The sequence below is a fragment of the Malania oleifera genome, chromosome 9 (genome assembly GCF_029873635.1).
Source record: "Malania oleifera isolate guangnan ecotype guangnan chromosome 9, ASM2987363v1, whole genome shotgun sequence".
NCBI classification, from domain to species: domain Eukaryota; kingdom Viridiplantae; phylum Streptophyta; class Magnoliopsida; order Santalales; family Ximeniaceae; genus Malania; species Malania oleifera.
The window spans coordinates 62,540,075-62,828,432 of record NC_080425.1 but is presented as its reverse complement, the minus strand read 5'-3'; the positions used below and the strand labels follow the sequence as shown (position 1 = coordinate 62,828,432).

Below are 288,358 nucleotides of genomic sequence, written 5' to 3'. Positions count from 1 at the left end.
GAGTGCACGATTGTAGACACCCCATTTTTACCCAGGCCCGATATGATTATTATTATTATTATTATTATTATTATTATTATTATTATTAACATTGTTATTATTACTTCATTTTTATTTTTATTTTTATTTTTTTTTGCTATAATTATTATTATTATTATTTTATTATTGTCATTTTTACTATTACTATTAGTATTATTATTATTACTAGTCTTATTATTATTATTTTATTGATAGTATCTTTATTATTTTTACTTTTACTATAATTATTTATTATTATTATTATTATTACCTTATTGATTTTATTATTATTATTATAATAATTATTATTACTATTACTATTTTCATTATTACCATAATAGTAAAAGCAAAAAAAAGAAAAGAAAAAGAAAAATAAAATCAAAAAGGAAGTTTTTTTTAGGGTTTACAGAATTTTTTTTTATAAAAGGGGGGCATAGCCAAGCCAAAGGGAGGAGGCACAGACCAAAGAAAGAAAAATCTTACCTTGCAGTCTTGTGCGGCGGCAATGGAGTCGTTGGCGTTTGCGCAGTCAACTAGATGAAACCAATCGAGCAACGATTTCTTATCCGATTAATGCGACACTTTATGAGGTGTTTCCTAACCCTTTCATCTTAATTTTCACCGTTCAGATTCTTCTTTTGAGTTTTCTCCCTTTGTGTTAATGTCTTGCACAGCCGTATTACCGCCGCAGCAGTGGAGTCATTAGTGTCTGCGCATCGAACTGGATGAAGCCAATCAAGCAGCGATTTCTTATCCAATCAATGCGAAATTTTACGAGGTCATTTCTAACCCTTTCTTCTTAATTTTCACCGTTCATATTCGTCTTTTGAGTTTTCTCCCTTTGTGTTAATTTCTTGCAAAGTCGTATCACTGCCGCAGCAGTGGAGTCATCGGCGTCTGCGCATTCAACTAGACGAAGGCAATCGAGCGGGATTTCTTATCCGATCAATACGAAATTTTACCAGGTTGTTTCTGACCCTTTTATCTTAATTCTCACCATTCAGATTATTATTTTGAGTTTTACAATTTCATTTTAATTTATTACACAGATGTCTCACCGCCGCAGCAGTGGAATCGTCGGTGTATGCGCATTCAACTAGATGAAGCCAATCGAGCGGCGATTTCTTATCTGATCAATCTGAAACCTTACTCGGTTGTTTCTAACTCTCCCTTGTTAATATTTACTGATTTGATTAATTTCTTTGAGTTTCATCTCTTGGACAACTTGTCCACACACACACAAACACACACACGCACGTGTGATGTTTTTGTAATTTGTTTATATATATATTTTTTTCTTCTTAATGTTATTTTGTATATATATTGCTATTGCGTATATATTGATGTTCATTATTGTTTATTATTTATTTATTTCTTGTATACGATTGTATTATCATTTTGTCGTGTTCATAACATTGTTGTGGAATTTTTAATGCTATAATATTTATTTGAATAAATGATATTTATATTTAGCAACTTAGAATTGTAAGTAGCATTATACATTTAATTTAGTATTTTAGGTGACCGTGTACATTTAGTAATATAACATTTTAGGTAATATTATATATTATTATTATATTTTTAGTATGTTAATATACAAGGTATTAATTATTATGGTAAGTTTAATATTTTAGGTAATATTCTTTGTGTTTTGGTATCATGCTATTATATGGTATGTTTAGTATATATAGTATTATAGTAATCTATTACGTATTATATTATTTGTGGATATTTATTATTATTATTATCGTAATTATGTGTATTATGGTATGTTTAAGTATTTTTGTTTATAACGCACATGTAGTATTTTAATATTTGCTCATTATCTTAGTCTATATTATTGTTTATATTCTACTATTATTGGTATGCTAGATATTTTAGCTTCTATTATATATGTTGATTAGTATGTATTTTGGTATCCTAATATTCTAGTTTATTACTATTTTATTTACTTATTTATTATGTTTAAATTATTATATCTATAATTAAAACCTCCCATACTAATATTTTCCTATAAAACTTTTACTTACAATTTTAAAATGTGGGAGCGTATTTTCTTAAATAATTTTGATTTTAATCCCTATGATTTTATTGCGGGGGTATGAGCCTTCGGGCTTCACGTATCCTAAGCTCTGAGGGATTATATATGTATATGTTATCTTTATTTATTTATTTATTTTTCACATTTATTTATAAATTCATAAAATAGGAGTAATTTGAAGAATTATTAGATTAACTTAGGGATAATTTCAAATTAATTAGGTACCGTTCGTAAGAACGGGCGCGTAGGGGGTGCTAGTACCTTCCCCTCGCCTAACCGAACTCCCGACCCCAACTCTGGTAATGTAGACTGATTCTACCCCTAACGGGGTAGTAATCATGTGTTCTAACCGCACTAAAGGTTAGTGGCGACTCCGACATCCATGTTTTTCCACACCATATTAAAATTGATTTTTAATTTCGCCGCCCGGGGCACACGCTCCCGGGACGTCGCGACAGCTTGGCGACTCCGCTGGGGATACTTAGAGAGTCGAGCCATTAATTAATTAGAAATTATCCCAAGCTCAAATTTAATAAATCTTTTAATTATTCCTTATTTTGTGAATATTGTAATTTATAAATAACGTTAATTAATTGTAAATATCTTGCTTCCATAATTTACAAATAACCCTACTTAATTAAAAATATTTTGTTTCCTAATTGTGTGAATATTAATTGTAGATATTTTGTTTCTAAATATTCTAAATAGAGCCTATTAATTGTAAGATATTTTGAATAAGTAGATATTTTGTATACTAATCGTAAATATTTTGTTTCCTTATTTTTGTTTCCAAATTTTTTGTGAATAAACATATTAATTGCATATATTGTGTTTCCTTATCTTTTGAATATATATATTAATTGTAAATATCTTGTTTCCATATTGTTTATAGCATGTGAATAAATGTGGGGATAGTGGGATTAGATTAAAAATTAAAATCACACACTCTCACGCTCTATACCCGAGCTTTCCTTACTAGGATTAGATAGGAGTGTAATAGCGTTTGTCCCCACGTGGAATAGGGCTATGTGGGACCCGCGAACCACTCCACTCAGTTTAAAGTTTGTCCAAACCCCTTTTGGGTGAGGATGGAGGTTAGATTGGGAACCTATTTTATATAGGGATTAGAGCCTACCCACACTTACTTTTCTATAGTCTTCCTTAACTAGGGTAGAGCCATGAAGAACCCTATACATACGTACCTACCCTAGGTTGGGACAGGAGCCACATCCTTCTCCATGAATAGTGTGTTGCATATATGTGAAATACTTTGTATTATATCATGCATTTGACATACATTTAGACATACATACTACTTAGTTAGTATTCTGAAAAAGCCCAATAATGAGACCAAGACCCATCCTTTCAAAAAATGAAGCACTTGGCCCAAGCATTTAAAATATGGGTTGGCCCAACCCTTTTTCAAGTAACTCGGGCCCAATTTTTGAGAAATAACAAGTCTAGGCCCAACCTTTTCCTAAGTAAAAACTCGGTCCAGGCTTGATTTTCAAAATGGGTCAATCCAGATTTCCATAAATGGGCTTCGGCCTTATTACCCTAAAAATCCGGGCCCATATTTTCTAAACAATCCAAGCCCAAATCCCTTTAAAATTAGGGCCTAATCCCATCATGAAGTACATTGAAGCCCATATTTTAAAATACTTGAGGCCCAAGTGCACACTAAAGTCCACAAGTCCGCACAGAACAAATCCAACGGGTTGACTAGCCTGGGTCAACCCCAACCTCAGATCATAATTTGACCCATCATAAAATCTGAGATACATGAACCGATTGAGGGAAGAGTTGAATTTAAATTGTGGCCCATCAATGATTGTCTTGAAATCTCTCATTAGTGGGACTTTTCCTAGAATGCTGACAAAGTAGTTAGTTAGGTTACATTGCATCCATGTATTCATGCGTAATTTCACGCGTAATCATGCACGCTAGGTCACATGCATGTTCATATCTCTATTTGTATGTGTAATTGCACTAGTTACATCCATGCACAAACATACATTGCATCCATGCATTCATACCTATGCATTCACGATTCTAAAAGGAAGTTTGTTGGTTTTCAGCTCCTAATCAAAGAGGTGGTTTAAGTAATATAAAGCAGTAATTGAGACCACCACGCATCAGTACAATACCAGGCGAAGAGCGAGAGAAATGAGTGAACAATTGGAAAATAGAGTCCTGGGTCTAGAACAAGGACAAGAAGAGATAAATGACAAGATAAGTAAGGTTCTGGAGTTACTGATGAACAAGGGAAAGGCAGTGCATGTTGATCCCGAAGTAGATATGGACCCCGCTCATCCCCCAGGGTTCACCCCTGATCATGGACAAACATCAATTCCACCGTCTGGTGTCATGGGGGGTCCACCGCCAAATATGCCTCCTTTCATCCCTGCTATGCCAGCACAGGGGTTCCCAGTGGTAGGAACTCCTCCGTTAGTACCTTCTGATATGGGGATCAGTAAATCTGAGGCTGAGCGTCACTGTGACGTATTAGAAGAGCGCTTAAAAGCAATCGAAGGTTCTAATACTTTCGATTCAGTTAATCCAAATGACCTTTGTTTGGTGCCTAAAGTCACCCTACCGCCAAAGTTCAAAATGCCAGACTTTGAAAAGTTTGACGGGACCCGGTGCCCTCGAACACATTTAGTGATGTACTGCCAAGCAATGGCCGCGTACTCAGACAATGAAAAACTAATGATGCATTGCTTTCAAAGCAGTTTGACTGGGTCCGCTATCCGCTGGTACATTCAGCAAGATAAGGCTCGGGTCCGCACTTGGAAGGACTTGGCCAATGCCTTTGTTACTCACTACCGCCATGTGACAGAAATGGCGCCTGATCCGATGATGCTACAAGAAATGGAGAAGAAATCCACCGAAACATTTAGAGAATATGCTTACAGGTGGAGAGATATGTCAATCCAAGTGGACCCCCCGGTGAGTGACCGAGAGGCTATCTCCTTGTTCGTAAGTACATTAAAAGACCCCTACCGCACGCACCTTCGGGGAGCAACTCCCCACGATTTTATGGATATTGTGGCTGCAGGAGGAAGAATTGAAGGCGATATCAAGGCAGGCCTAGTCAAGGATAATGGCTCGGAAACTGGGTTAGGAAAAAGGTGGACTAATAGGAAGAAGGAGGAAGAAGCACAAATGATACAGGGGCAATTTAATTGGAAGAATCAGTATACCAGAGGTGGGAACCAATGGCCCAAGAGAAACTTTGATTTTGAGCCGATGGTAAATCAAACGGCGCATACAGGCACAAGGCCCTAGATTGTTCACTCTGGTCCACCGAATCAGCAAACACAAGACAGGTTTGTGACCAGAAACTTCCGAAGGGTGGACCCCATTCCCATGACATATGCCGAATTATTTCCTCAGCTGCGGGAAAAGGGGATGGTATCTGCAATCCCTGGGACGCCCGTTGCGAACCCTCCTCCACAGTGGTATGATCCTGGGGTTCGTTGTGAGTACCATGCTAACTCTCCCGGCCATACTATTGACAGATGTTGGGCCTTCAAGCATAAGGTGCAATCATTAAGAGATGCTGGATGGTTAGCATTCGACGACAAGCAACCGGGAGTCCAGGGGAATCCTTTGCCCAAACACGAGGAAGGAAGTGGTTAACATATCCAGGAGGTTCCCAAATCAATGGTTTCAGTCATTATCCGCCGAGGCTAAAGTGATGGAGTACCGAACTTTTGACTATCTAATCCTTTTCAGTTGATGTTCTTTTGTTTTCCATTGTTATTTGCTTTTCGTAATCCGTGAACGCCTGTGTCTCGGAATAGTTTCTATATTCAATAAAATGAATTATGCATTTCGTTATCTCACTTGCATCATGAGTCCCATTGCCAAATTATGTTTGCTTATGTTTCATGCCGGAATAGGGAAAGTAATATTGCCAGTGTTCATGAGCTAGAAAGAGATGTTAAAGGATGAACAATCATTGAATTCAGACGTTATGAAAAAGTATCTTACTTTCCAAAGAATTCAACGAGGTGACTGCACTATTTTGATAAATTAATCACTCATGTTTTGATCAAATGATGGATGGCCCTCTTTGGCTGACCATTTATCTCTAAAAAGAATCCAAACAATGATTTACCATTTGTTAACCAAATTGAGCCTGAATGTTAAGCCAACTTTTTCTTAAAAGTCAGATCACCAAAAATCCAACCTGGGTTTGGGTCCTTTAGCGTTTGGCAAATCATTTGAGACAATAATCATTACCAAAAGGATGGCAGGCCATTTTTCTGCTACCTAAAAGAGAATCAAAGAAGAAATCCCTTGCAAACCCTTTTTGAGCCTGAAAGATTCATTCCTTGATTAACCCGTCAAAGGATCACACCCTAAACTGGGGCAGTTTTTAAAAGATTGGTCCCAATTGAAGTTCAAATGAAAATGAAGACAAGATTCCATTATAAAAGGAAAAGTGAAAGTTGCAGTAAAAGAAAGAGAAAAACAAAAGGGAGCAATAAAAGAAAATGGAAAGAGAAAGAAGAAAAGAGAAAGAAAATAAGGGACATACTACGCATGTGATCCTTGACCAAATTACCCTTGATGAAAATGATGATTTTGAGCCCTATTTAACTCTTTCTTTCTTTAACCTATAACCCCCAGCCTACATTACGGTCCAAATGAAGTCCTGACCAGATTGGTATACATTGTTGTCTCTAATGATTTGTCAGACTCAATGACGAGTCTGAACTACGTAATGACCTGATCCTGAAAAGGTACGTAGGCAGCTTGTTTGAATAACAAGTTCGGTCAACATCTTGCAAAACGTCTCAACTTGAACTGGGGGCGTAAAACATTATTTGGGGTGGTATTTTTGAGCCTTAGTTTCCCTTTTATTGTGAAAACCTGTATCCCTTAGCCTACGTTTCGTCCCGAGTCTTAAAGACCATCTTGAGATCAAAACATGAGTTGAACTTTACTAAACTAAAGACAACGTTTAAATAGGTGAAATTTCTAATGGTTTCACAGCATGATGAAACAAAAGAAGAGAGGTGGCCATCGATAAAATTGGGACAGTCGAAGAAAAGATCAGCCATTCAGTTTGGTAAATTAAACATCAATATCATATGGCTTTTGAATACTGGTATAAATTTTTCTTGTAATAACATTGGAACATGGTAAAACATCTTTTTGGGTGGTTGACCTTTTGATTTCCCAAGTTGATGTCATAATTGCATAATCATTCCAATGGGATGGATAGTCAAAGAGTTTCAGAATCACCAGCAATTTCTATAAAGAAGATCCTTGTGGAGAAAGAGCAGTCAAACTGGGTCAACTGTTATGTCAAGGAATCCAACAATAGAGTCAAGATCGGTGGCAGATGAATTTAACTGGGGCAAATTCCGAGTTAAGTCTCAGTAGGTCCCATTCAAGCACTTTCTTATCGGATTGGAATAGGAAATCAGAGTCAAAATCAACTGTAGGTCCATTCAACTGGGGTAGATTTTGCGATTTTTGAGCTGAGTCAATCACTTTCATGACTGGATGAGTAAAGAAGATTAAGCCAAGATCAGTTATAGATCCATTCAAATATGACGAGTTTCATGTGGAGACCAAAGATGAGGTCATTGATCACGAGTGCATTGGGAGAAAAGATTCATGCATTGTCATGCATTACCCCAAATTTCATGCATTGTCATACATTTCATGCATTACCTAGATTTCATATATGGCCATGCATTCCATGCACTATCATTCATCTCATGTATTGTCATGCATTTCATGCATTATCTACATTTCATGCATTATCATCCATTGCATACAGTACCTATATTTCATGTATTACCATACATTTCATGCATTGTCATGCATTTCACGCATTACCATACATCTTATGCATCGTCATGCATTGCATGCATTACCTACATTTCATGTATTACCATACGTCTTATGCATTGCCATGCATTTCATGTATTACCATACATCTTATGCATTTCCATGCATTTCACACATTGCCATACATCTTATGCATTACCATACATCTTATGCATCGCCTTGCATGTCATGCACACATTACCACACATCTCATGCATTGCCATGCATTTCATGTATTACTATGCATCTCATGCATTGTCATGCATTTCACGCATTACCATACATCTTATGCATTTTATATTTTAGCATCACAAAAATAAAAAATAAAAATCACCAGTTAGCAACATGCATACATATAGCAGCATATCATTGCATTCTAGCATCACAAGCAGCAATAGAGCACCCTTCACACTTGTCTTGAGCTTTCAAATGATTATTTGACATCTTGGATGGAGAGATTTCAGTTGTATTGGGGTAACTGACCCCAAGCACACATTGATTTACTTGGAAAACTAGGGCAAGTTGACCCCAGACACACGTTGATTTATTTTGAACTAGGGCAACAAATCCCAAAGATAGGGGATTCATTCATTGACATTTAGACTTTACCCCAAGTGCATTTTCCAAATAGAGTAACAACTTTCCAAATTTTGCTTTCACATCTTGTTACTAGATTGAGGTGGCTGGATCATCATGTCCCTACGGCTCGGATTCTTACATTCGAAGTAAGCCATCATTGTGTCTCATGGCTGGATCATCGTGTCCCTACGGCTCGGATTCTTACATTCGAAGCAAGCCATCATTGTGTCCCATGGCTGGATCATCGTGTCCCTACGGCTCGGATTCTTACATTCGAAGCAAGCCATCATTGTGTCCCATGGCTGGATCATCGTGTCCCTACGGCTCGGATTCCTACATTCGAAGCAAGCCATCATTGTGTCCCATGGCTGGATCATCGTGTCCCTACGGCTCGGATTCTTACATTCGAAGCAAGCCATCATTGTGTCCCATGGCTGGATCATCCTGTCCCTACGGCTCGGATTCTTACATTCGAAGCAAGCCATCATTGTGCCCCATGGCTGGATCATTGTGTCCCTACGGCTCGGATTCTTACATTCGAAGCAAGCCATCATTGTGTCCCATGGCTGGATCATCGTGTCCCTACGGCTCGGATTCTTACATTCGAAGCAAGCCATCATTGTGTCCCATGGTTGGATCATCGTGTCCCTACGGCTCGGATTCTTACATTCGAAGCAAGCCATCATTGTGTCCTATGGCTGGATCATCATGTTCCCACCTTATTGACCCATCGCGGTCTCACTTTATTAACCCTTTGCGGTCCCACTCTTATTGACCCATCGCGGTCCCACCTTATTGACCCTTCGCGGTCCTACCTTATTGACCTATCACGGTCCCATTCTTATTGACCCATCGCAGTCCCACCTTATTGACCATTCGCGGTCCCACCTTATTGACCTATCACGGTCCTATTCTTATTGACCCATCGCGGTCCCACCTTATTGACCCTTCGCGGTCCCACCTTATTGACCTATCGCGGTCCCATTCTTATTGACCTATCACGGTCCCATTTTTATTGACCCATCGCGGTCCCACCTTATTGACCCCTTGTGGTCCCACCTTATTGACCCTTCGCGGTCCCACCTTATTGACCTATCACGGTCCCATTCTTATTGACCTATCACGGTCCCATTCTTATTGACCCATCGCGATCCCACCTTATTGACCCATCGCAATCCCACCTTATTGACCCATCGTGGTCCCACCTTATTGACCTATCATGATCCTATTCTTATTGACCCATTGCGGTCCCATCTTATTGACCCTTCGCGGTCCCACCTTATTGACCTATCACGGTCCCATTCTTATTGACCCATCGCGGTCCCACCTTATTGACCCTTCGCGGTCCCACCTTATTGACCTATCACGGTCTCATTCTTATTGACCCATCGCAGTCCCACCTTATTGACCCATCGCGGTCCCACCTTATTAACCCTTTGCGGTTCCACTCTTATTGACCCTTCGCGGTCCCATCTTATTGACCCTTTGCGGTCCCACCTTATTGACCTATCACGGTCCCATTCTTATTGACCTATCGCGGTCCCACCTTATTGACCCTTCGCGGTCCCACCTTATTGACCTATCGTGGTCCCATTCTTATCGACCCATAGCGGTTCCATCTTATTGACCCTTCACAGTCCCACTTTATTGACCCTTTGCAGTCCCATTCTTATTGACCCATCGCGGTTCCATCTTATTGACCCTTCACAGTCCCACTTTATTGACCCTTTGCAGTCCCACTCTTATTGACCATTCGCAGTCCCACCTTATTGACCATCCACGGTCCCACCTTATTGACCCTTCATGAACTATAGCTCGGGTTCCTACCCCCGGTGCAAGTCCCCATCCTTGAACTATAGCTCGGGTTCCTACACTCGACGCAAGTCATTCTCATGGACTCTCAAGCATACATGCAAATCGGTTTTCACAAATCATTTTGGTCTCTTTTGTTACATTGGGCCTAGTCCAAAATCAGTGTCTTTTATCTTTGCAGGCTTGTTGCTACAAATAACGTAGGAGAATTCCTACTTTTACTTTGAAGTGACGAAGCCTACAAAGAGGGGTAGCTGTAGACACCCCATTTTTACCCAGGCCCGATATGATTATTATTATTATTATTATTAACATTGTTATTATTACTTCATTTTTTTTTTATTTTTTTTATTTTTTTTTGCTATAATTATTATTATTATTATTTTATTATTGTCATTTTTACTATTACTATTAGTATTATTATTATTACTAGTCTTATTATTATTATTTTATTGATAGTATCTTTATTATTTTTACTTTTACTACAATTATTTATTATTATTATTATTATTACCTTATTGATTTTATTATTATTATTATAATAATTATTATTACTATTACTATTTTCATTATTACCATAATAGTAAAAGCAAAAAAAAGAAAAGAAAAAGAAAAATAAAATCAAAAAGGAAGTTTTTTTTAGGGTTTATAGAATTTTTTTTTATAAAAGGGGGGCATAGCCAAGCCAAAGGGAGGAGGCACAGACCAAAGAAAGAAAAATCTTACCTTGCAGTCTTGTGCGGCGGCAATGGAGTCGTTGGTGTTTGCGCAGTCAACTAGATGAAACCAATCGAGCAACGATTTCTTATCCGATTAATGCGAAACTTTATGAGGTGTTTCCTAACCCTTTCATCTTAATTTTCACCGTTCAGATTCTTCTTTTGAGTTTTCTCCCTTTGTGTTAATGTCTTGCACAGCCGTATTACCGCCGCAGCAGTGGGGTCATTAGTGTCTGCGCATCGAACTGGATGAAGCCAATCAAGCAGCGATTTCTTATCCGATCAATGCGAAATTTTACGAGGTCGTTTCTAACCCTTTCTTCTTAATTTTCACCGTTCAGATTCGTCTTTTGAGTTTTCTCCCTTTGTGTTAATTTCTTACAAAGTCGTATCACCGCAGCAGCAGTGGAGTCATCGGCGTCTGCGCATTCAAATAGACGAAGGCAATCGGGCGGCGATTTCTTATCCGATCAATACGAAATTTTACCAGGTTGTTTCTAACCCTTTTATCTTAATTCTCACCATTCAGATTATTATTTTGAGTTTTACAATTTCATTTTAATTTATTACACAGATGTCTCACCGTCGCAGCAGTGGAATCGTCGGTGTATGCGCATTCAACTAGATGAAGCCAATCGAGCGGCGATTTCTTATCTGATCAATCTGAAACCTTACTCGGTTGTTTCTAACTCTCCCTTGTTAATATTTACTGATTTGATTAATTTCTTTGAGTTTCATCTCTTGGACAACTTGTCCACACACACACAAACACACACACGCACGTGTGATGTTTTTGTAATTTGTTTATATATATATTTTTTTCTTCTTAATGTTATTTTGTATATATATTGCTATTGCGTATATATTGATGTTCATTATTGTTTATTATTTATTTATTTCTTGTATACGATTGTATTATCATTTTGTCGTGTTCATAACATTGTTGTGGAATTTTTAATGCTATAATATTTATTTGAATAAATGATATTTATATTTAGCAACTTAGAATTGTAAGTAGCATTATACATTTAATTTAGTATTTTAGGTGACCGTGTACATTTAGTAATATAACATTTTAGGTAATATTATATATTATTATTATATTTTTAGTATGTTAATATACAAGGTATTAATTATTATGGTAAGTTTAATATTTTAGGTAATATTCTTTGTGTTTTGGTATCATGCTATTATATGGTATGTTTAGTATATATAGTATTATAGTAATCTATTACGTATTATATTATTTGTGGATATTTATTATTATTATTATCGTAATTATGTGTATTATGGTATGTTTAAGTATTTTTGTTTATAACGCACATGTAGTATTTTAATATTTGCTCATTATCTTAGTCTATATTATTGTTTATATTCTACTATTATTGGTATGCTAGATATTTTAGCTTCTATTATATATGTTGATTAGTATGTATTTTGGTATCCTAATATTCTAGTTTATTACTATTTTATTTACTTATTTATTATGTTTAAATTATTATATCTATTATTAAAACCTCCCATACTAATATTTTCCTATAAAACTTTTACTTACAATTTTAAAATGTGGGAGCGTATTTTCTTAAATAATTTTGATTTTAATCCCTATGATTTTATTGCGGGGGTATGAGCCTTCGGGCTTCACGTATCCTAAGCTCTGAGGGATTATATATGTATATGTTATCTTTATTTATTTATTTATTTTTCACATTTATTTATAAATTCATAAAATAGGAGTAATTTGAAGAATTATTAGATTAACTTAGGGATAATTTCAAATTAATTAGGTACCGTTCGTAAGAACGGGCGCGTAGGGGGTGCTAGTACCTTCCCCTCGCCTAACCGAACTCCCGACCCCAACTCTGGTAATGTAGACTGATTCTACCCCTAACGGGGTAGTAATCATGTGTTCTAACCGCACTAAAGGTTAGTGGCGACTCCGACATCCATGTTTTTCCACACCATATTAAAATTGATTTTTAATTTCGCCGCCCGGGGCACACTCTCCCGGGACGTCGTGACAGAGTGCACGATGATAACATAGCCAAGATCAGTGGACAAGGATTGAAACTGGGGCAGTTTTTAAGTTTTATTGGAGCAAATTCAAGAGCTTTCAGGATAGAATAAAAGTCGAAAATAGAGCAGTGACCAGTAGCATGTAAACACTGGGGCATATTTTAAGCTCCTTTTGGAATTCGAAACATGGCTAGAATCGGCGGCAACTTGGAAGTTGAAAGCACACCCAAGATCAGAGATTGGGTTGTCGATTACAAACACGTTGGAAGGAGGAAAGATTCATGCATTACCATACATTTCATGCATTGCATAAGAAAGAAAATATAAAGGGCATCTCATTCAACATGCATACATCTTTGCATTCACACATCATTATGCACACATAGCAACATACCACTGCATTCTAGCATCTTAGGTAGCAACATGCATACATATAGCAATAGAGCACCATTCATTCATACTTGCCTGGTTGAATTAACTTCTGAATAATTCTTTTGCATCCTTGACTGAGCCATTCTTGTCTAGACATATTTTAAAACTGGGGCAGCTAGCCCCCATGCACAGATTGACATACTTTGAAATTGTGGCAGTTGACCTAAAGAAGCAATTGACGCATTAGTTGTTGAGTCTCAAAGAGGGTAATCTAAAGACAGCCAAAGAAACTCAAGATTTTGTTCCTCATCGATAATCCCCGGTGAAATATTTCTGAACCCTACACTTGAGGACATTTTCCAGAAAAATCTCATGGTCTCGCACTCGATTGATCACCCTCATCAGAGTAACCATTTTCCAAAATACTGACCTTCCAAAAGATCTCGGGATCCTGTACCCAAGTATTCATCATCAATTTGAAAATTCATCTTGCGAGCCGGGATTCTACACCCGAGTCATCATTAACCTTCGGTCCAAAATTCCCATCGAATAGTCATCAGACTCTTAGAATCCTACATCGAAGAAGTCCTCGGGATCCTACATTCGAGCAATCAGGAGACTCTCGAAATCCTACATCTGAGAGGTCCTCGAGATCCTATACTCAAGCAATCAACAGACTCTCAGAATCCTACATCTGAGAAGTCCTCGAGATCCTACACTCGAACAATCAACAGACTCTCAGAATCCTACATATGAGAAGTCCTCGAGATCCTACACTCAAGCAACCATCAAAGTCTCAGAATCCTACATCTGGGTAGCCCTTGAGATCCTACATTTGATGCACATCATCTTCATATTTCGGCGCTCGGGTTCCTACACCCGATGTACATCATCCTCATACTATAGCTCGGGTTCCTACACCCGATGCGAGTCTCTTTCCATGAACTATGGGTTGGGTTCCTACACCCGGTGCGAGTCATCATTCGTGAACTATAGCTCGGGTTCCAACACCCGATGCGAGTCTCTTTCCATGAACTATAGCTCGGGTTCCTACACCCGATGCGAGTCTCTTTCCATGAACTATAGCTCGGGTTCCTACACCTGGTGCGAGTCATCCTCCATGAACTATACCTCGGGTTCCTACACCCGATGCGAGTCTCTTTCCATGAACTATAGCTCGGGTTCCTACACCTGGTGCGAGTCATCCTCCATGAACTATAGCTCGGGTTCCTACACCCGATGCGAGTCTCTTTCCATGAACTATAGCTCGGGTTCCTACACCCGATGCGAGTCTCTTTCCATGAACTATAGCTCGGGTTCCTACACCCGGTGCGAGTCATCCTCCGTGAACTATAGCTCGAGTTCCTACACCCGGTGCGAGTCATCCTCTGCGAACTATAGCTCAGGTTCCTACACCCGATGCGAGTCTCTTTCCATGAACTATAGCTCGGGTTCCTACACCCGGTGCGAGTCATCCTCCGTGAACTATAGCTTGGGTTCCTACACCCGATGCGAGTCTCTTTCCATGAACTATAGCTCGGGTTCCTACACCCGATGCGAGTCATCCTCCGTGAACTATAGCTCGTGTTCCTACACCCGTTGCGAGTCTCTTTCCATGAACAATAGCTCGGGTTCCTACACCCGGTGCGAGTCGTCCTCCGTGAACTATAGCTCGGGTTCTTACACCCGATGCGAGTCTCTTTCCATGAACTATAGCTCGGGTTCCTACACCCGGTGCGAGTCATCCTCCGTGAGCTATAGCTCGGGTTCCTACACCCGGTGCGAGTCATCCTCCGTGAACTATTGCTCGGGTTCCTAGACCCGATGCGAGTCTCTTTCGAAGAACTATAGCTCGGGTTCCTACACCCGGTGTGAGTCATCCTCCGTGAACTATAGCTCGGGTTCCTACACCCGATGCGAGTCTCTTTCCATGAACTATAGCTCCGGTTCCTACACCCGGTGCGAGTCATCCTCCGTGAACTATAGCTCGGGTTCCTACACCCGACGTGAGTCTCTTTCCATGAACTATAGCTCGAGTTCCTACACCCGGTGCGAGTCATCCTCCGTGAACTATGGCTCGGGTTCCTACACCCAATGCGAGTCCCTTTCCATGAACTATAGCTCGGGTTCCTACACCTGGTGCGAGTCATCCTCCGTGAACTATAGCTCGGCTTCCTACACCCGATGTGAGTCTCTTTCCATTAACTATAGCTCGGGTTCCTACACCTGGTGCGAATCATCCTCTGTGAACTATAGCTCGGGTTCCTACACCCGATGCGAGTTTCTTTCCATGAACTACAGCTCGGGTTCCTACACCCGATGTGAGTCTCTTTCCATGAACTATAGCTCGGGTTCCTACACCCGATGCGAGTTTCTTTCCATGAACTACAGCTCGGGTTCCTACACCCGATGTGAGTCTCTTTCCATGAACTATAGCTCGGGTTCCTACACCCGGTGAGAGTCGTCCTCCGTGAACTATAGCTCGGGTTCCTACACCCGATGCGAGTCTCTTTCCATGAACTATAGCTCGGGTTCGTACACCCGGTGCGAGTTGTCCTCCGTGAACTATAGCTCGGGTTCCTACACCCGATGCAAGTCTATTTCCATGAACTATAGCTCGGGTTCCTACACCCGGTGCGAGTCATCCTCTGTGAACTATAGTTCGGATTCCTACACGCGATGCGAGTCTCTTTCCATGAACTATAGCTCGAGTTCCTACACCCGGTGCGAGTCATCCTCCATGAACTATAGCTCGGGTTCCTACACCCGATGCGAGTCTCTTTCCATGAACTATAGCTCGGGTTCCTACACCCGGTGCGAGTCGTCCTCCGTGAACTATAGCTCGGGTTCCAACACCCGATGCGAGTCTCTTTCCATGAACTATAGCTCGGGTTCCTACACCCGGTGTGAGTCATCCTCCGTGAACTATAGCTCGGGTTCCTACACCCGATGCGAGTCTCTTTCCATGAACTATAGCTCGGGTTCCTACACCCGGTGCAAGTCATCCTCCGTGAACTATATGCTCGGGTTCCTACACCCGATGCGAGTCTTTTTCCATGAACTATAACTCGGGTTCCTACACCCGGTGTGAGTCATCCTCCGTGAACTGTAGCTCGGGTTCCTACACCCGATGCGAGTCTCTTTCCATGAACTATAGCTCGGGTTCCTACACCCGGTGCGAGTCATCCTCCGTGAACTATAGCTCGGGTTCCTACACCCGATGCGAGTCTCTTTCCATGAACTATAGCTCGGGTTCCTACACCCGATGCGAGTCTCTTTCCATGAACTATAGCTCGGGTTCCTACACCTGGTGCGAGTTATCCTCCGTGAACTATAGCTCGGGTTCCTACACCCGATGTGAGTCTGTTTCCATGAACTGTAGCTCGGGTTCCTACACCCGATGCGAGTCTCTTTCCATGAACTATAGCTCGGGTTCCTACACCCGGTGCGAGTCATCCTCCGTAAACTATAGCTCGGGTTCCTACACCCGATGCGAGTCTCGTTCCATGAACTATAGCTCGGATTCCTACATCCGGTGCGAGTCACCCTCCTTGCACTATAGCTCAGGTTCCTACACCCGATGCGAGTCTCTTTCCATGAACTATAGCTCAGGTTCCTACACCCAGTGCAAGTTGGTTTTCACGAATTATTTTGGTCTCTTTTGTTACATTCGGCCCTGTCCAAAATCGGCGTCTTTTATCTTTGCAGGTTTGTTGCTACAAATAACGTAGGAGAGATCCTACTTTTACTTTGAAGCAACAAATCCTACAAAGAGGGGCAACTGTAGACACCCCATTTTTTCCCAGACCCAATATAATAAACTTTTCATTATTATTAATATTACCATTATTTTTATTATTATTATTATCACTATTTATTACTCTTTTATTATTATTATTATTATTTTTCTTATCTTTATTATTATTATTATGATTATTATTTTGCTATTATTATTATTATTATTTATTATTATCATTACTATTATTATTATTTTCATATATTATTGTAATTACTTTATTACTATTTTTATTAATTTTTTATTATTACAAATTATTTTCATATATTTTTATTATTACTTTGTTATTATTAATATTATTGTTATTTTCATATATTATTATTATTATTATTATTATTTTATTAGTGGGTCTAGGGTTTTGGGGAATGCCTATATAAAGGCTTTATTCACACAGCCAAAGGGGGGCGCTGCACAGCACGCGGAGACGCACAAAAAAAAAAGAGCCATCTTCTCTCTTTCACACAAGCCTCACAACCTCTCGCACAGCCTCCCTGTCTCTCTTTTCTCCATTCACAGCCGCCCCTCTGGAACTCCACACCAGCAGGCCACACAGCCACCCGAAGACCGGAGCACACTAGCAAGTAGTTCTAGCAGGTCCCGAGCGTCTCTCTGCAACTCCTAACTCCAGCCCAGCCTTCACTCGAGCAGAACACGGCCCCGCAACAATGAAGCCACCACCATCGGCAGCGCCAGACCCGACAGCACCAGCCACAGTCGAGACGCCCAATACCAACGACCAAAGCTCCGCCTCCAACCACCGTGAGCACTAGCAGCGGGCACCAGATCTCCGTAATGGCTCCCAGCACGTTGTTGCCGTCGCCGTCGTCTATGCCTCTCGCCGTCGCTGTCGCCTGAACCGTCCACACCAGCAACCACCATCGGCAGCGCCAACATCGACAAACCCGGCGACCATCTGGCAACCACGGCGTCATAGAAGACTCCGGCGATCCATACTCAGTCCCAATGGTGAGTCTTCTGCCCCTTTGCATGCAGACACGTGAACACACACACACGGACACGTGATTCCATTTTATTTTATTCCGTTTTATTTCTTTTTTGTGTTTCTGTGCTGGTTTTGGATTGTATCAATATATAATATTTGGGTTTTTTTTTTGTTTTTGTTTATGCAGGTATATTTTGAGTTTTCTCCTTGTAATGTTTTATTTAGTGTAATACATATTTAGTTTACATGTTTAGCTCTTATGTTACACATTAAAATGTCTATAATATATTTGTAGGATTTTTAAAAGTATAATAAAATTTGTTTTAATGTATAAGTTTATATTTTTGTTGTATTTAGTATTAAATTTCATATTAATCTTTGGGGTTTCCTTATTTGAATTTTTAGGGTTTCCATTTTGCCACATATTGGTTTCCCTAGTTCAACTATTTCTATATTATCACATATCTGTATTTATTGTTTCCATTTTGTTACACATTGATTTCTTTTTAAGGTTTGATTACTTCCTTATTATTGTTATTATTATTTATGATCAGATTAAAGTTGTATAGGGCTTGTATTGTTATTAATTATGATGTATACACATTATTATTCTAGCTGCATTTATTATTTGTAGTTATGTGCAATGATATATATATACATATTGGCAATGTTATTACTATAGTAGTATTATAAAATGTTATGGGTGTTGTATTATTTTCTTTATTTATTTTTATACTATTTTATTTATTATTTATTTTTTTCAAAAAAACTATGAAAAGAACAAAAAAAGAGGAAATTAGAAAAAATTTGAAAAATATTTTTGACTTGACTTTCATTATTTGTCCTTTCATTATTTAATTGTTCAAAATTTGGGATATATACAAAAATGTAAAATAAAATAGAAAAATCTGGAAAAATATTTTGAGACATGAAAATCATTTTTTTTTTTTTAATTTTTCATCCCAAATAGGATCCAAAACCTCCCAAGCTAGTGTTTTCATACTTAGAAAAACTCTAAGATTTCCAAATTTTGGGAGTGTATTTTGTACATTATTTTCGATTTTTTCCCTATGATTTTATTGCGGGGGTATGAGCCTTTGGGCATCATGTACCCTAAGCTCTGAGAGAATATATATATGTATATATTATATTTATCTAGTTATTTATTTTCCATGTATATTTATAAATTCATAAAAGGAGTAATTTAAAGACTTTTTAAATTAACTTAGGGATAATTCTAAATTAATTAGGTACCGTTCGTAAGAATGGGCGCGTAGGGGGTGCTCGTACCTTCCCCTTGCGTAACCGAACTCCCGACCCCAACTCTGGTAATGTAGACCCATTCTACCCCTAATGGGGTAGTAATCACGTGTTCTAACCGCACTAAAGGTTAGTGGCGACTCCAACATTTCATATTTTTTCTTGAAAATTAAAATTGATTTTTATTTCGCCCCCCGGGGCACACGCGCTCCCGGGACGTCACGACAGTATATAACAGTATGGTTGACATCCAAACCGTGTGGCATGGGATTAACTCTTTATAATAAATTGATTGTGAGTCACTGTGGTATTTAAGCTTGTGTGTTTGTGTGATTGTGTGGTTATTCATGTAATTCACAATATAACGTTGGCAGGCCATAAGGAGGTCGTTATATTGTCCATGATATAAATCGCAATATAACGTTGGCAGGACTTGAGGAGGTCGTTATATTGTCATTTATATAAATGGGGTAAAACGTGGTAAGGCAAGAGGTCGTTTTTTGTAAGAACTCGAACCGTGATAGGTGGGTTTAATTAAATAAGAGAGGGGAAAATTGGGAATTTAGCAGAATTCATCGACGAAGCTAGAGTTCATCAACGGAGTCTATGTAAGTCTTATCGACGAAGTTCAGAGGCTCGTCGATGGGGAGAAGCTGAGAGATTTTGGGAAACTGGTAATATCAGGTTTCGTCAACGAATCCATCGTCTCTTCGATGAGCTGACTATATGCCCTCGTCGACGAGGACACCATTTCTTCGACGAGGATGGCCAAGTTAAAGGGCTATAAATATCCTTTCTCTTTACTTCCAATCTAAGAAAACTAGATTCTCTCTCTCTCTCTCTCTTTCTCTCTAGAGCTCTTCTTACCCTCTCTCTCTCTCTAGATTTCTTCATCGTTGGTTGCTAGAATCAACGATCAGACGTTACCATGAGGATAGTGGAAGGATTCTCTACAAAACCTACGAATCGGAATCCTGTTTTGAAGATTTTTGGGTTTCGGCTTAAAATCGAGCCAAGGCTCAATTTTCTTATTTGATCCGATAGTTTGGCAGAGGACAGAGTTGTGAGTTTATTTTGTACTATGATTTGCAGGTTTTGAGAACTCAGTTCGCTGTTTAGGAGCCTTAGAGTTTGAGATCTGTTATCTAGGGGAAAGGTAAAGGAATGTAGTTTATATTAGTTATTTTTGAAATCGGACTCGATGGAACTGTGGTCCACATTCTTGTGTGTGTTTTGACTACTCGTTTGGGGGGATCTAATGGGTAAAACTATGGATTTTCATGATTACTATTTTGGGGAAAGGGGGCGACGGGCTACATCCTTGGTTTTGTTGAAAACCGTGTGTATATGATGATTTATACTATGATATAAGGATGGTCGTGCCATGACTTGTTTTAAATTGTATGTGTTCGAAAAACCATGATTTTAGATTACCAAATTGGTGTGGTTTGTTTGGTTATATGAGCATGCATGTTTGTGTTTTGGTTGAAATGGAGTACGAACTAGGTTCAAAATTGTTCCAGGTACGAAAGAGTGTTCGGCTCTATATTCGAGGGTGTGCGTTTATCGCCTGCAATGTAGGTAAGAGTTTTTGGCTTTATATCAGAGGGCGTGAGCTTATACCGGTTGATCACCGAAGGGTGTGGATCCACCAGTTAGCGCTGGTACGATGTCATGGTAGTCTGGGACTAGCCATGTGCCGGTGGCGCCGTGTATCGTGGGTTGGCTATTGGCTAATGCCGGATATCACGAACCAACTTCGGGCCTAGGGGTGTAACAACACCGGGTAGATCATGGGCGCGCGTATGCATGTGTGTGCATGCATGCACTGTATTGGAACTGCATTGTGAAACCACTGGAAATGCTTTTAACTATGTATATATTTACTGTCATGATAACACTCAAATGCCACACACTAGTGTAACCTGTATTTGTCTTACTAAGATGTGTCTCACCCCTACTGTATGTACATTTTTACAGGTCCTTCGAGTAACCGAAACTAGAATCCTTGGGTTAGGAGCGCAGTGGCCGGTATACCGCGGGTAGCGCTTGGGTAAGTGTTAGGACTTGTGTTTTGTGGGTTGCTGTTTTGAGATATGTTGGGGACGTAGTTGTACTTTGTATGATGGAGCCTTACTTCTGCTCTTTTGTAGACTCTAGTATGGTACCATGCTTGTATAGAAAGACCTTTTTTCCGCTGCGTATATGATTGTATTTGGATGTGCATAGGGTGTCTATGAACCCCACGGGGTCGGATCTTCATCCTTTGTACTGTATCTTTGGATGTTTTATTGGATACAGGGACAGGTTAGGTTACATTTTCACCCCTCGGTCCCATTTCCTAGTTCAGGGCGTAACATTTTGTTAGGTATTATAGACTTGGTTAGGCTTAGCAGTGAGTACATACCAGAGTATAGGATGTTAGATGTGGGTAGTGTTGGTTAAGGGTGGTTCTGTTGCTAAACTGAGATTTGTCAGTGGTATTCTGTGTTTTTCCTAGGATGACGATTCCAGTAAAAGCAGGGCAAATCATTGATAACTTTCGTGTCGGTGTGATAGGACGGACTTGAACCTAGCAGGGAGTTGTTAACACGATTAGTTATAGATCATTGTGTTAACTGTGTGTGTTGTAGAGATACTGATAGATTCTTATTGTGCTTCAGAATGGAGCCTAAGGATAATAACCTTGGAAGTGGCTTTGAGGAAACTGCGAATGATGAGTCTCCTTCTGTGCCTCGAGGTTTGATTTTGCGGGAGATCGGGTGGAGTGTGAGGAGACGCGAACGCTCTCCTATTGCTGCGGGGTGCACCATTGAGAGGATCACATGCATGCACCCTCCAACGTTCTCTGGGGGACATGACCCAACGATAGCAGAGGACTAGATGGAGAAGGCTGAGAGGATTTTGGAGGTCCTGTAATGCACGGATAGATAGTGAGTCCTCTATGCTACCTTCCAGCTATCTTGGGAGGCGGGTCGATGGTGGACTGTAGTGAATCTACTGGAGAAGCAGAGTGGTGGTCCTGAAGAGATGTTGTCGAGCAGTTTCAAGGAGGTGTTCTTTGACAGATACTTCCCAGCTTCAGTACGTGATGCAAAGGCAGATGAGTTTTCTGCTCTGACTCAGGGGAGTATGACGGTGCAGGGGTATGCGGCTCGGTACATAGAGTTGTCTCGGTTTGCGTCGTGTTTGATCTCGAACAAGTATGAGAAGACTCAGAGATTTAAGAAGAGCTTGAGGAATGATATCCGAAGACTAGTGGGTATGCTTCAGATCTGCGAGTTCTCGGTGTTGGTGGATAAAACCACGATGATTAAGACTGGTATCCGAGAAGACGAAGTGGACGAGGAGCTGAGGAAGAGGCCAGCACCTTCTGGTTCTCAGACAGGATTTCATCAGGGATTGTGGAAGAAAAGGAACAAGGGCTAGGGTTACCATCAGAATACCGAGCGCCAGAGTTCTCAGGGGAGCCAGACCAGCGATAGTTTTACTAGGTGCCTTAGATGGCACGAGGGTGAGTGCCGATTATTTGAGGGTAACTGCTATAACTGTGGTCGGCCAGGTCACATGGCTCGCGATTGTCATGCACCGAAGCGAGACGTGCTTGCATCTAGTGTGAATTGAGGGAGCAATCAGATACCTCGGGGGAGTCGTTCAGGCGAATATAGCTCTGGCCAGCGTATACTCTCTTACTCCAGTGAACGCTGAGCATGCGGGGAACATAGTGACAGGTACCTTATGATTGCTTTCAAATAAAGCTTATGTTTTGTTTGATTCGGGTGCAACCCATTCTTTTATATCTATGAGTTTTGTTGGATGGTGTGGGGTTGAGATCCAAGACATGAACGAGGTGTTATCTGTTACTACACCATCTAGGAGTGTATCATTCTGTTGGAAGATGTTGGAAGACTGCCCAGTGGTAATCCAGGGGAAACTGCTACCAACGAATCTTGTGATATACGACATCTCAAGGTTCGATGTTATTCTGGGGATGGATTAGTTGTTCTCTAGTTATGTTGTGATTGACTATCGTAGGAAGGTAGTAGTGTTCAAACCTCTTGGGGAGTAGGAGTATGAATTCATGGGATCGTTTGTGCATCCGACGCCACAGATTCTATCAGCACTATAGGCGAGGAGGCTACTATTGGACAGGTGTCAGGGGTACCTAGCTTGTGTGAAGGAACAACTATGAGATGAGTTAAGGCTTGAGGACATTCGGGTAGTCAGTGAGTTCCTGGACATTTTTTTTATAGGATTTACCCAATTTACCTCCGGATCGTGAGGCGGGGTTCGCTATAGAGTTTCTTCCTGGCAAGGCACCGATCTCTAAAGCTCCATATCGGATGGCTCGAAGCAAAACTTTGGGAATTGAAGGAGCAGTTTTAGGAATTACTGGATAGGGGTTTCATTCGACCTAGTGTTTCCCCCTAGGGAGCTCTAGTGTTGTTTGTGAAGAAAAAGGAAGGTCGAAGCGGATGTGCATTGATTACCATGAGATTAATAAGGTAACTGTGAAAAATCGCTATCCTTTACCTCATATAGATGATCTCTTTGACCAGTTGCAAGGGATGCGGGTCTTTTCAAAGATTGACTTGCGGTCAGGATATCATTAGGTGAGGGTCAGATCTGAGGATGTTGCGAAGACGGCTTTCCGAACCAGATATGGTCACTACGAGTTCTTAGTCATGCCTTTTGGGTTGACAAATGCTCCGAAAGTATTTATGGATCTTATGAACAGGGTTTTCCATGAGTACCTGGACCAGTTCATGGTGGTATTCATTGACGATATTCTAGTATACTCGAGGAGTACGGAAGAGCATGAGGACCATCTGAGGTTAGTATTATAGATTCTGCAGGAGAAGAAGTTGTGTGCTAAACTAAAGAAGTGTGAATTCAAGTTGGATCAGGTGGCATTCTTAGGCCATGTGGGGACTGGTTATGGTATTTCAGTTGATCCTAGCAAGATCAAAGTCGTGGTCGACTGGGTGAGGCCGAAGAATGTGCAGGAGGTTAAGAGTTTTCTAGGACTAGCAAGTTACTATCATCGGTTCGTGGAAGGTTTCTCTAAATTGTCTGGGCCTTTGACTTGATTGACTAGGAAGAGAGTGTAGCTTGAAAAGACCAGTGATTGCGAGCAATGTTTTTGGGAGTTGAAGCACCAACTGGTTATTGCTCCGGTTTTGACCATTCCTTCGGGGGATGGTGGGTTTGTGATTTATAGCAACGAGTCTCTGAAAGGTTTGGGATGTATGCTTATACAACAGGGTAAGGTTACTATGCTTCTCAGCAACTTAAGGAGTATGAGAAGAATTACCCTACGCATGATCTAGAACTAGCTGCTGTTGTATATGCACTGAAGATCAGGAAACACTATCTGTACGGTGTGCAATGTTAAATCTTCACCGACCATAAGAGGCTCAGGTACTTTTTCACGTAGAAAGAGCTGAATATAAGGCAGAGGAGGTGTATAGAGTTGATCAAGGACTACGATTGTATTATCAGTTATCACCCAGGGAAAGCTAATGCGGTAGCTGACACGTTGAGTCAGAAGTCAGAGCATACAACAGTATTTGCAATAGTAGATCAGCATCATGTCAGACGGGATCTGGAAAGCCTTGGCATGGATTTGGTTTTTGGTGATCATCAGGCTTTCATTACTGGCTTGGTGATCCAGCCGACCTTGTTTGAGCATATTAAAGTTGCACAAGCTAATGAAGCGGAGTTGGCAGAGGTTAGGGAAAAGTTACAGCAAGGACTGGCTGCAGAGTTTAACATCTCTGACAGAGGTGTGTTGAGGTTTGGGACTAGGATGTGCGTTCTAAATGACGATAAGATCAGAAGGACGATTCTATAGGAAGTGCATCGTTCATTGTATACGGTACATCCTGGTAGCACAAAGATGTATTGGGACTTACGCGAAACCTTTTGGAGGTCTGGTATGTGGAGGCAGATTGCTTAGTTCATGGAGCAGTGTCTGATGTGTCAGTAGGTGAAAGTTGAACATCAGAGGCCGGCAGGGCCGTTGCAGCCTTGACCTATTCCGGTGTGAAAATGGGAGCACATTTCCATGGACTTTGTTATCAGATTGCCACTAGCACTTCACGGGTAGAATGCTATTTGGGTAATCATGGACGTGTTGAAGAAATCTGCTCACTTTGTACCGATGAAAGTTGGCTACTCTTTAAGTAGGCTAGCTGATATGTATGTGCATGAGATTATGAGAATGCACGGACTACCGGTGTCCATTGTGTCAGATCGAGACTCAAGGTTTACTTCTCGATTCTAGACAAGCTTGCAAGAGGCATTGGGGATGAAGCTTACTTTCAGTACAGCGTTCCACCCCCAAACTGATGGACAGTTGGAGAGGACGATACAGATCTTGGAAGATATGTTGCAAGCTTGTGTGTTAGACTTTGGTGGCAGCTGGATACAATTTATGCCACTAGTAAAGTTCACTTATAATAAGAGCTTCCAGGCTAGTATAAGGACGGCACCGTTCGATGCTTTGTATGGTCGGAGGTGTCGATCTCCTTTGTATTGGGATGAGGTTGGTGAACATTAGGTGTTAGGACCTAAACTTGTGCAACAGGAATTTGAGAAGGTGGGTTTGATCCGGGAGAGGATTAAATCAACTCAGAGTCAGCAGAAGAGTTACGCAGATGTTCATTGCCGCGAGTTAGAGTTCGAGGTGGGGGGTAAGGTATTTCTGCGTATCAATCCGATGAAAGGGTAATGAGATTTAGGAGGAAGGGCAAGCTGAGCCCAAGGTAAATCGAACCATTCAAGTTTCTTGAGCGAGTGGGTCCGGTAACTTACAAGATTGCACTACCCCTAGCACTCTCGAGGGTCTACGATGTGTTTCACGTATCCATGTTGAGGAGGTATGTTTTGGATCCTTCACATGTTATCAATTATGATGAGTGGGAAATTTGGGATACTTTAGCGTATGAAGAGATACTTGTTCAGGTTCTGGACCGTAAAGTTTAGAAGTTTCGTACTAAAGAGATACCATTAGTGAAGGTATTGTGGCGAAATCACGAGGTTGAAGAAGTTTCTTGGGAACTAGAAAAGGAAATACGCCGGAAGTATCCACAGTTGTTTTGAGTACTTGTACGTTATCCTACGTTGGGTTGGGATAGGTGGTTAGTCATCGGAAGTGTGTATATTGTGAACTCTTGAGACGAGTGTATATGTAACCATAGTATTCCTTTGCCATAAGGGAGGGTATGTAAGTATGTGTATAATGGGAATGCGTCGTAGTAATTGCCAGTTTTCTTTGAGTTGCGTGTATGTATTCAGTTGTATGTTTTAGTTTGTGAATGAGAGATGGCAAATTTTGAGAATGAAATTTTTGTAAGGAGAGGATACTGTAAGAACCCAAACCATGATAGGTGGGTTTAATTAAATAAGAGAGGGGCAAATTAGGAATTTAGCATATTTTTTCAATGAAGCCAGAGTTCGTCGACGAAGTCCATGTAAGTCTTGTCGACAAAGTTCATAGGCTTATCGACTAGGAGAAGTTGAGAGATTTCGGGAAATCGGTAATATCAGGTTTTGTTGATGAATCCATCGTCTCGTCGATGAGCTGACTATATGCCCTCACCGATGAGGACACCATTTCGTCGACGAGGACGGCCAATTCAAAGGGCTATAAATATCCTTTCTCTTTACTTCCAAGCTAAGAAAACTAGATTCTCTCTCTCTCTCTCTCTCTCTCTCTCTCTCTCTAGAAATCTTCCTACTCTCTTTATCTCTAGATTTCTTCGCCGTTGGTCGCTGAAATCGACGATCTAACGTTACCATGAGGATCATGGAAGGATTCTCTACAAAACCTACGGATCGAAATCCCGTTTCAGAGATTTTCGGGTTTTGACTTAAAATCGAGGAAAGGCTCGATTTTCTTTTCTAATCCAGTTTTTTGGTAGAGGACGGAGTTGTGAGTATATTTTATACTATGATTTGCAGGTTTTGAGAACTCGGTTCGCTGTTTAGGAGCCTTAGAGTTCGGGATCTATCATTTGGGGGAAAAGTAAGGGAATACAGTTTATATTAGTTATTTTTGAAATCAGACTCAATGGAACTGTTGTCCACGGTCCTGTGTGTGTTTTGACTACTCATTTGGGGGGATCTAACGGGTAAAACTATGAATTTTTCATGATTACTGTTTTGGAAAAAGGGGGTGACGGGTTGCATCCTTGGTTTTGTTGAAAACCGTGTGTAAATGATGATTTATACTGTGATATAAGGATGGTCGTGCCTTGACTTGTTTTAAACTGTATGTATTCGAAAAACCATTATTTTAGATTACCAAATGGGTGTGGTTTGTTTGGTTATATGAGCATGCATGTTTGTGTTTTGGTTGAAATATAGTAGGAACTGGGTTCCAAATTGTTCCAGGTACGAAAGAATGTTCGGCTCTATATCTGAGGGCTTGTGTTTATCGCTTGCCTTAGGTGTAGGCCAAGAGGGTCGGTCTCTATCTGAGGGCATGCAGCTATTACGATTGATCACCGAGGGGTGTGTGTGGATACACTGAGTTAGCTCGAGGTACGATGCCTTTGGAAGTTATGGGACTAGCGAGTGTGTGCGTTTGGTGGCGCGTATAGTTCGCAGGTTGGCGAAGGAGCTATGCTGGATTTAGCGAGTGACAGCTTCGGGCCGAGGGGTGTCTCGTGTGATGACCATTTTGTTAGGGGTTTGGTATGACATTTAGGGTAGATCATGGGTGTGCATATGCGTGTTCGTGCATGTATACAATGTACTATGAACTGCATTTGAAACACTTAGAAATTGTCTTTTAACGGTATTATATTGCTCTCGTCATGATTGAGACACTCAAATGCCACAAACAGGTAAACCTTATATTTTCCGTCCTGAGATGTGTCTGACCCGCTACTTATACGTACATTTTTATAGTCCTACGAGCTGCGGTAACCGAAACTAGTATCCTTGGTTTAGGAGCGCAATGGCCGTGTTTGTTTTGGACGGCGGGGGAGGTCGTAGTAAGTGCTTAGAACTTGTGTTTTACGGGTGCCATTTTGAGATATGTTGGGCATCAGTTGTCCGTTGCAGATTAGATGCTCACTTCTGATTCTTGTATAGATGTTGGTAGATATAGGTACCATGCTTGTATAGAAAGACTTTTTTTCCGTTGCGTATATGATTGTGTTTGGATGTGTATAGGATGCTTGGGAACCCCACGGGATCAAACCCTCATCCTTTATACTGTATCTTTGGATGTTTTATTGGATACAGGATCACCCCTGGGTCCCATTTCTGGGTTCGGGGCATGACAGTTTTACTAATTTACCACGAATTGGTCAATGTGAAAGTATAGAATTTCTGAAGTGAGGTATGTTCTGAGAACGATCTGGAGGGATGCTCAGTACGTAGAGGTAACGATGGGGAGGTAGGCCTTGAGAACCATCGAAAGTGAAATGTAGAAGTGAAGTATTTGTGTATTGTTTACTGTGAGCATGAGTACGCGCGTGTGAATTGAATGTGTTGTGAATATTGATGTGTTCTGTTATGGTATATGACACAGGTATACGTGGATCTCTGGGGTATGATTGATGTCAAATGTGTGTGAGTACATATGTGTGAAGTTAAAATGCATAAATAAATAACGGGGAGAAAAAACTCTTCGCCTGAGGGCTTATTAAGTAAGGTGAGTGCCCTGATAGGTATCATTTGTACCACACCCAAACTAAATGGGCAAAGTTACAAATGGTATCAAAGAAAAGGTGTGTTACATGTATGGGCGTGTAATCTCTCCAATCCTGAGGAGCTATTGCTTATAAATAATGGTTGTGTATGTGTGAGAACAGTTTACATGTGTCTTTACTGTTGTTGTTAATTAATAAATGAGTATATTTTGTATACACTAAAACTCATCTACCACACACGATAATACTTTATTCCATCCTTACTGAGAAGTGTCTCACCCCAATATACAACTCTTTTTTTAGGACCTTCTTGCAATTGAGCTTAGCCAGCTCCAGGGCAGGGTTTAGAATTTTTGATAATTATGAGTGCTTGTAAGATATGAAGTATTTAAAAGTTAGGTTTAATTCTTGGTTATGTAATATAAAGTGAATGGGTACACTTTTTGGGATACATAGTATAGAAATCTAGTATTTTAATTGAGAATGTTTATTTATTTTCTGCTACATGAATGATATTTATGGTATTAGAGATATGTGAAGGGAAGGCATAACACCCTGGGCCCCACTTAGTGGGATCATGGTATTACAAAGTTGTATCAGAGCCTAGCGGTTCTGTAGACTTTAACAGACGATTTTACCAAATTATAGGTTCGAGTTAGGATAGGGATAAGAATGGGTAGATTAGGATACTGTTAGGAATTTTGAGCTTGGAGGCAAAAATCCCTTAACGGACTTTTATGATTTTCTGAATCAATCGATGGTTTCAGAAAATCATGGTAAATTCATCGACAGTGATGTTTCAGAGTAGAGAGACTGGAACTTGAAATTAGAACTCAAAGGTTACATTGGTTGATTTATGGGATAAGCCTCTAAAAGAGAATTTTGGTAATTTAGGTAATGTGATTTGATGATTGAGGTCAATTAGGTGTTTGATGTTTAAATTTTAGATTTGAATGTTAAATTTGTTTCTTTGCTTTATAACAGTACCAGTTATGTTAAGATATGGAAATTCTAAACTCGCCTCTATCCTATCTTCAAGATGGATCCTAGAGGTAAAGATGTGGATGCTAAAAGGGATAATGATTTAGGGGCTTCTAGTAGGGATGAGATTGAAACATTCAGACTGTTGTGAGGTTTAGCTCAATAGGCAGGGAAGAGATTAGGCTAGACCTCGAGGGACAGAACTGCCGACTTGTGAACCAGCGCTATTCGATCAAGCAATTTACTCACCTGAAACCCTCTAATTTTGTAGGAGGTACTAAACCAATCATGGCTAAAAGTTTGGTGCAGAAGATAAATAAAATAATGATTGTGTTGAGTTAGAATAAGGAACAAAAGATCCTCTTCACAACCTTCAAGCTGGCAGGAGAGGCCGAGTGGTGGTGGCTAGCGGTGAATCTATTGGAGGAGCAGCGGGCAGTACCAAGTTAAGACTAGGGGCCATTTCAAGGAGATCTTATACGACCGGTACTTTCTTGCCACCACTAGAGAGGCAAAGGCGGAGAAATTCCTAAATTTGACCTAGAGGCACCTCACTATGTAACAGTACGCTATCAGGTTTGTCGAGCTTTCTCGCTTCGCCCCTTACATGGTCCCGAATGAATACAAAAAAGCATGAAGTTTCGAGAGGGGCCTGAAACAAAAGATCTACGAATAGATGATAGTCTTGCGAATACAAAGTTTCTCAGAGCTGGTGGATAAAGTCATGATAGCAAAGATGATTTCGCAGAGGGGTGCAGAGATACCAGATCAGAGGAAGAGATCCATGCCTCACAGCTTCCATGTAGATGGCAAATAGGGTTCTTGGAGGGGAAATGGTGATACTGTGGGCCCCAGGCTAGATAGGGATGATCAAGGGTGTTGGGGCGATTCGTCGTGCCCCTATTGTGCTCGATTTAATTAGAGGCATTGGGGAGAATGCCGAGGCATGGATGCTATGTTCTGTAGATGCGGAAAGTATGGTCATATAGTCCAAGATTGTTGTGGCCCACTGAACAATGCACCCACTCCTGATTAGAACCAGAGGAACAATTAGGTGCTTTGCGGCCGTTCGGCGCATGTCTACATGCTTACCCAAACTAAGGCAGACATTGCTACAGGCGCAAGTAATGTGTTTATTTTTAGGATAAGAGATAGTTCCATTTGATTCGAGGTGATGCAATTGTTCACATGTTAGAGTAGATTGAAATATGTGAAATGTGGTTAGGTAATAAAATTCTAAGTTCGTGAAAAATGATTGGTTAGCAAATTTCGAAGATGAAATTTTTTTAAGGAGAGGATAATGTAATAACCTGAACCAAGAAAATAAAAGAAAAGGAAAATAAATAGAGAAAGGAGAAGAAAAAGAAAACGAAAGGAAAAAAAGGTTTGGAAAGGACCAAACCGTCGACGGTTTCGTCAAACACAGAAAAATCGTTGACGATTTCTTGCGGGGGTTGAACCTATAAATAGAAATTAGGTCAATTTTATTTAGAAAAAATCAGTTCTCTCTCTCTCTCTTTGCTCCAAACTTCTCTCTCTCTCTCTCATCCCTCGCGTTATTTTCTCTCACTTCTATGCTCACTCAAAGCTACTCTCACTTTCTGATCATCTTTCTCAGGTTGCCGGATCAATTTTGGCGGTGGTTCATCTTTCGTTTGTTTTAGTCAAAACTTTGAGGAACAAGTAAGGGAAAAAAATTATACCGGCTTTTTATTAAATTTGAACTGGTTAAATTCGAGTATAAAAGCTTCAGTATATATGTATGATTTTCTAAATGGGTTAGGTATTTGAAAACGATGGTTTTGATTATAATTCATATTTGGTGAAAAACTAGTGTGAGTAGGATATATTATTTATTAATAGTATATAACAGTATGGTTGACATCCAAACCATGTGGCATGGGATTAACTCTTTATAAAAAACTGGTTGTGAGTCACTGTGGTATCTAAGCTTGTGTGTTTGGGTGATTGTGTGGTTATTTGTGTAATTCACAATATAACGTTGGCAGACCATGAGGAAGTCGTTATATTGTCCATGATAACAAATCGCAATATAACATTGGCAAGACTTGAGGAGGTCGTTATATTGTCATTTATATAAATGGGGTAAAACGTGGCCATGGCAGGAGGTAGTTTTTCTGATTTAGCACGAATAGGTCAATGTGAAAGTATAGCATGTCTAAAGTGAAGTGCGTGCTGAGAATGATGGGGAGGTAAACCTTGAGAACCAACAAAAGTAAAATGCAGAAGCGAAGTATTTGTGCATTGTTTATTGTGAGCCAGAGTATGTGCATATGAATTAAATGTGTTGTGAATATTGATGTGTTTGGTTATGATGTATGACATGTGTATACGTGGATCTTTGGGGTATGATTGATGTTAAATGTGTGTGAGTACATGTGTGTGAAGTTAAAATGCATACACTAATTATGGCGAGGTAAAACTCTCCGCCCAAGAGCTTACTGAGTAAGGCGAGTGTCCTAATAGGTATCAGTTGTAGCCACACCCAAACTAAATGGACAAAGTTACAAACGATATCAGAGCAAAGGGGCGTTACATGTATGGCCGCGTAATCTCCCCAATCCTCAAGAGCTCTCGCTTATAAATAATGGTGTGTATGTGTGAGAACAGTCTTCATGTGTCTTTACTATTAATGTTAATTAATAAACGAGTATACTTTGTATACATTAAAACTCATCTGCCACATATTGTTATAATTTATTTCATCCTTACTAAGAAGTGTGTCACCCCAATATACAACTCATTTTTTAGGACCTTCTAATGATCGAGCCTAGCCAGCTCCAAGGCAGGTTTAGAATTTTTGGTAATTATAAGTGGTTGTAAGATATGAAGTAGTTAAAAGTTAGGTTTAATTTCTAATTATGTAATCTAAAGTGAATGGATACACTTTTTGGGATGTATAGTATAGAGTTTTTGTATTTTAATTGAGAATGTTTAATTATTTTTTTACTGTGTGAATGGTATTTATGGTATCATAGATAGGTGAAGGGAACATATAACACCCCGAGCTGCACTTGGCGGGTTCGGGGCATTACATAAAGCCTATGCATCCAAAGCCAAGTTCAAGTCATTGAAAATTTTAGGAGATTTGGCTAAGAATCTGAAGAATGGAAAATTAAAGTAAAAAGGCATAAGATGGTGTTGGGTAGAGTACATAACTGAGGGGGAGCATTTCTCTTTCATTATTATATAGATCAAATGTTGTTATGATCTTTGTTTATGCCTATAAGCCTATATAAGAATAGCACTGCAGCCTACTATCCGTAATGTATTAAATGATTAAATCTCTTTAATGGATAATTTTAGTCTATTGTTGATTAAACTACTGGAATGTATCCTTCTATTCAATGCCAACTGCATGGCTAGTGCAGTACCTTATGAATTGCATGCTGTTAGTGGATCTAGGTTGTAGCATGTTCAAAGTGAATTACTTGTTGAAAACAACCAAGTTTTAGTGCATGTCTTGATGGGAAAATATTCCATTTACAGATGACATGCTGCCAAAATTTTTTCCATGTACTAAAATCATTATAATACGGTGTATGTTAAATTATTTTTTTGAAAGAATGAGTGAATATAAAAAGAAGATTGATCTTCATCCTTGATTGAAAAAGCATGTATAAGAACATAATAAGGGGAGCTAAGCTCCATTCTTATAGAAAAAGCATCAAGGACTCATTTGCATCATTGTTTGCTTTTTGAATATTGAGGCTCTTCTAAAAACCCCTGAACATCATATCCATATGTTATGACATTATGATTAGATGTCGATTGTTCTTACATTTATGAGCATTATAGTATGCCTTAATATAAATTTCTTCTGATGCATTTGTGTTCTATAGTTGTTTTAAAATATTAAAAAAATGACTGCTTACACTGTTAGATCTCCAAATGAAATCAATATTTGATTAGTATAAATAGTTCATTTCATCCATGCATTGCAGTCAAATCTAAAAGGGGATATTTTATAAAATTCCAACTCATGTGCTCATCCTACCTTCAGCTTAGATTACTGTGGCATGTGATCAACTATGATGATTGTATTGAAAATTTTTTCGAACTATCTTGCATAGCCACAAAGTTTTCAAAATTTTCCCCATGATAGTGCATTTGAAAGGTCTATATTTAAGATCCATATGGTTGCTTTTTCTGGTCATATTATGTGTTGTTCTTAAAAGTTCACAAAGAAAAACATAGCTTACTTGAACCTTAGTATTAAAAGTTATTATCATATAGCAAGCGTTGTTCCTTTGTACTCATTGGTTATATCAAGAAGGGAATTTTTTTTTTCCTTTTTATGGCAAGATCCATTTTTACAAAAGATATATCTTATCTCTTACCTTGAGCATAAAAGCATTCACAACATATGTTCTGTAATTTCCTTAAATTCTTTTTGTCATGATATTTCTAAAAATCAAGGGCAAAGGGGGAGAAATATTAAATGCTCTTCTTTTCAAAGAAAAAAATTTTTCTAGCCCTTTTTCTGATGACAAAAAGGGGAGAAGATTAATGAGCAAAATTTTTACAATTACATAATTATGAATATTTTTTTTAATAAGCTTCAATCATATACTGCACATTGAACCACTGCACATAAATGTATAACTTGAAAATTTTGAAGTGTTCATGCTTGAAATTGAACTTTTAATTTATGCATATTGTAAGGGGGAGCCTTGTCAAGTGAACTCAATTTTGCTCCTGTGCTTGTCATCATAAAAAAGGGGGAGACTGTTGACTTTTTGAATCTGAACCCTATTTTGATTATGACAAAGAAACAGTATCTCATTTGTGCATTGAGTGTTTGAATAGGTTTACAGTTCCGAAAGCACAAATGATGATGCAAACAAGAAGCCGTAAATGCACTTAAAGATCACACCTCGGCATATTCCAACGAGTAGAAGAATGAAGATTTCATTTATTTTAAGTTCTAATAGCAATTAGGGTTCATATGTGCATGCATTCCTCATGATTTATATTGAAACTCAACCAAGACCTTAGACTGACCGTAGGCACTCTATATTTCATGGAAAATAATTTTACAAATGTGCAAAAATTATTTCAAGTGTGAAAATCCTTTTTGAAATGAAAAACTCCAAAACAAGCTTTTCAAAAATCCCTTCATGCTTCTTCCATCTCATTGATGGGCACATTTCTTGATCAATCACTGCATATCCTAAATAGTGTCCAACATAAATGTTGTGATATTTTTTCTTAACTTTCTGTTGATTTCCAAAACGCTTAATTTGCAGTTGTGTCAAAAATGTTATGTTCATTGATGAGCAATTTTATCAATCAATAATTCCTTATCTTAAATAGGATTCAACGTAAAAGTTGTGGAATTTTTTCTTAGCTTTCATTTGGTACTAAGAACGTCTAATTTGGAGTTGTATATAAAGAGTTATGTTTAAAAAACTAAAGGGTGTCTACAGAGAAAGCGCCCCAACGGCCAAAAAACGGCTCGTTTTCAAAATAAACTATTATTTTAAAGCCCCAACGGTCATAAAACGACTACTTTAGGTTTTTGCTTATAAATACAAGCGAAGACACTTGAAAAATGTTAGAAAAACATATTGGAGCATACTTGCATATATTTTGTTTCTTATTCACATTTCCAAACCCATTTTGAAGATCACACTCTATTTCTCCTACTTTCTTCTTTTGAAAATCTTTTTGGGGAAATTTTTTTTGGGGTTTATATGTAAGGCTTGATCTTAAGCATATATTTATACTTATATATATTGCTTGAAAGCCTTCTTGCAATTTGAATTATCAAAGGTCTATCTTGAAGATATACTTTTCTCCCACTTTTCATTTTAAAAAATATCTTCAAGAAGATGTTTTGAGCTTTACGAAGGAGCCTTAAGCATATATTTCACTCATATTTTCTTGCTTGGGAGACTTCTCATATTTTATATGGCCAATCATATTGAGAAAATCATTTTTCCATACTCTCACTCATTTGTTTGAAAAATATTTTTGAGAGTATTTCACATACCCTACAAAGCTTCAAATATAAAATCATTTGAGTGCATATAGTTTTTCAACTGTACACATCATCTTTTTAAGAAGCATCTCTTGTACTCAAATTTATATTATGATTTGTAATTACGGTTCGGGTTGTGAACCGGACCAGACGTGGGGTATCATCTGGATAGGCAGCAACACCTAGGAGTAGTGGATGTAAAGGGAAGCTTTGCCCTGGTAAGAAGCGGATGTAAAGGGAAGTTTCGCCCTGGTAAGAAGTGGATTGTATCGAGAAGCTCAGCCCGGGTTTTAAGGAGCGGATAGTAGAATCCTTGGGTGGTTTACCCAAAGCATGGATGCATGTGAGATTTTCCGAACCTCATTAAAAACCTTGTGTTTGTGCTCTTTCTCTCTCTATCTCTCTCCTTGCTCTCTTTACATTTCCACACTTATCTTTATATTTGATTTGTTGTGCATGATTTAAATATTTTCATATATTGATATTTGGATTGGTAATTGCTTAGAAAGGCTCTACGTTGTGTTATACTGATTGTGAAATTAAAATAGGGATAAAATGACCTAGGAGATTTTCAAATACTCATATCACCCCTTCTTGGGAATACACCATTCCTGTCAGTGTAATCATTCCTGACACGTCTTTCACATAAACTTGGATGTGTTGGATCTGACGGTGCCCAAAAACTCATCCTTGAGAGCTTTTTCCCCACATAGAAGCAAACTTAGAATACAAACAAATTTAGTAAACTTAGTTCATTTAAAGCACTCAAGTGTCCAAATCGGGTATACGAGATCCAAACCAAGTGTGGTTAGTCCCGACACGTCCGTGACATTGATCTGGACGTGACGGAACTAAACGGTGCATAAAAATTCCTCCCCGAGAGCTTTTTTCCCACTTGGAAGCAAATATAGAATACAAACAAATATAATAAACTTAGTTCATTTTAAGTACTTAACTTACAATTTGGGCATATGAGGTTTGAACTGAGTGAAGTGAATTCTGACTAATCAAATTTAGTTAGTTACAATTGTATAATTTTTTTACACTATGTCCGCATGTCCAATCATTTTGCTATCAAATCTTTTTTAATTATACTATATACATATATGTTCAAACATTGTATACTAGTTAATTTATTGTATATAATCATTATTTTGCTAGGTTTGCGGATGTTAGAACATTACAATGATGTCAGGCACTATAGTCAGGTCAGATGTGCTCATCTTTTGACTTTTCCTATATTTCTTGTTATCTGAACATAATTAATTTGTATCTTTACATTTGAGTTTGTATATTTGTATGTATTTGATTTTTGAACAATTTTTATTTTAATTTTTAATAATTTATGAATGTTTTAGTAATTCTAACTTAATATTATGTATGTTAAAATGTAATTACAGGTTTTTACAGTAATTTTGAAAAAAAAATAATTATTTAAAAGTATTAGTGACAGTTGAAAAAGCCGTCACTAATAGTAGCTCAATGAAGCATTAGTGACAGTTTCTAAACCGTCACTAAAAGTCAAACGTCGTCACTATAGAATTAACATTTTCTTGTCTCAAATTCGTCACTAAAGGCCATATATTAGTAACGGTTTTATATCTATTACCAATAGGACATTATTAGTGATGTTTTTGAATTTCATCAGTAAAATCGTAATATTCATGACTGTTTTGTTTACCGTCACTAATATCATCATATTAGTGATGTTTATTGAAGCATCACTAATACTTGTGCTTTTGTGACGATTTTGAACAGATAACATGTATCTTTTATAGTGACGGTCGTACGCTTTTAGTCACGGCATAAAACCGTCACTAATACTAGACTTTTAGTGATAGTTTAAAATTTTTCATTAATAAGTATTAGTAACTACAGATATGACAACTAATTTTAAACTATCACTAATACTTATAAAATCGTCACTAAAAGTATTAGTGACGATTTTTTGATTATTAGTGACGGTTTTGATTTGTCACTAATAACCTTATTTTTTGTAGTGATAGCTTTACTTGTCTCTGTAGATGATGTTCTTCTAGCTGGTAACAGTCTAACTGAAATTCAGCAACTCAAGTTATTTCTACATGATAAATTTACAATCAAAGACTTGGGACAGCTAAAGTATTTTTTGGTGTTGGAGGTTGCCAGATCAAAGTCTGGAATTTATCTTTGCCAAAGAAAGTATGCTTTAGACATACTTCAAGATACTGGTATCTTAGGTTGGAAGCTAGCTGCATTCCTAATGGGGTCAAATCTTAAACTTAGTGCAGCTGATCCAAATATCTTAATTTGAAGATATCTTAGGTTATAGGAGATTAATTGGGAGACTATTATATTTGACAATTACAAGACCTGATCTAGCCTACTTTGTTCAAGTTCTTAGTCAGTTTCTTATTAAATCAGCAGTATCTCATCATCAAGCTGCTATTCGCGTGCTTCGATACTTAAAAGCAACACCAAGCCAAGGGTTATTTTTCTCATCATCTTTAGATTGAAAGTTGAAAGCCTTTTCTGACAGTGATTGGGCAGGTTGCTTAGATACTCGAAAAAGTGTTATTGGTTATGCTATTTTTTTAGGAGACTCATTAATCTCTTGAAAATCAAAGAAGCATGCCACAGTTAGCAGATCATCTACAAAAGCAAAATATAGAGCTCTTGCAGCCACAACATGTGAGGTGTAGTGGTTACTCTTTGCCCTTCAAGTTCTCAATGTTGCTCATCCTTAACCATCATTGTTATACACTGTCAGCAAATTAGTTTTGTCTATTGCAACCAACCCAGTACAACATGAGAGAACTAAACACATTCAAATTGATTGTTATCTTGTCAGGGAAAAACTACGGCAGCAAGTTATAAAGATTTTTTATATTCCCTCAAGATTACAACTCGCAAATATTTTTACAAAACCTCCCAGTTCACTTTCTTTCCATCATAATTTGCACAAGATGAACATCATTAGTATACATGCTCATCTTGAGAAGGGGGGGGGGGGTGTTGAAGTATAGTATCTCACATTGACAACATGAAATTAAAATGCAAGGGAGAAAAGCTCAAGAAAGAAAAAAGGAGGCAAATAAGATTCAAATAAAGATTTAACTTATTAACTATTATAGTTTTTTTTTTCAGTTATGTTGTTATGGCCTTCAATGTAGCATATAAACTACAAGACTACTCTACATTTGATACTTTTCTTGGAGAGTTGCATTTTATTCATTTTTCAGCATATAATCTCTGTTTCAATTCTGATGAATAAGATTTGTTTGGGTTTCTTTTCTTTTTGATTCGTTAAGTTCTTAACAATAACCCTTGTATACTTTTATGAATTTATTTTTTATTTTTTTCAAAAAGAAAAAGTAAGAGAAACCTATCATTTGGTGGACTAGCAAATTGAGTATGAGGGTTCTGGACATCTATATTTTTATAAAAATTTCAAAGAAGGAAAGAAAAAAAAGATAGAGAAGGCTGTATGTATGACGTCGTGTTGGTGATTAAGCTTAATTACGCAGATTTTGGACATGGATGTCATATATGATGATCGGCAAATTTTCTGATGTGCCAGGGGGGCGGCGGGTGAAGAGGGATGCAGTCCTGGGGCGGTCGGAATCTGACGCAAGACCGTCGTCCTGACATTTCGGCCTCCATCTGCTCCTACCTGCGGCATGCATGCATGGTAGCACAAGGCTCGAGCTTTCTGTTCTGTGTACTCCTGCGCCCCAATTAATTTAAAAGGCTCAACCCAATAATAATTCCCCGCTTCTTTTCCCATGCAAGCTAGCTTCTTACATACATACATACATAAATATATATACATACATGCATACAAAAATTATTGATACGAAGAGAGAGAGAAGAAGGGGCGGGGGGGAAGGGGTTGGGGTTTTATCATGTAATTATCTAAGCTAGTTTTCTGACATCTGACGCAAGTGGCATGTCCCATCCCATCTAAATGTCATTCACGGTAAGTAGCTGGCAGCGTGGATGCATGGATGGAATGCATGCATGTGCGTACGAACTGGGTAGGAAAAAGTATCACTGTAGAAAGCCTGGCCCTGAGCTATTTGTTTGCTGCTAGTAGGGATATGGGGATCTCTCGTGGGATGGATTAGTTGGGTAGAAACCAATAAAGGAGATATATATGATACTGATTGTGCTGTTCATGTGCTTCACTTATTTCTTTCTCTCTTTTCTCATTTATAATTTTTTTCTTTTGGCATCTCCTGGTACTGTCCTTAGCTTTAATTGCCTCTTTTCCCCCACTTTTATGTTGAAATTGATCCCCCACTTGTATGTTGTAATTGAGTACGAACCAGCTTTTAGGTTTGAATTCGCTTGATATATAAAAGCCCCACATGTGCACGCTTATTGATGCTACAGGATCCATCTATTGCTATTGTTCATCGACAGCTCTCTCTCTCTCTCTCTCTCTCTCTCTCTCTCTCTCTCTCTCTCTCTCTCTCTCTGGGTTCAACTCAAATTTTTTCAAGTAAAAGAATAGAGATTGAGAGGCTTAAGAATAGGAAGATCATGTAATTTTTTTTTTAAAAAAAGGTAAAGATTTTATAAAATAATCTCTCTGGGTTCAACTCAAACTTTTTCAAGTAAAAGAATAGAGATTGAGAGGCTTAAGAATAGAAAGATCATGTAATTTTTTTTTTTAAAAAAAAGGTAAAGATTTTATAAAATAACCAAATCGAAACACAACTTAAAAGCTCAAACTAGAGGCTTGACATACTAAACTAAAAACCAACAATGTGATGGACAAACAACCGACAAAACACACCCAACGACACCATTTGAGCATAAATTATCCTGAAAAAATATTAGCGACGATTTTTACAGTATTAGTGACAAATTAAATCCGTCATTAAAGGATATTTATTAGTGACAATTAAATAACCGTCACTACTATTATTTTTTAAAAAAATTAAAAAAAAATTTCAAAGTATTAGTGACGAATTTGTAAATTCGTTACTATTGGCCCACTAGTAGTGACGAATTTGAGAACCATTATTAATACTCCCCCTATTTTAAAAAATAAATTTTTTTTGTTTCACAGTATTAGTGACGAATTTGTAAATTCATCATTATTGACCCACTATTAGTGACGGATTTGAGAACCGTCACTAATACTCCCCCTATTTTAAAAAAATAAAAATTTTTGTTTCAAACTACTAGTGGCGAATTTGTAAATTCGTCATTATTGGCCCACTATTAGTGATGGATTTGAGAACCATCACTAATACTCCCCCTATTTAAAAAAAATAAAAATTTTTGTTTCTGAGTATTAGTGACAAATTTACAATTTCATCACTATTGACCCATTATTACTGATTGATTTGAGAACCGTCAATAATACTATCTATATTTAAAAAAAATAAGAATTTTTATTTAAGATTATTAGTGATGAATTTATATATTTGTCACTATTGACTCACTATTGGTGACGGATTTAAAAATCGTTACTAATACTTCCCTTATTTAAAAATAAATAAAAATTTTTGTTTCTTAGTATTAGTGACAAATTTGTAAATTCGTCACTATTGGCCCATTATTAGTTACGGATTTGAGAACCATCACTAATACTTCCCTTATTTAAAACAAAACGAGAATTTTTGTTTAAGATTATTAGTGACAAATTGATATATTCATCACTATTGCCCGTTCCCCCCAAAACTATTGTTTCCTGGTTTTCCCCGCAATATTTCCCCCAATCTCTTGTTTCCAACGCGCAACGGTGCAGCCCCTCCCGATCTTCCTCTCTCCCAATCCTACTCTCTCCGTCACCCGTCGCCCATCGCCGTTGGATTGAAAACAAGAAGAGCAGAAGATGCTGCTACTGATGCAGCCGTGCGACTTCACAACCTCTTCCATAAATAGTCATTGCGACTCTAATTGGTTCTTTGCTCAATTCCTCCTGTTCCTGGTATGGCATCCGCTCATCACTCAACCTTTGGCTGCTCTCTTCCAACCATGCCTACTCCTATAGTTATCACTCTGCCGATGTCTTTCTTTCCTTTTTTAATATTGGTTGTCTTCCTTCGAACCTTCTCATGTATTCCTAATATGTATTTGGAAAATGATGCATTCTTTTTGTTCCTTTCCTAATGTACCATTGCTACATTCATTTAATTGATTTATTGAAGTTAGATCCTCTATTGCTTTCGGGTGTCTTCCAATTTGAAGAACAAATAATTTTTTTTAATGGCTAATGAGAAAGAAGGTCTTTTGTGGGTTTGTAGTTTCTCTTCATTATATATGCTGATGCATTGGTTCTGTACCCATCTTCTGCTGTTAGGAAACCAAGTGGCAGGAATCTTTTGTTTTGAGAGTGAGAATTGTTAGAAATCTCCTAAAAATTACTAGAATCTCTTAAAAATGTTGAAATATCATCTTAAATTTATTGGACTGTCCCCTTGAAATTGTTAGTGACATTGTGAAAATATGAAGCAAATGTAAAAATAATTTTTTTGTTTAGGAAAACAAAAGAAAATATAAATTTTAGTTAGAAAAAGAAACCAAAGACACTAATTGTTCTTTATCTTTGGTATTTAAATGCACTAAAAAGAAAATAATTAATACCTCTCAAAGACACTAATTGAGTTGCAATGCATCAAGTTGTGATTTCATTAGAAGTGCTTGCTAGGATTTTAATCATTTCCAAATAATGCAGTATTGATACTATATAACCTTGAAAGAATAGATAATCAGAGAACCACCATCAGCTTGGGTGTTTTGTACCGACATTGCGTTCATTTTCTGTCTTTAGTTGCTTCAAATTATGCATCTTCCCATGTTTAGTGAATAATGCTTATCTTCAAAAAAAAAAAAAAACTGCAGATTTATCCATTGCACATGAAACCTGTTGTAGTGCAATAAATTGTAGATATATGCACACTTATGATTAAAAATGGCTGCAGATATATGCATTGTAAATGAAACCTACTCCTCAAATTTTTTATTTTTATTTTATAGCTTTTGCATTCATCACATGTGTGTGGAAGTGAGCATACGTGAATTCTAGTGAATTTCAGTTGTCTTACGTAGAGCATCATTATTCTTTTCTATTTGCATGTGATGTGCTCTCATTTCTAAGAGAGAAGAAAAAAAAAAAAGCATGTTCTCTGATTTTCTTTTTTTATTCTGAGCAAATGATGTGCTAAAGATACAACCATGTGGTGAGCTTGATATGGACAAGAAGTGCCATTTGATTTCTCAAAACATGCTAAAGGTAAGCATAGGTGATCAATTTTATTTTTATTCTTTCTACACTCATAAGAAGCAACTGATGTGATTCTCTAACGTACTCGTCATATGTCGGTTTCATTTCTTGAGGAAGCATCACTCTGGCCTCATGGGGAAGGTATATGCAAACATAAAACAAACATACCAAGAATGATACAAGTGATAACTCTCTCTCTCTCTCTCTCTCTCTCTCTCTTCCAAAGTACTGTAATGCTACTTATTTAGGACAAAATACAGTAGGGATCCTTTATTTGAATTTCCTCTTGCTTGCCACATGTATTTCCAATATTTTTCACTGTATTCTTGGAGAGTAGTTTAAGATATTTTTTCTAAAGAATTCATGCATCTTTGAAGCATAATTTTTCTTTATTTTGAATTAAAATTGAAAAACAAAAGATAAAATGAAATGAGAATGTCTTAACATTATGCAACTATGACATTTAGCTACAAAATTCTTTGCTATTTACTGCAGCTGATTCAAATTTACCTACCATTCATTCTGTAGCATATGTTCCTTTTTGAATAGTGAATTTTTAAGAACTAAGATTTTCCATGTTGTTGGGTTGAATGATGTGAAAATGCATGAAAGATATCTGGTTCAAGTTTAAGTAATGAAGTATTACATATTTTTATATCAAAATAAAAAATGTACTTGTCATATAATTCATTTTTGTATATAATGCTAGTATTTTGCTGAGTTGAAGGTTTCCTATGGATTATTTAGCCAGCCAACCACAAGTTTTGTTACTATTTAGTCATCAGCTGCTTCAATATTGTCAAGTTTGGAACTTTTTTTGCTTAATTATTCATGCCACCAATTTGAATTTGGGTAAGATTTATTTCGAGGTCAACCTACTAGAATTCCACAATCCCCACCCCTGCCCCAATAATTAATGTTCAGTAGCTAACCCGTAGACCATAGTTTGGGCATTTTTACAAGCTCACTCTGGAAAGTGCATGCATGCAGTTAGGCTTGAGAGAGACCTTTTTGTGCAATGAGCCAAGAAGTTTATGATTGTGCTAGATCACCCTTCAAGAGCTCAACTCGGTGGGAAACCACTGGGAAATGGCCTTTTACTAATTTTAAATAATTGGTATTTGCAAGTGTGTGCAGATGTTCTATGGAATTGAATAGCCTTTTTATTTTTTATTTTTTATGTAAGATCTAGAAAAGTAGACTCTGTTTTTAATAGCATTGCATGGTACATCTCTTGCCGATACATTTTTAGTGCTGCCAATTGTGTAGAAAATATATTGTTTGTTCGTTAGCACATTAAATTGCACTATATTATTTTATTGATGAGCCTTATTAATTGCAGCATTCATTGCATTCCTCAACAGGAAGCTTGCAGTTAGGATGCCCTGTATCAATCATTGCTTCTTTTACATCAATTTTTTTTTCGCTTCCAACACAAGGTATATATGTGATGAATCTAGATGCACGCCTTGTTGCATAACTTTTTATGTATCTAACGAATTCATGAGGTGGTGTGATGATTGTATATATCCTTACAGTGCATATCTTATTTCATGTTTCGTGAAATGGATGTAAGCAAACCACAATCAATATTCAGATACCTACCTGTACTTTTGTTTACTGAAAGTTATATATATCAGGTAATAATGTAGGTAAGAATATTATTTAGGCTACAAGGAAAATCACTGAAAAAATTTTAGTTTCCTTTTTGAAGTGGCATTGTAGCTTTAAAAGTAGTGACACTGCAATTCTTGATGTTAGTACTATCTAAGCATCCATCTGTGCTTTCAAATGCGAACACGGAACATTTGTGCCAAGAAAATGACCTTGGCCCAACCTAAGCATCCCATTTCATGTCTTCCTAGAGAAAAAAGAAAGAGAACAAGGGCTATATCTAATTGAGTGAGAAAAATTTGTGTAATGGATAATTGATTATTCTATAAAAGTGAGCCATATCCCTCTTAAATATGTATTAGGCATTAATTGGACAAAACTTGGTCGATGGGAGGTCCCCCACTGGGCCTGGGCTACATAATGGGAGTTAGCCCATCCCATACTTCTTCCCTCCCCTTCCAAATATTGACCTGAGACTGCCAACGTGGGAATCCCAAGCTTTAACTAGTAGATATCTCCTAGGTAATGGGAAAAACTTTAAAAACACCAAATGTTGAGCTTCTCTTTCCATTGATTCCTCTTTCTCAGTAGCCTCAATGTTATGTGATGGTCAGTTTAGATGAATGAATTGCCTAGAATTACGAGTATGTTAATGCATATTGTTTTGAATGGATAGATTATATATTGTGATTTGTTGATTACTACATGATTGCATGCTAGTCTAGAATGCCTCCTGCATGGCAGATGCAGTTGATGTGTATTGCATGCTGGTAGTGGATGTAGGTTCTCGTGTACCTTGAACTGAATTATAAATGGCTTATTTGAACCTATCAGGTACATGTTTTATGGGAAAACGTCCAATTTACAAACAGCATGCTGTTGAAATTTCGTTAAAATTTTCCCAAAAAAAAAAACCATGTACAATGATAATTATGATAAAATGAATGTTAAAATATTTTTGAAAGGATGAGTGAAAGTTAGGAATCAGAAGAAAGGAAACAATGTAGGTTTAGTTCATTTAAAGAAGCATTCATTTTTATATTTTTGGTCTGGTAAGCCTAAAACATTCATTGCCGAGCCTAAATCATTGAAAATCTTAAAAACACTTGACTAAGGATTTGAAAATTAGAAAAAGGCATAAGTTAAATATATACATAACTCAGAGAAAGCATCATCTTCATAATTCTTTAAATTAAATGCTCTCGTCATCTTATAACATTCATGTCCATATGCCTAGATGAATAACAATAATACACTGAACTTAATACTATTCACTGTTCTTTACTATTTATATTCTTAATTTAATGGATAAATCATATATTGTGATTTGTGGATTGCTACCTGATTGCATGCTAGTCTAGAATGCCTCCTGCATGGTGGATGCAGTTGATGTGTATTGCATGCTGGTAGTGGATATAGGTTCTCGTGTGCCTTGAACGGAATTATAAATGACTTATTTGAACCTATCAGGTATATGTTTTTTGAGAAAATGTCCAATTTATAGACGACATGCTGCCGAAATTTCGTTAAAATTTTCTCAAAAAAAGACCATGTACAACGATAATTATGATAAAATGAATGTTAAAATATTGTTGAAAGGATGAGTGAAAGTTAGGAATCATAAGAAATGAGATAATGTAGGTTTTGTTCATTTAAAGAAGCATTCATGACTAAATATGCCTAAAAGACTTTAAACACTATCATAAAAAAAAAAATAAAAAATAGTGACATTTTATAATAATAATAATAATCTATAAACTAAGATTTCTATTTATCTTTTAATAAAAGCAATGGTGGATGGTGGATCATTACCAATTTATTTTTTATAATTATCTTTCATTGCCAAGAAAATTTATTGAAATCAAGCAACCAAGAATGATTCATTGAAAACTTATATCAAATTTCATAACTTCTAGAAGTGCTTTCAAGAATCAACATTATTAAGAACAACCATTCCATATAATTTTTTCAAGTTGTATACAAATTCAGAAGATGCAAAACACACTGCAAGTAACTTATCGCACTTGTACACCAAGCCAAATGAACATGTTTAAGCCAAGTGTTAGAAGCTGATTTATTGTTTAGTTCCTACAATTACTAGTCAAGAATCATAGAGGCTATACAAAATAATACTCACCGGAGATATAAAACTCCCATTGAAACTGAATGGCTATAATGCATTTTACAATAAGGACATTTATGGTTTGGAGAATGTGATTTCTCCCCTATACTATTTGTGTTTTTTGAAATTGAAGGCAATGAAAAATCTAAAGAACAGTCATTATGTGATTTCATTACATAGTCTTCTTTCTAAACATCTTTAGTCAAAGTATTCTCAGCAACTGCACTGAAACTTTGGATGGTATGAAAAATTAAAGGCAGTGCACTGATCAAGGGACAATGTGCAAACACCCATGGTTCACAATCTTTGAATTCCATATTTACAAGTGAAAAGCCAAGCAGCAGGTATAATGCAAAAAAAGGTAGGATGCAACCAAGTCAGTATTTTGAGCAAATAATAAAATGAAAAATAAAAAAATGAGAAACAACTGACAATAAATTGCAACTCACATTACTTCTCCCACAAAATCATCTTGAGTAGCACTATCATTGTCTATGATCTTCATCCTGAGTTCGGAGACCTCACCAGTTATGGTGAATACAAAATTCTCATTCCATTATGGCTGAGACCCTTGCACTGTATCAGCCATTTGTACATAACAGTGACCAAACATGTATAATATACATTACAATGATCACTTTTACCATTAAACATATAGCTTAAATGCCCTTTGTAAGTACACTAATCTAGCTATCAACAAAAATTGTTTTCACTTTCCTTATATAATTTCTTAGGCATAAATTCAAACTGATTGAAGACCCACCTAATGCAATGCTGCTTTTCTGCTCTTTAGTACAGCAAAGGAGGATGACATAAGGATCCATGCTACCTCCTTGTAAGCACCTAAGCTTATCAAAAGGGCAACAGAGGACTCAAATATTAGATATAAATTTATTTAATTGGAGATTAGGGTAGAAGGACAGACCAACCTTATGTCCTAAAAAATTAATCAATTAGTTGAAAGGTCTTAAACACCATCATAGAAAAAAATTATAAAATAATTTTCATGACTAAACATGCCTAAACATGCCTAAAAGACTTTAAACACTATCATAAAAAAAAAAAAAAAAAAGATAAGACAACCTCCATAACTAAAGGTGCCTCAATCTTAAGATAATAATTACACGTATGGTTAATGAACAGTATCAAATTCTCGGTGGTTGATTCAGCTGCTTTGACATTTTTTATTATTGGCATTCTCTTTAGTTTTTTTTGTTGATTTATTGGCTGCTCACTATTTTTATTGCCTTGTTGGTTTCCTATTTTGGGTCTTCCAGCACTTTTGTATCCTCAGGCCTCTAACTTGAGCTTTTTTTATTAATGAATTCACTCGGTTTTATCTTTCAAAAAATTAAAAGGTAATTACACATAATATATATAAGTAGTTGCAAGTATAGTTGTGTGTGTATCTTCTCATGGTCATTCAAAGACCCTCACGTGGCACACGCAGAAGCCACCATGTGGGCCTAATAATATTATCTGATGTCGTCTTTTGGCCATTAAGTCAAACTATATATATATATATATATATTTTTTTTTAAATTGGTTCAAAATTGTGTTGGTCGGTTCAGTGATTTTTAGATCAGTTCTTTGCAACTAAAAATCGGTTCCTAAGGTTTTTCGATATTCTGAACACAATGGTGGCTTCATATTTGCCAAAATATATCCCCATCACTCTGTTTTTGATATATTAAACCCGATGGCTAACGGTACTACACAAGCGTTCATTTCAAAGTTGACCCCGGAGAATTATGACAACTGGTCTATTCAAATGAGAGCCCTTCTAGGTGCTCAGGATGTCATGGACATCGTTGAATATGGTTACAAAGAAAACCCATTAAAAGAAGCCGAAGCAGCTATATCTGATGCTCAAAGAACGACCTTGTGAGCCAATCGAAAGAAGGATTGTAAGGTGAAGTCCATAATCTGCCAAGGCATTGATGAGGCCACATTCAAAATTATCGCATCTGCCAAGACATCCAAAGAAGTTTGGAACTCTCTCCATCGAACACACAAAGGTGCACACAAAGTGTTTAAAATGGTGTATTCTCAAGAGGGGGGGGGGGTGAATTGGAATTTTAAACTTTTCTCCTAGGTTGAACTAGATGTTGGCAAGATATTAAAACCTAGGGACTTTCTATGTAATTCCAAATACGCTGATAAATATAATATTCGAAAGTTTAAATCAAGCGCATCAACCACATAATAACATACGCGTGTGGTAAATATAAAGTGTGGAAATATAAAAAAACACACGAAATGTTATCGGGGTTCGAACAACTGTGCCTACGTCCCCGCCTCTACCTCGCAAGTTCGAGGATTCCACTAATAGCTCACTAAAACGGGTGGAGCGACACTGATTACAACAAGGTCAAATTAACACAGGGCTGATCTCAACCTTAACCAGGTCAATTAGTGGGGCTGACCTCAACCTACACGCCTTAACAGGACGACGCACCTAACTTTCCTAATCGGGTCTAAGCCAATCCGGGACTATTCCAGGGCTAGTCTCCCTCTTCAGGCCCGTGCCTGGAAATACAATAGATGTGTATTATAATCAAATGGTACAGTGATTGTGCTTTCGTGTAAAGCAGATATGTACCCAAATACGCGCAATTACATACACCACAAATGATATAGTATGTAAGCTCAGTGTGGTCTAGATAATTAAACTCTCAAGGCTATTTTCTATCAATGTAATGCGTACGTGAGAGTGTCAAACAAGCAATCTTTGTATCACAAGATATTCAATCTAAATGCTCAAGAAAAGATATTAGCCACACTCCATATATTTCAATCAACATGTTTTCTCAATACATATATGTATATGAAGCTCAAGTAGTATATGGATTTGGTTTGCAAAATGAGATTAATCTTTTGTATTCAACTAAAGATATAAATCAATGAATATAGCAACAAAGATTTTTCTCACACAAACAAATATCTCTTTAAAGGTTTATCAAGATAAAGCACACTAGATATTTGAAAGTATTTTGAAAATATTTTGCAACCAAAAACAAATATAATCTTCTCAAGATATTGCAATGAAGGTGCAAGCTTAGAAGATCTATCAAAGTCTTCTTAGGATAGACTTATCAACAAAGTTCCCTAAGAATCCTTAGGTTTAGCTCTCAAGAAAATCGTGTCAATGAAATAGAACAAAGAGAGCAAAAAACCTTTCCAAACAAACACTCAATCTACTTATAGAGGGTTTAGACAATAGTAGCAGGTAAGTATGAGTGAATGGGGATAAAAAATGAGTAGTATAGGCTTTTGGGTTTTGAGAGAATTCTCCCCTAATCAAAGTAGCTAATCATTGTCTAATTTTCACAAATGATCTCATATATATAGACATGGGAGGAAATATGACCGTTGGGGACCTATTGGGTATTATTAAGAAAGTTTAATGACATTTAAAACATTTTAACTATGTTTAAAAAATATTTAACCGTGATAAAAATCAAGGCAACCCGAGAGGTTTGGTCGACCAAATATGTTTCGATCGACCAAGTCTCATATGGTTCGGTCGACCAGGAAAATTTCGAACTAAGGGCTCGGTCGACCAGGAGAGGGCGATTTCTCAATTTTCTAAGGTTCGGTCGACCAGGCCATTTTGAACTAGCTGGTTCGGTCAACCAGACCGCTGGGATTTCTCCTGAGGACCCTCGATCGATCAGGTAGTTGGAGTTCATTTCTGTCTCGGTCGACTAGATGGTCAAACTTTTGACACCAAGTGGTTTCGGTCGACCAAGGCTTCTTGAACTACCTAGTTCGGTTAATCAGATGGTCAAAATGTTGACCAGAGAGGGTTTCGATAGACCGAGGCTTTTTGACCTATTCTGGTTCGGTCGACCAGGGCCTTGGTCAACTGTTGACCCAAGCCTAGTTCGGTCGACTAGGGCAAAATGAACTACCTGGTTCGGTCAACCAAAAGTGCACCAAGTGTGCATTTCGGTCTCGTTTTAACACACACAAATCATAATGAAGTGCCTAACATACATATGTGCAAGTGTGAGTGTCTTAGGGTCACTTGGGGTCCAACTTGAAGACACCAAAAAAATCCAGTGTCGGTCGACCGAAGGGAAAACCTTAAGGTCTTTCTAAGGTCATTTTTCATTCACGGTTTGTTTGAGCTTACGTATTATCATGCATGTGATGTGTGTGAGCTTATTAAAAACCAAAGTCCTAGTTACTATTACAGACCTTTCCTACTTAAATATTACAGACTTGAATATAAGTTACAACAAATAAATTATATCTAGGGTCTTCAGGGTCTTCGTTTTCCTCTAGGTCTCCGAGTGCCATCATAGGATACTACCAAGATAAACCTGCACATCAACTCGGCAATTATTAAATACTTGAGTATTTGTCATAATCAAAACAGGGTATAACCCATAGGGTCAACACAAAGTGAAGAAGATTCGTCTGCAAACATTGCGAGGTGATTTTGAATCTTTAAGAATGAAATTTATTGAATCCATTGCTGATTACTATATAGGAGTTATGGTAGTATCAAATCAATTGACAAGAAATGGAGAGACACTCAATAATGAGAGAATTTGTAAGAAAATTTTGCGATCTTTGGATCCAAAATTTGATTATATAGCTGTGACCGTGGAAGACACAAAAGATCTGGAAACCATATCCATAGAAGAACTTGTGGGCTCACTCCAAGGCCATGAGCAGAAAGTCAATAGAAGGAGTGATGATAAAGCACTGGAGCAAGCCCTCCAAATGACATTGTCCCTCACTACAGATAGATATGACAAATGGGGGATGTCACAGCATAAAAGAGGACGAGACCGGGGATCTCGTGGAAGAAATTCTGGAAATTTTGAATCTAGAGAAGGTGGTAGAGGCCGAAGAGGTCCCACTAGAGGAGGACTCAATCAACAAAACTATGTTCCACAAGATAGGGGACAAGGAAAAAGAGGGGGTTACAATAACTGGCCGAACATAGAAAAAAGAAACGTTCAGTGCTACAACTGTCATAAGTACGGACACTATAGCAATGAGTGTTGGGGGCGATAATAAGAAAAAGTTAGCGAGGAGGCTAACCTTGCTGAAACTGAACATGTAGATGGAGATTCATTGTTGCTAATAGTGCACAACCTGACCCAAGACAAGGCTGAATCTTCCAAAGATGCGTAATTGACACTTGAAGGAGAAGAATCCACACACACAAGAGAAGTGGCTATCGAGTCACAAGTTCCTGAGCTGCAGACACCTCCACACGGTTCACCACAAAGTAATGAATCTCCATCACCAATTGAGCGTTAAGTCTAAAATATGAGGCCTAGAGGAGCTTGTAATCTAGCTGATCTGTATGAAATTACAAAACCTATAAAAGAGTATGTTACTCTATACTGTCTATTGCTGACTAGCGACCCGGTTAAATTTGAGGAGGCTAATGAAGAAGATAGATGGAGAAAAGCGATGGATGAGGAGATTCAATCCATCGAGAAGAACAATACTTGGGAGTTAACAAATCTCCCAAAGGGTATTGGTGTGAAATGGGTCTACAAGACCAAAAAGAACGTTCAAGGAAAAGTTCAGAGATAAAAAACAAGACTTGTCGCCAAGGGCTACAAGCAAAAAGAAGGAATTGATTATGGAGAAATCTTTGCCCCAGTTGCTAGGCTTGAAACCATTATATTACTAATTTCACTATCAGTACTAAATGGATGGAAGATTTACTAGTTAGATGTGGAATCAGCATTTCTGAATGGCTTTCTAAAAGAAGAGATCTATATCGATCAACCACCTGGATATGTGAAGAAGGGCAAAGAAGATAAAGTGTACAAACTGAACAAAGCACTCTATGGCTTGAAGCAGGCACCTCGTGCGTGGAACATGAGGATTGATGATTATTTCCAGAAGAATGGATTTGAGAAGTGTCCTTACGAGCATGCGCTATACATGAAGATGGAGACAGATGGAAGCATGTTGATTGCCTGCCTATATGTTGACCTTTTAATTCTCACCGGCAACAATCCAAAGATGTTTGCCGCTTTCAAGAGGAGCATGGTCAAAGAATTCGAAATGACAGATTTTGGTCAAATGGTGCATTTCCTTAGCATAGAAGTCTTACAAAGCGAGAAGGGAATCTTCATCTCCTAGAGCCACTATGCAAAAGAAGTATTGAAGAAGTTTGGGATGGACAAATGCAACCCTGTGATAACTCCAATTGAAACAAAATTGGAGTTAAGAAAGAACGAGTAAGGAGATATTTGATGTTTGTTGACCTTATAAGTCACGCCTGGTTTTGATTATGAAGAATACTCATTGTATCTAATGAGTGTTTAAGACGTTGTGCAGAAACTTAAAATTGCCAAGATCAAGATGGGCACAAAGCAAGTAAAGATTGAACGCCAAATTGTATTGTAATATATATTCATTTGCAAAATTGGTTTGTAATAGTAAATTAGGGTGTTTTACTTGTAATAATCACACACCCCACATGCATGGTCAAATACATAAGCTCATAATACAAATGACCTTAGAATGACCTTAGGGTTTCCCCTTCGGTCGACCGACACCTAATTCTTTCGATGTCTTCAAATTGGACCTAAAGAGACCTTAGGACACTTACCTTTGCATTCATAAATGTTAGCCACTTGAATAGGGTGAAAGTGTATTGAATTAGGACCGAAATGCACACTTTGTGCACTTTCGGTCGACTGACCTTGGTAGTTCATTTTGTCCCGGTCGACTCAAACCGATCTAGGTCAATCGGTTGACCATAGTTCGGTCGACCAAGCCATGACAAGTCATTTGACCCTGGTCGACCGAACCTCCCAAGAGTCAACAATTTGACTACCTGGTCGACCAAGCACAAAATAAACTTCAACGCTCTGGTCGACCGAGGTTCCTCAGGAGAAATATCAACTGTCTGATTGACCGAATCACCTAGTTAAAAATAACCTAGTTGACCGAACCTTGGAAAAATGGAAAAATTGCCTTGGACATATATGTCCGGTCAACCGAGTCCCCAGTTCAAAGTATGCCTGGTCGACCGACCCATATGAACTTAGGTCGATTGAAATGGTTCTAGTCAACCGGGTCTCTCGGGTTGCCCTGCATTTTTACCGTGGTTAACTTATTTTTATCAGGGTTAAAATATTTAAAACATCATTAGTCTTTTCTAATAATCTCGGCTATGTCTCCAGCGGTTATATTTCATGGGGTGTCTATATATACCCCCTCATTTGGGATTATTAGCAGCAGATTAGCATATTTGATTAGGGAAAATTCTTTGAAAATCCAAAAACCTATAATACTCATTTTCATATTAAAACAACTCATACTTACCTTCTCCTATTGATCATACTCTCTGTAAGTTGATTGAGTGTTTATCTTCATAGGTTTGCTCTCCTATTTGTATTTGATTAATTCGATTTTAATGAGAGCTTAACCGAGTATTCTTAGGGGGCTTTGTTCATAAGCCTATCCTAAGAAGACTTATCTAAGCTTCTGAGTATTGCATTTGTGTTGCAATATCTTAGAAAGCTTGTATTTGTTTTTGGGTTGCAAAAATATTTTCAAAAACATTCTCAAATATCTTGGTTGATTTATTTGAATATATTTTCTTGAGAAGATATTTGTTTATGTGATATTGATCTTTGTTGCAATATTCATTAACTCACATATTATTTGCTGCATACAAAGATTATATATCTTTTGCAAACCAAGCATATACTAAATCTGATCTTCACGTGATTAAGATATCCTGTTGATTAATACACTTGAGACTTGCTTGACATCTTTGTGTGAACACGATTGATTGAATATCTTGAAAAACAAAGATTGTTTGTTGACACTCTCACACACTCATTACACTGATATCAAATATTTTTAAAGTTAAAATATTAGACCACGCTAATCTTACATATTAAATCATATTGTGGTGTATGTGACTGAGCATATCTGGGTACACATTTGCTTTACATGAAAGCACAATCACTAACCATTCTTTTGTTTGAGCAAACCTGTTGTATTCCAGGCACGGGTCTAAAGAGGGATACTAGCCCTTTGAAATAATCTCGAATTGGCTTAGACCCGGTTAGGAAAGCTAGGTGCACCATCCTGTTAAGGCGTGTAGGTTGAGGCCAGCCCCGCTAATTGACCTGGTTGTTAAGGTTAAGGTCAGCCCTGTGCTAATTAACCTGGTTGTAATCGGTGCCGCTCCACCCTTAAGTGAGCCTTTAGTGGAATCCTCGGGCTTGCGAGCTAGAGGCGAGGATGTAGGCACAGTTGGCTGAACCCCTACAACATATCGTGTGTTTTTTTATATTCTCGCACTTTTTTATCACCACACGTGTATGTTATGGTGAGGATGATGCGTATGATTTAAATATTAGTCCATGATATCTACTTGTGCATTTGGGATTGTATAGAAAGACCCTAGGTAGCTGAATCATATTAATTTCTAATTTAACCTAGGAGAAAAGTTTAAAATTCCAATTCACCCCCCCCTCTTTGGAATACACTAATTCTAACAATGTTGACCCCACATATTTCAAGAGTTTGGTTGGAGGTTTAAGGTATTTGACATGCACAAGACCAGACATACTTTATGGAGTTGCATTTGTCAACAAGTACGTGGAGACTCCTGACTAATTCCATTTGAATGTAGCGAAGAGGATACTTCGTTTTGTCAAGGGTACCCTCACCGATGGTATGTTCTATCCATCAAGAGGTGATTGCAAACTTATTAGCTATTCAAATAGCGATTAGGGAAGAGATCTTGATGAAAGAAAAAGTACGAATGGATTCACATTTTTTATGGGAGATAAAGCATTTACATGGTCATTAAAGAAGCAACCCATCGTAACGTTGTCATCATGTGAAGCTGAGTATGTTGCTGCCAGCTCAGCTATTTGTCATAGTTTATGGATCAATAATGTATTGAAGTATCTGAGATTTCTTCAAGATAACCCCACAGAAGTTTACATCGATAATCAATCTACGATTGTACTTGTGAAGAATCCAGTTTACCATGAAAGAAGCAAACATATTGATACTCAGTATCATTTTATCAGAGAGCATGTCAAGAAGAAAGAAATGGAGTTGATATCTTGTAGAACATATGATCAGAATGCTGACATTTTTACGAAGCCACTCAGGCATGATATTTTTGCAAGATTGAAGACAATGCTCAGAATGACAAAACTAGGAGAGTCAAGCTTAAGGGGGGATGATGGAAATTAAACTTTACTGGAGATGGCCGGCAGCCCACCGCTATTGATTTTTCTAGAGTCGGCAGGCAACCTACTCCACCTACTAGCCCACCTCCGTTGAAGATTAATTCCCACCATTGTTGATTATATTGTTTTATGATTTGCTATAAATAGATATGTGTGTGTGTGCAATGTATTATGTGGTGCAGAGAGGGTGAATAATCAGTGAGCGAGAGTGAATTTAATTCTCCTCTATAATTCAGTTTGAAATAAATTGAAAGTGTTTATTGTGCAATTAATTCTCACTTAGTTTCAGTCACAACCAGTGACTGAGTGTCCCCTCCACCCATCAATGTTGAGAAAGATATCTATAGAAAATTTCCACCAAAAAGATATTAGAGGAATTGAGACCCCAAGAGCACGAGTCTACACTATCTCTTCTAATCGGCACTTTATAAATCGTCATCAAACGCTCTAGCGTATAAGTAGCCTCCATTCCTCCGCTTTAACGATAAAATTCTAGGTCTCAAAAGGGCGAGTTGTTGCAAAAATGTAAGGTATCTGCAATTTTTATCTTTTGCTTGGATGACATAGGGAAAAGGTTAGGGTAAATTTTTTGAATAGTATTCCAAGAGGTCCATTTATCAGTCCAAGTTCTTTTCTTTTCTTTTTTTCTTTTTTACCCCGTTTCCAACCAAAATTGGATGGAGTTTAATAAGGATGTCCATCTAGTTTAAGGAGGGCGTATTTAAGTTAAGTTAGGATGACACTGTAGAAGATTCAAGCTTATGGTCATTTTAGAGTTGTATGTGGACTTTTTCATTAACCATTAGTGTACATATAAAGTAACATTTCTTTGCTTGCATGGCCAGCTCTCTATTTAGTATTAATAAAGATATTCTTACCTATTAAAAATAATATTCAAATTCGACTCTACTTGATTAAATTATCAATAAGTTTAAAACTCAATTTAATTATTATCAATCACAAAGTAGTTGCGCTTGAATTGGACTCAATTAACTACATGTTCTAGTTTAAGGAGGGCGTATTTAAGTTAAGTTAGGATGACACCGTAGAAGATTCAAACTTATGGTCATTTTAGAGTTGTATGTGGACTTTTTCATTAACCATTAGTGTACATATAAAGTAATGTTTCTTTGCTTGCATGACCAGCTCTCTATTTAGTATTAATAAAGATATTCTTACCTATTAAAAATAATATTTAAATTCGAATCTACTTGATTAAATTATCAATAAGTTTAAAACTCAATTTAATTATTATCAATCACAAAGTATTTGCACCCCCTTTAATACCCTTTTGATGTCAAAACTTATCAATTTTAAAGTTACAAACCATAAATTTAATCCATAAATCCTAATCATAAATTCAGAATATTTCTAAACATTAAAAATCTAAACACAAATTGACATTTATTTTTTTTCTAATGTTTATCTATCTTATCGCTCAATGATTAGGGGACATTTGTAATGACAAATACTTTTTGTATTTGATGGCTTTCAAGTTTGTGTGCAGGATCATACGAACTGGATTATATTGATGGCATACGACAACTTAAAGAAAAATGAAGTCCCCGACATATTTGTTTATTATAATTTATATTTATCATTTTGGGCTTGTAATAGTAACATAGGAGCATAGTCTGTAATAGTTAATGCCTTACCTGCGTGGTAGGATAGACAAGCTCAAGATTATAGACGGACCTTAGGGATCACCCTTCGGTTGACCAAATGCTGACCGACGCCAGATTTTTAGGATATATACTCAAAGGCCTTAGATCGACCATAGGACCGACACAATTGCAAGAAAATGACCCCTATAATCTTAGTGTTGATTATCATGTGAATAGGGAACTTCTACATGCAAAAATCTTCGGTCGACCAAACCTCCACCAAGTTAACATTTTGACCACCCTTCGGTGAATCGACCAAAAATTTTCTCAAACTTCTTGGTTGACCGAACATCCTTGGGGCCAAAAATTGACTCTTCAGTTGACCAATAAGAAAATAAACTCCAATGCTCTAGTTGACCGAACATACTCGGGAGAAGCCCCAACCGCCCGGTTGACCGAACCTCCTAGTTAAAAAATGATCTAGTAAATTGAACCACGCGGATTTGGAAAATCGCCTTGGAAACCTTAAGTACGATCGGTCATCTTTCTAATTTAAAATACTCCTGGCCGATCGAACCCAGACACTTGGTTAACCGAACCTTAAGTTCGGTCGACCAGTCCTCTCGGGTTGTTTGAAATTACCAAGGTTAAAACGTTGTTATTTTTTAATTAACCTCATTTAAACATTTCCAAAAATGACAAATAGGTCCCAAACAGTCAACAATTCTAGGGAGTCTATATATACCCCCTCATTTGCAAATATTAAAGAGAGATTAGCAAAATAATTAGCAAATTTTCTCTGATTTTAAAAAGCTTTATTTCTCATATGTTGACCTTATAGGTTACGCTCGGTTTTGATAATGACAAATACTCATGTATTTAATGAATATCTAGTTCATGTGCAGGTCTATATTAACAGATACATTGATGGCACATGAAAGCATAAAGTGGAAGACCCAATTCATATTGTACTTTATTTCATGTTGTATTTAATTCATATGCAAAGGGTCTGTAATAGTAATTAGGATATTTGGTTTGCAATAAGCACACACAACACATGCATGATTTATTATGTTAGCTTAAACCAAATACGAACTAAAAGTGACCGTAGAAAGACCTTCGGGTTCAGTCGACTAACACCGGATTCTTTCAATGTCTTGATTTTGGACATAAATGACCCTAGGAAACACACATTTGCACCTATGTTTGTTAGGCACTTGATTAGGGTTTGTGTGATTCATAACAGGATCGAAATGCACACTTCGTGAACTTTTGATTAACCGACCAAGGCAGTTCATTTTGCCTTGGTCGACCGAAACAAGCCTGGGTCAATAGTTGACCAAGGCCCTGGTCGACCAAACCAATGTAGTTCAAAACCCCCAGGTCAACTGAAACCCACAGAGGTCAACAATTTGACCATCTGGTCGACTGAGCCAATTTTGTACTCCAACTACTTGGTCGACGAGGGTCCTGGAGAAAAATCCCAATGGTCTGGTCGACCGACCCAGCTAGTTCAAAATGGCTCGATCAATCGAACCTTAGAGAAATGGGAAATCACCCACTTACGGTCGACCGAACCTAAGTCTATGCAAAAAGAATTTGAGATGAGCATGATGGGATAGTTAAATTACTTCATAGGGTTACAAATCAAACAAGCTAAAAATGGAACATTTATAAATCAAACTAAATATATTAAAGACATGTTGAAAAAGTTTGATATGGAAGAAAGAAAACCTATAGGAACTCCCATGAGCACCTCAATGAGTCTTGATAAGGATGAAAAAGGAAAATCAGTTGATACTAAGCATTACCGAGGGATGATAGGAAGCTTACTATATCTAACAGCAAGTAGACTAGATATCATGTTTAGTGTATGTATGTTTGCTAGGTTCCAATCGGCTACTAAGGAATCACATCAAATAGCAGTTAAACGAATCCTTAGATATCTACTAGGCACACTCAAACCTGGCTTATGGTATCCAAAGGGAACTAAGTTTGAAATGATAAACTATTCAGATGTAGACTTTTCTGGATGCAAAATAGATAGAAAGAGCACTAGTGGAACTTGTCACTTTCTAGGATACTCATTAGTCTCTTGGTTCTCAAAGAAACAAAATTTTGTGGCATTATCCACAGCAGAAGCAGAATACATAGCAGTTGGAAGTTGCTGTGTCCAAACGTTATATATGAAACAATAATTAAAAGATTTCAAAATTCAATATCAAATTATTCCAATAAAGTGTGACAACAAAAGTATCATAAATATTTCAAAAAATCCAGTATCACACTCAAGAACAAAACATATTGACATAAGACATCACTTCTTGAGAGATCATGTACAAAACGAGGACATAACACTAGAATTTGTCAATACAAACGATCAATTAGCATACATATTCACAAAATCACTCTCTGAGGAGTGGTTTATATTCATTAGATGAGAATTAGGAATGATGCATATATGAGAAGCTATTTAAACAAAAAATCTACTTGGCAGGCGACTGCCACCTGGGTGATAGGCGACTGCCATGCTACTAACTTGGTATTTTTCTTGGTTAACAAGCGCCTGCCTCCTCGTAGCAGGTGACTGACTCGCGACGGGTAAGGGTTTAAAACCCTATTATGTATCCTTTTGACTACTCTCAAGCACCTGCCCCTTCTCCTCTCACCCCACAATCTTTCATTCCTACTCTTTTTCAAACCAATTTCTCTTCCAAATCCGTTTAAAATCCTGATTCAAACCCAACCTCTGCATTATCTCGCATAAAGTTCTAGGTTTACCAGTTTCACTCTTCAAAACAAACATGCTTTGAATCAAAATCGGTTTCTAACAAAGGTGCCTCTTCCTCCACATGAATCAACAATAATGAAGTAGAAAAGTAGTTAGTAACTCCTCATGCCAAAACTCTCTATAGAAATCAAATTGCTTCAGAAAAACCAATTTGAGGTAAAGTACTTGATGTTACATTCTTCCATTCTGATTTTCCTGAAATCATTGAGCTTTTTAAGGAAATTGGATGTGAACGATTTATCACATATCAAGCAAAAGGGTACTATCCAAATGTAGTGTGGATTTTCTATGCTAACATGGAGAAACTTGACAATGGTTTCACAAGGGACATCGTCACACCACATCTGAACCACCTTCTCAGCTTTCCATGCCAGCCCCTTCAGTACAACTAGACCTAGAAACTCCCTCTTGGTTCATTCTATTTTACAATCACTATATGAATTTCAGCGATGGGATGAAAACTGGTCTTGGTACTATTCGGGAGAAGGTTTCCACTGTTGAAACTCATTGTTCAAATCTTGTTCAACGTGTTGATAAGATTGAGAAACACTTGGCTCCAAAGGCACAACTCCGATGGATATTAGCTCTGTTCCATCAAGTGATGATGAATTTGCTGAAAATTCTATTGAACAAGAAGAAGAAGAAGAAGAAGAAGAAGAAGAAGAAGAAGAAGAAGATGATGATGAAAGTGGGACTAAGGAAGCCTCAGATTGATATGCTTCATCCTTGTAATATTTTAAATATTTTGCTTATGTATTAGTATTTCTATGTATTTCATCGGACAACATTTCTTTTGTGTTTGTAAGACCTATAGGTACTTTTTACTTCAATTCTTCCCTATGTTTTTTGTTGTATCACCCTCTTTTCCTTTTTGATTGATGTCCAAAGGGGGAGAGTGTTTGAGAGAGAGAAGAGCAAAAATAAATATGAATGGCTTGTATATGAATGGCTTGTATGAATGCATTTTGTATATGCCTGTATGAATGTATTTGATATGCTTGAATGAATATATGCTTGTATGAATACATTTGGTACATGCTTGTATAAGTGTATTTGGTATGCTCGATCATTAATGATATTCATAACCTGATCTTTTTGTATGCTTTCTCATTAATGATACGTGTAACCTAATGATACCTAAATGATACTTGTATGAAAATCCCATGCTTGTTGAAAGGGGGAGCCATGAGTCGTAATTTTTTCAAAAGGAAAGTATGTTAAGTGGTATTTTACTATTTTTTGCTCTAGATTCTTATCATAAAAAATGGGGAGATTGTTGGCCTAACAAGGCTTACAATTCTTATTTTGATGAAAACAAATCACGATAAGTTTGATATGGTTTGTTTCAAGTGAAATTATTTCAGGAAGAAGGCAAAACTTAAAGAAACTCCATGCTTAAATGGATGATAAAGCTCATGATGAATGTCCTATACAAAAGGTTCAAGAAAGAAATATGATCAAAAGCTTAAAGATGATATATGATCATAGAAGAACAAGGACTTACTTGAAGATCAAAATAATAGAGTTTTAATGATGTCTGTAAGTAAGTACTTCGTGTAAACTTCAATATAAACTGAATTGAAGCTCTTAGAAATCAAAAGAAACATAGAAATGTATTTTTAGAAAAACCCTAATATATGTTTTTCAAAGTAAATAAGGTCTTAAAGGAAGAAAAGTTTTTTTTAAAGAATATAAAGTGAAGCTTAAGAGCTAGGTGACTACCTACATTTGGCAGGCGACTGCCCAATTTATAAAAGGAATTTTTAAGGAGGCAGTAGGGTGCCAGGCGACTGCTTGAGCATAGCCAAGCGCCTGGGTGGTCAAGCTAGGTGACTGTCTGGGTTATGGGAGGCAACTGCAAATCTTCTGGATTGTTCAGTTTCTTCTATGGCAGGCGACTGCCACTTGACAAGGGTTTTTAAATTCTCAACGGGAAGATTTTTTTAAATGCATTTCTTGGGCACTGATCTTTTGAAAAACTTGAGGATTGTTCCAAGTAAAATTGGAGGGGGGAGGGGGAGGGAATTACTTTTTAAACATCTATAAATAGCCCCAAACTTCAAATATTTCTACACCAAGAAATTTTCCAACAATCAAAGTTCTCTGAAAGCTCTCAATCTCTCTTGTGTTCTTTCTACTTCAACTATTGAATTGCTTCTGATACAAATTTCGAAGTAGAGCCTTCAAAGTCTGAATCTTTCAATACTTGGAAGATATATTTGGTGATCTAAATTCAATTTGTGCTTCAATATATTTATATTGATTTACTTTGAAGTATATTTGTGCTGAATCTTGTACTAATAAACTCTAATGTGAGAGTGTCTCTTGTACACAAATCTTTCTTTATCTTGTTTCTTGTTTATAGACGATCCAAGGCAGTAGAATTGTTGGACTGAACGAGGGAATATCGTTTGTAGAGGAGGGCTCTAGCCTAAATAAAGGAGTGGTTGTATTCACCATTGTTCCACCTGTCAACGAAACTGAACTACTGAATCCTTTGCTTGTTTGCCAAAGGCAAGGACGTAGGCTGAGTGTAAGCCAAACCTCGTAAAACCTTGTGTCTCTCTCTTTTTCCTTATTCTTTATTTTTCAGAAAAATTTAAAACTTGCATGGATCTTTTAAAATTGATAAATTCTGAGTGTATGGTTGTTAAATAGACCGGAAGATAATTCGTTTTAGTTTGATTAACATTGATTGTAGAAATCGAAAGGGATTACGTTAGTTGATCATCCTAAACTTATTAAACTGAAAGTTTATTTAAATACTGAACACTAGGAAGAAGTGTGATTGTGAAATAACACAGGCCTTATATAAATTCAGCGTGTTTTACACTTTGTTACAAGGCTATTGATACAATGATCAAGATATTGATTACTTTGTTTTTGGTTGTGGTTGACTTAATTTAATTTTTTGATTGTGTTGGAGGTGTGCTTGTTGTGCTTGTTGTTATAACACAAAAATATTAAAAAGGAAATAATTTTTTTAAAACCCAACTCACCCCCCTCTTGGGAAGCTATTCTAATTACTGTCATTTTAAAATTTGGCAGTACCTCCATGTGGCTCTCCAAGTACACGAGATGAGCGAAATGAACATGTTGCTAGTTTTCCATTACTAACAAATTTTCATGACATGCCACTATGTACCCAGAGAATACAAGTATAGACAAACTCGAAATATATAATGACAATGAATAAAGCGTGAACAATGACAACAATGTAAATACAATTTCATAAACTGTCCACATTGGAAAATTCAAGAATGGTTGAAATACAAATATCATTAATCATAAATGAAACAAATAATTAACATGTTCAATTGATTATTAGTCTACATAATATGACTAATAATCAATTGAATTTCAATAATTGATTTGTCTCACATGTACGATGAGGCATGAATGTATATTAACCATTCTTAAATGGGTCTAAGCTTCAATGAACACATGAAATGATAGTAATTAATTTGGTTAAATCTAATTCATATGGCATTGAACACTTGGCCTTAGTATGTGTGCATGGTTTTAGTTTATACGATGGAAGAATTCCATTTAAGGGCTCAATGTTTTGAATTCAACATAAGAATGCTTAATAAGCATGCAAGAATCTAGTGTCAACTAATTAGCACGCATTTCTCGATTTGTTCAATTGACCGACATGAAATATCATAGTCAACTAAGCAACATGCATTTCACAATTTCTTCATCAAGCATGCAAATGCTTTGAACTCAACCAGCAAGCAATATCCTAGTGATGTAGGAGATTTATAGAAAACATAAGGATGAAATTCAATTATTCATTTATTCACTCATCCTTTCAAAAAATATACAGGACATCATAATCATTTTAGCACACATTTTAAGGACTGTAGTCATGTATGGGATTTCTAACGAAATTTCGGCAGCTAGCTGTATGTAAATAGAATATTTCTGAAACCTGCAATCACAAAAACAATAAAAATATGATTCATTTGAATCCCAAAGATAGTTAAAGTCATGCTAGCTCACTAAGGATGGAGCTCAGCTCCCCTGTGTGCTCTCATGCATTCATTCCAAACATGCAACAACCTAAGCAATTATTGGCATGCAGTTCACAAGATTCTGTATTAGCCATGTAGATGGTGTTCAATTTAAGCATGCAATTCAGTATAGTTCAATAATAGTTTATATCAAAATATAAATCATCCATCAAATAAATTCAAGCATTCATTACATTATGGATAGTAAGTGTAGTGCTGATCTCACAAAAGCATATAAGCATAAATAAGATGAGATTATGAGTGCATTTAAGTTATAGAACTATGAAATTACAAAGGGAGTTACTCCTAGGCAAATAATAGTTGGCTTGAAGAATGACTTGATCTTGTCAAATCATGGAGGCAATGACAAGAATTTGGATATACTAAACTAATACAAATTCTTTAACTAAACGTTAGTTGATTGTGTTAGGGATCTGAGGGGGCAAATGTGATGTTGATTTATTTTAGATGAATCCATCATTTAGTAATTGTTTTCTTCCTTTTAAAAAACATATGAAACCAAAAAGGGTGGGGGGAGGGGGATCGTCTGTGTTAAAAGTGATGTTTTATTTTATATTAATAATAAGCTTTTCATAAAAATTCTCAATGCACAACTCATCATTTCATCGAATATTGCATCAGTAAGTATTATCCTACCTGTATTGTCTTAAGTTTCATCTGCAAGTTTGAGTAGGGGCGAACATTCAGTTACTACAGTTAATTAGGATAATTAACTGGATTAACCGAATATTTTTTGTTAAAGAATCTTGTTAGCTGAACTGAACCAAAATTCCATATTTACCAAACCCATAACCAAATGAATTGAGTTTTAGTTAAATTGATTAACCTATTTAATATTTTAATATATAAAATATATATAATTTTTTTTATTAGTAGAGGAAACTATATTGCAGAGGCAAGGTGGTTAAATGCAATCACAGAATCAAGCAACCTAGAGGGTGTCACACAAATAAAAGATTACATAAAAATCATAAATAATAATCCTACTATGCCTAATATTGACCACAGTAAACCATTGTCTTCTGCTGATTTGGATTGATGAGGATGAATTTTTTAACACTCCCCCACTCCTATCTTTCCAAACACACACTCACACACCCATGCAAAAACATCCTCACACACTTAGACCCCCACACACGCACTCACACACACCCACGCACACACACCCACACAAACTCATACCCACACACACACTCACATACCCACATAGACACAACCATACACACTGAGACCCAAACACACAGACACCCACACAGACACACCCACACACTCAGACCCACACACACACACTCACGCAAACACACACACACACACACACACACACACACACGAACACGCGCACGCACGCACACATGTTGACATGGTCAACCCACACATTGTAGAGCTTTAGAGTTCACGGAACGAGGATCGGAGTAGCTCAAGTGAGCGGTAGCGGCAGGCTAAGGAGCAACTCAGGCTTGCGGTGGTGGCAAGAGGAGCTTCGGCGAGTGACAGAGGCGGGACTCGGTTCAGCGAGGAATAGAGGGAGGGAAAGGAAGGAGGTAAAGAAAGGAGGGAAAGAAGAGAAGGGAGACAGTTGCGTGAGGAAGGCTTGGGAAAATTGGGAATTTAATCCGAGAATAAGTGATGAATTTCAAACTGTCACTAAAACTTTTAAGACCATCACTAAAAATATGTTATTAGTGTAGTTTGACTATCCATCACTAATAATGGAATATTAGTGATGATTTAAGAGCAGTCACTAATAGTCTGCAATTTAAAATTGAAATTTAAAATATTGTACCAATTAGGGGTGAGCATAATTCGGGGAAACTCGAATTCATTGAATTAAGCGACCAATTTCAGTTATCAATTTGATTTGGTCAACAAATAGGGTCGATTCGATTCGGTTACAATTTTATCAATTTTTGGTTCATCGAATATTGGTTTCATTAATATAAATTTTAATTGGGTTAACCAAATTAATGGAATTAATAATTAATTACAAATTATGTTTATAAAATAAAGCTACTCTGAAGTGTTTTGATAACCATTTAGTCACTAATTTATATTTTACTATTTTTTTTAATAAAATTAACATGCATGCATTAGCTGCTTAATTAAGCTAAATGATTAGTGATGGTTCTAAAAATTTTCACTGATATAAAGACTATCAGTGACGGTCTTTCTTCTTGGACAATATTTATCAGCAATAGTTCCTATTGTCCATTGTAATGATAATAGTCTCACACTGGCCCATCTGAATTATAATCATCTTCATGAGCAACCCACCCATTCATACACCAACATGGCTGCTGAATATGCAAAATCTCATTCCAGCTTAACTGCGGCCGTTACGAACCTCAAATTCATCCACTCATACGGCTACTGGTAATCTGTATATACGCCTAGTTCACTATCAATGACAGATCTTCCATTTTTTTCATCCACTATGTTAAGAACAATCCCAGTCCATGGCCAAACATATAGATCTTTCCTTCAGAATTCAAAGAGGTTGTTCTATTAGGAAAAGTGAGACAAGACCTTCAAGACTTGATTCATTGAAGAAGCTAAAAATGAGTAATGCATCTGCGCATGAAGCCTTTGCACATTAACACCACAAAGTGTGTCTCAAAGAAACTGCAAATTAAAATCTTTCGCATATGATGAAAGTGGGATTTCTTAATTTTTGGAAAAGCTATACAATACGATGTGTAAGGGGTCTTGTCCCATTAAACCTAGGACATGCTTTTCTCATTGTATTTTATCTTCAACTCATCAAAATTCTCATTTGTGGGGTCAAGTTTTGCTTACTAACTAGACAATATCAACAACTCTTTTTATCTTTCCGCTGCTACAAAGATAGCCTCTTAGCTTACTAGCCCTGCTGAATTGTAATCATCTTAATGAGGAACCCACCCATATATGTATAGACATTTATACAAAAGCGCACTATTTCTCTTTAGTGTATCCCATCCCTTTTACTTTATGTGATGAACAACTTCAAAAAATCTCTCAAATTAACTCTACTGCAATTAAGAAATTAGTCCAATCATTGTAGAACATCACCACACCTACCTTGGTTCTTACATGGTCATTTCAAAAGGTATGAACTTGAAATGGTTTAAATTTAGAGAATCTATTCAACCAAATGATTATGCGTCAAAACTGCATAATTAGGCATCTTAATCCGGGCATTATGGCTTCTATTTTTAATTAAATATCTAATTACGTCCAATATTTTAAAAAAGTTCCATATTTAACATTTTTGAGTTTTATTGGACAATTTATGAATTTTTGGTAACTTTTTATTGTAGGAAAATTCCCGGGAACCAAAACTGGCACCTGTTCGTAAATCGCACATAAATTTTCCATTTGAGCTCCGATCAAGACGATTCAAATTTATAGAGAAAGAGGAAACTATTATTTACAACTTCTATGTTTTGAGTTTTGAGAAAAACAGGCTCCACAAAGGTCAAACTTGGTTGTGAATGCAGAGAACAAAAATGAAGAAAAAAAAATGAAAAAAAATAAATAATAAAAAGTAGTTCTTGATGTGACCCAGCCATGCATGGCCGGGTCATGTCGTGCAATCAGATTCGGGTCTAGGGCTGTGATTCCCTCTTCCCTTATTTAACATCTTCTTCTTCTTCTTCTTCCCTACGTATGGGTGCCTCCGCACCCTCTCCCTCTTAGCTTCTCATCTCTCTCTTTCTCTCTCTTTGAATTGTTTTTTTTTTTTCCTTCCTCTCTCACTCTATTTTCTCTTTTCTCTCCTCTCTATTCTTCCGGCAACCTTTTTGTTGACATTATGAGTCCAATCTTGTTTTGATAATGACAAATCACTTGGTATTTGATCTATGCATTGGGTTTGTGAATAGGAACCATATTAAGCATGCACAGAAAGATAACGAGTCATGGAAGTCATAAAGTAAAGCTAACACATCTTGGCAAGATCCATGGAACTCAAAGAGAACGAGAATCAAGATGTAAGTAGAAAAGTTCAAGAACATCTTGGGAATGGGTATTTAGAACTCATGTACTTACATTTTCATATGATATAATTTGAGGCTCAACGTAACTTAGAATGATTTTAGGATTCATGCATTTCATGTACATCATTAGGGTACTTTCATGGACTTAGAAAAACTTTTAAAATCATGAAAAATATGTTTTATAAAAGACCCAAGAAAAAGAGCAAAGAAGATTTCTAAATTAGAAAAGAAAATTGAGAAAAAGAGGACTTCAGTAGCCTAAACTCACCCTCAGTAGCCTGAAGATTAAGTTCGGTAGCCTGAAGAATTAATGGGAAAACACAACAAGTTGGCCGAGGCACCTCGGTCGCCTGACCCTGGAACCTCAGGTGCCTGAACCACTTCAGGAGCCTGACCCTGCATCCCAAGTTAAAATTTCAAAGGGTTAAGGAACTTCGGTCGCCTGGGCTTTCACCCTCAGGCGCCTGAACCTGCAGGAAACTTAAAATTGTGATTTTTATTAAACGAACTCGCGAGCCATTTCTTTGTTCCAATGGTTGAGATTAATCCTAAGGGTAAGACACTATATATACTGAATATCGAAACCCTATAACGTAGCTAGAAGAACACATCTTGTTGAAAAAATATTGAAAATTTGCTCCTATTGCTATACGATTGCCTACACTTCAATTTATAACCATCAAGCTTGGGAAAATCAACTCAGAATCTTAAAGTGAACTAGTTTACTCATTTGAATTCTCATTCTAACATTAAGGTTTGATCATTCAAGTTATTATCGTCAAGAACTTCTCATCTCATTACTTGTTCTTGATTATCTTTAGAAAAGTTTGATCTTGTGTGTGTTCATACATATAAAAACTTGTTTTTGAAAAGATCATTACTTGAGAAAGTTGTTTAGCTATTAATTGATTGTTTTTGATTCAAGAGCATATATATATAGTTTTCATAGAGCATATTATTGAAAAATCTATTTTTGATTAGGTATTAAAAGGTTGATCTTGAAATTGCTTATACATATACATATTTATTTTAAACAAGATCGTTACTTGATTAAGGTTGTGTTATTGATTTAATGGTTTGATTCAAGTGTGCATTCAGTTATAGGATTCATATTTTATATATATTAAAACACTTGAGAATATATCCTTGGTATTCAAAAATATCTATTTTATTAAAGGATATCTTGTTTGGAAAATCTTATACTCAAGATTTTGTTCTTTGAATTACATATCATATACATTTACATATTACAAAGATCAAGTTGTGATTAAATATTTGATAGAAAGCTTTTTGATATAGATTGATAAAATATTCAAGATAAGGCTTTTATCAAGTTCACATTAGATATATGTGTGCATCTTTACAAAGTGAACTAGAACCCTAGTATACTCCAAAGCATTTTAAATATATCATTACGTGGGAGTTTTGATTAAAGAAGGTTTGTGTGTTGAAGCATATCATACATAAAACGATTGTATCGTTTTTCATACATTCTAAGCTTCAACTTCAATCATATGTTAATGTGCTAGGAAATTGAATTGTACTCACAAGCTTTTATTAGAAGCATTGTTTTGAGTGTTGTTTTTTAGATTCCATTCTATACACAGTTCGGTGTGTGAACCGGTGTGTGAGGAGAGAGTTGTATCTCTTGTAAGCAGCGGAGTGGGAGGGAGTTGTGCCTCTTGTAAGCAGCGGATTGTAAGGGAAGCTCCATCCCAATTTAAGGAGTAGGGATTTAGTGAAATTTTTGAGTGGTTGCTCAAGGCAAGGACATAGGCCAAGTCGGCTGAACCTCGTAAAAACCGTGTTTGTCTTCTTTCTTCCCTTTACTCTTTATTTTCAGCACTGCATTTAAATTGTGTATATTGCATGTATAGGTTGGATAGCCTTACACATAAGTAATTGAGTAACAAGAATTCATTGGTAAATATATAAGAAGGGTTTAAAAGGTAAATAAGTGTCAAACAATTTTTTAAATACCCAATTCACCCCCCCCCCCTCTTGGGATTACACCTGATTCAACACTTTCTTCCCTTATACTCTTCTCTCCCCTCTCTCCCTTCTTGTCTTAGCTCTATCCCTTAGCTCCAACTATTTCCAAATCAGCTCCATCACACTAGCCCCCGACCTCCAGCTTCTCTGCAGACCATCTTCCAACCAGGCTACTGCACAGCCATGGCCTGCCACGGCTCTCTCTCCCCCTCTGCTGGCCCATCTCTCTCTCTCTCTCTCTCTCTCTCTCTCTCTCTCTCTCTCTCTCTCTCTTCTTTTATTGCAATCAAACATTTCTTTTTAATTTATTTAGTTAGTTAATTAGAGTTTTTGAAAAACTTATTTGAACAATTGTTAAGTACTTTTAATTTTTTTATTGAAGATTAGTTTTTATTTATTTATGTTTCTCTTAATTAATGTTATTATTAGATTTGAAGAATTTAATTATTTTGTTTTTACTATGCTTCGTTATTGTTCAACTGTTAGATTTTCATTGGGTTTGCATTTTGGTTCAACATCATGATATGATTAAAGGTTCAGTTTTTAGTGTGTGTTTGAATCTGATTGAGTTTCCTTTGCATGTTTTAATTCCATGTTTTAAGTTACCATGTTTAGTTAACGCGTGTTTTGATGTTTCCTTGAGTAGATTAGGGTTTCTGTTTTTGCTCTTTAATTCAAGTGCATGATAGGACTAGGGTTTTAAATTGCGTGTCGTTTAATTTGTCAAAAGAATCGCAATAATCTTGAAACCCTGAATCTAAATTGATATCAGTACCTTTTTATTTTCGATTGGAAGAATGTGAAATTTGAAATTAAAATGCATTCCCCGAGGAGACGATCTAGCCCTTGGACTGAATATTACACAACATAACTCCTATACTTGGAATAGCTTCTAAGCTGCTCATTTTTTGAGTGAGTCAAGTTTTTGGCGCCGTTGCTGGGGAATGTTGGTCTTAGTCTCAAATTAGCTCTTTTCCCGTCATTTTAATTTGGTTTATGAAAAAAAAAAAGAAAAAAAAAAAGAGAACAAAAAACAGAAAAAAGAATTGAGTTTTGAAAAAAAATTAATAAACACATAAATATGGTTGCACCTACACCGCGCATGATAATGGACTTTTTGCAGCTTGAATACGCCACTACATCCTCTTTCACTTTGCCTAATGAAGAACTTGATTTCATGAGGCAGTGCGGGAGGAAGTCGTTGCTACCTTAGTTAGTTCTACGGGACGAAATCTGAGTGCCCTTATCGGCACCTGTCAAAGTTCGAGTTGACTTGCAATATTTTTTTCTCTCGTGCTGGAACTGATGAATCTACTAAACTGCATTTATTTCTTGGTTCTTTGAAGGATAGAGTGCAGATGTGGTTTAATTCTTTGAGACCTCACTCTATCACTAATTGGGTTGATATGGAGCATGAATTTCTGCATGCATTTTGTCCCTCACAGAAAACTCAATTTTTGCAGGAATAAATTCTTAATTTTGTGCAAAATGATGAAAAGACATTTCAGGCTTGCTGGGAGTGATTTAAGGATCTGCTAAGTACTTGTCCACATCACAGGTTTGACTCATGGAGGTTAGCTGATTATTTTTATACTGCTCTTACCCCTGATTGCAAGTACTTTGTCTAGACCATATCTAATGGAGAGCCCGTCAGCGAGCATCCAGATCAGGTACTATCATTCTTTGATTACTTAGCTGACAATGTCCCACAGTGGAATACACTATACAATCAGGCACCCATGAATGCACACCCTATCAGCACAGTTAGTGGTAGAGAAGCATATGAGCCAACATATTATCCAGATGATCCTCCACCTCAATATCAACCACAACAAATTTCTCAGAGCTGTACGCCATCAAACCTTCTTGAGGATAGCAAGACACAAATTGCGAATATGCTCCAGCAGCTCATGCAAACTCACATCAATCAGTACACTCAGCATACTCATGACTTAAATGAATTGCGGGTTACCATCAATGCGATGAGCACGCAGTTGGACAACTTAGAAGGAAAAGAATTGCCCGTGGAACCTTAGCGTAGTCCTTAAGAGTACCAGCAGCCACACCAACAAATACACGATATTTATCTTGAGATAGCAGAGACCGCCACTTCTTCGAGAAGTGAGAAAGAAGTTCCCCAACCTGAAACGCTCATCACCAGTCAACCAGTTGTCTTAGTACCAGAAGTTATGACTTAACTAGAAGAGGTCAAAGAAAAATAAGAGGAAACGGGCCCAGAAGCGGAGCAGTTAGTTAATGAGGAAGCTGATACCAATAAGGAGTACCAACCTGTGGGACGTCACATTCAGAGCTTTGAAATCGTGGAACCGTCACTCCTGACCAAATCAGATGTCAAGAAGCCCAATGTGGAAGCAGACCCTTGCAGTAGTGAGATGATATGTACACCCGATAAAAAGGGTGACCAGAATGGTGAGAGTCTCATTTTCAAGGAACTAGGTAAAACTTGTAATGTTAATACTTCTAAAGAACTATAGGTACTTGTTCCAATAACTCTCTCTCAAACACTAGTTCGTAAAGAAGCTAATTTCCTAGACACGGTGTTGAATAAAGACCCTTTCTTATCAAAACAAGAAGTTCAATTTGCATACGTATTGTTTGGTATTTTGACGAGTATTAATTCATTTGTGGCAGACTTTCATGTAGGTATGAAGACTGATCCATTGTGGCAGCTCATATTTGGAGACCCGCCAGTGCAATTTATATACCTGCGGCCACAAGACGAAATTCCTCCCGAACCTCCGCCAGACAATTGTGATGTTTTTCTTTCCTTTCTTTTTATTTTATTTTATTTTATTTTATTTTTAGTTAGTTTTCAGGTCTATTTTCTCGTAGTTTAGTCTTCCTTTTCCATTACCCCGTCACTCAGGTACGCCTTACTTTTCCCGTACGCAGTCCTTTCTATTTCTCCTATGCTTTCACATTGAGGACAATGTTCCACTTTAGTTAGGGGTGGTGAGCATTCACATGTACCACTGTGCACATATACATACCAGGTTTTATATGGGTTTTATATTATAAAAACAAAATCAAAAAAATCAAAAAATAAAGAGAGAAAGAAAGAAAGAGAACTGAGGAATTACATTACATTATGTCATGCTTAACACTGCGTATACCTTTCACATACTCGCATATAACTTAAGAATGACACACTTTAGTCAATCATGGTAGTTTCTCTTTATATGGTCTTTTGACTCCAAGAGGAATTGATTGGTAGTACATTCATGTTAATCTGACTATATAATTTCTTATATTTACACAGCAGCTCACGAGACTAAATAGACACATTCACATGATTCATTGCACTTAGGGTTTCCTGTGAGCACTGAGAGAACACTCGTGGCGACTATGACACCTTGTGAGATATCCTTGAGCTATTTATCGTCCTTTTGAGCATTAATATCAAATCAAAGTTCACATAACTCAATTCTCTTTTTTTGGATGATTCCTTTCACACTAGTCTTTATTTTTTATTTGCTAGCCTAGAGGTGACACCTAGTGGGGAGATAGAAACCTAGGTCTTGTAGCCTATTCAAGATGTGAAGGCTGAGCCACCCCTAGAGATAGACTAAGATAACAAAAGAAGTGTAGAGATTGTCCTAATTGATAAAGAAAAGACAGAAAATGAAGAATGAGTAAAAGAAAGAATAAGCAATAAACATGCACATGAAATGAAATGCTAATGCCGGCTCCATATAAATTTCACAAAAAGGTCAAGGACACGACACATATTTTCCATGTATGAAGATTCTTCAATCGATTAATGCCTCAGATGTATTCACGACAAGTTTGTGAATAAGTTAATCTAGGGTGGTCTCGGTTAAATATGGCGAGTAGGTGAGAAGACGCTAGGGTGAAGGACCCGACTCCTCATAGATAGGTTAGATCCTTTCCAGACTAGTCAACTTCATATACTTAGCATTTTTTCCTTTTAATATGTGGGATGTTTGATCGCGACACTCTTCCTCACATATGACGAGTGAACCTATTTTATTTGAGTGTTCTTGAGGGTCTTCCATCTAGACCGAGTCAAAGCGACTGTTCTTTAGGTATCCACTAGTATCCTAGGCACTACAAAAAAACTGGTTTTTAGTGAAGAAATTATTAGTGACAGATTCAAATTCGTCACTAATAGTAAGGTATTAGTGACGGTTTTAGAAACCGTTACTAATACTACACTATTAGTGACGAATTTGAATCTGTCACTAAGATTTCATCACTAAAATCGAGATATTTTCATGCAGATTTTATCTCGGGAAAATATTAGCAACGATTTTTGTGGTATTAGTGACAAATTAAATACATCACTAAAAGGTAAATATTAGTGACGACTAAATAACCGTGACTACTATAATTTAAAAAAAATTAAAAAAAATTAAAAAAAATTTTACTTCAGAGTATTAGTGACGGATTCAGAAATTCGTCACTATTGGCCCATTATTAGTGATAGATTAAGAACTGTCACTAATAATTCAAATTTTTTTAAAAAAATAAAAAAAAATTCTATTTAATAGTATTAGTCACGAATTTAGAAATTCGTCACTATTGACTCATTATTAGTGATGGATTTGAGAACCGTCACTAATACTTCCATTTTAAAACAAATAATTTTTTTTTACTTTACAGTATTAGTGACGGATTCGGAACCGTCACTAATACTTCCCGTATTTAAAAATGATTTCAATATTTTTGTTTATATTATTAGTGATGAATATATATATTCGTCACTATTACCCTGGTATTAGTGACGAATTTTAAAACCATCACTACTGTTTCCCATATTCTAAAATAATTTTAATTTTATTATTTCAAAGTATTAGTGACGAATTTTGAAATTCGTCACTATTTCACTTGTATTAGTGACGGATTTTACGATCGTCACTAATAATTTCATAATTAAAAAAAGATTTTTTTTTTTTTTGCAGAGCAATAGTGACAAATTTATTAATTCGTCACTATTGCCTCCTAGTAGTGACGATTATGGATTCGTCAATACTAGTCCTTTAATAAGATTTACCCTAATCTTCCTTTTCTTTCCCTCGTTTCCCTTTCCTTTCCCGCTCTGCGCACGCCGCTACGATCTGCTTTCCCTTGGCTTTCCCTCCTCACTTCTTTCCCCTACTTTCCTTCCTTCTTTGGCTGCCTTTAACAGGTACCGCAGCCGTTGCCCAAGTCCCTTCTCCCCTCTTGTCATCTGCAAGTAGCCTCCCACCGCCCAAGCCACTCCTCCCTTCTTTCCCCTGCTTTCCTTCCTCCTATGGCTACCTTCAGCAGGTACCGCAGCCGCCGCTGAACTCCCTTCTGCCCTCTGGTCGTTTGCAAGTAGCCTCCCGCCCGAGCCATGTTTTCTCTTTGGTCATTTGCTTGGACTCCCTGACCTTCCTCTTTCTCGGCTCGTACCACGCCGCTACCCGCCACGCACTGTCAAGTCCCCGACCTTTGGTTGAACTCAGAATCGCAGCCCTAGCTGCACCGCCACTACCCGCCCAGTTCGTCGCCATCGAGTACCCTGCCTCAAGCTGCACTTTGCTTGCAGCACTCCACCTGTCTAGAATGTCATGTGAATATTTTCCCGTAATTTTTTTGTTAAGCATGCCCCTTTGAAAAAAAAAAAATTTTGAACTTAAATCATAGGATTTCCTCTTTACTGGCTAATGCCTCCGCGAATGGAGCTTCAGGCAGCCTCAAAGTAGCAGAGGGTTCAAGACCCACCAAGGGGAGAGGCTTCTTCCAAGGGTGGAGCTGTACTAAGTGAGCACAAAAGGATTTCAGATGAGACGAGAGCACCAAGGGTGACTCTTGAGGATGTGGAGTTGCCCCCGACATGTTCTGCTGCGGCACCCATTAAAGAGCAGTCCTCAAATGTTACCCCAGGGATTGTAGAGGACATGGCCACTCATCTAGTGTTGTTTCGTACGATTAGGCCGACCATGCCGTATAATTACGATAATCCACCTCCGGTGGACATTCCTGACCTATTGCTACCTTGGGCCCTCAGGCCACGCCCATATAGGGAACCACCACCCTCCCCTCATACCCTTAAAATGCGTCGTCTTCTGGAGGAAATGGCACGGGACTGAGATGCCGCTAGAGCAGTAGCCTCATCTTGTTGCTCGTGCAGTTCTGATTCTAATTCATACTTAGATTAGGATAGACTAGATGCTTGGGATATTTTTATGCGCTTTCTTTTTTTCTTATGTACTGTGCTCATGCACCCTTGTGCTGTTATTTTATTTCTTTTTATGTTATTTTCTTTTATTGTATTATGTTTTACCATGCTTTTGAATGGTTGTACGCATGCTTCGATGTGTCTATCTACATTGTATTGCCTCTAAAAGTAATGAAAATACATGGAGCTTTTGATTTCTACCTGTCTTTTGGGAGATACTAGAACTGTATTACTTATGTTGTTAGGACTTGATTTATCTTTTCTGCAATTTCATAAATGCATAGACATTAAGGTAAGAACAACAATCTGAAGTGTACATTGAAAGGTCAAGAAGTAAATGTCATATGAAGTAAAATGCCAAATTAATTACTACCATTTCATGTATTCATTGAAGCTTAGACCCATCCAAGAACGGTTACTATACATTCATTCCTAATCATACATGTGAGACAAATCAATTGTTATATTCCAATTGATTATTAGTCATACTATGTTGACTAATAATCACTTGAACATGTTAATTATTTGTTTCACTTATGATTAGTAATGTGAGTATTTCAACCATTCTTGGATTGTCCTATGTGGACAGTTCAGGAAGTTGTATTTAAATTATTGTCATCATTCACACTTTGTCATTTGTCATTATATATTTCACGCGCATCTCTACTTGTGTTCTCTGGGTGCATAGTGGGATGTCGTGACAATTTGTTAGTGATGGAAGACTAGCCAAATTTTCACTTCCCCCATATTGTGTACTTGGAGAGCCATGGGGAGATGCTGCCGAAATTTATAACGACTACGATGAAGGAATTTGAGTGATTGCGGTGGATCGAGGCTATTTGTAAATCACCTCCAGGTAATTACTATATATAAAATTATCTGACCATTACATGACAATAGTAATGATGACTTACATGATAATGTAGTGTGATCCCGAGACTGGCACAGAGGAGCCTCTGCCGGATCTATATCAGAGAACACACCAATGGCGATCGGGGGAGTGGTGCGAGGGTGTGCAGGATCGACATGTACGTGAAGCGAAAATTTTAGTTTATTACTTTATTCAAAACATCAAAGTTATAGTATTACTTATTCCTTTTTATCATTTTCATGATTGAAATTAGGCATGGATGGTCGAGCTGGGGGATGCACCTGTTCCAGAGGGGAGTCCGCACATGACAGATTTCGAGATCACTTCCCAGGTGCTTGGGCAATGAGCGGTGGGCTGGGTGAAAGGTCTTGGAAGTGGATACATCGCCCAAACCGCATCATCATCCATGGGTACGGCGGCTCGTGCAGAGATGGAATGACAGCGTCAAGAGGCCGAGTCTGATAAAAAGGGGATGGCTTGACAGATGCAAAGGATCGCTATGGAGAATGCGGAACTGAGATCGGACCTCTCCACCGTTCGAGCCCAAATGCAGGCCATGATGGATAGGCAGGCGCGGTTAGAGGAAAGGAGGCGTCGATCTGGACAAGATGATGCGGGTGGCTCCTTTGATTGATTATAAGGTATTATGATCACAAATTGAGTTTCATGTTAAATCATGCTAGTCTAGAATGCCTCTTGCATGGCGGATGCAGTTGATGTGTATTGCATGGTGGTAATTGATATAGGTTCTCGTGTGCCTTCAACTTCTTATAAATGTTCTATTTGAACTTATCAACTCATTATATGCTATGCTCATTTGGCAGGTACTCAGGTGTGGGAATATATGAAGTTTGAAGATGCTTAAGTTTCAATTTGTTGGACAAGGAGAAGATAAGGCAGTGTAATCAATGGGGAAGGGGAGAATGAAGTGGAATTAGACTTGTGGGTTAATGGGTATTTCTGAAAATGTGACATGTTTGAACTTTGCTTATGTAAAAACGTTTGTTTTTGTCAACTCATGATATGCTATAGCAATTTGGCAGCCACTCAGGTGGGACAATTCATGAAGTTTGAAGAAACATCCGAAACATCTTCGAGACATGGTGGGATGACAACTGCAGGGGCAGTTCTCGTCCCTTAGTTGCCAAAATTACAAGAAAATGTGTGCAACTTCATGTTCTTCTATTGAATGGCTTGGACAAGCTTCTTCTTTTTTGGGGGGCTGGGGGGTCATAAAATGAATGAGCACAGGATGCATGGCTTTTGTATAGTTTTTGGATTTTGTTCTGTGTGTTGGACAATTTGAATATTTAGAAGTAATAGTCGGGGTAGTAGTGGTGATAAGCAGTAAAATCTTAATTATGTTCAGTTTTTCCAAAACAACTAACTGTAACTAATATTTTACTGCATATCACCACTACTACCTCGACTATTACTTCTAAATATTCAAATTGTCCAACACACGTAACAAAATCTAGAAACTATACAGAAGCCAGGCATCCTGTGCTTATTCATTTTATGACCCCCACCCCCCAAAAAGAAGAAGAAGCTTGTCCAAGCCATTCAATAGAAGAACATGAAGTTGCACACATTTTCTTATAATTTTGACAACTGAGGGACAGGAACTGCCCCTACAGTTGTCATCCCACCATGTCTCGAAGATTTTTCGGATGCTTCTTCAAACTTCATGAATTGTCCCACCTGAGTGGCTGCCAAATGATCATAGCATATCATGAGTTGACAAAAACAGACGTTTTTACATAAGCGAAGTTCAAACATGTCACATTTTCATAAATACCCACTAACCCACAAGTCCAATTCCACTTCATTCTCCCTTTCGCCATTGATTACACTGTCGTATCTTATCCTCGTCCAAAAAATTGAAACTTAAGCATCTTCTCTGCTATTTATATTCTGAATTTAAGATATGGTTGGCATGTATTAATTACTGTCGTGAATATGCTATATGATTGCATGGTAGTCTAGAATGCTTCCTGCATGGCGGATGCAGTTGATGTGTATTGCATGCTGGTAGTGGATATAGGTTCTCATGTGCCTTCAACTTCTTATAAATGCTCTATTTGAACCTACCAGGTGCAGGTTATATGGGAAAACGTCCAATTTACAGATGGCATGCTGCCAAAATTGCCTTACAATTTGACCAAACAAAAAGAAAAGATAGGCTTAGTCCTTTAATGTTAAAATATTTTTGAAAGGATGAGTGAATCTTAGGAATCATAATAAATAAGGCAATGTAGACTTAGTTAATTCAGAATAGACATTCATTTATATGTTTTTGGTCTACTAAGCTTAAGGCATACATTGCCGTGCCGAAATCATTGAAAATGTTATATACACTTGGCTGAGGATTTAAAAATTTGAAAAAGTGGTACGTTGAATATATACATAACTCACAGGGAGCATCAGTTTCATAATTATTTAAATTAAATGCTCTCATCATCTCATAATGTTCATGTCCAAATGCCTGGATGAATAACAATACTACAATGAACCAAATACTATCCACCGTTCTCTGCTATTTATATTCTGAATTTAAGATATGGTTGGAATGTATTAATTAGTATCGTGAATATGCTACATGATTGCATGGTAGTCTAGAATGCCTCCGGCATGGCGGATGCAGTTGATGTGTATTGCATGCTGGTAGTGGATATAGGTTTTCGTGTGCCTTCAACTTCTTATAAATGCTCTATTTGAACCTATCGGGTGCAGGTTATATGGGAAAACGTCCAATTTACAGACGGCATACTGCTGAAATTGCGTTAAAATTTGACCAAACAAAAAGAAAAGATAGGTTTAGTCATTTAATGTTAAAATATTTTTGAAAGGATGAGTGAATCTTAGAAATCATAATAAATAAGGCAATGTAGACTTAGTTAATTTAGAATAGACATTCATTTATATGTTTCCAATCCATATTCGTGGTTCACAAAAGCATTAGATAAACAGCCCCTTGTCTAATGCCTCCACGTAACACCTGACCCCTTCCTTAAATGCACTCTATCGAAGAACTCACAACTAGCTCAATCACATGCCCTCTTAAAATCAGAAAATATAATTTGAACACAATGCCCTTTTTCTATGTACGACAAACATCCTACCACTTAAATGTCTACTAAAAATAACATACACAATCTGCCTCTCTCCCACAAAAAACACTTTGTGCAAAAGAAATAGTATTACTAAGGAGGAGGTTAGACTTCGCGTTCAGAGTCCAATACTCCAAACTTCAAAGTAATATGAACAATATAGGAATAATTGGGAGTTGTATCATAAAACTTGAAAGTAATATGAACTTTGCAATTTTATAAAGTATATTTATTTTTTACATTGGATTTATAATTATGTAGGTTTTTCCTTAGATTTTGCCGTCATTGAGAAGGGTTTGTTAATTAACTTTTAGGTCTACTTTTGATAACTTCTATTTTTGATAATGGGCATATCATTTGCAGTGTTTATACAATGAATGGAGGGGCTTTATCTAATTTACCCAGAGTTTCTTTTCAAAATTGATTTGAAATGTGATAAGCCTGCCCATGTAGACAAAATGAATTTTAGTCTTTCATCTGATAGGTTGTCACTTATAGTTAAGGTATGATTTAAATATTAATTTTATTTTGCTTGAATCTTGATGCTCTTCTTGTAGTCATTGCATCCACAAGGCAAGATTCAAGAGAAATAAAATTAATATTTAAATCATACCCTAACTATAAGCGACAACCTATCAGATGAAAGGCTAAAATTCATTTTGTCTACATGGGCAGACTTATCGCATTTCAAATCAATTTTGAAAAGAAACTCCGGGTAAACTAGATAAAGAATCATTGATGCAACCACCACCATCCATGGCCTCGTCGTTCTCCGTCATCCATAACCTCATTACAACTAGAGATGGGTATATATCTAACTTCAGTTTAATACATGATTTAACTTCTGGACTGCATGCTTGGATTGGCATATCTTGTGAACTGCATGCTTGTAGTGGACATTAGGACTGCTTGCTTGATTGGAACGCCACACATACCCTGGCTGATGCAATGATGTGTATTGCCTGCTGGTAGATACTTTTAGGTTGTTGCATGTACGTCTTAATCTAAATGACATTTGTATGATGCAAAAATATTGTGAATTGCATGCTTTTGTGACTTTCAGGTTTGGGAAATGTTTTATTTATTGACAGCATACTGTTGAAAATTTGTTGAAAATTTTAGGGAAAGGAAAGAAAAAATCATGAGACCAATTTTGGACTATATAATATAATTTTTCGTTGATTTCTTGCTTGCTTGGTGGTTATGCCAATTTTGGTTGGAGTTTGTTATTTATGTTTCAACCACTATATTCTGATATATATATATATATATATATGTGTGTGTGTGTGTGTGTGTGTGTGTGTGTGCGTGTGTGTGTGTGCATGTGTGTGTGTTTTATAGGATGCATTAACACGCTACATTATTTAATGCTTATTATATGAAGCTCCTGTGCACTCGCAAAATTAATTACTAGTTGGATTATTGTGAACTGTTAATCGTAAACACCTAGGTTTGGAGTATCTCTATGGAAAATGTCATATTTAGAGGAGAAATGCTACCAAAATTTTTCAAAAAACGTATACTAATTTTTTTAACTTTCTTAATTAATTTGTAGGGTATGCAATTGACACAACGTCAGGGCGATGTCATGCACTATGGACGCAGCTGAAAACTTTCTTTGTTATCTAAATAGATTAAATGTATTTGAATTTGAATTTATATCATGTATTTGTATTTAAATTTGAATTTGTATAACATATTTGTAATTTAATTTGAATTAGAATTTTTAATAATTTATGAATTTTATTGCTATTATGAATGTATAAGAAAATGTAATTTAATTACAGAGTTTTACAGAAATTAATAATTGGAAACAAAATTAATTTCACTAATAATTATTCAATTTAAGTATTAGTGACGGTTTCAAAATCGTCACTAATACCTCTTTTTAAAAGTTTTAGTGAAGGAATTCAAACCGTCGCTAATAATAGCTCTGCAGAGCAATAGTGACGATTCTAAAACCATCACTATTACTAGAGCATTATTTACGGCTTAACAATCGTCACTAATAGAGTAATAGTGACGGTTTTAAAACTGTCACTAATAATAAAACAATAGTGATGGTTCTAAAACTGTCACTAATAATAGAGCATTAGTGATAGTTTCATGACCATCACTGATAATGGAGCAATAGTGAGGATTTTGAAACCGTCACTAATCCTCTGACTTTAGTGACGATTCTTGGTCGACCCGGTGTAGAAACTATAGTGATGGGCTTAGGTTTTTAGTGACAGTTTTAATCCATCACTAATACTTTACTATTAGTGACGGTTTGGAATATTCGTCACTAATAATTATTAGTAACGGCTGGTATAGCGACTACTATAAATCCGTCACTAATAATCGTAAAACCGTCACTAATACTATTAGTGACGATTTTGTGAGTATTAGTGACGGTTTAAATCCGTCACTAATAATCTTCCTTTTTATAGTGAGGTGTACTGAGTCACACAAATCACACACACCTTGAGAGTTTACCTATTTATACTTGAATTTATATGACTGAATAAACTCTGAATTGTGCCCTAGTTAACTTCATGTGAGTATGCTATTCTTAAATGACATATAAACGATGAAACTTGCACGAGTGACGTGCTTTGGAGAATGTGCATTGAATATGAATAAGCTTGTGTGAAATTCAGTTATATTCTTGTATTTGAAACGGTATGGTTGTGTCGCATGTGCATTAATTTAGAGTTTATAGTTGTAGGCACTACCTTGAAATTCATTCACGTCATTTGTTAGAGACTAGCAAAACGTTAGTTGGGGGATGTGATTATGCGTCAAAACTGCGTAATTAGGCATCTTAATCTTGGCATTATGGAATCTATTTTTAATTAAATGTCTAATTACATCCAATATTTTAAAAAAGTGCCATATTTATCATTTTTGAGTTTTATTGGACAATTTATGAATTTTTGGTAATATTTTATCGCAGGAAAATTCTTGGGAACCAAAACTGGCACTTATTCGTAAATCACGCATAATGTTTCCGTTCAAGCTCTGATCGATACGATTCAAATTTCTAAAGAAAGAGGGAAGGATTATCTACAATTTTTGTGTTTTGAGTTTTGAGCAAAAACGGGCCCCAGGAAGGTTAAACTTGGCTGTGAACGCAGAGAACAAAAATGAAGAAAACAAAATGAAAAAAAAAATATAATAAAAAGTAGTTTTTGATGTGACCCGGCCATGCATGGCTGGGTCGGGTCATGCAATCGGATCCGGGTCTAGGGCTGTGATTCCCTCTTCCCTTATTTAACATCTTCTTCTTCTTCTTCCCTGTATGCGAGTGCCTCTGCACCTTCTCCCTCATAGCTTCTCATCTCTCTCTCTTTTGGAATTGTTTTTTTTTTCTTTTCTTTCTTTCTCTCTCACTCTGTTTTATCTTTTCTCTCCTCTCTATTCTTTCGGAAACCTTTCTTCCCTTATACTCTTCTCTTCCTTCTCTTCCTTCTTGTCTTAGCTCCATCCCTCAGCTCCATTTGTTTGTAGATCAGCTCCATCACACCAGCCCTGACCTCCAGCTTCTCTGCAGATCATCTTCCAGCCAGGCTATTGTACAACCATGGCCTTCCATGGCTCTCTCTCTCTATCTCTCTCTCTCTCTCTCTCTCTCTCTCTCTCTCTCTCTCTCTCTCTCTCTCTCTCTCTTTTCTTTCTTCTTTTCTTTTCTTTCTTTTATTGCAATCAACTATTTCTTTTTAATTTATTTAGTTAGTTAATTAGAGTTTTTGAAAAACTTATTTGAACAATTGTTAAGTACTTCTAATTTTTTTTATTGAAGTTTAGTTTTTATTTATTCATGTTATTATTAGATTTGAAGAATTTAATTAATTTTGTTTTTACTGTGTTTCGTTATCGTTCAACTGTTAGATTTTCACTGTGTTTGTATTTTGGTTCAACATCATGATTTGATTAAAGGTTCAGTTTTTAGTGTGTGTTTGAATCTGATTGAGTTTCCTTTTCATGTTTTAATTCCATGTTTTAAGTTACCATATTTAGTTAACGTGTGTTTCAAGGTTTCCTTGAGTAGATTAGGGTTTACATTTTTGCTTTTTAATTCAAGTGCATGATAAGACTAGGGTTTTAAATTGCGTGTCATTTAATTTGTCAAAAGAATCTCAACAATTTTGAAACCCTGAATCTTGATTGAGTTCAGTACCTTTTTATTTTCGATTGGAAGAACGTGAAATTTGAAATTAAAACGCATTCCTTGAGGAGACGATCTAGCCCTTGGGCTGAATATTACACGACATAACTCCTATACTTGGGATAGCTTCTGAGCTGCCCATTTTTCGAGTGAGTCACCAATATTCACTATATATCAATGACAGATCTTCTATTTTTGTTTTCAACCACTCCTAGTCCATGGCCAGACATATAGATCTTTCCTTTAGATTTGAAACAGGTTGCTTTTATTAGGAAAAGTGAGAGAAGACCTTCACGACCTAATTCATTGAATAAGCTAAAAATGTGTAATGCTTCCTCACGTAAAGCATTTGCACATTAAAACTTTAAAGTCTGTCTCAAAGAAACTAAAAATTAAAATCTTCTGCAGATGAGACAAGTGGGGCTTCCTAATTAGTGGAAAATCTATATAAAATGACGTGTAAGGGGTCTCATCCCATTAAACCTAAGACATTCTCTTCTCACTGTATTTTATCTTCAACTCATCCAGATTCTCAATTGCGGTGCATCTTGGCCACTTAGGTGACGTAGAACACTAATGGGTCAGGCCAGGCATATATGTTCGTCTGCCACGACAATCGAGGTGATTCCTTGGCCATCTTGTCTTAGTAGGAAAGCCTAACTTTTAGGTTTGAATTTTCTATAACCTAATCTACTTGTTTTCCCGATCATCAAATGCATTATTAGTGGTAGGACTAATACAAGAATATTAGTGATAGTTTAATAAATCTATCGCTAATAATATACTATTAGTGATGGTTTTAACAAAACGTCATTAATAACAGACTATTAGTGATGGTTCTTCTATACCATCACAAAGTTTGTAAAAGAAATTGTGTTTATATTTTTTAAATAAAAAACAATATTACTGACGATTTAATAAATCCATCACTAATAAGTGACTATTAGTGACGGTTTACCAAACCCTCATTAATATAGTTAAATATTTTTTTAATATTTTTTAAATAAAAATTTTTATTAGTGATGGTTTAACAAATTTGTCGCTGATAATGGACTATTAGTGACCATTTACATACACCATCACTAATATAATACTAAAAGTGACGGTTAAATATTCGTCACTAATATGTCGTTTTAGTGACACCTTCAATTCGTCACTAATACCCCAAGAAACGTCACTAATATTTTCCTAGAATAGTTTCCGCGCAAAAAGTTGTTTCTCGCGATGGTTTGCACGTGAGAGCTGGTTTTTAGTGACACAAGTATTAGTGACGATTTTAGTTTTGTTAGTAAAAGTACATTATTAGTGACAACTTCATTAACTGTCACTAATAATTGCACTAGTAGTGACAAATTTTAAAAACCGTCACTAACATGTCACTTTTAGTGACAAAATTGGAACCTTTACTAATACTTTCATCACTTAAAATGAGCTTTTTGTAGTGCTCATGTGTAATGCCTCCTAAGCCTATTGAAATCCATTTGACCAGTCAATGATGGGGATTAAGAGAAGATCACCCGATACTAGATCTAGGTTAGACAAAGGGATGCTCCTCGTCTAATTCAAAATTTTCACCAATTAATTTAGCAATCTCCAAATTATTCTTGAGATCATTTTTATTCTTAAGATTGCCTTGGCCTTTAACGAGTTTTGAATTCTCAACCGAAAAAAATGTCTTGAATTCTTTATGTTTAATATAGTTAAATTCTTCCTCTTTCATAATACATTTGATTGCTTTGGATTCTTTATGATTTTGGCCGATTTTAGGATCAACCTTTTGATCTTCTTCTATATAATCAACAAATAAATAACTTTATGATCTTCATGGTCCATATTATCTATAATCAGGGCATGTTTCTCTCAATGTTGTTAATTCTAAAGGAAATTATCACAAGCGATGCGTTAGCCAAAAGGAGATTATGGGACAAATGTTGATTGCCTCCAGCATCCACCAACAAAAATGCAAGTTGGCTACATCCATCACAATAGTAGTATTTAGTGATGTTTCAGTTGCTTTAATGGGATGACTGTGGGTGATATGCAATAGAGGCTCTCATGGGTGTTTTTATTATGAGTCTTGAACTACTAAACATGTCCTTTTATAGGTTTTTCATTCAAAATCTCATCCTATTTTTCAAATCATCCATGATCGTATTCATTGTGGTTACATCATGAGAGGTGTTAATGACTACATGAATGCTTTCTTTAGTAAATTGTTGTCAAATCATTGTCACATTAGCATTGGTGAGTCTGTTTTACCTTGGAAATATTGTGCGTTGACTCTATGAGTCCAATCCTGCTTTGATAATGACAAATCACTTGGTATTTTACATGTGCATTTGAGATTTTGAATAGGATCATGACTTAGCATGCATGGATGATAAATACACTATGGAAGCCACGAGGAACTTGAAGCACATATGACTTGCCTTAATCATTGGAAGCAAAAGATCAACAAGATAAAGGCAATCCATATTTTGGGTTGTAATTCGCATTAGGTTTGATTGTATTTGCATGTATCATAAGATATGATGCGGAACTCAAAATGACATATAGACCGACCCTAGGATGCATTTTTTTCATGAAATATTCATATGCATTTGTCAAAGGGTGGATTTCCATTTTAGAAAAATCATAGGGCTGAAAAACAAGGAATTCATCGGCTAGCCATTTGAAATCATCGACAAGTTTGTGTAGAGCACCGATCGACTAATGCATCATCTCATCGACAAGAAAATACGGAGACCCTATTTTTCTTAGTCAGCCCACTCGTTCACAAATCCCATGGTCTCTTCGACGAATTGCTGAAAGACGCTCGGTGACAAATGTATCCACTTGTCGATGAGTTCGTCGTGCAAAACAACGCTCTAGCCCTGAAACGGACAAATGTTTTTTAATTAAATGATCCAACAGTCAAAAATTGATCAAATAATCATTATAAAAAAACTAGTTTTTAGTGACGAAAGTATTAGTGACGAATTCATTTTCGTCACTAAAAGTTGGTGTTAGTGACGGTTTTAAGAACCGTCACTAATACTTTCATTACTAAAAACAGCGTGGTAAACAATTTTCGCCCAAAAATTTTTCTAGGAAAATATTAACAATGATTATAGGGTATTAGTGACGGATTAAATTCGTCACTAAAAGTCACTTATTAGTGACGATTAACTAACCATCACTAATAATATTTATGAAAATATAAAAAAAAATTAGTTAAGAGTATTAGTGATGATTTGGAAGAACCGTCACTAATAATTGGGTATTTGCAATGGTTTTGAAACCGTCACTACAGGTGTTTTTATTTAAAAAATAAAAAAAAAATAAAAAATTGTTAGGGGTATTAGTGACGATTTGGAAGAACTGTCACTAATAATAGGGTATTTGCGACGGTTTTGAAACCGACACTACAGGTGTTTTTATTTTAAAAATAAAAATAAAAATTGTTAGGGGTATTAGTGACGATTTGGAAGAACTGTCACTAATAATAGGGTATTTGCGACGGTTTTGAAACCGTCACTATAGGTGTTTTTATTTAAAAAATATATAAAAAATTAGTTAAGGGTATTAGTGACAGTTTGGGAGAACTGTCACTAATAATAGGGTATTAGTGATGGTTTCAAAGCCGTCACTACTGGTGTTTTTATTTAAAATATAAAAAAAAATTAGTCAAGGGTATTAGTGACGGTTTGGGAGAACCATCACTACTGGTGTTTTTATTTAAAAAATAAAAAAAAAAATTATGTAAGGGTATTGGTGACAGTTATCCCAAACCGTCACTAATAATAGGGTATTTGTGACGATTTTGAAACCGTCACTACTATTATTTTTATTTAAAAAATATAAAAAAAAAATAGTTAAGGGTATTAGTGACGGTTTACTAGAACTGTCACTAATAATAAGGTATTAGTGACGGTTTTGAAACCGTCACTACTGGTGTTTTTATTAAAAAAAAAAATTAGTAAAGGGTATTAGTAACGGTTTGGGAGAACCGTCACTAATAATATGGTATTTGTGATGGTTTTGAAACCGTCACTAATAGTCTCCCATTGTCAAACACGCTCTGATTCCCCAATTTTCCTCATTTCCCTCCAATCCTCCCTCTTTTCCCTCCTTCACTTCGTGTCGCTATTCTCTCTTCCCTCTCTTCTTTTCTCTCTCTCGGCTAGCTCCCTACTAGCATCCGGCGGCCATGGCTCTCATCCTGGCTATCGGCCTCTCGACCTCAGCCTCTTTGCTCTCTCGCTCGGCTCTCGGCCTTATAGTCGTGGCTCCATCACTCCTTGCTCACTCTCATCTCGCTCTCTCGATTCTTGTAGGTTCGTTCCTCCTCCTCCTCCTTCCTCTTCTTCTATTTCTTCTTCTCCTTCTCCTTCTCCTTCTTCATCTCCTTCTCCCTCGTTTTTGGGTTTTGCAGATCCGTACGAATCTGCTCCCATTTCCTACTTCTCTTTTTTTTAATTTTTTATCCTAATCTATATATATATATATATATATATATATATATATATATATATATTTTAAAGGGTATGATCCTCATAAAGGGAAGGGGATTTTCAAATTTTCAACACCATCAAGATAAGTTTTCCTTTCACATTTGAATGTGTGTTTGTATTTTATATATTTTTATATTTTGATGCACTTGCTTTTCAATTATTTGTACGATTCCTGTTCGTCAATCTACTTTTCTCTTCTTATTTATTATTTTTTTTAAATAAGGTTAGGAAATTGATGCTTGTTAATCAACCCGTATCAATTTGAAGAAGCGGGGTGGGGGCTGTCAACGGAACAGCAAACAGCAAAAGCCTTTCTATCCACACTTCTTTCAGCCTTGCTGTCCACACTTACTTTCCTTATTTCAGCCCACAATTATTTCCTTATTTCTCCATTCATTATTCTGTACAGTTAGCATAAATTTTTGATAGATTATAGTTTACATGTATAGGGCTAGAATCATGCTGGAACTTATTTTCTTTCCATGTATAGCATTCTTATAAAGTCTGTATATAATATATAGAACTCAAGGCCAAACTATTCGGTCATTCACACAATACTTTGACATCAATATGCAGAATGCTACTTCTGGGTTCATAGAAAATTATCAGCTAATCATAGCTTTAAGGTGCATGATCACTTATCCTCAGACCCTTTAAGTTATCATAGAAAAAAACTTTTTTTATAATTATGTCCCTATGTACTATAGGACCTGTCATGGATAGTGCTTATTGTTTCTTATATTGTGCTAGCATTGTTTGTGTTAAATTCTTCTTTCTAGTTTCTTGAACTTATTGAGGCTTGCGTTTGACTTCTGTAACCTAGTGGAATATTTAGTGGGTCTTTCCCCTTGTTTGTTTGAATTTTTTGCAGACCATCCTGCGGGGCAGAGCACGTCTCTGGACAATGAAACTGGATTGGATCCTCCGGGTATACGTGTCAGACCTGTCAGTGGTCTAGTAGCTGCAGATTACTTTACTGCTAGCTATTTTGTTTGGGCAGTTCTGATTGTTAACTTTGCTCATATTGGTTATGAGGAGAAATCCATGTATATGGCTACATATGATTGGAGGCTCTCATTTCATAATACTGAGGTACCATTTTGAACTTTTGGTAAGACATCTCTTTTGCTGCCATTCAATATCTCTGCAATTTCATTGAGAGAGCACCAATTCTCTTTGTACTGACCATTTGTGATTTACTTTATTTGGTTTTAATATTTTTGTGCTGAACTGAATTGATTAGGTGCGGGACCAAACATTAAGCCATATAAAAAGTAACATGGAATCAATGGTTGCTACTAATGGAGGGAGAAAGGCGGTTATTATTCCACATTCTATGGGTGTTCTGTATTTTCTACATTTTATGAAGTGGGTTGAGGCGCCAGCTCCAATGGGTGGTGGGGGTGGACCTGATTGGTGTGCTAAGCATATAAAGGTTGTGATGAACATTGGTGGACCATTTTTAGGTGTTCCTAAAGCGGTCTCTGGGCTTTTCTCTGCTGAAGCAAAGGATATTGCAGTGGTGAGGTACTTTTCTAGTTTGCCTCCTCTGATATAAATAGTAAACATGCAATTATCTTTTAACAGCTTACTTTGTGCTGCTTTTAGTTTCATGAAAATTGATGATGCAAATTGATGTTTCTGAAGTCTTTCTTATCCAGATTTTCCAAGTAGATAACAACAGTCAACTTAAGACTCTTTTCTTTTTTCAATAATCAAAATTTACTCTGCAATGGGAATAAGTGGACATTATTTTAGATTGCCTACAGACGCATTGATTGGATTGGTTGACAAACAATTTAGACGCATCTTACACTATGTAGATCAAACAAAAGCTTGCGTGGCATTTATTTTTGTAAATTAACTTGTATATGTGGCTACAACAAATCAAAAAGCCAATATTGCTGTGATGTGCATGTGCGGAATCTGTGGATGTGGTTCTTTGCATAAGTGGTGGAGCCAATTTTCTCAAGGGAAGCTTTGTTCTTTCTTTATGGGGGAGAGAGTTTAAAAAGGATTATCACCTAGACAACAACCAAACCAAGTGGACATTAAGCCTTTTTATCAGCTATATTTTCTACTCATTTCCTTTTTGATCAACCTTGCAGCTTGTGTGGATGTGTTTTTTTTTACATTTTCTATTGAATAGCAAGTTATATTACTTCGGTTATTAAGATGGAGTTTATTTAGCTTCTAATGTTCCTGTACTTATTTGACTTTTTAGAATTCATTATTTTAGAGTCATACGTAGTAGAATGGAGTTCATTTTGCAAGGCAAGCTTTGATTTAGAAAAATAATCCTCAAATTCCAACTTTAGTGGATGATTCTTCATCCAAATATTTTCAAAGTCAACTCATTGTGTATGGGACTTGACTGAATTGTTGAATTCATCTCAAAGTTCCATTTATAGTATTTTTTATTAATAAGGCCATTATATGGCTGGATCAAATTTGTTTTCTTTTTGACTAATATGGCATAATCTTAATAATCTAATTTGTATGGAGGACTAAATATAGTCAAAGCGGATTGCTAGATATTTGTCTTGTCTAATAACAACTAGATCAAATAGGAAAGCAAATAGATGGTTGCATTGGATTGTGAGGCAATGATGTTGAACCTACTAAAGTACTGTAGTCCTATATCTAAAATTACTTAAAAAAATTTAATTTACTAGTTTGAGCTCACTAGGTCAATTGTAGTATTGTACACTAGAATTGTCTTTATTTGTGTGATTTCAGCCATTCAATTTTATTGAAACCTTTATAGATTGATATAGAAATTGTTCTAAAGATATTAAAAAAGATTATCCAAATTTCCATACAACTTCATTTTTGTGTGTCTAATCAGTCAGTTGCGACAACTGACAAAGGATATATCATGTATATGTCTTGTTTTTTTATTTTTTATTTTTTTATTTTAATTTAGTTAACAAGCAAAATTTCTATACTATACTTGTAGTATGATAATATTAAAGAAAAAAAATTTAGAAACTTACGAGGTGCTATGTCCATCCTTCCCAGGGGAAGCTCTGTGACGGTCTCCCCTTGCTACTTTATGCCATGCTTCGCAATTAGTTCAAAAAGATACAGAACCACCCCAGGGTTTGCATTGTTTACCTTCAAGAATCTATTTGGGCTTTAGTAATCGTCATTTCTAATCTGCATAATTACTCTTGGATACTCTTTGTTAGCTTAATAATTGGAAGATGAGTCAACAAAAGGTGATGAATTTGAAACAACAATGACAAAAAAAATTCCACCCTGTAACAAATATATGCTTGGCAAAGTCTGGTCTATTCCGAGAGAGATTGTGATTGGACTTCTGTCCAGTCTTATTTACCTGCACATCTCCTTTGTCTTTCTTTGTGTGCTTGTCTTAAAAAAATTTCCAGTTATTGTATAGCCGGACCTTTTCAATATCGGTTCTGTCTTTTTAGTTAGGTATGGCATCATCTGATAAGCCGGATATAGTTGAAAGGGATTTGAAGGAGAAAGATCACAAGGAAGATGAAAAGGAAGAAGGGAAGGAAGGTTTCATTGAAAAGGTAATGGATTTCATTGAGGACATTGGTGAGAAGATTGAGGAAGCAATTGGAAAAATCAAATTTTGCGAAGCATATATGTAGTAGCCATTGTCATATGTCTTATAACTAAATTTCTTTAATTTTACTTTGATGAAGTGAAACACCTATCAATCCTTTTTTATTGAAAAATCAAATGCAGATTTTTAGTAACAAAAATCAAAATCCAGGGCAAATTAGAACCATCATTTATCGACTCTAAATTCATTAACCATTTTCGAAAAGTTTATTTATGTTGAAGATTCATTTTTTAACTTGTAACTTGTTAGGGAGTTTGGATTTCTTTAAATATCCAAATGTGATATCAAATTTTGCTTCTAAACATGGCTTGACGGCTCGCGCAAACTTAAATGTTCTTTAACACACTTAATTTAAACACAATTAGTGTATATTTCTAGTTTATTTCTTTCATAAAATAATTATAGTAAATTGAAAAAATTAATTGTAAGAATGACATTTAAATTATTACACACTTGGCTACATTTATGATAGAAGTGACATATTGAGAATTTTTTTGGATATACAGTGTTACGTAAATATTATAAAACTAAGTCGTCATATGTATAATGTTTTCTTTCTTTCTTTCTTTTATAAAAGTTCTGTTGCTTTTTTCTTTTGCTTCTGCTGATGCTATACTCTCTCTCTCTCTCTCTCTGGTTTTTGGGGCATCTATTTTTGAGTATGTTGGCTCTGTAAAGGGCCTCTGTTTCCCTTCACAATTATAATCATGTGCCCTTTGCATTGAACAAGTTGGCATCTTGATATGAAACTGACCTACAAGCTAATTCTACTGTTGCAAGGTCCAAAGAGTTTGCTGCGTTGTGGAGTTGTTTGGGTCAATGGCATGTGAGTAATCCTATCCCCTCCTCTTCATTAACATTACCCTCCTTTCGAAAAAGCAGGGAACATGTTTTGTCTTGTATCTTCAAGATCAAGAGAAAATGATTGATGACCTTTTTACTTTTCTTTCCTGGACAAGTTGGAAAACCATTTAGTTGCATATTCCTCCTTTGATTCATGTCACACATTAGTTCAATAAAAAAATAGCAGTTGTTCAATGGAATTGCAATTTCCAGCATGTGCGGCGAAGGGAGGCCCACAAGTTGTCCCAAATTTTTCTAGGAATTTTATTTTAAACCCCAAAGAGTCATAATATCTTTCTATTCTTTAAACCCCAAAGTGTCACTTCCATAAATTATTGTACCAAAATAGGACTGTGGACATACCTCGTCCTAAAAAAAAAAAGATAGTAAAAGGAGATATACTAAGAGGAAAAGAGGCTGCAGCCTAAAAAAGACAAGCATTCCTCAAGAAAAAATAAAATTGAAAAAAGAAAAATTAAACTAAGAAGACCAAACCTACTGGAGAGGTGCCTATTACTAAAGAAGATAGAACCAAAAGATGAGAGCCCAGCTGCCCCAACCAAATGATGAAAACCCAATTGCCCCAAGTACATTATAACTCTACTATTGGAGTGCACAACTCCAGTTTATCCTAAAACTTATTTTCTAGGTCTAACCTTTTATATTATCCCTATCAACTAAGGGCTTGTTTGGAAACACTTAAAATGAAGTTCTTATTACTACTAAAGTGTTTATATTAAAAGTGCTTATTTCTTGTCCTTGCATATATATATATATATATATATATATATATATATATATACATTTTATACTAAATATATATCGCCTTTGGAAGCCAACTATTATGTTGCTGTGCATGCATGAACTTTGCAAAAGAAGCATGGATGATGGATAAATAGAGGTTTTGAGTTTTTATATTCATAATTCTCACAAAAAAAAGTAGAAGGTACTGGTAGTGTCTGCAACTATCACATTGAACAATGGAGGGACACACACACACACACACACACGTATATGAGAGTTATGCTAAAAGAGGGTTTAATGTAGGATTTTTGTTCGTTAAAATTCTGTTTGTGTTGCATGAGCAGATTTAACTTAGATTTATGCTTTTCAGATTGAGAACAAGTGTGCCAAATCACTCTCTAATGATTGTAGCTCCAAATTTTATGACTTGTTACTAAACATTTCAAGTTCTAGTACTCGGTTGTGATTATTTTTTGTCTTTAGCCATATGAGGTGGCTGCCACTCTAGTAGTCACACACGTTGCTATTTTGTAAAATAAAAAATAATACTTGTTCCATTTTTTTAACATTCTTTTTTCCAACATATTTCTTCATTAGGAGAAAAAAAAAATCAACAAGCCCCAGTCATGCATGCATAGGATAAAATGAAATTCAAGAATATAGGTAACTACATCAGATTATGTTATCAAGTAATTGAAATAACTCAACCAGTATTAAATTTTTGGTTATATGATTCGAATTTAGACTAGGGAGCGTAAAGCCGTAAACACTAGAAAAAATTTTATAAAAATATAAGTAAATATTATATAAATAGCCCAAAAGAAATGGAAATTATGGAGAACTCTCTAAGGTACCGTTAAAAACACACAATTGGATTTTTTATTCTGCAATCAAGAGAGCTTGTTGTGTTAGAAGGACGCTTAAGGTGCAATCATGCGTATCAATGATGCCTTGTAACAACATATTTTCGGTGCAAGAAACAAAACGTGAAAGTTAATAATTTGAAATGAACTGAATTTAATTTTGAACATTCTTTTTTCTAGTTTTAGAATTTATACCTCACTTGCTTGCTCAAGTTCTCCATTTCTTGATATTTCTGCCCATGATTTTTTTATCTACTTTTCTGGCAACAAGCTATTGCGTTATTTGTTCCTTCCCCACCCACCCACTCAACTAAACTAATTTTTTTAACTTTCTTAATTTGTAGGGTTTGCTGTGACAACGTCAGCACGATGTTGTGCACTACGGATGCAGTTTTTGACTTTTTTTGTTATCTGAACAGATGAAATGTATTTGAATTTGAATTTGTATAATGTATTTGTATTTAAATTTGAATTTGTATAAAATATTTGTATTTGAATTTGAATTTGTATAATATATTTGTATTTGTATTTAAATTTGAATTAGAATTTTGAAAAATTTATGAATTTTTTAGCAATTATGGTTTAATTTTAAGAAAATGTAATCACAAATTTTTACAGGAATTAATAATTGGGGAAAAAATTAATTTAACATTAATTGTCCAATTTAAGTATTAGTGACGGTTTCAAAACCGTCACTACTAATAAACCTTTTTTAAAAATTTTAGTGAAGGTTTTAAAACCGTCACTAATACTATGGTTTTAGTGACGGTTTTAGAGAGCAATAGTAACGGTTTTAAAACTGCCACTAAAGCCATAGTATTAGTGACTGTTTTAAAACCTTCACCAAAACATAAAACCGTCACTAAAGCTACAGTATTAGTGATGGTTCTTCAGAGTAATAGGGACGGTTTTAAAACCGTTACTAATAATGTAACATTAGTGACGGTTTTGAAGAGCAATAGTAACGGTTTTGAAACTGTCACTAATACTGGCTTTTAGTGACGATTTTTGGTCAAGCCGATTTAGAATCTATAGTGACAGGATTAGGTTTTTAGTGATGGTTTAAAACCGTCACTAATACTCTATTTTTAGTGACGGTTTTAAAATTTCATCACTAATAAGTATTAGTAACGGCAGACATAGCGACTAATTGAAAATCGTCACTAATACTCGCAAAACTGTCACTAATACTATTAGTGATGATTTTTTTAGTATTAGTGACAGTTTTGAACCGTCACTAATAACCTTATTTTTTGTAGTGAATGAGAGTACTTATATAAAAAAACCCTAACCCCTAGAGAAACCCCAATAAACACATTAGAGAGACTTTTGCATTGTGTTTGCTAATTTTTCCTGCATTCCAACGCATTCACATCAACTATGGGCATTCATCACTATTATCTTCAAGATCCAAGTGGTTACATTCATATCATCTTACGAAAAACTAGTTTGATTTTGAGGTTTGGTTAAGGGTATTATTGAGCATTCAATCTTATTTTTATAAGTTCATTTACTCCTGTGTTCCTTTATTTAAAATATCTTTTGGTGCAAGAACCCTAGCGTGCATATACTTGTTTTGAAAAATCATTTTGGGAATAGTTTTCTAGAGCTTATTTCTTTGTGATATTCAAGTGTATTATTTTATTCATATATTTAATATTTTCTCTACATAAAATATTTGAAAGGAAGAACATAGATCTGAGCGATATTCAAGCATATTTTTTGTTTAAAGACTTTATATTTTATTCTTGCAAAAGTTATTTGAAAGCAAACCCTAGAATCTCCAAAGTATATATCTTTAAGAAATTTTTTTTTGATAAATATTGAATAAGTTGTTGACTCTATGAGTCTGATCCCATTTTGATTATGACAAAACCAATGTTTCTCACCTATGCACTGAGCTTCTTGAATAGGTCTATCCTTAGCATGCACTGTTGGTAGGAACTTAAGAAAACCATACGGATTATGAAGATCAAGCTTCATTTTTGGCGTCTAAAGAATCAAAAGAATGAAGACCTATTCTCTATTGTATTTGCATTCATTTTTTAATTGGTCTGCAATAATTTATATGGTCTATAATAATGCATCTGCATGCATGGTAGGATTTAATGCTCAACAAGACCATAGGGACCGAATGACCTTAGGACACCCTTCGGTCGACTGACGCCAGGTTTTTGGATGTACTTGAAAAGACCTTAACTTCCAACACATATGCACTAATAAGTCCCCATGTCACATATATTATTAGGGAAAATAATTGAAATAAAAATTGAATCTAATAGGAAAAAATTGAGAAAGTTCGGACGACCGAACCTTGGGGGTTCATTTCATCTCGGGCGCCCAAACTGTTGAGAAGTCAACACTTTGACCATGCTTCGGGCGACCAAACATATTTTGACCATATCTTCCTTGGGCGGCCGAATCCCTGACCTGACACCTTCTCACCAACCCAGGCGCCTGAATCCCAAGTTCAAATATGCCCCAGGTGACTAAATTGGCAAGTTCGGGTTACGGAACTCAGCTTCGGGCACCCAAACCTTGGATAGAAACATTATGTCTTTTGTTCAGCCGACCAACCCATACCTCAGGCACCCGAATCTTTCAAAAGTGAATTTTTATGTGTGTCTATTCGGGCACGTGAACATCAGACTAGACACCCGAATCTCGCGTGGTAAATTATTTTTTACTGAAAATTAAAAAGGGTAAACTGGGTTAATTTTTCTAAACTCATTTTAAACTTTTCTAATAATGCCCATTGCGTCCCCAAGAGTCATAATTTTGCCCTTGCTTATATATATCCTCTCATTTGCAAAATTAAGGGCTGATTAGCGAGATCATTAAGGAAAAACTCTCTCAAACTTTCAAAATCCCATTTAGCTGACACTACTTCCATACACTCTATTTTGCTATTTCCTTGATAGATCAAGTTCCCAAGAATGTTATTGAGTGTTTTACATTGCTAAAACCCTCCTTGCTTGTTGATTGATTATTTTCATTGAGAGTTCTTAACTAGGGTTTTTCCTCCAATTTAAACAATAAATCTTTGAGTAGGAATACCCTTATAGCTAGTGAGTCTTTGCATCTTGATTGCAAGACTCATCAAGCTTGTGGATTTTGATTTGCAAAAATATTATTTTACACAAGCTTGCATATTATTTTTAATATTGTTTTTGCCAGCTTCAATCCAAAATATCTATTGTGCTTTATATTTAGAATATCCTTCAGATATTTGATTTAGATTGTGTTAAAATTCATTTGATCATTTGTGTGTTGAATATCTTATCTTGAATCAAAGGTTGAACTCTCACATATACATAAACTCACACATCTTAGAGAGTTTACATATTTGATCTCATTTGAGCATTAAATCCATATCATCTGTGAGTGCATATTTGTTTGTGCTGTATTTTGGTACATATCTACTTTACTTGAGAACCATAATCACTGTACCGGTTATATTGTGAAAATACCGTTGTATTCGAGGCGTGGCCTGAGGGGGCGGTAATCTAGTCTAGTAAGGATTGTTTGTAAAGGTTGAGGTCAGTCTTATGCTAATTAACCTAGTTGTTTAGGTGCCACTCCACCCATTAAGTGAGCCTTATTGTGTAATCCTTGTGCGGGTGTGCCAAGGCGGGGACGTAGGCAATTTGTTGAACCTCGATAACATTTCTGGGTGTCATCTCTATTTACTGCTTTGTTGTGTATGCATAGCTAAATTTTTTGTGCAGTTTAATTTTTTATGTATATTTATATTCATTTACTTATCTGCACTAGATTGACCCTAGGCTTGTATATTACTGCTATTAGTAGATTGACCTAGGAGATTAAATTTTTAAATACCAATTCACCCCCCCATTGGGAACGTGATTAAAAAAATTGTCAGGGAATCAACTCCGTCAATGCTATGGAAACACCCTTGGTTAAGCAATTTATAATAAAAAAAAAGTGGGTCCCCAGTTCTAAATATAAGTCGGGGGTATACAACTCTGGGTGTGAGGAAGAAAATAGAGAAGCCACTGCTACTTGGGAACTAGGATGAGTCTAAATTGAGCTTCAATGCATCTTGCTAAAGATGGTAAACTTAGCACTTCTGGGAGGCAAACTGATAGTTTTCTTTACTTTTTGAGTCCTTAGGATAGTTAGAGTAGATTAAATAAGGTTGAGAGTCTTTCGAGTTGGATTTAGTACAAGCTGGGGGCGCAATAAAGTGCAGCGATCATCACGTGTGTGGGCGACTTGGGCGAGCCCCTGCACTGTTATGAGATTGGGAGATACTGAGAGGGTTGACCAAGACCACGACCAACATTGAGCATGGTGCACCTTGGTCGAGAAACAATGAGAAATCGTTTAAAATCTGCTCGACCCTGACTCTTCATCTCCCGCCTTCTCATTACAGCTTGGGAGAGCATAGTCACCCTCTTCTCGCTATTGCTATTGGAGCAAATCGTGGTCCCATTGCAATGTCCTCTCCTTCTAATTCATCTCCGGCATCTGCCAAGAGGCGATAGATTCGAGCCATGCCATGGTAGGGGTCTTCATCGCAGGGTCGACGAGGTTCTGAGTCATAAGAGGAGGTCGTGCACGTTGTTTAGGCTCGTTGAAAATTTTTGCGACTGATACAATGACGAGGGTCAGCCCCACGACCAGGGGGCTTACCGCACTTACTAACACCATCATTTGTCGACTAGACTACCATCACCCTTCATGAGGTCTAGTTTTCCCACCCCTACCTTTCCACAACTTCTAGCTGACCATGGAGTATATCCCATCACCAGAGATTCCCGATCTTCCCACCACTGCGCCTCTGGTTCCCAGGCCTAACCCACAACCATGGCCTTACCCTTTTCAATCATATTAGTACTTAGGCTCTCCAACCACGTCACACTCGACCCCCACTTTCCCCCAGTCGGCTTCGGTACCTACGGGAAATAACACCATCTCATAAGGCAGCATTAGCCTACCCATTGCTATTTTCATTTGATTCAGATTTGGATTCTGATTCTGTCTAGAATTAACATTGTTGTGTCCCTTACTTTTGGGTATTGTATTATGCCTCTGCGACATTGGGTTGTTTTCTTTCTTTTTCTTGTTCTGGCTCACCATGATTCGTAATAATCCATTATTTATAATATGCCTTTCTACATTGTGTTGATGGAATGTTAATGGAAAATGTTCATGGTGCTTTTGGGTTACCACGTGTCTTTTGTGTTAAAATGTATTTGCATGCATGCTATTCTAGTTAGTATTATTCATAGGTACACTGTTGGTTCTTATTGGCACTAGGCACTGTACTATCTTTTGCCCGGGTTCTATTTTCTATCCACACTTCAGTGAGAACACTAAAGTTCTAAGTTGTGGATAGGGGGTAATACATTATATGGAACATTCATCCACACAAAGGACACAATTTTCAAACATTCAAAAATTTTGATAGTAAATAGTATGCGCTTCACAACATGATAACAACTAGTTTACCCTTTTTGCATACACATATATAACTCAGACATTACATGCCTAGAACCATCTATTATATGATTTTATTATGCTCATTAACAATGTAGTGAGCCAATTGTGCATGGTTTCACATTAAACGACCTAATGAACTGTCATGCCACTCCAGAATGGTCAATTAGTGATTCATTTGTGTTAATATTGCTGTGTGAAATCTTGTATTCAATGGTACTTCATGAGGCTTAAAAACACACTTACACGTGATTTGTAACACTTAGGGTTTTTTGATAGCATTGAGAGAACAACCATGGCGACTATAACACCTTGTGAGGTACTGTGGAGACATTCATTCATTGCTCGAGTTTTTGACGTGAAACTCTAAGTTTATAAAACTCAATTTTACTTTTTTATTGATACCCCTTGTTAACTAATCTTTATTCTTGTATTTTCTGACCTAGAGGTGACATCAAGTGGGGAGATATAAACTTAAGTCTTGTAGTTTGCTCAAAACATGAAAATTGAGCCAACTTAGAGACAGATATACTTCATGGATTCCCTTCCAAGATGAATTTCCCATTGGTGGTATAAAGATGACCAAGGGTATAATGATTGTCCTAGCTTACCAATAAATGAAAGCCAAATAAAAGAATGAGCAGAAGATGAAAAAAAAAAAACCTACTCCAGATGCAAGAAAAATGGTAAACTAAGGACACGACACCATGTCCTTACAAATATCAGGAATATTCAAGCTGGCCAATGCATCTGTGGTGTTTATGTCGAGACTATGAAGGGATCAATTTATGGTGGTCATCATTGGGTATGGCAAGTAAGTGAGAAGATGCTAAGGTGAAGAAATCGATGCCTCGAAAATAGGCTAGATCCCATCCTTATGTGGCTAGTCCATTCCATGCTTAACGTCAGTTCTTCAAAATATATGGGATGTTTGATCATGACATTCTTCCTTGCATATGAAAGTGAACCCCTTTTCTTGAGTGTTTTCCATTTTGAGGGCATACCAGTGAGGTTGAGTCAAGAAAACTATTCTGTTGGTGTCCAAAGGTACACTGAGTGTGACAAATCAAGCACCTTACATATGCCTTGTGATGTAATCTAGCAATGCCTGAAATTACATTGTAATATTAGCGCTGAATTTTAATTGCTAGTTAATCCCCTAAGAGTTGTATCTTTGGTATTATAGTTGTACATTGTTGATACTTGCATGAATGAATTGAAACAGAGTGTGTATAATGGAATCATGAATGAATAGGACTATGTGTAACTGGGTCATATTTTTGTTTGTGAAATGGTAAGGTTCTTGTTACATGTAAATATTTTCTAATATTCACTGAGTAGATGTTTGTGGGAATCTCCTTGGAAACCCTCACGAGATTAGAACTCGTCCATTAGGATTAACCTAGTGGTTTAAAGCCTTGTTTCATATGGTAAATGCAATCGTATTTTCCACGAAAGAGGATATAGGTAGGATGTGGTATTTTTCTTAGATTTTGCTTTGCTCAAGGACTAGCAAAGTGTAAGTTGGGGGTTGTGATGAGTCCCTAAAATATATGATTTTAGACCCTCATTTACCTGTGCTTATCCTTATTTTATTTTGTACACCAAGAGTTATCATTGTCCAGAGCTATGCAAGGTTTGTTTGTCATTTCAGAAAAAAAAAAAAAAAAAAAAAGGTTAAAACCATGGAGTTAGGCATTATAAGAAGACAATGAGGATTTGGAGGACTCAAAGCTCAAATTTAGACATTCAGCCAAACTCTAGAGGCTTCAGATAATAAATGGACAAGAAGATGATGCTCGACCATGTGGCGCAACCAGCAAACCATAGGGGCGACTTGTCTTCCCTTGCAAACTCCAAGGTTTAGACTAAGATCAGAATGCTGCAAAGTTCAACAAATGCTTGAGCAAGTGACCCACTGGCGACTATGTCGAGATACTGAGACAAAACTAAAATTCAAAAGTACTGAGAGCCTTGACGAAGTGGTTGACCAAGAGACCTTCCGGGGCGACTATGTCGATATACTGAGAATTCTTGAAGACCGAGATACTGCAAGTCTCAACCATCAACTCGACCATCAAGGCTTTGTGGCAAGATGAAGTTAAAGACATTGAAGATTTGCATTTTGACTTCCCGCGAGATCCGACTAGAGCACACACAAGAATGACAGAGGAGCGACTTGGTCAACAACGACGATCTTCTACGTGAGATTTGCTCTAACCTCTCCTAATTTGTATAACAAACCTTGTAAACCATAGAGCCTATAAGTATTCACTACGAACACAAGCTTTGTGTTCCTATTTGGCCTCTCTTAGGTGAGTGATAGACCTAGGAAGTCATTGAGAGCCAAGATAGAATTTGAGTAGAGTAGTTTTGGTTTGTGTATGGAGTGTCTAATGGCCTGTGACAACCGGTGGTGTTCACGCAACAACCGTGTATATTAGGATCTCCTCTTGTACTACTGGCCTTAGTGACAGACGTTTCAAATGATAAAGGGATAATCGTTTTACTAATGCTTTCATTTATTGCTTTCAATTTATTACTTTCTATTTACTTTCTGTGTGTTTGATGAAAGGTTGCAGACAAGGATAAGCACTGCTACGTATCATTCAGAGGGAAATAGTCGGCTATGAAACCGCGGAGGTGTTCATTATCATTGAGACAAGGTATACTCCTGTTCCAAATCATACTCCAGACGGTTGGTGCACCCTTGCTACCATATGCCCTCGATCGCCCCTCTCCTGCTTTCGCATTTGTTTATATGCTTTCCGATAGTTGGTAGACAATCACCATTGCAAAATACCATCTTTTACTTCTTTTTTCATACATGAAATTAGTAAACTAAGCCGAAAGTAGTTTAATAACTGTGCTACAAGTCCCTGAGGATCGATACCCAACTTACCCACTTTCTACTAAACTTGGGATTGTTAGGTTTTATAAATATTATTTTTGGTAGTTAAGGACCCAAATCTCAGTGAGCCTACCACATCTGGTTCCCGTATATTCTGGCGGTGCAATTCAAGATTAAGACTTCAATTATCTCAATGTTACCAAACTTTCATGGGAACCCCACTAAAAATCCTTATCAGCATTTGGATGAGTTCTTGGAGATTTGCTCCACCATTCATATACCTAATTTTAGTGATGAGACCCTAAGCCTTAGGTTCTTTCCATTTTATTTGAAGGATAAGGCCAAGTATTGGCTGACATCCTTAGAGTTGAATTTGGTGACCAACTGGGCCACCATGCAACATGAATTCTTGAAAAAGTACTTCCCAATTAGGAAAAGTAATGAGCTGCGAAGGTAAATCACAAGTTTTGCACAAATGGATAGGGAAATTTTTTTTGAGACCTGGGAGCGTTTTATGGACCTTCTTCATAAATGCCCACACCATCAAGTCCCCAAGTGGCAATTAGTTCAAATGTTTTACAAAGGGTAAGCTGAGAGAGATAGGTCCGTGGTTGATGAATCGTGCGGAGGTATTTTCCTCACAAAGTATAAGAACGAGACTTGGGTTGTCTTTAAAAACTTGGCTGAAAACTCTTAGCAACACATGGTTGCCACTCGCAGGCTACCCAATACATCAACCTATAAACTTAAAAGAGTTTACGAGTTCACCACAAGTGAGTACCTAGCCCCTACCCTACATGCTATATCCAAAAAATTAGATCGGTGCTTGTCCTAAAGACTGCGGACAATAGCATACGCCAAGGTTTATGAAATTTGCTCTAACCCTTCCCATATATCTTATAATTTTCCCTATGCATATTCCCAGCCTAAGCTTGTGCAAGAGGAAGTGAAGGCCACTCACAATTGGTATGATAAGCCGTCCAATGACCCTTATGCAAATACCTACAACCTCGGGGGGAAACGACATCCCAACTTCTCCTGAAGGCCGCAAGATCTAGGTTTTCCATCCCACAGACCTACACAAGGCCCTAATTCTTTGTTTGCACATCCATACCAGAATTTTCAAAATCATCTTGAATAAGCCCCTAAATCTTCAACTGTTCAGCAGCCATCTTTGCCTCCTCCTAAATATGACACATTTCAAGAGGCGGTGCTAAGAACCTTTAAAAACATTAAGGTTGATCGCCAAGTGGATTGGAAACTCCTTCACTCTCACTCCCAATCCATCATGAAGCTAGAAGCCAGCTTGGGGAAACTAGCTATTACCTTTAGTTAGAGAGACGAGGGCAAGTTGCCAAGTCCGCCCATAGTGAATCCTTAAGGACAATTTGGGGTGGGATGTGAACTGGAGACTGGTCCCTCATCGCATCGTGAGTAAGCCCAGGCGGTGACCACTCTCAAAAGTGACATGAAGATAGATACACAAGGCAAGGAGTAACCGAGTAAGGGTGAGAATGAGGATAGGGTAGTGCCCAACCCTAATTCGTGCACCCTATCTTCCTCTAGTCGGGTACATAAACCCTTTAGCCCTGCACCTACAACTTGAAGGACCAACCCTCATTTCATCCCCCATAGGGCTTTTCACGGCCCCTTAGTGACACATCCCGCAACCCCTCTCGCACCATCTATATTTAGGAAAAAGGCCTCAATTGAGTCCATATGGGACATGTTTAAACAAGTAAGAATTTACGAGCATCTCCTAGATGGCATTAAGCAATTACCTGCATTCAAAGATTTCCTTAAGGACTTATCAACATAGGAACAAGTGTCAAGGGTGCATATGGATGGTTTAGTTAAGTAGGTCGAGCACATGAGCTCCATAATACTAGGGCAACTCTTTCCTAAACTAAAATACCTTGACTCACCCACTATTTCATTTGTAATTGGAGGTTACACCATTGATAAGGCTCTTTCAGATTTAGGGGTGAGCGTGAACATCCTTTCATACTCACCCTATCAACACCCTGACCTTGGGAAGCTGAGGCCCACCCCGATAATAGTAAGTCTTGCTGATTGATCTCTTAAGCAACTCCGAGGTGTGGTAGAAGATGTGGTGGTCAACGTGGGATATTACCCTGTTCATTTCATTATTTTAGATATGGAGTCTTCCATAAATATGATCCCTGTCCTTCTAGGACGGCCATTCCTAGCCACAGCCAATGTCTGCATTTAATGTAGGACAGGGATTATGAACATTGCATGGGGCCACGAGCAACTTAGGCTGAACATATTTACTACTCCCCAACATACACTTAAAGCTGTCCAAGATGTGGACGAAGACCTGATTCATATGATTGTTAGGGAAGAGTCTCCCTTGCTTCTATGAAGGGACCCTTTAGATAATGCACTTCAGCTTAAATACCCCTCCATGACTAACAATGAGACTTCGATGATCACACTTCTGCATATCATGATTTGGTTTTCTGTCCTAAGAATATGTTGGGGGGTATGCCACACCAGGTATGGCGAGAAAGAGGGGAAGTCCAATGTCACCTTCGAACCAAGATGAATTCGAAATGAGCTTAAGTGTGTGTGGCTAAATACGGTAAACTTAGTGCTTCCGAGAGGCAACCTGATAATTTGTCTTTTCTTTTTGAGTCCATAGGTTGTTTAGGGTAGACTAAAAAGAGTTTCGAGTCATTAGAGTAAACCTTAGAATAAGTTGGGGGTATGACCAATGGAGTGGCCATCACATATATGGGTGACTAGGTCCGGTCCCTAAACTGTGTTGAAATTCAAAGATATAGAGAGGATTGACCATGTCTGTGACCAGCACCGAGCTGGGTGCGCTTTGGTTGAGAACATGGGATAGTCGTTTAAAACCATCTCACCCCCGACTCTTGTCATTACCGCTTGCTCAGTCATAGTCGACCTCTCTTCGCCTCGCTACCTAAGCAAGTTGTTTCTTCATTACATCTCCTCGAAGATGTCTTCTCTGTCTGATTCATCTTCGGAATCCTCCCATGCATCATGTTAGCTTTGGTGTATTCCCAAGAGGGGGGCTGAATTGGAATTTTAAAACGTTTTCCTAGGTTTGACCTAAATAGTATCCGTACATTCATAACTTGGGGTTTGCTTATGCAGTTCCAAATGCGCAGATAAATATAACGTGCGAAAGTTAAAATCATGTGCAATATTCACCAACTATAACATACACGTGCACAATGTAAATTACAGAAAGATAAATAGTGTACACAATATATGTTATCGGGTTCGGCAAACTATGCCTACGTTCCCGCCTCTAGCTAGCAAGCTCGAGGATTCCACTAATGGATCACTTAACGGGTGGAACGGCACCTAATACAACCAGGTCAATTCAAGGGGCTAACCACAACCAACACGTCTTAACAGGATGGCGCACCTAACTTTCCTAACCGGGTCTAAGCCAATCCAGGACTATTTCAAAGGGCTAGTCTCCTTCTTCAGGCCCGTGCCTAAAAATACAATAGTATTTTTCTCAATCAAGTTGGTATAGTGATTGTGCTTTCATGTAAAGTAGATATGTACCCCAAATACGCGCAGTATACTCAATCAACCACACATCAACAATATAGGTAAATGTAAGCTCAGTGACATGTATTTTTGTGCAAGTTATACTCAACAAGATATGATCGTTAATATGCTCAAGATTTTTCTAATCAAGTTGTTTCTTTAAAACAGTATATATCAAATCTCAATAATAATCAGGGTTTCAAAGATGCTACAAATATTCAAAACAACTCAAAATATTTTCTTCAATGTAATATGCTCAAGAGTTGCTTGAATGAATAATATAGCTTGTAGAAAAATATTTTTGCACAACAAAAATCAAGCTATAGGAATCTTTGCAATGGCAATGCAAAGATCCTTAAGCTAATGAGTTTTTCCCAACACTAGATTTATCAAGTAAAAATATGTGGGAAAACTCTTGCTTGACTCCCCAAAAACAATAACAATAAATCAATAAAAACAATGGGACTATAAGCAATAAAAGTGAGCAATAACCCAAGCAAGAACTCTCACAAGGAAAAGATTAATCAATGGAATAAAGGTATGAGAGTGTTCGAAAGAATTATAACCAAAATGGGATTTTGGATTTGAGAGAATTTTGGCTAATGAATATTTTTAAATCTTTTGCTAATCCTCACAAATGAACCCATATTTATAGGCTAGAGTAAAATTATAACCATTTAGGACTTGTTGGGTATTCTCTAGAAAAGTCTAAAATGCTTAGGAATTAACCCATGTTTACCTCAGTTAAAATAGTTTTAACTCGACAAGGTTCGAGTGGCTGAACCAAGGTTCGGTCGCCCAAACAGACATGATAAATAAAGGTCCTTAGATGGGTTCGGCAACCCAAGTTTAAGTTCGGTAGCCTGAACAAAAGTCAGAAACATTTGTTCATAGATTCGGGTGTTCGGTCCTAGGTTCGGTTAACCGAACCAGCCAATTCGGTTGCTTGAGCCCTATTTTCAAAGTGATCGTTCGGGTGCCCGGGTAGTTGAAAAGGAACTTGACATAGGCTCGGGTACCCGAACGAGATACACTCAAAATACGTTCGGTCACTCGAAGCATGGTCAAACTGTTGACTTCTCAACAGTTCGGGCACCTGGGGTGATTTGTTCACCTAGGGTTCGATCGCCCGAGCTCTCTCAACTTTTCCCATTAAGTTCATTTTAGCCTTAATTTGATTCCCCTAATTATGATAGGTGATTGTGGGGACTTTGTGCACAATGTGTAGCTAGGAACCTAGGGTCTTTTCAAGTACGCCCAAAAACTTGGCATGCCCTAAAGTCATTCGGTCCCTAAGGTCAAACTACAGTCTTCTTGAGAGCTTACAAATACCTACATACATGACATGTAGAGATTATTACAGACCGTTTCAACTAATTACTCTTACAGACCCTCATTGAATTAAAATGAATTACAAAATGAAAGAAGTCTTTAGGGCCTTTAGACTATGAGTCTTCATGTGCCATTAGCTGATCTTCTAAGTATATACTTGCACACAAACTCGAAAGTCATCAAATACCCAGAGTATTTGTCATTATCAAAACTGAGTGTGACCTATAAGGTCAACACATCATCTCAACCTGCCCCCATGCGGAGACGACTTCAAATTCTACCACGATAGGGCTCCTTATTGATGAGTCAGCCGATTTTAGGAGTGCAGGGTGAAGCTACATACATGGTGAGGGCACCACACAGACAGCTACGGTAAATACCATGACGGGGTTTGGCCACGTGACCATGAAGTTTGACAGAAACCTTGAGGATGCCATGGGAACCCAATAAATACTTGTAGACACGTCCACCACACTCTGCAATGTCTTCATCTATTGAACAACACCCACAACTCTCCACCGGACTTCATGAGGTCCATTTTCCCTATCCTCTACCATTCTAGAAATTTCGACCTACTATGCCATATATTCCTCCTTTGGAGTTAAGTGATGACCCAACCACGGGGCCTCCGGTACCCATGCCTGACCTACAACCAATGTTGTACTCTTTCCCATCATATCAGTCACTCTCACCAACTGCCTTGCTTAATCAGCCAACGCCATTTCAGGTTCTCCAGCCACGTCACCCATGTCCTCATCTTTCCCCCAACCATCTTCGCTACCTAGAAGAAATGGTGCTAGCCCATAACGCTGCATTGGCTAAGCCATTGCTAGTTTCATCCGTTTTAGATTCTGACTCTAACTTGAGTTAGGCTCACACCGGGTTTTTAGGAGCCATTTTTGTTACACCTTGTCTGTGTATTGTGCTTCTACGACACACTTTTGTTTTCTCCCTCTTTTTCTCATTCACAATGATTTTGTGGCATTTCTAATGCTTGCAATGACTCCACTTACAGTGTGATTACGCGCTTAAACTGCGTAATTAGGTGGTTTAATTCATGTATTGGGGCTTATTTTTTTAATTAAATACCTAATTGCTCTCAATATTTTAACACGGTGATCAATTTATAATATTTGGAATTTATTGAGCAAATTATGAATTTTTGATATTTTTTTTATTGTAGGAAAATTATTGGGAGCTAAAACTGGTACTAGTTCGTAATTTGTATATAATTTTCCCGTTTGAGCTCCGATGGAGATGATTTGAAATCTTAGAAAAAGATGAGAAGATTATTTACAACTTCTGTATCTTGAGTTTTGAGAGAAACGGGCTCTAAAATGGTCAAAATTTGCCTCATTCATTGAGAAGAAAAAAAGAGAAGCAAAAACAAAAACAAGAAAAGAAAAAAAAATAATACCTGATTTGACTCGGCCATGCAGTCGGGTCCTCCCCTATTGGTGCTAGGTAGGGCTTCCCCTCTCCCTCTATATTTTTTCTCCTTTTTTTTCTCTTCTTGGATGGCCCCTTCTCTTCTTCTTCATTCCATCCCTCAACTCCCTCTCCTCTCTTCTCTCCCACTCTCGTACTCTCTTTCTCCTCTCTTCCATAGGCGCACAGCCCCAACTCTCTTTCTCTTTCCTTATCTCCTCTCTCGGCTCTCTTCCTCCCAGCTCCCCACTCTTTTTTTTTTTCCTTTCTCTTTCTTCTCCCCTCCTCTCTTTCTCCCTTACTTTCCTTAGCCCTCCCTCTTGGCTCTGCTCTGCTTGGACCTAAGCTACTGCCATAGCTGCTGCGGGAGGCCTAACCCGAGACCTCTGTAACTACCCTTTTTTACAACACAGCTTCCTTCACCCTATTGTTCCTTGCTACTGCTGCTGGAAGCACACATCCATCCACCCGAAGCCTTCTTACAGCTAACTGAGAGCTTGCTACAGCCGTGCCCCCACGCCAGCTACTGGTGTACCTGCTGCCAAGGAGACCCAGAGAAGCCTATGCTACTGTCCCCTGTTCATTCGTCTGCTATTCCCACAAAGCTAAAGCCTCCCAAGCTGCTGCTCTCCATAGCTGTTGCGTGTTGATGAGTGACATGTTTGCCGAGAAGCTCTTCCAACTGCAACCCGAGCCACCCACGGCTAGCTTGCTCTCTTCATCCTTTTCTCTTTCTCCATCTTCCTTTTTTTTTTTTTCTTTCTACTGTGTTCTTAGTTTTTTGTTTTATTATTTGTTTTTACCTTTAAATAATTGAGTGCTTGTTATTTTATTTTTATTTTTTTTGAATTTTTATTAAGGTTTAAGTTTTTGAATATTGTTGTGTTATTATTATTAGAGTGGATTTATTATTAGTTTGAGTTTATGTTTAAGCTATTTTTTTATTATTGATTAAGGTTCAGTTTGGTTTTTGACAAGAAAAAAAGGAGAGAAAAGTACAAAAAGAAAAAAAAAAATTCTTTGCAATTTAAATTTTGTTGTCTTTCTTTAGAAATTAAATTTTGCTGGGTTTTATTTAAATCAAGTTCGTTTAATTAAAGTCTAATTTTTTTACTGTGTTCCGTTTACTTTAGCTTTTAAAGTTTTGAACTTCTGTTTAAGTTCTTAATCACATTAAAATTAGCTTTCATTTCAATTTGTGATTGGTAGAGTTTTTAGAATTGTGTGCTTTAATTATGTAGGAAAGTTATCATCTTTAGTTTTATTCCAAAGTTTAACGCGTGCTTCAATTGTTGTTTGGTTGTTAGACGTAAGATTTTTATTTCTCGTTATTTAATTCAGTGCATGTTAGGATTAGAATTTAATTTGCATGTTTTTTTAATTTGTCAAAAGAAATCTCAAACATCCTGTAAACCCCGAATCTGAACTAAGTTTAGTGACTTTTTCTTTTTGATTGGAAATACGTAAAATTTGGAATTTAACCACGTTCCTTGAGGAGACGATTTGACCCTTGGGCTATTTATTACACGACATAATTCTTATACTTGGGATAGGTTCCGAGCCGCCCATTTTTTGAGTGAGTCAAGTTTTTGGCACTATTTCTAGGGAGAGCCAATTTTAATTTCAAATTTTGTGTTTTTCCTAATATTTTTGATTTTTCATTAGTTAAAAATTTTAAAAAATTGAAAATTGAACAAAAATTATTGATCATGCTTGCTTGCTTTTGTGTTGGTGACTTTCTACTGTTTGCACTGTTGTTTGATGCCCTAGGTCCGAGATAATTCTAATAGACTGTCTAAAATTTCACCTAGCACCAGTAGGGACACACGGAGCACAAAATCTGACAGTTCTCCTGTTACTTTTACAAGTGATTATGAAATTGATTTGAGTAATTTGTTTGAAGAGTTCTTTGAGGAAGTTATGGCTACACCTGCACCACGTACACTTTAGGATTTTCTACAACCTACATGCACATCCACACCTTTGTGTATTGCGTAACCACAAGATGCACCGAACTTCAACATTAAACATGGCATGTTATTTGTGATACCCCAGTTTTACGGGATGGATTTTGAGAGTCTATACCAACACTTGATAGATTTTGGGTTGGTCTGCATGACTTTCATTAATAAGGCTGAAATTGATGAGTATATCAAACTTCGTTTGTTTCCCTTTTCTTCAAAAGATAAGGCAAAAATCTAGTTTAATTCTCTACGACCTAACTGTATTACGAGCTAGACTAAAATGCAGTGTGAGCTCTTACATAAGTTCTTTCCTTTTCAGAGAACCTAGTACCTATAGGAGCAGATCAGTTAGTATGCAAAAAGGTGATGAGACATTCCATGCTTTCTGGGAGAGATTCAAGGACCTAATGAACATATGTCCACATCACGGATTCGAATCTTGGATGTTAGTGAATTATTTTTATACTGCTCTAACCTCTGTGTGTAAACAGTTTGTCCACACTATGTGCAATAGGGAGTTCTTCAGTAAGGAACCAGATGAGGCTCTATCATTCTTTGATTATTTAGCTAAGAGTGCCCAACAATGGAACACACGTTATGAACATGCACCAATAGTAGCACACCTCTCAGAGCGATTAGTGGTGGAGGCAGATACGAGGTCAAAGAGGAACCTAGTTTATAGGCTCTTGTTGCTGCATTGTCTAAGAAACTGGAGATTATGGAATCAGAAAAAGTGAAAGGTAAGGATTGCTCTATCTGTGAGACCTTATACCACAGACTTCATGATTGTAATTTACTATTAGTATGGCAGGAGAGTAGATCTAATTAGGTGCCATCGGCGAATTTGGTCAACAAAACTCAGAATCATCCGTTCTTGAACACCTATAATCTAGGATGGAGGAATCATCTGAACCTCTAATGGAGGAATGATCAGCCGGTCCATCAACCTCACGGTATCAGCAAGTTCCCCAATCTTATTCATCGCCTCCGCAACCAATATATCACCCAGTTGCAGCTCCTCAATAGCAACATCAACTGCAATAAATCTCTCAGAGCTACGCACCACCGGGATTCCAACCAACTCTAGCTCCTATTCTAGCAAAGAAATCTCTTGATGATAGCATGACGCAGATGGCGAACATGTTCTATAAATTCATGCAGTTTCATGCCATGACCACTAGAGAATTGAGAGATACCATGAATAAGATAAGTACACAGCTGAATACCTTGAAAAAAGGGACACTTCTAGCATAGCCTCAGCCAAAATCCCTAGGTATATCGACAACAACAGCAACCAGTGCATACTGTTTTAGGGGATTATATTGAAACAACAAAGGCGGTTATTACCTTAACGAGCGGAAAAGAAGTTGCCCATCTTGAAATGCCCATTAATCAAGAAACAGTTGCTCCAACACCTGAAGTGACAGCTGAGACAGATGAGGGGAAAGAAAAATCAAATGTAGTAAGCTAAAGTTCAAAGAAGTCAGATAATAAGGAGGATGGGATTGTTAAGGAGTATCAACTTGTGGTATCCTGTCCTCAACGTTTGACATCTGGTTAGAAAAATAACTATCATACTCAGATTTAAGAAATATTCAAATAGGTGAAGATCAATATTCCACTTCTAGAGGCCATACAACAAATCCCTGCATATGCAAAATTTCTAAAAGATCTATGCACAGTAAAAAGGAAAATTAAATGTGAAGAAAATAGCCTTCTTGACTAAGCAGGTTAGGGCATTGATACTAAGTCAGACTCTGTAGAAACTTAGAGACCCTAGTTCTCCCACTATTTCGATCATGATTGGTGAATTTCGTATTGGGAGAGCTTTACTTGATTTGGGTAGTAGTGTGAACTTGCTCCCATTTTTGATATATAAATGGTTGGATTTAGGTGAGATGAAGAAAACTACTATGATGCTACAATTAGCAGACAGATCCGTAAAAACTCCACGAGGTGTTGTTGAGGACGTATTGGTTCAAGTCAAAAAATTTTACTACCCAGTGGACTTTGTTGTTCTAGACATGCAGCAACCTGTTTCCACCATATATCAGGCCCCTATTATTCATGGCCGACCATTTCTTGCTACTTATAATTCCTTGATTAACTGTTGAAGTGGAGTACTCAGAGGTACACACATTAGCTATGGTAGATAACTTGGATATGTTAAAGTTGTTTTCGGCATTTGTTTCTGATGATGCATTTGAGAATGAATCTCCCGAGCTACTTGAAGTATATGATGAAAATGTTCCCTTGATTAGAGCGTTACTAAAATCATAGGGGCAGTCCACAAAGATAAATGCAATACCACTGTGTGAGGCACGATGGAGACCGAACCCCACCATAATGGAGGTGATAAAGAAAGAAGTGCTAAAAATGTTAGACATCACTTATCCTGCTACCGACATATCACACGACCCTTGGGTTGAAGATATTGTGAACTACTTTGTCACTGATTGAACGCCAAAACATGGGATAATGCAAGATAAGCGACAGTTCTTTGCAGAAGTAAAGATCATATTTGAGAATACGGGTTGTCCTAACCGAAAAGCCTGGTTCAAGAAATTGGTTGATGCACTCTAGGCCTGCCGAATTGCATTCTAGAAAAATTCATAGATGACTCCATATAGGTTGATTTATGGTAAGGCATGTTATGTACCTATTAAGATTCAACATTATGCCTTATGGGTTATAAAACAAATTACCTTTTTACTTGATAATGCCATAGGTTTGAGAAAGTTGCAGGTGTGTGAGCTTACAAAATCCAAGAGGAAATTTTATGACAAGGACTACTTAGCGAAGAAGCAGATGAAGCTGCTGCATAAAATAAAGGATAAACAACTCTTCCCAAAGCAGCAAGACCTTCTCTGCAACTCTAGATACCGTATGTTTCCCTAGAAGTTGAGATCCCGATGGAGTAGCTCGTATATCGTTGAACATGCTCATTCCCATGGCATAATAGAACTGATGGATCCAACGAATGCTAATAGTGTCATGGTCAATGAATAGTAACTCAAGCCTCCCACGATCCCCTTCGATCCCAATAAAGAGTATTGCTTCTACAAGACCTTAGGGGATTCCTCTAACCTTTCTATCCTACTGTTTTTATTTTTCATTTTTTTTTCTTTTTGCTTTATTGGTTCTTATTTGCATCTTTCTTCTCTTTTTCTGTCGCATTAGTTGGTAGTGATTTTCTATTAATTTGTTCATTCGTGCACAGTTTTTCTATTTTCTCTATGCTTTCACATTGAGGATAATGTCCCACTTTAGTTGGGCGGTGAGACTTTGCATGTGACACTGTGCATGTATACTTGCTGGGTTTTATATTAAAAAAAAAAAAAACAGAAAGAAAGATGACTTATGCCATGATAAACACTAACTTATACCCTTCACATATTTGCATATAACCTAAGAATTACACACCTGAATCATCTATGCGTAGTTTCTCTTTATATGATTTTGTAACTCCATGAAGAATTGATTGGTAGTACGCTTATGTTAATCTGGCTATATAAACTCTTCCATTTACATGATATCTCACAAGGCTGAAAATACACGTTCACATGACTTGTAACACTTAGGCTTCCTTGTGAGCACTAAGAGAACACCCGTGATGACTACTGTTCGAGCTTAATTCCCATTGGTGGTATAAAAACAATACAAAAAATGTAATGATTGTCCTAATTGACCAAGAAAAGTTAGAAATTGAAGAAGAACAGAAGAAAGAATAAGAAAATTAGAAATGCATATGAAATGAAAGATTAATACCTACTTCATAGAAATGCATAAAAAATCATGGACACGACACATGTTCTTCACGTATGAAGATTCTTCAATCGCTTAATTCCTCTAATGTATTCACGCCAAGTTGGGAATAAGTTGATCTAGGGTGGTCTTTGTTGGACTTGGCGAGTAGGTGAGAAGATGCTAGGGTGAAGGACCTGACACCTCACAAATAGGTTGGATCCTTTTCAGACTAGTCCACTCCATACATTTAGTGTTGCTCCTTACAATATGTGAGATGTTTGATCGCGACACTCCTTCTTACATATGACGAGTGAACCTATCATTTTTGAGTGTTTTTGAGAGTATACTAGTTAGGCCGAGTCAAAATGACTATTTTGTAGGTGTCCACTGGTATCCTAGGTGTAACGAGTCACACACATCACACATCCCTTGAGATTTCACCTATTTATACTCGAATTTATATGACCGCATGAATTCTCAATTACACTGTTGGTTAAGTTCATGTGAGTATACTGTTCTTAATTGCTATATAATGATGAAACTTGCATGAGTGACGTGCTTTGGAGTTGTGTGCATTAATTATGAACGAGTTGATGTGAAATTTGGTTATATTTATGCATGTGAACGGTATGGTTGTGTCGCATGCGCATTAATTTTGGCTGGAGTTAGGATTTGTAGATACATCCTTAGAATTCATTCATGTTATTTGCTAGAGACGACTAAAACGTTAGTTAGAGGATGTGATTACGTGCTTAAACTACCTAATTAGGTGGTTTAATTCATGCATTGAGGCTTATATTTTTAATTAAATACCAAATTACTCTCAATATTTTAACATGGTATCCTATTTATAATATTTGGGTTTTATTGAGTAATTTATGAATTTTTGACATTTTTTTTATCGTAGGAAAATTATTGGGAGCTAAAACGAGTACCAGTTTATAATTTGCGTATAATTTTTCTATCCAAACTCCAATGAAGACGATTCGAAATCTTGGAGAAAGACAAGAAGATTATTTACAACTTTCGTGTGTTTGAATTATGAGAGAAATAGGCTTTTAGATGGTCAAAACTAGCCTCGTTTACTAAGAAAAAAAAAAAAAAAAGAGAACCAAAAACAAAAAGAAGAAAAGAAAAAAAAAATAATACCTGATTTGACCTAACCATGCAGCCGAGTCCTCCCCTGTTGGTGCTGGGTAGGGCTTTCCCTCTCCCTCTATATATTTTCTTGTTTTTTTTTCTCTTATTGGACGAACCCTTCTCTTCTTCTTCCTTCCTTCCCTCAACTCCCTCTCCTCTCTTCTCTCCCACTCTCGGACTCTCTCTCTCCTCTTTTCCATAGCCGCGCAGCCCCAGCTCTCTTTCTCTTTTCCCTATCTCCTCCCTTGGATCTCTTCCTCCCAACTCCCCTCTCCCTCTTCTTCTTTTTTTCCTTTCTCTTTCTTCTCCCTTCCTGTCTTTCTCTCTTACTTTCCTTGTCCCTCCCTCTCAGCTCTACTCTGCTTGGACCTGAGCTGCTGCTATAACTGTTGCTAAAGGCCCAACCCGAGACCTCTGTAGCTGCCCCACTTGCCGATGCAGTTGCCTCCACCCTGTTGTTCCTTGCTGCTGGTGCTGGAAGCACATGTCCAGCCACCCAAAGCCTTGTTGCAACTAACCAAGAGCTTGCTACAACCATGCCCCCACGCCAGCTGCTGCTGTACCTGCTGCTCTCCATAGTTGTTGTGTGTTGCCGAGGGGCAGCTTTGCCGAGAAGCTCTTCCAACTGCAACCCGAGCGATCCACGGCTAGCTTGCTCTCTTCATCCTTTTCTTATTCTTCTTCTTCCTTTTTTTTTTCTTTCTTTTGTGTTCCTAGTATTTTGTTTTATTATTTATTCTTACCTTTAATTAATTGAGTGCTTGTTATTTTATTTTCTTTTTTTATGATTTTTTATTAAAGTTAAGTTTTTGAATCTTGTCGAGTTATTATTATTGGAGTTGATTTATTATTAGTGTGAGTTTATGTTTAACCTGTGTTTCAATTCTTGTTCAGTTGTTAGACATAGGATTTCCATTTCTTGTTGTTTAATTAAGTGCATGTTAAGATTAGAATTTAATTTGCATGTTCATTTAATTTGTCAAAAGAAATCTCAATTATCTTGAAAATCTCGAATTTGAATTGAGTTCAGAGACTTTTTATTTTCGATTGGAAATACGTAAAATTTGGCATTTAACCGCATTCCTTGAGGAGATGATTTGAACCTTGGGCTATTTATTACACGACGTTACTCCTATACTTGGGATAGCTTCCGAGCGACTCATTTTTAGAGTGAGTCACAGTGTAATGTCATTTTTCAAGATTAATGAAAATTTTAAATGGTTATTGACTCTACGTGTCTTTTGTGCTTCACTATATGTTTGCATGCGTGTTAAATCTAGAATCTATAATATGCAGGTACACTATTTGTTATTACCCGCACCATGCACTGTCCTCTCCTATGCCCGGGTTCTGTCCTTCTTTCTACACTTCAGTGAGGACATTTAAGTTCTAAGTTGGGGGTGGGGGTGGCACACTACATGGCACATTTCATGCACAAAAATGACAAATCAAAAATTTTTGAACAGTCTCCAATGAACTTTATCTGCCCAAGCTATGCTAACATATATATTATACCCTTTACATGCACCCATATAACCTAGTGTTACATGCATAGGCTTCGTAGTTACATGATTTTATTATACTCACTAACAATGTAGTGAATTAGTTGTGTAAAATTCGCATAACATGGTCGATATCTTGGTATTACTCCAGGTAGTTTGACTAGTGGTTTGCTTAGGTTAATACTGCTGTGTAAACTCTTGTATTTACATGGTACTTCATGAGGCTAAAAACACACTTACACGTGATTTGTAGCACTTAGGGTTCTTTGAGAGCACTGAGAGAACACCTGTGGTGACTATGACACCTTGTGAGGTACCTTTGAGCCCTTTGTTCATTTCTTGAGTTGTTAACATCAAAATCTGAGTTTATAAAACTCAACTTTCCTTCTTTTGCTAGGTTTCCTTTGGCAACTAGTCTTCATTTTTGCATTTGCTAGCCTAGAGGTGTCATCAAATGGGGAGATATAAATCTAGGTTATGCAGCTTACTCAAGACATGAAGGTTAAACCGCCTCTAGAGACAAACTTTTTCCATGGACTCGTGTTCGAGCTATATTCCCATTGGAGTTATGAAGACAATATAAGAATGTAATGATTGTCTTAGCAGACCATGCAAAGAAAGAAAATGAAAAACAAAAAAAATCGATAAGAGGAAATGTAAACAAAAATATACACCTACTCCAAACAAATATAAAGAGGTCGATCTAAGGACACGACACCACAATTTTGCACATATGAAGAATCTTCTTTTAACCAATGCACTTGCTGAATTCACATGTAGTATGGGAATAAGTTCATCAAGGGTGTTCTTGATTGAATGTGGTGAGCAAGTGAGAAGATGCTAGGGTGAAGGACTCGACACCTCAGTATAGGCTGAATTCCTTTCCTATAAGACTAGTTCACTACATATTTTTAGCGTTAGTTCTTCAAATATGTGGGACGTTTGATCATGACACTCTTTCTCACATATGAGAGTGAACCCATTTTCCTAAGTGAATTTTGAGGGAATAAACCAGTGAGGCTAAGTCATGACGACCATTTGATAAGTGTCTTGGGGCACTTTGAGTGAGACAAATCATATACTTTACACATGCCTTGCGAAGTGGCCTATTCATACATGAGTTTACATGCTAATATTAACTCTGGATTATAATCATGGGTTGGTTCCTTGTGAGTTGTGTCTTGAGATTGCTATGTATTGTTGATATTTGCATGATTGAATTGCTGCAGAGTGTGTGTATAGTAGAGTCATGTACAAAGGAACCTATATGTAATAAATCTATATCTCCATATGTGAAATGGGATGATTGTGTTGCATGTGTTCTCATCTTTTATTCACTGAACTGGTGTTTGTGGGTACCGCCGTGGAAACCCTCACGAGACTAGAACTTGTCCACTAGGATCAACTTAGGGTTTTAAAGCCTTGTTGCATATGGTAAATGCAACCGTGTTTCCTGTGTAAGAGGTTGTAGATAGGTTTTGGTAGATTTCTTAGATTTTGTTTTGCTTGAGGACTAGAAAAGTGTAAGTTTGAGGTTTTGATGAGTCCCTAAAATGCGTGATTTCAGACCCTCATTTAACTTTGTTTATCCTCATTTTACTATGAGTTATTAATGTTAAGAACTACGAAAGGTTTTTTTGTCTTTTCAGGAAAAATAAGTTAAAACCATGGAGTTAGGTATTACAAGAAGCCAAGGAGGACTTGGAGGACTCAAAGCTCAAATCATATGCTCAGCCAAGCTACTGAAGCTTCAGATCATCAAAGGATAAAAGGACGATACTCAACCATGTGGTGCGACTAGCAGCATAAGGGGCGACTAAGTCTTTACTTGTAGACTCCAAGGTTCAGACTGAGATTAAATTGCTCCAAGATTCAACTAAGTTCTAGACCAAGTAGCTCTCCAGGGTGACCATGTTGAAATATTGAGCCAGAACTGAAAGAAGAATTACCGAGACCCTTGACGAAGTGTTCGACCAAGAGACCTTGAGGGGCAACTATGTCGAGTTCCTGAGATTTCCTAAAGCTCGAGATCCTACAAGTCTCAACCATCAACTCGACCAGATAAACCCTGAGGTGCAACACATTTGAAGGCATTAAAGATTCAAATTCTTGATTTCTCGTGAGTCTCGACCAAGGCGCGCACAAGAATAACCTAGGGGCGAATTGGTCGACAGTGATGATCTTCTACGCGAGATTTGCTGCAAACTTTCCTAACTTGTAAAAAAAACCTTGTAAACCCTAGAGTATATAAGTATTCTCTACGAACACGAGCTCTGGGTTCCTCTTTGGTCTCTCTTAGCTTAGTGATAGACTTAAGATGTCATTGAGAGCTAAGTTAAATTAGGAGTAGTGTAGATTTCTGGATTGTGCAAGGTGTATTCGACCGCCTATGACAACCGACGAAGCTCTTGTGTTTTCAAATGTATATTACATGATCATTCATTTTTAATTTCTAGTATTAGTGATAGATGTTTTGATTGAAAAGGGATGATTTTTTTACATACTTTCTCGTTACTGCTTTCCTTTACTGCTTTCATTTATTGTTTGGATGATGATGATGTTTAGTGACAAGATTAGCACCTTTATTGCCTCAGCCTGGTACACGTATTAGGCTATAGTCTCCCATAGAGGTTCTCGTGATCGTTTGTGATAGAGTATACTCAAGTTCTCGATCGTGCTCTGGACGGCTGGTGCACCCTTGCTACCATATGCTATCAAACGGCTCCTTGGATTGTTTAGCTGGGTTCTAATTAGTTTAGTACAGTAAACTCATTGAACTTAGGTTACACAAAACAACATCCTAAACTATACTCATGTCTAAACACTGCTTTGTAGGAGTAGGGTTAATTTGGATTTATTCGCTTTCATTTAATTGCTTTCTAGTAGTTGGTTAGATTTCACGCATTGAAAAATACCACTTTTTTACTTCTCTTTTATACAAGGCTATAGGAAACTAATTTGGAAGTAGGTTAATAATTGTGCTTCAACTCCCTGAGGATCGACACCTGACTTCCCCACTTTTTACTAAACTTGAGATTGTTAGGTAGTATAAATTTTATCTTTCGCAGTTAAGGACCCAAGCCTTAGCGAGCCTACCAATACCAGAAAATTTCGAGACTCAAAAATAAAAAAAGGAGAGTCAAGTATAACGAAGCAAAAATATGATCCTCCGACGTGCTACAATTGTAGAGAAGTTGGACATGTCAAGTCGAATTGTCCTTAACTAAAGAAAGTTCCCAAAAAAAAGAAGGAAGCACTAAAGGTTGGTTGGGACACACACAGTACCAACAGCTCAAACACTGAATCAAGCAACGATCAGTTTGCTAATTTGTGTCTAATGGCACATGAAGATCATGATGTACAATCATTTTGCTCCGCATCATCATATTATTCAAGTGATTCTGATAATGAAAATAGCATGCTTTCATATGATGAATTACAGCAAGAATATCTGTACACTCTTAAATTGCTTAAGAAAATGACAAAGAAAAATTTTGATTTAAAAAAAAAAAAAAATTAAAGGAATTTTCAAAGCTTTTCGAAAAACAAAATGAGTCTCATACCTCTTTAATAAAGAAAAAGATTTGAAAGTTTTGAAATCAGAAAGAAATTTGGAAGAAAAATCTAAAATTTTTTATAATCTCAAAGAGGGTCAAATAAACATTGAAAGACTCCTTGGAGCTCAAAGAAATTCTCTAGACAAGGAAGGTCCTAGTTTTAATGGGAAGGAAAACCTTAAACAAAAACATCTTTACATGGACTACTTTGTGAGAAAGACAAAAGTTTATGTTCCAACTAAAGATTCCTATAGATATACTACATGCTTTGAATGTAAGAAGTTAGGTCACATTAAATTTGATTGTCCTTTTAAGAACAAAGATGTTAAAATTTAGAAGGTCTGGAAAGTCAAAGGGGAGTTGAGCACATACCCTCGTGGACCCAAGAAAACATGGGTACCAAAATTAGTCAATTAAATGTCCATTACAGGTGTGTCGCGACGTCCCGGGAGCGCGTGTGCCCCGGGCGGCGAAATCAAAATCATTTTTAATATTTTCATGGAAAAACATGGATATCGGAGTCGCCACTAACCTTTAGTGCGGTTAGAACACATGATTACTACCCCGTTAGGGGTAGAATCGGTCTACATTACCAGAGTTGGGGTCAGGAGTTCGGTTACGCGAGGGGAAGGTACGAGCACCCCCTACGCGCCCGTTCTTACGAACGGTACCTAATTAATTTGAAATTATCCCTAAGTTAATCTAATAATTCTTCAAATTACTCCTATTTTATGAATTTATAAATAAATGTGAAAAATAAATAAATAAATAAAGATAATATATACCCATATAATCCCTCAGAGCTTAGGGTATGTGAAGCCCGAAGGCTCATACCCCCGCGATAAAATCATAGGGACAAAAAAAATAAAATACTTAATAAAATATGCTCCCAAATTTTAAAATTGTAAGTAAAATATTTATAGGAAAATAATAGTATGGGAGGTTTTAATAATAGATATAATAATTTAAACATAATAAATAAATAAATAAAATAGTAATAAACTAGAGTATTAGGATACCACAATACGTACTAATCAACATATATAATAGAAGCTAAAATATCTAACATACCAATAATAGTAAAATATAAACATATAATATAGACTAAGATAATGAGCATATCATAATATTAAAATACTACATATACGTTATAAACAAAAATACGTAAACATACCATAATACACATAATTACGATAATAATAATAAATATCCACAAATAATATAATACGTAATAAATTACTATAATACTATATACTAAACATACCATATAATGGCATGATACCAAAACACCAAAAATATTACCTAAACTATTAAGCTTACCAAAATAATTAATACCTTGTATATTAACATGCTAAAAATATAATAATAATACATAATATTACGTAAAATGCTATGTTACTAAATGTACACGGTCACCTAAAATACTGAATTAAATGTATAATGTTACTTAAAATTCTAAGTTGCTAAATATAAATATCACTTATTCAAATAATATTATAGCATTACAAATTTCACAACAATGTTATGGACATGACAAAATAATAATGCAATCATATACAAGAAATAGATAAATAATAAACAATAATGAACATCAATATATACGCAATAACAATGTAAAGTAAACTAAATAAAACACTACTCAAAACCCTAATAACGTGAAATAACCAAAACCCTAAAATAAAACAATAACCTAAAACCCTAAAAGGTCGTATTATGAAAATAATGTAAATAATCAAGAATTCTAGATGTGAATAATATTACAATCCTAAATAATAAACAAAATCCCTAAATATCGTATGAACAATAAATATGACAAATATCCTAAATACATCAAAAAGTCTAAATAATGTCTACGCAATAAAACATCCTAAATAATATGTAACAATAAAAATAATGATTACAAAAAAAAAAATGGTAATATAAGCACTTTAAACAAATATACAACAATAAATATGGACACGTAATAAAGTATTAAATAATCATCCAACACCTATAACAATAATGTTAAATATATATAGATATATAATAAAGCCCTCAACATGAAACCTATATGTTACAATAAAAGTAATTATATAAAAAAAAAAACTTTAAAGATTACACATGCCTGCATAAATAAAAACAAAAACAAAAAAAAGAACAAAAATGTTAGTTTTCAATACAAAACAAAGACCAGAAAAGAAACATGAAAAAAAAGATAATAAATAAATAAATGAGAAATTGCATGCCAGTGTGTGTGTGTGTTCTGTGCACGTGTATGAGTGTTTACAAGGTGTGTACGTGATGCATGTATGTACTGGGTGCACATACTGTGAGTGTGCAGAGATCAGGGAAACTTACCAAGGGGGGTTGCCGGAGAATGGAGCAGGGGGCAATGGGAGGTCTTGCCGACGGCAACGGTGATGCCTGGGCGGGGTGGTGAGTGGCTAAGCCTGCTGGTTTGGCTTGGTTCGGGGGTGCTCACGACGGTGCTGGAGTGGTGCTCACGATCAACTGCAGTGGAGAGGTGCTCGGTTGCTGCTGGTGTGGAGTTGGATTGCTGGTGGCTGGGTGACTCGTCTGGAGTGGTGCAGCGGTGGGTGCAGATGGCTGGTACTGGAGATCCTGGAGGCTGGCCGGGTTGCCGGAGATGGAGATAACGATGAGAGGGCTGGGTCGTGAGGTGGTAGGCTGTGAATGGAGAAGATGGGGTTAGCCGAGGATGATGGCTGGGTGAGCGTGAGCTGGAGGGTTGCCGAGGTTGTGCCCAGAAGAAAGGTAAGGCTTTTTTTTTTGTTTGTCTTCGGCTGTGCTGTGCGCGGCTGTGGCCGCCCCGCCTTCCTCCCTTGTGTGTATCACCCTTATATAAAAAAAAATTTGACAACCCTAAAAAAACTTTCCCTTTTTTGATTTTCTTTTTAAGGTATTTTTTCTTTTGGAAATAGTATTATGAGTATAACTACTATTATGGTAATAATAATAATAATAATAATAATAATAATAATAATAATAATAATAATAAGTAAAATAATAACAAAATAATAATAATAATAATAATAATAATAATAATAAAAATAACAAAAATAAATAATAATAATAATAATAATAATAATAATAGTACTAATAAAGATAAAAATACTAATAATAATAAAAGTTAAAAATAATATTAATAGCAATGAAAATAAATAATAATAATAATAATAATAATAATAATAAATAATATAAATAGAAGTAAAAAATAAAAATAAAAGTAATAATAATAATACTAATGAAAAATAATAATAATAATAATAATAATAATAATAATAAATAAAATAGTAATAATAGTAACAATAATAAGACTAATGAAAGTTAATAATAATAATAGTAAGAATAAATAAACTAATAAAAATACTAATAATAATAATAATAAAAAGGGAACCCTCGTTCTATTTGGCTAGGGCAAAAATAGGGTGTCTACAAGGTGTGCTTAAGATCATCCTCATCGAAGGAAAAATTGGTACATGGATAGTGGGTGCTCTCGACACATGACTAGAGATAAAACAAAGCTCATGTCCATAACACCTAAAGATAGAGGATTTTTCACCTTCGGCGACAAAGCAAAGGGTAAAATCATTGGAGTAGGTAAGGTTGGTAAGGATCCTTCTCTCGTAAAAGATAATGTTTTAGTGGTTGATGGATTGAAGCATAATTTGTTAAGCATAAGTCAGCTTTGTGATAAAGGATATAGAGTATCATTTGAGCATGACAGATGCATAGTAGAAAACATGACTAAGAATAAAATTTTGTTTATTGCTGAACGTAATGAAAACGTTTATACCACTAGTTTTGATAACTTAACATCTCAACATGTGAAATGCTTTTCTATTATAAATGAGGTTAGTTGGATCTGGCATAGGAAATTAGGACATGCAAACATGGACTTATTATCTAAACTAGTTAAGGGAGAATTGGTTAAAGGTATACCAAAAATTCAGTTTGTGAAAGATAGAATATGTGATGCATGCCAATTAGGAAAATAAACTAGATCTAGCTTCAAGAAAAAGAATGTCATCTCCACCACTAGACCACTTCAACTATTGTGCTTAGATTTATTTGGTCCTAACCAAACTCAAAGTCTAGGAGGTATGTCATATGCTTTCATAATTGTTGACCATTAATCTAGATTCACATGGGTGTTGTTTCTTGCACATAAAGATGAAGCATGTGAAAACTTTATTAAGTTATGCAGAAGAATTTAGAATGAAAAGGGTTGTACGATCACACACATATGAAGTGATAGGGGTAGAGAGTTTCAAAACAGGGGTATAAAAGAATACTGTGATTCACTAGGAATCTCTCATAATTTTTCTACACCTAGAACACCACAACAGAATGGAGTAGTTGAAAGAAGCAGCATATCCCTATAGAAAATGAGTAAAACAATGCTAAATGAACATAAGTTACCCAAATACTTCTTGTTCGAAGCAGTGAGCACTGCTTGCTTTGTATTGAATAGAGTTCATATTAGGCCTACTATTAATAAAACTCCTTATGAATTGTGGAATGACCATAGACCTAATATTTCCTATTTCCATGTCTTTGGCTGTAAATAATTATGATTATTATGATTATTCTTTTCATATTCTACTTTGGGTGAGACTCTAGAATAATCATTTACTTCTCCCTTTAAGCATATAATTTTCAATATCTTTTCAATCTTTTTCTTTTCTAAGGTTGTATGATAAGCTTTGAATTCTTTTAAATTTTTTTGCCACCTTCTTATTTTTCTGTTTCAAGATTATTTTCTGCTTAGACATGCTAACTATAACCTTATGCATTTTCAATAAAGTATTTTCTAGTTTTTTCAGGAGAGGACATGCTTTCATTACAAATCTCATTGTATAATTCAATAGAAGATTTAATACAATAGTTTTCAGTTGAATTGTTGCATGCAACATTAGTAATATTATCACAAAGTTCGATAGATGATTTAACACATGATATTTTGCAACAATCAACACAAGAATCATAAGTTGCATCACAAACTGAAATAGGTAATCATATACCTCTTCATTGTTTGGTGTTATTAATGCATGATTTACCTCCTCTATACCATTTGAGCCTAAATCCTTCAGAGTTATGTTCTCCTCTTCTTTTTCCTCTCCATATTTCCTATCGAGCTCCTCCCAATTATCCTTTGCATTAGAACATGCAATAATCTCAAATAGAATATTAGAATCTAAAGTGCAATACAGTAAATCCATGGCATGTGAATTTGCATGCATCAAAGTAATATCATTTTCGTTTAAAAGCATACAGATTCCTTTATTAATCACCTGCCAGGCCCTTGAGTCCATAGATTTTATAAAAACTCTCATTCGAATTTTTCAGTTGGTGTGGAATTGATGTATTTCCAAGAGGGGGGTGAATTCGAATTTTAAAACTTCTTCCTAGGTTAAACCAGATATCAGTATTACACAGCCTAAGGTCTGTCTATGGAATCCCAAATGCACAAATAAATATAATGTGCAGAAATTAAATCATGCCCACCATTCACTGTCTAATGAAAATAACATACATGTGCAGTAAATAGATTGTGAAAATATAAAGTGCACACACGATATATTATCGGGATTCGGCTAATACTGCCTACGTCCCCGCCTCAGCTCCTAAGCCTGAGGATTCCACTAATGCTCACTTAACAGGTGGACTGGAACCGGTTAGAACTAGGTCAAATTACTAGGGCTTACCTCAACCTTTACACACTCTCCTTATAGGGCGGAGAAGGCCCTAGCATTCGATCCTTGCGGGCTAGATCAACACCCCTCCAGGCCACACTTAGAATGCAGCAATGAATAAAAAATTTACGTACAAATAAAGATGCTTCTAATACAAGAAGATTTGTATAGATACACACAAGCAATAACCAATGCACTTCAATATGATAAGAAATGTAAGCTCAGTGAAGATATATGAAACTACTCTCAATATAATGTCAATATGCAATCAAAGTGTGAGAGTGAGTTTAGCAAAGCTTCTTTAAAATATATATATATATATATAAATATATCAACCACGAATAAGGTTTCAAAGATTTTCAAGAGTATAATCAAATATCTCAAAAAGAATTTCTAAATGTTTAAGCATAAGAGATATTTAGCAAACAAGCTTATCAAAATAATTTCTACAAAACACAAGACAAGCTCAAAAGTATTATAATAAAGACACAAAGACTCAAGAGATTAAAAAGGCTTCCCAAAAAAAAGATTTATGAATTAAATCACTAGGGAAGACCTCTTGGCTTACTCTCACAAAAATCAACAATCAATTCATGTATTTGAGAGTATAAGCATGTATAAACAATATGAGGTATCTAAAAATACTCTCACCAAAGATATTTTAGCAAAGGAATGAGAATGGGTGGAGTATTTTGGCTAATGATTTTCCTAATCCATGCTTAATCTTTCCAAATGAAGGAGATAGTATATATAGATATACTCAAAACTATAACCATTGGGGGACATAGATGGAATTTTAGAATATATTAATGAAGGTTAATTAAAATTAACTTCGGTAAAAATTTCGAACCCAAGAGTTTTCGGTCGACTTAAAAATAGGTTCGGTCAGCCATATTGATAAGTACCGTCGACTGAGGCACTTTTGAACTACAGATATAGTCAACTGAATTAAGGCGATTTTGACACCATTTGAGGTTTGGTCGATTAAGGCAAAGTTCGGTCAGCGACTTATCAGGTTCAGTCAACTAAGTCCAAAATGAATTGAACATTCGGTCGATTGAACCTTGGTCAAATTGTTGACCCCTGAATGGTTCGGTCGACTAAGTGACTTTCAATTATTATTTTTAGGTCCTAATTCTTACTAGAGTTTACCCCTGATCATGTGAATATAACTTTTAAGATATAGGGGATTTTTCATGTTATGTGTAGGGACCTATGGTCAGTTTATGGCCTAGGCTTTTTAATTTAGCCTAAAAACTAGGCGTCGGTCGACTAAGTCTTTTCTATGGTCATTGATTTCCTTATGGTCATTTGAGCTTATGGTCCTACAATGCATGCCATGTATTAATTATTACAAACCAAGGATTATTACAGACCCAAAGAAAAGTAGAATGAAATACAATACAACTTGAAACAAATAAGAAACTTCATGCTCTACTCCTTTGCAATTTCATGGATTGCGCCGAATGGTGTGCGCATTCAAATACTTTTCGACTTCCATTTATCATCTATTATCCATGCTTAGAAAAATGAACTTTTTTATACACTTAGCACACATCTGAGATACTGTGGTTTGTCATAATCAAAATAGAGATCGGACTCAAAAAGTCAACACCCTTCAAGCCTAAATTCCATATGTTTGTTCAAAAAGGGTTGATGAAGAACATAGACCAAACATGACTTAAATGCACACTTTTTAAGTGGTCTTAGTCAACTAAACCCTTGGCATTATAAATGCCTCGGTCGTTCAAACTTGTTAGGGGTCAACTGTTTGACCAAGCCTCAGCTAACCAAAAATATTTTGAACATACTACCCATGGTCGACCGAAGCTGAGAAGTGATCTTCCTTAGTTGATCGAATTAAGTAGTTCAAATTGACCTCGGTTGACTGACATTCAAAACTTGGCAAACTGAACTGCTCATCGAGCGACTGAGACCATGAAACCCTAAGGAAATCGTCTAGCTCAGCTGACCGGCCTTTTGACCACGGTCGACCGAACTGGAAAATTGTCTATAGGCGATTTTAAGAGTTCGGGTGACTGACCCTAGGGTCAGCTGACCGAACCTCTCGGGTTTATCAAGTATAACCACAGTAATTAAGGTTAAAATTTTTAATAAAGTTTCCAAAATTCCTCTTATATCCCCAATGGTTATATTTTTAGCGAAAACTATATATACCTCCTCATTTGCTAAGATTAGTGGGCGATTAGCATATTTTAATTAGAAAAAATCCTTTGAAATTTCTATAATCCTATTTGCTTATATCTTTCAATCTTTCAAGCATATTGCTCATTCTCCTTTCATTTTGATTTGAAAACTATCTTTCAAGGAGAATCATTTGTTATACCCTTTGGTTGCAAACTATATGCAACTTGAAAGGGAGTTTGCTTCTGATTGTTGTGCTCATTTCATACAACTTCTTGAAGCTTACAACTCTCTCATTTTGCATTATATGAAATTAATTTTTAGGGAGTAAGCTAAAGTTATTCCCATTGTATTTGAATGATAAATATCACTTGGGAAGAACTCATTCTTGCTTCTGAATCTTGGCTTTCTCATTGCCAGATTCAAAGGCTTGCCTGTGGTATTTGATAAAATATATTTTTGCAAGCTTGATCCTAATATGTATTATGCTTTATACTGAAAATATATTTATTTAGATATCTAATTAGGGTTTCAACATTCCTTTGATTGTTCATATATTATAATATTATATTGAATCAAAGAATTTACTCTCTTGCACATACATATATACATATTGTATTGAGAGCTAATATATAACTTGACCAATCTCACTTTGAGCATAAATCCTCATCATACATGAGTGTATTGAGCATACTGTTGTACATCATTAGTTTAGTTTACAAGCACATTTGCTTGTATATAAAATTTATTTGATTATCTATTGTACTCCCAACAGGTGGTTGGAATAGGAAGACTAATCCTGTGAATAGTCTTGAATTGCTTAAAATCGGTTAGGTGAGCATCAGACTGGTTTAAACCTGGTTAGGAGAACTAGGTACATCATCTTGTAAGGTGTTGTTATCAGTGTCGCTCCACCTGTGAAGTGAGCAACAAGTGGAATCCTCTTACTTGTCAGATTGAGGCGGGGATGTAGGCAGTATTGGCCGAGCCCTGATAACATTTCTTGTGCCTGATTTTAATTTTTACAATTTAATTCCTACACTTGAATGTTCATGTTTTATCATTGTATATGATTGTGAGTTACTAATAAAGTTTATTTGTTTTAATATCTGCTCAATAATTTATCCGTTGAATTGGTATGCGTTTAGAAAGACCTTAGGTTGTGAAATACTGCTAATATCTGGTTTAACCTTGGAAGAAGTTTTAAAATTTCAATTCACCCCACCCTCATGGGAATACACCAATTCCAACATTTAGTTAAGTTGAATGGCTAAAATGATTGCACTAAGTTTCAATTTAAAGAAAATTCAAATGTCTAAGAAACCTATGCATAGGTAGTTAAAATTAAAGGCCATTCAAACTTGTGCCTCTCACGCATTGAAAATTCATAAAAAAATAGGCAAAAGATAGGTTTATGACCTTGAAAAATATTGCTTATGACTTTTTGTCCTCTAAGTCAAAGCATTTATGGCCAAGTTTGAATCATTGAAAAATTTAGTGTACTTGGCTAATTTTTTTTTTTTTAATGAAAAGTTGATAAACGCATATGAAGGTAACAATGAATAACTCAGGGGAAGCATATATCTTTCATGGCCATATAAATTAAAATCCTCTCATTATCATATATTGTTCATGCTTATATGTCTATATAAGTACAGCACTACAACACACTACCCATAATTCAATACATGATTAATTTTCTTTGATGGATAGTTTGTATCATTCCTAACATAAACTATTATTGAGCTATATTGAATATCTTGAGTTGTTTGTCTACTAAAGTGCATGCTTGTATTGAACGCCTTCTGCATGGCTGATGAAATGATGTGAATTGCACGGTAGTAGTGGATCTAGGTTGTTGCATGCTTAAATTGTATTATTTATTGAAGACAACCATGTTTCTGGTACAGGTTTTATAGGAAAATATCCAATTTAAAGACGGCATACTGCCAAAATTTCGTAAAGTTTTACCAAAATAAAACCATGTACGAATATGATTATGACAAAATAAATGTTAAAATATTTTTGAAAGGATGAGTAAAATCTAAATGAATATTAAACTTCATCCTTACATAATTATGGAATATTTAGGGGAACTGAGCTCCATCCCTAAGGAAAAAAGAATAAAGGACTCATATGCATCTTACATAGTCAGCTTTTTGAATATTGAGGCTCTTTTAAAAAACCCTAAACATCATGTCCAGTTCTTTGTTTAGATATGCATTGTTCTCACGACTATGAACACTAAATCATGCCTTAATATATTTTTTTTGATGCATGTGAAAAATTATAAAGATAATTATACTGCTTACATATTTGAAATGATTTAATTAATACCCAATATAATTATGTTAAAAGTTTTAAAATGATTGCTTATACAGTTTGATGCTCTTAGTGAAATTAATCCATTGTAAGTATAAGAAGTTTATTGCATCTAAGCTAGGACTCAAATAGAAAGGGGGAGCATTTGAAATTAAAATTTTTATCTTTTTGCTCACCCACATGTTTGGCTTAGATTTGTTTTGAATTCACTGTGGCTCGTGTTTTTAATCATGATGATTTTATTGAAAGTTTCAAATGAAGGTATATTACTTTGCCACGAGTTCCTTGAGCTTGCCATATGATTTTGCTTGAATCCTTGATAATATCATTGGGATTTATATGGTTGTTTTTCTATTTACTTTTTGAGTTTTCATTTAATACTAAACTAGAAAAATTTTGCTAGTATGAGTTTTATATTAAAGTTTTTGTTGACCTTATAGGTCACGCCCGATTTTGATAATGACAAATACTCTTGTATTTAATAAATATCCCATTCATTTGCAGGTCTATATTAGTAGATACATTGATGGCACGTGAAAGCTCAAAGCTTAAAGACAAATTTATGCTCTAAATTGTAATATATATTTTGGACAAATTTGTCTATAATAGTAATTAGGTTATTTGGTTTGTAATAAGCTCACATACATCACATGTATGATTTACGTAAGCTCAAACAAACCGTGAATGAAAAATTACCTTAGAAAGACCTTAGGGTTTTCCCTTCGGTCGACCAATACCGGACTTTTTCGGTGTCTTCAAACTGGGCCCCAAGTGACCCTAAGACACTCACACTTGCACATATGTATGTTAGGCACTTCATTAAGATTTGTGTGTATCAAATGGGATCGAAATGCACACTTTGTACACTTTCAGTCGACCGAACCAGGCAGTTCATTCTACCTTGGTCGACCGAAACAGGCGTGGGTCAACTATTGACCAAGGTCTTAGTCGACCAAACCATGTAGTTCAAAAAGCCTCGGTAGACCGAAACCCTCTCTGGTCAACATTTTGACCATTTGGTCGACCGAGCCAAGTTTGTACACCAACTGCCTGGTCGACCGAGGGTCCTCAGGAAAATTTCCAGCAGTCTGGTTGACCGAACCAACCAATTCAAAATGGTCCGATCGAACGAACCTTGGAAAATTGAGAAATCGCCCTCTCCTGGTCGACCGAGCCCTTAGTTCAAAATCCCCCTGGTCGACCGAACCATATGAGTCCTGGTCGACCGAAATTGATCTGGTCGACCGGACCTCTCGGGTTGCCCTGAATTTTTTACCGCAGTTAATATTTTTAAACAGGGTTAAAATGTTTTAAATGTCATTAAACTTTTCTAACAATCCCTAAAAGGTCCCCAACAGTAAAAAATTCTGGTATGTCTGTATATACTCTTTCATTTGGAAGAATTAAGGATTGATTAGCAAAAACAAAAATCAAATCTCTCTCTCAAGCTAAATACTTCCTATTGCTCATACTATTTCAAAATTCAGTCAAACTTACCTACTCCATCTCAGTATCATTTGTAAGTATATTTGAGTGTTATTGGTAAGAGGTTTGCTCTCTCATTTCGTGAGTGTTTGAATCGCTTTTTTCACGAGAGCATAACCTAAGTATTCTTAGGAGGCTTTTCTGATAAGCCTCCTAAGAAGAGTTGTGTTGAACTTCCGAGTATTGCATTCTCATTGCAACTTCTTAGGAAGCTTGTACTGGTTTTTGGCTTGCAAAAATACTTTCAAACTTACTCAAATATCTTGTGGTATTCATATTGACATTTTTGTGGAACGATATTTGTGTTTGATATACTAATCTTTGTGGCAATATTTATTCAAGTTCATATCACTTGCTGAATACAAAGATTGCTTATGCTTTTGCAAATCAAGCATATACACTAGTTGAAGTGACTGACACATACTACTATTTGAAATATTTGAGACTTGCATGATATCTTTGTTTGAGCATCTTGATTGAGAACATATTGAAATACAAAGATTGCTTGTTGACACTCTCACGTACGCATTACATTGATTAAAAACATATTTGAGAGTTGAAATATTTAGACCACATTGAGCTTACATTTTAAATCATCTGTGGTGTTTGTGATTGTGCGCATTTAGGGTACAAATATGCTTTATGTGAAAGTACCCTTATACTGTACCTTTTGTTTGTATATTTGAGAGATTCCAGGTGTGGCCTGAGGGGGCGGTAATCCAGCCCAGTAAGGATTGGTGTAAAGGTTGAGGTCAGCCCTGTGTTAATTTGACCTGGTTTGTATAGGCACCGCTCCACCCGTTTAAGTTAGCAAGTTACTGTGATAATCCTTGTGCTGGTTAGCCATTTGGGGACGTAGGTAGTTGGCCGAACCTCGATAACATATATGTGTGTCACCCTTCTCTTTACTGCTTTCTAGTGCTTGTGTAATTGATTAAACTGCTTTATTTAATTTTTGATAATACTTGCACTAGATTGACCATAGGATTGTGAACATACTGCTGTTAGGAGGAATACTTAGGGGATAGATTTTAAAAATACCAATTCACCCCCCGTCTTGGGATCACGGTAAAGCTAACAGTTTCTTTTTCAGCAAGTATCATCTCCTGTACTTCTTGATAATATCAAAAAGGGAATATATATATATATATATATATATATATATTTAGAGCAAGAAAAAATTTTATATGAAAGATATATTGTTTCTTGCCGGTGTGCTTAAATGATTCTTGACTATGTAATTTCTGCTTTAAATTATTTGTGTCATAAATTTTTTTTTTTTTTTTAAAGAGCATTGCATAACTGGTTCATTTATTATGTTAGAAATGCACGCTAAACCGATTAGACTAAATTTTTACTCAGACCTACTCTTTGCTATCATATGTCGCATGTTCTAAATTCCTTTTTTTTTTTTTTTTTTCGGGTCTTATGTATTAGTTGAACTGAAATGGTTTGAGGATATTTTTGGTCTGACCATGGTTAACATGTCATTCTTAATCTTTGAATGACTAGTTGTACTGTTGCTCTATGCTTAATTGCTCAACAGAAAAATCTTGCTTACAAGCACAATTCCTAATACTTTTTGATTATTTCCAAAGGGGATGCCTTTTAAAGTTTTTTTTTTTTCTTTCTCAAGAAATGATCTTAAATGATAAACTTTTATTTCTTGTTGCTTGTTTATAAGCTTCAAAAAAAAAATTGTATGTTTTCAGTCATGTTGTTCACATATTTTTTTTTTTACCTTATTGTTTAAATTGATTTCTTACTTTAAAAAGAGAAATTTTTGCTTAGCCCTTTTCTAATGATGTCAAAAGGGGGAGAAAGATCTTAGAAACAGAGAAGATACGAGGATGATAGTAGCTATAGTACTTGAGCTTTATTGCCAAACATTAAATTGCATGATTGATTATTTGGTGTTTTCCTTCCACATATGCTTGAATTACATTATAAATTGTTTTTATGCATATTCTCAGAGGGAGCCTTTTAAAAGCTATACCCATTTTTTATTGTGCATTTGTCATCATCAAAAAGGAGGAGATTGTTGACTCTACAAGTCATATCTGTTGACTCTATGAGTCCAATCCTATTTTGATAATGACAAATCACTTGGTATTTGATCTATGCATTGAGATTGTGAACGGGAACAATATTTAGCATGCACTGGGAGACTGAGACACAGAGCCAGAAGAAGAGGTCTGCGCCATTGAGTTTTTCAGCAGGTTCCAGTCAAGGCCCGTGGAGAGGAGGTAAATCTAGTGGGGTTTAGAGGCAAACCACAGGGTACAATGGATTTCAGGGTGGGTAGTCTTATCCCACCTACCCCAGATGTGGACAAAGACATCTTGGCAAGTGCCAGTTGGGGGAGAATTTCTGCTACCACTATGGGAGACCTGACCATTTGGCTCGATCATGTGAGGGACAGCCAACTTATGCACTAGCTCCCAGACTAAACCAAGGTGGTCATCAGGCGCCCCGTGGAGGCCAGCAGAGGAATATGGCACCGATAGGGTTTTATGCATTGATGTTGGGAAACGCAGAGACTGTTGGAGACGTTGTCACAGGTACGTTGTCGAGGTATCTTAAAGTGGCTAGGGTAGAGACACAGTTGTTAGATGTTGAGTTTTCTATTGCCACGCCAACTAGATCTGCTATGAGGTGTAGGAAGATCTTATAAACTTTTTAGCGTGCATTCAGGGGAAAATACTACCAGCTGATCTTGTGATACTAGATATGCATGGATTTGATGTAATATTGGATATGGTTTGACTAGCAGCTAATCATGCTAGCATAGACTGTTATCAGAAAGAAGTAATTTTCAAACCCCCAGGTGAGCAAGAATATAGAATTATGGGTACACGTGTGCGTGCCTCATCTCAGCTAGTGTCAGCTATTTAGGCAAAGAGATTTCTTCTAGGGTGTTGCCAAGGATACGTTGCTTACATAAAGAAACTTCCAAAAGAAGAACTGAAATAGGCTGACATTCCAGTGGTTAGAGAATTCCTAGATTTTTTTTTCCGAAGGAGTTACCTAACTTACCACTAGATCAAGAGATAGAATTTGCAATTGATCTTCTTCCAGGGACAACACCTCTATCTAAAGTGCCTTACCGAATGGTTCCAGTAGAATTGAAAGAGTTCAAAGATCAAATGCAGAAGCTTCTAGATAGAGGTTTTATTAGACCCAGCATATGGCCTTGGAGAGCACTTGTTCTATTAGTGAAGAAGAAAGATGGGACCATGACGATATGCATTGATTACAGAGAAATAAACAAAGTGACAATAAAGATTAAGTATCCTCTTCCCCGAATCGATGATCTATTTGATCAGCTCCAAGGGATTAGGTATATTCCAAGATAGATCTCCGGTCCGGTTATCACCATGTGAAAGTTAAAGTAGAGGAAATTTTGAAGATCGCTTTTAAGACTAGGTTTAGGCACTACGAATTTCTCGTCATGTCATTTCGTCTGACAAATGCACCGGCAGCATTTATGGACCTGATGAATTGGGTGTTTCATCAATATCTAGACCAGTTTGTTGTAGTTTTTATAGATGATATACTAGTCTATTCTAAGATATTTGAGGAGCATGAGCATCATCGGAGGTTGGTATTGCAGATGTTGAGGGAAAGAGAATTGTACGCGAAATTTAGGAAATGTGAATTCGGGCTAAGGCAACTCACCTTTTTAAGGCATATGATCTCCAGGGATGATATGTCAGTTGACCTAGACAAAATAGAAGCAATAGTTGATTAGCCGAGGCCGAGGAATGTTCAAGAGATCAGGAGTTCTCTAGGTTTGGCAGGGTATTACTAGCGCTGTGTGGATGGTTTTTCCAGACTATCAGGTCCCTTTAAATGGCTCACGAGAAAGAATGAGAGATTTGAACGGTTCGTTGAATGTGAGCAGAGCTTCTAGGAGTTGAAGCAACGATTGGTTACTGCCTCGGTGTTAACTATTCCATTAGGAGATGATGGATTCTTTATATACAGTGATGCGTCCCAGAAGGGACTTGGGTGCGTGTTGATGCAACACGACAGAGTCATCGCCTACGCATCTAGATAGCTTAAAGAATATGAGAAGAACTATCCGATGCATGATCTAGAATTAGCTGCAAAGGTTTATGCTTTAAAAATATGGAGGCATTATCTATATGATGGGAAATGCGAAATCTTCACGGACCACAAAAGTTTGAAGTATTTCTTTACCCAGAATGAGCTGAATATGAGGTAAAGAAGGTGGTTGAAACTCATTAAATATTATGACTGCACTATTAGTTACCACTCAGGGAAAGTGAATGTTGTAGCAGATGCTCTGAGCAGGAAATCAGTAGGACCAGCACTATCAGCTACGGAAGTTCAGCATCCGATCCTAATGGATCTGGAGAGACTTGGTGTAAAGTTGGTAGCGGGTAATCCTTAAGAATTTATTGTTAGCCTGGTTGTGTAGCTTATGCTCTATGAAAAGATCAAAGATGCTCAAGGAGATGACGCAGAATTAGCAGAGGTAATAACTAGAGTACAGGATGGTCAGGGAGAGGAGTTTAGTATTTCTGATGATGGAGCTCTAAGGTTTCGCACCAGATTGTGTGTGCCTGCTGATGATGATATTAGGAGAACGATTCTAAAGGAGGCTCACAAATCTCTATACATGGTTCAACTTGACAGTACTAAAATGTATAGGGATCTATGAGAGTATTTCTAGGGGAGTGGCATGAAAAGGGAGATTGCCAAATTTGTGCGAGAGTGCTTGACATGCTAGTAGGTTAAGGCTGAACACTAGAGGTCAGTAATCTAGTTACAACAATTTTTCATCCCTGAGTGGAAGTGGGACTACATATCCATGGATTTCATCACTGGGCTAATGCCGACACCACATGGTCAGAATGCCATCTGGGTAGTTGTTGATCGGCTGACGAAGAGAGCTCACTTTCTACCTATTAAAATTAGCTACCCTATGAATATATTAGCAAAGATTTAGATTCAGGAGATTGTTCGACCCCATGGAGTGCTAATATCTATAGTCTCGGACCATGATCCACGCTTTACATCACAGTTTTGGAAGAGCTTGCAGAAGGCTTTGGGGTCTCAATTAGCATTCAGCACCACTTTTCATCCTCGGACAAATGGTCAGGCTGAGAGAACGATTCAGGTACTTAAGGATATGCTGCGAGTATGTGTATTAGATTTTGGGAGTAGCTGGACCTAGTATTTGCCGCTAGTTGAATTTTCCTACAACAACAACTATCAGACAAGCATCGGCATGGCAGCTTACGAGGCACTTCATAGAAGAAGGTGTCGTTCTCCCCTATATTGGGATAAGTTGGGTGAGAGGTGAGTTTGGGGCCAAAAATAGTACAACAGGAGTACGATAAAGTCTGACTTATCAAAGAAAGAATCAGTGCGGCTCAGAGTCGGTAGAAAAGTTACGCAGATAATCATTGCCCATAATTGGAATTTGAAGTGGGTGATCACATATTTTCTTATTGCGCAATTCTGGTTCTTCCTATCTAAGATCTGTACTGGAGTTTCCACATAATTTTGTTTAGAATACATAACATATTTGATGTTTCTATATTAAGGAATTACGTCTCAGATCCTTCCCATGTCATCAGTTATGTTAAATTGGAATTCAATGATACTCTAGCTTATGAGGAAACTCCAGTACAGGTCTTAGATAGGAAGGAACATGAATTGCGCAATAAAAAAATATCACTAGTAAAAGTCTTGTGGAAGAATCATGCGGTGGAAGAAGCTTCTTAGGAGCTTGAGGAGGAAATCAGACGAAAATACCCACACCTGTTCAGTGGGGTATAGTAGTGATTTGTATAGTTTAAATAATGACAGTTTTGTTTTGTTTATTACAAAGTGACAAATGTGTAATTGAAATTTAGAATATAGGATAGGTAGAGTTTTAGTTTTGAGAGAATTCTCTTTTATGAATATATTTGTAATCTCCCAGAACTACTTATGTAACTCCGGTATTCCTTCACCATAAGTGAGGGTTAGTAATAAAATAAGTACCTATTTTTCTTTTAGGATGGTGTACAATACATGTAGTAAATTTCAAGGATAATAATTTTTATAAAAAGGTGAGAACGTAGAGACCCGAAAAATTATAACAAATAAACAATAAATAAAATGAGAGAAAAAGAAATTCTTCTTAAAAGAAGTTTAGAAAGGTCTCATCGACGAGTGAAGAATAGCTTATTGACGAGCAAGATATTGGGTTCATCGACGAGGACATACGTCTCATCAATGATAAGTTACCGAGAGGATTGTTCCAAACTCTGAAACTCATCGACGAGGAGAAGGTGTTCGTTGACAAGTGCACTTCATTAACTCGTCGATGAGAAGTTGTGGCTTTGTCAACGAGGCCACGGGGAAAAGCTTTCTATATAAGCTCAAAACCTCATTTTTTCTTGCGAAAAATTGACAGAAACTCTCTCTCTCTCTCTCTCTCTCTCTCTCTCTCTTTCATACACACACACACACACACACATACACACACACCTAAAACTCTCTTCTCCATCTCTCTTCTATTTCGGCCTCGTTCTTTGCCAGTTCGATGATCGGAAGCTGCTACGTCACTCCTGGGAAGATTCTTTGCACATCTGCTAGAGTGACTTGTTGGTTAGGCTAACTTGGGAACCATTTCAAAACCAGGGTAAGTAGATTATTAAGGTATTTTCAGTTTTATTAGGCTTATTTGAGTTTAGATTTTGGGTAATATGGGAATATACTGGAGTTTTGTGGAATATATTAGGGTATTATATTTTCAGGACTAGGGTGTTTTTAGGACTCTGTAGACATGAGTTGGGAACCCTAATGAATATTTCTATAAGACCAGGTAAATTACACTTCAGAAAATTACGCGTATGTAGGTTGAGAGAAATATAGTTGATTTATTGGAAATATGTATATATATATATATATATATATATATATATATATATTATTTCAGGATTTTAGGAAATAGTACATCGTGAGCGTGAGTTAAAGTTGGAGGCGAGCCTCCCAGCTAGTAGGTAAGGGAAATACGATATGCCAGATAAACTAGAATTTTTACCAATAAAAGATAATATGAGTTTATGTGTATTTTTAGAACGGATATGTGTATTTTTAGAACGGATATTATTCAGTTATGCAAATTATATTTAATGAGTTATTAATTGGGGTGTGGCATGAGTAATATGAGTACATTACTGAATTTATACAAATGTTATAGAATCATGAATGGGTATACAGTTTTATAAAATTAAGATATATAGGATATACAGTTATTTACAGAGCATATTACACAGTATTTACTCTAAAGCTATGACTATCTAGTATTTTACAAAATAATGTTTTTAACACAAGTCAATAGAAAGTATGGTATACGGTTTTACAGTGAGCATGTTATATACTATTTACAGAAATTAGTTATATAGTTTTCAGAATACCATGATATACAAATCTAAGAGCCATAACAAACAGATATACAGTTATACAGACAATTTATTACAATATATATATATATATTCAGAACAAATAGTACATATTATACAGAATAATTATTCTAGTGTTATGGCTATTACAGTAGAAACAGAATCACGGTAAACAGTAAAATACATGTACATACTAGAGTATTATATATATAGTATCAGACCTTGTTGGACCATTACAGATCAGATACAGAGCACGATACTGTAACTATATAGTGGAGAGAGTGCAACCACACACTCAGATAGAGTGTGACATTTTATAGTCAATTGTGTTGGTTAAGAGATTGCTGACTCCTTGGTAATTTGATCCAGGTGGTGGGGAGTAATTGTAGTGCTCCCTGGAGAGACCTAGGTTGAGGGGCCAATCATACCTTAGTGGAGTTTCAATTGACTTATTCTAGAGGGTCAACCAGGATCAAGCCCCGCCTACGGGCTGCACAACCCTGTCATGAGGGGATTTGAATCATGATATCCAGTTATCCATAGAGGGAAGTTTTCACAACTATTATATATGTACAGGAAACAGAAGAATTACTTATAGTTATTAAAAGTATATTCAAATAGAAAGTTCAATAATAGATATAATTTAAGAAACTCAGGTGTGAGTTATATGGTATATTACTATTATATGTTAATTTAAATTAAGTTAAATATAGTATATGTATATATCTTAAAGAAACACATATGCCACACACTGGTAATAACATATTTCGTTTTACTGAACGTTGTCTCATCCCATTATTTTAATATTTTCACGTGATCCAGTTAGATAGGTAGACCAGGCTTGTAGATGGAGGAGATATCAGTTCTACCCTTTTTATAGGGTAAGTAGTTTTTGGGTGAGATGTATTTTTGTATATATCCTAGGGGATCTAGACTTTTAAACTAGAGTGATGTACGTAAGTCGTGAAAATTCCGGTATTGTGTTTTTAGTTGCACACTTTATGTTTTTCGCTGCCTAGGAATTATTTTTTTGGGTATTAAAGAATAGGATATATTTACCACTCAATATTGTGTTTATTATTATTAGGATTACAAAAAAAATGCTTGAAAAATCAAGTCGTTGCAATATATTTCAATAATAATATGGGAGAACTTTGGGTTTTTGGTAGAAATTGTGAAAATTTTGCTAGATAGTTGACTAGAATGTTGCTTGTTGGTTTAGTTGAAAGCATCTGCATGCTTGATGCAGGAATTGTGAAATGTATGTTGTTTAGTTGACTAGGATGTTGCATGCCGATTAATTTAACAAATTGAGAACTGCATTTCATGTGTTCATTGAAGTTTAGACCCATTCAAGAACGATTACTATTCATTCATGCCTCATCGTACATATGAGAGAAATCAATTATTGAAATTCAATTGATTATTAGTCATACTATGTAGACTAATAATCAATTTAACATGTTAATTATTTGTTCCATTTATGATTAGTGATGTTTGTATTTTAACCATTCTTGAATTGTCCAAAGTGGACAATTTAGGAAGTTGTATTTACATTGTTGTCATCTTTAGTGCTTTGTTCATTGTCATTATAAATTTCGAGTGCATCTTTACTTGTGTTCTCTGGGTGCATAGTGGCATGTCGTGACAATTTGTTAGTGATGGAAAACTAACAACATGTTCTTTTCCACCATCTCGTGTACTCGGAGAGCCACAAGGAGATGCTGTCAAAATTTAGAATGACTATGACGAACGAATTTGAGTGATTAACTGCATTGCAAGTGCAACATTCTTGAATAGGATAGGATTCGTACTCTTTAGATAAAAGGTGGTTGATTTTAGGATTCATGATGCATGCGTCATAAACATTCTAAGAATGTAATCAACACCATTTACTTGAACATGTTATAGGGTAATTAATGAACATGGATAAGAGTTGGATGGTGAAACCCTAGCCGCTGTCGCGTCGAAGGAAGACGACGACGGCCTGGTGCTGGTCCGTGATGACGGTGTTGGTTGTGGGGTGTCCTTTCTCCGGCGTCACTGCTAGACGATCGTGAACGTTCACAGAGTTGGGAGTTTCGCGATGAGGAAGATGAGTTGCAACCACCGTCGCAATGAGGAAGACGAAGACACCCTGGAATTGTCCCGTGACGATGACGTTGGGTCCTTCTCTGGCCTCCCTATCACCGCGAGGTGCTGTCTTTTGCTGACGTCGAGAACGACGACGAACGAGGAAGACGACGAGCTGTCAGGTTCTTGCCGTCATTGCCCGTGAGGAGCTCTGTCTGGACTTCAGCTAGGCTCTGTCGCCCCTGATGGAGTGGGGAGTTTGTCGGTGTTGTTGACACCCAGAGGAGTGCTCGCCAATGGCACCATCTCTATCGCTTCACCTCAGCACTCTGCCGAAAAAGTTGTAGTGGCAGCGGTACTCTACGGAGAGCAGCAGAGGTTCTGGTCTGAGGTAATCTGAGACGGTGACAACAACAAAGTGGTGATGGCGAACCTGCGTCGGCGACATACGGTGACGGAAGACGTAGGTCTACCACAGGTTTGGATTTTTATTATATTCATTATGGAATAACTATTAAACATGACCGCGCCGTCTACGGTAGTTATTACCGGAGGGTTGAGGGGAGTGGTTCGAGGGATAATAAGGTTGAAAAGGGGGAAGGTTTCGCTGGGGGAAAATCGTTTGTGGAAGCTTTGAAGAGGCCAATCCCGTCTTCAAAATTCAAAATACCGTTGAGGAAATGATTACGCATCAAAACTGCGTAATTGGGCATCTTAACCCGAGCTTTACGGTTTATATTTTTAATTAAATGTCCAAAATTGTCCAATATTTTAATAAAGTGCCAAAATCATCATTCTTGAACTTTATTACACTATTTATGAAGTTTTGGTAATTTTTTGTTGCAGGAAAAATCTTGGAAACCAAAACCGACACCTGTTCGTATTTCATGCATAACTTTTCCGTCCAAGCTTTGATCAAGACAATTCAAACTTTTGGAGAAGAGGAAAGGATTATCTACAACTTTCATGTTTTGAGTTTTGTGAGAAACAGGCTCCAGAAGAGTCAGATTTGCGCTGAACAGAGAATGAAAAAAATGAAAAAAAAAATATAACAATTCGGGTCAACTCCAATTGGGTCAAGTTGCTGGACTGGATCCAGGTCTAGGGCTTTCCCCCCTATCCTTTAAATTCCCTTCTCTTCCTCCCCCTGCGCAGGCAGCCCCCGGGGCTCCCCATTCTCCCCTCATCCTCTTCTCTCCTTCTTCTTCTTCTTCTTCTCCTCCCCTGTTTTTTTCTTCTCTTCTTCTTCTCTTCTCCTATCCCTTCTCTTTCCCTTAGCTTTTCTCCTTCCTCACTCTCTCCTTTTCTAATTTTTGATATCACTCTCTCTTCCTCTCTGTTTCCCTTTCCCTTACTCTCTGCTTTCTGTTTTTCAGCATCTCAGATCTCTCCCAAATACCTTGCACTCCTCCCTGTTGCCTGCGATCCGTGCACACAGCTGCTCCACTGAAGGCCACACAACTCCAGCAAACACAGTAGCTGTAGCAGCCCATGTTCTAGCCGAAGGACCCCTCTGCTCCTCCAGCACTGCCCAGCCACACCAGAGTTACAGCAACCAGCACCTCTGCAACTCCACGGCACATAGCAGCTCTCCAACTCCGGCGAACTCTCATCTGTCCAGTAGTAGCTCCCTTGAAGACCCGAGGATACCCAAGCAGCAGCAACTATGCTACCTATGGAAACACCCGAGAGCATTATCTCTCTCTCTCTCTCTCTCAACTTTTCTTTATGATTATTTTATTAGTATTAATTGCTTGAGTATTGGATTAAAATGATTTGAATTGTATTAAAGTTTTTTTTTTTTTAGACTTTGATTGTTGTTTAGAATTTGTTTTTTTTTATTAAAGTACGCTTTTTTATTGGGGTATTTATTTAGGTTCTTTATTCTTCTTACAATATTTATTTATCTATTTACTTATTTTCTTTTTCTTTCAATTAAGTCTGTGTTAGAATTATTTATCTATTTAATTAGTTGTTTTTCAAGAAAGTTTAATTTTAGATTGTAGTTGTGATTTGAGTTTTCGATTTTTTTAAAGATCCGGTTTTTATTGCGCGCGCGAGTGTTTAATTGAGTTTCCATTGCGCATCTTTGATTCCATGTTCTAGGTTGCCATATTTCATTAACGCGTGTTTCAGTGTTTCCTTGAGTAGATTAGAGTTTCCATTTTTGCTCTTTAAATTGAAGCATGCTAGTTTTAGGACTTTAATTTAAGTTTTTGTTTAAGTCTCCACAATTTTGAAATCCCGAATCTGAACCGAGTTCAGTGCATTTTTAATTTCAATTGGAAGAACGTAAAATCTGAGATTAAACGCATTCCCTAAGGAGACGATCTAACCCTTGGGCTTAATATTACATGACAGAACTCCTATACTTGGGATAGCTTCTGAGCTGCTCATTTTTCGAGTGAGTTAAGAAACCAGAATTAATTAATGGAGAATTAGGTTTTGTTTTCTCGGATGTGGAGATGGAAAAGGCTGTTGAGGATCTGAAGTTTGCGTTGGTTCTTAAATTTTTTTCTGCAAGGCCGTCTATTAATGTCCTTCGGAGGCATATTATCCAATCATAGGGTCTCTCTAAAGTCCCAATGATAAGTTTTATGGAAAACTACCATGTTCTGTTGAATTTGGTAAATGAAAAGGATTACATTCATGCATGGGCACGAGAAGGAAGATGGGTGCCAGGGTGCCAATTTCGACTTTTTAACTTGTCTATGAATTTTGATGTAAACAAGGAGCCATCGATTGCACCTCAGTGGATTTTCCTACCAGGTTTGCCTTTACACGAGCCACCGGTGCGAGATTATGTGTTGAAGTGGATTTGCATAAAGATCCTGTGGAGGGTTTTCCGTTGGTGGTAGGACAAAAGCAGAATTGGCAAAGGGTAATATATGAGAAAAGAGGTTTCTATTGTAATAAATGTTGTAGACAAGGTCACACTGAAGTAGTATGCCGATTTGGAGTTAAGCCTAAGGATAAAAGAAAGGTAGGTATGAGGAAGGAGGGAGATAAGAGGGTTTGGAAAGAAGTGGGTAGAAAAGAGGATATGATAGTTGAAGAGGAAGACCCTGTTTTGAAGACTCAGGTTCAGAGGATGAAGGAGAAGAAGGATGGAAACGTGAGTGGACTGTTGAAGGAGATTGAGAAAAATAAAGAAATTGTGAATAAGGTTAATAATGTGGGCACTCAAAAAGTGGATGAAGTTATTTTGGTAGAGAAAAAGAGTGGAGAGAAATTCAATCTTTGTCAAGACCAGAAGTCAGAGGTAGTAGGGGTGCAGGTAGAACTAGGAGGTTGCTCTAGGTCTGCCCAGGAAATCGGAGTTGTTGGTGAAGGAGAGAGGGTAAAAGTTGAAAAGGACATGGATGGGGAGGTGATTTTGGGGGATGAGGTGGATGAGAGAGAGAGAGTGATGTGGAGGGTGTAGGGTGTAGGGAGAATTATGATGTGTTGTCAGAGGGAGATATGGAGGTTTGCATTGATACTCAAAAAGAATATCATTCTGATCCAGGTAATGTGAAAAGGGGTGAGTCGGAAGGAAGATATAAAGATGATAATCAAGTGAGAAAGTCTAAGAGGGTTAAGGCAGTGCCTCAAAAGTTGAACTTATGATGGAAAAAATTATGTTTTGGAATTTAAGAGGGTTGGGCACGTTGAAGAGAGGATTGAAACAAATTGTGAAAGATCAGAAAGTTTCAATTTTGGTAATTTCGAAACCTTTTCAAGATATAGAAAAGATAAGAAGGTGGGCAGTGTATTTGCAATTTAGTAAATTTTGCTCTAATATAGAGAAAGGTGGGAAGATTTGGCTATTTTGGAAAGAGGATGTTCAAGTGGATTGGGTGGATGCCTCTAATCAATGTGTGACAGTTTTTCTAACTGAGGATAGAGGCCGCTTGGTTCTTACTTTTGTATATGCCAAATGTTATCATATTGAGAGAAGAGAGTTATGGGATCAGCTTCAGGGGCTTTCGAGTTTTGATGCGGCTTGGGTTGTTATGGGGGATTTTAATGTAATTCGGTCAAATGAGGAAAGGGTTGGGGGTAGACCTCGCTTGGATTCGTCTATGGCTAAATACAATGGTTGTATTAATAGATGTGGTTTATTGGACCTCAAATTCAAAGGAAGTCAATTTTCATTGTGTAACGGCCAACAAGGTTTGATGAGAAGTTGGGCGAAACTGGACAGGGTGCTAATTAATAATGTTTTTTCTGCAAAATATGGTGAAGCAAAGACATCTTTGTTGAAAAGAAATACTTTAGATCATTCTCCTATCATTACAGTTGTGTGCAAAATGGAGAGGTATGGGCCAACACCTTTTAGGTTCCAAAACATGTGGACGTTGCATGGGGATTTTTTGGAAATGGTTGAATCATCTTGGAAAGAACACATTGTGGCAGAATCAGGCTTGTGTAAATTGGAGGGTAAATTGAAAAGGTTAAAACAAAGACTTAGGGTGTGGAATAAATAGACATTTGGGCGTGTTGGTGGTTTTATTCAAGAGTTGGAGGAAAGGGTGGAAGAATTTGAGAATTTACTATAGACAGAGTACTCCGAATCAATTGAAGAAGAATTCCTTGTTTCTAAGGCTGAATTGGAGGTTTGGTATAAAAGGGAAGAGGGTAAGTTGGCTCAGCAAGCAAAATTGAAATGGTTGATTGATGGTGATCAAAATTCAAAGTTTTTTCATGCTATGATTACGCAAAAAAGGCGTAACTCTTGTGTTAGTTCAATGGTGCTCCCTGATGGTTCGATGTTGGAAAATATGCAGATGGTCCATGATGAAGCTGTAAATTATTTTGAGTAATTCTTGAGGCAAAATAGTTCTGTGCAAAGGTCAAATCTAGACGGTCTTATCCATCCGGTGGTTTCTGAGGAGGCTATAGGTCGGTTGAGGGAAGGACCGACTGAGGAGGAGGTTTATGAAGCTATTTCTTCTATTTCCGTGAATAATAGCCCAAGATCGGACGAGTTTGGGTCTTCTTTCTATAGTACCTGTTGGAGGATTATTAAAAAAGATGTGATAGATGCGATAAGAGAATTCTTTAGAAGTGATATATTGCCTCAGTTTTTTTGTTCCTCTTACATAGTGCTTATTCCTAAAGTTAAGGATCCTCAATCGTTTGACAAATTTCGCCCGATAAGCCTTTGTAATGTAATTTATAAAATTTTCTCCAAAATCCTTGTTGGTAAGCTTTCGTTGGTGATTGGTGATTTAATATCTTTAGAACAAGGTGCTTTTGTGAAAGGGATGAGTATTTTTGAAAATATAACGCTTGCTCAAGAGATGACAAAATTATTACATAGGCGGGTGAGAGGTGGTAATATAATGCTAAAACTTGATATGAGCAAAGCGTATGATCGAGTGGAGTGGCAGGTGGTAGACCAGATTTTCCATGCTCTTGGTTTTCCAAACTAGTTTTGTAAGTTGATTCAGAATTGTATTTCTACTCCTTGGTTTTCAGTCATGATGTATGGCATGTATAGAGGTTTCTTCAAGTCAAAAGGGGGCTTGAGGCAAGGGGATCCGTTGTCACCGTATATTTTCATCATCATGGAAGAAGTTTTTTCTAAATTAGTTCAAAAAAGGATGTCTGAGAAGAGGATTTTACCGTTTGCACATCCGTGTGGTGCACCTATTATATCACATTTAATGTACGCGGATGATGTTGTTATATTTGCTAATGCTGGAAAAAAATCTATTAAACAGATAATGGAGGTGATCAAGGAGTATGAAAGTTGGACTGGACAAAGGGTGAATAAAGATAAATCAGCAATTTTTTTTCTCAAAGAAGTTGGGTGTTCTGAGGAAAGGAGAAATTCTTCAAGAAACTGGTTTTAGTGAGGGTAAATTTCCTTTTACGTATTTGGGTGTGCCAATTGTGGATGGTAAATTGAAGGGCTGTCATTTTGACCCTTTAATTCAAAAAATAAGTAAGAGAGTTGAGGGCTGGAAAAGTAAACTGTTGTCTCAAGGAGGTCGTCTTGTTTTGTTGAGACATGTGTTGTCGAGTATGTCATTGCATTTGTTAACTATTCTAAATGTCTCAAAACTGGTGTTAAAAAAGATACAAGGTATGTTTGCTTCTTTTTTCTGGGGTTTTAAGGATGGAAAAGAAAAAATGAAATGGAGGGCTTGGAAGAAATTGTGTGTTCCTGTAGAGGAGGGGGATATAGGAGTTAGGGACATTTCGGAAATGCAACGGTCTTTGTTCATGAAGTTTGGTTGGCATTTATTAACTCAAAATTCTTTATGGGCTAGATTTTTTACAACTAAATATGTGAAGGGAGGACACATTGCTCTTTGCAGACCTCATGGATCAGATTCTTCCTTTTGGAAGAAAGTTCTGCAGGGTATGCTTGAACTTTTAAGTAAATCTAAGTGGAAGGTTAGAGAAGGAGATATAAATTTGTGGTATGATAAGTTTCTAGATTCGAGACCTTTAGTTGCAGAGTGTCCAGATGGTGCACATTCTCATATAAAATTAAAAGACTTAGTTATCAATAATGCGTGGGATGTGGAAAATTTGCAGAGAATTTCGGGGTTTAATAAAGCGGAAGAAGTGATGGAAAATGTGGGAAATCTTAGAAATTCTTCAGACATACTGCTTTGGCTCCCAGAAAAGGATGGTTGTTTTAATACAAAGTCCGCTTGGGATGTTATTAGAGTTAGAGCTCCAAAGTTTGAGTGGGCAAAATAGGTTTGGAATAAATGGTTATCGAAGAAAATTGCTATCTGCATGTGGAAGGCCGCTTTTGGGTGTTTAAGTGTTGATGAAAAGGTGAGAAGGATGGGGGTTTCGATGGCTTTGGCGTGTAATTGTTGTGAGATGAGGCAGCCAGAAGATATAGAGCATGTGTTAAATAGGGGAGACTTTGCTACTAAGGTTTGGGGGAAGCTTTCGGTGGAGGTTGGTGTTCCTTTCCTTAGACAACAAAGTTGGAAAGAAAGAGTCCAAATGTGGTTTAATAGGGCTTCAAGATTTTCTCAATTGGGATCATTGATGGGTTTGATTCTTTGTTTAGTAGTTTGGAGGCTGTGGAGAAGGAGATGTTTAGCTAGAATAGAGGGGAAGTTGGAGAATAGTTCAGATGTGTGGCTGTCCATTAAGTATTGGGTGAGGGTTTTGAGCAGACTCAGTTAAAGGATGCTGACTTTTGGATATTGCAGAATCTGGAAGTGCAAACTGTGAATAAAAGAAGTAAAACTATGCTTTGTGTGAGATGGCTAAAATTGGGGTAAGGGAGGTTGAAACTAAATTTGGACGGAAGCAGTTTAAGGAACCCAAGGCCGGCGGGTGGTGGTGGCATCCTTAGAGACCATACAGGTACTTTTGTGTTTGGTTTTTCAAAATATTTTGGTTCTTGTTCAAATAATGAAGCTGAATTGAGAGCTGTATTAGAGGGAATAAAGATTTGCAAACATTTGAGTCATACTAGTATTGATATTGAATGTGATTCGAAGATTGTTGTGAATTGGATAAGAACAAGGAGGTGCTTCTTGTGGTATTTATGGGATTTTTGGGAGCAGCTGATTGATTTATTGGAGGGAGTAGACTTTTCGATTAAACATTGGTATAGAGAAGGAAATAAAGTGGCAGATGCCTTGGCTCGTCAAGGTGCTAGGGGGAGGAATAGGTTGTTTACAAATAGTAGTCATCTCCCTAGAGTTATCAAGGGGTTATATAAATTGGAGAAGATGGGTACGACTTATTTGATGTATGTTTAGTTGATTTCCTGTTGGTTTTGGTCTATGCTTTATGTTATTTATCTTTTGTTTGTTTTGTTGCGTGATATTTGGCTTGTAGGTCCTTGTTTTGTTTTTGTTTTGTAATCTTTTTTTTGGCTGGATGTTGATGTTGTTTTTTGGAGGCCTTTAAAGGTTTCCCTTTTGTCCCTCCCTTTAAATATCTTGTAACCACGGTATTCCTCCGCCAAAAGTGAGGGTTTATCAATAAATAAATGGAGGTCCTGCCCTTCTTTAAAAGAAAAAAGATAAGAGTTGGATGAAAGCTTGGGGTAGGGTTTTGGACAAACATGTGAAAGGGGTACATGATTTCATAGAGCTCGCGTGTCCTCGTGTAGACAAAGCTAGTATAATAAGGTGTCCCTCCAAGAAATGCCAAGACATAACATTCAAACACATTGATGTGGTTCATAAACATTTATTAGACTTTGGAATGGAGAAAACCAACACAACATGGGTGTTCCATGGTGAATATTACGTAGTTCGAAACGATGATGATGAAGATGACGCTAAGGGGGCAAATATAGTAGGTGGTGATACACGTTCGGAAGGATTACTCGAAAATGTTAGGTGACTTGCAAAGGTTGGGTGCAGTGGACACGGATGATGTCAGTGTGTCACGTACAAGTGATGAATATACTTCAGTATGTACCATACCTTGTGATCCTAGTACATTAAATCGGCTCAATAAACCATTTGCTAATATCGTGAGGGATGCACGGGTGCCCCTATATCCAAACTGTGCAATGTTCTAAAAATTAGAGTGCCTGATAAAGTTGCTTCATGCATAGACAATGCATGGATTATCTCAGAGCGCATTCAACATGCATTTAAACCCCATTAAGGTGGAACTTCCTAATGGTGATAAACTTTTGAATTCCTTTTATGAGGCGAAGGCATACATGCATGAATTGGATCTCGGTTACACTCCAATACATGCGTGAAGGTTTTATTGTACACTATTTTATAGTGAACTTGAAAATACGAACGAGTGTCCAGAATGTGGTGAATCGATGTATAAAACTAATTAAAAGAATGGTATAAAGATCCCCTAAAAATTTTTAAGATAATTTCCATTAATACCGCGATTGTAACGATTGTACATGTGGAGAAAGACTGCTGTAGATATAAGATGGCATAAAGAGAAATGCTTTTAAGAGGAAAACACCCTTAGCCATCCAGCGAATTGGGCCGAGTTTGATAAAATGCATCCGTGGTTTGCTAGTGATCCTCGTAGCATCAGACTTAGCCTTGCTTCAACTGGGTCAATAATTTCAGTAACATGAACAAATCGTATGACATGTAGCCAATTATGATGATGCCATACAATATGCCTCCATGGCGTTTTATAAAATAGTCCTTTATTTATATGTCTCTTCTTATTCCTGGACTAAGGGCACTTGGTAATGATATTGATGTTTACCAGCATTTGTTAATTGATGAGTTGAAAGAACTATAAGAAAAAGGAGTGGAGACATTCGACGTGGAAGCTGGAATGTTGACCCTATTGGTCACATCCTGGTTTTTATAATGACAAATACTCTTGGTATTTAATGTTTTCCATGTTTGTGTGTAGGTTCATATTGGCGAAATCAATTGATGGCACATGAAGACTTGAAGAAAAAAAAGACCCTGAAGCTTTCCTTTATTGTACTTTATATTATTGCTTTATTCAGGTCTGTAATAGTAACATAGGGAAAAGGTCTATAATAATCTGCATTGCATGCATGTAGGAACTTATAAGCTCAAGATCTTAGAGAGACCTTAAGGAACAACGCTCAACTAACCCTAGATTTTTCCGAGAGGATAGAAAGACCTTAGGTCCCTAAACATATGCACAAACAGTCCCCATATCATTTACATAATCAGGGGAATTAATTGAAGCAAAAATTGGACTTAATTGAAAATCTTGAGAGAGGTTGGGCAACAGAACTTGTGGCATTCAAAACGCCTCGGGCGCCCGAACCGTGGACAAGTCAACATGTTGACTTTGATTCATGTGACTGAACATATTTAACTGTATCGTCCACGGGCGACTGAATCCCTGACTTGACACCTTTTCACCAACCCGAGTGCCCAAACCTTACGTTCAAATATGCCTCGAGTGATCAAATTGGCAAGTTCGAGCTACCGAACTTAGCTTTGGGCACCCGAACCACAGACAGAAACATTATGTTTTTTGTTCAACCAACCGATCCTAGACTCGGGCAGCTGAACTTTGAAAAAACACTTTTTTAGTTAAGTTTGCTCGGGCGACCGAACCTTGAGTCGGGCACCCAAACCTCCCAGGTTAAATATTTTTTCTGATTTTTTTAAAGGGGTAAAATAGGTTAATTTTATTAAAGTTGTTTTAAACTTTTCTAATTATCCCCATTTAGTCCCCACTAGTCAAAAAAATCCTCCTTGCCTATAAATATCTATTCATTTGTCATAATTAGTAAGGATTAGCAAAATTGATTAGGGTCAAACTCTCTAGAATTCAAAAATCCTTCTTTAGCCTATAATACTCCAAAACACTTATACACATCATCCTTCTTGATCTTGCAAGTGTTGTGAATATATTTTATTTGTTTGTGTTTCATTCATACTTGCTAATACTCTCATTAGATTATATTGATTGTTTGATTTTATTGAGAGTTGAAACATCAAGTTCTTCCATTGATTTAACTTGATAAATCTTTTGTGGGAAGACTTGGAAGGTTGTGGTTCTTGCATTGTCATTGCAAGCTACCTAAGCCTATATTTTTGTGTGCAAAAATCATTTTTAAAGCTTGTTTTCAAACAACTCTTGTGCTAGATACATTTGAGAAAATATTTTTGAGGTTGTTTGAATACTCTGATTGACATCTTTGAAACCCTAAACTTATATTGAGATATTGTGTTTCAAAGAAAACCTTGTTTATACACTCTTGTGCATATTTGAGATTATCCATAATATTGAGTTTTGATTGCACACGTAGAACACCGAGTCTATCGTTCTTACATCATTGAGGTGCATTGATTATATTGTGCATATTGTAGTACATATCTACTTAGAGTGAGAAGCATATTTCTGTGTACAAATTTTATATCATTTCTTGTATTCTAGGTGTGGGCCTGAAGAGGGAGACTAGCCCTGTGGAATAGTCCTGGACTGGCTTAGACTCGGTTAGGAAAGTTAGGTGCACCATCCTGGTAAGGTATGTTGGTTGAGGTCAGCCCCTTGAATTGACCTAGTTGTAATCAGTGTTGCTCCACCTATTAAGTGAGCATTAGTGGAATCCTTATACTAGTGTAGCCAAGGCGGGGACGTAGGCAGTATTGGCTGAACCCCGATAACATATCGTGCGTCTATTTATAATTATGCACTTTATATTTACTGCACATGTATGCTACATCATGAATGCGGCACATGATTTAATTTTTGCATATCATTATCTGCGCAATTGGTGTATGATTAGAATGACCCTGGGTTGTGTTATACGACTATCTCGTTTATCCTAGGGGATAAGTTTTTAAATTCCAATTCACCGACTGTTGGGAATATACCAAATCTAACACAGAAAAACATTTTGGATGCATGCTACACTATTGTGGACAATTAATGATTTCCCCAATTATAGCAACCTATTGAGTTAGAGTACAAAAGATTACTTAGCATGCCAAGTGTGTAATAAGGATGTTGGGTTCTTACCCTTGAAGCATGGATGCAAGTTATGCTTTATGTGTCATCGTATTTTTTTTATGACCTAGACATCCTTAGAGGATTCGTGGTGTCAGAAGCTTTAATGGAAAATTAGAACGAAGGTTGCAACCAAGTCGACTAAATGGGGAAGAGATATTAAACCAGCTCAGGTTGATCATAAATGTGAAATTTAGGAAACCACCGAGCAGTAGAAAAAGGAAACATGCCGAGTGGAATTTGAATTTGACAAAGAGAAGCATCTTCTTCGAGTTGACATATTGGAAAGATCTTCCACTATGCCATAACCTGGATTTTATACATATGGAGAAGAACGTTTATGAGAATGTCATTTATACATTACTGGATATAAATGAGAAGACAAAGGACAGTGCAAATGTTCGCTGCGATATGCAAGATGTGGGAATACGGCCTAAGATGCATCTGATTCATGATAGGGACAAACTTCTCATGCCATCAACTTGTTACACATTTTCGAAGGATGAAAAGAACAATTTCTTCAAATGGTTGAAATCAATGAAGTTCCCTAATGGATATGCATCAAACATAGCTCGATGTATAAGCATAAAGGAAGGGAAGGTATTAGGAGTGAAAAGTCATGACTGTCACATCCTTCTATAATGGGTTCTACCCATTTTCCTTCGTGGACACTTAACTGAAGATGTTCGCTCAGTGCTAATTGAGCTGGGGATCTTCTTATGACAATTGTGCTCCAAGAAATTGAGCATAAACGTACTTAACCGATTAGAGGAGGACATCATGATCATACTACGAAGGTTGGGAAAAATATTTCTGCTAGAATTTTTTGATGTGATGGTCTAGCTAGCCATCCATTTACTAAGGGAGGCCATATTGGAGGACTAGTGCAATATCGTTGGATGTATCTATTGAGAGGTAAATTATACAGTCCTTTTACATTGTTCACGTGATTTCCTCGCTTTTTTTTGTGCATAGAAGTCACTAATGCTATGTAAAATGCACAAGTTGTTATCCACTTTGAAGGGGTATGTGTGCAATAAGGCACAACCGGAAGGCTCAATGATTGAGGCATACATTGACAGTAAATGTCTTGTATTTTACTCAATGTATCTACATGAGATTGACACAAGGTTCACTCATGATGAGCGAAATGTAGATGTTCATGCTAGTGCCGAAGATGAAGAACCTAGGAGTCCTATATTTCAAGAAAAAGTTTGGTTGTTTGGTGTACAGGTTTACAATTTCGTTGATATGAACGACCTATGAAAGGCTCATTTTTACGTCCTCAATAATTGTGATGAAACTGTTCCATATATCGAGTATGTGGTTCCAAACTCCTTACTTTGTATATATATATTGACTTTTTGAGTCTGATCTATATTTTGATGCTAAAAAATACAAGTGTCTCTTATGTGTGTGTTTTAGTGCATGAACATGTATTATTCAGGTCACACATAAAATCAAGAGAATATGGAAGCCAAGGTCTTAAAGCACAAATCTGGCGTATTCCATGATGTCAAGGAGCAAAGGAGAAGAAGAAGACATGCTTTGATATGTTATTGCATTTGATTTTATCATTTGGTTTGTAATAATACACGCATCTGCATGATATTGATTGTATGCTCAGATGGCCATAAATTGACCATAGGGAACCATAAGTCCATTAACTGATCTTAGGGTTCATCTTGGGTCGACCGACGTCAAATTTTTTAGATTATTTCAAGGCCACAGGTTGACCTTATGACACATCATGAAAATTCCCTTAAGCCTGAATTGCCAACACACAAAAAGGGATAATATCATATAAGGTCAAAAGATAGGAAAAATAAGCTTTTTAAATAGTGTCAGTCGACCGACCTCCTTACGTTATTAACGCTTCGGGCAACCGACTTGTCCAAAAGTGAAAATGTTGACCAGACCTCGGGCAGCCAAACCAAAATGAACATTGTAATGCCCCGACCCTCTAAGTGGGCTCGGAGTGCTACTAATCTATTCATTTACCTGATAAACCACATTCTAATATCATGTACGCAACGGAAAACATAAATATAATCTCCACAAATATAATACCAGAATTTACTATTTCTACCTATAATTCAAAATAACTATTCATCACGTGTATTCTCATATATACTAATATCTCCAAAAACATTCAATATTCACAACCATCCATCTCTTGGGAAGACTTAAAACATAATATATATATATATATATATATATATATATATATATATATATATATACATCCCAAAATATCAACAAAATTATACCCTTTTTCTCAAAAATGCTATAACAGCTCGAGCTCTCTAAGCTCGATCTCGTGGAGGTCCTGAAAAAGATAAGTTTATATTTAGGTGAGACACATCTCAGTATGGGAAGAAACAATATATTAAAGCAGGTTGTGGCTAACATTAGATTTGTAAATAACATAAGTATTCATTTTCATCATTTTCAAATCATTAGCATAATTTCTGAAATCATTTCTTGTTTCTAATCAAACACATGCAAGACATTTTACCCATGATATTACCCAACGATAGGGGTAATTACCCGCCCATACAAGTTGCACCCCTCTGCTCTAATACATTACGCAACCCAAAGGTCACAACTGAAGCATACTAGGGAACTCACCTTACTCAGTAAGCCCTCAAGTGATAGATTAATCTCGTACTCACACAGTTCATACAAAAGTTTACCATCGAAGGCCCCGAGAATAGGGAAAATCTATCCACCCATACAAGTAGTTTCCCTCTACCCTAGTGCGTTATGTAGCCTACTGCTACATCTTATACTACTAGTGCACTCGCCTTTCTCAACAAACCCTCAAGCGAAGAGTTTGCCTCACCCAAACGTAACATGTTCTACTAGTATAAATACGGATAATATCAGAGTACATTATTTTGTCTGTCATTATTCCACCATCCCTAACTATTCATGTTCATAACTTTAGCATTTTACAACATTTTACTTTATGTAACCTTTCCAATTTTACGCCGTTCACATTTCACATTTCATATCCATTTCATTCACATTTCCTTTTAATTTCATTTTCATTTCATTCATTTGCACTACAACTCCTTTTGGTTGTACATCAGTTAAACTACATAGATATGCTCTAGAATCTGCTAACGCGACTCCTTTTAGCTGTCATCAATTAGTTTACAGTTCCTTTGAGCTGTCATTGTATACATGGTTGCATTATCATACATAAACAACGTAATCCTTATAACATTTCATTATCAATGCATTTTTAACATAGCCTACATTTCATACATATAACATACGTTTTCACTGCATTACCATATACTCATGCCACACAATTTTGCAGTAGAATTCAAAAATTGCTTGTAAAATAAGCAAACAAATATTTAACGTTTATATATTGAAAATATACTTTCCATTTCTAACATAATTATCCTGAAAATATATTCTCTACTTTCATCAGTTCATTTTCACATATACATAACTAAATAAGCAGCACTAAGCTCCGAAAACATAATTTAAACGGTTGGAATTTTAAACCCCTATGAAAACATATACACACATATATAACATAGTCCATTTTTCCATTTAATTCATAAAATTTTGATTTAATATATATTTCCCCTTAACTTGTTTCTTGAACCACGCCAACAAGGATTCCAAAAAGATACATGCGGTGCTCACTCGGACCCTAAATCAAAAATCTTAGTTCCATTAAATCAACCTTAAATAAAATACCATTTTAATATTTCCTATGCCCATAAATTCTAAATAAATAATTATATCCTCAAATATAACCAATTCACTTATTTCCCTAAATCCCATTCTCGCTTTGGAGTGGTGCCTAGGATACCCAAATTGAAAATTTACTCCAGCCAAAATGTCGATGATCGCAATGAGGACCTAGTAGTGGTGCCTGATCGTCGATTTAATAGCATATTTAAGGAGAATTTAAGGATTTAGAGGGAATATACCTTTCCCCAGGAGTGGTGCCTACGCTGCTCCCACGAGAAATCCGCTTCAATAAAAATATCGGTGGCGGAAATAGGAACCCAATAGTACCTTCCGTTTCCCGATCAGCCAAATATCTGTCAAGAAATTGAGGAGAGAGAGGAGGAGGACGAAGGAGACAACGAGAGGCACTTAGAGAGAGCATAAGAGCTCTCTCTGTAATTCAGGAAGCTTCCGAGGTAATTTTTTTTTTTTAACTTCCTTTATCTTTTTTTTTATTCGTTAACATAATATCATATTATATTATGTACTTATATATAACCACCATTTTACTTAACTAAATTAATTCAATTTAATAACGTTTAATTAATTTATTAATTACTAATATATAATTCTAATTTATTTATTTTTTACTATTCCTTTTATTTGCTTATTTAATTAGTTAATTTAATAATGTCTAATTAATAATTTGATGAATAATATATTATTATTATTTTATTTTTTTTCTGGGTTACCACAAACGTAATTTCCACGGTCGACCGAACCTTGGTCTTGACTTTTTCCACATTTCCTGATCGCCTGATCTCTTAGTTCAAAATCAGCCCGGGCGAACTAATTGTGAGGTTTGGCAAACCGAACGACTCATTGGGCGACCGAACCTTGAACGATTGGGAAAACGCCTTGGCCCAGCCAATAAGACTCACCCTCGGGCACCCGAACTCAAAAATTAACTTTTTCCCTATGTGTCTGTTCGGGCGACCGGCCTTAAGGCCCAGGCGACCGAAACTATCGGGTTGCCATAATTTAACCGTAGTAATTAAGGTAAAAACTTAGTTAAACAATTTTTAAAATCCTTAACATGTCCCTAACTGTTATAATTCTTAGAAAATCTATAAATACCCCTCATAACTTCAAATTAGTAACTTTGATTAAATCCCAAATTCTCTCAAATTATTTTGTTAATTAAAGTTCCCCAAAACCATTTTTAATGCAAAATATTTTTATTTGGGGCAAAATGTTTTAATCTATCCTACTCTCTTTCACTCACTAATTTTCAAAAACAAATTTTGAAAGTGAGCACTTTTTTTTTTTGGGCATTCATATTGTTAATCCATAGCTTTTACTTTAATGAGGCAAATAATAATGGTATTTAAATAATAAAGAGAGAGGGAAATGGAAATAGAAACAGAAGGAGACAGCAGACTTTGCGTTCGTCGACGACGTTGCACTTTGGGCTCGTCGACGAGGGCCTCCTTCGTCGACAAGTAGATACTGAGAATATATCTGAGCTACTCTGAATTTCATTGACGAGGGAGGAAGTTCGTCGATGAGTTGCTTTCCTGACCTCGTCGATGAGGTGACGTGGCTTGTCAACGAAGGCCACAGTATAAATAGTGTTAAATGAGAATTTTTACGCAGAAATTCAGTGGAGCTTTCTCTCTTCTCTCTCTCTACAGTTCCTTCTCTATCTCTCCTCGATTTCTGCCCCTTCAACTGCCAGATCGATGATCTGAGGCCAGCATGACACTCTTGGGGAAGTTCTCCCTAAGTCTCCCAAAGCAGATCGTCGGTGGGACGAAGTTGGATTTCATCCCAAATTCAGGGTAAGGCCTTTTTGTTGAAATTTAGCTTTTCAGCAGTTATAAGAAATGCAGTAGATGTAGAAATAGTAATATTTTGTTCTGGGATATATGATTTTCAGGGTGTTGAGAGGGAAGCCCTGCGAGTGTAGGACCCAATACAACATGGGTTTTAGCTAGAATGAGGTAAGGGAAATATGCTATGCTAGGAAAACCTAGTTTGATTTAGTATAAATTATATGTTTTTCAGAAAATTATTTTTCAGATTATTTATGCAATTTCATAGCCTGATAATTTAAATGTTTAATTGTGTGGCATGAGTTTATTATTAGCCCAGTACACGATTTCCATAATTTTTCGAAGACCACGATTTACAGTATACGTACAGAAACATGAAATTTACAGTATTTTTCAGAGTATTAAGATGTACCTATTTCAAAACCATAACATTCAGTTTATATAGTTAGTCAGGAAATTCATTTATTCAATTATGCAAACATTTCAGATATCCAGTTATCAATTTTTATTCAACTCAGAATATATAATGTTATGGTTATTTCAGCTATTGCAAAATCATAGTAAAAACATTATTTTAGAAATATCAGTTATGTATATAGTATCAGACCTTGATGGACCATATTCAGCAGTAGAGCACGGTACCATAGCTATATTCAGTTCATAGTGCAACCCCTATTCAGATAATAGGTGGTATTCAGAAGTCGATCGTGTCTATGTTGTGGACAGACTCCCCATCAGATATGGCTTGAGGGTGCCGATCTGACTGTCGGAGTTCAGTTGACTTACCCTGGTCGGCCAACCAGGTTAGGTCCCGCCTTCAGGCCGCACAATGTTGTCATGAGGGGTTAATTCATGACTTCAGTTATCCATCCAGGGAATTTTCACAGTTATTATTTATACATATTACGATCAGATTTATAGACTACAATTATACTTATAAGTATTATCAGTATTATGAATAGAACATTTTGAATAATCAGTTTATGTTAAGCTACATAAGCTTGTTTTATATGGTAACAGGCATACGAGTTTTCTCAGTTTTGTTATATATGGCATTTTTGTTTATATCAGATTTTATTAGTATATGACTCACTACACCCTAGTAATAGCATGTTTCTTCTTACTGAGCATCGCCTCATCCCATTTAATTGATATTTTTCAGGTGATCTAACTAGGCGAGCAGATCAAGCTCGTGGGTAAGGGGGCTACCGTGCTACCTTGCTAGTAGGGTGAGTGTATTTTATAAAGAGTGGTACTTTTGTGTAGCTCTAGTTCGGTTATGTATGTATTTCTTTTGGGGGTATGTAGCACTCTTGTATTGCATTGTATATGTATATGGTTGTGGATACTTGACTTCAGCTTCTCGCTGCTTAAGTTGATGTTTTATTTCCTCCAGAGTTATTAGCACCGTTTAACTTAATATATAAATATATAGAATTTGAGCAGGTCGTTACATTTACTCTCACTTAAGTTTTATCTTCAAAATCATTTTTGAGAGTAGTCTTAAGATTTCTTCCAGTTATTTTTTCTTGATAAACATTTTTGGAAGAAATCCTTTATTGCACAAATATTATCTTTGAGCCTAAACTCCAAATTCTCCAAACATTTTTATTAGCAAAAATCTTTGTTGGAGAACATAATAATCATTTTAATATTTTCATATGTTTATGTGTGCAATGATTATTTAGATCAACATCCTTTTTCAACTAAGCATAATACATATCTTTAAAGAGTGCATGTATTTGAGCTTTTAATGTGTACATCCATGCTTGTATTTAGAAGCATTTTAATATGTACAATTTTTTTTTTTATTGTATCAGTTGGGTTCATCCCATTAACTGAACTGGGGAGTCTCAGTCTCGTAAGTGAGACCGGTTGGGTTTAGCCCGCAAATTAAACTGGGGAGTCTCAGCGCCGTAAGTGAGACAAGTTGGGCTCAACCTTGTAATCAAGCTGGGGTTTACCTTGCCCCGTAAGAAAAGGTTGTAACAGCTTCTGCTCTGCCTTTTTAAGTGAGCAGGGATAGTGTAATCCTTGGGGGCTTTGGTCAAGGCAGGAACGTAGCAGGCTGGTTTGGCTAAACCTCGATAACAAATATTGTGTCACTCTCTCTCTATCTTATTTAATTACTGTACTTTAATTTTCGCACGTGTATGCATGCTTATTCATAGTTCAAATTATTTGCATGCACACCTTTATTTAAATGAGATATGCTACTCGTGTATGTTGAAACGTATAGCTTCATCATTTTATATACATGATATTATATTGAATGGGATATGAACTATGCTTAATCGATGTAAATGTTTAATTTAGCCGAAATATTTTTAAAGCCCATTTCACCCCCCCTCTTGGGATCACACCAATTCCAACAATATATACTTATTTGACATTAACATGTACTACTGTTGCATATAGTGAACATAAAGCTAAACTTCTAGCCCAAAATGAAAGGAATGTTGATGAAAGACATGTATTATAATAAATTCATGTATTATAATAAAGAACCAACAGAAAGTAAAGATTTGTACGCGTTGGCACACGACAGCAATCAATGAGTTTATCCCTATAGTGGTTGCATTGTCAATGGCTTACGATTTCATACAAAGTCTCTCAAACTGCATAAAAGAAACCAAAATTGTGGGGTTGTGGCTCTAGGCACAGAAGGAGATGAGGAAATTGACTACTTTGGTGTCTTGGATGACATTATAGAGCTTCACTATGGAGTTAACAGACTTGTCCACGTGTTCAAGTGTACGTGGTGGGGTATTAGTAATAAAAAGAGTGGGATAAACACGGATGCCTACTTTACCAGTATCAATTTTAGCTAGAGATGGTATCAAAATGACCCTTTTGTGCTAGAAATGCAGGTAGAACAAACAAGTGTTCTACCTTAAGGACACAAAATTGAAAGGTGAATGGCATGTGGGCGAAAAAATTCCTCCCCGAAGTTTGTATGATATTACTAAAGTTGCAGATGGGGAGAAGAGTGCTAGCGAGGATACTTTCCAAGAAGATGAGTCATCTGTTAGTGCAGCAACGCAAACTACTATCAATATTACTAAGGAAGGAGCCAATCCTATACCATTGAATAGGGTTGGTGCCACAACAGAACACATAAGGACTGCTGACATTGGAATTGAACCTTATGTACACATTCACTTCATCGACAATGATGAAACTGATGGGAAAGATGAAACTATGGTCGAGTATTGCAGTGAGGAGGAAGACATACTAGAAAATGAAGACGGTACCAATATTGAGGATGTATAGGGGGTAAGCATCTTAAGTTGATAGCTACATTCCTCTAGGCTACACGGCCCCACGTGATGATTGGTGCATGAGCTGGACGAGGGAGCTCAATATTATATGCTGACAATATGCTCCAATCACTTGTTTTACCTAGCCATAGGTGACAGAGGCTCAGCGCTTGGTTCTTTACGAGCGCATTTTGATAAGTAACCCCAAACCAATTCTTTTTACATTTAAGATACGACCCAAAAAACAATCTAACATTATATATGTATATTTCATATACGGGAAAAGTTTGATATGAACATCTTCACTGCAGACCATGTCAAGAAGGCAGTGAACGTGCAGTTGTGCACTAGGTTCAAGAGCTATCGGGGTAGAATGCACAACCAGTTTAGGAAGATGAGAGATCAGGCTAAAGCACATCTATACGATATGATATCCTTGGAGGATTGGTTAGTGGTATGTTGCCATTTTCGCTACCTGAGCTATGAGGTGGCGTGTTTGTATTATTATAACTACTTTTTCGTGTTGATGTGGCTAACTAATGAAAAATCGTTACATCTTTTTCATAGGCTCTCCATGAGAAAAATGCTGTGAACTGTAGAAAACTAGATATGATGCATTGCAGTGGGTCGAAGTTATTCATCAATCATTGAAAGGTTATTTCTATAAAACTATTTGAGCATTACATGACAAGTGTTATTTATGTTTACACCTCTGAATTAATATTAATGACATTTTACGTGATAATGTAGCATGATCCCATCACTGGTGCGTTGGAGCCGAGGTCGGATCTTTATCAGGCAGCACATTAGAGGCCATCAAGGGAGTGGTGCTAGTGTGCCCAGAGGAAACATATAAATCAAATAAATTATTTAGTTCATTATTTTATTTAAAACGTCAAAGTTGTATTCTTATTTCCTCATTATCTACTTTTTCATGACTGAAAATAAGCGAGGTTGGTTGAGATAAAGAATGCATCAGTTCTAGAAGGGGATCACCAAATGAAAAATGATGAGATCTATAGTCAGGTGCTTGGGGAATGCGCGGGGGGCTGGTTGAAAGGTCTTGGTTATGGATACATCACCCCAACATCGTCATCTTCTTCGATCGCGGTGTCCCATGCTGAGCTTGACTGAGCATGTACGAAAGCCGAGTCTCAAAGGGGGGAGAAGGTTCTTGGGATGCAGATGATGGAAATGGTGAATCAACAGCTAAAAGAATAGGTGTCCACCTAGGGAGTGGAGGATAGGCTGATGAAAGAAGAGAGGACTAGCTGGAAAGCGGAGATGGAAGCCATGAAGAACTAGAGAGCGTAGATGGAACAAATGATTCGCCAATCTCACCGAGATTATGCAGGTGGCTCCTCCTCTCATTAGAAAGTATACTGTTAGCTTTGGTGCAACCGTAAGAGGGGGGGTGAATTGGGTATTTAAAATTTATTGCCTTGGTTAACTGGTTTTATTAACTGTGTAATTCGGCCTAGGGTTAGTCTACGCAATCATCGAACAAACATACATATGAAGTAAATGTAAAGTGCGCAAAGTAAACAGTACATGCAATATGTTATTAAGGTTCGGCCAAATTTCCTACGACCCCTCCTTGGCCACACCAGCACAAGGATTACAACTATAATGCTCACTTAAACGGGTGGAGCGGCACCTATACAAATCAGGTCAATTCAAGGGGCTGACCTCAACCAACACGCCTTAATAAGATGGCGAACCTAGCTTTCCTAACCGGGTATAAGCGAGTTCGGGACTATTCCACATGGCTAGTCTCCCTCTTCAGGCCCGCGCCTAGAATACAACCAATGTGTATATAAAGTTTGTACACGAAAATATACTTCTAGACAAGCAGATGTGTGCACCAATATAGCTCAATCAATATTTCAAGCACGAATGATATGTAAATATGCTCAGTGCTCTAATGTACGCTAAACACTTAATCAAGTATAGATTTTCAATTTAGATCTCGAGTGTATATCCAAGCAAGATTTGAAACACAATATATGAATAATACAAAATTAGATCAGGGTTTCAAATATGCTAAGCAAGTTGAATTAAACAAACTCAATAAGATATTTTAATATGCAAAGCACAATTGAGTTGTTTGAAGGACTAGCTTTTTGAAAAGGATTTTTGCACATCAAAATTTAGGTTTAGCTATCTTGCAATGACAATGCAAGAACCACAACCCTCAAAGTCTTTCCACACTAGATTTATCAAATGAAATCAGTGGACGAACTTTATTAGAATTGGTGTGATCCTAAGAGGGGGGGTGAATTAGGTTTTAAAATTTTTTTGGCTAATTTAAACGTTTACGCCGATTCACCACATATCATATCACATTCAATGTGTACGCACGTATGTAAAATAATTTTAACGGTGAAAGCAAATATACACGTGTGTAGTATCTTATTTAAATCAAATGTGTGTATGCAAATGACTTTAACATTAAATAAACATTCATACACATGCTGAAATTAAAGTTCAGGAATTTAAATAAGATGGAGAAAGCGACACCAGATTTGTTATCGAGGTTCGGACGAACCATCCTACATCCTTGCCTTGGGCATACCCCCCAAGGATTCCACTATACCTGCTCACTTAACCAGGCAGAGCAAAAGCCTTTTACATCCTCTCCTTACGGGGCGAGGAAAACTCCAGCTCAATTACTAGACTGAGCCGAACTAGTCTCACTTACGGGGCTGAGGCTCCCCAGTTCAATTCCGATCTGAATTGAACCAGTCTCATTTACGGGGCTGAGACTACGCAGTTCAATTCACAGGTTGAACCCAACTGTTACATTAAAACCATTTTTGTACATGAAAATGCATTGAAAAATACAAGCAAAAATATACACATTAAAACTCTACGATGTATGCACTCTCTTATGATATGATTTGAGCTCAGTAGAGTAAGAGGTGCTTATCTAAATAAAATTTGCACAAATGAAATGTATATGAAAAATGAGTATTATTGTTCTCCTATAAATATTTTTTCAAGAAAATAATATTTAGAGAAGCTAAGAATTTTAAGCTCAAAAGAATTTGTACAGTAAATAATTTTTCTCCCAGGAATATTTATCAAAGAAATAACCGAAAGAAATGCAAGCAATACTCTCAAAGATTGATTTTCAAAAAGTAAATAATAAGTGAGAGTATATGCATGTAAATACAAATAGAATGCCCAAAATAAAATACTCTTTTTAAAAATGATTTTGAGATAAAACAAATGAAAGAGAGTTTGAGAGATTTGCTTAAAATATTTTACCCCAAAAGAATGATTTAAACAACAAAAACCTTTTTAGGGGAACTTTGATTAACAATAAATTAGAGAGAAGATTTGGGTTAATCAAAAATGCTAATATAGAGTTATAAGGGAGTATTTATAGATTTTCAAAAAATCTGATCGTTGAGGGACACGCTCGGTATTTTGAAAAATTTTAATTAAGTTTTTATTACGTTTTAATCATTTTAAAAATTCCAACACGAGAGCTTCGGTCGACCACTTTTGTGGTGCGGTTGACCGTGAAGCTATGTTCAGTTAACCGGGTAAAAAATGAACTAGAAGTTTGGTCGACCGGACTTAGTGTCCTAAGGGCGATTTTCCAATTTAGCACGATTCAGTCGACCGGGACATTTTGAACTAAGAAGTTCAGTCGATTAGGGCGTTGGGACATCTCCCGAGGACCCTTGATCAACTAGAGCGTTGGAGTACATTTTGGGCTCGGTCTACCAGGTGGTAAAAAAGTTGACTCCTAAGAGTTTCGGTCGACCGGGTGCATTTGAACAAAGTGAATTCGGTCAACCAGGCTATGGTCAATCTATTGACCTAGTCTAGGTTCGGTCGACCAAACGTGCACATTTAGTGCATTTTGGTCCCAATCCCTTTGTATATAAACCCTATTCATATGATGATTAAATTTAAGAAGATAGGACATATTTTCATGTAGTATAACGACTCCTAAGGTCAATCTGGGTCATTTGAGGACACCGAAAAAAATCTGGTGTCGATTGACCGAAGTAAACTTCGTTTTATCCCCGAGTTTGACCCTAAAGCTATTCCAAAAACTTTGTATGATTTTAGTCTAATTAGAAAAAGGTTTTTGGTGCCATGTGCTGGTCGCTAAGGTCTATCTACAATCATTCTGAGCATTCAAACACATCATGCAGATGCATGCATTATTACAGACCAGAGATATCAAAAAGTAAATGCAATTACATAAAATAAACATTTTCTTCGTTTTTTGTTCTCCTGTCTTCATGGAATGCGCTTTATCGTATAGTCTTTAAGTCCTGCAAGCTTCCATCGCTGTTTCATTATGTGTGTGTTAAATTAATGAACATGTTCACATGCTAAATACACGCATAAGAAACATGTGCTTTGTCAGCATCAAAACAGGGATTAGACTCAAAAAGTCAACAAACTTTAATGCTAAACTCTCAAAGAAAATCAATCAAGCAATAATACAAATGAGAGTTCTAGCTAGAAAGATTAAGTACAATAGCCTTAGAGAGATACTCACAATGCTTAAAGAGATCAAGAGTGAGGAGTATGTGAGTGTTTGAAAGAGTATTTGGCCAATATAGGGTTTTGGATGTTGAGAGAATTTTTTCCTAATCAACTTTTCTAATCCTTGCTAGTTCTGACAAATGAATGTGTATATATAGGCAAGGAGGAATTTTTTAGCGTTGGGGACACAATGGGCATAATTAAAATTATTTCAAAAGCCATTAAGAAAATTAACCCAGTTTACCCCATTTAAAAAATCAGTAAAAATTATTTTAACTCGCTAGGTTCAGTCGCCCGGCTAGAGGTACGGATGCCCAAACAGACACAGATTAAAAATCGTTTGGTCACCTGAAATTATGGTCGGGTGGCTGAATGGATGTTAGTAGCCAAATGTTTGTAAGTTTGGGTGCCCGGGGAAGACACGCTCAAATTAGGTTCGGGTGCTCGATCACCAAGTCAACATTTTCACTGATTCGGTTGCCTGTGTTGTTTTACACAGCATAGGTTCAGTCGCTCGTACCCTCTGAACATTTTCCATTAGATTTATTTTAGTGTTGATTTGATTCCCCTGATATGAAAGGTGATGTTGGGGACTTGTGTACTTAGTGTAGGTAGCTAAAGTCAAACTATGGTCGATTTGAGCATACCTACCTACCATGCATGATGCAAATTATTACAAGCCATAGGAGTGCACAGTTCATAATTAAATTTACATCACAGAATAAAAGAAATGAAATAATGAATACAAATACATAATACAATTCTTCATTCTTCGGCACGAACACCGCACGTAATCATGGTATGCCATTAAGTTCAAATATACGTGCGTAGTGAACCTGCGTGCAATCCTTAGTACAATCATCAGTACCAAGAGTATTTGTCATAATCAAAATTGGGTGCGACCGATAAAGTCAACAATCTCCTCTTTTTTGATGAGGACAAATACTTTATGTAAAAGTGGGTACAACCAAGAAAGGCTTCCTCTTACTTTATGCATAAAGATAATTAAAGTAATGAGTAATTAAAGATTTAGCATGATTAAGATTGTTTTACCCACTTTTTCCTCTTCTCCCCCTTTTGGCAACAGCAAAAAGGGTTAAGCAATAGAGTGCGAAGACAAAGGATGTCATTTAGGTATAGAAGGTATATCGGGAGGAATTTAAAAAAATTTGGCACCATGCCATTTGAAAATAGACCATTCCAAATCATAACCTTGTACATAAGTGACTTCTTTGGAGTTTCCATAAAAAATATATATAAATTTCAATTAATTAACCCCAACAGAATGTGCATCAAGCAAATAAGAGTGACATGCAGCACATTAAAAATCTTAGTGTTCTATACTCCCTCAATGGATGATTATGCACGAATGAAGATTAAATTTTCATTTGGCTTTCACTCATCCTTTCAAAAATGTTTTAATGTAAAATTTATCATAATCATCTTTGGTTGCCAAAAGAAATATGTATTTTCAAAAGGTATAGTATAATGAAAACATGTGGGCCTGATACCAAGTGTTATAACTACGTGGTAGTGCAGATACCAATTGTTAAGATACCAATTGTTAGACTACCACTAGCTGTAAAGGCATGTTGTTTTGAAATGAGCATGATATCAAATAAATATTTTACTGAAACATTCACATTGATACCACATAGTTAATGTGTTTTCCAAATGATATACAAAATTAAAGCACAATACATATTTATTTCTCAAGGCCAAATGATTTTAATGTTAAGTGACTTCCCCTAAGAATATGCATTTTCTTTATAAATCAACTTGACTAATTCAAATATTATTTTAGAAACACAACTGAAGTTTTAAGAAGTTTAGTATTCATAAATGATATAGACTTATGTGCAATAATTTTCAGAAATTTTGGCAGCATTTTGTTTGAAAATTTTATCAATCCATAAGAACTTGCCAATATCTAAGCACTTTAAATATGTACGCACAACCAGCTCCAAGGAATTTAAAATTTTAAAGAAAATGAGCCAAGCATAACTATTTGAAATCTAAGATCAAAAATTCCTTTGCACACAAGATATTTAATCATTTCATCCTTTTAGGAAAATGTCTACAGAAAATTCGGCAGCATGCCGGCTGTAAAAAGGACATTTCCCAAAATTTACCTACAGAAAAATGATTCTCAAACAGTAGTATCTCAAGAGTTTAAGGCATGCGAGAACCTAAATCTACCAGTGGGAAATTCTTATCAACTGCATCCGCCGTGCAAGAGGAATTCTATACTAACCATGCATTCCAGTAGTATAGTCATCCAAGCACAAAATTCATGCAATCTTGAATACTATCAGATATATATAATCATAAACAAAAGCACAATCACCACAGGATAGTATCTGCGTGTGTGTGGTGAGTGTGATCTTCATAACAAAACAAAAATAAAAGCTGTTTTAAAGTTATTACATACCGGATAAAAATGTATGTAAATAAAGCATACAAGTGGATCAGATAAAAGTTGGGATATGAAGAAATGGGTCCTCACGATACACCACTAGGTCTCCCCATCATCGTTATCATCATCCTCCTTCTCACCACTCATCTCCATCTGATCATTCTCCCCAATGTCCTCATTATTCATCTCTCTCAACCACTAACCAAGGATATGAAAGTTAGCCCACATCTTGGACTAGAACCCGGTGAACTCGCTATAAAGAGAGTCAAGTCTAGCATGAGATGAAGATGTCTGCTCTGTCATGGAGCCTCTGAACTCCTGAAATGATGTAGAGAGGTCGGTAATTTTCGCCATGATCTCGGCGTTGGATGGTGCATGGGGCAGCTCTTGTGGGATCTCCTGAGCTTCTAGGCCTCTCTCAGGTGTAGTGGGCAACCATGTGTTTCCGGTAAGCTCGTATCCCATCCATTTTAGTGTGGTGGATTTAAAGATGTTGGAGGGCCTGACTTTCTTGATGGTAGCAAGTGTCGACCTATTAATCCTTTCTCTAATGAATAGCCTAGACAAGATGCCACCGTAGGATAAAATGATCCTCTTTCCAAGGGTGTTAATAAACATCCGCCGTAAGATCAGCCTGGGGAGATCTAACTTTTTTCTAGTAAAGAGGCACCACATCACAAAACAATCTAAATAGGATGCGTGGTCCCTCGATCTTGACATTGGCAATATATTATATGAAATTAGGTAGCGTACCACCTTTTCCTCTAAGGTCAAGGATCCGCAGTTAGGAGTACGTGTCAAATATGCTACGGGATTCGTCATAACTAGATTGACGAAGGTGCTTACCGTGAAATCCTGCTTGCCAATCCAGGTGAAGGAAGAATCAGGGCAGATGAAATTTCCAGGCTGGATCTTAAATGTCTTAGCCAGATAAGCGTCGTCAAAATGGAGATCAGTCTCGCGTACCTTGGAATAGAAACCCTAGCTATCCTGTGCAAGATTGGCGTAGAATAGCCGTATGAGCAAAGGATACATCCCCTTGGGCTGGAAGGCGATAAACTCATACCACCCCTGCTACCGAAACATATCCAGGATGTTGTTGAAGTGGGCTTGCATGAATTCTATATCTAGGATTTTTCCTAAGATGAGGTCTTTAAGGCGGAAAATCTTGTCATACTTGATACACCAGCTGGGTGTAGGGAACCACTCTTTAAGTGGAATACCCGCAATGGCACGTCTATGATCCCTAGCCATAAAAAATTTCTCAAGGAAAACTAGACTAAAGATGGCAAGAAAGCTCTCAAATATGGGCGTAAAATGAGTCAATTTTTTCGCGGAACCCATATATATTAGCACGGTTTGGGTGCCTGATATCACGTTCGATCACCTGAACAGATTTAATTATAGACCCCCACTAAGTCTTTTTGGTTGACCGAGTAAGGGTTCGGTCGGCTAAATTTCAGGCGCCAATTTGCAAGATTGAGGATCGGCTGCTCGAATTAAAAATGAATTGTATGAGCTGGTAACTCGAAATACAAGTTCGGTTACCCAAATAATAGTTCGGTTACTCGAACCATGTTCAGCAGCCTGAATTAATTTGAACATAAATGTTCAGCCGCCCGAAGCGTGGTCAATGGCCTAGTCAGACTTCCAAGTTCGGTTGCCCAAAGTGCAAATGCACTGAGTGGTTCGGTCGCCCGAACTTGGACAACTTGTTTTGTTTTGACTAGTTTTCCAAAGCAGAGACCCCTATGGTTTATCTACAAGACTTAGGGCATTGAGAGGAATTCAAGATGAGTTCAGGATTAGATGATACTTAAGCCATTAGTCATTTTATAAAGCTCAAACTTACACAATGGACGGAGTATGCTTAACTTTAGATATTCATGATTAAGATTGAGTTAGGCAATTTGAAATTTAAATATAAGGCAAAGAAGCCATGTCCATTTGGAAGTGGATTTTTATTCAAATAGCCAATGATTTCATATTTTAACCAATGAATATATGCATTAATTTCATATTGGTTATGTACTTGCATATGCAGATTGACTTGAATTTTCAAAGTGCTTAGTGTATAAGGTCATATACTAAGATTTTACATTTTCAGCCCCGAACCACTTCCTAAGCCTTTAGAAGATACTACCCCCTATAGCTAATCCTAACTACTAAGGAAGAATTATGTGATCATGTATTCCTGTTTGAGCAAATTCTTCCTTGAATTTCAGGGGGTTTTTTTCTTAACAACCTATATCATTTTTCTACCTTTTATTCTCGATGAGTTAGGAGTTGGTGATTCTCTAAATTTCCATACTTGTTTGGGTTTCACACATTTCCTTTTAAATAGGCAATCAAATTTTACGTACTCCTTCTTTTTGCATAAGACACATGCGGTGAGAGTGTATGAACTGGAGGAGGTACTAGCATATTGTTTCGATTCTTTTACAAAGTACCCCATGTACAGGTTCTTTCCTTTCATATTTTCAATCCCATTATAACCTATACCTTCCTTATCTAAGGTCATATTTTGTGAACCTAGAAATTTATCAAAGTTTTCCTTGCCTCTAGTGAACGTGTAGAAGATCTTAGATTGGTCTTCTAGTTTCTTTTCTAGATCTTGAATTTTTGAGTTTTTCAATTCCTTGCAAACATTTTGGAGTTTCATAAGTTCTTTAGACATATTGTTTGCTTTATTTTCAAGATCAAAGATAAGAAGATCCTTTTCATTTTCAATTGTAAGTTGGGATCTTGCAGCATTCAAATTTTTTTCTAATTTTTCATTCTTGTTTATTAATTGTTTGATTTTTAAATCATTTTCCTTTTCAACAAGAACCTTTGATTCACATTCTTTTAATGATGCCTTATACTTGTTTTTCAAACCAGTATATTTTTTGTTAGCTTTAACAAGTGACTTATGAATTCTAATATATTCAAATCATATGATTTACAATCAGACATATCATTCAAGTCAGCAATTGAATCATTTTCATATTTATTTACTGACGCAGAAGGAATCGAGATAACCTCATCATCAAATAAAGCAACAAAACACTAGTTACGTTCCTTAAGATTAGTGGAGCCTGAGTCACATGGAGAGATAACTTCCTTTTGCGTAGAAGGACCATATCTCCTCTCAAATTCATCCCAAATCTACTTAGCATTACTACACACGGAAACCTCACATAAAACATTAGAATATAAAGCATGCAGTAAGGTATTCATGCAACCAAAATTTACCTATACTAAGTTCCTATCATGGTCATTCAATTCACACTCAGATTTAGGAACATCAGTACATGCAATAGATTTCATAGGCACACAATCACCCTGATCAATGACTTTCCAAAATTTCCAATTTAAGGCTTTCACATACACAATCATTCTGAATTTCCATACATCATAGTTATCACCACATAATACAGGTGGGCATGTGACAAATCTTCCTTCACATGAAGGGGTTGCACTAACACTAGCCATCATGATCTTTTACTAAGTGATGTTTAGGTCTAAGTTACGAGGCTTTGATACCAATTGTTAGCTTTGGTGCAACCCCAAGAAGGAGGCTGAATTGGATATTTAAAATTTATTGCCTAGGTTAACTGGTTCTATCAACTGTGTAATTTCGCCGAGGGTCAGTCTACGTAATCATCAAACAAACATATATGTGCAGTAAATGTAAAGTGTGGAAAGTAAACAGTACACACAATATGTTATCGAGGTTCGGTCAAATTGCCTATGTCCCCGCCTTGGCCACACCAGCATAAGGATTACCACTATAATGCTCACTTAAATGAGTGGAGTGGCACCTATATAAATGAGGTCAATTCAAGGGGCTGACCTCAACCAACACGCCTTAATAGAATGGCGCACCTAGCTTTCCTAACTAGGTCTAAGCCAGTCTGGGACTATTCCACAAGGCTAGTCTCCCTCTTTAGGCCCGCGTATGAAATACAACCAATGTGTATATAAAGTTTGTACATGGAAATACGCTTCTAGACAAGCAGATGTGTGCACGATTACAACTCAATCAATATTGCAAGCACAAATGATATATAAATATGCTCAACGCTCTAATGTGTGCTAAACACTCAATCAAGTATAGATTTTTAGTTCATATCTAGAGTGTATATCCAAACAATATTTGAAACACAATATATGAATAACACAAAATAAGATCAGGGTTTCAAATATGCTAAGCAAGTTGACGCAAACAAACTCAATACGATATTTTAATATACAAAGCACAATGGAGTTGTTTAAAGGACTAACTTTTTGAAAAGGATTTTTGCACACCAAAATCTGGTTTTAGGTATCTTGCAATGACAATGCAAGAACCACAATCCTCAAATTCTTTCCACACTAGATTTATCAAATGAAATCGGTGGAAGAACTATAATGCTAAACTCTCAAAGAAAATCAATCAAACAATAATACAAATGAGAGTTCTAGCTAAAGAAATTTAGCACAATAGCCTTAGAGATACTCACAATGCTTAAAGAGATCAAAAGTGAGGAGTATGTGAGTGTTTGAAAGAGTATTTGGCTAATATAGGGTTTTGGATGTTGAGAGAATTTTATCCTAATCAACTTTGCTAATCCTTGCTAATTATTATAAATGAATGGGTATATATAGGCAAGGAGAATTTTTTGACCGTTGGGGACACAATGGGCATAATTAAAATTATTTCAAAAGTTATTAAGAAAATTAACTCAATTTACCCCATTTAAAAAATCAGTAAAAATAATTTTAACCCGCGAGGTTCGGTTGCCCGGCCAAAGGTACCGTCCCGAACATACACAGATTAAAAACCATTCAGTCGCCTTAAATTATGATCGGGTGGCGGAATGGAAGTCAGTAGCCAAATGTTCTTAAGTTCAAGTGCCCGGTTCCATGTTCGGTTAATCGAAATAACCACTTCGATCACCCGAACCCAATTTGAATGTAATTATTTGGTCGCCCGGGTAGTAGAAAAGTGCTCTATCAATAGTTCGGGTGCCCAGGGAAGACACGCTCAAATTAGGTTCGGGTGCCTGATCACCAAGTCAACATTTTGATTGATTTGGTTGCCCGAGCCATTTTACACGGCATAGGTTCGGTCGCCCGAACCCTCTCAACATTTTCCATTATGTTTATTTTAGCCTTGATTTGATTCCCCTAATATGAAGGGTGATGTTGGGGACTTGTGTACTTAGTGTAGGAACCTAAAGTCCAATTATGGTCGATTTGAGCATATCTACCTATCATGCATGATACAAATTATTGCAAGCCATAGGAGTGTACAGTCCATAATTAAATTTACATCCCAGAATGAAGAAATGAAATAATGAATACAAATACACAATATAATTCTTCATTCTTTGGCATGAACACCGCACACCATCATGATATGTCATTTAGTACGAATATACGTGCACAATGAACCTGCATACAATCCTTAGTATAATCATCAGTACCAAGACTATTTTTCATAATCAAAACTGGGTGTGACCTATCAGGTCAATATATACTCAATCTTAGTGTTACTGTTAGCTGGCATCCTTAGTTTCTTGATCTGGCTTCTTAGTTGTGTTTGTGTTTGTGTGTCTATATTTTCTTGTTAAAGAATTCTCTCTCATGTGTTATTGGTTGATTCAAACTCTTAAGACTTGCACTCATTTTTTTGGTAGTGTTTTTATTTTTATGATCAAAAGAAGAAAAAAATATATTTGAGGTAGAGTCTTTGGTGTATGCGGTAGGAAAATTTGTGTGGAGTGTTTTGAAATTGGGTTGTTCTAAATTACACAATGTAATTATGCAGTTATATTTCCATATTTCATTATATGTACTGTCTATGCAATTATTTAATAGATCCAACTTCTATAGGAATTCCCATAACAATTTTTTTTATTTTTAATTTAAACATAGCATTAAATTGGATTCTATGATTTATTATCAAGATCTTCATTATACCAAAAACAAAAAACATTAAATTCTGTATTAAAAAAATACGTTACAATTTCATTGCTTCCTTGCCTAACAAAACAATTAAAAAAAATAACAATTACAATATTTATCCAAATGGAGAGTTCATATTTGCATGCTGCATGAAGGTGGTTAGAATTCAGATATGTTTGTTATGCGATATCATACACCTAGTGAAATCATCTAATTTTTAGAAAAGATATGATTTACTTTCGCAAAGTAGTTTAAAGTTTCATCTATACAAAGAAGATATTGAACTGTAGAACCTACAAAACAAGTAAAAAAATTATAGTTCGAAGTGCCCAAAACACGTGACATATGCATATTTTTGTTACAAACCAACTATCGCCACCATACTCATAAGTAAAATGAATCGTGGGAATTAAACCTGCATTAAATGAGCAAAAGGTTCCCATGTTTGTACGGTATGGCATACAAAAAAAAGAGTAAAAATTAGGGTTCAAGTTGCCCAAAACGTGAAATCTAATTTTTTTTTTTTGTCACAATGCGACTGCTGCAAAAATACTCGTAAGTTAAATGACTTGTGAGAAGTAAACCTGCATGAAATTAGCCAATGGTTCATATGTTCGTACTATTTTACCTGCAAAACAAGTCAAAATCAGGGTTCAAGTTACCGAGAACATGGAATATGCATGTTTTCCTCACAAACCAACCATCGTGTTCAATTGGGGCATACGAGGTCCAAACTTAGTTTGGTCAGTCTCGACATGTCCATCACATCAAACTGGAAGTGCCGGATCGGATGGTGCTTGAAAACTCCTCCCCGAGGCTTTTTCCCTTGTTAGAAGCAAAGTTATAATACAAACAAACTTAGCAAACTTGTTTCATTTTAAGCACTCAGGTGTCGAAGTCGGGCATACGAGGTCCAAACCGAGCGTGGTTAGTCCTGACACGTCTGTGACATTAGCTTGGATGTGTCGGATCAGACGGTGCCAAAAAATTCCATGCCAATTGAAATTTATGCGCTTAGAGGCGAACTAAGTACACTTAGTTGAATTTAACAACCCAAGTGTCTAATTTGGGCATACAAGGTTCAAATTGAGTTTTGTCAGTCCCGACATGTCCGTCACATCAAACTAGACGTGCCAAATTTGACAGTGCTCAAAAAATCCTCCTTGAGAGCTTTTTCCCACTTAGATGTAAAGTTAGAATACAAAGAAACTTAGTAAACTTAGTTCATTTTTAGTCCAAGTTGGGCATACGAGGCCCAAACCAAGCGTGGTAAGTCCCAACATGTCCATGACATTGACCTAGACATGCCAGACCTAACTGCACCCAAAAGTTCCATGCCAATTAAAAATTATGAACTTAGGGGCGAACTTAGTACACTTAGTTGAATTTAACCACCCAAGTGTCTAATTCGGGCATACAAAGTCCAAACTAAGTTCAGTTAGTTTCGACGTGTCCATCACATCGAATTGGACATGTCGGATCTAACGGTGCCTAACAAACTCCTCCCCAAGAGCTTTTTCCCCACCTAGAACCAGAGTTAGAATACAAACAAACTCAGTAAACTTAATTCATTTTAAGCAATTAGGTGTCCAAGTCAAGCATACGAAGTCCAAACTAAGTTTGGTTAATCCCAACATGTCTGTCACAGCAAACTGGCTGTGCCAAATCTTATCGTGCCAAAACATTCCTCTCCAAGAACTTTTTCCCCACATAGAAGCAAAGTGAGAATACAAACAAACTTACTTTATTTCAAGCACTCAGGTGTCCAAGTCAAGCATTTGAGGCTCAAACGAATTGTGGTCAGTCCCAACACGTTCGTGAAATTGACTTGGACATGCCTATTCTAACGATAAGCAAAATTTCCATGCTGATTGAAAATTATGCGTTTAGAGGCAAATTTAGTACACTTAATTGAATTTAACCACACGAGTGTCCAATTCGGGCATACGAGGCCCAAACTAAGTTCAATCAGTCCTGACACACCCATCACATCGAATTGGACGTTTCAAATCTTATGGTTCCAAAAAACTCATCCCTGAGAGCTTTTTCCCCAGTTAGAAGCAAAGCTATAATATAAACAAATTTATTAAACTTAGTTTATTTTAAGCACTCAAGTGTCCAAGTTGGGCATACGACGTCCAAACCGAGCATGGTCAATCTTGACATGTTTATCACATTGACTTGGACGTGTTGTATCAGATGGTGTCCAAAAACTCCTCCCCAAAAGCTTTTTCCTCACATAGAAGTAAAGTTAGAATACAAACATAGTAACCTTAGTTCACGATTTTGCACCCAGGTATCCAATTGGAGCATACGAGGTCCACACTGAATGCGGTCAGTCCTTACACATTAGTCAAATTGACTTGAACATGCCGGAGGTGATAGTGCCTTAAAGCTCCTCCCCGAGAACTTTCTCCCTAGTTAGAAGCAAAGTTAAAAGACAAACAAATATGGTAATTAAACTTAATTTATTCTAAACTCAAGTGTCCAAGTCAGGCGTATGACATCATAACTGAGTGTGGTTAGTCTTGACACATCTATCACATTGACCCGATGTGTCGAATCTGATGGTGCCCAAAAACTCATCTCTGGTAGTTTTTTCCTCACTTATAAGTAAAGTTAGAATACAAATATAGTAACCATAGTTCACATTTTTGCACCTAGGTGTCCAATTAAAGCATACGAGGTCCAGACTAAATGTGGTCAGTCCCGACACATCCATCACATTAAACTGGACATGACGGAGTTAACGATGCCTAAAAACTCCTTCCCAGGAGATTTTTCCCTACTTAGAAGCAAAGTTAGAATATCAACAAATTTAGTGAACTTAGGTCATTTCAAAGCACTTAGTTTGCAATTTGGTCATACGAGATCCGAACCGAGTGGGGTGAATTTAGACTGATCAAATTTAGTTATTTGCAATTGTATCATTTTTTTTACACTATATTCGAATGTTTGATCATTTGGCTATCAAATCATATTTAATTATAATATATACATATATGTTCAAACATTGTATACTAATTTACTGTATAATTATTATTTTGTAGGGCTTGCAACTCTCACAACACTAGGACGACAATAGGCACTACAGTCGGGTCGAATGCGTGCAACTTTAACTTTGACTTTTCCTATACTCTTTGTTATCTGAACATAATTATTTTTTATTTTTAAATTTCAATTTGTATTTGTATATATGTACATATTTGAATTTTTGAATAATTTTTATTTGAATTTTGAATAATTTATGAATGTTTTAGTAATTATGGTTAAATTTTATGTATGCTAAAATGTAATTACAGGTTTTTACAAGAATTTTCAAAAAAAAAATATATTTATTTCAAAGTATTAGTGTGACGTTTTGCCAAACAATTACTAATAATAGCAGAATGAAGTTTTAGTAACGGTTTATAAACCATTACTAAAGGTCTAATGCCCTGTAGAATCAACACTTTCTAGGCTCAAATTCATTACTAAAGGTCAAATATTAGTAACGGTTTTATAACCGTTACTTAAAGTGTATTATTAGTAACGGTTTTGTAACTGTTACTTAGTGTCATATTATTGACGGTTGTAATAATCGTCACTAAAAGTGTAACATTAGTAACGGTTTATTGTCTGTATCTAGTAGTGTCATATTAGTGACGGTTATTAAATTTTTCAATAATACTTGGGCTTTAGTGACGAATTTGAGCTGAAAATATGTATAATTTATAGTGACAGACGTAGGATATTAGTGACGGTTGTCTTCTGTCATTACTACTCTACTATTAGTGACAATTTGTATTATTCGTCACTCATAAGTATTTGTTGTCGCAGACATAGTGACTAATTTATAACCATCCCGAATACTAATCGAACTGTGACTAATACTATTAATGACGATTTTTTGATTATTAGTGACGGTTTAAAGCCATCACTACTAACCTTATTTTTTGTAGTGATTTAGTTGTTGTTTGTGTGCTCACCACATTATAATTTGTTTTTGCCAATGGGCAGCTAGAGGGACTGCTTTACAATTCAGTTAACTATCAACTCTTAGAGCGTCATTTTTATTGATTGATGACTAGGAACTTGGGGTGGCGTAGTCCCTTCGAACCCTTGCCTCCTTGACAAACACAGAGTAAACTAATCATGCATGGTTGCCATAGCCAGTATCAATTAATCCAAAGATGACCCAATAATAAATCAAACCCACGCTCTTTTTCAATACCTTATCCATCTTTAACATTGAGCCATGCCCTAATGGGCTCTTGAATTTTGTCAATTTTATGGTACTTTGTCTCTTGATCTAAGAAATCTTGAAGCAATATAGGTTTGGGCTTGTTGGATTTGATAGCCTCTTTGTAATTGATGATGTCATGTATAATTAATGTTATGGTTGCGATTGGAGGCAATCCATTTAACTGTTATGGAGGTTATTTTGAAAATCATCATACCACTTAAAGGAGAGAATGGCATGGCTAGAAGCAAAGAATAAAATGTGTTGTTGGCATGGTTAAACTTATTCTTTGATAAGTTGAGTTTCTTTTGAGGAATAAATTGAAAGTAATTTATTTAAAGTATTGAAGGCAACCAATGAACCTTATTTTTAAGGAAGATGAAATCATTAAAAAGAAGTAAGCCAAGCAAAAAGCTTGACAATCCATTAGCCAAGATACAAAAGCAATAGCAATTATAAAGACGTAACCGGAAAAATTAAGGTACAAAGAAAGGATAGAAGCATACCAGTTAAGACTACCAAGTTACAGAACCTGAATACAGAAATTAATGATGAGAAAAGATCAGACCAATTTGTGTGTTCCAAAGCACCAAGGAACTTGAGAACATTACAGTTGTCGTCGTGTTGAATTCTCTATATTCTTCCTAGCTATTTTGCTTGAGAACATCCACCAAGCAGTCAAATTTTAATAATGACAGATTGTGAAGAAGCCATGAATTTAATCCCATACAATCTCAAGTCACCAACAATAAATTAGGACAAAATCCTTCCAACTGATCTGATTGAATTCTGGGAGAAGCCTACTCCAGTTATAAAGGTTGATCAAAACTCTATTGTAAATTACTAAAGTTGGAGTGAAGGTGTCTTGAAAAGTTTTATGGTTTCCCTCTTTCTAGACTTCCCAAAAAACTGCAGCTGGAGTCGCCTACTTTAGGAATATTTTTTTTTATCCATGCTTGAGCACTGTAGGCCTTCATAAATGAATCATATCCTTAAGCGATGCAGGCTTAACCCATCTTATACTAACAAAGAAAAAAGGGAGCTCCAGATTGAATGGCTATAGTTACAACGTAAAAACAAATGATTCATCGATTCAGAGTCTTTCTTGCAAAGATGGCATATGGGCATAATTAACCAACCCCTTGATTATTCTGAGCTAGAATTTTATTTAATGAGCTTATCCACAAAAATGATAAATATTTTTGTAGGCACAGCCGTGCATTAAAAGGAAATGTGATGGGTATCCTTGTGACAACAATAGTTCTTTTGAATCAAATAAAAATAAAGAGATCTAATAGGGCATATGTTGTTGGTTGATAAAGACCAAGCTTAATAGACCTTCTAGATGAAATGGAAGGTTGGAAAATTTAGATAATGCTCAGATGGTTGATAATTGAAGATAAGTCTGATCTTCGTGGATCTCTAGTGAGCTATAGATTCCAATGGACATTTATCAATCACAAGCATTTGATTCACCAACTCATCTTTTGACATAGCCAATATATAATATTGGCAGAGAGCTTTAGTAATGGTTCTTGAGAAGCCCATCTATCAGCAGAAAGGAAGTGTTAGTGCCATCTTCAATACATATTCTAGCAATTTCCCAAAAATTTCTGCATAGCCTTTCGAATATCTTCTTGTTGGCCCAACTGCCAACCCAATAGGGGGGTCGAATTAGGTTTAATGAAAATTAAAAGCTTGATACAAATTTGAGAAAAATTAAAAAATCAAGAAAAACACACAAATACAAAAGGCAATTTTAAAAGAGAAATGAAGAGAAATTGTAAACTTTAAAAGAGAAATGAAGAGAAATTGTAAACTACTTTTTATAGTGGTTCGACTATCTCCGCCTACATCCGCTCTTTCAAGGCAATCACCTCAAGATTCCACTTACCCTTTATTTTAATGAAGACCAAAGAACAAATTACAACCCTTTATTTTTTGGAGACAAGGCAACCGACTTGCAATCCCTTGTTTTTTAGCGACCAAGAAACCAAATACAATAAGGCTTATAGAAAGGGATTTGTCGATCACAAGGAAGCATACTCAATTAAAATTCAAAAAATAAACTCTCAAATAATAATTAAAATAAAGCTCAATTGTTTTTTTCTTAAATTTGAGCAATATAAAGCACAAAAAGAGATTAAGAAGAATTTAAGTTTAGAACACTTGAATATTTAGTATGGATGTCTTCTTTAATGTTCTTAAGGCTTTGGAAGGTATATATATAAATTTTGAAGCAAAATTAGTCTCTGCTCAGTGGAGCCTTTTGGGTTGTCAAACCAGACAACTACCAATTTGGTCTAGTTGACCACTTACTAGCCAATATGGAAAGAAAATTGATCATTGTAGTTAAGGCATGCTATAGCAGTTGACCAACTTTAGGGGTTGGCTAACTGCCTTTTGCCTCTACCTAGGTTGGTCGACCACCCTCCAGGGCTGAATGATTGCCTTTGGCACATAGGCCATGGTTTGATAATCTTTAATTTGTTCCCAATTCTTCAATATCTTTTTCAAATTTTCAACATTTTTTAACTTTAGTGACCCCAATCTTGTAGAAAACAACTTAAGCACAAAGTCATTAGTCCATAACAGTTTATTATCATTAGAATCTAGTTAATGAACCTTGGGGCTAACAATCTTCCTCTTTTCTATGACAAAAAACTATTCAAAAAAATAGGAATAGATATAAATCAATTAAGATCACACACACGTAAAATCAAAGATTTTAACTTTACTACAAAAAGGGTAATTTGTAGTGACGAAAGTATTAGTGACGGAGCAAAAATAGTCACTAATAATGGGTCATTAGTAACGAAAATAAAATTCGTCACTAATAGTCAAAGCATTAGTGACGAAAATACTAACCATCACTAAAAATGCATTATTAGTGACGAAAATAAAATCATTACTAATACTTTTGTCATTAAAATTACATTTCTCAGTCAAACTATTGCATGAAAATATTAGTAACGATATTTTGACTATTAGTGATGAAATTTTTAGTCCCTAATAGTTGGGTTTTAGTGGCGGTTCTTCAAATCATCACTAAAAACCTTATACAGAATGTACTGAACCCTCTTCCCCTTCATGCTGAAATCCCAAATACCTCATTCCCTCCTCTATAGAACCCTTCTCCTTCCTACACAAAGCCCTCATCCAATCCTCCTTGCATAAAACCCTTCGCTACTACACACCACTGCTGCTACCCACTGATGTACGCACTGTTGACTGCTGCTACCCACTGATGTACGCACTGTTGCTTGCAAGAAGGTATGCCTCCTCCTTCTCCCCCTCCCTCTTGTCCTTGATGTGGTGTGATTTTTACATTGTTGTATGTAATTAATTTTCTATTTTCCTTTTAATATGTTGAAATCATCTCTTTGTGATTATTGGGTTGGGGTTGGGAGAAATGGGTATGAGGGGCAGAGGAGAAGGAGAAGGAGGAGTTGGAGTGAAAGGATCCGGAGAAGGAGGCGTAGGAGAGAGAGGTGCTGGAGAAGGAGGAGAAGGGGATATGGGAAGGGGTGGGAAAGAAAGGGGTGTTGGAGATGCAGGTGGGGGTGAAACAGGGGAGATTGATGGAATGAGTAGTTGTAAGTGAGAGAAAGTTGGGAAGGTGCAAACGAAATGGCGGAGGGTTAGTAATAGGGTTGATAGTGAGGAGTTGAGGTCGTTTTCCATCTCTAGGCCTTGGTATTAATTGTGTTGGGGTTGGTTTTTTGTATTTTGGTGATTTGGTGCTTAGAAAAGAGTAGGGTTTTGTGGGAGTTGACTTTGTTTTGGTGTGGTTCGGAGGGTAAAGGGGTTTACGAGTTTTATAGAGGAGATATGTGGAGCGAGGGTGGTGAGATTAGAGAGTGAAGTGAGTTAGGCCAATAGCTCGGGCTTCTAGGGAGGAGAGGGTACCAAGGATGACCCTTGAGGATTACAATTTTTAGCCAATGTACACGTTCCAGTTGGACGAGACACGGGCTCACACCAAAAAGAAATATTGTGTAGAGGTCCTCGAGAGGAGGAAGATGGACCATTACAAGACCCAGCCCACTACCACCTATCATCCGGCCTTGGTTCGAGAGTTCTACTGGAACCTGTGATTACGCGTCTAAATTTCATAATTAGGTGTTAAAAATCATGCATTAAAGATTATATTTTTAATTAAACGCCTAATTATGTGGAATATTTTAACATTGCGCTCAATTTATAATAATAATTTTTATTCAATAATTTACGGACTTTTGGTATTTTACTATTGCAGGATAATTTTTGGACGTTAAAGCTGAAATTAAAGTGTACATGAGCCATGCACGTGACTGTATGCACACATTTGTTTGAAGTTGTGTGCACCGAATGAAGACCTGTCATGCATGCGTGAGCATGAGGGGCATGCATGCATGAAGAGGTCGAGCCATGCACTTGAAGTGCTTGGCAGAATACACACATAAAAAAAAAAAGGCTCTGAAGCAGCTGAATAAACAATGAAAACAAAAAGAGGTTGTGGGCTAAACAGACATGCAAAAATCGTGGAGAGACATGTGGTTGGGCCTAGAACCGTGGGCTGCTAACAAAGTTGTGAAGAGTTGGGCTTCAATTCACGTGTGTATGTGCTAGGTTTCATGAGAAGTTGATGTGACCACGTGCTTTAAGCCCATGCAGCAGTTGTGAAAGCTCTAAGACGAAGGTCGTGCCTAGGGGCCTTTTTGGTGTGTTTTGAACTTTTGAGGCTAGAAAAAAAGAGGCAGGCTTAGGTAGGTTTTTATTTTTCTTTAGAGGGTGCGCTGCAACAACTTTTGAAGAAAGAGGGGGTGTGTCGGTTCTCTCTCAGTTCTTTTCTCTATCTTCTTAGCCTCTCCTTTTTCCTCTTGTCTCCTTAACCTCTCCTCGGTTCTCTCAGCTCTCTCCTTCTCGTCCCTCTCAGCCCTCCCTCATTCTCGTCCCTCTCAGCCCTCGCGTTTCTCTCGTCTTCCTCTTCTCTCAGCTCTTTCTTTTTCTTTGTGCATCTATTTCTTCTGTTGTGTTGCTATTGCTGCTGCCATGCTACTACTGCTGCTGCCTAGAGGAGGACCCAAGTAGCACTACTGCTGCAGTTATCCACACCAACCCAGTGGAAGCTTACTCTCTCTCTCTCTCTCTCTCTCTCTCTCTCTCTCTCTCTCTCTCTCTTTCTCTCTCTCTCTCTCTCTACTATCTTCATCTCTCTTTACTTTCTCTTTCTTTAGCATTTAAATACTTGTTCAAGCTTCAGTATTGTTACTTTTAGTTTTTTTTTTATTTAAAATTTTTATTGAAAGTTTAATTTTTGTTTGGGTTATTCACATTATTAAATTCAATTTGCCTTTTTTATTTTATTTAATATCATCTTCGGAATGAGTTTTGATTTGAGTTATTTTCCAATGTTAAGCTCGGTTTGTTCTTTTTAAATCTTAAGTTTGGTTGGATTTAGTTTAATTTTTGTTTGCATTCTTGATTGTGTTAAAGTTTAATTTTAAGGTTGAATGTTTCATTTGCGTAATAAAGTTTTCGTGTTTAGGCGTTGTGCAAAATTTCATACGTATGATTTATTTATTGTCTGAATAAGATTTAGCTGTCGTCATTCATTTCCTGTTATTTTATGCGTGTTAGGTTCTTATTTTCTGTTTTAATTTTAAGTTCATAAATTAAATTTCACGTTGTTTTAATTTCGTCAAAAAATCTCAAACCTCCTAGGAAACCGAATCTGGACCATGTTTTCTAAAATTTTCTTTTCTTAATTTCTTTTGAGATTACACAAAATTTGGAATCAAACCGCATTCCCTAGGGAGATAATCTAGCCCTTGGGCTAATTATTACATGAATAAACTCCTATACTTGGGATTGCTTCCGAGCTGCTCATTTTTAAAGTGAGTCAAGTTTTTGGTACCGTTGCCAGGGAGTGCCAGATTTAATTTCAAAATTTGTGTTTTTCCAATTATTTTTTATTTTTAATTAAAAAACAAATAAAATAATAATTGAAAATTTTGATCATGCTTTGTTAGCTGCTATTTGAATTGATGTCTGATGCCTTGGGTTAAAGATCTTTCGAGTAGGTTGCTTGAAATTTTACTTAGCACCAGTAGTGGCACATAGAAAACAAAATATTATTGTTCCCCTATTACTTTTACAAGTGACTCTGAAATTGATTTGGGTGATCTTTTTGAAGAAATTTTTTAGGAAGTTATAGCTACACCACGTATACTTCAGGATTTTCTACAGCCTACACGCACTTCTACATCTTCTTGCATTGCTTTACCACGAGATGCACCAAACTTCACAATTAAGCATGGTATGTTTTCTATGATACCCTAGTTTCACGGGGTGGATTCTAAGAGTCCATATTAGCATTTGACAGATTTTGAATTGATTTGTACCACTTTCATTAATTAGGTTGGAACTTATGAGTATGTAAAAATTTGCTTATTTTCTTTTTTCTTTGAAAGATAAGGCAAAAATATGTAACTATCTAAGACCTAAATCTATTATTAGTTAGGCTAAAATGCAACATGAGTTCTCACACAAATTCTTTCCTTTTTAGAGAACCCATTACCTGGAGAAGCAAATCAGTTAGTTCTTGCAGAAAGGGGATGAGACCTTTTAGGCTTGTTAGGAGAGGTTCAAGAATCTGATGAATATATGTCCACATCACGAATTCGAATCTTGGAGGTTAGTCAATTATTTCTATACTACTTATACCCCTGAATGTAAACAATTTTTCCAGACTATGTGCAACGTAGAGTTCTATCATTCTTTGATTACTTAGCTGAAAGTGTTGAGTAATGGAACACGCAATATGATCAGGCACCAATGGAAGTACAACCTCTCAGAGCAATCGGTGGTGGAGGTAAATATGAGGCCAAAGAGGAGACTAATCTATAGGCTCTTGTTGCTGCTCTGTATAAGAAACTAAAGGTTATGGATTTAGAGAAAGTGAAATTTCAAAAATCAGTGGAGGTATGTTCTATTTGTGAGACCCCTAACCATAAGATTTAGGATTGTCCATCTCTACCAGTATGGCAACAGAGTAGATCTGATCATATGCAAGTAGAAAATTGGGTAAACAAATCACAAAATTAGCCATTCTCGAACACCTATAATCCGGGATTGAGGAATCACCTGAACTTCTCATGAAGAAATGATCGGTCTGGTCCATCTTCCTTAAAGTTTCAGCCACTTCCTCAGTCTTATGCACCACCTCCGTAGCTGCTATATCATCCAGTTATAGCTCCTCAATAGCAATATCATCTGAACAAATCTTTTAGAGCTACGCTCCTCCAGGATTTCAACCTAATTTAGCTTCTGAAGGATTTATGCATGGTGAAAAGAAAACTGAACGTAAAGAAGAAGTCTTTATTGACTTAGCAAGTCAGTGTTTTGATATTAAGTCAGACTCGTCAGAAACTCATAGTTCCTGATTCTCCCACTATTTCTATCACGATTGGTGAATCTCGTATCAAGAGAGCATTACTTGATTTGGGAAGTAATGTGAACTTGCTCCCATTTTCAATACATGAGTAGTTAGGTTTATGTGAGTTGAAGAAAATATCCATGATGTTATAGTTGGTAGACAGATCAGTAAAAGTTCCATGAGGCATTATTGAAGATGTGTTGGACAGTTCACAGAGATAGATGTTTCCCCTCACTTTTTGGGTGTGAGTTACACGAGTAATTGGTGGTAGCCAACTTTTGAAGCTATTGATCTGCTAGAAGTCATGAAGTCATCAGAAGAAGAAGTTCTGACACTTGAGCTGAAGCCATTACCCAAAGAGCTGAAGTATGTTTTCCTAGGTCCAGCAGAGGACACATTCCCGATGGTAATTTCTTCTCGCCTTACTCTTAAACAAGAAACTGAGTTATTGCAGGTACTAAGGAAGCATCGAGGAGTGATAGGATGAACCATTGCAGACATCAAGGATATCAACCCTTTGATTTATACTCACAACATCTTCCTAAAAGGAGACACAAGACTAGTTCGTAATGCGTAGCGGAGACTGAATCCAACCATGAAGGAGGTGGTAAAGAAAGAAGTGGTGAAATTATTAGCTACCGACATTATCTATCCAATTTTTGACAGCAAGTGGGTCGGCATGACATAGGTAGTTCCACAAAAATTTGGTTTGACTGTCATTGAAAATGCCAATGGAGAGTTGATCCCATCTAGGAAAGTAACGGGTTGGAGAATGTCCATTGATTATCATAAATTGAACTCAATTAGTCATAAAGATTACTTCCCATTACCTTTCCTAGATCAGATACTCAAAAAAGTAGTTGGTAATTCCTTTTATTGTTTCTTAGATGGATTTTCTCATTATTGTCAATTTTTTGTAGGTCTTGAGAATCATGAGAAGACTACCTTCACTTGTCCCTTCCGTACTTTTGCCTTTTGTAGAATGTTATTTGGTCTATGCAATGCACTTGCTACTTTCTAGTGCTACATGATAAGTATTTTCTCTGATATGTCAGATGATATGTGTGAAATTTTCATGGATGACTTTTCTATGTTTGGTAAGGCCTTTGATATTTGTCTGAAAATTTTGACTGCTATTTTAAAAGATGTGAAGAAAATAATTTTCTTTTAAATTGGGAAAAATGTCAATTTATGCTAAGTAGTGGTTTAGTACTTGGTAAGTTTGTTTCTGAGCATGGTATAGAGGTTGACAGGGCCAAAATAGAGTTGATTTCCCAGTTACCTATTCCAACGATAATTAGAGATATCCGTTCTTTTACTTGGTTATGCTGGCTTGTATAAGCAATTCATTCAGGGCTTTGGTAGTATTGCTAAACCACTATGTACTTTATTGCAAAATGAGATTGAATTTTTGTGCACTAATGAATGCCAAAAGGCTTTTGAAACACTGAAGAAACATTTGACTATTGCACTCATTATGCAACCTCCTCGGTGGGACTTGCCATTTGAAATCATGACTTATGCTAGTGACTTCGCTCTTGGTGCCACTCTGGGTCAAAGAGTTGATAACAAGCCGTCTGTCATCTATTATGTGAGTTATACTTTGAATGATGCTCAGAAAAATTATACCACCACTGAGAAAGAATTGTTAGCTGTTGTGTTTGCTTCAGAAAAATTTCATTTTTATGTCATTGGATCTCCTGTCAATATTTTTATTGATCACACTTCTTTGAAATATATGATGGCAAAGAAGGATGCTAAACCCTGGTTAATTAGATGGATTCTACTTCTTCAGGGATTTGACATCACCATTCGAGATAAAAAGGGAGTAGAAAATGTTATAGCTGACTATCTCTCTAGTTTGCAGTTACCTGATATGTCTGTATCTTTTTCTCCATTAAATGATTATTTTCCTAATGAGTGTCTTTTTGCAGTGTCTCGTGCTCCGTGGTTTGTTGATATTGTGAACTACCTTGTCACCAACTGAATGCCAGAACATTTTAACTCAGAATAAGCGTAAGTTCCTTGCGAAGGTACGACATTATTATTTTGACAACCTATATCTGTTTAAATACTGCTATGATCATTTGGTTCGTAAATGTGTGCCTGATGATGAATTAACTTCTGGGATGCATTTTTGTCATAGTGCAGCGTGTGGAGGCCACTTTATAGCAAAGAAAACTATTTCAAAAATTATGCAAAGTGGACTCTATTGGCCTACTATGTTCAAAGATGTTGAGAATTTTTGTAAAACTTATGAGGCTTGTCAGAAACTAGGGAAAATCACAGCAAACAATGAAATGTCTATGTCTCCCATTTTGACTCTTGAAATCTTTGACTTTTGGGGAATTGACTTCATGGGACCTCTCCCAAAATCTTTTGGAAATTTTTATATTCTAGTTGTTGTGGATCATGTTTCAAAATGGGTGGAAAGTATACCTTGTAGGACAAATGACCACAGGGTTGTTATCCGGTTTCTCGTGGAGTTATTTGCACATTTTGACATGCCTAGAGTGATCATTGATGATGGCGAGTTGCATATTTGTAACAAACCGTTTGAAAAACTAATGCAAAAATATGGAGTTACCCATAAGGTCTCTACTCCATAATGGTCAAGCTAAGCTAGCCAATAGAGCGATCAAGATCATACTCGAGAAAACGATTCGTCTTAATCGAAAAGATTGGTTAGAAAAATTGGTTAATGCACTCTTGGCCTATCAAACTGTTTTCAAGAAAAATTTAGTGATGTCTCCCTACATGTTAGTTTACAATAAAGCATGCCATTTACCTGCTGAGATTCAACATCGTGCATTATAGGTTATTAAGTAGATTAACTTTTCACTTGATGATGCCAAAGGTTTGGGAAATTTGCAGGTAAGTGAGCTTGAAGATTCTGGGAGGGAAACCTATGACAATGCTCACTTAGTGAACGAATGAATGAAACTGCTGCATCAAATAAAAATCAAGGATAAACACCTTTTTCTAAATCAGCAAGTTCTTCTCTATGACCCTTGATTACATCTGTTTCTTGGGAAGCTGAAGTCTCGATGGGATGGCCTGTCCATCTTTAAAAATATTCATCCTCACAACGTAGTAGACATTTTGGATCCAAAGATTGGTAATGGGTTCACAGTCAATGGATAGTGGCTCAAGCCTTTCATGACTCCCTTTGATCCAAATGAAGAGGTTTTGCTTCTACAAGACCCTAGGGGAGTTTTCTAACCTTTCTTTCCTATTACTTTTCTTTTTCTTCTTTTTTTTTTTTACTTTATTTGTTTCTTTACTTGCATTTTTTCTTTTCGTTTTCTATTGCATTAGTTGGTAGTGATTTTTTGTGTTTTTTTCTTTTTTATTATTATTAGTTTGTTTCCCCCGTGAACTGTTTTTTTTTTTTTTTTCCCTATGCTTTCACATTGAGGACAATGTTCCACTTTAGTTAAGGGGTGAGAATTTTCATGTGACACTGTGCACTTCCACTTGCCAAGTTTTATTATTTAAACAAAAAGAAAAAGAAAAAGAAATTATTGAAGATGGATGATTATGCCATGATTAACACTAACTTATTCCTTTCACATGCTTGCATATAACCTAAGAGTTACACACACGAGTTATTTATATGTAGTTTCTCTTTATATGTTTTTGTAACTCCATGAAGGTTGACTGATAGTTCATTCGTGTTAATATGGCTATATAAACTCTTATATTTATATGGTATCTCATGAGGCTGAATATACACATTCACGTGATTCGTAGCACTTAGAGTTCCTTGTGAGCACTGAGAGAACACTTGTGGCGACTTTGACACCTTATGAGGTATTCTTGAGCTATTTATCATTTTTTAGAGTGTTAATGTCAAATTCAAGTTCATGAAACTTAGTTCTCTTTCATTATAGACAATTCTTTGTGCACTAGTTACTGTTTTTGACTTGCTAGCCTAGAGGTGACATTTAGTAAGGAGATAAACACCTAGGTCTTGTAGCATACTCAAGATGTGAAGGCTGAGCCACCCTAGAGATAAACTTATTATTGACCTTATAGGTCACGCCCAATTTTGATAATGACAAATACTCTAGTATTTGATAGCTTTCAAGTTTGTGTGCAGGTTTATATTAGCAAATCAATTAATGGCCCACGAAGTAATGCCTGAAGACCCTGAAGATTATTTCTTGTTGTCATTTATATTATTTGGGTCTGTAATAATTTATATCGGTATGCAATAATCTCTGCATGTCATACATGTAGGTTTTGTAAGCTTAACATGACCATTGACTGACCATAGTGTACTGAATGTCATTAAGGCACCCTTAGGTCGACTGCCGTCAGATTTTTTCGGTGTTCTTATAAACCCTAGAAGGACCTTAGGTCCCTACACAATTGCACAAAAAAAGTCCATATCATCATTCATAATCTAGCGAGTAAATTGAATTGAATTGAATAATATTAGGGTTAAATCAGAAACCTCGGGCGATTGAACACGAGGTGAACAAATCACATTGGGCACAATTTGACCATGCTTCAGGTAACCGAACACATTTCGACCCTATCTCCCTCAGGCGCCCGAACCTTTAGAAAAGGAGAGCTCACCAACTCGGGTTGCTGAGCATTTTAGTTCAAATCGTGCTTTGGGCGACCGAACTCTTATGTTCGGGCTACCAACCCACTAACTGAGCACCCAAGCCTACGAACTAATGCTACTAACTTTTGTTCAGGCTACTGAACCTAGACTCGGGCTACCGAACCATTGAAAATGCTTTTCAAAGCTCAGTCTATTCGGTCGACCGAACCTTGGTTTAGCCACCAGAACCTTCTCTAGTTAATTAAAGTTTTATTGAGGTTAAATTGATTAAATATGTTTAATATTTCCTATGTGCTTTAAAACTTTTTTAAGATTCCCTATGGGTCCTTAATGGTTATAATTTCACCTTGGTCCACAAATATGAGTTCATTTGTGAGGATTAAGCAGAGAATAAGAAAAATCATTAGCCAAAATTCTCTTAAACTCATCCCATTTTGCCTATAATACTCCAAACACTTTAATACCTTCATTCCATTGATTAATCTTAGCTTTGTGAGAGTTCTTGCTTAGGTTATTGCTTAGTATTATTACTCATACTCCCATTACTTTGCTTGGTTGATTGGTATTGATTTTGGAAAGTTAAGCAAAGTTTTCCCATACATTTTATTTAATAAATCTAGTGTTAGGAAAAACCTTGTAGCTCGAGGATCTTTGCATTGTCATTCACTACAAAAAAACTGGTTTTTAGTGACGAAAGTATTAGTGACGAATACAATTTCGCCACTAAAAGTTGGTATTAGTGATGGTTTTTAAGAATCGTCACTAATAATGTAAGCATTAGCAATGGTTTCAGCAGCCGTTACTAGTACGACACTATTAGTGATGGTTTTAAAATCAACACTAATACTTTCGTCACTACAAACAGCGCGGTGAACAATTTTCGCGCGAAAACTTTTTCAAGAAAATATTAGCGACGACTCTAGGGTATTAGTGACAGATTAAATTCGTCACTAAAAGTCACTTACTAGTGACGATAAACTAACCGTCACTACTAATATTTATAAATAAATAAAAAATTAGTTAAGGGTATTAATGATGGTTTTGAAACCGTCACTACTAGTGTTTTTATTTAAAAAATTTAGAAAAAAATTAGTTTAGGGTAATAGTGATGGTTTGGGAGAACCGTCACTAATAATTGGGTATTAGTGATGGCTTTGAAACCGTCACTACTAGTTTTTTTATTTAAAAAAAATATAAAAAAAAATTAGTTAGGGGTATTAGTGATGGTTCGGGAGAACCACCACTAATAATAGGGTATTAGTGACAGTTTTGCAACCGTCACTTCTAGTGTTTTTATTAAAAATAAAATAAAAAATTTGTTTAGGGCATTTTGAATGTGAAGTTCAAGCGCCTGAGTTCGCTTGCTTGAAGACTTTTTGACCAGTCAACAATTTGGTCGACCAAAGTGTTTTAAACACCAAGGTTCGGGTGTTTGTGCAAGGACCTAGGGTCAGTCTACGGTCTATGCTTTTCAATTAAGCCTAAAACCTGGCGTCGATTGATCAAAGGTTGACCGAAGTTATTCTACGGTCATTTGTTTTCCTATGGTCAATCTACGGTTATGTTGAGTGTATAAGCCTATCATGCATGATGCAAATATTACAAACCATATTAAATTACAAACCAAATAAAATTAAATGCATTAATATACAACACATAAATGTCTTCATTCTTTTTGCCTCCTGTTAAGCCATCATAAAGTATGATCTTTGTAGTCTCTATGGCTTCCTTTTGTCCTTACTATCCGTGTGTACGAAGAATTAGCCCTTTTCAAAGCTCAATGCACAGGTAAGATACTTATGCTTTGTCAGCATCAAAACAGGGATTGTACTCAAAAATTCAACAATCTCCCCCTTTTTGTTTATGAAAAATGCATCAGTGCAAAATGGGGTTTAGCCTAAAAGGCTACCCCTATCAATATGCATAACGTAAAGTGAAATTAGGAATAGCTTCCCAAGATGGGGGTGAATTGGCTTTTAAAATTTTCTTTTTAAAGTCCTTAACTTCTTTTAATATTTAACCAATTCTTTAACTTGTTTATCTATTTTGTCAATCAAACAAAAACTTGGTTTCTTATAAACAATCAACAAGACAACTAATAAAACATTCAATCTTTAACCACACAAATAATTAAACTAGTCAAGCCAATCAACCACAATGCTCAAACCAACAACCAATTTTATTGCCAAATATAAATTCACTTCAGCATTATTAGATTGATGGAAGCATTCAAGATTAGTATATCTAACTTTCAGCTTTTATGTTGTGTTCAGTCCTGTGGTAAATATGAGTTTGAACAATGCCCTGTATATTTGAAATTTCTTCTTCAATATGATGTTCAATATAAAATCCAATTACTCTTTCCAAACTTCAGAATTCACATAAACTCTTAAGTTAATTTATCTTTTTGATGTTTAGTCAAGTAACGTACTCCCGTAAGGTTTTCGCAAAGAATGGTTCAACCAACGTATTCCCTTTCGGTTTCCGCAACCCAAATCAAAATCAAACTTTAAGATTTACTTGATTTCCAAATATACATAGTTTATATAATTTTCAAATTTAAATCATCCACGCAATTTAAATATGTATTGAAAATAAAGAATAGGGAAAGAGAGAGTGTGACGGAGACTTTTACAAGGTTCGGCTTATACCCAGCCTACGTCCTCACCTTTGGCAAACCACCAAAGGATTCACTAAACCTGTTCCATTGAAGGGTGCAACAAAACCTTTACAAGTGATACCCCACGCTCAAATACTCCTTGACTCAGCAAAAGAGATTTGCAATGAGTGAACAAGAGAGCTTTCGAAGAACAAGAGTGCTTTTAGCTTCTAAAACAGATTTTTCAATTCATGGTATGTTTTGATTTGCAAAACCATGTATTTATAGGCTTTGAAACTTGTTTCCTTGTTGCTAAAGTTTGCTTAGATAATTTCCCAAGTTTTTAGAAAGTTTGGAGCCCAAGCAATATAAGTTTGAATTTAAAAACTTTTGAAAAATATGCCCGTTAACAGTGTTCAGATGACTGAAGAGTCGAGTTCAGTCATCTGAAGTTCCTAAGACCCTTTAAAAAATGGACTGGACACAGGGTCAGATGACCGATGATAGGGTTCATACGACCGAAGAGTCGAGTTTAGATGACTGAAGTCTAGGTTCAGTCATCTGAATAACTATTGCCTATTTCTATTTCTTCTTAGAAAATCTTCAGACGTATGAGCTTATTCTTCAGACGTCTAAAGTAATTCTTTAGACATTTGAAGATGAAGTTCAGTCATCTAAAGTTACAACTTCAATCATCTGAATAGACAAAAAGCTGCTGAAAACATTTTCCGTAAAAAAATGATATGTTCTCTTAATCAAAACTTGTTTTAATAACCCTAAATAGGTTTTTAAGTCCTCATAATCTCCTGGAAAAGCTTCAAAACATATTTCAATCGATTTTTAACTTTGAAATACTTACAATGGATTTCCTAAAAACTTTATATGCCATGCTTGAAATCATTCTCATTCTTTTTGCTTTTGAAGTTTGACAGCATTTAGAAAAACTCTTTTTGGTGCTTTTCTTTCCAAAAATGATTCTAACCTTTTTAAAATAATTTTTTACCTTAAAAATATTTTCGAAGTATTTTGAAAGGTATCTAGATACAAGAAGTTAACTTAAGAGCCTTATAATATTTCAAACAATATTTAAACATTAAAGTACTTACATAAAGACTTCTAAGACTTGACATTCTAAACAATCAAGTTTTCATGCTTTGTCCTTGGACTCTTTCATGGTCTTTGAGCTTTAACATTCTTTGAGCTTTCTCACCTTACTTTTCTTTGGCTCTTTTGACTTTAACATTCCTTGGCTTTCAACAAATCATTCATGTCCTCACATTCTTCAGGTTTTAATATATCATCTTATAAATCCATGCTTTGACTCTTTTAAGCTTCATTTGATCCTTGTGAGCACTTTTACCTTGCTTTCTCATATATTAGCCTTCAAATAACATTACTCACACAAATACGTTAAATTCCACTTATTTGTTAGCATCAAAACAAGATAACAATATTTTAAGCCTTGTAAGGCCAACAATCTCCCCCTTTTTGATGATGACAAACAAGCAGCAAAAATTTGAGTAAGCCTTTAAATTCAAAAACTCTTTTACTATCATGCTCATATATCAAAATCACATTATTCAATATTAATATCAATCAACATCAATAACTTATCCTTCTTTTGATATATATATAAATATATATATATATGTATATATATCATGCTCATAAATTTTTAATATCGTGCTCCATTTTTGTTGCCTGAAACTTCTCCCCCTTTTGACATCGATCAAAAAGAGTAAGACTTTAAATACTAAGGCTATGAGTAATCATAAAAAGTATAGTACTTTAAACTTCAGCATGCATAATAATTCATTATACTGATTATTTATTCCATGATTCCAATTTAATAATTAGGGAAGAACCATAATACAAGCAATAAGTCATAATACTCCCCCTGAATTTAATACATTTAGATTTGATACCAATTATGCTTTTAAGTTTATTATTCATGCTTCATATATTAATTCATATCCTGTATGTTCTCAAGAACACAATCATTAAATAATAATATCATGTTAACATCATCATTGCTTATCATTCTTAAATATCAATTTGTGATACCAATTGAGCCTTTTACATTGTGATACCAATTAAAATTTTTAAAATGTGATACCAAAATAAAACTTTATAGATACCCAAGCTAATATCATATCATGCATAGTTCATGGATATCAATAATATCATTCATAACTCATGGATACCAATAAAAAGAGCAGCACAAGACAAATTTATCCACTTGATTCATTATTAGCATGCATAGTCAAAAATTAATTTTATATCAAGATTCATGCTCATGCTCAATAATCTCACGCTCAAACTCTATTCTTCTTATATCAAGATTTAGCTTCATAATCGTGCTTAAGTTTGCAATATAATAAGCCATAAATTATCAATATAAGTCAAGTTAAGTCAAGTCATACTCACGTAGCATATAGCATATAAGCACATCACATAAGTAGGGAGCTTATCATATAGGCATGTAAGCATGTAACATATAGGCTTTCATTCTCAAATATCTTCTTCTTAATCAAGGTACTTAAGTAATAAGCTCAATTTGATTATTTCTTGGTATTTTTTTAATTTAAGTCTTGTAAAGAATCATCCTATGATTTTGAACCAACAATGCTATTTTCTTTATGGTTGTATGAAGTTATTATTTGACTTTTGGTACCCATACCTTCTTGAGTCCAGTTGATTTGTCAAGAGATGTTTCTTTTATATTCCATACTTGTTTTATTTTAACATCTTTCCTCTTAAATGGACATTCAAATTTTATATGCCCCTTTTTCTTACATCGATAGCATATGGTGTTAGTGTAGGCATTATAAGACGTGTTTGCATAGTCTTTGGACCCTTTTAAGAAATATCCCATGTACAGACACTTTTTATTTTTATTTTCAACTCCATTGAAACCAATGCCTTCTTTGTTTAATGACATTCTTTGTGAGCCAATCATCTTATCAAGGTTTTCCTTTCCTTTTGTAAAGTTGTAAATAATTTTATCCTTATCTTTGATTTGATTCTTGAGATAATTTAACTTTATGTATTTCTTGTTATCAACCTTCTTTAATGATTTCTCTAGCTCTAGAGATAATTTTTTTTATTCTATCCTCTAATCCAGAAATATACATATCTTTCTCATATATCGTAGAGGATAGGGATCGAAGGTCTTCTATCATTTGTTCATTCTTACTTTCTAGTTTCTTGATTTTCAAGTTGTTTTCTTTTTCAGCAAGATTTTTGGATTCCATTTCTTTCATTGCTAATTCATACTTATGTTCTATTTTCTTGATCCTTGAATCCTTTTCTCTTTTATTTTCTCTTTCAGCTTTTCTAAAAGATTCTAATTCTTTCATTATACTTTCATTTTTATTTTTCAATGAAGTATTTTTTTTTTTATTTTCTTTGATTAGCATCTTATGTACTTTGAATAAATCATTTTTAAGTTCATCATAAGATAGCATACCCTCATCACTTGATTCATCACTACAAGAATTATTTGAAGATTTAGTTGAGGAGCTTTCTTCATTATCCCATGCCATAAAGCAGGTGTAGGCAATCTCTTGGTCACTTATTTCATTCTCTAAACTACTTGTACTATCCTAAGTAGTTACTTTCATGGCCTTCTTGTTTTTCTTTTTAAACTATTTCTTTAATAGTGGGCATTTTGGTTTTATATGTCCAATTTTATTGCAATTATATCAAGTAGGGGTTTTATCTTTAGATTTCTTGGTACCAATATCTTTTTCATCTGATTTGGAGTCTTGGTTTCTTCTTTTGAATTTGTTTCTCCTTCTAAGGATTTTTTCTAGCTTTTTAGATATAAAGGCTGCTTCATCTACATCCATCTCTTCACTAGTAGAGTTTTCTTTTAAGGCTTTGAAGGCTATTGTTTCTTGGGCTTTGGTTTTCCCACTCTTTTCATTCATTGTCATTTCGTATGTGAGGAGAAAACCTATAAGCTCATCTAAAGATGTGTTTTTTAGATTTCTTCCTTCTGTGATAGTAGTAGCCTTTGGTTCCCACGTAGAGGGAAGACCTCTTAGAACTTTTCTTATCATCTCATGAATAGTGTAAGTTTTTCCTAAGGCATTTAGGGAATTGATTATGTGGGTAAACCTAGTATACATGTTAGATATGAATTCATCCGGGTTCATTTTAAATGCTTCATATTCACTTGTAAGCATATCAACCCTATTATCCCTAATATTCGTTGTTCCTTCATATGTTACTTCTAGCTTATCCCATATCTCCTTAGCTGATTTGCATGCCATTACTCTATTAAATTCATTAACATCCAAGGCACAATATAAAGCATTTATAGAACTTGAATTTGTTTGGAGCATTTTATAATCTTGATCGGTCATATCTTTCTTCTCTTTTGGGATTTGTTTTCCATCTACTATCTTAGTGGAAATTTGATCTCCATCTATAACAACTTCCCATACTTTCCAATTCATTGTTTGGAGATAAATTTGCATTCTCTTTTTCCAAAACGTGTAGTTCAAACCACAAAAGATAGGTGGCCTAATTGAAGATTGTCCCTCTCCAAAGGTAGCTACGCCTAAGTGAGCCATTTATATCTTTTTATAGCTACTAGTTAAGATCTTCTATAACCCTGCCCAGATACCAATTGAAATTAGGAATAACTTCCCAAAAAGGGCGGTGAATTGACTTTTAAAAATTTTCTTTTTTAAGTCCTTAACTTTTTTTAATATTTAACAAATTCTTTAACTTAGGAATAACCTCCTAGAAGGGGAGGTGAATTGACTTTTAAAAATTTTCTTTTTAAAGTCCTTAACTTTTTTTAATATTTAACCATTTCTTTAACTTGTTTATCTATTTTGTCAATCAAACAAGAACTTGGTTTCTTTTAAACAATCAACAAGATAACTAATAAAACATTCAATCTTCAACCACAAAAATAATTAAACTAGTTATGCCAATCAACCACAATGCTCAAAACAATAACCAATTTGATTGCCAAATATAAATTCACTTTAGCACTATTAGATTGATGGCAGCATTCAAGATTAGTATATTTAACTTTTAGCTTTTATGTTGTGCTCAACCCTGTGCTAAATATAAGTTTGAACAAAGCCCTGTATATTTGAAATTTCTTCTTCAATATGATGTTCAATATAAATATGCAACATTTTTCTCCAACAGTTCTCCTCCTTTTGGTATAAGCAAAAAGGGCATGTAAAAAATGTAAATGATTAAAAAAAAAAAAAAACTATAGCAATTTAACACACAGACAATATAACTAGTCATTAAAAGATTTAAATGATATGATAATAGAATTAGACCATAAATATGCACAAATCATTGCAATTGAAACATATCATAAGACCAGTGAAAGATATGTGTTTGAAGCACATGACATATGATATCAAATAGTTGGTTTGAGCACAAACATAGTCTAACTAGTTCGCATGCATTTTTATGTGAAGTTACCAAAGCAATGATGCAATTTAAAACCATATAGTGTACAATAATAAGAATAAGGCAAGAGATAACGAGTTTTAGTTTTGAAATTAGATCTTTCCATAAATAAAAAATATATAAATAAATATATATCCCCTCTTATGATTTTTGCAAAAAGGTACTAGGGGTGTGCTTGCTGAAAAAAGAAGCTTTAAAGATCAAGCAAACACAAATTTTCCGCAATTAAGCGTATACTAAAATATAACCAGAAAACCACAACTACAATACTCCAAAAAATTTAACAATCACATGCAAGATCATATTGCAAATCAAATGAATGGGGGAAATCAACATGATTCAAATTATTATTTTCAATAAAACATTTCGTTCAAACACATGCCACACTTGATTCAATAACAGATCTAAGCTAAAAAGTTTGTGAGTATAATATGATAAGCATTTTAATTTTAGATGCTCCCCTTATCAATTTGAATTTTAGCATAGAAACAATAAATTGTTTGTACTAGATAGAGAATTATTTCATTATTCGTGGTAGTTTAAGCCATCATTTTGAAACTTTTAAACCAACCATATTGATAATTAATCAACTATATTTATCCTTATCAGTATAGTTGCCCCTATAGACCATAGATGCATCAAAGGATATATATTGAGGCATGCTATGTATTTCATGACCCAAGAACATTCCATATCAAATGCAGGACATAATGTTCAAGGATATCATAATAACCTCAATATTCGAGAAGCGAATTGATGAATATGAGTATTTTGAGCCTTTTCAATAGGGATGGAGTTGAGCTCCTCAAAATGTCCAATGATTATGCCAGGATGAAGTTTAATTATTCAATTGATTTTCGCTCATCCTATAAAAAACCTTTTAACTTTTATTTTATTATAATCATCTTTGGACAAGGTTTTACTTTGGGAAAATTCCTGTCGAAATTTCGACAGCATGCCGTTTGTAAATCGAAAATTTTCCTATAAAACCTGTACCTAATAACTTGTTGTTTCCACCAAATAGTTTATATAAGGCATGTAACAACATAAAATCCACTACTAGCATGCAATTTACATCAACTGCATCCGTCATGCGGGAGGCATTATAGACTAAACATGATATCAAGTAGCAATCAACAAATGATACAAAAGATAAATTATTCATTAGAAGATATACTCATTTAACGCATAATGAATAGTAGGAGTTCAGTGCTTTCCATATGAAGGCATATGGGCATAAAAGATAAAATCATGAGAGCATTTAATATAAATATATATGAAGGATAAATGCTCCCCCTTAATTATGTACTCATTCATTTTATGCCTTTTGAATTCTCAAACCTTTAGCCAAGTGTTTTAATATTTTTTAAACTTGGCGTTGAATGCTTTAGGCTTATTGGACCAAAAAGTCACACTGAATATTTGTTAAGGAGATAAACCAATGTCTGCCTCTTTTCCTATGAATCTCAATGTGTGTGAGAGACACAGGATTAAATACTCTTGAGGATTAAAATTTCTATTAAGTTTGAGGAGTATTCATTATGAGTGGACATGATTCAAGATATTTGCATGGAATCGAGCTTAGACAAAGCGCACTTATGAGTATATGAATTTTCTTGAACAATGCTTTTCGGAGATTGGAAAGTATCCTATAGATATGATCATGGTTTGTAGCAAGGATACAAACTGATGGATGGGTATAATATTTACCAGGTATGATGGTGATTTAGTAAGGAGTCCTATGGATGGGACGGTGAACCAAAATAGAGGATTTTTATATCCTAAGCTCAAAGGGAATATTTTGATTTAATCAATAAAATTTGATTCCCTTGGTGGTTGCCTCTAATCTTGATTATAGCAAGATGTCTTATGCAAAGCCAACTCAATATATATTAATCATTTATGATCAATAGTGCTTTAAGCTTAGAGTGATGACTTGATTTTGATTTTCAAAAATGAGTTTAGGGTATAGGAATATATGATATAAGATGAATCCCTAACACTCAATCTTGTGCAATGGACAATAGTGGCTTAACTTCAGGTATTATATTTAAGCATGGAGTAAGCATCTGAAATTAATTGCCTGGCAAGGATGTCATGTCCAATTGGAAGTGGATATAAATACTAGGTTTATATATTTTAATCCCAAACCACTCCCTAAGCCTGCAGTCATCACAACCCATAAACTTAGGAACTAAGGAAGAATTTAAAACGAATATTTAAATCTTATTTGAACCCACTCACCCTCAAGTCTTGTGGGGTTTGCTTTCATGACAACCCACTCCATTTCTTTATCTAAGCCTCTAGCACTTCTAACGTTACATTTGGATTGGAGGTGCTGCTTCCTTTTACAAAGTAAGCTCATTTTTTACATACGTGAATAATCATGCTTATTTAAACTCTTTTTGCTTGTTGAGGCAAGAAATTGACAGTGAGACTTATAATATAAACCCTTTTTAAAAGATTTATTTCTTTTAACTCCTAGGGGTTTATCATCTTCTCTTTCTCCCTTTTGGCAGATAATTTTCAATATCTTTTTAACCTTTTTCTTTTCAAGGATGGCATGATACTCTTTTAATTTTTCTAATTGCTTTACCGACCTATTACTCTCATTTTTCAAAAAAGGTTTTCTTCTTAGACATCCCAACTAGAATCTTATGCATTTTAAATAATTCATTTTCTAGTGCTGCATGTGAGGGCATGCTTTCATTGTAAGATTCAATACACGATTTATCACAAAATTTATCATTATAACTTTCATATGAATCAATGCATACAGTATTATCATCAGAACCAATAGATGAACCATTATACAATATATCGCAAGATTTGCCACAAGAGTCATCACAACATGCATCACATGAATTATTACATGAGCTAATAGCACAATTACCAGGGCTATCGAATGATTTATGACATGATATATTCCAGCATTCAACATGAGAATCATCAAGTGCATAAATAACAAAACTATCACAATATTCGATAGATGATTCAACGTAAGATACAACACAACATTTGAAATAAGAATCATCAATTGAGTAAAAGTGAGAATCATATACCTTAATTTCTGTTAATGCAATTACCCTATCATTTACCATATCCTAAACATCAAAACTTGATACTTTAGAAGTGGTGGCGTCTTCCTTCTTTTGGGTCTCTCTATATTTATTTTTGAGCTATTCCCAGATTTCATTAGAGTTAGCACGAGCCATGATCTTATAAAAAATGTCTGTCTCTAAAGCACAGTATAATAAACCCATGACATATGAATTAGTATGAAATAATTTTATATCATTTTTGTTAGCTAGCATACAAATTCCTGACAATCACTTACTAGGCCCTCTAGTCCATTAATTTTATAAATATGCTCATTCTAATTTTTCAGGCAGTGTAATCAACATCACAAAATAATGGAGGACTAGAAGGTGATCACCCCTCTCCGAATGGGGATACACCAATGTGAGCCATCTTGATCTTTAGCAAAAATGTTTAAGTCAATGCTACGAGTCTCTAATACCAATTGTTGACTTTGGTGTATTCCCAAGAGGGGGTGGATTGGAATTTTAAACTTATTCCTAAGTTAAACCAGATATTAGCAATAATTCATATACTAGGCTCTTTCTATGCAATACCAATCAAATATTTAAACAATTAAATGCAAACATTTAAGTTATGAAATTTAAAGTGCAAAAATTAAAAGTAGGCACAAGAAATATTATCAGGGTTCGACCAATACAGCCTACGTCCTCGCTCGCAAGCACGAGGATTATCACTATTACTTGCTTAACGGGTAGAGCGACACCGATTACAACCAGGTCAAATTTTTAGAGTTAACCTCAACCTTTAGAAACTCTCCTTACGGGGCGGAGAAGACCCTAGGACAAATTTACAGGGCTGACCCCACCTTAATCCTTATGGGCTAGATCAAACCCCCTCATGCCACGTTTGGAATACCATAATAAATATGGTTTTTGCATACAAGTAAAGATGCATCAGATACAAGCAGATTTGTACCGATACGCACAAGCTATAACTAATGCACTTATATATGATAGATCTGTAAGCTTAGGGAAGATATGTGTAATGACACTCAAGGTAAAGCCAATAAGCCATCAAATATGCAAGTGTATTATCAATCTATCTTTGAAACAATCTATAACTATATATCAATCACAAGGAGGGTTTCAAAGATTTCCTAAGAATGTAATCAAATGTCTCAAAATGATTTTCTCAAAATTTAAGCACAAGAGATATTAGTAATACTAGCTTGTGAAAAGGGTTTTTGCTTCACAAATCACAAGACAAGCTTAATGAGTCTTGCAATAATAATGCAAAGACTCACTATCTAAAACGTTTTCCCCACACAAAGAATTTATCAATTAAATTAGGGGGGAAAACTTTGGCTAAACTCTCAATCAAAAAATAATCAAACAATAAAAGCAATGAGAGTTACACCTTTAGTAAATAATGTAGGATGATTTTAGAATACTTTTACTCAAATAGATTTTTCAAAAGAATGAAGAAAGAAATAGTATTTGGCTTTGTATATGAAGAGAGTGCTCCCAAAATTTTCAGAGAAAATTTCCCTAATCAAAATCCCTAATCACTCACTAATTTTTACAAAAGAGACCTTGTATAAATCTTTCACCAAAAACAAAACCGTTAGGACACAAAGGGTATTCTTAAATATTTTAATGAATTTTAAAATCAATTTATCCTTAATTAATCGCCATTACCCATGGTAAAAATTATGCAACCTGAGAGTTTCGGTCGAACAAGCCATAGGTTTGATCGCCCGAACAGACACAAACAGAAAAGGTAATTTTTAAAGTTCGGATGGTTGAATGAGGGTTTAGTTTACTGACCAAGACAATTTTCCAATCTATCCGAGGTTCAGTAGCATGGTCTCAATTTTGGTCTACCAAACTTGAACATTCGGTCGTCCGGGGGTATTTTGAACATGAAGTTCGGGTGCTCAAGTTGTTGGAAAATGACAGGGTATGAGTTCGATTGACTGTGGATACTTAGTTCATTCTGAGTTCAGTCGCCTGAAGGCAGGTCAACTTTTTGACCAATCAACAGTTCGGTCAACCGAGGTGTTTTGAACACCAAGGTTCGGTCACCTGAAACCCTTACACACGTGAGGACCTAAGTCATATGTTAACCCCAGATTACATAGATGATAGTGGTGATTATCTTAAGTGTTTGTGCAAGGACCTAGGGTCAGTCTACGATTTAGGCTTTTCAATTAAGCCTAAAAACTTGGTGTCAGTCGACCAAAGGTTGACCAAAGTCTGTCTATGGTCATTTGTTTCCCTATGGTCAATCTATGGTCATGTTGAGCTTATAGATTTGTCATGCATGATGCAGTCATTACAGACCATAAAAATTACAAACCAAATAAAATTAAATGCATTATAATACCCACAAAAATGTCTTCATTCTTTTTGCCTCATCTTAAGCCATCAGGAAGTATGCTCTTTGTAGTCCTTATGGCTTCCTTGTGTCCTTACCATCCGTGCATGTGAAGAATTAACCCTATTCATAGCTCAGTGCACAGGTAAGATACTTATGCTTTGTCAGCATCAAAATAGGGATTGGATACAAAAAGTCAATAATCTCTCCCTTTTTTATGACGGCAAATGCATCAGAGCAAAATTTGTTTTAGCCTAAAAGGCTCCCCCTATAAATATGCATAATGTAAAGGATAAACAATGTAACTTGAGCATATTTACGAAAGAAGACATTTCAAATGATATGTATTTAGTTCTGAAAATTAAGCACACATAATCTCAGACCATTCAAATTAAGAGTACAAGAGATACGCAACATTTTGTTAAAATAGTTCTCCCCTTTTGGCATTAGCAAAAGGGGCATGTAAAAAATATAATTAATTTTTTTTTTTTTGAAAACTATAGCAATTTAGCACACAAATAGTATAATTGGTCATTAAAAGATTTAAATGACATGAAAACGGAACAGGACCATAAATATGCACAAATCATTACAATTGAAACATATTATAAGACTCGTGAAAGATATGAGTTTAAAACACATGACATATGATAGCAAATAGTTGGTTTGAGCACAAACACATACTAACTAGTTCGCATGCATTTTTATGTGAAATTACCGAACTAGTGATGCAATTTAAAACCATATAGTGTACAATAACAAGAATAAGGCAAGAGATAAACAATTTTAGTTTTGAAAATAGATCTTGCCATAAATAAAAAATATTTAAATAAATATATATCCCCACTTATGATATTTGCAAAAAAGTACCGGGGGTGCGCTTGCTGAAAAAATGAAGCTTTAAAGATTAAGCAAGCACAAATTTTATAGTTTGTCAATTAAGCGCGTACTAAAATATAACCAAAAAAACATAACCACAATGATCCTAAAAATTTAACAATCACATGTAAGATCATATGGCAAATCAAATGACTGTGGAAAATAAACACGATTCAATTTATGATTTTGAATAAAACATTTCATTCAAACACATGCCACACTTGATTCAATAACAGATCTAAGCAAAAAGGTTTTTGAGCATAATATGATAGGTGTTTTAATTTTTAGATGCTCCCCCTTATCAATTTGAATTCTACCATAGATGCAATAAACTTCTTGTACCAGATAGAGATTTATTTTATTATGCCTAGTAGTATAAGTCATCATTTTGAAACATTTAAGCCAACCATACTGATTATTAATCTACTATATTTATCCTTATTAGTATAGTTGTCCCTATAGACCATAAATGCATCAGAGGATATATATTGAGGCATGCTATGTAGTTCATGACTCAAGAACATTCCATGTCAAATGTAGGATATAATGTTCAAGGATATTAGAAGAGCCTCAATATTTGAGAAACGAATTGATGGATATGAGTTCTTTGAGCCTTTTCTATAGGGATGGAGCTGTGCTCCTCTAAATTTCCGATAATTGTGCCAAGATGAAGTTTAATTATTCAATTGATTTTCACTTATCATTTCAAAAATATTTTAACTTTCATTTTATTATAATCATCTTTGGACAAGGTTTTACTTTGGGAAAAGTTCTACCAAAATTTTGGCAGCATGTCGTTTGTAAATCAGACATTTTCCCATAAAACTTGTACCTGGTAACTAGTTGTTTTCATTAATTAGTTCATATAAGGCATGCAACAATCTAAAATACACTACCAACATGCAATTCAAATTAGTTGCATCCACTATACGGGAGGCATTCTAGACTAAGCATGCAATCTAGTAGCAATCAACAAATGATACAAAAGATAAATTATCCATTAGAAGATATACTTATTTAATACATAATGAATGGTAGGAGTTCAGTGCTTTTTATATGAAGGCATATGGGCTTGAAAGATAAAATCATGAGAGCATCTAATATAAATAGATATAAAGGAAAAATTCTCCCCCTTCGTTATATACTCATTCATTTTATGCCTTTTTGAATTCTTGACTCACTTGAAAAATGAGCAGCTCGAAAGCTATCCCACGTATAGGTGTTCTATCGTGCAATATTCAGCCCAGGGGCTAGATTGTGGACAAGTACTTAGTAGATCCTTGAATCTTTCCCAGCAAGGACGAAATGTCTCGTTACACTGCTGCACAAACTGAATAATCTCTTCCTACAAAAATTGAGTTCTTTGTGAGGGACAAAACATATGTAGAAATTCATGTTCCATATCAACCCAATTAGTGATAGAGTGAGGTCTCAAGGAACTAAACCACATTTGAGCCCCATCCTGCAAAGAAGTAAGAAATAAACGCAGTCCAGTAGATTCATCAGCTCTAGCATGAGAGAAAAACATATTGCAAGTTAACTCAAACTCTGTCAGGTGCTGATAAGGGCACTCTGATTCCATCCCGTAGAACTAGGGTAGCAATGGCGTCCTTCTGCGCTGTATCATGAAATCAAGTTCTTCATTAGGTAAAATAGTGGTAGATGGTGCAGTGATGTATTGAAGCTGCAAAAAGTTCATCATCGTGCGTGGTGCAGGTGCAGCCATATTTATTTTTATTTTTATTTTTCAAAACTTAATTTTTTTTCTTCTTTTTGTTTTTGTTTTTGTTTTTTGTTTTTTTGTTTTTTTGTTTTTTTGTTTTTTTTGTTTTTTGTTTTTGTTTTTTCATGAGACTAAGACTGACATTCCCCGGAAACCGCAACAAAAACTTGACTCACTTGGAAAATGAGCGGCTCGGAAGTTATCCCAAGTATAGGAGTTTTGTCGTTTAATATTCAGCCAGGGACTAGATCATCTCCTTGGGGAATGTGTTTTAATCTCAAGTTTTATGTTTTTCCAATCGAAAAATAAAAGGTCACGGAACTCAGTTCAGATTCGGAATTTTCAAAGTTGTTTCAGATCTACTTTTTACATTTCAAATGAACACGCATTTTAAACCCTAATCCTAGCATGCACTAAATTAAATAGAAAAAATGGAAACCCTACCTCAAATCAGGCAAGCATCGGAATACACGTTAACTAAAGGTAGTAATTTTAAACATGTAATTAAACACATGCAATAATGAAACTCACACAAACACAAATGCAAACGATAAAAACCGAATCTTTAACAAAATAAAAACTTAAACCAAAATCCAAATTAAAAGGCAACTAAGAACTCGGGCAAAAATTAAACCTTTATCGACTTAAACGATCACAAAACATGATAAAAATACGGACTTTAATAAGATGGACCCTAACTATATCGAGCTTTGACAAAAATTAAATTTTGAAAAGAATCACTAATTTAGTTTCTTAAAGAAAAATACACCTTTTTTTTTCTTTTTGTATTTTATTATTATTATTTTTAGAATCAAACCAGGCTTTACTAAACTAATTAAATAATGCAAAACATTAATCAAATCTACGACAGAATCTAACTGATAGATAATAAATAAACAATTAAACTTCAATAATACTAAAACACCCTAAATAATATTAAAAAATCCAAATTTTCGAATAAACTCCAATAAAAATTTTATATTATTCAACTAATTCATTAACAATAAAATAAAGGAAAAGAAAAAATGAGAGAGAGAGAGAGAGAGAGAGAGAGAGAGAGAGAGAGAAAGAGAGCAGGCCATGGAGGCTTTGGAGGCTATTTCTAGCAGCTGCAGAGGATGGAGATAGCCGGCTGGGAGTCTCGAGTTGGTGGTGGCTGGTTCATGGCTAAGTTACAACAACTTTGCAGTAGGAGGTGTGGCTGAGAGTTGCAGTGGGCTGGGTTGCAGCAGGTACATGAGGGTCTTCTCCTCAAGTCTGTGGTGCTGGAGCTAGGAGTGTTTGGCTGGTTGGTGGCTAGCCGTGGATGTCTGGACTGGGCATATGTGCTGGGGCTGCTCGGGTGCTATCGGCTGGTGTAGCAGAACAAAGGGTTACAACAGAGGACGGCTCACGGTAGTAGTGGAACAGCTAAGAGGAGAGGGAGAAGCAGGGAGAGGGAGAGAGAGAGACTAAGAGGTAGGAAAGAAGGAGAGAAATAGCCGAGAGATAGAGAAGAGTTAGGGAGAGATATAGGGCCGAGAGAAGGAGTCTGGGAAAAGGGATAGAGAAAGCTTGAGAGAAAAGAGTAAAGAGAGGGTGTGTGTCGGGGCACACTGAGAAATGAGGGAGAAAAATAGATATAAAGGGAGGGGAAAGAATGCCCAACAACCTGGATAAGCGACCCGACCTGGCCTGCATGGGCGGTCACATCAAAAGTATTGCATTATATTTCTTTTTTCTTTTCTTTTTTTCTCATTTTTCTCTCCACGAACAAGGCCAATTTTGACCTTCTTCAAGCCCGTTTCTCTAAAAGCTCAAAACACAGAAGTTGTAGATAATCTTGTCATCTTTCTCTAGTATTTCGAATTGTCTCAATCAATGCTCGAACGGAAAAATTATGCAAAAATTTTGAACTAATGCTAGTTTTAGCTACCGTGAATTTTATTGCGATTAAACAAATGCCAAAAATGCATAAATTGCTCAATAAAACCCATAGATTATAAATAGGACACTTTGTTAAAGTATTGAGAATAATTAGGCATTTAATTAAAAATATAAGCCCTAATGCATGAATTAAAGTGCCCCTAATTATGCAGTTTAAGCGCATAATCACACCCCACAACTAACGTTTTACTAGTCTCTAGCAAATAACGTGAATGAATTTCAAGGTGGTGTCCACAAATACGAACTCCAGAGAACATGAAATTAATGCACATGCGACACAACCATACTGTTTCACATAGAAGAATATAACTGAACTTCACACAAGCTCATTAATATTCAATGCATACAACTTTAAAGCGTGTCACTCATGCAAGCTTCATCATTGTATAACATTTAAGAACGGTATACTCACATGAGGTTAACCGGCAGTACAATTCAGAGTTAATGCGGTCATATAAGTTCGAGTATAAATAGACAAAGTCTCGAGGTGTGTGTGATGTGTGTGACTGATTACACCTAAGATACCAGTGGGCACCTACAGTACGGTCATTTTGATTTGGCCTAACTAGTATACCCTCAAGAGCACTCAAAAGGAATGGGTTCACTCGTCATATGTGAGGAGGAATGTCGCGATCAAACATCCTATATATTGGAAGAAACAAACGCTAAGTATATGGAGTGGATTGGTCTGAGAAGGATCTAGCCTATCTATGAGGTGTTGGGTCCTTCACCCTAACATTTTCTCACCTACTCACCATATCCAATCGAAACCACGCTAAATCAACTTATTCACAAACTTGACGTGAATACATCTGAGGCATTAAATGGTTGAAGAAGCTTTATACGTGGAGAACATGTGTCATGTCCTTGACTTTTTTAGTGGTATTTTTGTGGTGCAAGCATTAGCATTTCATTTCATGCGTATCTCTATTTCTTATTCTTTCTTCTGCTTATTCTTCATTTTTTGTTTTTTTCTTCATCAATTAGGACAATCATTACACTTCTTTTGTTATCTTCATACCATCAATAGGAATTAAGCTCGAATAGTAGTCCATGAACTAAATCTATTTCTAGGGGTAGCTCAACCTTCACATCTTGAGTAGGCTACAAGACCTAGGTTATTATCTCCCCCCCCCCCTATATGTCACCTCTAGGCTAGCAAATTAAAAACAGAAACCAGTGTACAAAGAATCGTCCAAAAGAAAAGAGAAATGAGTTGCATGAACTCCGATTTGATGTTAACACTCAAAAGGACAATAAATAGCTCAAGGATATCTCACAAGGTGTAATAGTTGCCACGGGTATTCTCTCAGTGCTCACAAGGAACCCTAAGTGCAATGAATCACATGAATGTGTCTATTCGGTCTCATGAGATGTCGTATAAATATAAGAAATTATATAGCCTGATTAACACGAGTGTACCAATCAATTCTTCATTGAGTTACAAAGTCATATAAAGAGAAACTACGCATAAATGACTCAAGTATGTAATTCTTAGGTTATATGCAAATATGTGAAGGGTATGAGTTAGTGTTAATCATGGCATAATTCAGTGTAATTCCTCACTACTTTTCCTTTCAATTCTCCTTTTTATTTTTTATTTTATATTTTTTTATATTTCTTTTTCAAATTAATATATAAAACCTAGAAAGTATACTTGCACAATGTCACATGCAAGTGCTCACCCCCCAACTAAAGTGGAACATTGTCCTCAATGTGAAACCATAAGGGAAATAGAAAAATTGTGCACAAGAGAAATAAAGTGTACATAGGTGGAGAAGTAATGGAAAATAAAAACTAAATTACAAGAAAATGTACCTAAAAATTAACTAAAAATAAAATAAGGTAAAACAAAAGAAAAGAAGGGAAGGAAAAACATCACAGTTGTCTGGTGGAGGCTCTGGAAGAATTTCGTTAGGTGGGTGTAGGTCTATAAATTAAATTAACGGGTCTCCAAATTTGAGCCGCCACAATGAATTAGTCTTCATGCCTGCACGAAAGTCCACCTCAAATGAATTAATACTCGTCAAAATACCAAACAATACGTGTGCAGATCGACTTTCTTGTTTTAACATGAAATGGTCTTTATTCAACATATTTTACAGGAAATTTACTTCTTTACGAACTGATGTTTAAGGAAAAGTTATTGGAATAGTTACCTTTAGTTATTTATAAGTATTAGCATTAAAAGTTTTACCAAGTTCCTTGAAAGTTAAACATTCACCATTCTACACACTCTCCTTATCAGGTGTACCAATCATCTTACCATTGTAGGGATCTGGTTCTGCATTGGGCTCCTTGACATTTAATTTAGTTGGGCATGACAGTTCCACGGTTGTCAAACTCTGAGGATGAGGTACCACAGGTTGGTACTCCTTATTAGTATCAGCCTCCTCATTAACTCACTGCTTCACTTCCAAGCCCGCATCCTCTAGTTTTTCTTTGACTTCTTATGTTTCAACCAAACCTTCCGGTGTCATGACAACTGGTTGTCCGGCGATAAGCATCTTAGGTTGGGGAACTTCTTTCTTGCTTCTTGAAGTATTGGCGGACTCTGCTGTCTCAAGAGAATAATTATGTTTTTGTTGTTGTTGTTGCTGGTATTCTTGAGGACTAGGTTGAGGTTCCACGGGAAATTTCTCTTTTTCTAAATTATCCAACTATGTGCTCATCGCATTAATGATGCCTCACAATTCATTTAAGTCCTGAGTATGCAGAGTATACTGATTGATCTGAATTTGCATGAACTGATGGAGCATATTCACCATCCGTGTCATGCTATCATCAAAAAGTCCCGACGACGCACAGCTCTGAGGGATCTGTTGTGGCTGATATTGAGGCGGAAGATTGTCTGGGTAGTATGTTGGCTCATATGTATCTCCACCACGGATTGTGCTAATAGGGTGTACTGTCATAGGTTCCTGATTGTATCTTGTATTCCACTATGGGACACTTTCATCCAAGTAATCAAAGAATGATAGTAATTGATCTGAAACCTCGCTGAAGGGTTCTCCATTGCACATGGTCAGGACAAAGTGCTTGCAATCAGGGGTAAGAACAGTATAAAAACAATTAACTGACCTCCATAATTTAAACCTCTGATGTGGACAAGTATTTAACTGATCCTTGAATCTCTCCTAGCAAGCCCGAAGAGTCTCGAAACCCTACTGCACAAATTGAATAATTCGTTCCTGCAAAAATTAAGTTCTATGTGAGGGATAAAACATATGCAGAAATTCACGTTCCATATCAGCTCAATTAGTGATAGAGTGAGGTCTTAACGAATTAAACCACTTCTGTGCCCCATCCAGCAAAGAAGTAAGAAATAAACGTAGTCTAGTAGATTCATCAGTTCTAGCATAAGATAAAAACATATTGCAAGTTAACTTGAACTCTGTCAGGTGCTGATAAGGCATTCAGATTCCATCCCGTAGAACTGGAGTAGCAATGACGTCCTCCCACTCTACATGGTGAAATCAAGTTCTTAATTTGGTAAAATAGTGGATAGTGCAGTGGTGTATTGAAGTTGCAAAAAGTCCATCATCGTGTGTGGTGCAGGTGCAGCCATATATTTATTTTTATTTTTTTTCAAAACTCAATTTTTTTTTTTTGTTTTTTTTTTCGCGAGACTAATTAAAATGATGGAAAAAATGCTAATTTGAAACTAAGACCGACATTCCCCAACAACGGCTCCAAAACTTGACTCACGCGAAAAATGAACAGCTCAGAAGCTATCCCAAGTATAGGAGTTTTGTCATGTAATATTCACCCTAGGGGCTAGATCGTTTCCTTAGATAATGCATTTTAATCTCAAGTTTTACGTTATTCCAATCCAAAAATAAAAGGTTACTGAACTCAATTCACATTCGGGATTTTCAAAGTTGTTTCAGATTTACTTTTGACAAATTAAATGAACACGCAATTTAAACCCTAATCCTAGCATGCACTGAATAGTAAGAACGGAAACCTACGTCTAATCAGGCAAACATCGAAACACACGTTGACTAAAGATGGTAATTTTAAACACGTAATTAAAACACGCAATAATGAAAGTCACACAAATACAAACTCAGACGATAAAAATCGAATCTTTAACAAAATTAAAAACTTAAAACAAAATCCAAATTAAAAGGCAACCAAGAACTCGGGCAAAAATTAAACTTTTAATGACTTAAACATTCACAGAACACTATTAAAATATGGACTTTAATAAGATAGACCCTAACTAAATCGAGCTTCGACAAAAATTAAATTTTGAAAAGAACCACTAATTTAATTTCTTAAAAACAAAAGCACCCCTTTTTTTATTTTTGGATTTTATTCTCTTTTTTTTTTTAGAATCAAACCAAACTTTACAAAACTAATTAAATAATGCAAAACATTAATCAAATCTACAGCAGAATTTAACTAAGAGCAAATAAATAAACAATTAAACTTCAATAATACTAAAACACCCTAAATAATATTCAAAATCCAAAATTTCCAATAAACTCCAATAAAAAGTTAACCTTATTCAACTAATTCATTAACAATAAATAAAGGAAGAGAGAAAAATAAAATAGAGAGAGAGAGAGAGAGAGAGAGAGAGAGATGGAGCAGGCCATGGAGGCTTTGGTGGCTCGGATGGTGGTTGTTTCTGGCAGCTACATAGGATGGATACAACTAACTGGGAGTCTCGAGTCGGTGGTGGTTGGTTCGTGGCTGAGTTATAGCAGCTATGCAGTGAGAGGTGTGGCCGAGAGTTGTAATGGGCTGGGTTGCAGCTAGTGCACGATGGTAATCTCCTCGGGTTTGTGGTGCTGGAGCTTGGAGTGTTCGACTAGTTGGTGGCTAGCCGTGGATGTCATGACTGGGTGTTTGTGCTGGGGTTGCTCGAGTGTTGTCGGCTGGTGCAGTAGAATAGAGAGTTACAGCAGGGGACGGATCACGGCAGTAGTGGAACAATTGAGAGGAAAGGGAGAAGTAAGGAGAGGGCTGAAGAGACTAGGGGAGAGAGAGAGACTAAGAGGGAGGAAAGAGGGAGAGAAATAGCTGAGTGATAGTGAATAGTTAGGGAGAGAGCTAGGGCCGAGAGAGGGAGATGGGGAAGAGGGATAAGGAAAGCTTGAGAGAAGACAGTAGGGAGAGGGGGTGTGCCGGGGCACACTGAGAAAAGAGGGAGAAAAAGAGATATAAAGGGAGTGGAAAGAATGCGCTACAACTCGGATAAGTTACCCAACCGTGCCTGCATGGCCGGGTCATATCAAAAGTATTGCATTATATATATATATATATATATTTTCCTCATTTCTCTCTCCATGAACAAGGCCAATTTTGTCCTTCTCAAAGATCGTTTCTCTCAGAGCTCAAAACACATAAGTTGTAGATAATCTTCTCGTCTTTCTCCAAAATTTTGAATTGTCTCGATCAGAAGTGGGACGGAAAATGTATGTGCGAATTACAAACTGATGCCGGTTTTAGCTCCCTAAATTTTCCCGCGATAAAAAAAAAATGTCAAAAATTCATATATTACTCAATAAAACCCAAAGATTACAAATAGGACACTTTGTTAAAATATTAAGAATAGTTAGGCATTTAATTAAAAATATAAGCCCTAATGCACGAATTTCAATGCCTAATTACACAGTTTAAGCGCATAATCAATTCTCAAACTTTTAGCCAAGTGTTTTAAGATTTTTCAGTGATTTAAACTTGGCGTTGAATGCTTTAGGCTTATTGGACCGAAAATTCAAATGAATATTTGTTAAGGAGATAAGTCAATGTCTGCCTCTTTTTTTATGATTCTCAACGCATGTGAGTGGCACAAGATTAAATAGCCTTAAAGAATAAAATTTTTGTTAAGTTTAAGGAGCATTCATTATAAGTAGACATGATTCAGGATATTTGCATGGAATTGAATATGTACAACCGCTTAGGAAAAGCGCATTTATGAGTATATGAACTTTATTGAACAATGCTCTTCGGAGAATGAAAAGTATCCTATAGATATGATCATGATTTGTTGCAAGGATACAAACCGATGGATTGGTATAATCTTTACCAGATATGATTGTGATTTGGTAAAGAGTCCTCTGGATGGATGGTGAACTAAAATAAAGGATTTTTATATTTTAAGCTCAAAAGGAATATTTTGATTTAATCAATAAAACTTGAATCCCTTAGTGGTTGCCTCTAATCCTGATTATACCAAGATATCTTAGGAAAAGCACACTTAATATATATTGATAATTTATGATCAATAGTGCATAAAGCCTAGAGTGATGACTTGATTTTGATTTAAGCTTTTCTTATTCAAAGATGAGTTTAGGTTATAGTGATGTATGATATAAGATGGATCCCTAACACTCAATCTTGTGCAATTTTCAACAGTGGATTAACTTTAGGTACTATATTTAAGCATGGATTAAGCATATGAAATAATTTACCTAGCAAGGATGCCATGCTGAATTGGAAGTGGATTCAAATATTAGGTTTATATATTTTATCCCCGAACCTCTCCCTAAGCCTGAAGTCATCACAACCCATAAACCTAAGAACTAAGGAAGAATTTAAAATGTATATTTAAATCTTATTTGATCCCACTCTCCCTCAAGTCCTATGGGGTTTGCTTTCATGACTACCCACTCCATTTCCTTATCTAAGTCTCTGGCACTTCTATCTTTACATTTGGATTGGATGTGCCGCTTCCTTTTACAAAGTAAGCTCATTTTGTATATACATTAATAATCATGCTTATTTAAACTCTTCTTGCTTGATGAGGCAAGACCGTGACAGTGAGACTTAAAATATGAACCATTTTTAAAAGATTTATTTCTTTTAACTCCTAAGGGTTTAATATCTTCTATTTCTTCCTTTCAGAAAATAATTTTCAATATATTCTTAACGTTTTTATTTTCAAGGATGGCATGATGCTCTTTTAATTTTATAATTATTTTACCAACCTATTACTCTCATTTTTCCAAAAGGTTTTCTTCTTAGACATCCCAACTAGAATCTTATGCATTTTAAATAATTTATTTTCTAGTGTTGCATGTGAGGGCATGCTTTCGTTGTAAGATTCAATATATGATTCATCACAAAATTTATCACTATAGCATTCTTATGAATCAATGCATACAGTATTATCATCCGAACTAATAGATGACTCATCATACAATATATCACAAGATTTGGCACAAGAGTCACCACAACATGCATCACATGAATTATTGCATAAGCTAACAACACAATTATCATTAGCTCGATTCATTGAATGATATATTCCAGTATTCAACATGAGATTCATCATGTGCATCAATAACAGAACTATCACAATATTCAATAGATAATTCAGCATAAGATACGACGCAACATTTGACATAAGAATCATTAAATGAGCAAGAGTGAGAATTATATACCTCATTTTTTGGTAATGGAATTACCCTATCATTTACCACATTCGGAACATCGGAACTTGATACGTCAGGAGTGGTGGTCTCTTCTTTCTTCTCGATCTCTCCATATTTTTTTTTTTTGGAGCTATTCACAGATTTCCTTAGCGCTAGCACAAGCTACAATCTAATTAAAAATATCAGTCTCTAAAGCACAGTATAATAATTCCATGGTATACGAATTTGCATGCAATAAATTCATATCATTTTTTATATCTAGAATACAAATTCCATTGATAATCACTTTCCAGACCCTCCAGACCATTGATTTTATAAATATGCTCATTAAAATTTTCCAAGGGGTGTAATCAACACCATAAAACAGTGGAGGACTCGAAGGTGGTTGCCTCTCTCCGAATTGGGATACACCAATGTGAGCCATCTCGATCTATAGCAAAAACGTTTAAGTCAATGCTACGAGACTCTGATACCAATTGTTGACTTTGGTGTATTCCCATGATGGGGGGTGAATTGGAATTTTAAACTTATTCCTAGGTTAAACTAGATATTAGCAGCATTTCACAACCTAGGGTCTTTCTACGCACTCCTAATAAAATATTTAAACAATTAAATGCAAACATTCAAGTGCTGAAATTTAAAGTGCAGAAACTAAAAGTAGAAACAATAAATGTTATTGGAGTTCAGCCAATACTACCTACGTCCCCGCCTCAGCTCCCAGGCCCGAGGATTATCTCTATTGCTCACTTAATGGGTGGAGCGACACCTATTACCACCAGGTCAAATTCCTAGGTTTGACCTCAACCTTTACAAACTCTCCTTGTGGGGTGGAGAAGGCCCTAGGTCAAATTCACATAGCTGACCCCAACCCAATCCTTACGGGCTAGATCAAACCGCCTTATGCCATGCCTGGAATACAATAATCAGTATGATTTTTGCTTACAAATAAAGATGCATAAGATACAAAAAGATTTGTATCGATACACACAAGCTATAACTAATTGTTAGCTTTACCATGATCCCAAGAGGGGGGGTGAATTGGTATTTTTAAATTTTACCTTCTAAGTATTCCTCCTAGCAGCAGTATGTTCACAAGCCTAGGGTCAATCTAGTGCAAATGATGTAAATGTGCCAGAGATCAGATGAAGCAGTTTAAACAATCACACAAGTATCAGAAAGCAGTAAAGAGAAGATGACACGTGGATATGTTATCAAGGTTCGGCCAACCGCCTACGTCCCCACCTTGGCTAACCAGCACAAGGATTATCACAATACCTTGCTCACTTAAACGGGTGGAGCGTCACCTATACAAACCAGGTCAAATTACCACAGGGCTGACCTCAACCTTAACCAGGTCAATTAGCGGGGCTGACCTCAACCTTTACACCAATCCTTACCGGGCTGGATTACCGCCCCCTCAGGCCACGCCTGGAATCTCTCAGATATACAATCAAAGGTACAATACAATTGTGCTTTCAAGTAAAGCAGATATGTACCACAAATACGCACAAACACAAACACAACAAGTGATTTAAAATGTAAGCTCTGTGTGGTCTAAATATGTCAATCTCTCAACTATGTTTTCTATCAGTGTAACACGTACGTGAGAGTGTCAATAATAATCTGTGCACTTCAAAATATTCAGTCAAGAGTGTTCACACAGAATACCAAGCAAGCCTCAATATTATCAATCAATAGAATGCGTATGTGCTTGTATTGCAAAGTAGATAATCTTTGTTTTCGGTAAATGATATATATTTATAAAACTTGTACAAACAATACCACAAAGATTTATATATCACACACACACGAATATCCTTTCCCAAATATATCAATATGAACACCACAAGATATTCAAATATGTTTGAAAGTATTTTTGCAATCTCCAAACAAAAATGAACTTCCTAAGATATTGCAACTAGAGTGCAATACTTGGGATGTCACAAAGAGTCTTTCTTAGGGCAGGCTTATTGGCAAAGCCTCCTAAGAAAACTTAGGTTATGCTCTCAAAAATCGATTCAAATACACAGCAATATGAAGAGCTAACCAAAAATAAAAGACTCAATACACTTACAAATGATTTGGATAGATGAAGAGTGTAAGCTTGAGTAGGTTTTCAAAGTAATGTAAGTAGTAGGAGGCAAATATGAGTATTTGGCTTGAGAGAAAATTTTTTCTTAATTTATTTGCTAATCCGTGCTTAATCCACCAAATGAAGGAGTATAATATATAGACATACCAAGAATTTTGACCGTTGGGGACTTATTAGGAATTTTCAGAAAAGATTAATGACACTTAAGAAAATTTAACCCTGTTTAAAAAATTTAATCGCGGTAAAAAATCAGGGCAACCCGAGAGGTCCGGTCGACCAAAAGTAGCTCGGTCGACCGGGACTCAAGTAGCTCGGTCGACCGAGGGCATTTTGAATTAAGGGGTCGGTCGACCGGGTAAGGGCGATTTTTGAAATCTCCGAGTTTCGGTCGACCGAGGCCTTTTTGAACTGCACGGCTCGGTCGACCGAGTTGTTGGGAATTCTCCCGAGGCGCTTCGGTCGACCGAGTTGTTGGAGTAGAAAAGTGGTCGGTCGACCCGGGGGTCAAATAGTTGACTCCCAGGTGGTTCGGTCGACCGAGGTCAAATGACCTGTAAGGGGTCGGTCGACCGGGACCGGGTCAAATAGTTGACCCGGACCGGTTTCGGTCGACCGGGCCAATTTGAACTGTTTGGCTCGGTCGACCGAAAGTGCACCAAGTGTGCATTTCGGTCCCGAATTGACCCAACTCAATCAATTTTAAGTGCCTAATAAACATATGTGCATATGTGTGTGTCCTAAGGCCACTTGGGGTCCAATTTTGAAGACACCGAAAAAGTCCGGTGTCGGTCGACCGACAGGTACACTCTAAGGTCTTTCTATGGTTCGGTTTGAGCTTACAAAGTAAATCATTCATGTGATGTGTGTGAGCTTATTACAAACCAGTACCCTAATTACTATTACAGACAAAATTCACTTAGAGATATTACAATTGGGAATATGAAATTGTCTTCAAGCTTTCACGTGCCCTTGAATGTATGTTAGTATAAACCTGCACATGAACTGGATATTTATTAAATACAATTGAGTTTGTCATTATCAAAACCAGGGTGTGACCTATAAGGTCAACATTCTCCCCCTTTTTGATGATGACAAACTCGATTGGCAAAACTATAGGGTTAGGGTTAAGCCTTGAGAAGGCTCCCCCTCACAAAATGCATCCAATTTTGCATTTCTGTCCATCTCCCCCTTTTGGCAACAGCAAAAAGGGTCATCGGAATTAAAGGAACAGGCTTGGATTAGGTACATTTACACAAGACTAATGTTGGTAGAGTGCCGTTTTGAAAAATTTCGGCAGAGTGCCGTTTGTAAATAGGACTTTCCAAAAATAAACCTGTGTAAGTGTAACCTGTTTGAGTTTATATTTCCTAACAGTTTATCCACAACTACTCGAACAGTTCAGTATAAGCCAATTATAGCAAATAAACTTTCAAAATGGCCATGAATTGGACAAATAATGCAATCATAGGCAATAGTCAATATGAACATGCAATAAGTGAACGTATGACATAAGCACTCAGTCAACAACCAACTTTCACAATATAAAGCAGCTCCCCCTAAATTTGTGCAAGTTATAGAATATATTAGATTATGAAGCTTCTCTATTATGCATTAAGCCTAACTCCCGTCTAATTTGTATAAATCTATCCTCAGGTAGTGGCTTAGTGAATATATCGGCCCACTGTTCATTTGTGCATACAAACTCAAGAGCCACATCCCCTTTTTGCACATGATCACGAAGGAAATGATGTCTAATCTCAATGTGTTTAGTTCGTGAATGTGAGATAGGATTTTTAGAGATGTTGATTGCACTAGTATTATCACAATTAATCGGTATTGTTTCATAGTGCAATCCAAAATCCACAAGTTGTTGTTTCATATAAAGAGTTTGGGCACAACAACTTCCAGCTGCAATATATTCAGCTTCGGCGGTGGATAAGGCAACTGAGTTTTGTTTCTTGGAGAACCAAGAAACAAGAGATTGTCCTAAGTAATGGCAAGTGCCGCTAGTGCTTTTTCTATCAACCTTATTACCGGTAAAGTCAGCATCAGTGTAACTGACAATCTCAAAAGTAGTATGCTTAGGGTACCAAAGTCCTAACTCTATAGTTCCAACTAGATACCTAAGGATTCGTTTAACAGCTTTCAGATGAGATTCCTTAGGGTTAGCCTGAAATCTAGCACACATGCACACACTAAACATAATATCAGGCCTACTAGCAGTGAGGTATAGGAGACTTCCAATCATGCCACGGTATAATTTTACATCAACAGGGATCCCTTGTTCATCTTTATCAAGTTTTATGGAAGAGTTCATAGGTGTGCCAAGAATTTTACAATCTTCCATATTAAATTTCTTTAGCAAGTCCCTTATGTATTTAGATTGGCATATGAAAGTTCCATGATTAGCTTGCTTAATTTGTAGACCTAAGAAGAAACTAAGTTCACCCATCATGCTCATTTCAAACTCACTTTGCATGCATTTGGCAAACTCATTACACAACTCATCATTGGTTGCTCCAAAAATGATATCATCCACATAAATCTGAACGAGGAGCATATCATCATTTTTGGACTTGATGAAAAGTGTAGTGTCAATCTTGCCACGGGTAAACTCATTTTCTAATAGAAAACCACTAAGCCTCTCATACCAAGCTCTAGGAGCTTGTTTCAATCCATACAGGGCTTTAGACAACCGGTAAACATGATCGGGATATTTATGATTCTCAAAACCGGGTGGTTGTTCTACATATACCTCTTCATTGACGTAGCCATTTAAAAATGCGCTTTTAACATCCATTTGAAACAATTTAAAATTTTTAAAAGCGGCAAAGGCAAGTAGCATACGAATGGCTTCTAATCTAGCAACAGGAGCATATGTTTCATCAAAATCAATCCCTTCCTGTTGGTTGTATCCTTGGGCAACTAGTCTGGCTTTATTCCTAGTTACTACCCCATTTTCATCTTTCTTATTTCTATATACCCATTTAGTTCCAATGATGGTGTGCTCATTTGGCCTAGGAACTAAGGTCCACACTTTGCTTCTTTCAAATTGATTAAGTTCTTCTTGCATGGACATTACCCAAGATTCATCTTCTATGGCTTCTTTAATATTTTTAGGTTCTTCTTGGGATAAGAAAGCGGAGTGGTTTACTATATTTCTCAATGATGATCTGGTGGCTACTCCGCGGGATGGTTCGCCTATGATTTGATCTATAGGATGACTTCTAATGTATTTCCAATCTTTAGGCAATTCTTGATTTCCATTCTCATTATCCTCAAGTGATTTTTCGTTTGCTTCTTGATTTTCACTTGCATTATTTTCAATGGACATTTTCTCTAAACAATTTCTAATATCAATATCATCTTCATCATCTTTGTTAGAGAATGGATTAGACTCATCAAATACAACATGAATGGATTCAATTACGGCTAAAGTTCTTTTATTGAAAACTCTATATGCTTTACTATTAAGTGCATAGCCTAGGAAGATGCCTTCATCAGATTTAGAGTCAAATTTTCCTAGATGCTCGTTATCTCTAAGCACAAAGCATTTACAACCAAATACATGAAAATAGGAAATATTAGGCTTATGGTTGTTCCACAATTCATAAAGAGTTTTATTAATTGATGGTCTAATCAACACCCTATTCATAACATAGCATGCGGTATTAATGGCCTCGGCCCAAAAATATTTAGGTAAGTTATGCTCATTCAACATAGTTCTTCCCATTTCTTGTAATGACCTATTCTTTCTTTCAACTACACCATTTTGTTGAGGTGTCCTAGGTGCAGAAAAATTATGAGATATACCTTCTAAGTCACAATATTTTTCTATGCTTTCATTTTTGAATTCCGTGCCTCTATCACTTCTTATGTGAGTGATTTTATATCCTTTTTCATTCTAAATTCTCCTGCAAAGTTTGGTGAAATGTTCACATGATTCATTTTTATGTGCAAGAAATAACACCCATGTGAATCTAGAAAAATCGTCCACAATTACAAAAGCATAAGATTTTCCACCAAGACTTTGCACAGAATTAGGCCCAAATAAATCTAGGTGAAGCAACTCCAATGGTCTAGTAGTAGATATGAATTTCTTTTTCTTAAAACTAGATTTTGTTTGCTTACCCATTTGACATGCATCACAAATTTTGTCCTTTACAAAAGACATTTTAGGCAAACCTTTAACCAATTCTTTTCTAACAAGTTTAGACAACAAGTCCATGCTAGCATGCCCCAAACGCCTATGCCACAACCAACTAGCTTCATTTATAGCAGAAAAACATGTTACTTGTTGCGAAGCTAAATTATCAAGAGATGTAGTGTAAACATTTTCATGTCTCTCAGCAGTAAAGAGTACTTTGTGGTCTGTTTTATTTTCTACTATGCATTTGTCATTCTCAAATGATACTTTATATCCTATATCACACAATTGACTTATGCTAAGTAGATTATGTTTCAATCCATCAACCAACAGAACATTATCGATAGTAGGAGAGGAATCCTTACCAACCTTACCTACCCCGACGATGCGTCCTTTGGCATTGTCACCAAATGTCACGTAGCCTCCATCCTTGGGAACAATTGAAGTGAATTTTCCCTTGTCACCGGTCATGTGTCGTGAGCACCCACTGTCTAAGTACCACCGGTCCTTGGATGGGGATGATTTTAGACCTACCTGCAAAATAAGCTAAGTGACTGATGCTGGTCCCCAAATTTTATTGGGTCCATGGGGGTTAGTAGCAGGGTCTCCTTTAACTACCCATACCTTTCTGATTTTAGCATGCTTATTCCTAAGTGGACAATCAAATTGAATGTGACCAATCTGTTTGCATTTAAAACATTTCAGTCTACACTTAGGTTCTTTAGGAGGGATATGAGATTTTGATTCTCGTGTAAAATGTCCTAAGTAAAGATTGGGTCGTCTAATATTTTCAATGCCATTAAAACCAAGACCCTCTTTACTTAAAGAATTTCTTTGGGCACCAAGTAGTTTTTCAAAATTTTTTTTGCCCTTTGTGAATTTAAAAATGATTGTGGAGCTATCATCCACTTTCCTCTCAAGCTCAACAATAGTAGTATCCTTTTCTTTTAAAATAGATGCATGAGAGGTTTTTGCCATATTAAACAATTTAGACCAATTGTCACATTTCTTTTTCAAATTTTCATTCTCTTTGGTCATTTTGCCCAATAATTTTGAAACACGGATATATTCAAATTGCAATTGTCTAAATGTAGGCATGCTGTCAGAATCACAATCATCAGATGAACAATAAGAAGATGAAGAACTAGAAGACGATACCTCATCCCCGTGTGCCATTAAGCACCAGTTAGCGACCTCCGTGTCACTATGATCCGAGTCTGAGTTGCTGCTGCTGAATTGATCCCATGAAGTCCCAGCCTTCATGGCTCTTTTATTTTTCTTAGCCTCCTTTTTCAGAAGTGGGCAGTCGGGTTTGATGTGCCCCACTTTGTTGCAGTTGTAGCATGTAGGAGCATTTGATTTTTCCTTTCTTTTGCTGGACTCTCCCTTCTCATTAGTGGAGTCTCTATATTTTTTAAATGGCTTCCTGTTCTTCCTGAAGAATCTACTAAACTTTTTAGTTAGCATAGCCATTTCCTCATCAGTGTCAGACTCACTATACTCACTAAAAGTGTCGTTAGATGCTTTTAGTGCAGTCACCTTCTTAGCCCTGTTATGCTCATTGAGTCTTTCATTTATGGACAGTTCATAAGTGATTAAGGAACCTATCAATTCGTCTAAGCTCATGGCCTTAAGGTCTCTACCCTCAGCAATGGCCGTAGCCTTAGCTTCCCAAACAGGAGGTAAGCCTCTAAGGATCTTCCTGATCATTTCATATGTGGGATATGTCTTTCCTAATGCATGCAGTGAGTTTATGATGTGTGTGAATCTAGTGTACATGCTCTGAATGGACTCACCTACATTCATCCTAAAGGCCTCATACTCACTGGTCAACATATCTATCCTACTATCTTTCACATCTCTCGTACCCTCATATGTGACCTCTAATTTATCCCATATTTCTTTTGCAATTGAACATGCCATAATCCTGTTAAATTCATTCACATCAAGACTACAATATAAAATATTCATAGCAGTGGCATTAAGACTAACGGCTTTCATATCATCATCATCATATTCATCCTCAGTCTTAGGAACCCTAGCTGCACCCTCAATTCTCATAGGGACATAGTTTCCCTTAGAGACAATCCTCCACACCTTCCAATCAGTATTCTGAAGGTAGATGCGCATCCTCTGTTTCCAGAAGGTGTAATTAACATCGCTAAAAACAGGAGGTCGTGTGGAAGATTGTCCCTCAGGGAAAGGGGTCACGGAGCTATGAGCCATATGTGAACTTTGTGCAAAATAACAATCAGTCTATGCAACCTGGCTATGATACCAATTGTTAGCTTTACCGTGATCCCAAGAGGGGGGGTGAATTGGTATTTTTAAATTTTACCTTCTAAGTATTCCTCCTAGCAGCAGTATGTTCACAAGCCTAGGGTCAATCTAGTGCAAATGATGTAAATGTGCCAGAGATCAGATGAAGCAGTTTAAACAATCACACAAGTATCAGAAAGCAGTAAAGAGAAGATGACACGCGGATATGTTATCGAGGTTCGGCCAACCGCCTACGTCCCCGCCTTGGCTAACCAGCACAAGGATTATCACAATACCTTGCTCACTTAAACGGGTGGAGCGTCACCTATACAAACCAGGTCAAATTACCACAGGGCTGACCTCAACCTTAACCAGGTCAATTAGCGGGGCTGACCTCAACCTTTACACCAATCCTTACCGGGCTGGATTACCGCCCCCTCAGGCCACGCCTGGAATCTCTCAGATATACAATCAAAGGTACAATACAATTGTGCTTTCAAGTAAAGCAGATATGTACCACAAATGCGCACAAACACAAACACCACAAGTGATTTAAAATGTAAGCTCTGTGTGGTCTAAATATGTCAATCTCTCAACTATGTTTTCTATCAGTGTAACACATACGTGAGAGTGTCAATAATAATCTGTGCACTTCAAAATATTCAGTCAAGAGTGTTCACACAGAATACCAAGCAAGCCTCAATATTATGAATCAATAGAATGCGTATGTGCTTGTATTGCAAAGTAGATAATCTTTGTTTTCGGTAAATGATATATATTTATAAAACTTGTACAAACAATACCACAAAGATTTATATATCACACACACACGAATATCCTTTCCCAAATATATCAATATGAACACCACAAGATATTCAAATATGTTTGAAAGTATTTTTGCAATCTCCAAACAAAAATGAACTTCCTAAGATATTGCAACTAGAGTGCAATACTTGGGATGTCACAAAGAGTCTTTCTTAGGGCAGGCTTATTGGCAAAGCCTCCTAAGAAAACTTAGGTTATGCTCTCAAAAATCGATTCAAATACACAGCAATATGAAGAGCTAACCAAAAATAAAAGACTCAATACACTTACAAATGATTTGGATAGATGAAGAGTGTAAGCTTGAGTAGGTTTTCAAAGTAATGTAAGTAGTAGGAGGCAAATATGAGTATTTGGCTTGAGAGAAAATTTTTTCTTAATTTATTTGCTAATCCGTGCTTAATCCACCAAATGAAGGAGTATAATATATAGACATACCAAGAATTTTGACCGTTGGGGACTTATTAGGAATTTTCAGAAAAGATTAATGACACTTAAGAAAATTTAACCCTGTTTAAAAAATTTAATCGCGGTAAAAAAATCAGGGCAACCCGAGAGGTCCGGTCGACCAAAAGTAGCTCGGTCGACCGGGACTCAAGTAGCTCGGTCGACCGAGGGCATTTTGAATTAAGGGGTCGGTCGACCGGGTAAGGGCGATTTTTGAAATCTCCGAGTTTCGGTCGACCGAGGCCTTTTTGAACTGCACGGCTCGGTCGACCGAGTTGTTGGGAATTCTCCCGAGGCGCTTCGGTCGATCGAGTTGTTGGAGTAGAAAAGTGGTCGGTCGACCCGGGGGTCAAATAGTTGACTCCCAGGTGGTTCGGTCGACCGAGGTCAAATGACCTGTAAGGGGTCGGTCGACCGGGACCGGGTCAAATAGTTGACCCGGACCGGTTTCGGTCGACCGGGCCAATTTGAACTGTTTGGCTCGGTCGACCGAAAGTGCACCAAGTGTGCATTTCGGTCCCGAATTGACCCAACTCAATCAATTTTAAGTGCCTAATAAACATATGTGCATATGTGTGTGTCCTAAGGCCACTTGGGGTCCAATTTTGAAGACACCGAAAAAGTCCGGTGTCGGTCGACCGACAGGTACACTCTAAGGTCTTTCTATGGTTCGGTTTGAGCTTACAAAGTAAATCATTCATGTGATGTGTGTGAGCTTATTACAAACCAGTGCCCTAATTACTATTACAGACAGCCTAATTACTATTACAGACAAAATTCACTTAGAGATATTACAATTGGGAATATGAAATTGTCTTCAAGCTTTCACGTGCCCTTGAATGTATGTTAGTATAAACCTGCACATGAACTGGATATTTATTAAATACAATTGAGTTTGTCATTATCAAAACCAGGGTGTGACCTATAAGGTCAACACTAATGCATTTCCATATGATAGATCCATAAGCTCAGTAAAGATATGTGTAATAACACTCAAGGTAAAGTCAATAAGCAATCACGCATGCGAGTGTATTATCAATCTATCTTTGAAACAATATATAACTATACATCAATCACAAGTAGGATTTCAAAGATTTCCCAAGAATGTAATCAACTATCTCAAAATGATTTTCTCAAAATTTAAGGACAAGAGATATTAGTAATACTAGTTTGTCAAAAAGGTTTTTGCTTCACAAATCACAAGATAAGCTTAATGAGTTTTGCAATAATAATGCTAAGACTCACTAGCTAAAAAGTTTTCCCCACATAATGAATTTATTTATTAAATCGAGGGAAAAACTTTCGCTAAACTCTCAATAAAAAATAATCAAACAATCAAAGCAGTGAGAGTTATAGCTTTGGTAAACAATGTAGGATGATTTTAGAATACACTTATTCAAATAAATTTTGCAAAGGAATGACAAGAAAGAGTATTTGGCTTTGTATATGAAGAGGGTGCTCTCAAAATTTTCAAAGAAAATTTCTCTAACCAAAATCCCTAATCACTCACTAGTTTTTGCAAATGAGCCTCTATATATAGCTTTCACCAAAAACATAATCGTTACGACAGAAAAGGTATTCTTAAATTTGTTTAATGGATTTTAAAATCAATTTACCTTTAATTAATCACAATTACCCATGGTAAAAATTGTGCAACCCGAGAGTTTCGGTTGACCAAACCATAGGTTCGGTCGTCCGAATAGACACAAATGGAAAAAGTGATTTTTGAAGTTCGGGTGCTTGAATGAGGGATAAGTTTACTGGCCAAGGTGATTTTCCAATCTATCCGATGTTGGGTCACCTGGTCTCAAGTTCGGTATGCCAAAAATGAACATTTGGTCATCCAGGGGTATTTTGGATGTGAAGTTCGAGTACCCGAGTTGTTGGAAAAGGATAGGATACAAGTTCGGTCAACCGTGGACACTGAGTTCATTCTGAGTTTGGTCCCTCGAAGGCAGGTCAAACTTTTGACCAGTCAACAGTTTGGTCGCCTGAAACGCTTACACACATAAATACCTAAGTCATATGTTCACCCCAAATTGCATAGATGATAGTGGGGATTATCCTAAGTGTTTGTGCAAGGACCTAGGGTTAGTCTAGGGTCTAGGCTTTTCAATTAATCCTAAAAACCTATCGTCGGTCGACCGAAGGTGGACCGAAGTCTTTCTATGGTTATTTGTTTCCCAATGGTCAATCTATGGTCATGTTGAACTTATAGACCTATCATGCATGATGCAGTTATTACATACCATAATAAATTATAAACCAAATAAAATTAAAACCATTACAATACAACACAAAAATGTCTTCATTCTTTTTGCCTCCTATTAAGCCATCATAAAGTATGATCCTTGTAGTCCTTATGACTTCCTCGTGTCCTTAACATCCATGTGTGCGAAGAACTAACCTTGATCGTAGTTTAGTGCACATGTAAGATACTTATGCTTTGTTAGCATCAAAATAGGGATTGGACTCAAAAAATAAACAATTTTACGTTGTTTAAATTTCGTCAAAAAATGTCAAACATCCAAGAAACCAAATCTAAACCATGTTCAGTAAAATTTTTTGTTCTTAATTTCTTTTGGGATTGCACAAAATTTTGAACTAAACTGTATTCCCTGAGGAGACGATCTGACCCTTGGGCTAATTATTACATGACTGAACTCCTATACTTGGGATAGCTTTCGTGCTGCACATTTTTAAAGTGAGTCAACTTGCGCCATGATCCTAATATGGGTGTCTGGTCCATGACAGTTCAAGACATTGGGTTTGACTTGACTCCTATGTTGATCGATAGGGTATGGTCCCAAGAGGAGGCAGACAATACACTGTGGGAGGTCTTTGATTCTTCATGTTGAATCAATAAGTCCAATCCTGTTTTGATAATGACAAATCACTTTTTATTTGATCAGTGCATTAAGAGTATGAACATGAACATTATTTAGCATGTACAAAAGTTGATGAAGTCATGGAAGCCATGAAGATTAACAAATATACAACTAGGAAAAATTCATGGAACTAAAAGAGTAGAAGAATGGAGTTGCAAGTGTCAAGTTCAAAATATTAATGGGAATGCATATGTAGATTTCATTGTATTTACATAATTTATATTATATATCTAGAAGCTCAAAATCATATTCTAGATTGAATTTAAGACATGCATATCATGAGATTTTTATTTACAATGTCCTAAGTTAAAAAGAATTTTAGAGGCAAACTTTTAGAGGCCTCGTCAACGAACTCATGAAGTCCACTTGGCGATGAACACTTTGTTCTCGTCAACGAGAAAATACCAAGAGCCCAAAAATTTTAGACAGGTCTCTCCTTGACGAACTCAAGTTTACGTCAATGAACGAGTGTAGAACACTCATCGACGAAGGTTTCCTCTCGTCAATGAATGTCGGGCACAAAACTGCTTTTCAATAGGGATACGTGTCGAATTTCGTCAATCTAAATTGATCCAATGGCTGAGGTTAAACCCAGGGTCGAGAACACATATAAAATTAACCTAACAACCCTAGTGCCTCACTTTTTAAAGATATATTGAGAGAGTTAAATGAAATTTCTCTACAGGCATGCATTCCAACTTCTATACATCAAGTCTTGGGCATTCTCACTTAAAAAGTCAAGAGCTTTCACTCTTATCTTACTGCAATGTTTCATTCATCTTGAGGTTTGAGGTTTGGTAAAAGTATTTTACACATTTAAATCTTATTTTTGTTATTCCCATAGCTCATAAAATTTACATATATATATATATATATATATATATATATATTACTTGGGAACAAAAGTAACAATTTGAATAGTTTATTCACGTGTTGAATATACATACTTGAGAAAAAATTGTTTGAACTAAACTCTTCTAGATATTCTTGAATATATTTTTGTGTCCTAAGATTGACTACTACAAAATCTATTTGATTACAAAATTTGAATGTATAAATACATGTTTATGAGAAATCTTTGCAATATTTCAAGTCATATTTTTATTCAACGAGTTATTCTTGCAAATTACTTGATAGATGGAACCTAGATTTGAGTGTTGCTAAAAATTATTTTTACAAGGATCATATCTTGATTTTCCTACATCATGTGGATTGGTTTGAAACCCTAAAATCTCCAAAGTGTTTATTTATAAGAAATTAGTTTTTCGGAGATATTATCTTGAAGGTAATTTTGTGGAACATATCATACATATAACAATTTTATCGTTACATACATACTGAGCTTCAAGTTTTATCATATGAATATGTGTTAGGAATTTTTATTGTACTCATCAGCTTGTGTTGAAGCATTATTGAGTTTTCGCAGAATTGTTATATTGTAATCACGGTTCGGGTCGTGAACCGGGTTTGAGGTGAAAGTTGTATCTCTTGTAAGCAGCAGATTATGTGGAAATTGTGCCTCTTGTAAGCAACAGTTCATAAGTAAAGCTCTATCCCGCTCAAAGGAGCATGGATTTAGTGGAATCCTTGAGTGGGTTGCTTAAGGCGAGGACGTACGCCGGGTTGGCTGAACCTCATAAAAATTATGTTTGTCTTCTCTCTTCCCTTGCTCTTTTTTAATTTCTGTAATGCATTTCATTACCTATGTTGCATGTGTATATGTTGAATAACCTTACAAGAATTTGGTAATTGATGGGATATAATTGAATATAAACTTACTAGATTGAATTAATTTTAATCCCTGGTGATTTTCTATGTTAAATCTTAAAATAGGTTCTCTTTGGTGAAGTAAAATTAAATATTTTCAAAATACCCAATTCACCCTCCCTCTTGGGATTACCCCTGAATTCAAATTTGGTGTCAGAGTGGGTTTACATAAACTTAATCATTTTTTTGTAAAACGATCACATGACACACATCGATGTAACTCTATTCAGTGAGGGACACTCCTCCACTAGACCACCAATTTTCTGTGGTGTAAATTACACTTACTGGAAACATAGGATGAGTATATACCTGTTAAATGTAAACTAGAAAGTATGGAAAATAGTTTCTAAGGGAAACCATGTTCCCATGAAAGTAGTTGATAAGGTAAATGTTCCTAAGACTGAAGATGAATATACAGAGGAAGACTGAAAATCTGTGCAAATAAATGCTACTGCAATGAACTTGCTATTCTGTGCACTAGATGTAAATGAGTTTAATAAGGTGATGGCAAGTAACACTGCTTAAGAGATTTTGGGAAAAAATAGAAGTCACATATGAAGGTACTAAGGATGTAAAAGATAGTAGGATAGACATGCTTGCTAGTGATTATGAGACCTTTAAAATGACTGCTGATGAATCTATTCAATCCATGTACACTAGATTCACACATATCACGAATTCTTTAAATGCTCTTAGTAAATCTTACCCTACATATGAGTTGATTAGGAAGATACTTATGGGACTACCATCAGTTTGGGAAGCTAAGGCCACTGCAATAAGAGAATGGAGGAACCTGAAGGAGATGTCAGTTGATGAATTGATTGGTTTGTTTATTACTTATGAACTAGCAATAAATGAAAGGAAGAATGAGAAAAACAAAGCTAAGAAAGCTACAACGCTTAAGGCATCATCCAACAACTTCAGTGAGGGAAGTGATTTAGAATCAAATGATAACATAGCACTTATGACTACGAAATTTGGAGAGTTCATAAGAAAGAACAGGAAATATACTAGGAAATTCAAAGGCTCAAAAACAGAAAAGGGAGAATCAAATAGAAGGAAGCAAAAGGATGATCTTCCCATGTACTATAACTGTAGAGAATTTGGACATATCAAGCTAGATTGTCCCAAGTTGAAGAAAGTGTCTAAGAAGAAGAAGAAGAAGAAGAAGAAGAAGAAGAAGGCACTAAAGGTTGGCTAGGATACTTACAGTACCAGTATTTCAGAATCTAAATCTAGTGATGACGAGATTGCAAATCTATGTCTGATTGCTCATGAAGACCACAAGGTATAATATTTTTGTTATGTTTCATCTTATTATTCCAGTGATTCAGAAAATAAAAATAGCATGCTTTTTTATGATGAACTACATCCGGAATATCTGTATACCCTTAAAATGCTTAAGAAAACGAATAAGAAAAATTCTGGGTTGAAATTAAAATTGAAAGAATTTTCAAAGTTAGTAGAAAGTCAAAATAAATCTCATGCATCCCTCATGAAAGATAAGGATTTGAAAATTTAAGAGTTAGAAAGGGATTTAAACGATAAATCTAAGATTATCTGTAAATTTACAAAAGGACAAGCTAATGTTGAAAAACTCCTTGGAATTCAAAGAAACTCCTTAGAAAAGGATGGTATTGGTTATAATGGAAAGGATAATCTAAAACAGAGACATCTTTACATGGAATATTTTGTAAGAGAGTCAAAATCTTATGTTCCAACTAAAGACTATTATAAAAATATTACATGTTTTAAATGTAAGAAGTTGGGTCACATAAAATTTGACTATCCTTTTAAAAATAAAGATGTCAAAATTACGAAAGTCTGGAAAGTCAAAGGAGAATGTAGTACTAACCCCCATGGACCCAAGAAAATAGGAGTACCAAAAGTAGTTATTTGATTATGTCTTACAGATGTACTTGAGATTGTCCTCCTCGAAGGAAAAGTGGTATATGGACAGCGGATGCTCATGACATATGATAGGACATAAAACTAAATTCGCATCCATCATATCCAAAGATGGAGGATTCGTTACATTTGGGGATAACTCGAAAGGTAAAATCATTGGAGTTGGTAAGGTTGGTAAGGAACCTTCACTTGTCATTGATAACGTGTTATTAGTTGATGGATTGAAACATAACATATTGCATATAATTCAACTAAAAGGCTATAAAGTCTCATTTGAACATAACAAATGCACTATAGAGAACAAATCTGAAAACAAGGTATTGTTTAGTGCTGATTGTAATGAAAACCACTAGCTTTGACAATCTTGCTTCTCAACATGTAACTTTTTTTTTTCTACAATGAATTAAATTAGTTGGATTTGGCATAGGAGACTAGGACACACAAACATGGACTTGATATCTAAACTAGTTAAGGGAGACTTAGTTAAAGGATTACATAAGGCTAAATTCATGAAAAATAAAATCAGTGATGCATGTCAACTAGGAAAACAATCAAGACATAGCTTTAAGAAGAAGAAAGTTGTCTCTATTACTAGACCACTACAAATGCTACACTTAGATTTATTTGGTCCAAACCCAACTCAGAGTTTAGGAGGAAAATTATACGATTTTTTCATAGTTGATGATTATTCAAGATATGCATGTATACTTTTTTTAGGTTACAAAGATGAAGAATGCGAACCATTCATAAATCTGTGCAAGAAAATTCAAAATGAAAAGGGATATACTATCACTAAAATCCGAAGTGATAGAGGTAAAGAATTTCAAGATGAAGACATGGAAGACTTTTGCAATTCATTAGGAATAGTTAATAACTTTTCTGCTCCTAGAACACCTCAATAGAATGGTGTTGTTGAAAGAAATAATAGGTCTATATAAAAAATAGCAAGAACTATGCTTAACGAACATAAACTACCTAAGTAATTTTAGGCTGAGGTAGTGAACACCGCCTACTATGTTCTAAATAGAGTTTTAATTAGACCATCTCTAAATAAGACTCCTTACGATTTGTGGAATGACCATAAACCAAACATATCATATTTTCATGTCTTTGGCTACAAATGTTTTGTGCTTAAAGACAATGAACACTTAGGAAAGTTTGATGTGAAATCAGATGAAAGAATCTTTCTAGGGTATGCCTTAGATAGCAAAGCCTACAGGGTATATAATACACGAACATTAACTGTTGTAGAATCTATCCAGGAAGTATTTGATGAGTCAAATTCCTTCTCCAAAAAGACTGATGAGGATGAAATTAAAATAAATGAGGAATTTGAAAAATTGTCTATTGAAAATAATTTAGATAAGAGAAATGAAGCTAAAGAACCATCTATTGAAAATAATCAAACTAAAAATGATGTTATTGAACCACTTAGGGAATGGAAGTACATAAAGAATCACTCCATTGGTCATATAATAGGTGAACCATCACGTCAAGTAGCCACATGATACTCACTTAGAAATATGATTAATCACTGTGCATTTCTATCTCAAGAAGAACCTAGGAATGTGAGTGAAGCAATTGAGGATGAATATTGGGTGATGTCCATGCAAGAAGAGTTAAACCAGCTTGAGAGAAATAAAGTATGGACACTAGTTCCTAGACCTGAGGATAAGACAATTATTGGAACAAAATGGATATATAAGAACAAGAAATATGAACATGGGATAGTTGTTAGAAATAAGGCAAGACTAGTAGCTCAAGGATATAACCAGGAAGAATGAATAGACTTTGAGGAAAAACCTTTGTACTTGTAGCTAGAATGGAAGTCATTTGAATGTTGTTAGCTTATGCTGCTTTTAAGGATTTCAAACTATATCAAATGGATGTAGAGAGCGCATTTTTAAATAAGTGAAGAGGTATGTGTAGAACAACCCCTAGGTTTTGAAAACCATAAGTATCCAAAACATGTTTATAGACTAACTAAAGCCTTGTATGGTTTAAAGCAAGCTCCTAGAGCTTGGTATGAAAGGTTAAGTGGTTTTCTACTAGATAATGGATTTATCAGGGGAAAGATAAACACAACACTATTCATAAATTCAAAGAATGATGACATGTTCCTAGTTCAAGTATACGTAGATGATATCATATTTGGAGCAACAAATGAAGAGTTGTGCAATGAGTTTGTAAGTAGTATGCATAATGAATTTGAGATGAGCATGATGGGTGAACTAAATTTCTTCCTAAGACTTCAGATCAAACAAGCAAAACATGAAATTTTTATAAATCAATCGAAGTACATTAGAGATATGCTCAAAAGGTTTAATATGGAAGATGGAAAAATACTATTGACACCTATGAGCTGTTCATTGAAATTAGACAAAGACGAACAAGGTATACCACTGGATGTCAAGCTCTATCACGGGATGATTGGTAGCTTACTATATTTTACTACTAGCAAGCCTAACATAATGTTTAGCGTGTGCTTATGCGCAAGATTTCAAGCTGCACCTAAAGAGTCCCATCTATTAGTTGTCGAACGAATACTTAGATACCTGATAGGAACCATTGAAATTGGATTATGGTATCATAAGTATACATCCTTTGATATTGTAAGTTATTCAGATGTTGATTTTGTTGGAAGTAAAGTAGATTGAAAAAGTATAAGCGACACGTATCATTTCTTGGGAAATTCTTTAGTATTTTGGTTCTCAGAGAAGCAGAATTCAGTTGCACTATCCATAGCTGAGGTTGAATACATAGCGGCTAGAAGCTGTTGTGCTCAATTGTTATACATGAAGCAATAACTTATGGATTTTGGTTTAAACTATGACACAATTCCTATAAGATGCGACAATATGAGTGCAATAAACATTTCAATGAATCCTATATCACATTCATGAACTAAACACATAGAAATTAGACATCATTTTCTTCGTGATCACGTGCAAAAAATGAGATGTGACACTTGATTTTGTATGCACAAATGAACAATGGGCAGACATATTCACGAAACCACTTGTGGAGGACAGGTTTATCCAAATCAGACATGAATTAGGACTGATGCATAGTCGAGAAGTTACTTAAAATTATATTAGAATACATACCTCAGAGGGAGCAACATCAATTAATATTCATATTTGGTTAGAATTTTCAAATTTGATTATTTTTTTTACATTTGGTATTAAACTCAAAGCTTGGTTATATGTTAAATATGTTATGGATAAATGACACATATTGATGCTCACATAAACATTTGGATGTCAATGGCTGATTTACTTATCTATGTCTATGTCAATTGCAACATTGTGTATGCTCACATTGAAATTTGTTTCAACAACACAGATATATTACGAAGGGAGAGGAGTAAATTGAATAACGTAGGGGGAGAAGAAACTTTAGAAACCTAAAAGTTGAAAAAAAAAAAATTATGCTAAGCAACATCAGAACATTTTGTTTCTACATATTTTTGTTGATGACAAAAGGGGGAGAAGGTAATAAGCAAAAATGTCTTTTTATTTTGTCCACAAAAGGGGAGAAGTATGCAAAATATTTTTTAAATCAATGTGCATGAACTTCATTGTATGCAAACTATATTGTTACACCACAGAATTCTAAATTATGCATTATCTTAGGTGGAGCCTTATTAGGCGTAACCCAATTTTGATCGTGTATTTGTTATCAACAAAAGGGGGAGATTGTTGACTCTATGAGTCTAATCCTATTTTGATAATGAAAAATCACTTGGTATTTGATCTGTGCATTGATAGTATGAACAGGAACATTATTTAGCATGCACAAAAGTTGAGGAAGTCATGGAAACCATGAGGATTAACGAATATACAACCAGGAAAAATTCATGGAACAAAAAAAGTAGAAGAATGGAGCTGCAAGCGTCAATTTCAAGATAGACATGGGAATGGGTATTTAGATTTCATTGTATTTACATAATTTATGTGATATAGCTAGAAGCTCAAAATCATACCCTATATTGACTTTAGGACACATGCATATCATGAAATCTTTATTTACAATGTCCTAAGTTAAAAAGAATTTTAGAGGCAATTTTTTAGAGGCCTCGTCAACGAACCCTATGGCCTCGTCGACGAACTCATGAAGTCCACTCAACAACGAACACTTTGTTCTTGTCGACGAGAAAATATCGAGAGCCCAAAAATTTCATACAGGTCTCTCGTCGACAAACTCAAGTTCACGTCGACGAATGAGTGTAGAACACAAGTTGACAAAGGTGTCCTCTCGTCGACAAACATCAGGCTCAGAATTGCATTTTAGTGGGGATATGCATGGAATTTCGCCCATCTAAATTCATCCAATGTCTAAGATTAAACCTAGGGTCAAGGACACATATAAAATTAACCTAAGAACTCTAGTGCCTCACTTTTTGAAGATATATTGAGAGCGTTAAATGAAAATTCTCCTCAGGCCTGCGTTCCAACTTCAATATATACATCATGTATTGGGCATTCTCACTCAAAAATTTAAGAGCTTTCACTCATATCTTACCACAACACTTCATTCATCTTGAGGTTTGAGATTTGGTAAAAATATTTTACACATTTAAATCTTTTTTTTTTAATTACCATAGATCATTAAATATATATATATATATATATATATATATTACATGGGAACAAAAATAACAATTTGAATAGTTTATTCACTTGTTGAATATACATACTTGAGAAAAATTTGTTTAAACTAAACTCTTTGAGATATTCTTGAATATATTTTTTTGTCCTAAGATTGACTACTACAAAAACTTTTTGATTGCAAAATTTGAGAGTGTTTAAATAAATGCTTGTGAGAAATCTTTGCAATATTTCAAGTCATATTTTTATTCAATGAGTTAATCTTGAAAATTACTTGATAGTTGGAAACTAGATCTGAGTGTTACTAAAAATTATTTTTACAAGGATCATATCTTGATTTTTCTGCATCAAGTGGTTTGGTTTAAAACCCTAAAATATCCAAAGCATTTATTTATAAGAAATTAATTTTTCGGAGATATTACCTTGAAGGTAATTTTGTGGAGCATATCATACATATAACGACTTTATCGTTACATACATACTAAGCTTCAAGTTTTATCATATGAATATGTGTTAGGGATTTCCATTGTACTCATTAGCTTGTGTAGAAGCATTATTGAGTTTTTTCAGAATTGTAATATTGTAATCACAGTTCAAGTTGTGAACTGAGTTTGAGGAGAAAGTTGTATCTTTTATAACTAGCGGATTAGGAGGAAATTGTGCCTTTTGTAAGCAATGGATTGTAAGAGAAGCTCCGTCCTGATTAAAGGAGCAGGGATTTAGTGGAATCCTTGAGTGGGTTGCTCAAGGCAAGGACATAGACCGGGTTGGCTGAACCTCGTAAAAATTGTGTTTTCCTTTTCTCTTCCCTTACTCTTTTTCAATTTTCACAACGCATTTCATTACCTATCTTGTATGTGTGTATGTTGAATAACCTTACAAGAATTTGGTAATTGATGGGGTATAATTAATTATAAACTTATTGGATTGAATTAATTTCAAGCCCTGGTGATTGTTTGTGTTAAATCTTAAAATAGGGATTGTTTGGTGAAGTAAAATTAAATATTTTCAAAATATCCAATTCACCTCCCCTCTTGGGATTATACCTGAATTCAAACTTCATATGTCCACCACATCATTAGCCGGTTGTTTTAGCCTTTACTACGATGGTGGAAACATGCAGCGAGGCACATGCATGGCACAAAGTAGGGTACCTAATTACTCACTTTTTTTGGACCTCATCCTTTAGTGTAATATATGCACATCTTGACATCACTCAGATAAGCATGGGATTCATCTGCAGTCCCTCTATGTTGTATATCAAAAGATGAAGATAGACATCCTTTGGCTCATCATGGACGAGATGCTCATGTTCTACAAAAGGAATGTCAAGCATCCACAGTTGAGGAGGCTTACACTGAGGCCTATGCTCAGTTAGCCTGCTAGAGAGCTGAAGAGGCCCCTCATTCCATACGCCCAACTCATCATGTTGATCCTGATGTGCAAAAAGATCAACTTGGGCAATCTGGATCACACATCCCCATTGGAGAGGTCACCACCGAGCAGACATAGCGTCAGAGTCTGAATTTAGTGACCATGACATAACTGAAGGTTCCCCAATGGGCACTCTTTGAGGGTGAACCGGGGTTTGAATCTCTCGTATCGGTCTTCTACCATGACCCCTATAGCACACCCACCGGTGCCACCACCTTGCAAATCACAAAGAAGAAGAAGATTGCAAAGCCCTCCACATCTATTGCGGTACCTTTAGAGGCTACACCTCCAACGGTGGCATCTCTTCCATCGACACCCCCCACTATGCCTCAAGTAGGGGATGATTTGAGCCGCCTGTGCCAAGAGTTCGAGGACTTCAAGTTCGAGCTATGCCACGAGTTAGACGAGACCAGGAAGACGATTTATCAGGGCTTTAGAGCACTTGTCGGGGAACTTCAAGTCCATTTCTTGAGTGCGTTAGTGACATTTAGATTTTTGAGATTCAAAGATCTGAACTTGACCTCTGGACTGTGGATTCCTTTTGCTCCTCCATCCACCACAGCTACATAGGAGGCCTCTTCATCATATTCCCATCTATTTTTGGCTATGTGGTCTCCTGCTCCTCTTTCCCCTCCACCACAACTCAACCATTAGTCTCCCACGCCACAGATTACCCCACCGACTAGCCCAGTGGTGATGATTAAGATAAATACAAACAGTACAAATAAGCGGCATCTCCTACTGAGGAGACATCTGTGCCAGCCACTGCTGTCACGGGTGAGGCACACTCCCCTTTGAGTACACGTGTACCCATGGATGTGCCACCATCTACAGAGCCACTCGCGGAGCCAACTGACATCACCCTACTACATGCCATCCGCCAGGTGGTCTAGACTGGTAGACAGGGATTGAGGACGTGGCAAGATTTGGACCGTTCGAACAAAGCACAAATTGGACGACTTCAAGTGAAGCATGTTGAGTATAACATTCAAAGATCATATTGTTCCACGTGTCATCGATCAATGGTGACAAGTGTTTTTTAAAACCTACATATAAAACAACTTTTTTCCTTTTTTTTCATTATTTTTTATTTTCTCCTTCTCCCTTTTCTCCCGAACCCTTTTATTTTACTTTCTCTCTCTCTCTCTCTCTCTCTCTCTCTCTCTCTCTCTCTCTCTCTCTCTCTCTCTCTTTCTCTCTCTATCCATCTATGATGATTATTGAATTAGGTGTAATCCAAAGAGGGGTAGAGTCAACAATGATATTCTGGATCTTCTAGTTTTAGCCATATTCTTTTCTCGCGAACCCCCTTATTGTCTTCCCCTTTCTAGTCTTCCCTTTTATGCAGGTCTCTGTTCCAATTCTACCCCTCTCTGGTCATGGACTTGTACCCAAGATTAGCAAAGGATCAGGCTATGGTAAGGGTGGTTTTGTTTAGTGTGATAGGAGGATTCAAGACACAATCCTTAACAACTAAGTATATTCTTTCAATTTGGGTGAAGGATTGCATACAGGTCTATGGTTTACATGCTTATTTGTGTTCTAATTTTTTATTTCCGTGCTGATTTTCTTGGAACGGTGATTGGTGTGCTTTTCGTTCTGGATCTATGATCTATGTGCTGGTTTGGTTGGAGTATGATATTTGTGTGTTGGTTTGATTTGAATCAACGGTTTGTGTGCTTTTGATTTTAGATCAACGATCCATGTTCTGGTTGGAAGTTCTGGTTTGGGTGGGTTTAGGGAGATTTAACTCAACCTGAACTCAATAGGTTGGATTTGGGTTGACTTGGGTGAGTCAACCCAGTGGGTTAGTTTAGTTTGGTCTTTGTTATGCACTTGGGCCTCCAATGCTTGAAAATTGAGGCCCTAAAATGTTTTTTTTTTTTAAATATGGGCCTTAGGTGGTAGTTATTTTTAAAATGGTTGTGCTAGGAGAATTTTAAGAAAGGTGGGCCTTATGGCATGGTCTGTTTTAAAAGTAATGGGTCGGGTGTTTATTTTTAAAAGGTGGGCTAATGGGCCTTGATCTATTTTAAAAAGAATGGGTCGGATGTTTTTTTAAAAGGGTGGTCCTTGGGCCATGGTGTGTTTTAAAAAGAATGGGTTGGGGGTTTATTTAAAAAAAAAAGGTGGGCCTTGGACCCTGGTCTATTTTAAAAAAAATTGGTTGAGTGTTTATTTTTTAAAGGGTAGGACTTAGGCCATGGTCTGTTTTAAGAAGGAATGGGGTGAATGTTTATTTCAAAGTGGGCCTTTGGGCTCGTTCAATGTGAGCTTGGGTTGGTTTCAGTCTGGGCTTTTGGATTCGTTTTCATATGGGCTTGGGTTGGTTTCAGCCTGGGCTTCTGGGTTGGTTTCTGTATGGGCTTGCTTTGGTTTTAGTATGGGCTTCTAGGTTTGTTTCAGTGTGGGCATTAGTTACTATTTGGTCTTACTGGTTCACTGTTTGGTATCAGTTTAGGTTTCTACATTGGTTTTAGTTTGGTCTTCTGGGGGGAAACCCATATGCATATATAGGGAGAGTCCTTCTGATTTGGGTACCTATACAATAGAATAGGGTAAGGAAGGATAAGCCAATATACCTGAGGTCTTCTACTCCTCTAGTCTAATTTTCCTTACACTTGTGTCTATCTGGGTACCCTTCTAGTTCACAAGGAATGCTGGGGGTACGCCTTCGGGTACTAGGGGCCACTGGTGTGTGCCGCGGGAGTGAAGGTGAAGACTTCACCCTTTGGGGTTCCTAGGGTTTTGCCCCTTTAATTTGATTGTCCCAACCTCACTATTTTTCTTTTAAAGCTCTCACTCATTTTTAAATGTGTTTCTTTGCGAATTCTCTCTATTCAACTCATTTCTATTGAACTCTCTGAGTATTGGGTTCCTTCTCCATATTCTATTCTCCATGTTCTCTGTCTATGCAAGACCCTTTAATTTATAGGATTAGGTCTTAGTCAATTTTGGTAATCTCCGATCTTACCATTTTTCATTGTTTCCTTTTAGGAAAAACCCTAGTTGTGCTTTCCATCCTACAACAAACAATCCCCCATCCTTGTGATCTGGCTAATTCTCCTTCAAATGGAGAGTCTGGCCAATTGTATGGGGGGATACATCACAATCTTCTAAATCTCTCAATTTATTCTATGATTTATTTTCAAATTTTATGCCTTGGGTATGATTGATCTTCCTTCTATTTATGGGTACAGGTAGCTTTGGAGGCGTTATGGGACATTCCTACACTGAAGGACATGCTTGGTCCCTTCATATTTTGAATTAGGGTTTTCTTTTTATTGTATTTTGCATCTATATCCCCGTATGCACCCCTTATATTGTATTTGAATATGTACCCCAGTATATGCCCCCGTGTATTGTATTTGAGTATGTACCCCCATATGTATCCCTTGTTGACGTAATAAGTTATTTTATTTTTTTATTTCAATGGCCTTGTGGGACCCACAATTACCCAAAAAGAAGAGGGTAGTCTTAATTTCAATAAATCAAAAGGACTTAAAAAAACTCATTAGAACAAGACTTAATTAAAATGAAACTTAATTTTAAAAAGGACTTAACAAAAAGGGCTCAATTTGAAATAACTGGGACTCAATAAAAATAACAAGGACTTGGTAACCAAAGGAACCTGATTAAAAGGGCATTCAAAATATTACGGACTTAGGTTTAAAATACTTTGGACTCAATGAGAGACATGATTTCAACTCACAAGGGCTTAGCAAAAAGGACTCAATAACAGGGACTTAATAACAAGGATTCAATTCTAAGATAATAGGGACTTGATTTCAACTCATAAAGACTCAATAAGATGACTCAATAATAGGGACTCAATTAAAATTTCTCTCAAATGGCTTTTAAATTTCTGGAATACAAAATTGACTCCACATCATATTGCTACGAAGGGTCCCCACATTGAGAGGAAAATAGAAGCCTAGTTAAAATTGGTGTGTCTACAAAATATCTTTAGTGACGATTTCAGTTTCATCACTAAAAATGCATTATAAGTGATGGTTTTGAAACCTGTCACTAATAGTTTGACTATTAGTGAAGAATTTTATTTTCGTCACAAATGACTCATTATTAGTGACGATTTTAGCTCCATCACTAATAATTTTCCCACTAAAAACCCTTTTTTTTCGTAATATATTATTAACTTACAAAATTTTCTTATATTAGATGAAGGGTCTCTCATAGGGATATCTTATCTCATTTAAGTGCTTGCATACACAACAAGGTAAAGAAGAGTAGCCCTTGTCCTAATTTAACTCTTCCTAAAGAGACTTACTTTAATATATCCTCATTCGGTCCATAGACTATTGCAAGAATCTATTCCAGCCAGATTCAATAGATTGAAGATGCAATGTGATGGAAAAAAATCTCTTTCTTAGCCTTTCCTAGATAAATTTGTTAGATTTCGATATATAGAATCGTAATACCGCCTACTATTTATTTAGCATTCAATTTTTCCTGTCTAACTAATCTATAAACATATATATATATATATATATATATATCAATGTACCACTTGGATGGCTCAATTTGGTTTATTGAAAAAATATTACATTAGCCTTTGAAAGGTATAATGCTTCGTTTACTTGTCCTTTCTTCCTTACCCTATTGAAACCCCCAGCATTCCAAGATTAATTCATGCTTCATGGATTCTGTTGGAATTGGTGTATTCCCTAGGAGGGAGGGTATGTTGGAATTTCTAAACTTCTTTTTAGGTTAAACCATATATCAATAATACACAACCTAGGATTTTTCTAAGCATATACCAAATGTGCAGATAAAAATAATATGTGAAAAATGAATCATGCGCAACATTAATAATATATCAAATATAACATACATGTGCAGGAATATGAAGTGTTGGAAATTAAAAGAAGACACACGGTTTGTTATTGGGGTTTGGCCAATACTGCCTACGTCCCTGCCTCAGCTCGCAAGCCCGAAGATTCCATTAATGCTCTCTTATCAGGTGGAACGAGACCATTTACAAGACAAGGTCAAATTACTAGGGCTGAACTCAACCTTTACAACCTCCTTTTAACAGGGCGGAGAAGACCCATCTCAGGCCACCCCTAAATTACAACAATGAATATAAAATTGTATACAATTCAAATGCTACCCAACTAAGCAAATATGTACCAATACGCACAAACAATATTCGATGCACTCACAGATGATAGTATTTATGCTCAAGTGAGATCTTGAAAATTTAGTTCAAGATAATATATTCAATGAGTGAATATACAAGGTTACCTAAAAACCCTAATCAAGTATCACACAAATATTTTATCAAATTTAATCATAACAGATACTTAGGGTTTAAGCTTGCAAAAAATTTATTAAATAATGTATGCAAGCTCTCAAATCTTGCAATTTGAATGCAAAGAGTAGGAAGTTAAAAAAAAAGTTATCCCTAATCAAATATTTATATATGAAATATTCTAGGAATAAACAATCAAACAAAACTCTCAAAAAGGTTTTTCAAATATGTATGAATATAAGAGAGTAATGCCAAGGAAATGATTTGAAATATGCAAACAATAAAACAATCAAATCTTCCTATACCTTGCAATTGATTTGCAAGTGAGGAGAACTAGAAAAACAAACTCCCTATTTCAAAATGATATTTGCTAAAAAGTATGTAAAAGAGTATGAAAAATAGGCTTGGAATATGGAGTATATAGCAAAAAAGGTATAAACAATTTGAGAGAATTTTTCCTAATTACTTTTGCTAATCTACTTGCTAATCAAGGCAAATAAGGCGGTATATATAGATATCCCTCAAATTTTGACCGTTGGGGTTTAGTTAAAAGTTAACCCTTGTTTAGTGCGTATTATCGCAGTTAAAAATACGGCAAGCTGAGAGTTTCGTTCGACCATTTTTCGGATTCAGTTGACCATATTACTGAGTTCGGTCCACCATGGCACTTTTGAAATAGGGATTCAGTCAACCGTCTCAAGGCGATTTTGAACCCCTTCGTGGGTTCGGTTGACTGAAGGAAAGGTTCGGTTAATCATTTATGTAGTTTGGTCGACCATGGCCAAAATGAGCTACAAGTTTTGTCGGCCAAACAGTTGGGTGTCAAACACATGCCAGTTCAGTTGACTGTTGAAGATACGTTCAAAAAGATACAGTCGATTGAGCGAAGTCAAAATGTTGACTTCCACCCAGTTTAGTCAACTTAGGCATTTTACACTGCCAAGGTTCGCTTGACTAAAATGTTGACTTCCACCCAGTTTAGTCAACTTAGGCATTTTACACTGCCAAGGTTCGCTTGACTGAATCTTTCCACAAATGATATTTGACCCAAATAAAGACCCAAGTTAAATTCCTATTAATGTGTTTGCAATTTTGTCGTAAGGGACTTAGTCATGATATGTCCTATGGTCAATCATGGCCTTGAGAGTTAACCCCAAAAATACGACGTCGTTCGACCAAAGGTGATCCCTAAGGTTAATCTATGGTCTTAAGCATTAAACCCCATCATGCATGAGATGCAGTTATTACAAACCATAAAATAAAAAAAAAAAAAAAAAACACTTGTTACAATTAGAATATAACTTGAAAGAAAAACGAAAGAACTTCATGCTCTGCTCCTTTGCAATATCATGGTTTGCGACGAATAATGTGCTCGTTTAAGTGCTTCTCGACTTCCATTTGTCATTTGTCATCCATGCATAGAAAAGTAAACTTGTTCATATACTTAGCACATAGATGATATACTACGGTTTGTCATTATCAAAATAGGAGACGGACTCAAAAAGTGAACAGGTTCTGTGCTATAAAGTATTGCTGATTTCTTAGCTCTTCAATATTATTAAATAACATATGTATTTCTTTTAATCCTTCCCCACCACTAGGCCTAGCTTATCATTAAGTCATTTTCACTATATAAAAACTACTTTATAGGGTTTCAAATGTAGTCACAAGCTAGGCCTAGCTTATCACTACGGTATATAATTATCCCAAATGCATTTCAAATAAGTACATATGTGTATATACAATGCAAAGTATATATTAAGAAACCATGTACTCAATATATGGAATATCATCATCATAAGTATTGAGCACGTTAAAATGCGCTTTTGCTAGGTCCGATCCATATCAATGAAATTATATACCCGTCCACCTAATCGTTGAACATTTGCTCGAAATACAAAGCTAATGGGTTCTTTGTCTTTATCATTACCATTGATTTCTGCATTTTACTCATCACGAGTGAACCTTGTGTCAATATCATTTAGATATATTAAGCAAAAAGTATGTTGACCCTATGGATCATACCCTGTTTTGATCATAAAAAAATACCTTGGTATTTAATGTTTGTTAAGTTTGTGTACAGGTTTATATTATCAAATCATATGCTAGCACATGAGAAGACTTGAAGACTAAAGAGCTTGAAGACTCATTGTAATTTATATTTTGTGTAATTTGGGTATGTAATAGTAATATAGGAATGGTCTGTAATAATTAATGCATGGCATGCATGTAGGAACTAAAGCTCAAGACCTTAGATGACCTTAGGGAACACCCTTCGGTCTACCGACGCCAGGTTTTTCGGCACATTTAAAAAGGCCTTAGAGAGACCCTAGGTCGCAGCACTTGCACGTAAGAAAGTCCCCAATATCACTTATAATATCAAGGAAATTAATTAAAGAAAAATTTGGACTTAATTGAAAATATATGAGAGGTCGGGTGACCGAACCCCAGGTGTTCAAAACACCTCGGGTGCCCGAACCGCTGGGAAGTCAACAGATTGACCACGTTTTGGGCGACCGAACCTGTAATGAATGTATTGTGTTGACCTTATAGGTCGCACCCGATTTTGATAATGACAAATATTGATGTTTGATGATTGTAAAGTGCTTGTGCAGGTTCAAATTAATATCCCAAGGAAAGACACTTGAGGAAACAAGAAGACCGCGAAGATTCGTAATCTATAATTGTAATTCATATCGGTCTGTAATAATTTATATGGGTCTATAATAGTAGCTTAGGCTACGAATGTATGCTCTTACATGCATATTACACATACAGGATATAGCGTAAGCTTAAATAGACTATAGCAAGACCCTAGTCTCCAACACTTACACACACAGCATAAAATATATGAGTGTGTCTTAATTGTGCTCAAAATAGAACAAATTTAAGCAAGTTAAGAGGGCTCAGGAGACCGAACCTTTGGAGTACAAAACTCCTCAAGCGCCCGAACTTTGACAAAGTCAAAAAGTTGACCAGCCCTCGGGCGACCGAACCATAAATGCATGTATTATCTCCAGGCACCCGAACCCTTTTAAAGGGATAGTTCACCAACTCAGGCAACCTTGGATTTCAATTCAAATCATCCTCGGGCGACCGAACACAAGAGTTTGGGTACCCAAACCTAGGACCGGGCACTCGAAGTTACGTAGCTTTGCTATTGACTTTGATTTGGACTGCTGAACCTTTATACGGGCGACCGAACCTCATTTAAAACCTTTTTGAGATGTGTCTTGTCGGGCTACCGAACCAAGGTTCAGCCACCTGAACACCAACCAGTTAAAATAAATTAACCACAGTAAAATAGAGTTATTTCATGCTAATTGAATTTTAATCTTTTGAGATTTTTTTAATAATGCCCATTGTATCCCGAACGATAATAATTTTTTACCTGGCTATAAATATGAGTCCATTGGCTCAAATAGAAGATGATTAGCAAAGTGATTAGCAAAAATTCTCTCTCTCTTGAAAATCCTTTCCTTGCTCAAATACTCTCAAAGTTGCATCCTTTGATAAAATATGAGATTGTGAGAATTCTTATTGTGTTGGTGTCATTATTACTTTGTACAAGAAACTCCCATTGGTGTGCTTGATTAATATATTTCATTTGGTGAGTTTTAGCATAGGTTTATCCCACGGATTTCTTCATTATAAATATTGTATGGGATTAAACCAAAAAGGCTTAGGGTATTTGCATTCCATTGCAAGTGTCCAAGAGCTTTGCTTTTGGTCTGCAAAGGTTTTTCAAACAAGCAAGTTATTATTTTTTTTATACTAGTATTGTGCCTACTTCATTGAGGAACTAGTTTGATTATATGTTTAGCCTGCTTGGAATATTGATGTGCTACTAAAATATCTTATCTAAATTCCAAGACTTTGCTTGCGTTGAACACGCTTGTGCATCATACTGATTATATTGTGCTGAATACTCTTGAGCTTCATATTGACTATACTATATTAAGTATTGATTGAACAAAACTAGCATCACTGAGCTTACACTATATACATGCTATTGATGCGTATGTGATTTTGCATATTTGGGTGCAAATTTGCTTTACTTGAAAGCACTTATCTGTTGTACCATTTGATTGTAAAATCTGAATGTTTCCAAGTGTGGCCTGAGTGGGCCGTAATCTAGCCCGGTAAGGATTGTATGTACTTGTTAAGGTCAACCCTTGTATTGACCTTGTTTGTATAGGTGCCGGTCTACCCATTTAAGTGAGCAAGTTATAGTGGTAATCCTTATGCTAGTTAGCCAAGGTGGGGACGTAGGCAATTGGCCAAACCTCGGTAACATCTCTGTGTGTCACTTTTACTTTGGTGCTTTCTGGTGCAAATGGTGTTAATTAAATTGCTTTATTTAAATTTTGGTATATTCACTTTACTTGCACTTCATTGTCCTTAAGGTTGTGAACATACTGGTGTTAGAACATTCACTTAGGGATTAAATTTAAAAATACCAATTCACCCCACCCCCCCTCTTGGGAATCACGGTAAAGCTAACAATTGGTATTAGAGCCATGTTGCATAAACTAGTTGTTATTTTGCAAAAAGATCACATATGGCTCATAGGTCCATGACCCATTTCCCTAAGGGACCATCTTCCACACGACCTCCTATTTTTAGTGGTGCTAATTACACCTTCTGGAAATAGAGGATGCACGATTACACGTCAAAACTGCATAATTGGGCATCTTAACCTGGGCTTTATGATTTATATTTTTAATTAAATATCTAAAATTGTCCAATATTTTAATAAAGTGCCAAAATCATAATTCTTGAACTTTATTGCACTACTTAAGAAGTTTAGGAAATTTTTTGTCGTAGGAAAATTCCTGAGAACCAAAACCGATACCTGTTTGTATTTCATGTATAACTTTTCCGTTCGAGCTTCAATCGAGACAATTCAAATTTATGGAGAAAGAGGAAAGGATTATATACAACTTTCGTGTTTTGAGTTTTGTGAAAAAATAGCTCTAGAATAGTCAGATTTGCCATGAATAGAGAATGAAAAAAATGAAAAAAATATAATAATTCGGGTCCTCTAAATGGGTCAAATCTCCTATCCGGGTCGTGGCTTCACAGATCCTAGGGCAGCGTATTCCCTTTCCCTATATATTTTTCTTTTATTCTTCTTTCCCGCAGCAGCCCCGTGAGGGCTCTCCTCTCTTCTTCTCTCCTCTCTTCTTCTTCTTTTTCTTCTTTTTCTCTTCTCTTTACTTTGATTTATTCTCGTCTTCTCGCTCTTTCTCTGTTTCTATTTATTTTCTTTTTCTTTCCCTAAGCTCTGCAAACCCGAGACTCTATCCTCCCTTCTCTTTCAGTCCTCTGCTTCTTCCTTTAGTCAACAATTCCATCCGAGAAGCCACCAAATACCAGCTCTTCTGCAGCTCGTACCAGCCTCTGTAGAGTTTCTCTACAGCCACAGATCTGCAGCAGCTTCTCCACAGCAAGCCAGCCCTGTTCCAACAACCAGAGTAGCAGCTCCAGCTGACTTCCTCTGCTCTACTCCACTCCAGACTCCCTCCAGCCTCTGCAACTTCTCCGGCCAGCCGTTCCAGCAGACCCAAGCAGAGCATAGCAGCTCCAGCAGCCCGAGCAGAGCACAGCAACTCCAGCAGCCCGAGCAGAGCACACCAACCTCCTGCACAACCACAGCGACCCGAGCACATTAACCCACAGCCATACCTGCTGCCAGCACCAACCCTCTCGGCTAGATCCCAGCAACCCATCTCTCTCTCTTTCTCTCTCTTTATTTTATTTTATTTTATTTCATTATTTGTCTTGTTGTTCCCTTTCTTCCATTCTCTTTCAATGTTTTGTTTTTTTTTTGTTTTTATTTCAAGTATAGTTCACGTTGAATTATTATTATTTAGAGAATTTAATTTTTATGAGTGTTAAGTTTCTGTTAAAGTTGTTTTTTTTTTTTTTTTTTTTTTATGTTTTGTTGGTTTTGTTTTTTTGTTCGAATATGTTAAGTTTGATTTCTTGAAAAAAATGAATAAAATATAAAAAGAAAAATATATTGTTTTTTTTTTTGAAGTTTTCCAAGTTTAATTTTCTTTTGAGGTTCAGCTTAGTTTAGGGTCGACTTTGTTAAAATTATATTTATCATATTATGTTTTCGTTTAGACCGTTAATGGTTCAATTTTGATTCGAGATCCTACTTCTTGTTAAAGGTTCGTTTTTTATTGTGTGTATTCATGTCTAGTTAAGTTTCCTTTGCGTGTTTTAATTTCATATTCAAAGTTCTCTTCTTTAATTGACACGTGCTTTAATGTTTCCTTAAGTAGGTTAGGGTTTTCATTCTTGCTTTTTAATTTAGTGAATGTTAGTTTTAGGGTTTAAAGTGCGTGTCATTTAATTTGTCTAAAGTGAAATTGAACCATCTTGAAAATCCTGAATCTGAACCAAGTTCAGTACATTTTTATTTTCGATTGATCGAACGTAAAATCTGAGATCAAACGCATTCCCTGAGGAGACGATCTAGCCCTTGGGTTTAATATTATACGACAGAACTCCTATACTTGGGATAGCTTCCGAGCTGCTCATTTTTCAAGTGAGTCAAGTTTTTGGCGCCGCTGCCGGGGAATGTCGGTCTTAGTCTCAAATTTGTGTTTTTCCTGTCAATTTTGTTAGTTTTACGAAAGAGAAAAAAAATAGAAAACAAAAAGAGAAAAAATTTTGAGTTTTGAAAAATGGCTGCACCTGCACTGCGCACGATAATGGACTTTTGTAGCTTGAATATGCCACTGCATCCTCTTCCACTGTTTTACCTTATGACGAGCTTAATTTCATGATGCAGCGTGGGAGGACGTCACTGCTACCCGAGTTCTATGGGATGGATTCTAAGTGCCCATATCAGCACTTAGCAGAGTTTGAATTAACCTGCAACATGTTTTTCTCTCATGCTAAAACTGATGAATCTATTCGACTAAATTTATTTCTTGCTACTTTGCAGGATAGGGCACTGATTTGGTTTCATTCTATAAGACCTTATTCTATCACTAATTGGTCTGATATGGAGCGTGAATTCCTGCATTCGTTTTGTCCCTCATAGAGAACTCAATTTTTGTAGGAACAGATTCTTAATTTTGTGCAGCAGGATGACGAGACATTTCGAGCTTGTTGGGAGCGATTCAAGGATCTACTAAGCACTTGTCCACATCACAGGTTTGACTCATGGAGGTTAGCTGATTGTTTTTATACTGCTCTTACTCCTGATTGCAAGTGTTTTGTCCAGACTATGTCTAATGGAGAGCCCGTCAGCGAGGATCCAGATCAGGTATTATCATTCTTTGATTACTTAGCTGACAATGTCCCATAGTGCAATATACGATACACTCAGGCACCCATTACTGCACACCCTGCCAGCACAATTAGTGGTGGAGATGTATACGAGCCACCAAACTGCCCAAACAACCCTCCGCCTCAATATCAGCCACAACAGATACCTCAGAGCTGTACGTCGTCAGACCTTTTCGAGGATAGCATAGCAGAAATGGCGAACATGCTCCAACAATTCATGCAAACTTAAGTCGATCATAATAATGAATTGCGGGATACCATTAATGCGATAAGCACGCAGTTGGACATCTTAGAAAACGAAGAATTGCTCATGGAACCTCAACCTAGTCCTCAAGAGTACCAGCAGCCACACCAACAAATACCCGATGTTTCTCTTGAGACAGTAGAGGCCACCACTACTTTGAGAAGCGAGAAAGAATTTCCCCAACCTGAGATGCTCATCGTTGAACAACCAGTTGTCCCAACACTAGAAGTCATGGCTGAACCAGAAGAGGTTAAAGAAAAATTAGAGGAAATGGGGCTAGAAGCGGAGCAGCTAGTTGATGAGGAGACTGATACTCATACGGAGTACCAACCTGTGGTACCTAATACTCCGAGCTCAGAAACCATGAAACCGTCACTCCCGCCTGAATCAGATGTTAAGGAGCCTAATATGGAGGCAGACTCTTGCAGTGGTATGATGATATGTACACTTGATAAAGAGGGTGACTAGTCTGGTGAGCATATAATTTTCAAAGAACCAGGTAAAACCTTTAATGTTAATGCTTCTGAAGAACTGCAAGTAATTATTCCGATCACTTTCTCTCAACCGTTAGTTCGTAAAGAAGCACATTTCCTGGACACAATGTTGAATAAAGACCCTTTCTTATCCACACACGAGGGTCGACCTGCACACAAATTGTTTGGCATTTTGACATGCATTAATTTATCTGAGGTTGATTTTCGTGCAGGTATAAAGACTGATCCACTGTGGCGGCTCAAATTTGGAGACCCGCCAATGCAATTTATAGACCTGCGGCCACCAGAAGAAATTCCTCCCGAGCCTCTGCCAAACAATTGTGATGTTTTTCTTTTCCTTCTTTTCCTTTTATTTTATCTTATTTTATTTTTAGTTAGTTTTTAGGTCTATTTTCTCATAGTTTGATCTTTGTTTTCCATTATTTCGCCACTCAAGTATGCCTTACTTTTCGCGTGCACAATCTTTCCTATTTCCCCTATGCTTTCACATTGAGGACAATGTTCCACTTTAGTCAGGGGGGGGGGGCATGAGCATTCGCATGTGACACTATGCACATACACGTACCGGGTTTTTAATTTAAAAAACAAAACAAAAAAAAATCAAAAAAATCAAAACGATCAAAAAAAAGAGAGAGAAAGAAAGGAGGTGCACTAAGGAATTACACTGCACTATGTCATGCTTAATACTGTGTATACCTTTCACATACTTGCCCATAACTTACAAATTACACACTTGAGTCAATCATGCGTAGTTTCTCTTTATATGATCTTATGACTCCATGAAAAATCGATTGGTAGTACATTCGTGTTAATTTGACAATATAATTTCCTGTATTTACACGGAATCTCACGAGGCTGAATAAACACATTCACGTGATTCATTGCACTTAGGGTTCCTTGTGAGCACTGAGAGAACACCCGTGGCGACTATGACACCTTTGTGAGATATTCTTGAGCTATTATCGTCCTTTTGAGCGTTAATATCAAATCAGAGTTCATGGAACTCAATTCTCTTTTTCTGGATGATTCCTTTGTACACTAGTCTATGTTTTGATTTTCTAGCCTAGAGGTGACACCTAGTGGGGAGATAGAAACCTTGGTCTTGTAGCCTACTCAAAATGTGAAGGCTGAGCCACCCCTAGAGATAGACTTAATTCATGAACTCCTATTCGAACTCAATTCTCATTGATGGTATGAAGATTACAAAAGAAGTGTTATGATTGTCCTAAATGATCAAGAAAAGACAGAAAATAAAGAATAAGAAAAACACATGCGTATGAAATGAAAAGTCAATGCCGGTCCACATACATATCACAAAGAATCAAGGACACGACACATATTTTCCACGTATGAAGATTCTTCAACCGATTAATGCCTCAAATGTATTCACTACGAGTTTGTGAATGAGTTGATCTAGGGTGGTCTTAGTTGGATATGGCGAGTAGGTGAGAAGATGCTAGGCTGAAGGACCCGACACCTCATAGATAGGTTAGATCCTTTCCAGACTAGTCCACTCAATATACTTAGCGTTGTTCCTTTTAATATGTGGGATGTTTGATTGCAACACTCCTCCTCACATATGACGAGTGAACCCATTCCTTTGAGTGTTCTTGAGGGTATACCAGTTAGGCCGAGTCAAAGCGACCGTTCTGTAGGTGTCCACTAGCGTCCTAAGTGTACTAAGTCACACACATCACACACACCTCGAGAGTTTACCTATTTATACTCAAACTTATATGATTGCATTAACTCTGAATGTGCCACTGATTAACTTCATGTGAGTATATTGCTCTCAAATCACATATAAACGATGAAACTTGCATGAGTGACGTGCTTTGGAGTCATGTGCATTGAATATGAACGAACTTGTGTAAAATTCAGTTATGTTCTTGTATGTGAAGTGGTATAGTCATGTCACATATGCATTGATTTCATGATCATCGGAGTATGTAGTTGACACCACCCTGAGATTCATTCACGTCATTTGCTAGAGACTAGCAAAACGTTAGTTGGGGGGTGTGATTATGCGTCAAAATTGCGTAATTGGGCATCTTAACCCGGGATTTACGGTTTAGATTTTTAATTAAATGTCTAAAATTGTCCAATATTTTAATAAAGTGCCAAAATCATCATTCTTGAACTTTATTGCACTATTTATGAAGTTTTGGTAATTTTTTGTAGCAGGAAAATTCCCGGGAACCAAAACCAACACCTATTTGTATTTCATGCATAACTTTTCCATAGAAGATTTGATCAAGACGATTCAAATTTTTGGAGAAAGAGGAAAGGATTATCTACAACTTTCGTGTTTTGAGTTTTGTGAGAAACTAGCCCCAGAAGAGTTAGATTTGTGATGAATAGAGAATGAAAAAAATGAAAAAAATATAATAATTCGGGTCCTCTAAATGGGTCAAATCTCCTATCCGGGCCGTGGCTTCACGGATCCTAGGGCAGCGTATTCCCCTTCCCTATACATTTTTCTCTTATTCTTCTTTCCCGCAGCAGCCCCGTGAGGGCTCTCCTCTCTTCTTCTCTCCTCTCTTCTTCTTCTTTTTCTTCTTCTTCTTCTTCTTCTCTTCTCTTTACTTTGATTTATTCTTGTCTTCTCGCTCTTTCTCTGTTTCTATTTGTTTTCTTTTTCTTTCCCTAAGCTCTGCAAACCCGAGACTCTATCCTCCATTCTCTTTCAGTCCTCTGCTTCTTCCTTTAGTCAACAATTCCAGCCAAGAAGCCACCAAATACCAGCTTTTCTGCAGCACATACCAGCCTGTAGAGCTTCTCTGCAGCCACAGATCTGTAGCAGCTTCTCCACAGCAAGCCAGCCCTGTTCCAACAACTAGAGCAGCAGCTCCAGCTGACTTCCTCTGCTCTACTCCACTCCAGACTCCCTCCAGCCTCTGCAACTACTCCGGCCAGCCATTCCAGCAGACCCGAGCAGAGCACAGTAGCTCCAGTAGCCCGAGCAGAGCACAGTAGCTCCAGCAGCCCGAGCAGAGCACATCAACCTCCTGCACAACCACAGCGACCCGAGCACATTAACCCACAGCCATACCTGCTTCCAGCACCAACCCTCTCGGCTAGATCCCAGCAACCCATCTCTCTCTCTCTTTCTTTTTATTTTATTTTATTTTCTTTCATCATTTGTCTTGTTGTTCCCTTTCTTCCATTCTCTTTTAATGTTTTGTTTTTTTTTTGTTTTTATTTCAAGTAAAGTTCAAGTTGAATTGTTATTATTTAGAGAATTTAATTTTTATGAGTATTAAGTTTCTGTTAAAGTTGTTTTCTTTTTTTTGTGTTTTGTTGGTTTTGTTTTTATGTTCAAATATGTTAATTTTGATTTCTTGAAAAAAAATGAATAAAATATAAAAAGAAAAATATATTGTTTTTGCTTTGAAGTTTTCCAAGTTTAATTTTCTTTTGAGGTCCAACTTAGTTTAGGGTCGGCTTTGTTAAAATTGTGTTTATCATATTCTGTTTTCGTTTAGATCGTTAATGGTTTAATTTTGATTCGAGATCCTACTTCTTGTTAAAGGTTCATTTTTTATCGTGTGTATTCATGTCTAGTTAAGTTTCCTTTGCGTGTTTTAATTTCATATTCAAAGTTCTCTTCTTTAATTGACACGTGCTTTAATGTTTCCTTAAGTAGGTTAGGGTTTTCATTCTTGCTTTTTAATTTAGTGAATGTTAGTTTTAGGGTTTAAATTGCGTTTCATTTAATTTGTCAAAAGTGAAATTGAATCATCTTGAAAATCCTGAATCTGAACCAAGTTCAGTACATTTTTATTTTCGATTGGTCGAACGTAAAATCTGAGATTAAAAGCATTCCCTGAGGAGACGATCTAGCCCTTGGGCTTAATATTACACGACAGAACTCCTATACTTGGGATAGCTTCCGAGATGTTCATTTTTTGAGTGAGTCAATACACATCTACCTTCAGAATACGAATTGGAAGGTGTGGAGAATTGTCTCTAAGGGAAACTATGTCCCCATGAAAATAGAGGGTGCAACCAAGGTTCCTAAGACTGAGGACGAGTATGATGATGATGATATGAAAGCTATTAGTCTTAATGCCACTACCATGAATATTTTATACTGTAGTCTATATGTAAATGAATTTAATAGAATTATGGCATGTTCTACTGCAAAAGAAATATAGGATAAGTTAGAGGTCACTTATAGGGGCACTAGAGACATAAAGGAAAGTTGAATAGATATGTTGACCAGTGCGTATGAGGCATTTAGAATGAATGTAGGTGAGTCCATTCAGAGCATGTACACTAGATTCACACACATCATAAACTCACTGCATGCATTAGGAAAAACCTTTCCCACATATGAGATGATTAAAAAGATCCTTAAAGGCTTACCTCCTGTTTGGGAAGCCAAGGCTACGACCATTGTTGAGGGTAGAGATCTTAAGGCCATGACCTTAGATGAATTGATAGGTTCCCTAAACACATATGAATTGAGCATAAACGAGAGACTTAATGAGTATAATAGGGCTAAGAAGATTACTTCATTGAAAGCCTCCACTAACACATCTAGTGAGTGTAGTGAATTTGAAACTGATGATGAAATGGCTATGCTAACTAGAAAATTTAGCAGATTTTTCAAGAAGAATAGGAAACCCTTTAAAAAATACAGAGAGTACACTAATGAGAAGGGAGAGTCCAGCAAAAGAAAAGAAAAATCAACTGCTCCTACATGCTATAATTGCAACAAGGTGGGGCACATTAAACCTGACTGCCCACTGCTGAAGAAGGAGACTAAGAAAAAGAAGAAAGCCATGAAGGTCAGGACTTCATGGGACAAACTCAGTAGCAGCGACTCAGAAACAGATCACAGCGACTCGGAGGTTGCCAATCTGTGCTTGATGGCACATGAGGATTAGGTATTGTCATCTAGTTCATTGTCTTCATACTGCTCATTTGATATTGTGATTCTGATTGCATGCCTACATTTAGAGAATTAAAGTTTGAATATATTTGTGTTTCTAAATTGTTAGGCCAAATGACCAAGGAAAATAATAATTTGAAAAAGAAATGTGAAAATTTGTCAAAGTTGATTAATATGCCAAAAAACGTTGCATGCCTCTATTTTAAAAGAAAAAAATGCCACTATTGTTGAGTTTGGGAGGAAATTGGAGAATAGCTCCAAAATCATTTTTAAATTCACCGAGGGCAAAGATAATTTTTAAAAATTACTTGGTGCCCAAAGAAACTCCTTAAGTAAAAAGGGTCTTGGTTTTAATGGTGTTGAAAATGTTAGACGGCCTAATCTTTACTTAGGACACTTTACACATGAGTCAAAATCTCATATTCCTCCTAAAAAGCCTAAGTGTAGATTAAGATGTTTTAAATGTAAACAAATTGGTCATATTCAGTTTGATTGTCCACTTAGGAATAAGCATGCTAGAATTAGGAAAGTATGGGTAGTTAAGGGAGATCCTGCTACTAACCACCATGGATCCAACAAAATTTGGGGACCAGCATCAGTTACTTAGCTTATTTTGCAGGTATGCCTAAGATCGTCCTCCTCCAAGGATTGGTGGTACTTGGATAGTGGGTGCTCATGGCACAAGACTGGCAACAAAGGAAAAATCACTTCGATTGTTCCCAATGATGGAGGCTATGTGACATTTGGAGACAATGCCAAAGGACGTATCATTGGGGTAGGTAAGGTTGGTAAGGATTCTTCTCTTACTATTGACAATGTTCTGTTGGTTGTTGGGTTGAAGCATAATCTACTTAGCATAAGTCAGTTGTGTGACATAGGATATAAAGTATCTTTTGAGAATGATAAATGCATAGTAGAAGATAGATTAGATCACAAAGTTCTTTTTACTGCAAACCGCTATGAAAATGTCTATACTACTTCCCTTGATAACTTAGCTTCACAACAAGTTACATGTTTTTTCTGCTATAAATGAAACTAGTTGGTTATGGCATAGGCGATTAGGACATGCTAGCATAGTTGTCTAAACTTCTTAAGAAAGAACTAGTTAAAGGCTTGCCTAAAATGTCTTTTGTAAAGGATAAAATTTGTGATGCATGTCAAATGGGTAAGCAAACCAAATCTAGTTTTAAGAAAAAGAATTTCATATCTACTACTAGACCTTTAGAGATGCTTCACCTAGATTTGTTTGGACCCAATTCTATGCAAAGTCTTGGTGGTAAATCTTTTGCTTTTGTAATCGTGGATGACTTTTCTAGATTCATATGGGTGTTGTTTCTTGCACATAAAAATGAATCATTTGAACAATTCACTAAACTTTGTAGGAGAATCCAGAATGAAAAGGGTTATAAAATAACTCACATAAGAAGTGACAGAGGCACGAAATTCAAAAATGAAGGCATAGAGAAATAATATGACTAAAAGGGCATATCCAATAACTTCTCTGCACCTAGGACACCTCAACAAAATGGTGTAGTAGAAAGAAAGAATAGATCACTTCAAGAAATGGGTAGAACTATGCAAAATGAGCATAACTTACCTAAATATTTTTGGGCCGAGGCCATTAATACTGTATGCTATGTTATGAATAAGGTGATGATTAGACCTTTGATTAATAAAACTCCTTATGAACTGTGGAACAACCGTAAGCCTAATATTTCATACTTTAATGTGTTTGGTTTTAAATGCTTTGTGCTTAGGGATAATGAACACTTAGGAAAATTTGATTCTAAATATGACGAAGGCACTTTCCTAGGCTATGCACTCAATAGCAAAGCATATAGGGTTTACAATGAACAAACATTGACAGTAATTGAATCTATTCATGTTGTGTTTGATGAATCTAATCCATTTTCTAATAAAGATGATGAAGATGATATTGATATTAGAAAATGCTTTGAAAAAAATGTCTATTGAAAACAATGCAAGTGAAAATCAGGAAGCAAATGAAAAATCACCTGAAGATAATGAAAATGAAAATCAGGAACTGCCTAGAATTGGAAATTCATTAGAAATCATCATATAGATCAAATCATAGGCAAACCATCCCATGGAGTAGCTACAAGATCCTCCTTGATAAATAGAGTATATCACTTCGATTTCTTATCCCAATAAGAACCTAAAATTATTAAAGAAGCCATAGAGGATGAATCTTAGGTGATGTACATGCAAGAAGAACTTAATCAATTTGAGAGAAGCAAATTGTGGACTCTAGTTCATAGGCCTAATGATCAATCAATTATTGGAGCAAAATGGGTGTATAGAAATAAGAAAGATGAGAATGGGGTAGTAACTAGGAATAAAGCTAGATTAGTCGCCCAAGGGTATAACTAGCAGGAAGGAATTGACTTTGATGAAACATATGCTCCTGTTGCTGGGTTAGAAGTCATTCGTATGCTACTTGCGTTTGCTGCTTTTAAAAACTTTAAATTGTTTCAAATGGATGTTAAAAGCGCATTTCTAAATGGCTACATTAATGAAGAGGTATATGTAGAACAACCACTCGGTTTTGAAAATCATAAATATCCCGATTATGTCTACAGGTTGTCTAAAGCCTTGTATGGATTAAAACAGGCTCCTAGAGCTTGGTACGAGAGGCTTAGCAGTTTTCTACTAGCAAATGGGTTTACTCGTGGCAAGATTGACACTACACTTTTCATCAAATCCAAAAATAATGATATGCTCATTGTTCAAATTTATGTGGATGATATCATTTTTGGAGCAACTAATGATGAATTATGTAATGAGTTTGTCAAATGCATACAAAGTGAAATTGAAATAAGCATGATGGGTGAACTTAGTTTCTTCTTAGGGTTGCAAATCAAACAAGCCAAACATGGAACTTTCATATGCCAATCTAAATATATTAGGGATTTGCCAAAAAAATTTAATATGGAAGATTGCAAAATTCTTGGTACACCTATGAAATCTTCCATTAAGCTTGATAAAGATGAGTAATGAATTCCTGTTTATGTAAAATTGTATCATGGCATGATTGGGAGTCTTCTATATCTCACTGCTAATAGACCTGATATTATGTTTAGTGTGTGCATGTGTGCTAGGTTTCAGGCTGCCCGTATGGAATCTCACTTAAAAGCTGTAAAACGAATCCTCAAGTATCTAGTTGAGACTATAGAGTTAGGCTTGTGGTACCCTAAGCATACTACTTTTGAGATTGTTAGTTATACTGACGCTGACTTTGCCAGTAGTAAGGTTGATAGGAAAAGTACTAGCGGCACTTGTCATTACTTAGGATAATCTCTTATTTCTTGGTTCTTTAAAAAACAAAACTTAGTTGTCTTATCCACAGCCGAAGCAGAATATATTGCGGCTAGAAGTTGTTGTGCCAAAACTCTTTATATGGAACAACAACTTGGGGATTTTGGATTGCACTATGACACAATACCAATTAAATGTGATAATACTAGTGCAATCAACATTTCTAAAAATCCTATCTCACATTCATGAACTAAACACATTGAGATTAGACATCATTTCCTTCGTGATCATATACAAAAAGGAAATGTAGCTCTTGAGTTCGTATGCACAAATGAACAATGTGCAGACATATTCACTAAACCACTTCCTGAGGATAGATTCATCCAAATTAGATGTGAGATAGGTTTAATGCATAGTAAAGAAGCTTCTTAGATGTGTCATAGTTTGCATAAATTTAGGTGGAGCTCTCAAGTGAAATTTAACAAGTCATAGCAACCAATTTCATTGTTGATTTATTTACTTGCCTTAGACTTTGTGAATATTGATTATTGATTGTGTGCACATATCTTATATCTATAGTATGATCCTATTGCGTGTAATGCATATTGCTCACTACTTGTATTGCACAACTCTTTCGTCCACTTCATAATGATATTGAAACATTTACTTGAATTGTTGGACCATGCTAAACTGTTTGAGTAGTTATGGATAAACTGTTAGGAATTTTAAACTCAAACAGGTTGCACTTTATACAGATGATTATTTTGGAAAGTTCAATTTACAAATGGCACTCTGTCGAAATTTTTCCAAATCTTTCCAAAATTTCAAATGTATCAACGTAACACTTATCCATTGCCTAGAGTGTTCACTCCTATGATCCTTTTTGCTGTTGCCAAAAGGGGAAGATGTAGGGCAAAAAATTGGGTTAAATATTAAATACATACATGATGCGTATTGTTAGGGTGGCGCTTCTTTAAGCTATACCCAATTTTTGCATGGTGTATTTGTCATCATCAAAAAGGGGGAGAATGTTGACCTTATAGGTCGCACACGATTTTGATAATGACAAATACTGATGTTTGATGATTGCCAAGTACTTGTGCAGGTTCAAATTAATATCCCAAGGAAGGACACTTGAGGAAACAAGAACACTGCGAAGATTTGTAATTTGTAATTTTAATTCATTTCAGTCTGTAATAATTTATATGGGTCTATAATAGTAGCTTAGGTTACGGATGTATGCTCTTACCTGTATATTACACATACAGGATATAGCGTAAGCTCAAATAGACCATAGCAAGACCCTAGTCTCCAACACTTACACACACAGCATAAAATATATGAGTGTGTCTTAATTGTGCTCAAAATAGAACAAATTTAAGCAAGTTAAGAGGACTCGGGAGACCAAACCTTTGGAGTACAAAACTCCTCAAGCACCCGAACTTTGACAAAGTCAAAAAGTTGACCAGCCCTCGGGCGACCGAACCATAAATGCATGTGTTGACCTTATAGGTCACGCCCAGTTTTGATTATGAAAAATACTCATTATATCTAATAGGTATTTGAAGTTATGTGCAAGAACTCAAACTTGCAAATCATAATGCACAAAGAGAAAGTGAAGTTGGAAGACCCAATTCATATTGTACTCTATTTCATGTTGTAATATAATTCATATGCAGAGGGTTTATAATAGTAAATAGGGTTTGGTTTGTAATAAGCTCACACACATCACATGCATGTTCTAATAGGTAAGCGCAAACCAACCATAAACTAAAACTGGCCTTAGAATAACCTTAGGGTTTACCTTTCGGTCGACCGACACTGAATTTTTTTGTGTCTTTAATTGGACATAAATGACTCTAGGACACACACCATTGCACTTATGAATGTTAGGCACTTGAATAGGATTTGTGTGATTCAAAAGAGGACCGGAATGCACACATTGTGCACTTTCGGTCGACCGGCCTTGGTAGTTCATTCTGCCTCGATCGATCGAAATAGGCCTGGGTCAACAGTTGACCAAGGTCTTGGTCGACCGAACTAGTGTAGTTCAAATCCCCCGGTCGACCGAAACCCCCTGAGGTCAACAAATTGACCATCTAGTCGTTCGAGCCAATTTTGTATTGCAACTACCTTGTCGACCGAGGGTCCTCGGGAGAAATCCCAATTGTCTAGTCGACCGAACCATTTAGTTCAAAATGGTATGGTCGACCGAACCTCGGTAAAATGGAAAATCCCCTTTTAGACAGGCACTTTCAATCGACTGAGTCTTTAGTTCAAAAGTGTCCTGGTCGACCGAACCATATGAACTCTAGTCAACTGAAATGGTTCTGGTCAATCGGACCTCTCGGGTTGCCCTGATTTTTACCGTGGTTAAACATTTTTTAAGCAGGGTTAAAATATTTGAAATGTCATTAAACTTTCCTAATAGGTCCTCAACAGTCATAATTCAAGGGGTGTCTATATATACCCCTTCATTTGAGAAAATTAGTAACTTGCAAAAATCCAAAATTTTCTCTCAAGCAAAATATATCCTACTGCTCGTACTCTCTCTAAAACCACTTAAACTTACCTTCTTCACTTCTCTATATCATCTGTAAGTGTATTGAGTGTTGGTATTTAGAGGTTTGCTCTCTCTTTCGTTGAGTGTTTGAATCAATTTTTTATGAGAGCATAACCTAAGTATTCTTAGGAGGCTTTGCTAATAAACCTAACCTAAGAAGACTTGTGTTGAACTTCCGAGTGTTGCATTCTCGTTGCAATAACTTAGGAAGTTTGTATTTATTTTTGGCTTGCAAAAATATTTTCAAACTTACTCAAATATCTTGTGGAATCTATATTGATATATTTGTGAAAAGATATTTGTGTTTGTTACATTAATCTTTGTGGCAATATTTATTCAAGTATATATCATTTGCTGAATACAAAGATTGCATAGCTCTTGCAAACCAAGCATACACACTATATTCGTGATTAAGACATCCTAATGATTAACATACTTGAAATTCGCTTGATATTCTGTGTGAACACGTTTGATTGAATATTTTGAGATACACAGATTGTTATTGACACTCTCACGTACTCACTACATTGATAGAAAATACATTTGAGAGTTGAACTATTTAGACCACACTTAGCTTACATATTAAATCATCTGTGGTGTATGTGACTGAACGCATTTGGTTACAAATCTGCTTTACATGAAAGCACTTATATATTGTACCATTTGATTGTAAAATCTGAGTGATTCCAGGCGTGGCCTGAGGGGGCGGTTATCCAGTCCGGTAAGGATTGGTGTAAAGGTTGAGGTTAACCCTGTGCTAATTGACTTGGTTTGTATAGGTATCGCTTCACCCTTTTAAGTGAACAAGTTATAGTGGTAATCCCCCTGCTAGTTAGCCAAGGCGGGAACGTAGATAGTTGGTCGAACCTCGATAACATATCTACATGTCACCCTCTCTTTACTGCTTTCTGGTACTTGTGTGATTGATTAAACTGCTTTATTTAATTTCTGATATATTTATATTACTTGCACTAGATTAACCATAGCATTGTGAACATACTACTGTTAGGAGGAATACCTAGGGGTTAAGTTTTAAAATTACCAATTCACCCCCCTCTTGGGATCACGGTAAAGCTAACAACATGTATCTTCTCTAGGCGTCCGAACCCTTTGAAAGGGATAGTTCACCAACTCAGGTAACCGAGAACTTCAGTTCAAATCAGCTTCGGGCGACTGAACACAAGAGTTTGGGCACCCGAACCTAGGACCGAGCACTCGAAGTTACGTAGCTTTGCTACTGATTTTGATTCGGGCTGCCGAACCTTTATACAGGCGACTGAACCTCATTTAAAACCTCTTTGAGATGTGTCTTTTTGGGCGACCGAACCTAAGTTTAGCCACGCGAACGCCAACCGGTTAAAATAAATTAACCGTGGTAAAACGGAGTTATTTTAGGCTAATTGAATTTTAATCTTTTGAGACCTTTCTTAATAATGGCCATTATATCCCGAATGGTAATAATTTTTTACCTCGCTATAAATATGAGTCCATTTTCTCAAATAGAAGATGACTAGCAAAGTGATTAGAAAAAATTCTCTCTCTTTCAAAAATCCTTTCTTTGCCCAAATACTCTCAAACTTGCATTCTTTGATAAAATCTGAGATTGTGAGAGTTCTTTTTGTGTTGGTGTGATTATTACTCTGTACGAGAAACACCCATTTTTATGTTTGATTAATATATTTCCTTTGGGGAGTTTTAGCTTAGGTTTATCCCACGAATTTCTTCATTAGAAATCTTGTGTGGGATTAAATCAAGAAAGCTTAAGATATTTGCATTTCATTGCAAGTGTCCAAGTGCTTTACTTTTGGTATGCAAAGGTTTTCCAAACAAGCAAGTTAATATTTTTTTTTAAATTAGTATTGTGCCTACTTCATTAAAGAAAACCATTTTGGAACTAGTTTGATTATATGTTTAGCGTGCTTGGAATATTGATGTGCCACTAAAATATCTTGTCTAAATTCCAAGACTTTGCTTGCGTTGAACACTCTTGTGCATCATACTAATTGTATTGTTTTGAATACTCTTGAGCTTCATATTGACTATACTTTATTAAGTATTGATTGAACAAAACTAATGTCACTGAGCTTACATTACATCCATGCTATTGATGCGTATGTGATTGTGCATATTTTGGTACAAATCTGCTTTACGTGAAGGCACTTATCTGTTGTACCATTTCTTGTAAAATATGAGTGTTTATAGGCGTGGCTTGAGGGAGCGGTAATCTAGTCCGCTAAGGATTGTATGTACTGGTTGAGGTCATACCTTGAATTGACCTGGTTTGTATAGGTGTCGCTCCACCCGTTTAAGTGAGCAAGTTATAGTGGTAATCCTTGTGCTAGTTAGCCAAGGCGGGGACGTAGGCAATTGGTCGAACCTCGATAACATCTCTGTGTGTCACTCTTACTTTGGTGCTTTCTGGTGCATGTGGCGTCAATTAAATTGCTTTAATTTAAATTCTGGTATATTTAATTTACTTGCACTATATTGTCCTTAAGGTTGTTAACATATTGGTGTTAGAACATTCACCTAGGGATTAAATTTAAAAATACCAATTCACCCCCCCTACCTCTGGGGATCATGGTGAAGCTAACATATTGCCCTCGGGCAATCGACCCCAAGTCAGAGCACTTTTCACCAACCTGGGCACCCGAACCTTTGCGTTCAAAAAGGCCTCGGACGACCAAACTTGCTGGTTTGGTTAACCAAAGTCAACTTCGGGCACCCGAACTGTGGACGATCTTTAGTTCAGCCAACTAACCCTATCTTCAGGCACCCGAACCTTTAAAAGTTGAATTTCTGAATGAGTCTATTCAGGCACCCGAACCTCATACCAAGCACCCGAATCTTGCGGGTTAAATAATTTTTTACCGGGGTTAAAATTAAGTAAACATGGTTAATTTTCTTAATGGCTTTAAAAAAATTAATAATATCTTGGTGTCCCCAATGGTCAAAATTTTTCCTATGCCTATCTATATCTTTTCATTTGCAAAATTAAGGCAAGATTAGCAAATAGGATTAAGCCAAAATTTTCAAAAAAATTCCAAAATCCTATTTTCTCCTGCTAAGTCCATAACACTCAAATACCTTCATTCTTTTGAGAAATCTTAATTTGTGAGTGTTTTATTGATTATTCCATTTTTCTAAAAACCCTCACTTGCTCTTGTGCTTGTGTTTTTCATATTGAGGGGTTAGCTTGATTTTTCCCTTGATTTTATTTCATAAATCTTTTTGTGGGAAAAATCTTATAGGTAAGTGAGTTTGCATTATCATTGCAATACTCATTTGGGCTTAGTATTTTGTGTGCAAAAATATTTTACAAAGTTAGATTTCAAACAACTCTTGTGCTCGATACATTTGAGAATATATTTTTGAGGTTGTTTGACTACAATGATTGGCATCTTTGAAACCCTAAGCTTGCATTGAGATATTTTATATTGTGTTTCAAAGAAAACCTTGGTCATACACTTTCGTGCATATTTGAGATTATCTATAATATCGAGTGTTGATTGCACAAGTAGAGCACCAAGCTTATAGTTCATACATGTTGATGTGCGTTGATTATTACATGTGCTTAGTTGGTACGTAATATGCTTATTTAGAAGCACTTTGATTGTACACAAAATTTTATATCATTTGTATTCTAGGATTGGGCCTGAAAAGGGAGACTAGCCTTGTTGAATAGTCTCGGACTGTCTTAGACCCAGTTAGGAAAGTTAGGTTCGCCATCCTAGTAAGGCATGTTGGTTGCGGTCAGCCCCTTTAATTGACCAGGTTGTAAACGGTGCCGCTCCACCCGTTAAGTGAGCATTAGTGGAATCCTCAAACTTATGAGCTAAAGGCGGGGACGTAGGCATACTTGGCCAAACCCCGATAACATATCTAGTGTTGATTTTATTTTCCGTAATTTACTTCATGCACCTATGCAATTTACATAAATTATGACATGTGCAAATAGAGCAAGGAAATCATATGAAAATGTTGCATAGTAAAAATTACCTCTCAATTTGATACATTCAATGATATTGCACTGGTTTTGCAATTGCCTCCCGTGGTAAATGAATGGCTAGGTGAACTATAATATCGAAGACGGTTGGTAGAAATATTTTCTCAAGCTTACATAGTATGATTACAATGTCACTCTTTAACGACTCTTCAAGTAGATTTAATTTTAAATTTTTTTTAGAACAACACCCAAAAAAATTTCAAAACTCAATCAGCTCTAAAAGAAAATCATCAGTCAAGTATCTACGAAAGAAAATTAGTAGAACCCTTTGAAGAAGGACAATACAATCATGACTTTTTATCCCTAACATCATTTCTTCCTTCGTACTTATGCATAAAGGTATGTTAGACGCATTCCCATTAGGGAAATTCACTAATTGCAACCAATAAAAGAAAGTATCTTTTTCATCCTTTGATAATGTGTAACATGTTGATGTCATCAAGAGTTTGTCCAAGCTTGTCCCCATCACAAATGAGGTACAACTCAGGTTATATTCCCATCTACTTTATATCCAGACGAGCATTTGCATTGTCCTTTGTCTTCCCATTACATCCATAATGTCTAGATCATATTCTTAGAAATTTTCTTCTCAATGTGCATAACCTCCAAGTTTGTGGCTTAGTGAAAGATCTTTCTAGTATGGAAACTTAAAAAAAAAATGTTTCCCTTTGTCCAATTTAACTCAATCTCAGTGCATTTCCTTTTTTCACTACACTATGCTTTTGCAAATTTCATATTTTTTTTATAAACTTCAATGGTCTAATATCTCTTTCCCACTTAGTCATTATGGTTGCAACCTTCGTTGGATTTTCCATTAAATTTTCTATCATAATGAATTCCAAGAATGTTCATGTGATAGAAAATGATGATGAAACATAAAACATAACTTTTGTCTATGCTTCAAGGATCAAAACACAACATCTTTCCTAAAAATTGGCCATGCAAAGTATCCTTTTGTGTTTCACCATGATAGATTGCCATAAGCAGGGAAATCATGAATTGTCCACAAAACTGCAACATGCATTCATAGTTTCCAAATCAAATGTATCCACTCATTTTTCTCATAGTTCTTTTAACTCATCAATTAACGACCTTAGTTAGACATCAATCTCATTACCAGGTGCCCTCAGACCAGGAATAGGCAAAGGCATGTAAATGAACGGCTCTTTCATACATCACCAAGGCAACACATTGTATGACATCATCAAAACTAGCCACATGCTATACGAGTTGTTCATGTTAATAAAAGGATTGAATCCATTTGAAACGAAGCTAAGTATGATGTTGTGAGGATCATTGAAAAATCACAAATACATTTTGTCAAACTTGGCCCAAGCTTGTGAGTCTGTTGGATGGTTAAGGATATTTTCCTCTTGAAGACGTTTCTCTTTATGTCATCTCATATCTACAGTAGTTTTTGTGGAAATGTATACTCTTTTAAGTCTTAGTATCAATGCATAATATCACAAAATATTTTGAGGGATCTTTTTACCCTTCATGTGATTAGTTTTATACCTCGGTTCCCCATATTTGGACACTCATTTGCATTTTCAAATTCATCATAAAAAAGTGTACAATCATACCTATAAACATGTATTAGAATCCAAATCACATATATATGTATTTGCCTAAAAAAAATTACTTTGAAAGTGTTTCACCATTAGACACTGCCGCCTTAATTTGCCTCATTTTCATGTTCAATGCACTCTGAGTTTGATGATGCATTACCCTTGAATGAAGCAACTTTATCAAAAACTCAAATTTTGAGAACTTTTTAAAATTTTGATAAAGTGGCACCTGTACATCCCTCACAAGATTAGCAAAGGGTTTACCAAGTTGATTTAACTAACTAGGATCATAAGGTATGCTATCTAGTGAACTAAATTCAAGTGCAGTATGCGATACATTGTCGTTCCTCGTGTCCATTGCATTCTCCCTTTGTTTTGAGGACACCTCATTTTATTGGATTTATTTGCACGAGGACATGCAAACTCTATGAAATCATGTAACATTTTTATGTATTCTTGAAGAAATCTACCCCGAGCTTTCATCCAACTTTTATCCATGTTCATTAATTAGCCTACAACATGTTCAAAAAAAAAAAGATTTTGATTAGATTTCATAATATTTATGATGCATGCATTGTGAATCCTAAAATCAACCACTTTTTTTTTTCCTAAAGGGTAAGGATCCTATCCCATTCAGGAATGATACATTTACATTGCAGTCAATCGCCTAAATTCATTGTTCATACTCATTATAAAATTCAGCAGCATCTCTTTATAGTTGTCCAAGTACATGAGATGGGGGAAGTGAACACGTTGCTAGCTTTTCACTAACAATTTGTCACGAAACCCCACTATGCACCCATAGAACAAAAGTAGAGATGCTATCTGTTGCAGAATAAAATGGTGATGACTTGCGACGTTGCTCTCCAACTTCCGAAGACCTAAAAAGGATGAAAACAAAGCAAGCTTAGAGGACCTGGGGTGTATTTCGGGGGGTCACTCTGTTGCCTAAGTAAGGGAATGCTTCCAAAAGGTTGAATACAATAGTAAGATTGGGTTAAGAGTGAGTTACCTTGGTTTTTTTGCATCACCCTTCTTTATAGTGGCGAGGTTTGACCCTTAGGTTGATTTTTCATTGTGATGTGGGGGCATGGATTGCTCTGGAGGTTTAAAGTGCCAGCGTGGATCACTTTAGCCTTTTAAGACGCCAGCATGGATCTCTCCCCTCATTATCAGATTGGAGCTAATTGCTTTTGGCAGAGGATTTGACTTGGTTAGTGATTGCTAGGTTTTGACTTCCTTTTATAAACTGATATATTTAGGGTATATCAGATATCCCCCCCATAGTTTTGAAGTTTTGAACCATTTTCCCAAAGTTTGAAAGTTATTCATGTTGGGGTTTTTGTGAAGCCTAGTTGTGTTTGGTCTGGGTGATGACCTGATCCAAAGTAATGATGCATGGTTTCTTAACGGGAGATTTCTTACGCAGGCTTAGTCCATGAAGCAAAAAAATTTTAACACTCTCTTCAACTACTTATTTATTTACGGCTTGCCAAGCCAAATTTAGGGCGTGCTTGGCTTACCTGAGTGATCATATAGCGCTCCTAGCTTTGTCGAGCCAAACTTGAGGGGGAGTTAGCTATTCTGAGCTGAGGTGGAGGCGTACACACCTTTGCTAAGACGATTTTCAGAGCTTGATTTTGTTGCGGCTTGCTGAGCCAAAGATTTTGTGTGCAAGTCGTACCGTGGGCTTTTCGGCTGACCCAAGCCGATGATGTCGCATAGGTCTTCGTTGACCATTTTGTGCTAAGTAGGTCTCCATAAGGCATTTGTACTGAGCACCTCATCATGGGGCATTCGTTCTGAGCAGCTCTTCGTGGGGCATTTATGTCAAGCTGCCGAGCTGCTTTTGTCGAGCTGCCAAGTTGCTCTCCATGGGCATTCTTGCTGAGCTGCCGAGCTGCTCCTCATGGGAATACTGTCAGGCTGGCGAGCTGTTTCTCATGGGAATTCTGTCGAGTTGCCAAGCTACTCTTCATGGGTGTTCTTGTCAAGTTGCTTCTCATGGGCCCATTCTTTTCGAGTTACTAAGCTGTTTTTCTTCGACATTCTTGCCAAACTGCTCCTAATGGGAATTCTGCCAAGCTGCTGAGCTGCTCTTCATAAGCATTCTTGCTGAACTCCTAAGCTACTCTTTGTGGCATTTCTCGCCGAACTGTTTCTATCGAGCTATTTCTGTCGAGCTATTTTTCAAGGCAGATCTTGTCGAGCTGTTTTAGTCTAGAAGCTCTTCAAGGCAATTCTTGTCATGCCGTTCTTGTCGAGAAGATCTTGCCAAACTCATCATGTCGAGCTGCTCTTCAGCGCAATTCTTGCCGAGCCAATTTTGCCGAGTTGCTCTTCATGGGCATTCTTACCGAGCTGTCAAGCTGCTCTTCGTGGCATTTCTCACTGAATTGTTTTTACTGAGCTGGTTTTCAAGGCAATTCTTGTCCAGCTGTTTATGCTGAGCAACTCTTTAAGGCAATTCTTGACGAGTAATTCTTGTAGAGCAGATCTTGCTGAATTGATTCTGCCGAGCTATTCTTTAGGGTAGTTTTTACTGAGCCATTTTTATCGAATTGCTATTCATGGGCACTCTTGTCGAGCTGTTAAGTTGCTCTTTGTGGCATTTCTCACCAAACTATTTTGCCGAGTTGTTTCTGTCAAGCTGCTTTTCATGTAAATTCTTGCCGAGATGCTTTTACCGAGCAGCTCTTCATGGACTTTTTCTATCGAGCCATTTTTGTCCAAGCAGCTCTTCATGGGCATTTATACCGAGCAACTCTTTGCGATAATTTTTTGGGCCTCCTTTTGGCCTCACGGACTGTGCTTGTCAGTTGTACTAATTTCGCCTAATGAGCTACGCTTATTCGTTGGGTAGTTTTCTGGCCTTGCGAGGTTTGCTCGTCAATTGGGCCGATTTTGCCGAATGAGTTATGCTCACTTATTGGGCAGTCTTCTAGCCTCAAGAGCTTTGCTCGTCCGTTGGTCTAATTTCACCTAATGAGCTATGCTCATTTGTTAGACAGTCTTCTAGAATCATAAGGTTTGCTCGTCAGTTGGGCCGATTTTGCCTAGTTAGTTGTGCTTACTTGTTAGGCAGTCTTCTGGCCTCACAAGCATTACTCATCAGTTGGGCCGATTCTTCTTTGCCTAATGAGCTGTGATCATTTTTTAGGCAGACATTGAATAGTGTGAAAGAGAATGTAGTTATAGGTATGTATGCAAGATTTGATAATTTAATAAAGGCACACAAATTATTCGAGTACATGACTGATAGAGATGCAATGCTATGAAACAATTTCCTTGGGCATGCTAGATTAGGTTAGAACTCCCTAGGGCATTGGTATGCGAGACATTTAGGGGAGTGTAGCATCGGAACTTACTTGTATGTTCTAACCACCTAGGGCTGCTCTGCAACTTGTTACTCTCTTTCCCCTTCCTTATTTTAGAGGCCTCCCTTGTATCCCTCAAACTATTTTTCTTTAGATAAGTTCGCTCTCTTCTTGTGTCCATTACCTCTTCCATATTAATATACTTCTATGCTTTGGCCATCAGCTCCTCCATGTTAGTGGGGGGTCTCTTTCCTAGAGAAGATAGGAAGTTTCCTAGTTGAAGGGTCGTGGTCAGGGCTGCCAATGCGATTACAATGCCTAGGTTCCAGATCTCCACTGTCGTGATGACGAAGTGGTGCATGAACTTTTTAGCATCTCCAATTCTCCTTGAACTAAGTTCATTAGATGAGCTTAAGTTTTGATTATATGAAATGGCTAGTAAACTGCTTGTTAACTTTGATGCACTTCGAAGAGGGGGGTGAATTGGAGATTTAAAAATTTCCTCCTAGGTTAAACTAATCTAACAACAGCATAATGCAACCTAAGAGCAATCTAAGTATATATGAAATTGTAGATATGATATATTAAACAATTCTCATACATGCACCACAATTTCAGCAGGGAAATTAAATCAAGCACAAAGATGAATATAATGTAGGAAATGTAAAAGTGACATTGAATATGATATCGGGGTTCGACCAATCCTGACTACATCCCTGCCTTGGCTCACAAGCCCAAGGATTTCACTCTAACTCACTTAATGAGTGGAGCAGCACCTAATACAACTAGGTCAATTAACGGGGCTGACCTAAACCTACAACCGCACCTTAGCAAGATGGTGCACCTAGCTTTCCTAACCAGGTCTAAGCAAATTTGGAACTATTTAACAAGGCTAGTCTCCCTCTTCAGGCCCACGTCTAGAATACAACAGATATGAAAATTTATACAATAGATATGGAAATTTATGTACAAATAAAATGCTTTGATACAAGCATATATGTACCGCAATACAATCTAGATAAATATGCACTCACAGATGATATGGATTTAATGCTCAAGTGAGATCCAATATGTAAACTCTCTAAGATGTGTGAGTGTATATATATATGAGAGTTTAACCTTTGATTCAAGATAAGATATTTAACACACAAATAATTAAAGGAAATTTAACACAATCCAAATCAAATATCTCAAGGATATTCTAAATGTAAAGCATAATAGATATTTTGGATTGAAACTTGCACCAATCATATAAAATAAGTCCACATATAATACAGTACCAAATCATTCCATGACATACAAACAACATTGTTTCTCTCGAAACTACCCTTTATAATACCAAGGCTTTACAAAACATGCCACCCAAAAAGTAATACTCACTCTAAAAAAGAAATAGTACAACAGCCCCTCTACCTGCGAGCCTCTCCACTTGCCTAGCTGGTTGAGCTGATAAACAATTCAACACTGGGATAAGCCAACGCTCAGTAAGACAAAACATGCTATTACTAGTGTGTGGCCACTAAGCTATAGTGAGAAAAAATCATCTGAATTAAGAATAATACGAATAATTGAATCTGGAAATGCTGATATTACATAACTTATAATAACACCATCAACTATATTATTTAACATGTCAATCTATATGAAACTACTTTTCATATTAATAATACTATTTCCAAAAATCTACTTATACTTATAATATCTGAGAAAATTCCCCTGGATGGTTGTATGTCATGATTTAACCACTCATGACAGGGTTGTGCGGCCCGAAGGTGGGACCTATCCTAGCTGGCCGACCAAGGTAAGTCAACTAAACTATGATAGTCTGATCGCCCCCCCCCCTCAATCCATATCGGATAGAGAGCCTGTCCCAACGTGGGCACGATCGACCTCATACCACTTACTATCTGAGTAAAGTAGTTGCACTACTGAACTGAATATCTGTAGCTACGGTACCGTGTTTTGCTGTCTGATCCATCAAGGTCTGATACTATATAGGTAACTAATATCTGTAGTATACTATTTTTACTGTGGTTTTTAAAACAACCATAAACTCATAAAATTTAACTGAAATTTCAAAATAAGCTGACTAAAAATCTGTTTTCTGTATAACTGAACTACTGTCTAAATAACTGTGTATTGGGGCATTATGGTATTGATAAACATGTTATTCTAGAATTACTGAAAATGCATATTTCTGTGTATACTGTTCACTAAAAAATTCGTCATTCTATATCGTGTAAATATCATGGTATTTTTGTTAATGACTATAAACATAGTATTCACAAATTCTGTAAATATAGTATTGTTTCTGTTATTGACTCAAGCCACACAATTACATACTAATATTATCAAGCCCTGGAAACTGTAATATATATATATATAAGCTGAATAGTAATTTGATAAATATATAATTCATACTAAAATCATAAAAGAGTTCCCTAGCATAGCATGTTTCCCCTACCTGACTACTGGAAAGCCCCCTGTGGTATACTGGTCTAACACCCGTAGGGCTTCCCACTCAACACCCTAAAAAAACATTCTCCAGAACAAAATATTAATATTTCTTAGCCTACGTCATTTCCTACAACTTCCAGAAGGTCAGAAATTAGCTAAAAAGTCTTACCCTGATTTTGGGAAGAAATTCAACTTGATTCCACCAACGATCCGCTTCGGCAGACTTGGATAGAACTCCACCAGAAGCGTTGTGGTGGCCTCAGATCGTTGATCTGACAACTGACGGGGCCGAAATCAAAGGGATAAAAGAGAGAAGCCATAGGGGTAGAGAGAGAGAGAGAGTTCACGACAAATTTCTATGATTAAAATCATTTTAGGGCTATTTATACTGCAGGATTCATCGATGAGCCATTACATCTCGTCGACGAGTCCTTAAGTAATTTCGTCGACGAACCTTACCCTTCGTCGATGAAATTCAGAGTAGCCCAAATTCTTCTCTTGGGATTTTCTCATCGACAAAGCTCACCCTCGTCGACGAGGTCCTGCTGTACGCTGGTCGACGAATCCCTTATATTCGTCGACGAGGCCCTCATAAATTTATTGGGGTATTTTTCCCAACGTTCGTTGACGAAGGTGATTGCCTCCTTCTATTACTGTTTCCATTTCTCTCCCTCGTTATTATTTAAATACTATTATTCTTCAGGTCACTACACAAGCTTTCAAGTCTTGCAATTTGAATATCAAGACTAGCAAGCTAAAACAAAATCTTCCCAATCAAATATTTATATATGTAATATTATGGGAAAGATTAAACAGGAAAGAACTCTCAAAAATAGACTTTGAAGTAAGTATGAATATGTGAGAGTTTTTTCCAAATCAATGATTTATAAAAGTGTATTCAATAACTACAATAACTTCCCTTCAACCTTACAATTGATTTGCACTAGATGGGAACAAGAAAAACCCACACTCAATCAAAAAGAATGTTTGCAAGAAAGTATGAGTGAGAGTTTTCAAAGATATGAGCTAGGTATCAAAAGAATGTAGCAAAAGAATATGAAAAAATTGAGAGGAAAATCCCTAATCACTTTTGCTAATTAGTTACTAATTAAGTCAAATGAAGTGATATATATATATATATATATATATATAAGGGCCCTTTTAATTTTGACCGTTGGGGACCTAAGGGGAATAATTTAAAATGTTTTAAATAAGTTTAACCTAAATAACCCCGTTTTAACGTCGATAAAAATTGAGCAAGCCGAGAGGGTCGATCGACCATCTTGATGGTTCGGTTGACTGGTGAGTTTGGTCGACTAGGGAGAATTTGAACTACGAGTTCGATTGACCATTCCTAAGGCGATTTCTGAACTTCCGAGGTTTGGTTGACCTTTTTGGGTTTGGTTGACGAGCTTTGGTGTTCGGTCAACCAAGCAATTTTTGAACTATGAGTTCGATCGATCAGGAGGTTGGGATCTCCCCACGTGTCAGTTCAATCGACCAGAGCATTGCAAGTCAGTTTAGGTTCAGTCAATCGAAGGGTCAAGCTGTTGACTCGGTTGAGGTTCGTTTGACCGAAGGGCCTTGGGTATATTAGGGTTCGGCTAAACATGCCAATTTGGGCATTTCAGTCATTTTCCTCTTATTCAATGTCCCTAATCCCATGATAATCAATTTTAAATCAATAAGGAAATTTTTAATGTAGAAGTGTGGGTCCTAAGATCAGTCTAAGGCCTTTTGAGTTTTGTCCCGAAAATTCAGCATCGGTTAACTAATCCCTAAGGTCCTGTGGCTCCCTATAGTCAATCTATGGTCATCACTAAGCATTCAGTCCTATCATGCATATGATGCAGTTATTACATATTATATTACAGACCAAGAAAAAAATGAATGCAAATATAATATCAAATAGGTCGTCATTCTTTCGCTTTTTCATATGCCATATATATGAAGCATGATCTTTGCCGTACGTATGGCCTCCTTGAGTTCCTACCATCAGTGCATACTAATGATGAACCTGTTCAAGAAGCTCAGTGCACAAGAGATAAACATTGGTTTTGTCATAATCAAAATGGGATTAGACTCATAGAGTCAACATTCTCCCCCTTTTTGATGATGAGAAAAGAAATTTTCAAAATGGGTAAAGCCAAATATACTCCTCCTAAGTATATGCATAAAGTTTAAATTTGAAGTACAGGCATATTACAAATGAAGACCAACTAAGACATATTATGCATTCAATTCTTAGTTGTCAATAAATCTCAATTCTGATATATATTTAGATGTATTTAGCTTTCCCAATTTTTCATAATACATTTCTCCCCCTTTTTGACATCAGCAAGAAGGGGCTAAAATAGGAAAGTAAACACAAAGCATAGTCAAATAAATGAATGATTTAATTTTGGGAAGAACATTTTTAGAAAATTCAACAGTATGTCGTTTGAAAATAGAGTGTTTCCCAAAAAATAAACCAAAGACCTTATTGATTCCAAGTATGAACATCATTCAAACAAATCATGCAAGATATTCATTATAGTAAAAAACAACGCATGCCATGATTCATATACATCCAACATTCATGATCAGTGTGAAGCAAACATCTCAATATATACATTAAGAACATGAATGAATTTAATGGGATTTTAGAGCTGGAAAATTTTAAGTTGAGTTTCTCCCCCTAACAATTTGAGTATAGGCCAAAATGAGATGAACTACATATACTAGCCAAGAATAAATTTGCCAAGTAGTATAAGTAGTTATTTTTAGATTCTTTGGACCAACTATACTGAATGTTTGTATATTTATCACCTGATTAGTATAGTCAACTCAAAAGGCAACAAATGCATCATAAATAAATATTAAGGCGTACTGTAGCACATAATCAAGAACAATTCATATCTAAATATAAAGCCATAAAAGTTGGATATGATGTTTAGGGTTACGGAAGAGCCTCAATATACATGAAATAAATCCGTAAGATGCATATGAGCCCTTCATGCTTCTTCTAAGTATGGATTTTAGCTCCTTTATGTATATTTCCACGCATGCCATTTCGGATCAATGATGAGATATAGTAATCTATTCTTTTGATTCACTCATCCTTTCAATTTTTTCATATGCATTAAATCATGTCAATTTGGCACATGGTTTTGCTTTAGGAAAATTTTACGAAATTTCGGCAGCACGCTGTCTGTAAAAAGGACATTTCCCATATAAGCATGCACCAAAAACCTGATAGATTCAAGCAATCAAGGCAAAATATTTTGCATCATGCAAATATCATCCAGTTCAAGCATGCGAGAACCTATAAGCACTACCATCATGCAATACTCAATACACTGCATTTTCCATGCAAGAGGCTTTCAACATAAGCATGCTTTCAGTAGATAAGAGCATTAATCCATGTATAATAAAACTATCCAACAAATATATATCGTCATCTAAAGTAATATGGATAGTGCATTGTGGTGTTGTACACATACGAACATATAGGCGTAATATGATATAAGATTACGAGAGCATTTCAATTTAATAAACATGGGGGATAAATTCTCCCCCCGAGTTATGCATTTTTGTTGTTTTATGCCTTTTTTATTTAAAGAAACATTTTTAGCCAAGTATACAAAATTTTTAAATGATTCAAACTCGATCAAGAGTGCTTTGTCTTAGAGGACCAAAAATTCACATGCAATACTTCTTCAGGGTCATAAACCAACTTATGCATCTTTACTTATGAATTTCCATATATGATAAAGGCCCAAGTTCAAATGGCTTTTAGATTTAACTGCTCATGCGCAGGTTTCTTTTGGACTACAATTTTTCTTTAAATTTGAAACCTAGTGCAATTAATTTAGTTATTCAACTTTATTAAAAATATGAAGCTCTGAAGATTTGACTTGAAGTATTGAGAGCTTGTGAAGCGAATTTCGATAAATACTCTTATCAATTTAAGTTTTTGTTAGGTTCAGAAGAGTATTTTGGTAGTAGCATGACATTGTACAAGATAAGCATTCTAAAGAATATATCCTAACTTATTCTAGCAAAGAACATTGTGGAGGATATGAATAACTAGTAACCAACGCTCTTTGGTGATTGGAATGTATCCTTTAGATATGATCACAATTTTGGAGCAAGGATAAAAAACAGTGAAAGGATGGATCTTTACCACATGTGATCGTGGTATGGTAAAAACTTCCTATGTAGGATATAGTGAACAAACCTTTGACAATTTTACAAATTAAGTACATAGGAATTTATTTTGGCTATGGTTCAGTGAAAGACTTAAATCCTTAATGGATGCCACAAGTTTGATTAAGGAATGATATCTTATAACAGGCACTTATCGGATTAGGAATTTATAATAACTAGTGCTTACACCTAGAGTGATGACTTCTATTTGTTCAAGGCTAAAAAGTTCAAGGATGGGTTTAGGATTAAATGATATATAGTGTGAGATGGATTCCCTAACACACAAGTTTGTGCAATGGACAATGTGTGCTTAACTAAATATTTTCACATCTGTGTGAGAGTGAAGCAATCAAAATTATATACTAAGCCTAGTTGCCTTGTCCATTCAGAAGTGGATTTCATTTTAGCAAACTGCCAATGTTTTCACATTTTCACCGATCGTTATGATATATATGCATTGAGTTCAGATTTGATATATTACATGTACTTCCACACTGACGTGATTCTCTAAAGGTTCTTAGTAAAACAATATTATGTAGTGAATGCATATACCAAAATTTGACATATTAAGCAAAGACCACTTCCTAGCCTTTCGGTCATCACTACCCCTAAACCTAGGAGCTAAGGATGGATTAAATGATCATATAGTATTAATTTAGATCCATTTTTCCTTAGATCCTACAAGGTTCGCTTTTCCGATCACCCATGTCATCCTTTTATCCAAGCCTCTTCCATTTTTACTTGACATGGGGTTCGATGAACCAACCATTAACCCTTTTTGAAAAAAATTTTTCTTTTAATTCTTAAGGATTCATTATGATTATTCTTTTCATTTTTAATTTCAAGTGTTATGTTAGAATAATCATCCATTACTTCATCTAAGTTGATAATTTTTAATATCTTCATTTTTCTCTTCTCAAGAATAGCATGATAATCTTTTAATTCTCTCAATTGTATAGCTATCCTTTTGTTTTGATTTTTTAGAAAATATTTATGGTACCACATTCTAATTAGAGACTTATGATTTTTAAATGAATTATTGTCTAGTTTTCTATTCAATGATATGCTTTCATCATTAAAACTCATTGCATGATTCAATACAAGATTTATCTCTATAACTATCATCTGAATCAATGCATACAGTATCATCATTTGAAACAATCGATGATTTATCATAAGATATATCTCAAAATTTTTTATAAGAATCATCACATGAATTATTAACGGAATTATAATGAAATTCAACAAATGATTCAGTATTTGACAAATCATAGCATTTAGCAATCGAATCATCTATAAAGGCTGAGATAGGAACATATACCTTTCTATCAGTTAATGCAATTGCCCTATTATTTACCACGTCCTAAAGGGTGGTCTCATTCTCTTGGGACTCTCTATATTTCCTTTCGAGTTCATCTCAGATATCCTTTGCACTCTGATGATTATGTGTCAAAGTTACGTAATTAGACATTTAAATTCATGCATTAAGGATTATAATTTTAATTAAATGCATAATTATGTTCAATATTTTAACATTGCACCTAATTTATAATATTTGGAATTTTATTCAATAATTTATGGATTTTTGTATTTTATTATTGTAGGAAAAATTCTAAAAATAAAATATGAGATTAGAATGCATTCAGGTCATGAGCATGAAGAGGTGTCGTGCACGTGAGGCAGAGTCCAAATCAAGACCATGAGCATCTAGGATTTTCATGGACATTTAAAGGATGATTTTCATATACCGATCTATACACGCAAGAGATGCTGTTTTTGACACTATTTCGTAATATGTGTGTAACTCTCTCAACCAACCTCTGATTCCAATGATTCAAAATGCTGTAAAAATCTAAGGGAAGCCTCTACAACTTTCGTGTTTTGCATTTTGAAAGATACTAGATGCATCAAGGTCGAAATTAGACGTGAAATTACCATACACTGTTTTTATGGACTATTTCGACATTACTCCATAATCTGAGCGTAACGTTCTCGTCCAAGCTTCGATCGAGGTGATTCAAAATTATGTGGAAATTTGATGAAATTGTATATAACTTTTCTATTTTAAGTTTTGAGAGCTATGGGCTATAGGAAGGTCAAAATCGGGCTTGAAAGTGCATAACCAACTACGTGTGAACAAAAGAAAGAAAGAAAGAAAGAAAGAAAGGAAAAACAAAAAAAATGTGATGTGATCACATGATGGCAGCCCTTGCTATGCATTGGTCTTCAAGTTGCTGAGGGTGGAATTGTAAAAAAAGGTTGATTTATTAGTTTTATTTTGACAAGTCAAAGGGGTAGCCTTAGGTAGGGTTTAAAGTAGCTTTTTTCTTTTGGCTTTTGGAGAGGATTTTCTTTTGTGGCCTTGGAGGTCATGCACACCAGGGGAGCTCCCTCCACATGGCTAAGCTCTCTCTCTCTCTCTCTCTCTCTCTCCTTATGCTTTTTTTTTAATCCTAAAAAATTGTTAAAATTTATTTTCATTATTAAAAAAATTAGTTCAATTTTCTTGTTATTTAAATATTGTTAATTAGTTCAAGATTGAATATTTATCTCTCTTCTAGTCCCTTTCTTTAGTTTATTTGTTTAATAAAAAGCTATGGTTGGAATTTTATTTTAGTTTAAATTATTCGGTTTAGATTGTTTTTTTTGTTTTTAAGTCTCCTGTTGAATTTTTAATATTTGTTTGGGTCATTATTTAATTTTTTTTTCTTATTTAGAGCCTTTGTTAGCTTTTAAATATTGTCTTTGGGTATTTTTACTATTAAAGTTAGTGTTTTTATTTAGTTAGAGTCTATTTTTGTTTGGGTTTATGTTTAAAGTTAGTTTTTTTATTTAATAGAACGATTGAAGGATTTCTTTCTTTCATTATTTTAGCATTGAATCTGGCATTTATTTACTTATTTTTATCCATGATAAATTTCCAGTTAGGATTTACATTGTTTTAAGTTTCATTACAAAAATCCCAAAAATCCCAGGAACTAAATCTGAACTATGTTCAGTAATTTGTCTTTTCTTAATTTCTTTTGGAATTACACAAATTTTTGAACTAAACTATATTCCCTAAGGAGATGATCAGACTCTTGGGCTAATTATTACACGATTGAACTCCTATACTTGGGATAGCTTCCGAGCTGCTCATTTTTAGAGTGAGTCAAGTTTTTGGCATGGTTGCTAGGGAATGTCAATTTTAATTTCAAACTAGTGTTTTCCCCGTTATTTTAATTTTTCTCATGAAAAAGAAAAAAAAAAGAGAAAAAAAAAAAGCTTTGAAGAAAGTATGGCTGCATTTGCACTACGCACGCTTATGAATTTTTTGCAGCCCACATGAACTACTCAACTATCTTGCATCATATTGCTTGAGAATGCAGAGAACTTTAACATTAAACTTGGAATGATATTTATGATGTCTCAATTTCATGGGAAGGAGTGTGAAAATTCGTATCAACATTTAACTAATTTTGAGCTTGCATATGCTACATTCATAGATGAGTCTGCTACTAACCAGGCAATTAGATTGCGTCTATTTCCTTTTTCATTGAAAGACAAGGCTACGACGTGGTTTAACTCTTTTAGGCCTAATTTTATGTCTAGTTTGGCTTATATGCAAAACAAATTTTTGAATAAATTTTTTCCCTCACAGATAACTCAATTTTTACAGGAACCAATCAATCGATTCATGCAAGGAGCTGATGAGACATTTCATGAAAGCTGGAGAGAGATTTAGAGATCAGATTAACATGTGTCCCCACCATTGATTTGGATCATGGCGCCTAGTCAACTATTTCTATGTTGTGTTGACTCCTGAATCAAAACAGTTTGTTCATACTATGTGTTCATGATATTTCTTCGACAAGGAGCCTAATGAGGCTTTGGATTTTCTGGAACATTTAGCTGACTATGCTCAGCAATGGAACACTAGGATTGACAGAAGACTAATTCCAGCTCAACCATTGAGAGCAGTACATGGTGGAGAGTGGTATGAATTGAAAGATGATTTTTGTGTTGAGGCAAGTCTAGCTGAACTCACTAGAAAGGTGGAGGCTATGGAAATGGAAAAGGAGAATAGTACAGAGAAACTTTGGAGTCAACCTTCCCAGTCCTACGCTCCCCCTTATCAGTTGTCATATCATCAGGCTGCCTTTCAAAATCAGTATCAGTCACAACAGATCTCTCAGAGCTATGCACCTTTAGGATTTCAATCTAATGCAGCATCTGCTCCACTTAATAAGTCTATTAAGGATGCCTTTCAGCAGTTCATGAAAATTCAAGTCACAACTAACAATCAGTATACTCACACCATAAATGAATTGCGGGACACCATTGATGAGATGAGCATGCAGTTGAATATCTTAGAAAAAAGGGATATTTTGGTAGAACCTCAATCTAATCCTCAAGAATACTAGCACCAACAACAACAAAAAAATAATGTTTCTCTTGAGATAGTGGAGGCCATTATTACTTAGAGAAGTGGAAAAGAAGTTCCCCAACCTGAGATACTCACTAACAAACCAATAGTTGTCTCGACACTTGAAGTTACAACTAAGATAGATGAGGTCAAAGAAAAATCAGAGGAAGCAAGCCCAGAATTGAATAAGTCAGTTAATATGAAGACTAAGACCAGTATAGAGTACCAACCTGTGGTACCTTACCCTCAGAGATTGACAGTTGTGGAACCATCATTCCCTACTAGACTAAATGTCAAGGAGTGCAATGCTGAAGTAAATCCTCGTAGTGGTAAGGTGATGGGTACACCCGATAAAGAGGGTGAGCAAAATGGTGAGAGTTTAATTTTCAAAGAACTAGGTAAAAATTTTAATGTTGATGCTTCTAAAAAGCCAAAAGTAACTACTCCGACAACTCGGCCTTAAAGACCGGTTCTTAAATAAGTGAATTTCATGAAAAATATACTGAATAAAGATCCTTTCTTGTTAAAACAAGGAAGGAAGTCTGCACATGTTTTGTTTGGTACCTTAGAATGTATTGATTTATTTGAGGCTAACTTTTGTGTAGGTAGCAAAACAGATTCATTTTGGCGACTCAAATTTGGAGACTCACTGGTTTAATTTATAGACCTATACCCACCAGATGAAATTCCTCCAGAGCCTCCACCATACAGACTGTGATGTTTTTCTTTCGTTTCTTTTCATTTTGTTTTACCTAATTTTGTTTTTAGTTAATTTTTAGGTGCATTTTTCCTTAGTTTCAGTTTTTCTTTTCCTTTACTTCTCCACCCAGGTACGCTCTACTTCCCCTATGGTTTCACATTGAGGACAATTTTTCACTTTAGTTGGGGGGGGGGGGGCGGAGGGGATGAGAAATTACATTTAAAAAAAATTTGAAGACGATTAGGCCTTTATTAACACTGACTTATACCATTTACATACTTGCATATAACCTACAATGTATAATGAGTTATTTATGTGTACTTTCTTTTTATATGGTTTATCAAGGAATTGAAATTCTGTGAAGGATGACTGGTAGTTTCGTGTTAATCTGGTTATATAAACTCTTGTATTTACATGGTATCTCATGAGACTGAAAGTACACGTTCACATGACTTGTAGCACTTAGGGTTCCTTATGAGCACTGAGAGAGCGCCCGTGGCGACTATAACACCTTGTGAGGTACTGTTGAGTCATTTATTGTTCTTTCGATTTTTTTACGTCAGCTCAGAGTTCTTGAAACTCAACTTTCCCTTCTTTTCTGGATACTCTTTGTACACTAGTCTTTATTTTTGACTTGCTAGCCTAGAGGTGACATCTAGTGGGGAGATAGAAACCTAGGTCTTGTAGCCTACTCAAGATGTGAAAGTTGAGCCAACCATAGAAATAGAGTTAGTTCATGGACTACTGTTCGAGCTTAATTCCCATTGGTGATATGAAGGCAATGAAAAAAGTGTAATGATGGTCCTAATTGATAATGAAAAGACATAAATTGAAAAATAAGCAGAAGAAAGAATAAAAAAAATAGAAATGAACATGAAATGAAAGGTTAATACCTGCTCCACATAGATACCACAAAAAGTCAGGGACACGACATATTTTCTCCACATATGAAGACTCCTCGACCACTTAATGCTTTGGATGTATTCATGTCTAGCTTGCGAATAAGTTAATCTAGGGTGGCCTTGGTTGGATATGGCAAGTAGGTGAGAAGATGCTAGGGTGAAGGACCAGACACCTCACTAATAGGCCGGATTCTTTTCAAACTAGTCCACTCCATACATTTAGCGTTTGTTCCTTGCAATATGTGCGATGTTTGATCGCGAAACTTCTCCGCACATGTGACGAGCAAACCCATCCTTTTTGAGTGTTTTTTAGGGTATACTAGTTAGGCCAAGTCAAAACGACCATTTTGTAGGTGTCCACTGGTATGCCGGGTGTAACGAGTCATACACATTACACATGCCTTGAGATTTTGCCTATATATACTTGAATTTATAAAGCTACGTTAACATTGAATTGTAAATGCTGGTTAACTTTATGTGAGTATACTGTTCTTAATGGTTACATAATGATAAGACTTGCATGAATGACTTGCTTCGGAATTATGTGCATTGTATATAATGAGCTTGTGTGAAATCTAGTGATATTCATGTATATGAAATAATATATTCGTGTTGCATTTACATTCATTTAATATTCATTGGAATTGGTGTTTGTGAGTGTTGCCTTGGAAACCTTCATAAGACTACAACTCATCCACTAGGATCGACCTAGGGGTTTAAAGCCTTGTTGCATTCGGTAAATGCAACTGTATTTCCTACGAAAGAGGAGGTAGATAGGATTTGGTAGTTTTCTTAGTTTGTTTGTTTGTTTTTTTTTTTTTAATATTTCTAGGAACTAGCAAAACTTTAGTTTGGGGGTGTGATTACGTGTCAAAGTTGCATAATTAGACATTTAAATTCATGCATTAAAGATTATAATTTTAATTAAATGCCTAATTATGTTCAATATTTTAACATTGCACCCAATTTATAATATTTGGAATTTTATTCAATAATTTGCGGATTTTTGTACTTTATTATTGCAGGACAAATTCTGGAAATTATATCTGAGATTAGAATGTATGCGAGTCATGAGCATGAAGAGGTGTCGTGTGCGTGATGAAAATTTCAAATCAAGACCATGAGCATTTGGGATTTTCATGCATATTTAGAGGATAATTTTCAGAAGTCGAGCCATGCACGCAAGAGAGGCCGTTTTCGATATTATTTTGTAATCTGTGCATAACTCTATCATCTGACCTTCGCTTCAAATGATTCAAAATGATATAAAAAGCTAAGAGAACCCTATACAACTTTTATGTTTTGCGTTTTGAAAGATACTAGCTACATCAAGGTTGAAATCAGACGTAAAATTACCATACGCTGTTTTTATGGACTATTTCGACATTACTCCGTAATTTGGGGATAACATTCTTGTCCAAGTTCTGATTGAGATGATTCAAAATTCTATGGAAAGCTGAGGAAATTATCTATAACTTTCGTGTTTTACATTTTGAGAGCTACAGGCTGTAAAAGAGTCAAAATCGGTCTTAAAAGTGTAGAACCGAGTATGTGTGAACAAAAGAAAGAAAGAAGGAAAAAAAAAAAAAAAATGTGATATGACCACATGATGGCAGTCTTTGCCATGCACTAGTCTTCAAGTTGCTAGGGTGGAATTGTTAAAAAAATGGGGATTTATTAATTTTATTTTGACAAGTCAAAGGGGTAGCTTTAGGTAGGGTTTAAAGTAGCTTTTTTCTTTTGGCTTTTGAGGAGGTTTTTCTTTTGGGGCCTTGGAGGCCGTGCACACCAGGGGAGCTCCCTCCTCATGGCTAAGCTCTCTCTCTCTCTCTCTCTCTCTCTCTCTCTCTCTCTCTCTCTCCTTATTGTTTTTTTTATTTAAAAAAAAATTAGATTTATTTTCATTATTAAACAAATTAGTTCACTTTTCTTGTTATTTAAAGATTGTTAATTAGTTCAAGATTGAATTTTTCTCTCTCTTCTAGTCCCTTTCTTTAGTTTATTTTTTTAATAAAAAGTTGTGGTTGGAATTTTATTTTAGTTTAAATTGTTCAATTTAGATTTTATTTTTTTTTAAGTCTTGCGTCGAATCTTGAATATTTGTTTGGGTCATTATTCTGTTTGTTTTTCTTATTTAGAGTCTTTGTTAGCATTTAAATATTGTCTTTGGGTATTTTTACTATTAAAGTTAGTGTTTTTATTTAGTTAGAGTTTATTTTTGTTTGGGTTTATGTCTAAATTTAGTTTTTTTATTTAATAGAATGATTGTAGGATTTGTTTCTTTCATCATTCTAACATTGAATCTAGCATTTATTTACTTATTTTTATGCATGATAAATTTCTAGTTAGAATTTACATTGTTTTAAGTTTCATTACAAAAATCCCAAAAATCTCGGGAACTAAATCTGAACCGTGTTCAGTAATTTGTCTTTTCTTAATTTTTTTTGGAATTACATAAATTTTGGAACTAAATTGCATTTCCCGAGAAGACGATCTGAGCCTTGGACTAATTATTACACGACTAAACTAGTATACTTGGGATAGCTTCGAAGCCACTCATTTTTAGAGTGAGTC

At 36.3% G+C, this 288,358-nt stretch overlaps 1 non-coding gene across 1 annotated transcript; it reads right to left on the bottom strand.

Annotated features, from left to right (window-relative positions):
- Positions 1 to 104,233: 104,233 nt before the first annotated feature.
- LOC131165181 (small nucleolar RNA R71) lies at positions 104,234 to 104,340 on the bottom strand. The gene has a single exon (XR_009139498.1). It is a non-coding gene; the product is annotated as a small nucleolar RNA R71 (small nucleolar RNA).
- Positions 104,341 to 288,358: the final 184,018 nt, after the last annotated feature.